Source organism: Miniopterus natalensis, chromosome 20 (assembly GCF_054644295.1).
Source record: "Miniopterus natalensis isolate mMinNat1 chromosome 20, mMinNat1.hap1, whole genome shotgun sequence".
In the NCBI taxonomy this organism is placed as follows: Eukaryota; Metazoa; Chordata; class Mammalia; order Chiroptera; family Miniopteridae; genus Miniopterus; species Miniopterus natalensis.
Genome location: NC_142100.1, coordinates 1,066,584 through 1,354,941, shown reverse-complemented (window position 1 = coordinate 1,354,941; position 288,358 = coordinate 1,066,584). Strand labels below are relative to the sequence as shown.

Genomic DNA, 288,358 nt, shown 5'->3' with positions numbered 1-288,358 from the left:
CACATAAATTTAATTGATATTTTCAGAGCATTTCACCACAAAGCAGCAGAATATAATTTGTTTCAAGTCCACATGAAACATTTTTTAGGATACAAAACAAGTCTCAATAAACTTAGCAAGATTGAAATCATATCAAGCATCTTCTCTGACCACAATGATATGAAACTAGAAATCAATTACAAGAAAAAAACTGAAAAACACACAAACACATGGAAGCTAAATAGTATGCTACTAAACAATGAATGGGTTAACAATGAGATCAAGGGAGAAATTAAGAGATACCTTGAGAAAAATGAAAATAAAAACACAACAAAACAAAAACAGTTTTAAGAGAGAAATTCATAGCATTACAGGACTAGCTAAAACAAGCAACAAACCAACCAAGAAAAATCTCGAATAAACAGTCTAACCTTACACCTAAAGGAACTAGAAAAAGAACAACAAACACAGCCCATAGTGAGTGAAAAGAAGAAAATAATAAAGATGAGAGTGGAAATAAAAGAGTTTAAATAAATACAAATGATCAATGAAACCAAGAGCTGCTTCTTTGAGAAATAAAAAAGATTGATAAAACTTTACCCAGACTCATCTACAAAAAGAGAAGACTCCCAAAAATAAAATCAGAAATAAAAGAGAAGTAACAATGGACACCACAGAAATACAAAGGATTATAGAAAAATTCTACAAATAATTACATGCCAACAAATTAGATAATCAAGAAGAAATAGATGAATTCCTGAAAACATATAATTTTCCAAAAGTCAAGAAACAGAAAATCTGAACAGACTGATTCTCTTAATGAGCCTCATGCTGTTTACACTACAGAAAGGCATAAACTCCACAGGTGGGACCAGAGGTTTTCCAATGGGTGGGGCACTTTCTCTCCCCCCCCCCCCCCCCAGGCAAAAGCTGCCTGGATGGCAAATATCTGCCTGAGAAAGATGTCCTCTGCACTATAGGGCAATAATTTAGCACAGGAATTCAGATGGCTGCCCTCTGAGCTCTATTTCCAGAGTCCACAACTCTGGATTCTCCCCACACCAATGGAGTAAAGACAGTCTCTTCAATAAATGGGGTTGAGAAAATTGGACAGGTACTTGCAAAAAAATGAAACTAGATCACCAACTTACACCATACACAAAAATAAACTAAAAATGGGTAAAAGACTTAAAGGTAAGTCATGAAACCATAAAAATCCTAGAAAAAAAACATAGGCATAAAATCTCAGGCATCTCTTGTAGCAATATGTTTGCCGATACATCTCCTAAGGTAAGAGAAATAAATAAGCAAATGGGACTGCATCAAATCAAAAGCTTCTGCACAGCAAAAGAAACCATCAACAAAACAAAAAGGAAACCCATTGTATGGGAGACCATATTCACCAATGATACATCTGATAAGGGGTTAATCTCCAAAATATAGAAGGAACTCATACAACTTAACAAAAGGAAGACAATCCAATTTTTAAAACTGGGCAAAGGACCTAAATAGACATTTCTCTAAAGGGGACATACAGATGGCCAAGAGACATGTGAAAAAACGCTCAAAGTCACTAATCATCAGAGAGATGCCAATTAAAATGACAATGAGATGTCACCTCACACCTGTCAGAATGGCTATCATCAACAAATCAACAAATTGACTTGTGCTGGGGAGGATGTGGAGAAAGGGGAACCCTGGTGCATGCTGGTGGGAATGCAGACTGGCGCAGCCACTATGAAATCTCAAAAGATTAAAAATTGACCTGCCTTTTGACCCAGTGATCCCACTTCTAGGAATATATCCTAAGAAACCCAAAACACCAATAAGAAAGAATATATGCACCCTTATGTTCATAGCAGCGCAATTTACAATAGCTAAGATCTGGAAACAGCCCAAGTGCCCACCAGTAGATGAGTGGATGAAAAAGCTGTGGGACATTTACACCATGGAATACTATGCAGCTGTAAAGAAGAAGGATCTCTTACCCTTTGGGACAGCATGTATGGACCTGGCTTATTCTAAGCGAAATTAGCCAGAGAAAGACTAGTACCCCATGATCTCATTCATATGTGAAATATAATGAACAAAATAAACTGATGAATAAAATAGATTGAAAGACATAGAAGCAGGAAACAGACAGAGGAATCACAGAGGGAAGGCAGGGGTGGGGGAGCGGTGGGGAGAGATTAACCAAAGAACTTATATGCATAAATGCATAATCCAGGCACACAGACAAAGGTGTGGGGAAGGCCTGGGGGTGGGGCAGATGCCAGGTGGAAGGGATCAATGGGGGATAAAGAGGACATCTGTAATACTTTCAACAATAAAGATAAATTTTTTAAAAAATAAATGAAGATACAAATAAATGAAACCATATACCATGCTCATGAATAGAAAGAATTAACATCTTTAAAATGTTCATAGTACCCAAAGCAATCTATAGTTTTAATGCAATTCAGGTCAAAATACCAATGGTTTATTTCAGAGAACTAGAGCAAATAATCCAAAAATTTATGTGGAACCACAAATGACTCTGAATAGCCACAGCAATCTTAAAAAAGAAGAACAAAGTTGGAGGTATCACTCTACCTAATATCAAACTGTATTACAAGTCTACAGTAATCATAACAGCATTGTACTGGCATAAAAACAGACACAGAGATCAATGAAACAGAATAGGGAGCCCAGAAATAAACCTACAACTTTGTGGTCAATTAATACATGACAAAGGAGGCAAGAGCATACAATGGAATAAAAATAGTCTATTCAGCAAATGATGCTGGGAAAATTGGACATATATATGAGAAAATGAAACTAAACCACCTTCTATACTCAAAATGGGTTAAAGATTTAAATGTAAGAATAAAACCATAAAAATTCTTAAAAAAAAAACATAGGCAGTGAAATCTCTTACATTTCTCTTAGCAATATTTTGTCTGACATCCCTTCAGGTAAAGGAAACAAAAGAAAACATAATCAAATGGGGCTACATCAAACTAAAGAGTTTTTGCACTGCAAAGAAAGCCATCAACAGAGCAAAAAGACAACCTACTGGATGGGAGAAGATATTTGCCTATGCCACATCTGATATGAGGTTAATATTCAAAATTTATAAAGAATTCAGACAACTGAAGACCAAAAAATATCTAATCAAAAACTAGGCTGAATAAACAGTTCTCCAAAGATGACATACAGATATGGGCAATGGACATATAAAAAGATGCTCAGCATCAATAATCATCAGAAATATGCAAATTAAACTGCAATGAGATATCACCTCACACCTGTTAGAATGGCTATCATCAATAAATCAACAAACAATGTGTTGGCGAGGATGTAAAGAAAAGGGAACCCTCTTGCACTGATGGTGGGAATGCAGATTGGTGCAGCCACTGTGGAAAACAGTATGGAGGATACTCAAAAAATTAAAAATGGTCCAGCAATTCTACTTCTGTGTATATCTTCGAAGAAACCCAAAACACTAATTAAAAAGAATACAAGCAGTGTTATTTACAATAGCTAAGATATGGAAACAATCCAAGTGCCTATCAATAGACAAGTGAATAAAAAAAGTGGTGGTACACATATACAATGGAATATAACTCAGCCATAAAAAAGAACAAAATCTTACCATTTGTGACAGCATGAATGGACCTAGAGAGTGTTATGCTAAGTGAATAAGTCAGAGAAAGACTAATATCATGTGATTTCACTTATATTTGGAATCCAAAGAACAAAATAAATGAACAACAAAAAATAGAAACAGACTAATAGATACAGAAAACAGACTGATGGTGAAAGTACAAATTGGTAGTCACAAAAGAGTCATGGGGATGTAAAGCAATGAAACTATCATTTTTCAGATATTATAAAACAGGCAGTGCTTGATTACAACCCAGAGACAAGAGATGCAAACTAGGTAAGTTCTATGATAGGCTAGGCATTCTGTCCAAAAGCACTTCTAAGGCCACAGGACAGGGAGAAGCAGCCCAAGCAGAGCAGAGCAGTCTTGCTGAATTTAAAAGAAAGAAATCAGAGTTTGAGTAGGCTGAGACAGCTGCAATTTGTGGAATAGAATAGCATAGAGAAAAAAATCTACACAGGAAAAAAAAAGATCCAGAAATTTGCATAACAATCCCCTTGAGTCTTTTATTAAATACTAAACTTCACATGCTCAGGAAGAAATTCTGTGATCTCAGGCAAAGAAGAAATACTGAGGAGCTATAAACTAAGTATTTTCTAGAGTTCACATAAAGTTGGGAGATAATCAAGCTCTAACTAGCCAGCATGAAAAGAGTTTGTTGAATTTTGCGACATTAAGTCAAGACCCCAGAATGGCCACGCCTTAGAAATGTGGTAAAAACTACCCCAAGTGTAAAGGCTATTCAAGACTTACCTTTTAAAATTATTTAAACAAGTCTCAAAAAGATCAGGCTGATCGACAAGTAACTTAATGGCCTGCCAAAACAATATTCCCCATACTTCAAAAAAAGACAACAAAATCTAAACACTGAACAATGTTATAATCACAATCTCTGATTCAATACCCAACACCAAAAATGTTTAGATATAAAACCCATAGCCAGTATTTTTTAAAATCAGGCAATAAAAACAATGACAAAAAATATAGAAGCAATGGAGGTAGCAAAGACTTTACAATGGCTAATATACATGTTTGAGGATTTAAAGGAAAACATAACAGTAATGAGGTAAATTATAGATACTGAAAAGAAGCAAAATAAAACTTCTAGGGATGGAAAAAATTATATCTGAAATAAAAAATTCACTAAATGGACTTACATAGCAGCAGAGTAAACACTGCACAAAAAAGACCAGTGAACTTTTATACAAGAGATGGAAATTATCCAAACTGAAACAAAGAAAGAAAAAAATTGAAACAATATGCATGTTACATCAGTAACTTTCAAGGCAATATAAGGCAGCCTAACATATGTGTAATTTGGAGTCCCAGAAAGAGAAGCAAAAATAAATATTTAAATAAATAAATAAAAAAATTTGATGAAAACTGTAAACCCACAGATCCAAGACACTCAACAAAAAGCAAGTAGAAAGGAAAAACATTGACACATCATGGTTAAACTTCTTTAAATCAAAAGTAAAAATAAAATTGTAAAAGCATCCAGAGGAAAAAAGATATTTACAAAGAAGTAAAATAATGACTGCAGACGTCCCTCAGTAATAATGCAAGACAGAAGGCAATTGAATGGTACCTTTAAAGTGTTGAAAGAAAAGTAGTCAATCAGAATTCTATATTCATTGAGCATACCCCTCAAAAATAGAGGTAAAATTAAAATGTTAAAAATAAACAAAAGCTGCCTGGCCAGCATAGCTCAGCAGTTCAGCATTGACCTACGATCCAGGAGATTGAGGTTCGATTCCCAGTCATAGCACATGCCTGGGTTTTGGGCTCGATCCCCATTGGGGGGCTTGCAGGAGGCAACCGATCAATGACTCTCATCATTGATGAATCTATCTCTCTCCTCTCCCTTCCTCTCTTTGAAATCAATAAAGACATATTTTAAAAATAATAAAATAAAATAAACAAAAGATGAAAGAATCTGTCACCAGCAGATATGTGCTACAAAGAAAATGTTAATTAAGCTTAGGCTGAAGGAGATTGACAGCAGATGGAAACTCAGATATACTTTATAAAGAAATAAAGAGCATGGAAATAATAAATGTATAACTAAATATAAAATATATTTAAATATATTGAATTAGTAAATTAAAACATTCCCCTAAACTCTGATCTCAGATGGTTTCCTGGTGAATTCTATCAATTCTATAAAGTAAAAATAATATCTATCTCACAAAACTTTTTCACAAAACATAAAAACAGGAAACATTTACCAGCTCATTTTACAGGACAGCAAATACTATGATACAAAAACCAAATAATGAAATTTCAAGAAAAAATTTCAAACTAATAGCCTTCATAAATATGGACACAAAAATCTTTAAAAGTATTAGCAAATTAAATTCAGCAATGTATAACAATGATAATGCATCATCACCAAATGTGGTTTATACCAAGAATGCGAATGTTGTTTTAACATTTGAAATTCAACCACTGAAATTCACCATAAGAAAATAAAGGAGAAAAATTACATAATCATCTTCATGTCCTATAGAATTCGACAAGTTGAGTCTAAAATTTATATGGAAATGCAAAGGATCTATTATATATATATATATATATATATATATATATATATATATATATATATATATATATATAGTTTTAGACAAATAACAAAGTTGGAGAATTTATACTATCTGATTTCAGAATAAAAGACAGCAATTTTTTAACCTTTTTCATCTCATGGAACACAATAACTAATTACTAAAATTCTGCAACACACCAAAAAATGTATTTTTGCCTGAGAAAGAAAATAGGTATAATTTTGAACCATTCACACTGATAACTATTGTTGTGTTGGCTGTTGTCATTTTTTTATTTAACAATTGAAGGAAAAAGAGGTCAGTGGCCCTGACTAAATAGTCGGGTATTGCATGTTTTAAAAATTCTTGTGGCTCACCAGTTGAAAATCACTGCTAAAAAAGCTAAACAACACTTAACAACAAAGTGTAGTATTGGTGTGAGGACAGAAATGGAAGTCAGAGTGGAACGTATAGGAAGCCCAGAAATAGATCTACACATTACTTGGTCAGCTGACTTTTCAACATTTTGGTCAATTAATTCAAACAGTTGACCTATAAAGGTAATTCAATGGGGGAAAATAGTTTCTCGAAAAATGGTTAGAATAACTGGCACTTGTGTGGAAAACCATAAATCCTGACTTTTACTTCACATTACACACAAAAAGTAATTAAAAATGGATCAGCAGCCCTGGCCAATGTGGCTCAGGGAATGGAGTGTCAGTCCAAGGACTGTAGGGCCCCGGGTTTGATTCCAGTCAAGGGCATGTACCTGGGTTGCAGGCTCAATCCCCAGCCCTGGTTGGGGTGTTTGCGGGGGGCAACCAATTGGTGTGTCTCTCACATCGATGTTTCTCTCTCTCTCCCCCTTCCACTCTCTCTGAAAAGCAGTGGAAAAAATATCCTCAGGTGAGGATTAAAAAACAAGGATCATCAAACTAAATGTAAAATTCACATAGACAAAAACTTCTAAAAGAAAACATAGGAGAAAATTTTATCAGTCTTAGAGTAGCAATGATTTAATATTTTACAACTTGATAATAAAAAGATGAATATAAACACCTAACTTAAAAATGGACACAGGAGAGGGGAAGCTGGCGGCCCTGTGAGAAGCAGCAGAGCCCCTGCTCCCAGCCTCAGACTCGATTTACTCCTAAAATCCTATGTAGCCAGCTTGGGAAACCAGAGAAACACACCTGAGTGGACAGAGTGCGTGGGGAGCACTGAAGAAACATCGTGGAGTCTGGTAAGAGACGGGGCGTAGGAAGGGGGGTCCCCCTGAAGCCTGTGCTGGGCTCTGAGCCCGGAGGCCTGGAGGCTGCAAAGCTCCCTCCCCTCAGGAGTGCGGACGGCATCCAAAAGCGGGGATCCCACACCCGGAGCACAGGAGAGGGGAGCAGAGGACCCCACACAGAGGGCAGAGGGACCCAGGGGAGTGGTGAGTCCGCTAGGAGGGGACCGGCCTTCCTAGGAAACAGGGCTTCTAATGGCGGCCGGCGCCTTCCTAGCAAAGCAAAGCTTCTAGTGGCAGACGCGACCAGTGTCTAATGCTCAGGGTGCTGACCATAGGGAAGCCTGTCCCAAAGCTTGTGGCACCCGAGTGGTAAGGGACCAGAGGACTGCGCTGAGCAGCCGCACATGGGGACCCTCTGTCTCCCTGTGGGGCACTGTGTTGAGCCCCAAAAAGCACTGAATCTGTGTGGTGCGGGGGAGGGGAGGAGACCTCCCACCCTGAGCTCCAGGTGCTGAAAGGCTGGGAGATGTGACCAGCCCTGAGGGGTACCTTGGTGGCACTTGGAGCCACCCCAGCTTTGCTGAGATCAGCAACTTTGCCTTGGCACGCGGGCGGCGGGACCCTGCAGGGCGGACTCTCTGCCTGTGTGTTCCTTTGTGCATTTGTGGGTCTGATTTCGGAACTGGCCCCCACCTTCCCGGCGTGCACTGCAGACAGACCAGCGGGGGCTGGGAGTGGGGTCTGCACAGTGGACGGTCTGAGGGGCGGGCCTGGTGCGACCAGCCAACCAGAGCTGGGCAGGGAGGGGCGGAGCCCGCCGGCCTCACCCACAGCCAGGAGCACCGCCCCAACAGGAAAGGGGCGGGTCCCGCTCACTGAGGCCCCAGACACCCCGAAGGGCACAGTCCTGAGGGGAAGGGAGAGCAGCTCACAGGGGACATCACAAGAATAAGACTCTCGGGGACTGTTGTTTGGGAACTGGAGGAAACGCTGAAACCCTGCTGGGGGCTGGGCAGGCCAAGAGCTCACTGGAATGTTCTTAATCAAACCCACTGAGCCCAGGCTGCCGAAACGGCCCATACAGAAGAGGCAACAGGCTGAAATCAAACTGAAGCTGCAGCAGGCCAGAGCCTGGGGAGCTAGAATCAGGGGACAGGGGAGGGACTGAGGAGCTGGCAGTGGAGCAGAGACTAACTCCCGCAGAGTGAGCGCCTGACAGCGACACCTCTAAAGGGAGTGACACCCTGGGCTGCACTAGCCACCCTGCACCCTAAAGACTCTACAGAAGACTCTGGAGCAAGACCAGGCAACTACAAGGTTGCAAAATAGCTGACAAGAGGAGGTGGCCCACGGAGAGCCTCAGATCAGCCGTCTACCTAAGGACACCAGAGCCAAACCTGGACGCTCCTCACATTGGGTGATACACAAGCACCTCCCAGGAGAACAGAAATCAGCCCACAAAACAGGGAGGGGCAGATGACATAGGTTGCCCAGAAGAGGCTCACCTGATTGACTGTCTTTTTTTCTTATTTGGTTTTGGCTTTGGTTTTGTTTCTTTTTTTGTTTGTTTGTGTTTGTTTGCTTTTTCTTTTTCCCTTAGGAAGAAGAGAAAGGGGAGGAAATTTTATATGTTTTTTTCTTTTTGAAATTTTATAATTTTTTTAAATTTTTTTTAAAAAAATTTTTAACTAAATTTTTTTTATAAAAGAATTTTGTCTTCCTTAGCTTGTTTTTAGTTTTGTTTCTCTGTTTTGTTTTGTTTATTTGCTTTGTTTTCTTTTATCCTTGCTTCTACTATCAAGACTGTCTTGATATCTCTGCTTAACGACTGGGACTTTATCATTATAACCAAGTTTACTGCTTTTCCCTATAGTTTCCCTCAGATCTCTTACTGGACTCCATCCCTGCACAGGCTTTATCTCTCTCTTTCCTCTCGATCCATTGGCAGGACTTTTTTTTCCCTTCTTTTTCCTTTTCCTTCTTTTCTTTCATTCTTTTGTTATACTCCATTCTGTTTTCCTGTCTTTTTGTTCAATTGTTAGTTTCTCTTATTCTCTTTATTGTATTTTTATTTTCTCATTTTCAACTATTATCCTGTTCCTATTCTCTCCCTTAATTTTTTGCTGGCCCTTCTTTCAAAATCTTTTCTCTGCCTCAGCTATCTCCCAGTAGCTTCTCTATTTTTTACATTTTAGTTTATTATTATTTTCTCAATTTTCATTACTATTAACAACAATCTCTCTCTCTCTCAGCATTACTTTTCTTTCTCTCTTTCTTTAAGTTTTGTGTGTGTGTGTGTGTTCTCCCTTCACTCTCCCAGTTCTATTTTCACTTGGGTTGTTTTCACTGTGACTGTCAAGATATTTTGTAAGATACTCCTTGTTTCCTGGAAGTTTAGTTGTGTATTGTCCTGCCTTGCCAGCACCTGTACAACAGTTTACACGACGAGGTTGGAGCTGACATACAGTTAGCCAACCTGAGAGGAGAGTCCTCCCAAAGACTGGTCAACAACAATCTAGACCCAACCATAACAGGAAACCATAAAGAAACCACAAAAGGGACACCCACAAAAGGGACACACTTAGAGTGAAGAGCTCAGAATTATAAGAAAAACACACCTCTGGGTTCCGCTGGACCCACAAGACAATCCCACCCCACAAGACTGGGAGATGGCAAATGTATCTAATATGTAGACACAAACACTAAGACCTACCAAAATGAGGAGACAAAGAAACAAGCCCCAAATTAAAGAAAAGGAAACATCACCGGGCGTCGCTCAGCGGTTGAACATCAACCTAGGATCCAGGTGATCAGGGTTTGATTCCAGGTCAGGGCACATCCCCTGGTTGTGGGCTCAATCCTCAGTCAGGGGCATGCAGGGGGCAGCTGATCAATGACTCTCTCATCATTGATGTTTCTATCTCTCTCTCTCTTTCTCCTTTCCTCTCTCTGAAATCAATAAAGATATATTTAAAAAAAAAAAAAAAAAGGAAACATTGACAGAAAAAAATTTTTCATGAGATGGACTTAAGCAAGCTATCAGAAACAGAGTTCAGAGTATTGATGATGAAGATGTTCAAGGAACTTAAAGGGAAAAACAAGGCAATAGAGGATCAGATCGAGGGAAAACATAAAAAAAGAAATACATAACATAAACAAAAATCAGACAGAAATAAAGAATGCTGTATCTGATAGCAAGAATACACTGGAAGGAATTAAAAGCAGGATCAAAGAGGCAGAGGACAGAATAAGTGACTTAGAAGACAAGGTAGAAAAAATCACTCAATCAGAGCAGCAAAAAGAAAAAACACTTAAAAGGCATGAGGAGAGCCTAAGGGAGCTTTGGGACAACATAAAGAGACACAACATTCACTTTATAGGAGTGCCAGAGGGGGAGGAAACTTGGGATAGAGAACTTGGTGGAGGAAATAATGACAGAAAACTTCCCTATGCTGGGAAGGGAGAAAGCCACACAAGTTCAAGAAGCACAGAGGGTTCCAAACAAGAGGGACCCAAAGAGACCCACTCCAAGACACATCATAATTAAAATGGCAAATGTCAAGGACAAAGAGAAAATATAAAGGGCTGCAAGAGAGAGACAAGCAGTGACTTACAAGGGAACCCCCATAAGGCTAACAGCTGATTTCTCAACAGAAACTCTTCAGGCCAAAAGAAGTTCTCCAAGTAATGAAAACAAGAACTGGCAACCAAGATCGCTTTATCCATCAAGGCTATCATTTAAAATTGAAGGTGAAACAAAGAGCTTCCCAGACAAAAAAAGGCTAAAAGAGTTCAGTACCACCAAACCAGCATTGCAAGAAATGCTAAAAGGACTGCTCTAAGAAAAAGAAAGAATAGTGAGAGAAAGGTACATCAGCATGAAGAGGAAAAATGGCATTAAGTAAGTTTATATCAATAGTAACCTTAAATGTAAACAGAATAAATGGTCTAATCAAAAGACATACATTAGCTGAATGGATAACAAAACAGGACCCGAATATATGCTGTCTACAAGAGACCCACGTGAGAGCAAAAGACTCACACAGGCTAAAAGTGAAGGGATGGGGTAAAATATTCCATGCAAATGGAAAGGAAAAGAAAGCTGGAGTAGCAATTCTTATTTCTGACAAAACAGACTTCAAAATAAAGACCATCACAAGAGACAAAGATGGTCACTACATAGTACTAAAAGGATCAATCCAACAGGAGGAAATAACCATTATAAATATTTAAGCACCCAATATAGGAGCACCTAAATATATAAAAAATTTCTTAAGGGACTTTAAGGGGGAGATTGACAGCAACACAATCATAGTTGGGGACTTTAACACCTGACGGTCAGCATTGGACAGATCACCAAGATAAAAAATCAACAGAGAAACACAGACCTTAAATGATGCACTAGACCTAATGGATTTAATTGACATTTATAGAACATTTCATCCCAAAGCAGCAGAATACACATTCTTCTCAAGTGTACATGGAAAATTCTCAAAAATAGACCACATGTTAGGGCACAGGGCAAGTCTCTACAAATACAAGAAGACTGAAATCATATCAAGCATCTTATCAGATCACAATGCCATGAAAGCAGAAATCAACCACTATAAAGTCAAAAATATTCAAACACATGGAGGCTAAATAGCATGTTATTAAACAATGAATGGGTTACCAATGAGATCAAGGAAGAAATCAAACACTTCATGGAAAGTAACAAAAATGAACAGACAACAACCCAAAATCTATGGGATGTGGCAAAAGCAGTCCTGAGAGGAAAATTCATAGCATTACAGGCCTATCTCAAGAAACAAGAAAAAGATCTAATGAACCATCTAACACAACAACTAAAAGAACTAGAACGAGAACAGCAAGAAAAGCCCGGAGGAAGTAGAAGGAAGGAAATAATAAGGATCAGAGCAGAGATTAATGACATAGAGACTAAAAAAAAATACAAAAAATCAATGAAACCAAGAGCTGGTTCTTTGAAAAGATAAATAAGATTGATGCACCTTTAGCCAAACTCACTAAGAAACAAAGAGAGAGGACCCAAATAAATAAAATCAGAAATGAAAGAGGTAATATAACAATTGACCCAACAGAAATACAAAGGATTGTAAGAAAATACTATGAGCAACCATATGCCAACAAATTGGACAACATGGGGGAAATGGACAAATTCCTAGAAGCATACAAGCTTCCAAAGTTGAATCAAGAAGAGGCAGAAAACCTGAATAGGCCAAAAACAACTAACGAAATTGAAGCAGTAATTTAAAAACTCCCAGCAAACAAAAGTCCTGGACCAGATGGATTTACAGGAGAGTTTTACCAAACATTCAAAAAAGAAGTAACCCCTATTCTATTCAAACTATTCCAGAAAATTCAAAAGGGAGGAAAACTGCCAAACTCTTTTTATGAGGCCAGCATCATCTTAATCCCCAAACCAGATAATGACACTACAAAGAAAGAAAATTACAGGCCAATATCCCTGATGAACATAGATGCTAAAATCCTCACTAAAATGCTAGCAAACTGGATCCAGCAATACATTAAAAAGATCATACACCATGACCAAGTGGGATTTATTCTGGGGATGCAAGGCTGGTATAACATCCACAAATCAATAAATGTGATACATCACATAAACAAAATGAAGGACAAAAATCACATGATCATATCAATAGATGCAGAAAAAGCATTCAACCAAATCCAGCACCCATTTCTGATAAAAACTCTCAGCAAAGTGGGAATAGAGGGATCATACCTCAACATAATAAAGGCCATATACAACAGACCTACAGCCAACATCATACTCAATGGTCAAGAACTAAAACCATTTCCATTAAAAACCGGAATAAGACAGGGATGTCCACTTTCACCCCTCTTATTCAACATAGTACTGGAAGTCCTCGCCATAGCCATCAGACAGGAGGAAAACATCAAAGGTATCCAAATTGGAAAGGAGGAAGTAAAACTGTCATTATTTGCAGATGACATGATATTGTACACAGAAAACCCTAAAGGCTCCATCAAAGTACTACTAGATTTGATAAATGAATTTGGCAAGGTAGCTGGATACAAAATCAACATCTGGAAATCAATGGTGTTCTTATACACCAACAATGAACTCTCAGAGAAAGAAACAAACAAACAAAAAATACCATTTACCACTGCAACTAAAAATATAAGATACCTAGGATGTAAAAGACCTGTACTTGGAAAACTATGGGACACTAAAAAAAGAAATAGAGGAAGATATAAACAAGCGGAAGAATATACCATGCTCATGGATTGGAAGAATTAATATCATTAAAATGTCATACCACCCAAAGCAATTTATAAATTCCATGCAATTCCTGTTAAAATACCAACAGCATATTTCGCAGACCTAGCGCAAACATTTCAAAAATTTATGTGGAACCACAAAAGACCCCGAATAGCTGCAGCCATCTTGAGAAAAAAGAACAGAGTGGGAGGGATCATATTACCGAATTTCAAACTGTATCACAAAGGCCTGGTATTGGTACAACAATAGGCATATAGATCAATGGAACAGAACAGAGACCCCAGAAATAGACATAAGCCATTATGGTCAGTTAATATTTGACAAAGGAGGCAAGAGTATCCAATGGAGTAAAGACAGTCTCTTCAATAAGTGGTGCTGGGAAAATTGGACAGGTACATGCAAAAAAATGAAACTAGACCACCAACTTTCACCATACACAAAAATAAACTCAAAATGGATCAAAGACTTAAATGTAAGTCACAAAACCATAAAAATCCTGGAAGAAAACATAGGCAGTAAAGTCACAGACATCCCATGTAGTGGAATTTTCACTGATCCATCTCCTAGGGCAAGAGAAACAAAAGAAAATATATGGGACTACATCAAACTATAAAGCTTCTGCACAGCAAAAGAAAACAGCCTCAAAATACAAAGGAATCCCGTGGTCTGGGAAAACATATTTGCCAAGGATGTATCTGATAAGGGGCTAATTTCCAAAGTGTACAAAGAACTCATACTATTCAGCAAGAGAAAGACAAACAACCCAATTAAGAAATGGGCAAAGGACCTGAATAGACACTTCTCCAAAGAGGACCTACAGATGGCCAAGAGACACATGAGAAAATGCTCAAAGTCGCTAATCATCAGAGATGCAAATTAAAACCACAATGAAGTATCACTTCACACCTGTCAGAATGGCTCCATCAACAAATCAACAAATGACAGGTGCTGGTGAGGGTGTGGGGAAAGGGAAGCCCTAGTGCACTGCTGGTGGGAATGCAGACTGGTGCAGCCACTGTGGAAAATAGTATGGAGGTTCCTCAAAAAATTAAAATTGGATCTGCCTTTTGACCCAGTGATCCCACTTCTAGGAACATATCCTAAGAATCCTGAAACACTAATCAAAAAGAATATATGCACCCCTATGTTCATAGCAGGGCAATTTACAATAGCTAAGATCTGGAAACAGCCCAAGTGCCTATCAGTAGATGAATGGATAAAAAATCTGTGGGATATATACACAATGGAATACTACATAGCTATAAAGAAGAAGGATCTTAAACACTTTGGGACAGTATGGATGGGCCTGGAGAATATTATGCTAAGTGAAATAAGCCAGGCAGAGAAAGACAAACATCACATGATCTCTCTTATATGTAGAACCCAAAGAACTTAATAATCTGATGAACAGAATAGATTCAATGACATGGAAGCATAAATCAGACTGACAAATGTCAGAGGCATGGAGGAGGGTGGAAGGGTGGAGGGGGAGAGAGTAACCAAAGAATTTATATGCATATATGCACAACTGAAGGACATGGACAATGGTGGGAAGAGGGATTGGGGAGGGGAAGGGGACGGGGTGGAATGGATCATTGGGGAGAAAAAGGAACGTCTGTAATATTTTAAACAAATAATAAAATAATAAAATAAAATAAAATAAAATAAAATAAAATAAAATAAAATAAAATAAAATAAAATAAAATAAAAAATAAAATAAAATAAAAAAATAAAATAAAATAAAATAAAATAAAATAAAATAAAATAAAATAAAATAAAATAAAATAAAATAAAATAAAATAAAGAAGAAGAGCCATCAGATACTAACCACTTTGAGTCAAAATCATCAATGCATGGGATGCATCTGAATGGGTCATTTAGTTTTCTGTGAAGTCTAGTCAGCTGAGTTGCCTCACAGGAAATGTTACATTTAAGTTCTCTCCTGTTTTGTAAAGTTCTTGATTGAAACAGCTAAATTAGAACTGAAATGTTTAAACTGACAGATCTAAAAAGGATTTTCCATTTTCCTTTTTCCCTGCAATTCAAATACCAATGTCATTGAGACCTTTATTTATCATTCATATATTTTAATTTTCTTGTAAGCATTTTTTTCTGTGATTACTATCCCTTCCTAAATAAAGATGCTATTTTATTTGAAAATAAAAAATAAAAAGGCATCCAAATTGGAAAGGAGAAAGAGAAATTGTCATTATTTGCAGATGACATGATACTGTACATAGAAAACCCTAAAGACTCCACCAAAGTACTACTATATTTCATAAATGAATTTGGTAAGATAGCAGGATACAAAATGAACACCCAGAAATTGATGGCATTTTATCCACCAATAATAAACTCTCAAAAAGGAAAACTAAAAAAAAAAAAATCCTATTTAAAATTGTAACCAAAAAATTTAAGAATAAAATTAACCAAGGAGGTAAAAGACTTGTACTTGGAAAACTACAAGGCGATGAAAAAGAGACCGAAAAAGATATAAAAAAGTGGAGGAATATACCATGTTCATAGATTGGTAGAATTAACATCATTAAAACATCCATACTACGCAAAGTAATCTATAGATTCAATGCAATCCCTATTAAAATACCAATGGCATATTTCACAGATCTAGAATAAATACTTCAAAAACTTTTATGGGGCCAAAAAAGATCCCAAATAGCTGCAGCCATCTTGAGAAAGAAGAAAAGAGTTGGAGGGATCACAATACCAGATATCAAGTTATAGTACAAGGCTATTGTAATCAAAACAGCCTGGTATTGGCACAAGAACAGGCATATAGATCCATGGAACAGAACAGAGACCCCAGAAATCTACCCAAACCATTATGCTCAATTAGTATTTGACACTGGAGGCAAAAGCATACAATGGAGTAAGGACAGTCTCTTCAATAAATGGTCGTGGGAAAATTGGACAGATACATGCAAAAAAATGAAACTAGACCACCAACTTTCACTATACACAAAAATAAACTCAAAATGGATAAAAGACTTAAATGTAAGTCACAAAACCATAAAAATCCTAGAAGAAAATATAGGCAACAAAATCACCTAGGGCAAGAGAACAAAGGAAAAAATCAACAAATGGGACTACATCAAATTCAAATGCTTCTGCACAGCAAAGGAAACCAGCATCAAAATGAAGATCCCACTGTATGGGAGAACATATTTGTCAATGACACATCTGATAAGGGGTTAATTTTCAAAATATATAAAGCAGTCATACAACTCAACAAAAGGAAGACAAACAATCCACTTAAAAAATCAGCCAAACCTGGCCAGGCGTGCCTCAGCGGTTGAGCATCTACCTAGGATCCAGGAGATCGTGGTTCGATTCCTGGTCAGGTCACATGCCCAGGTTGCAGGCTCCATCCCCAATCAGGGCGTGCAGGAGGCAACTGATCGATGACGGCTCTCTCATCATTGATGTTTCTATCTCTCTCTCTCTCCCTTTCCCTTCCTCTCTCTGAAATCAATAAAGATATATTAAAAAAAAAAAAAAATCAGCCAAAAACCTGAGCAGACACTTCTCCAAAGAGGACTTACAAATGGCTAAGAGATAGATGAAAAAATGCCCAAGGCCACTAATCATCAGAGAGATACAAATTAAATCCACAATAAGGTATCTATCCCCTCACCCATCAGAATGGCTCTATCAACAAATCAACAAACAAGTGCTGGCGAGGGTGTGGAGAAAGTGGAACCCTAGTGCACTGCTGGTGGGAATGCAGACTGGTGCAGCCACTATGCAAAACAGTGTGGAGTTCCCTCAAAAAATTAAAAATGGAACTGCCATTTTACCCAGTGATCCTACTTCTAGGTATATAGCCTAAGAAGCCAGAAACACCAATCAGAAAGAATATATGCACCCCTATGTCCATAGCAGCATTACTTACAATAGCTAAGATCTGGAAACAGCTCAAGTGCCCATCAGTAGATGAGTGGATAAAAGAGCTGTGGGACATTTACACCATGGAATACTATGCAGCTGTAAAAAAGAAGGATCTCTTACCCTTTGAGACAGCGTGGAGGTACATGGAGACTATTATGCTAAGTGAAATTAGCCAGTCAGAGAAAGCCAAGTATCACATGATAGCACTTATATGTGGAATCTAATGAACAAAATAAACTGAGGAACAAAATAGTCCCAGAGACACTAAATCATGGAACAGACTAATGCATCTCAGAGGGAAGGGGAGCGGGGGGAGAGATTTACCAAAGAAGTTATATGTATAACCCATGGACACAGACAATAATGTGGTGAAAGCCTAGGGAGGGGGTGGGAGCTGGGCAGAGGGTGTCAATGGGGAAAAAAGGGGGACATCTGTAATACTTACAACAATATACACTTTTTAAATTAAAAAACCAACTTTGCTGAGTAACAATAGTTAGATACAAATAATATATACTCCATAATTCCTTTATATAAAATTATAGAACAGGCAATACTGTGTAACCAGTAGTGACAGAAAAATACATTTATGGTTGCCTGGGTCCAAGCAGAGTTGATGAGGCCTATAAGGAGGGATGATAGGTGATAGAATGTTCTATGCCTCAGTAGTGGTGGTGTTCACACTGGTGCGTACATTTGTCAAAACTTATCAAAGTGTATACTTAAAATGGGTTCATTTTAATGTATGTAATTTATATGTAAATTATACATCAATAATGTTGATTTTAAATAATCAAAAAAGATAATACAAATGGAATTGAAATACAGGGATTTGTTCTCAACTTCAACATTCTTATATAGCATGAAATTATGTTTATCAAGTTTATTGCTGGCACATAATTGAAAGAGTTTCTTTTATTTATTTATCTAATAAATATTCTTTAAGCAACCACTATATGCTAGACACTTAAGGCTATAATGGTGAAGAAAAAATGAAGTGTCTATTCTCCATTGCATTACAGTCTTATGGGTGAGGCAGACATTAACCAAATAAATGGAATGTACAGTTTTAAGCTGAAAGAAGCTGAGCAGCTCTATGAGAATATATGAAAAGGCTCCCTGAGGCGCCCATTCTTAAGTTGGGAACTTCAGGGACAAGTGGGTAAGACTTACGTAATTTATGGATGCATTTTGCATTACCAAGTCCCTGTGTGGAAGAGAGAAGCAATTTTGAAGGAACTAGAGGAAGATCTGTAGGAGCCCGAAGAACAAGGGAGAGAATGAAATGACACGGAGGATGAAAGGCTGGGAACCATGTCAAAGCCATGTCCTGAGAGCACCGAGGCCAGGGAGCCGTCCTGAGCAGGAGTGGCAAGGTCAGACTGCGGAGGTGGAGGCCAGCGCCGGTGCAGCAGTCCAGGTGAGAGACTGGCTACTTCTGGTGAGGAAGTGGGGAGGGAGGGGTGTGGATAGAAGATAAATCTGACAGTTCTTGATGAAAGATTGCACAGGGGGATGAGAGAGGAGGAGTCCAGGGTGACACCCAGGGCTCTGTCTTGAACAGCAGAATGGGTGGGAGCATTCTTTACTAAGCTAGCTCTACGAAGGTAAAGAAGCGAATTTAGGGCTGGGAGGATAAGGTGAGAGAAATACCAAGTGGAAAGGACCTAGAAGACACTGATATGTAAAAGTCCAGATTCCTGGCACAGCTCTTGAAGTTTGGGAGATGCGGGCTGCAGCCGTAGCCATCGGGATGGAAGGCACCATCAACAGCTTTGCGAGGCTGAGCTCACATAAGCAGAGGTGTTTGGGGCGATGAGTAAGACCCAGGACAGTCCAAAGAGAACCGACAGAGGAAGCAGGTTCCACAATTTTACTGTGAACCTAAAACTGCTCTAAAAAGTAAAGTCTGTTTTTAAAAAAGAGCAGTGAGGAGTGTCCAAGAGGTGGAAAGCAAAAAAGAAATACGTTATCCCACAGTCTAAGGAGGGGAAGAGCGCAGGTCGAGGAGGACCAGTTCCGACGGCATCCCTTCAGACTAAGGCCCCGCCCGGCCTGGGGCGGTGGGAGGGCAGCGGCAGGGCCGCCTAACGGGACGGGCACTCGCTGCTCTGAGCACTCTAGCAGGGAGTCCTCACGGCCGGTCCCTGCCACAGCAGCCGGCCGGAGAGGGAGTCTCGCTGCCCAGCCGCCCCCCTGACCCGCAGGCCCGTGCGCCCTCCCCCGCCTCTCCCCTGGCCGAGCCGGCCTGGCCGTCTGTCCCCACAGTGCCCCTCGGGCGAGGGGACCCAGCCTCTCCCACGGAGTGCGGGACACAGCGAGGTTCGCGAGGCGGGACGTGTGGGGCCCCTCGGCCCACCCTGAAGCCACAGGCTCGGCGGGCGGGGGAAGCGCCCGCTCCCGCAGGTGCCCGCGGAGCCCCTGCCAGCGCCCCCCGCGCCCTCCCTCGGCGGCGTCGCCCGGCTCCCCCAGGGACGCCGGGGCCGTGCGGCTCGGCGGTGCCAGCGCCTCTACCCTCCGTGCCAGGCGACGGCCAGGCGGGCGCAGGCTCCGCGTCTAATGCAGACGCGAAAACACCTATTTTCTGCTGGAGCAGGGCCCCCGAGCAGGCCCGCGGCACCGGGCGCCCTCCCACTCCCGCCGCGGGGCTCCGCCAGGCCTCCCGGGCGCGTGGCCTCGGGGCGGGGGGCCGGGGGCGGGGGTGAGGGCCGGGGGCGGGGAACGGGGGCGGGGCCTGGGCGGGGCCGGGGCCGGACTGCGGCGCGGCGGGTGCGAGCGCCAGGTGCCCGCAGCCCCGCCCGCGCGCCGGCTCTTTGTGTCTGGCCCCGCGCGCGCCTGCCGCAGACTGCCGGGGGGGGCCGGGGGCCGGGGGCGCGGGGGGCGGAAGCGGCGAATCAGCATCTGGGGCTGGAAACGTGCCTGGGAGGGTCGGCATTTTCATTAGCAACTCGGGCACTTTCGGAGCGAGCGGGTGGGCCCGAGGCAGCGGCCCCCTCCCGGCCCCCGCGGCCCCCGCGCCGCGCCGCGCCCCTCCCCCCGCGGCCCTCGCCCGCAGCCCAGCCCCTCGCCGTCCTCCGTGGGGTCCCGGGCCCGCGGCGGGAGGGACCCTCCCCCGAGGCAGCCGCGGCCGGGGCGTCCCCACGGGGCAGGGCGGTGCCCCGAGCGCCGGGCGCGCAGCCTCCGCGGTTTGGGGTATTTCAGGTATTTCCCGGGGAGCACCCTGCAGGAACTGCCTCTCCTCTCTGAGGGCCCCCTGAAAGAAGACTTAATCGCTCGAGGGAGCACAGTTAAGGAAGTGTTCTCCCTCATCCCACCCAAAGGCCACTCCGCCAACTCAGTTGCTGCTCCTTTTATGTTTCACATGTGCTGAAAAACGTAGGCAAAGATCCAGGGCGTTGTCGCTTTAAGAATCTAGACCAAAGACCTCAAATGAACCCTGCAGCAGACAGATGGGAAAAATAAAAATGAAAAGGCCCTTCTCCGGCCCTCGCTGCTTGCCATTACCCGTGACGTCATTTTTCAGGTGTTGGTTTGGCCGAGAAGACGGGAAGGGGCTTGTTGCTAGGCGGTGAACGGGGGAGAGGAGCCCCATTGGCTCTCTGGGGCTTCCGAGGAGCCAATGGGAGCGGCGGGGCGAGGGGCCCACCCCCGCCCGGAGCCGCTGCCGCGCGGCGGGGTTGCGGCGTCCCAGGGTACTGTGGTTTACGGGGCTAGCCTGCCTCTTAGGGTGCGCTGGGCAGTGCTGTCCGGGGGCTGGTGCTGAAAGTGCGCAGTTCGGGGGCAGCTTTGTCGCCTGTCCCGGCTGCGCTGGGGCGGCTGTCGCAGCGGCGCGGAGCGGTGCGCAGGTGCGGCCGCGCGGGGAGGGGCTCGACGCTTTCTCTAGTGTTGATCAGAGGAGGTGAACCCCCAACAACCCTCCGCAATGTGAGCCCGCCAGCCGGGCTCAGCCTGTCCCCTGCCGGGGCCTCGGCGCCGCCGCCCAGCGCGCTGCCCGGGCATCTCCGCGGGGCACGGTGAGGTCGCACCCCGCGAACCCCAGTTCCGAAAACAGCCGCACGTGCGCGCAGAGCAGCAGAAACGGCCGGGGGTCCCAGACCCGAGTACAAGCGCTCCCCGCGGAAGCCGTCCAGCCGCGGGCTCCCAGCCGCGGGCTCCCAGCCGCGCCAGCCGGCGGCGCGCCCGCCGCGCTCAGCTTTGCATTCGCGGCGGCTTCCTCCAGACCCGCGCCGCTCCCCGCAGGGCCCCTTTCCCGCCGCTGACTGTATGGACTTGACAACCACCCCTCCCTTGCCATATCCCATTGTCTGGGCTTCGGCTGTAACCCACGCATTTTCTTTAACAAATGTGCACGGTTTGGGTGGGTGACTTGAAATGCACTTGCAATAAATTGACTTCTTATTGCGCTATAGACCTGGCCAGTTTATTTACACCCTGGAGGGGACACAAGCCCTGCCAGATCCCGCTCCTGGGATTCTGTGGCAGGAATCCAGCAACATAAAAGGATTTCTCCTTGTAATCAGAGCACTTCCGAAGACCACAGGCAGTTTGAACCAATTAACATCTCTGATTGCAATTGATTTTAGGAGACTCAGAAGCACCAGGAAGGTTTTCAACCACAAGCCTTTATTGAATCCATGGCATGAATGGATCTGATTATTCATTTTTTTTCTTGCAGATTTCTGTGACTTTCGAGGTTGTTGAAGATTTGGGGTAATGAAGAAGGGTGGAGCATTTGCAGAAAATGGGAGGAGATTTAAAAAAAGGGAGACTTTTAAATAGGCCTTTCTCTTTCTTTCAGACAAATCCCAGGCTCTGCTCACATCCGCTGCTCAGCGCTGACAGAAAACACAGCTCCGAGTGCAGACCCTAACTGCACCCTTCAGGTGGCAGGTAGCTGTGTGCTTCAGTTCGCAGCCAGGTCCAGGATGAGGAGAGCCGATTTCAGACGGCATTTCAAAATAAAAGCGTTCTTCCGCGAGCCCAAAGGGAAGCCGCCTTGCTTGCAGCCTTTTACCAGAAATCCTGCGAGAAGCACTTCAGTTAAGGTCTCCACTCAGACCTCACTGTGTTCTCAGCATTCGTAAAACCTCAGACGGCTTACAGAGCTGCACTGCCTGAACTAGTGGGGGCTCCAGAGGCCATCCTGGGAGCGTCAAGTGCATGGGAATGCGGGTGCACCGGCCAGCCCACACTGGGGAGTGGGGGGCTGAGCAGCTGCCAAGGGGAGCAAATGGGTCCCAGAAAGGAAGGAATGTAAACATGCTGCCTTCTCTCTCTATATATCAATGCATTAATCAGTGAAGGGCCCTTTTACATTTACTGGAGAAATGGGTATAAATCGTAAGATCTGATCTCTCCCTTTCATGAGAAGAAAGAAGCAAGAGAAATATGTGGCCAGATTAACAATCAATATTAGAGATCTTTCATTAAGCAATCAGATTGTATTCAAGGCCAGGCTCCACCTTCAAGCCTCTGAATATCCAACTTACGAATTAGTAACTGTATAAAAGCACCGTCATTTCTTGTTGCAAAGAACTAGCAAAGGCCCTGAAAGTTAAGAGGTCAGCTTAGTGACACCCAGTCAGCCTGGGTCAGGAGCCAGGAGGGAACACTCCCCACTCTGATCAAGAAAGGACCCTCCACCCACAAACTTCAGAAATGAGCACATTTTCCTTGGCACTGGTGAACTCTAAGCTAATTATGTTTTCCTTCGAGGGAAGCAAATTATATCTATTGTACAATAAAAGCTATTGTCATTCCCAGTATATTCATCATGACTCAGAAAGATGCAAAAATATTGACTTGCTCTAAATAGCATTTTACTTTTGTCTCCAGACATCAATTTTTAAGAATGACTGGAGATGGTTTTGTTAACCAGTCACAGGGAGGAAATGTGAAGGAGTCATGGTGTAACCTAACCCACCATATGTAGCCTTTTCCTTAGAGAACTATCTAGACCTCATGAAAGAGTTAACCTGGATTATTATATATATATATTTTTAATTCCTTAAAACTCCTGACAGTACCTACAGAAACAAGAGAATAATGAAGCCCACTGACATCTCTGAAAAGATGGTGATTAATTAAAATAATTAGGCTGAATTATTAAAATATGAAGTCTTCTGTAGGGATTACCAAAAAGCGAGCACATTTTTGCAGCTCAGAAATTAAAACCACATTCTGGTTCATTAGCTGAGAGAAGAGCTGACACATTGTAGCCCACAATCCTACTCACAGACACAGATGTGTCTAATATCTCACACCTTCTAATAGGTCTTGTAAAAATAAAAAAGAAAGAAAAAGCAACAGCCTGACTTCAACTATTTTATTGCTTGTAGGACAGAGGAAATCTTTAAAAGAATGACAATGAGCCTTTCGGCTTTACTTTGAAAATGCCCCCAGGCTTTAAAATACCAGGTGTGTTGGGGCCTGTGACTAGTCAGACTAGGGACAGTGAAGGGCAGGGAGGCACCTCTTAACATATTTTAGGCCATGTCTTCAAAGCAGTTGATGTCTCTTTCCTTTTACTAAATCAAATCAAACTCGTTGGCCTGACTCTAAATCCCCTCATCAGGATGCCCTTCCCCGCCTGTCCCCACGCTATGAAACCTCCAAGTCAGTCAAGCAAATCCCAATATCTTGTTCCAAAGCATATTCATTCCCACTTCTACATCCCCTGTCAGTTGTCACCTGCCTGGCATGTCCTTTTTTTCTCTCTGACCTCCGTCTCCCTGTCTCGTAGAACCAGCTCTGGGTCCCCTTCTCCACAAAGCCTTCTGCTCTCCTCCCAGAGTCACGCTCAGAACCTGGATGTTTATGATTAAATTGCAAATTTGATCATGTCACTCCCCTGCCATAAGTAAAACCTTCCGTCACACCCTCTGCCTTCAGAATAAATGTTCAGATGCATTAGCCTGCTGTTCATCCTCTGGAATCTGACCCTGGCCTTTTTCTCCGGCCAGGGGTCAACAGTACCCACCCAGAGCCAAGCAGACTGATGAGAACCAGCTCTGCCACACACCGGTGCGGCTTTCGGCAAGTGCTTCACTTTGCTGCACCTCAATTTCAACAAAGGATTATTAAGAGGATTAAATGAGCTGATATATGTGAAGCACTTAGAACTGAGCCTAGCACATACTTGGTGCTTGGTAAGTGTTTCTTATTACCAATGCCATTAATACAATTTTTCTCATCACAAATCCTGCCCTCCAGCAAACGACTCTTCTACTTTGGCTTTCCACCCACATCTGTTGTTCATAAGGTCTATCAAACCTACTAGTCCCTAGGCCCCATTCTAATACCACATTCTCCAAAATACTGTCCTGGATGCAGCCCTGTGAATCTCACCAGTCCCTAAGTGTTCTCTCTAATAATGCATAACACCATCTGTTTTGTGTCATAGTTTTGCTCAGTAATTAAGAGTAGAGGCTATGTCTATCTTGTAGCAGAAACTTTAGTGCTCATCAGCTATTTAATGTGTTCTGTATTTTCCAACCTCCCTTGAATGACCTTGGGGTCATATGACTAGTTTAGGTTCACAAACTATAAGCAGAACTGGCAGATGTCACTTCTGGGCTAAGGGTTGAAAGCCAGTGTGCCTCATCCATCCTTCTCACCCTGCCTTGGGGAGCTCAGAGGTGGCATGCCCCCAGAAAATGCAGCTCCAAGAGGCCCTCCTCCATCAGACAGGCCCAATCAGACAGTTCCTGGCAACCCTTGTTGGATGTGTGAGCAAGAAGTCAATGTGGTATTAAAGCTCTGGCATTGGGGGACTGCTGTTACTTCAGCAGAGCCTAGCTTACCCTGACTATTATCCCATCTCATCTTTTCAACACTGGACATAGGAGACAGCACATAGGAGGTATTTAATATTCAAATATTGAATGAATAATACTGAACGAACAAAATTATTCTTTTTCACAAGCAAGTTTAATAGTTCAGTGTTGCTCAATCCAACTTCAAACATTTTATTTTGACTCTTATTTAGAATGCACACCCTTTATGGGTTTTCTCATTGACCAGAAGACCTGGCACAGCCCTGGGCCTGGTGTCGAGTGCAGGGTCAACCTTTGCTCACTAGTTCCCCAAAATCCAGTCCATCTGAGACCACAGCTTGGTAGTAAGAGCTCCAACAATGGCTGATTGTTCCAGAGCCGCTCCCGACCTGCCCGTCAGGCACAGTGGGGTGATGCTGAGCTGTGCAGTGGCTGTCCCAGCTCCGAGAGCAGAGCTTGTCAGTTGAGACAGAGGACAAAAGATATAAAACTATTTGTCAACATTTTTTTTTAACTCACACCTCATTAGTCAAGATTTTGTTAGGGCTTTTGTTAAGTGATTTATAAACACTCATTTTCTAAACATGACAGTAAAATGAATGTATTTCTGAAAAGTACTACTTTTTCCCCCTTTAGAATTCTCAGAATTCTAAAGATTCCAATATACACCAGATGGGTAGAAATCTAGCTGAGCCCCTGTGACAGAGCAGTTCTCTGCCTGCTTCATCCCAGAAGCACCAACCAGGAATCACATGTGGTTCTCCCAGCCCTCAAAGAACCTCTGCCTGCAGTGGGAACCCGAGGAGCCAGGTTCAAGTTCCAAATTCACCGGGTGGGTAGCTAACGCATCCTGCTGTGTCTCAGGACCATTTGTTAAATTGGAGGAAGAGAGATTCCTATCTCCTTTCTTTCCCCTTAGATAATAAGGGACATGATTGGAAAATGCATTTACCTCCTGGCTGCTTAATAGAAGTCCATATTACCTGGAACATTCATGTAAGTCTACTGGACAAATCTACGTTTCAGGGCTCTCAGATCCATTTGCCATCCATGTTCTAGCTCCCAGATGAGAACACGACACTCAGAAACCGAGGCATCACACTCCTTTTCATGTAAGGGTCATGCAAAGTTTCCCCACACAGGGAAAAACTAAAATACCTCTAAAAGACAAGCAGCTCAGTTTAGAAAAGGATAACTTTGGGTTCTCCACTGAATGGAGTTTAAGAAAAGCATTAGTTAAGAGGAGCAAATCCGGTCAACTCGGCTGGAGAGAGCTCTCCACCCTGGGGTCATGCCATAGAACAAAGACGCACAAACCCGGAGATGCTCCTTCCACCTGACAAAAGAAGCTGAACTTCCTTAAGGGGGGGAAAGTTCAAGAAGGGGCATCATCTGGGGTGAGAGGAACTGACGAGTGGGCTCCTTTCCAGGATGTCAGGCTGTTGTACAGAGCACCCAGGATTCAGCACTCCCACCATCCTGACCTGAGAAGTCCACAATGGCATCTCTCAACTGCCCTCTTAATTTGCTCTATCCCATGCCAGCTACTTTCAGAGCCTCTAAATGCTGGTTAATCCCAGGGAGGCATTGCCCCTTCATGGATAGCACCAGCTCAGAGCTGCCAGAGCCACCAGGACAGCAGGCTGCTCTGAACCCTTACATGGGCAAGTTTGGGACATCTCAGAGGAGAAAAGCTGGCTGAAGGCGACCAAAAGAATTCTCAGTCGGGAGAAATGGTCTCACTGGGTCACTGCTTAAAATGCAACAGGAAAGCAAAGCTGGTCCCTTGAGCCAGGTGGGAGCCATGTAATTAAGAGGTAAGTGACACGGGAGCCAATGGGCTGGGAATTAGCTGAGCAGATGGTGAAGGTGGAGGCGCAGTTGCTCCCAGCCAAGCGACCTTGTGCACAAGTGACATTGTTGGTTAAGTCTCCCACCAAGCTCCAGCTCTGAGAGAGTAATGCAAGTGCCCTGCCTCCTGCTGCATGGAGACAGGTCACCCGCCCCTACACCTCCCCAGAGCATGTTAGAGGTAGTAAAATCTCAGCCACAGAGGCCTCTGCTTTGGTGGCATTTTATTCTCCTGCTCCGCCTTCGAGATTTTCCCCCCATTCATTGGGCAGTAAGCAAATACTGATCATGTGCCCAGCTTTGTGCTATCCACTGGTGATTCTAAAATAAAAGAGATATGATTTCCGCACTCAAGAAGTTCAGTCTAGTCGGAGAGCCAGACAGGTAAATAAGTACAATTAAGGTGATCAATTTCCCGGAGAGAAACTTCACGTGGCTGCCTATTTTCTCTGAACACCGTCTTCTCCAGGCTTCATGATTCCACACTCACCTGTTCTCCTCCTCAATCAGTGGCTTTTCCATCTCAGTCTCTTTTGCTGGATCCTCACCCGCCATTTATCCACATTTCAGAAAGTCCAGGGCTCCTTCCCTAGACTTCTCTTCCCCTGGGTGATATTTAACCCAGTGGTTTCAGTACCATTTACACACTGATGATTCCCAAATTTATATTTCTAGCCTCAGTTTCTCCCCCGAGCTCTTTCATATACACAGCTGCTCCCTGGTATCGTGTGGATGCCCGGCAGACATCTCCAGCTTACTCACTATTTACCTGTTGCTGTTCCCTCTTCCCTAAGTCTCCCACCTCCACCACGAAGTCACCACTCTCGCAGTACACAGGGGGCAAATCTGGTCAACTCGGCTGGAGAGAGCTCTCCACCCTGGGGTCATGCCATAGACCAAAGATGCCATAAACCCAGGGATGCTCCTTCCACCTGAAAAAAGAAGCTGAACTTCCTTAAGGGGGGATAGTTCAAGAAGGGACATCATCTGGGGTGAGAGGAACTGACGAGTGGGCTCCTTTCCAGGATGTCAGGCTGTTGTACAGAGCCTCCAGGATGAGCAACTGGGCAGGACGTCCACCCAACTGCTCAACTAGAAAACCCAAGAGTTACCTTTGCTTCTGCCCCTCCTCTCATGTTCCTAATCCAGTCTACCAATAAATCCAGAATAAATCCAGGATCTTTTGTTTCTCACCGCCTCTTCTGCTCTCATTCTCATAGTGGTTGTGGACCCTATTACCAGAATATGCACATATATGACATTTCCATATAATTCAGAGGTTTAATAGAGGGAGAGGTTATCAATAGATTCCAGGGTAAGAACCCAGGTCACTGGCTGCTGTAAATGAGTGTTTAGATCTGTTTAAGTTTTAGATGTTAAACCACTAAGGGACAGGAGTCCTTCATGTAATTACCTCAGGGCACCTGGCACAGTGCCTCATACAGCTAATCTTTTAATTAAGTTTTTTTAAATATAATATGAAGAAAAAAATAACCATTTATCCAATATATATTTATTTAACACGTCACATGTGCAGCCTTTATACTGGTTGTCACGGAGAAAGCAAAGATTTAGACAAAACATACAGAGAAAGTGACTCAGCACCACAGTAAATGGCATGGACAGGGAGGCGGCGGCTCTGGCTTAAGGCCCAGCGTCAGCAAGCTGTAGAGGAGGGACAGGACAAGGCAGGCTTGCTGCAAGGTAAGGCACCCCAGCCTGGCTGAAACAGACGCCGCCGCTCAGGGGCTCAGTGCAGCCAAGGTTTGGAGGTGAAGAGCAGGGGAAACAACATGCAAGTGATACCTTTGTGCGGCTGAGTTGGCAAGAAGGATAGTTTGGCACTGTTCAAAAACCATTACCTCATTGAAAGATGCCTGGAAGCATCCTTTCTGGCCCCACTTTCATGTTGGAAGAAGGAATATGGGTTAGGTCAAACCACTTAGAGGGCACTGCAGCACTGGGGTGCTGACCCTGGACATTAGGGTGCTTATCGAGGGCCTAGGGGCACTTACAGGGGGCACCGGGATGCTGGTGTCCTGACAGAGAGCCCGGTGCTGAGGTTCTTAGCCGGGTGTATGTCGCAGCCTTCTAGCTTTACTGTAAGCTCTCTGAGGGTGGCTACAGTAATCCTGGCTGTCATCATTGCAGTGGCTAAGAGCTTACAAAACACTTCAACATGTGTTGTCTTACTTAATTCTTAAAACTTTCCAGTGAGAGCTGTTATTCTATCTATATTTTGCAATGTGGAAATTCAGGTTTAAACTAAGGAAGAGAGAGGGAACTCAGGTTATTGAGTATTTACCAAGTGTCAGAGCTTGTCAGACTTACTTCTTTTATTTTATTTATTCATTTTTAATCTTCACTCGAGGATATTCTCTCCATTGCTTTTCAGAGACACTGGAAGCCCTGGAGAGAGAGAGAGAGACATTGATGTGAGAGAGACACATCGACTGGTTGCCTCCTGCACGCGCCCCGACGGGGGCCAGGGATCAGGCCTGCAGCCGGGGTGTGTGCCCTTGGCCTGAATAGAACCCAAGACCCTTCAGTCCACAGGCCGACGCTCTAACCACTGAGCCAAACCGGCCAGGGCTATTTCATTTCTTTTTTGCTGAAATGCCACAAAGTAATATGAACATTCCTGATTTACAGGTACAGAGACTGAGGGTCAAAAGAGTTAAATAACTTGCTGCCATCAGTAATCAGTGATACAGTCAGTCTTTGAAGATGGGCGGCCCCTCACCACCAGCCCTGAATGCAGTGCGAGCCATAGAGCAGGTGGTTAGTGAATATAACCCGAATCGGTGGATTAATGGGTGGCAAGGGGGATAATGGAAAGATGTGGCTGTGAGGTGCCCCTTCATTGAAACACAGAACCTTCTAGAGTCACAGTAACTTAGGAAAGGCCCTTGCAGGAAGGAACTCTGGGAAATCTGAGCAAAATTACTTTCAAACTTATCACTCCCTTTTATCCAGGGGTGCCTGAGCTCCCATGGATAAAGCTTACATTTTCTTTTTTTTTTTAATAGATTATAGAGCAAGAGGAAGGGAGAGGGAGAGAGAGGTAGAAACATCAATGATGAGAGAATCATTGATCAGCTGCCTTCTGCATGCCCCCTACTGGAGATCGAGCCCACAACCCAGGTACATGCCCTGACCGGGAATCAAACTGGTGACCTCTTGGTTCACGGGTCGATGCTCAACCACTGAGCCACACCGACTGGGCCTTATAGCCACTTTCTAAATCCTGCTTGTCAGCCTCTCTTTTAATAAATCTTCACCCAGTGCCCACAGTTCCAACTCTCTGTTCTGAAGTCTGTGAACTCTTGGCACCGAAGTCAAGGAAAGAGAAATGTTCCCAATAATGAAAAGGAAATTGAATTTACAACTAGACTCTTTTTGCATAGCAACTTTTATTTAAGACACTCAACTGAATATAATCTCTTTCACTTCATCCATGCCTCTATTTGCTGGGATATCCCTGCGCTACACCAATTTATCTCATAGAATCTGAGGATGAAATTGGTTCTGTGTTCCTACAAAAAGTTGGGGAGAAATGGAATATAGAGCTAGAGAGACTTGAGGAGCAGAATCAATGTCTAATATATAATATGCCCCCAAAGCACCTGGTGCATGTCTTATTCATGAGAGTTGCTCAATAAATAATCACTGAATTTCATTAGGTGAAGAGGTGGGATTAAGAGGTGAGAAGCCTTCTCTATCACAGGTCCAGTCCCTAAGCTAACCCCGGCCTCCAGGTGCCCATCCTTGGTCAGCAGAGTCAGTCACTGAAGCCACTTCAAGTTATACTAATGGGGTTTATATTGCCATTCCATCCAGCATGAAGCTTTTATTTTCTGCAAGAATCCCACAAACATGGTCAGCTTGGTCCTAAATTATGAAAGCAACTGGAGACTCATTTCCTATCCTTCATAGGAAGGGGGTGGGGGAGAACACTGCCAGTTCAGAACACAAGCCAACACAATTACCCACCATCTGTTGTATGGACTAAGGACGGTTATTTAGTGATCAGAACAGACCCCATGGTTCCTGGCTTGGGATCTTCATGGAAACTGAGTGTTCTGACATTGGGTCCTGTGCCTCTTCATACAACTTACTGGTATATGAAATGGAGATGAAATGGCCATGCAGACTGGACAGGAATACAACTCTAGCAATGTCTTGATTTAGTGTTTGCTGCGTATTTGGGGATCTGCTAGTGAGAAAGGCCAAATGTAGGACCAAAGTTTGATTAATAAGGTTTATGAGTCAACTCTTTTCCCAAGCTCTATGTTGCTACATCTTGAAATCCCACTGTGATTTCAAAGGCAGAATTGATTTTACATGCATAAAGAAAAGCTTCCCAAAGGATCATCACTAGAGACTCTCACTGTTTTAGGGAGTGCTTAAAACTCACACTAATACCAATAAACACAGAGGTGGAGCTTCCATAGGTAGACTCTCTATGACAGTTATGGCTTTTTGTTTCCACACCAATAGTCAGTTCTCAATTATGCACTCAAGTAAGGGACTAATGAGGCAGAACTCCAAATGGATGCCAATGAAAAGACACTCCTCTTCCTGTCTATTTATCCACTCATTCTTTCAATAAGCATTTATTGAGCAGTTACTAAGTACCAGGCAGTGTGCTAAGTCCTGGAGATTCAAAGCTGACTAAGGCATAGTACTTGCGCTTTAGGAACTCAAGGTCGAGTAGGGAACCGGACAAAGAAAATAGCCACAGTGCAATATAAGTACTGTATAAAATAAAGGTACAGATGTGGCCTAGAACATGGAGGGAAAATGCTTCTAACTTCTGCACTTGGCAAGCCCCACTGACACCACCCCAAGCTGAGCAGGTTGCTGGCATAAGCTGGCCACAGCCAGGCCGCTCTCCTGCAGCCCCGATACATGCAGCTAACAAGAGGAAACCAAAGAGCCCTGACAGCATTAGTCGGTTACCTTAAAAAGCAGATCCTGAGGCAAGTATGAAAGCTGTGTGTGGAGCCAAAGAAAATCCAAAAAGGATACATATAAGGAGCGGGTGGTGATTCTAGAGACAGGAGTCAGAACCAGCTGCTGCAAGGCTTGCCCTCAAGCTCCCTCCCCAAAGCAGGGCTGATGAATGTGTTTCCGTAACCGGAACAGAAAAGGCCAAAGTGAATAATTCTGTTTGCAGAGGTTGGGGAAAACTTTAGAGAGGAGTCACACATGCTGGTTTTGAAGAATCAGTAGGAGTTTGCTATGGGAGATTTATTAATTAGACAGCCGAGTGTTGGTAGTTATACAGAAAAAATGTGAGTACAGAATGAAGTACACGTTTTGTTTTTCTCCTCTTGAGAAGATAAGAGTTTGAATTTTTTTATTTATTGATTTGAGATAAAGAGGAACATTGATTTGTTGCCCTACTTATTTATGGATTCATTGGTTGCTTATAGTATGTGCCCTGACCCAGGATGGAGCCTGCAACCTTGGTGTACTGGGATGACACTCTAACCAACTGAGCTACCCAGCCAGGGCTAGAATTTATTTAAACCAGCAAAACTGAGAACTCCTTAGTTTGAGAACCTCAGTCATCACTGGGAAGCCAGAGGTTTTATACTTGAACTTGTGTGACCTTGGCTGAACCCCTTAACACTTAGGAACCTCATCTGTAACACAGGGAAGTTGGAAGAATCCCAGTGACTTCTATCCCTGTAAGTGTTCATTGCAATCATTTGATGGGGATGGGGGGCAGTGGTTTAAAGCTATGGTGCCAGCCCATCACTCCACTTCCATTCTGATTTCCATAGCTCTGGGGTGGGGTCCCCTTCTGGACTATCAGATCTCCAAGTGCTGGCTCTCTGAAGGGAAGAAAGTCAGTGTGGCCGAGGAGGGAACACTGGGATTCTTATTACAGAGACCATGCTAGTATTGTGCTCACCTGTCTGCCTGACCCGATTGTTTCCCCACACTGAGCACCCCTAGATCAAGGTGTGGCTCCTACCACTGACAGTCAGCATTGCCCCAGCATCCTGTGGGGACATGTATATTCTTCAAACTGAAAGGAAAACGGCAGGAAGCTTGGATCCTTAAACATTCTGGAGGTGTTTGGCCAGCTGTGTGGAGGTCCCATCACCTTTCCTATGTCTAATCCAGGTGACCAATGGAGCCGGCAGGAGGGGAGAAGGGCTTGGCCACCTCTAAGGAGATGGTCAGTCTGTCTGCCTGCCTGCCTGACACCAGCGCCAGCCACTGGCTCCGACACACAGGGCCTGAAGCATCTGCCAGGTGGCACCGGCTTTGATGAGGACCATGTCAGGCCAGAGACCTGCAGGCTCACTCTAGTTGGCTAGCAAGGATCTTCCTACAGCCTTGAGAAAGGTACTTGAGGAATCTGAGCAGAGATTTAGAAGTGGGGTGCAGGTGGGGTGCAGGGGACTGCAGGACAGAAGCTTCTCCTGATGCCAGGCTCTTCCACCTCAGCTAAGGGAAGCAGACACCCTTTCTTGTCTGGTGCCTTGCACGCCTTGCTCCTCAGGCCCAGGGCTCAGCAGGTCCTTAGGCTCGGCTGACACAGCTGGAGAAACACGAGACCACCAGGCAGTCCCGAGCTCTCCCAGGGTCCAGCACCAGGGTGTGGCGGTGACTGGCTGCAGCAGGGCTCTTTAAAAGACACAGGACTCCAGCAGGCCCACCAGCCAGGCTCTGGGCGGCCTCCACCTTCTGGATGGCCTCCCCTGAGTTTCCCCTGTTGGCTCCCTCCCCAGCACCCCAGCCCCATACTGGCTCACCCTTCTTTCATTTTGGGGAACAAATCACCCTCCCTTTGGGTCTCCTGGGGCCTTGAGGTGGTGTCCTTAGGGAACCCAGTCTGCATCCTGAGCATGGAAACTTGGGGTGCCCCTAAAAGCTGTGTGTTAAAATAGTGTGGCCTCTCCTCCCCAGCCCCCTTCCTGAGTAGCCAGGCCAAGGGCAAACAGAGGCCCAGCCACAGAGAGAGAGCTGTGTTTTATGTCTGACAATAGCAGCTACGTGACTTGAAGGGCTCTCCTCTTAGAAAACCAAATGCCCACCAGCTTTGCTTATTTGCTCTAACCTTCAAAGAGCGCAGAAGTCCCTTCCTAGTTCAACAAATAAATCCAGTTTCACTCTTAGCAGGTCTCAACCCACGAAGCTCTGTTGTTAGGGCCTCCCCTGAGTTTCCCCTGTTGGCTCCCTCCCCAGCACCCCAGCCCCATACTGGCTCACCCTTCTTTCATTTTGGGGAACAAATCACCCTCCCCTTTAAAAAATTCTTTCTAGAGTAAAGAATGTTGACACCCTGAAACGAGCCTCTGATGACGGTGAGCCTTCAGACGGCTGTATTTGAACAGGTGCTGACGCAATCGGGCAGACTGGGTTAAACCAAATGTTACAGTTGCAAGAATTCATCTGGAACTAATAACTCCGAGGCCACGGAAGGCAGAAGGCCCCGCCTGGGGGCTGGCCAGAGGCGGAGGCCCTCCGGCCGATGCTGCCACCTGCCGCGGCTGCAGGGCACGGCGCCGGCTCGCGCCCGCACTGAGGCCGCCCTGGGCCGCGGGCGCCTCTCCCCGCCGGTCAGACCGCGGCTAGGTTAGAAAGCTAGCACCTCTCCCTGGCGCTCGGCTGCCCTGGCTTTTCTTAAAAAATAAAAATAAAAGGACGACTCCAACTCCAGAGGCAGGGCTGCTGCAGAGGCAGCTGCGGTTGGGGCCCGTCACACTGTCCTTTGAATTAAACAGATCATGAGTCGGTGACTCACTTAGGAGGGAGGCTCTTTTAGCAAGAATTTGCATTTTGCAGAGGAAAAGGAAATGCAGAGCTCTGGGTTATGTCTGCGCACTGCTGAACTGCAAGTCACATGCCGGGTCCAGAAATGATGAAAACATCTGTTTTCGCTTTAGACCAGCGAGGCCCTGGCGCGCGGGCCGGGCGGGGGAGGGGACTGGCTTTGCTCACCGGCGCCACCTGCTGGGCCTGCTGCGGAAGCGCCCGCGGCCCAAGCGCAGGGCAGGTTGCCGCTTACCCAGCGAAGGGGCGATCCACAGGTGGGGGGGGTCCCCCACAGGTGGTCACTCTCCTGTGAAATTCTGTACCGTCTTGGAGCGTGCGGAGCACGTGCTTTTCCCTGGGGACTGCTCGGGGCAAAGGAGGAGAGAGACGCCGCCAGTGGACTGCCAGGCTGGGAAGGGAGACGCGGAGGGGGAGCTGCTGCTGGTCTTGTGCAGACGGAGAACCCGCCGTTCCTCCGGCCGAGACCCAGCAGAACAAAGGAGCGCGCCGCCCCGCAGGAAACCGGCCGGCTGCCCCGCCCGCGGCGGCCGCGCGTGTCCGAGCCCCCGGCCAGCCGGCCTCCCGCCCTCCGCCCGCCTCCCGCCCTCCGCCCGCCTCCCGCCCTCCGCCCGCCTCCCGCCCTCCGCCCGCCTCCCGCCCTCCGCCCGCCCCCCGCCCTCCGCGGGGCTCCCGCCCGCCGGCCTCGCGCCGCATTCCCCGAGCACAGGGCTGCCTGCTGGGCGCCCGCACTCACTCAGCGCGGCCATTTGTTAAAAACAATCCACAAATGTCGGAGGAAAATGTATGTTTAATGTCAAGCGAGTGCTCAAAACAATGGCAGCTGTGAGTCCAGAGGCGGAGGCCCGCCCAGGCCCGGTTCCACGTTTTGTCAGCGTGGGGGCGACGCCGAGGGGCCGGTGCCCCAGCTCCCCCCAGCTCCCCCCGCTGTCCCCAGCTGCCCCCCCCGCTCCCCCCAGCTCCCCCCGCTGTCCCCAGCTGCCCCCCCCCGCTGCCCCCAGCTCTCCCCAGCTGCCCCCGCTCCCCCCAGACCCCCCGCTCCCTCCCGCTCCCCCCCCCCCGCTCCCCCCAGCTGCCCCCAGCTGCCCCCCGCTGCCCCCAGCTCCCCCCAGCTGCCCCCAGCTCCCCCTGCTCCCCCCAGCTGCCCCCCGCTCCCCCCAGCTCCCCCCGCTCCCCGTGGAGCCGGCTCCCCCCAGCTCCCCCCCAGCTGCCCCCAGCTGCCCCCAGCTCCCCCCCAGCTGCCCCCAGCTCCCCCCCAGCTGCCCCCAGCTCCCCCCCAGCTGCCCCCAGCTCCCCCCGCTGCCCCCAGCTCCCCCCCAGCTCCCCGTGGAGCCGGCTCCCCCCAGCTCCCCCCCAGCTGCCCCCAGCAGCCCCCAGCTCCCCCCCAGCTGCCCCCAGCTCCCCCCCAGCTGCCCCCAGCTCGCCCCCAGCTGCCCCCAGCTCCCCCCGCTGCCCCCAGCTCCCCCAGCTCCCCCCAGCTCCCCCCAGCTCCCCGTGGAGCCGGCTCCCCCCTGCTTTGCGCTGGCCGCGCAGCCCCGCCCCCCATCCCCCAGCCTGGCCCAGGCCTGCCCCACAGCCGCGGGGACTCGGTGCCCGGTGCCACTGCTGGGCCACCCACTGCACCCCCTCAGGCAGAGCTGGGGGCGCAGGCGTCCCTCCGGGCAGGTCCCGGGTCAGGAGCACAGCTCCGAGCTACAGCCTCATGAGCAGCGCTTCCCAACAAGCCGCCGACGCGCAGGCCCGCAGGGCGGTCGGAAGGAGGACCGACTTGGGTCAAATGAAGAGGTCGCGCCCTCAGCTCTCTTTTGAGGTTTCCAGGAGGGAAAAGTGCTAATAGGGCCTCAAGTCACCTGCTTGCTCACTTTACTCCCAAGTTCAAAGGGAAACTGAGGTTCTCTATTGGGGCCCAATCCATCGCATTTTCCCATTTCACCCGCAAATAAATATAGAAAGAGCTGGCCTGTGCATGGGTCAGGAGCTTACATGCTGGGTCAGAAAATGATTTATTCCCATTTTACAGCTGGACAAATAATGAAGGAACCAACTGAATCCTCACTGATCTTGCTATACACTAGCTGTAGCCCCAGCGGCCACATGTGTTCTTAGGAGCAAGATCTTACATTGTTAGAGCCCAAACTACCGCTCAAAGCTGCTGCACATGAGTTCGTCCCTGCAGCCGCCCTGCTCTGGGGCTGGAAAATTACTAGTTCAGGGGAACCATGTAAATCAATACAATCAACTTCAGTTTCTGTTTCAGGCCTTAGAAGATTAGAACCGGAGGCTTTACTTTAGTCTGGTTTGATACTGATATCCGTGGAGAATTTTGATGAATTTTCTTTGTTTTACAAACTAAAGAAACCTGGTCGCTGACCCATATTTATTTTTTGGACTCCTTCCTTGAGACTATGTCTCATTTTTATCTGGTTTTGCAACAGGTTTGTATTTTGATCCATTAGGGACTCGATATGAAAATTTTCATGCTGCACTGATATCTTCGAGCTCAGAATTTAAGGGGTTTTTCAACATTCAGCAAAATAAAATCTCCGAACCAAGCTCAAACAATAGGGTAGAAAAACTCCAGGAGAAAAAAAGTGTCATGAAAATAAACAATAGTGATTCCGTGTTTTACTAGGTGTAAGATGCCAACCTCCTAAGCTATTTTTCCAGCCGTACCTAAACCTCTTTTCCTCATCATAAAAATGAATTCTTTTGCCCCACTTCTCCCCATGCACCTTGGAGTGTTTCTACTCACAGAGCAATAACCTTTGTTGAAAGCTCCGCTTTTCTAAGCTGTGGTGAATTCTGCAAGATCACTCTCCACATACAAGATTAGCACCTCCTTTCCAGCTTCAAATAGACTATAATCCAAAAGCTGCTCTTTTAAATGGAGGTTTCTTTTATGCTTAAATTCCTAAATAAAAGAAACATCAATGCTACTGCTACCCTCCTCAGTTAAATCCGATTTGCAAGAAATGCTGCATGCTCAAAATCAGGGTGTGAGCTGATGTCTGGGCTCCAGAATGTATTTGGGAATTCTTTAGTCTTTCTCTAGCTGGAGGGCCCTCTACTGGCCAAAATAATACCTGATATAAACAAAGACGACCAGAGCAAGTGGTTACAACAAAGGCAGGGGGAGGCGCCTGCTGGAGACGCTGCTCCTAGCCCCAGGTTTGCCCACAGAGGTGTGTCTTGTTCGAGGAAAGCCGAGGCCGAATCCTGCCCTGGGAAGGACAATGTTATTTCCATTACAAAAGGACCCTTCACTTGATAAAAAGGCAGGTTTGAATGCCATCAAATGGCAAATACTTCTAATTTCTTTAAGATTCTATTGAATTTGAAAAAAACAGATTTACAAATTTACAGAATACTTCTGTGGCGTAAAATACTGTATACCTGGACTTGACTTGCTCTGCACCATCTGACCCACCCCACCCACATTTCTGTCCCCGTAAATCTCAGAAGCACTGTGACCATGTGACACAGAAAGTGGAGGTTAGAGTTCGGGGGGGGGGGGGGGATCTAAAGGCTTAGAGAAGTCAGAGGCTCCGGGAGCCTGAACTGCCGCCTGGAGCTCTGGGAGATAACAGGGCTGCTCCAGATGTTTCCCTCTAGCCTTGGAGGACAGTGCTGGTGTTCTAGAAGATTTCACAGGTTTTCCAGAAGCTCTGCCACATAGCCACATGCCAGGTCTCGCAGGTATGTCTGTTTCTCCTGCTGTAAAATGAAGGGGTGATTACACCAACCAGATATAAAGTCCTAGGACCTCGAGTTCCCATCACTGTAATGATCTTTGTTCCCTAGAAGCCTCAGGGAGGGAGGGGAAGGGAGAGGGAAGGGAGACTCTCCCACAGAGTCCCTTCAGTCCTGTGACCCTCACCAGGCACCCCCACCCCAGCATGGGCATGACCTGTGGCAGTCACAGCAAACTTACACACCTGCCCTCACGCGTGCTCTGCTTAGCAAACTCCTGCTTGTCCTGCGCGGCCCAGGTCAGTGACAACACCCTGAGGCCTCACCTTACTGTCCCCAACACAAGGCTGTCTCTTCCCCTTTAGGCTCCATGGCACCGGGCACCGGCCTCCGTGGCAGCGCTGCTGATGCCGGTGCCCCTAGTAGGCAGGCTGCAGGCGGCCGGGTGCTTCCTTTCTCGTGTGTCCTCAGTGCTCGGCGTGAGGACTGTGGAGTGGATGTGGAATGAGGAGGGGCTGAGAACAGAGCCCCTTTCCTTCCATTCCCTTCGAAAGAGAGGCAGTGGTGGGGGCCAGCAGTCCTGGCCTTAGGCCTGCCCTGACCCAAGGCCACAGCATGCCACGGCTGATGCCGGGAGCAGCAGAATGGGTCCCCCTGCCAGCACAGTGTTCTCCCTCCCAACCAGGCACCCACCATGACCCAGATCCTCCTTTGGGTCCCAGTGACCTGGGTTCTCTCTGTGCACTTGCGGTAGCAGCAGCAACATGATGGAGCAGCAAGGATCTGTCTGGATGCTGCACTAGGCTGGGCCCAGTTCCATCTAGTCCTCTCTCAAACGCGTGGAAAAGCCTCTCCTCCCCTCCCTGCTCATTCTGTGCTAATCCGGGGTCCACCCAGTGTGTCCAGAAAGCCCTCTTGTTGATACCAGGGCCTGCCCCACAGGGCTGCAGGAAGGATGGAAGGGGACACTCGCCCCGGCGATATTTATAGTCATGGCATTTGAGATGCATTATCTAATGTATTTAATTATCTAATTTAATCCTAAGCAACCCTGTGAAGTAGGTGCTAAAGGATCCTTATTTACAAGCAAGGAAGCTGAAGTGCAAAAATGGTTAAGACACAGAGTCACCAGCTTCCAGCCAGGATTTGAAGCCAGGCTATGATCCCAGAGCCCAGACCCCAGACCCTTGACTACATATGATTCTGCAAGAAGAACACACTGAAATTCTGCATAAAAGTCTGCCTGGCACAGAGGAAGTCCCTCCTCATCGATAGGACTGAATACTCCCTCCTGATATCTGCTCCTTGGCACCTGAGTACTCCAGGTCTCCAGCTGCCCTCTGGCCTGTCCCAGGCTCCTTGACTTCAGAAGATTCCTGAAATACTCATGTTACTTTGAGATCTCTTCTCATTCCTGATCTCTCTCCAGGCTTTTATTGCCACCCATCTCTAACGACCATCATTCTGGATATAAATCTCAAGCCCATCTCTGTCTCTCTCTGAGCTCCAGAAACTGTCTCCCACATGCCCATGCTCCTTTCCAAGCTTTACTTTTTCCCTGTAGTGCTTTTCACCTTCAAACACACCATGTCATTCTCTCGCTCTCATTGCCAAGGAGGGTATCAGAAAGTCAAATTAGTTTTCTGGACTCACTCTTCCATCATGTTTGCTGTGAGGTGATACCTCACTGCGGTTTCAATTTGCATTTCTCTGATGATTGGTGATGTTGAGAAACTTGTCCTGTATCTATTGGCTTCTGTGGGTCCTTTTTGGAGAAGTGTGTATTCAAGTCCTCTGCCCACTTTTTAATTGTGTTTTTTGTTTCTTCTGGTGTTGTCTGAGTTCTTTATAAGTTTTGGACATTAACCCCTTATCCAAGGTACCGTTAATGAATACCTTTCCCATTCAGTAGGTTATCTTTTTATTTTGTTGACGGTTTCTCTTATTGTGCAAAACCTTTTTAGTTTGATAAAGTCCCATTTGGTTATTTTTTCTTTTATTTGCCATGCCTGAGGAGATAGTTAAGAAAAAAATATTGCTAAGGGGAATGTCCGAGATGTTACTGCCTATGTTTTCTTCTGGGAGTTTTATGGTTTCAGTTCTTACATTTAAGTCTTTTATCCATTTTGAGTTTATTCTTGTATTTGGTGTAAGAAGGTGGTCTAGTTTAACTTTTTCCCCACACATCTGTCCAATTTCCCCAACACCATTTATTGAAAGACCATCTTTAGCCATTATAGGTTCTTGCCTCTTTTGTCAAATATTAATCGATCATTTGTGGGTTTATTTCTGGGCGCTCTGTTCTGTTCCACTGATCTCCATGTCTGTTCTTGTGCCAGTATCAGGCTGTTTTGATTACAATGGCCTTGGGTATACAGTTTAATATCAACTATCATGATACCTCCAACTTTGTTCTTCTAAGGCTGTTGCCTCTGTTCATGGTCTTTTGTGGTTTGATATAAATTTTTGGATTATTTGTTCCAATTCTCTAAAAAAACACCACCAGTATAGTGATAAGAATTGCACTGAATTTATAGGTGGCTTTGTGTAGTATGGACATTTTAATGATGTTAATTCTTCCAGTCCATGAGCATGGTATGTTCTTTCATTTATTAGTATCTCCTTTGATTTTGTTCATCAGTATCTCAGATTTTATGAGTACAGGTCTTTTACCTTCTTGGTTAAATTTATTCCTACGTATTTTATTTATTTGGATGCAATCATAAAGGGGATTGTTTTCTTAGTTCATTAGTTCATTATTGGGTATAAAAATACAACTGATTTCTGGATATTTATTTTGCATCCTGCTACTTTATTGAATTCATTTACCAGTTCTAGTGGTTTTTTGGTGGAATCTTTAGGGGTTTCTACATACAGTATCATGTCATCTGCAAATAAGGACAGTTTTACTTCCTTCTGTTCTATGTGGATGCCTTTCATTTCTTCCTCCTGTGTGACGGCTGTTCCTAGGACTTCCAGTTCAATGCTGAATTAGAGGGTGAAAGCAGACAGCCCTGTCTTGTTCCTGGTCTTAAGGGAAACGCTTTTAGCTTTTCCCACTGAGCTTGACGCTGGCTGTGAACTTGTCATATATGGATTTTATCATGCTGATATATGATCCCTCTGTTCCCACTCTGCTGAGAGTTTTTATCAGAAATGGGTGTTGTGAAATGCTTCTCTGCATCTAACAGGTCACGTGCCTTTGTCCTTCATTCTGTTGTGCTGCCTCACGCTGACTGACTGGTGGTGGCTGAGCCAGCCTTGCACCCCAGGAGTAAATCCTACTCACGCATGGTGTGTAATCTTTTTAATGTATTGCTAAATTTGGTATATGTATACTAATATTTTGTTGAGGATGTTTGCATATATGTTCATCAAGGATACTGGCCTACAATTTTTCTTTCTTTGTAGTATCTTCATCTGGTTTTGGAATTAAGATAATCCTGGCCTCATAAAATGAGCTTGGAAGTCTTCCCTCCTCTGGAATTTCTTAGAATAGTTTGAGAAAGATGGGTGTTAGTATCTGCTTGAATATTTGGTAAAATTCACCTGTAAAGCCATCCAGTCTAGGTTTTTTGTCTGTGGGGAGGTATTTTTATTACTGCTTCAATTTTTTAATTTTTTTTGGTTTAAATATTACAGATGTCCTTTTTCTCCCCAATGACCAGTTCCACCCCATCCTGCCTCCCTCCCAGTCCCTCTCCCGATCATTGTCTGTGTCCTTGGGTTGTGCATATATGCATATAAATTCTTTGGTTACTCTCTCCCCTTATACCCACCCACCCTCCTCCATCCCTCTGACATTCATCAGTCTAATCCATGTTATTGAATCTATTCTGTTCATCAATTTATTAAAGTTCTTTAGATGCCACATATAAGTGAGATCATGTGATATTTGTCTTCCTCCGCCTGGCTTATTTCACTTAGGGTAATATTCTCCAGGTCCATCCATACTGTCCCAAAGGGTACAAGATCCTTCTTCTTTACAGCTGCGTAGTATTCCATGGTGTGAATGTCCCACAGCTTTTCTATCCACTCACCTACTGATGGGCACTTGGGCTGTTCTCAGATCTGAGCTATTGTAAACTCTGCTGCTATGAACATAGGGGCACATATATTCTTTCTGATGAATGTTTCAGGATTCTTAGGATACATTCCTAGGAGTGGGATCACTGGGTCAAAAGGCAGCTCCATTTTTAATTTTTTGAGGAACCTCCATACTGTTTCCCACAGTGGCTGCACCAGTCTGCATTCCCACCAGTGCACTAGGGCTCCCCTTTCCCCACACCCTCGCCAGCAGGAGTCGTTTGTTGATTTCTTGATGGAGCCATTCTGACAGGTGTGAAGTGATACCTCATTGTGGTTTTAATTTGCATCTCTGATGATTAGCCATGTTGAGCATTTTCTCATGTGTCTCTTGGCCATCTGTAGGTCCTCTTTGGAGAAGTGTCTATTCAGGTCCTTTGCCCATTTCTTAATTGGGCTGTTTGTCTTCCTCATACTGAGTAGTATGGGTTCTTTGTACACTTTGGAAATTAGCCCCTTATCAGATGCATCCTTGGCAAATGTTTTCCCAGACCGTGGGGTTCCTTTGTATTTTGAGGCTGTTTTCTTTTGCTGTGCAGAAGCTTTTTAGTTTGATGTAGTCCCATATGTTTATTTTTTCTTTTGTTTCTCTTGCCTTAGGAGATGGATCAGTGAAAATTCCACTACGTGGGGTGTCTGTGACTTTACTGCCTATGTTTTCTTCCTGGATTTTTATGGTTTTGTGACTTACATTTAAGTCTTTGATCCATTTTGAGTTTATTTTTGTGAATGGTGAAAGTTGGTGGTCTAGTTTCATTTTTTTTGCATGTATCTGTCCAATTTTCCCAGCACCACTTATTGAAGAGACTGTCTTTACTCCATTGGGTACTCTTTCCTCCTTTGTCAAATATTAACTGACCATAATGGCGTGGGTCTATTTCTGGGGTCTCTGTTCTGTTTCATTCATCTCTATGCCTGTTGTTGTACCATACTGCTTCAGTTTCATTGGCTGTAATTAGTGTGGTCAGATTTTCTGATTCCTCTTAATTTAGTCTCAGAAGTGTGTATGTTTCTGGGAATTTATCCATTTCTTCCAGATTGTCCAATTTGCTGGCATAGAATTGTTTGTAGTATTTCTGTGGTGTCCATTTTTACTTTTCTTCTTTCATTTTTTATTTGGGTCTTTTCTTTATCTGGATGAGTCTGGTTAAAGGTTTATCAATCTTGTTTTCTTTTCAAAGACCCAGCTCTTGGTTTCATTGATCTTTTGTATGTTTTAGACTCTATTTTGTTTTCCCCCACTATATTATCTCCTTCCTTGTACTCACTTTGGGCTTTGTTTGCTGTTCTTTTTCTAGTTCTTTTAGACAAAACCTTAGATTGTTAATTTAAGATTTTTCGTTTCTTGAGGTAAGCCTGTGTTGCTATGAATTTCCCTGTTAGAACTCCTTTTGCTGTGTCCCATACATTTTGGTTCTTATTTTCATTTGTCTCAAAATATCTTTTTATTTCTTTCTTGATCACATTGTTAACCTATTCATTGTTTAGTGACATGTACTTTAGCATTCACCTGTTTGTGTGTTTCTGGGTGGTGTCCCCCCCCCCCATAATTGATTTCTAGTTTTATACCATTTTGGTCAGAGAAAATGCTTAATATGATTTCAATCTTCTTAAATTTACTGAGGTTTGTTTTATGACCTAACATGTGGCCTATCCTGGAAAATGTTCTACTTGAAAAAAAAAAAAAAAGGCATATCCTGAAGTTTTAGGCTATAATGCTCTGAAAATATCAATTAAATCCATCTGGTCTAATGTGTCATTTAAGGTCACTGTTTCCTTGTTGATTTTTTTGGTCTGGAAGATCTAGTCACTGATGTCAATGGGGTGTTAAATCCCCTACTATGTCTGTATTGCTGTCAATCTCTCCTTTATGTCCATAAAGATTTGCTTTACATATTTAGGTGCTCCTGTGTTAAGTGCATAAATGTTTATAAGGGTTATTTCCTCTTGTACTGATCCCTTTATCATTCTGTAATGTCCTCCCTTTGTCTCGTTATAGCCTTTGTTTTGAAGTCGATTTTGTCTGGTACAGTATTGCAACCCTAGGATTTGTTGTTTGTTTCCATTTGCATGAACTTTCTTTTCCATCTCTTTACTCCCGTGCTGTGTGTGACTTGTTCTGATGTGGGCCTCTATAGACAGCATATATATGGGTCTTGTTTTCTTACCTACTCAGCTACTCTATGTCTTGTGATTGGAGCACTTAAGCCATTCACATTTTAAGTGATTATTGATAGGCATGTACTTATTGCCCTTTTATTCTTTTTTAATTATTTTATTGTTGAGAGTACTACAGATGTCCCCCATTCTTCTCCCTTTTCCTCCCTCCACCTGGCTCCGACCCCAGGCCTTCACCTGTCTATTGTCTGCGTCCATGGGCTATGCATATATGCATACAAGTTCTTAGGTTAATCTCTTCCCACTCTTCCCGCCACCTTTACTCTGAGATGTCAGTCTGTTCCACGCTTCCATGTCTATGGTCCTATTTTGTTCATCAGTTTATTTTGTTCACTAGATTCCACATATAAGTGAGACCATGTGATATTTGCCTTTCTCTGACTGTCTTACTTTGCTTAGCATAATAATGTCCAGGTCCATCCATGCTGTCTCAAAGAGTAAGAGATCCTTCTTTTAACATTTGCTGGTGATGAACTAACTCCTTTAGTTTTTTTCTTACTGGGAAGCTTATTTCTCCTTCAATTTTAAAGGACAGCCTTGCTGGGTAGAGTGATCTTGGTTGCTGGTCCTTGTTTTTCAACATTTTGAATAGTTCATGCCAGTTTCTTCTGGCCTGAAATGTTTCTGTTGAGAAATCAGCTGACAGTCTTATGGGATCTACCTTGTAGGTAACTGTCTTTCTCTTGCTACTTTTAAGATTCTCTATTTGTCTTTAATCTTTGCCATTTTAATTATTATGTGTCTTGGTGTGGGCCTCATTGGGTTCATTTTTTTTCCCCTCACCCAAGGATATGTTGATATGTTTATTGATATGAGAGAGAGAGAGAGAAAGAGAGAGAGAGAGGCATTGATGAGAGAGAGAAACATCAATTGGTTATCTCCCACATGTACTCTGACTGGGGATCAAACTGCAACCTTTGGTATATGGGATGAAGCTCCAACCAAGTGAGCTATCTGGCCAGGGGCCACATTGGGTTCATCTGGTTTGAGACTCTGTGCTTCCTGGAGTTGTGTCTTTTTCCTTCACCACGTCAGCAATGTTTTCAGTCATTATTTCTTCAAATAGGTTCTTGATTCCTTGCTCTTTCTCTCTTCCCTCTGGTACCCCTATGATGTGGATGTTGTTACACTTGATGTTGTCCCAGAGGTTCCTTAGATTTTCCTCATTTTTTAAAATTCATTTTTCTTTTTGCTGCTTTGTTTTCTGCTATCTTGTCCTCCAAACTGCTGTTTCAATTCTCTGTTTCCTCAAACATGCTGTTTCTTTCTAGTGTATTCTTTCAGATATTGTGTTCTTTATTCCTGCTTTTTTAAATGGTTTCAGTGTCCTTTTCATGCTTACTGTTTCTTTAACTTCTGAGTTCATCTGTGTTTCTCCTAAGTTCCTTGAGTATCTGTATAACCATTGTTGTTGTTTTTTAATCCTCACCTAAGGATTTTTTTCCATTGCTTTTCAGAGACAGTGGGAGGGAGAGAGAGAAACATTGACGTAAGAGAGACACATTGACTGGTTGCCTCCCACACATGCCCCCAGTCGGGGATCAAGCCTGCAACCAAGGTTTGTGCCCTTGGACAGAATCAATCCTGGGACCCTTCCGTCCGAGGGCCAACACTCTAGCCATGGAGCCAGACTGGCTAGGGCTGGGGCTATAACCATTGTTTTGAACTCTGTCTCTTATAGCTTGCTTGCTTCCATTTCATTTTTTGTTTGTTTGTTTGTTTTCCTGGAGATTTCTCCTGTTCTTTTACTGGGGCATATTTTTTTGTCTTCCTCTCTGTACTTGTTTCTGTGTATTAGGTAGATTTACTATGTCTCCCAATCTTGGTATGGTAGCCTTATGTAGTAGATGTATTGTGGGGCTCAGTGTCACAATCTCATTGGTCACTTCAGCTAGGTGCCCCAGGAATGTTCCTTGTGGGGTTATGTGAGCCCTCCTGTTATTATGTCTTGATTTCTGTGCACTGGCCCTTCAAGAGAGCCATCCCCCTTCACACCAGGGCAGATGGAATCCCTGCTGATTTTCACAGCCAGATATTGTTTGGGCTCCTCTTCCCAGCTCTAGTGCTCTGGGTGAGAGAGCTCAGTTTGCAGCTGAGGCCCCTTGCTACTCCAGGAGTAGGGGAAGATACATGCTAAGCCGACATATCCACTGCATGTGGGTATGGGGCCAGCCCTTTTCATATCTCTGACCTTCCTACCAGTTTTGATGCAGGTTCCTCTGTAAATCCTTAGGTATAAGACTTCTGTTCTGCTAATCTTCAAATGGTTCTTCAGGTTGATTGTTCTGTACTTTAGCCACTACTCTGATATGGTCTTGGGAGGAGGCAAGTGTAACTTCTACCTATTCTACTAACATCTTGAATTCTATGCACTGACACACTCTTCTTTCTACCAGAAGTAGGATTTCTCTTCAATGTTGAACTGGACCTCTGACTTAGGCTCAAAATCCAGTTGGAGCCCCTACCTCTCCCCAGTGTAATAATGGGGTCCATTAGCATCAGCTTGACTTCAGGCTTTTAGAGTTAACACTGATTAGTTCACTGAATGGATAAGCTCTTTGGCAAGTCACTTAACATCCTAAGCCTCAGTTTCTTCTTTTATAAAATCATTTATAACATCTAAATGAGCCTCAGAATCCTAAGGTTTTATTCTAAAGAGGCCAAGAATCATATTTGTCTTATACTACCTTAGTCTTCCAAAGGCTAATACAGGGCCTAGCAGAAAGGAAGTGCTAATAAGAACTTCTTGAGTGAATGTTGCTCTGGGATCCATGAATCAGGTGCTTTACTGAACAAGGAGTTTTGAATCTTGCCAGCCTAAGCCTTGAGACTTGACATTAATCTTTAATTTCTTCAGGCACTGCCCCAAATCTTAGCATTCTCTCTTCTCCCTACTTGATACCTCTTTAGCCTAGAGACTGCAGACATATATACGAGATTCCAATTGGGAGCTCAGCAGCTATTCACATAATCCACATTTTCTTTCCTCTAGCTGTGGCATACTTAAGTGATGCAATTTAAAACTTAAGAATACTGTTTTTACATTTACCATGTTCCCTGCCCAGCTGAAATGGAAAAAGTGTTCATTACCCAACACTAAATACCAGTTCAGCACCTAATCTATGGCTTGAGGAGTCCCTGGATAAGTAATAGGTTCTGCCTCTGTTATAGAGAGATTAAAAAATAAATTTGTGAAGGACTCACAAGACACAAAAACTTAGGCTTGGGTACTAATTAGTGAAGAAACTAAGCGCAGTGTGTTTACAGTTTTCTCGGCCCTGAATTCCCTATCTACGTCAATAGGGGTGTCTTTACCTCCTGGTATAGGGAAGGATGCATGCAAGATTTACTTCCTCCTTTCAGGGATTAGTTCACTGAGTGGATGGTCAAAATGTCCAAAAGAGGGTCAGAATGTCCTTCTTGCACTAGCTGTTTAAGTAACTTAAAAATAATATACCAAAGAGGGGTATTTTGAGGTGCCAATTTATTCCCCTATACCAAGAGTGGGGAACGTCTGGCCTGGAGGCCATATACAGCATGTGAAATCATTTATTCTGGCCCTGCCAAGGCAACTGCAGGCAGGATTCAAAATTCTATAAATCCAGGGGCTTTATTCATAGCTTATTTTTAAGTTGATAATTTTGTATGGCCCTCGAATGATGTTATAAATACCCAAATGGTCCTTGGCAAAAAAAAAAAGGTGCCTCACACCAACAGACTTTTACTAAGCATCAAGGATTATTCAAGAACCTGTGGAAATAAAACAATTCCTTATTTAAAAGATTCTGGGTGATGAATGGCAGAGTTTTATTTCTTGGTGAGATCAATATCTTCACTTTGTGCTCTCCCCTCCAGGTGTAGTCTCCATGGAGAGGGCTGGCTTATGCCCTTGAAATGGAGAGCTTACATTTTGTGCACTCTCTCCCACTCTGGGACTATCAGAACCACTTCTGGTCCATATGTCTTTGTGTGAAGAAAACACTCACTTGAACTTGGAATGCATTTTAAGAATAGTGAGTCCCCAAAGGACTAACTCAGTTGGGCCCCTATTCAGAAAGTTTGCTACATTTCAGAAACATGTCCTTCACCCTAATCTGTTCAATGTAGCATCAAATTTTGTAGCAGTAGGAATAGTAAAAGTCATACAGTAATACATAGTCATTCTAAATACCTCTGAAGCTCCTTCCAACTCCTTCATTTCTTTCCACCCCATCACAGACACATACAAACTGATCCCCTCATCTCACCCTTAGCAGCCCTTAGAAACCACACCCCTGCCCCGCATCCATTCCTTAGAGTTCAGACACATCCCTCTTGGCTAGTCAGGTTACTATTACGCCAAACATGCTTAATATGACAACCATATTTGCAACCCATCTTCTGCTTATGCATCTGTCTTATATTTTCTTAGATCCACTTATGCTCTTTTTTCGTGGGATGCATTGATAGCTGTTCCTCTCACATGTCAAGCAGCAACACACTCAATAGGGAAACCTAAGAGAGCCAGAGATGACAAATAAATCCTACTATACACTTCATTAGTGTGGAAGATGATTCCAAAAACGTGACTGTGATGGCGCCGCTGGTGGCATGGTGACAATTCTCTGGTTCTACTGGTATTTAGAGGAAGTTTATATCAAAGCTGCTTGCAGGGACAAAGGGAAGAGAATATCATTCTGCTTCTGAGATCTGAATTCAGATTTGTCTTTGGAATTAGGACCTAACAGAAGTAGCAGAGGTTTGGTAAACTCCCCACATGAGCTTGGGTATATTTATGACCACAGAACTGTAACCAGATGCAATTGCTCATACAGAATAAAATAATAAGAGGGCACACACCAAATAGTAACAGTGGTTATCTCTGGGATTACTGGAAAAATTCATTTTCTTGTTGGTGCTTTTGTTTTCCCAAAATTTCTATAGTGAACCCAAATTGTTTTTATAATAAAAAGAAATGTTCTGTAAAAAGGTAAATTAAATCCAAATGCACACACTCATATATGACTATCAAAAGGGTCACCCAGCCCAGCCGGGCATGGCTCAGGGGTCGAGGGTCGACCTAGGATCCAGGTGATCGGGGTTCGATTCCTGGTCAGGACACATGCCCAGGTTGCAGGCTTGATCAATGACTCTCTCATCATTGATGTTTCTATCTCTCTCTCTCCCTCTCCTTTCCTCTCTTTGAAATCAATAAAGATATTTTTAAAAAAAAAAAAAGGTCACCTGGAGTAATTTGTGAAATAGTTCAAATCCCAGGATACAGTGCCAGGATACTTGGATTCAAACCTCAGTACTGCCTCTTACTAGCTGTTGTGATTTCTTGACCTTCTTGTGCGTTAGTTTCCTTATCTATAACATAAGAATAATAATATCCTCCGTAAAGAATCGTTGTGAGGATTAAATGAGCTAATATACAGGAAACCCTCAGGACAATGCCTGGCAGGTGGTAATTACATTTGCTATTATCACTTATTGCCACCTACAACCATTGCTCAAAACGTTTTGAACCACCGTTTGGAAGCATTGTATTCAGGGTCTTAAACACCTCAATGTGGACAAAATTTCCCCCTTTGAAGATGTTTGGGGTTTGAAATAAGGTACACTTATGAAGTCAAGAGCTTGATGTTCTTGGGTTGTTCATCTACTTCCTATGAAGAATTCCATAAAACACATGTGCACACACACAGACAGTTCAGCACCACGTAGGGCTGGCGGAGTCCCTGGGTAACTAATAGGTTCTGCCTCTGCTACAGAGAGATTAAACAACAAGTTTTAATTATGAGACCTATTCATTCAATAGGTTTTCAAGGCTTTGCAGGCTAGTGTAGAGCCAAAGGGCATATTTCATAAAAGGCTGATTTACATTTAAATTCAAGCCTTTTTTTCTTCCTCAAAGTTTACTGATGCTGAGTTTTAAGTATGAAATAGCATTGTTTTCATACAAGTACTCCCAAACATCACCAGTTGTCATTTTGGTATAAAAAGGGTTGTGACATTACAATGATAACATTAGCATTTTAGCATCATTGTTCTGAAAACTGTTGCAGGCTCAAATTACCCTACACATAATCTTAAAAAAATTAATGGGGCCCTGGCACCAAAGCCAGTTAGGATGAAGAGAGCGGCAGATGCCTCCTTTCGCTGGGACGCTGTGGTCCCCTGCTACCCAACCTATGGCCGCGAGAACTCGCTGCAGGGGTGCCCCTCGGTGTAACAAGCCAAGGTGAGTGCAATGTGTGCCGAACATTCTTTTCCCCAGGTGCACAGGATTCTGATAAACTAACTGGGTTGTCACAAAGCAAAAGAAGCTGTTTCTAATTACTTGTTTACAAAACATTTTCCAATTTTTTAAAAAAGGTTTCACTAACAAAATAAGCAAACACAATGGAAACAGACTCTCAAACACAGGGAGTGGACTGGTGGTTGCCAGGCGGGAGGGTTGGGGGACTGGGTGAAAAGATGAAGTACAAATTGGCAGTTACAAAAAAATCACGGACATGCCGAGTACAGCGTAGGGAATACAGTCGATAATATTGCAGTAAGAATGGATGGTGCCAGGTGGGTACTGGAAATATCTGGAGAACACTCTGTAAAGTATATGCTGCACACCTACCTGAAGCCAATATGGAATAATATGGAAGTAAACTTCAATTGAAAAAATGAATAAGTAATGACAAGAGGGGAAGAAGCTTCACTGACCTAGGGTCGGTGTGAAGGCTGTGTTTCACATAAATGACTTGCAAAGGAAGTTAAGTATGATCTTTATGTCTCCAAATGTCAATTTTAATCTTTCTCTCGGAAATCCTTTAAGAGATGCAAATCAAAACCGCAATGGGATATAACCTCACACCAGTCAGAATGGCTATTATCAGAAAGTCAACAAACATCATGTGCTGGGAGTATGTGCAGGAAAGAGAACACTGTGCACTGCTGGTTGGACTGCAAATTGGCGGAGCCATTAGGGAAAAAGTATGGAGATTCCTCAAAAACCGAAAAATAGTCTACCATAAGACTCAGCAATTCCACTTCTGGGTATTTATCTGAAGAAAACAAGAACATTAATTCGCAAAGATATATGCACCCCTAGGCTCACTGCAATGTTATCTACAGCAGCCAAGACATGGAAGCAACCTAGGTGTCCACTGACAGATGAGTGGATAAAGACATGATACACACACACACAATGGACTATGACTCATCCATGAAAAGAATGAATTCTTGCCCTGTGGAACACATGGATGGACCCTAAGGGTACTATGCTGAGTAAAATAAGTCAGACAGAGACAAATACCTAGTTTCACTTATATGTGGAATCCAGAAAAACAAAACAAACAGAATAAAACCAGGCTCATAGAAACGGATGGCTGCCAGGAGGAGGGAGGTGGGGTGGTTGGAAAGCTCAGGGGAAGAGTCAATGGTATTGTGATCAGTTTGCACTTTGACAGACGGTCACCAGACTTAGTGTGGTGGCCGCATTGTAAGGGACATAAATGTGGAATCACTATATTGCACACCTGAAACTATTATTTTATACCAACTACACGTAAATAAAAACTATTAAAAAATGTTTTGCCTGTGTCTGTGAATTCCCCAGTGTTCCTGTTGTGGAATTCTAACACTGTACCACACGACAGAGGATGGTGGGTAAGAGCACACTTGAGAATGACATCAATCTAGGGCCAAGTTTTGACTCTTCCACTTACGACATGTGCAGTCTTGCAGAGCTCACTCACCCTCTCTTAAGATTAATTTTCCTCATCTTTTAAAAGAAAAGTTAATATCTAAGTCACAAGATCACTTTTAGAACTAAAAAAGGTTTAGGAAGAGTTTATCACAGTGACTGGCAAATAGAGGCTCCACAGAAACGTTATTCTAATTGAGTGGGCTACTGAAGGGCTAGGACTCTGCCCTTAGTGGGCCTACAGGGCCTATGCTACATGGCCCCAACCAGCTGTTTACTGAGGTCCCTTATCTCTAATAAAGGCTTTCTGATGGTTTAACTTTAAGGCTCTTTTATTACCAGGGTGTCTGCCTTTAGTGGTCTCTATTTTTAATTTGCTGTGGGCTGGGGAACTAGATACTCATAGCTGACAGATATAGTCAAAATTTGGGGCCAAGTCAGAGAAAGACAATTATCACATGATCTCACTCACATGTGGAATCTAAGGAACAAAATAAACAGATGAACAAAACAGAACCAGAGACATGGAAGCATGGAACAGACTGAGAAATCTCAGAGGGAAGGCAGGGTGGGTGGGAGGAGATTAACCAAAGAACTTATATGCATAGATGCTTAACCCATGGACACAGACAGTAGTGTGGTGAGGGGGGGGGGGCACATCTATAATACTTTTAACAATAAAGATACTTTTTTTAAAAATTGTGGACTACATTGAGGTGTCCTGCAGGATTCAAAAACTGTCCTCCAAGAGTTAAAACTTGAAAATCACCATAGTAGAAAGAGTAATCTTGCAGACGCAATGGCTCCCAAGCCAGGAAGATCTTATTGTAACCCAGTCCAAAAGCATGAACATTAGCTCTAGAACGCTGCAGTGAGGGCTGGGTGTGCTCAACCACAAAGTACGGAAAAAGAAGAGCCAGAGGGTGGCAGGTGTGGGCGGTGCCCAAGCCCCATCCGGGGGAACTTTTCATGGAGAGACTTTAAGGATTAAAATCCCATTACCAAGGCTTCTTAAATAAAAATGGAGACAGGGAGTTGTAACCTGAAGGTTTCCAACACTAAGTTCATATGGAGTAAACCGTTCCTGCAGTGGAGTGTCACTCACTCACTTGTTCGTGCAGTACTCACCGGGCAGTGTTCTCCCCGGGCCCCTCCCGCTTCCTTTGTTCTGTGTCCGTGCTCACCAAGCTACCTTCTAGTGGTGACGGGCTTCCTGGGTCGACGTCCCGACGGGGCCGAGTGCACTGGCCATGCTACCATGCTCAGTGTGAGTTCATCAACCGGCATCGCTATTTTGCTGCGTATCAGTCACAAAAGCTTGGTTAAGGTGCACTTACCCATGAGAGGTGAATTCACTATCATGTGCTGACCGAAGTTCCCTAAGCCTAAAAATCTACAGGCTAGGCTATGACCAGGTAAATCCACCGGGTGGTGGTATCCCCCTGGATTTCTGTGTGCGAGGTGCTGGGTTGAGCGTTTCTGACACTGAGGGTAGCGGGGCATGGCACAGGGAGAAAGGGCAGGGTCTAGGTCAGAAGCCACTAGCACCGAGGGCAGGCTTTGCTATTTACTCTCCGATTTCCCTTTAGTTCACTCTTTTCCCTCATCTATGAAACAGGTTAACGACACTTCAGCTTCATCGGGCTCAATATTTAAACAGGAGCAGTGCACTGGGAGGTGTTCAATCAGAAGCACCTGCCCCTCCGCCCAGGTCCAGGCTTCCAGTCCTGACTCACAGGTTCACTGCCCCCCCACCCCCAGCCCCGTTGTCAGAGGAAAGCGCAGCCTTCTCCTCGAGACCTGGCTGCCGGAGGGAACTCCTGAAGGTGCTCTTTCACACACAGCTTATCACTGTTTTCCTTTCTTCTCTTACATTGAAAACGGCCTTCTTAGCACCTGTCTCCTGGTAAAGTAATCACAGCGCCGAGGGACCCATCTCAGCCACGGCCCTTGCCCAATAATCCTATTTACTCAAACAGCCTCCACAGCATCTCCCCATTCCTCCGCCGACGGGGACACTGGGCTCTTCACGGAGCCGCCACCTGGGAGCCACTTGTCAGTCACAGTTATTCCAGGCCTTCGTGTCCCTCATCTATGAAATAAACACCCTTCTAAAGCAGACAGATCGGATGGCGTTCAGAGGCGGCGCTGACTATCTTTGGTGCGCTCAAAGGAACTACTCAAGACACGCACAGGTTTTCAAGTAGCTGTTTTCTTGACCCAGTTAAATTTTTATTCATTGAAAAAAGTTGACATTGAGACAAAAATTATCTTAAAATTGTGCAACAATATAGTAAAATCTTCAGCATAAATCAGTGATCTGGAAACTTATCAAGGCAATTGAAATCATAAATGCCTACTTTCACTTTGGAGAGAAATAAGTGTACAGCATTTCAGTTTAAATAAGAGCAGAGTAGGCCTTTATTTTGCTGCAAATACTGTTGATTTTGCCTAAAGTTTCTAATTCAAACAAGTCTTTAAATGAAAGTGACAAGGAATATCTGAGAATATTGTCCCACCTCAGCACTCGTACTTATTCCATTTGGGTTATTACACATGAAAGTAACACCATTCTTAGGCTATTTGGCTGAGATGATTTAACTCATGATATGGCTGCTCAGAATTAGTGGGCAGGAGCTCATTGCAACCTATCCTCCCTCATCCAAGTTCAGTGGTCATGCCCCTTCTGAAACATGCTTCCTGTCTTCATACCCAACAGTACATATTTCTCGCTATCTACTCCATATCTGTCTTGCATAGAAAATATTCTATATAAACTAAATGCACTGGCTTTTAATACACAAAAATTGTACCTGAAAGGCAGCACACACTCCCAACACAAGTGCAGATTCTGTCTAGTTCAGTCAAGTCCTAAACCAGTGTGGAGGTGGTACTCAGTTTGCATAAGGACCCTGGATCTGTTCTCTAGAGGACCTCCCAATTCCCTGCGAAGAAAAACCCTTTTCAGGGACTCGCCATGACCAGCTCAGTGGGGAAGTGATCAGCCAAACCTGGAGGGATGGGGCTCCTGCCCTGAGGCAACGCTGGGCAGAGTGACTGCTGGGTGAGTATCTGAGGAAGGACTCTCCAAGTAGAAGGGGTGGGTATCTATCTATAAGGGCCTCACAAAACCACCCTTCTCCCTAGTTCCTCCCAATATTAAGTACACCCATGACGGGCAGGAGAGAACATGCGCCTGCATGTCCCACATCTGTCCCTCGTAACATCACCACAGAGGGAGCCCCAGGAACCCTTCTCCCCAAGGTCAGGCACTTCCACCCAGCATCATAAATATCTCCTCAGCTTCAAGGGCAGCCAGTAGTTCCTGGTGCTTCTCACACATCTGCATAGATAAGGAATCCTCCGTCATTTTACCTGCATGAACCCACATCTCATACGGCTCAAGGGCATTCAGTACATAAAGGGGCAAAATCAGCTTCCAGAGGGAATATGTACACAGTCCCCTGCCTACCAAATTTTAGTGCACTTCTGATGTGCATTCTCACAGGCCCTGGGGGTCAGCCTTTTCCTTGGACAGTGCGAACTTTCGAGGTGGCAGCTCCAAAAAGGTTACAAAACCCCTTCTTCACAAACAGCCAGGGGCTCCAGTTGGTCACACTGAAGACAACTCTCGGGTCCCTGTCAAAGGGTGCACATAGTTCCTGTTTTCATTTCCTATTGTCAACCCAACCTCTTGACTTTTGCAGACAGCATATACACATCAAAACCCCAGAAAGTTATGCAGAGGGAAACAGGAGTGTGTGCTTCATAAGTTCATAAAAATATACAATTTACACATAGCTGCATCTATCTAGCTTAGCTTCAGGAACTTAGCTCTTCGGTTAATATAAAATATTCTAGCCTGAAAAGGCTGCTTTCCTTTCAAACTGCACAGAGGCCTTCTCCGAGGAGGGGGTGGCAGTCTGCACAGTGCTGGGTACTAACATGGGAAGCACTGGTACTCAGAGCTGGAGACTCAGAGGTATCGCAAGGTGCCGCCTGGAGACAGGGTAAAAACGCTTGCCTATGGAATAACTGAAAAGAGCGTTCGAGCCTTTTATATCAGCTTTTACCAAAGTCACCAAAAAGCTGGCAGAGAAAGAGACTATACTTCCTAGTGGCTCAATTAAATGGCGTGTGTCCCACCCAACTGTTAACCTTCACCTACTTAAACAGCTTATTAAAAGGGGGCGGGGGATAGGGCTCGGAGTTTTGAACAAACTCCAAGGTAAGATAAGACAAAGACAAAGAAACTCCAGTCTTTAAAAAAATAACAAAGGAGAAAGAAGAGACAATATGCTGGAAGGAGGCTCATCATTCCACCACTTGTTAAGCAACATGAGCCTAACGACGACATGATGCTGACTGTCTACAACCTGAAATACTCATCCAAAATATACACCGGGTGGGGCAAGGGCAGACTCACAGCTGGGAATATGCAAACCAGATTTTACTCTTGTATTAGTATTTATTAATTACCGTATTGTTTTCCATTTGAACAACTGTAAACCTACTTTTGCCCCACCTTGTATATTTTTAAACTAAAATTTAATTGGCTCTTTGTTTTCCAAACAATTCCTAGGTAGAAGGAATCTATATTATAACCCAAGAATGACTGTTTTGGTTAAAAGCAAGCAAACACTTCTGAGAAAGCGGTGTGCTGCATCTAAGAGCAGGTGGTATTCACAGAAAGCTGGGCTATCAGGGACGCATGAAAAGCATGGCTCCCCTGCTCCTTGAGGGGGGTTCCGTGAGGCCCCCGCAGCAGGAGTCAGCCAGGCTCGGCACTGCGCCCACAGCATTAGGGCTGAAGGGTGGGCATCAGTCCACAGTGGGTTCTGCACACCTGCCAAGTAGCCATGATCTGAACACAGGGGTGGCATTTAAAGGAACAAGGAAAACAGTCCCAGCTTATTCTACAGAGTAGTGTTGCTGCTACTGTGAACTGGACTGAGTGGCCTCAGATTCACAGACCTCTTGAATCTCCGTAAGAGTGAAGAGACTTTCTCCAGCAATTGGGCAGAGGTGTGGGAAAGGCAGGTGGAAGAAGAGAAAAAAGAGAAAGCACTGGCCCAGTGCAAAATGACTGCGTGTGTCGGCATGAATTCTCGACACAGGTACAAAGCTTTACGTTTGAGATTCTTCAGTGATAGGTAAAAATAAAACCTGAAAATTTAGGTACCAAATTTGCCCACGTGTCTGTTGGGGCGCAGATCTACGGCTCTTGCCCACGCAGAGCAGTGCTCTCAGTGACGACACCAGGGTGTGGTAAAGCAGGGATATCCCTGTGCAGCTCTGAAAGCCACGTCCCGCAGAGGCAGACACAGCTGATTCACCAGTTAATACGAGGGGAAGCTGATGCTTGCAGGGCCTCCAAGGCTGCAGTCTGCCTGGACTGCAGCAACGCCGCAGTGCACTCTCCTGCCGAATACCGTGTGTGACAGACACGCGCAGTCAATGAAAATGGACTGTTTCCAGATGGCAACTAACTGCTCTGTTCCCCACCCCTCAACACCAGGGGCTCACAACGAGTGTGGTGGCAGGTGACCACCAAGCCTTGCCTTATACAAAGTCTCAATAAATTAACATAATAACATAACAGAACCTCCCCACCAAACACTTTCATATAAACTAAACCCAGACAACATTTAAAATGTGAAGCATACTTTCCAGGAGGAGGGATTCCACCCACCACACTCTCTTGACGTTTTTATTAAATACATTTCTTTCTTAGAAAAATAAAAAGAATGGCCAATTTATTGAACCAAAATTATCTCACAGACTTAAAAGCATGGCCAGCAAGCACAGCCCTGTAAGACGACATTAGCATCAAATCAGAGCAATTTGGTCACTAAAGTCAACCTGGTTTGAAGTTCACAGTTGATTACTACAAAGTTTATTCATTCATTCCTTTCTTTCTTTTTTTTTTTTGTTTTGTTTTTGGCCCATATAAAAATAACATATTGCAACTCAAAGTGCATCTTTTAAAATAAACCATCCACTATCTTTATCAAATAAAATATTTACACCATTTGGTTTCTCGAGTGGAAAGACACTCTTTCAGGCTATCACCATGGGGACATCGTCTGAAAATCCAGTTATCATTGGAGTGTCTTCATCATCTTCTCCTAAGGGAAGAACAGTCAGGTGGTGAGTCCCAGTGCACCTGCATCCTGACCCATCTCCCGCCTCTAGGCCCCTCCATCCCCACCCACCGCAAGCCCCGCCTCAGGCACAGTCACTTGCTGAAACAGCCACCTGTTAGAGTCCCCTTCTTTCCGCAACAGGGATCAAGCTCATTTTAATCATAGTTTGAATTTAACCAAATAAGTCAAGTTGGTCTTCTAGGAAGGAGAATCTTACTACTTACTTAAAAGGCCCTAGGTGTTTTACTCTCCCCAGTTGGAGTTATCCACACCCTACGTTAGCACAGCAAACTTAATTGTCTGTTTTCCCCTTTGAACACACAGGGCTCTAAGGAAAAGGGTCTCAGAGGGATTTGAGTGTTTTGAGGACAGCTTCCCAGCCTAGCAGCTGTCCCCACGTGGCCCTGGGTACCACCCTGTGCCAAGAGGCACTCCCTGGTCACTGCATGAGTGCCACCATGATGGCATGGCTCCTTTTGCCCCAATAACAGAAACAAAGAGCCCCCTCCATTCATGCAAAGGAGTCCAAGAACTTCTAATAAAGCCAAAAAAGACCTGAGAAGCAGCAGACAGAACTAATATCAAATGATTAGTGAATGGGAATACATAAAGGTCTTTACAAACAAACAAATCAGAATTAGTATACAGGAAAAAATGACCACGTAAACTCACCTGCGGCAACCTGAGTCTGGAGAAGCCTAAGTTTGAGGAAGGTCCCCAAACACACCCACTTCATTATGTTAAGCGGCCTACTAGCGGCCTACTAGCTCGATTAGTGTTTGGTAAAGTGAGCACGCAGACATTTATAAAAGGGGTATTTCCTTCTTTTTCCCATGCTACGTTATCGACACATAACAGAGGAATGGCCTGCGAGGCTGCACTAGCCATCAGAAAAGCAAAGAGGAAGATGGAAAGGAGGCCTCTGGACAGATGCTGAGTGGGAAGCATGGCTTTTTGTCTTCACTGAGATGTGTGGAGATCTCAGACCTCCAGGTCTCTGAAGGATGAGAAGAGCTGGAAACTCTTGAGAACCAGCCAATACTCTTTGGGAAGCACCCAAAGCCCAGGGCAAATCTATCCCCCTGTACAAGGCGAGCTCCCAGCAGAGGCCAGACCAAGCTACTGAAAAGAATACTGGTACCTTTACTCAGGAGCAAATTCAAAGCAACGGGCTCTAACTGGTTTAACCCAAAGCAACGGGATTGTTGGTTAACGCATAACAGCTCTAGAGTCCAAAGACGGGCTTACAGTAGGTACTTCCTAATCAAGTCACTGGCTCTGTGGGGTATGCCCTGGGAGGAGGCACCACGTACCCAAGTCATCGCCGGAGGAGAAGATGGCCGAGCCCAGCCGGGAGCTGTAGTGGCTGTTGGCGAAGGCAGAGAAGCTGCTCTGCAGCCTACGGTGCTTTGTGTACAGGACGGCAAACCCAACCCCCAGGCTCAGCAGTATCAGGAACAAGACGGGCACCACCACAGCGGCCACGTCAGTGGATCTGGTAGCGTGAAGGGCTGACGCATCCCCACCTGCCAAGGTAAGATGCCAGCCATAAGGCTCCTGGGTAAGGGCAGGGAAAGGACCAGGCAGCTCCTCAGCAACCCACCACCCAAACACCTGGGGGTCTGCAACACCTAACCAAATGCCTACCTGCTGCGACACGTTCCGGTACGTGACACCTACACATTGCCCGATCCCTGCCCATGAGCTAATGGGCTTCAGGCTTGTGCATGCAACCACAGTAATTATATTAAACTCCTAATCACTGCCTTGTTGGTATTTAGGTAATCTCCTGGAAGGGAGACCTTTGTTGGGGTATCAACACTGGTTTCATTAGCATGATTACTTCAGACCACTTGCTTGCTTTCCATAAGAGGATAGGAAATCAGACCACTAATTAATGAGATTGCAATTATTTCCCCTACTTAGCACCAAAGTCCTCTGAATTGCAATTATCTGAAGCTCCATGAAGTGACACAATGAGACTCCCTTACTGCAACTGACTCACCAGCTCATGGAGTTTATTAGGCTTTTACTTAAATAAAAGAGAGCAAGATAACCTTCCCATATACATTAAACATTTTTAAAAAGCCCTTTTCAAAGCCATTTAAGTGTCTGTAGCTAATCATGGTGCCCTTTCCCATTGCCTTAAACAAATACTAGCTTTATGGTGATATATCAACAGTGCTCTAGGGTGGTAATTTTCAACCCATGTGCCACAATGTTTACAACATGCAGTACCTGACTATTTATTCAGGGGCACTGACTGCTTTTCCCTTAGATTCAAATAAAAAAATGACAATAGCCAACACAACAACAGCTGTCCTGTGTGAATGAATCAAAATTATACCTATTGCCCGGCCAGCATAGCTCAGCGGTTGAGCATCAACCTAGAATCCAGGAGATCGAGGTTCAATTCCCAGTCAGGGCACATGCCCAGGTTTCCGGCCCCATCCTCGGGGGGGGGGGGGTGCAGGAGGCAGCCAATCGACTCTCATCATTGATATCTCTCTCTCCCTCTCCCTTCCTCTATCTGAAATCAATAAAAATATATCTTATTTAAAAAAAATTATACCTATTTTCTTTTGTCAGATTGGCAAAAAATACACTTTTTGGTATGTTAGAGAATTTTAGTAATTAGTTTATGTGCCATGAGATGACAAAGGTTGTAAAGTGCTTCTCGTGGGCAAAGCAAACAACCTGCTGGGTCAGAATGAGTCTTCCTGAAAGGGTTAGACTCTTTATCTGAGAAATCCTGGGTAAAGTCTGAGCCTCAGACGGGACAGTGGGAGTCAGTGTTAGCTAAGGAAGCAAGTGGACTTTCTATGACCCCATAAGGAGCCCTGCTTGGCTTGAGGCTTGTCCCTGGAGTAGGGTGAGATGGCCTTGGCCCGGCCTCTGCCTCATGCAGAAATCCAGCAGCACCCAGGGATTCTTTCCAACAGGGTCTCTTAGAGGCCAAGGAGCCATCTCCTGCCAGCCTAATCTAACAAGTCAATACTTGAGTCTTTAATTCCTTTCATTATTGATTTACAAAAAAAAAAAAAAAAATTCAGTATCCCAACCTAACCCCAACTGTGAAGTGGTAAATTAGGGTATGCCCTTGTCTGGGGCAGACAGGAGTAGGCCAGCAGGTGGAGGTCGCAGGAATGAGGGAGCTTGGGCCCTCCACCCCACTGCCAAGGGGACAAGGAGTGAGGCTCAGGCTGAGAGGTCTAACCAGAAACATTCTGTTGGACCAGCTGGGTTTCACATGGGCAGCTGGGGGTGTCCTCACAACAGTTTTTCCCGAAGTCTGTTTAATAGTTGCTGACTGGATTTCCTCAAAAGAGAGGCTCTATTTAGGAAACAACGGATTCAAAAGATGACTAACTTGGAAATCATAGGGGATGTAAGCATAACTGGAGGTTCTTGGGTTTTGGTAGAACCTTCTCAGAACCTCTAATATGCAGTGATCTCCAAAGAGAAGTGAGATGCAAGGGTTCCCTCACGTAGGTGGTGCCAAGGGTGGGTACTCCAGCAGAATACACCATGGGATACAGGGCAAGAGAGAACACAGAACAACTCTAAGACAAGATTTTGGCTTGAGCATCGGTTAGTTCTTGGCTGGGAGGAAATGACACTAAAAGGGCCAGTGCCAAACTGCTGAATTCCTGGAGAAGCTACTACAGAAGATGCACCATTGCTGTAAATGGAAGGGCCCGGTCCTCTGCCCTTAGCCTGACCCCAGCGACATCTGTGACTGTTCCTAAGACAGGTCCTGGCCACATGCAGGGTCTGAGCTTGGCTGCCAGCTAAAATGAAGGGACAGCTAGGAAATCAGTTACTCCATGACGAGGAGATTATTTACTAACTTGGAAATCATAGGAGATATAAGCATAATTGGAGGCTCTGAGAAGTCCTAAAACAACAAAACAACTCTTATTAACTCATTGTTTCTCAAACAGAACCTCCTCTTTAAGCAAAACCTCTTAGCCTCCCCTTTCTTGGGCTTTACATTCACAATGTGGTCACCTGGTACCTTCAGCTCTCCCAGCACGCCTGGCTCAGGAAGTATTTACAAATAAATCAGGGCCTGATTAAATTGATACATATATGATTTTCTTTTGAACTGAACTATTTTTAATGCATTTTAGAAAAACACATTTCTAGCAAGCCATGCTACATGTTTGATGCATTTCCCAGAAACGAAGACAGGCACTGGCAGCAGCAGCCACTTACCGGGCCCCAAGGCATCATAACGCAGGGCAGCAGGCTCCCCACAGATCTGGCTGCCAACAAGGCAGCTTGCCTGGACAGTGAACGTGTAGTTATGACCCAACTTCAGGTTGGAAACCTTAAAGAAATTGTCGGTAGTATTCCCGAGGTAAGCTGTGATATTCATGGCATTATCAAACATGTGTATCTCGTAGCCCTGGAAACAGACAGACAGATGTCAGGAAGCTGCGGACAGAGCCTGAGCTCCGTGACTGCCGCCAGCTGTGTGCGCTCCTCACTGCAAGCCTCTGCAGATGTTAAAGCACTCTGGGTTCTTACTAGATCTTTTTCATTACCACTGAGATACTGGATTCAGAATAAGGGCACTTTCCCATCCCAAGTGTCTAAATAACTGCACAGCTCTCCTGAGCTGCACAGAGGAAGGGAAACCTGAATCCCCAACAAAAGCCATTTAAACAACTGTTTTAGTACACATTCAGAGCTCTGGTCAGCAGTCCACTTGTCTCAGGCAGCATTAAATGCCACAGAGAATCTGGACAATTCAGTAATAGCTGGCTGTAATGGGATTTGCTGATAATAAGCCAGGCTGCACTGGGCTCCAGGAATGGGGTGAAAAAAAGGAACTTGCATCAGAAAAGACAGGACATTTCTCCCTAGGACAGTGCACGGGAACTTCCTCATCAGCTCACAGCTCCTTGCTCCCAGCCCTCCCAAACCCATGGTGGCCCGGCTCAGCCCGGCCCTGAAATAAAAGGTGCTCCAGCAGGCTCTCGAGGAGCTGATGAGATAAACAATCTTGCGATTTACACTGGCGCAGGCAGTCGGGGAAACCTGTGCTGGAAACGGCACTCCTAGGGCAGTCCTGGCCAACATGCTGGTGGGATCAGTATGGCCGTCTGGACTTCCCGATGCTCTTCACATAGTCTAGTGTCAAACCCCGCGCACACCTCCCCACCGCCACCCAAAAAAGACCCAGATATTGGGCCCCACGGCATACTCATAGTCTCTTGGTCCCATTCCACTGACCTGTCTATTCTCGGAACTCTAAGGGGAGGAAGGAGGACATGCCGTGTTCATGCCAGAACCCCACTGGCAATGGGTGGCTGAGCTGCATCCCCAACCTAACAGCTGGGCACTGCCACCAAAAAGGACTCCGCTATCAGCCGTTGCCAAACCAAGTCTCCCAATATCTCCACAGTCTTTGTTATATACTAGCATTCATCATTTCCTATCTAACACGGATTTGGTGTACAACATTTGCAAAATGCATAAAGGTATAAAGGAAAGAATTTAAATGACACAAACATCAACTACCCATAACTTGTCTAAGAGTCCTCTTCTGTGGGCATTCAGGTGGTCTCCTCTTTCTTGCTATCATAAATAAAACTGCCCTCAACGGCCTAGGATCTGAATTCTTCACACACACTGTTTCCTTAGAGCAAAGGAAAGAATCGCTGGGTCCGAGGGTGTGCACACTGTAAGGTTTTTGATGCCTATTTCCACAGCGCCTCACAGGAGGTCAAACGGATTCACGTTCCCAGGGCACTGGCCTCCCCACTACTACTCAGAGCGCAACACTCTTCCCGCAGAACTCTGCCAGCTTCACGTGAACGGGCCACCCCTCTGCTGCCGGCACCACTAGTGAAGTGGACCTTTTTTCTTTTGCTTACTGCTGCTGGAATATTTTACTTCATTACCTGTACCTGTTTCAAAATTAGTTTAGAATTGCTTTGAAAACTTTCTTTATATTAAGGTATTTTAACCATTTATATCATACTTGTGAAAGCTGCGAGAACATTCGAATTCTAATTTAGCTTTGCTTCTGACATGATGCTGTGACTATTTAGAAGCCGAGGACTCTGCTAACACTACACCTCCAGGTAGCCACAGGGGAGTTTTCCTGTTTATTTAGCTCATGCTTTGCTGACAACCGTCTGTCTACCCTTGGGTGGCAAATCTATTCAGGTGTTGCTCCCCTCCTATCACATGTTGTAAATAATTGGTCTGCCAATAACAAAACAATTGTTTTTCATATGTTGACAGACTACCTTCAAGTGCTGCCTGCTCCCTTGAACTTCACTGGAAAGAAACATGAGACAGACGCCAGGCGCAGAGTGCAGCTCATGACTCAGTGCCGAAGCCACAGCCCCACCTACAGAAGGTTTGGGAAGATGGGGCCCCAGGCCAGCTCAGGGAGCACGGCAAGGGCGGGAGGACTGAAAAGCACTTAGTGCCAAGATTCTCACCTTCAGTGGGCAGTATCAACATTTCACTAATTAGCAATCACACAGAAAATGGTCCTTCGGCTCCCAGGCCCACTCCTTTGCCTTGTCCTTTCTTTAGGCTAGCATGCTGTGAATGAGCTCACCTCTAAAACACTGTCCAATCTGATTCTCAAAGTTATTGAGAAGGAGGGGAACTCACCCTGTTTTCCTGAAAATACTGTTCCTTCAAAGCTAGACTTTTCCAAAACAGAAGAACATGGTCATTTTCTGTTATGATTTTTAAGGCATCAGGTGCTGACAATGACACTGAAAATTAAAGATGAAACAGGATGCAGTTAGTGGCCATACACTTGAATTGCCGTTTCCTTATCTGTCAAAGGGAGATTAAAGAATGTTAACCGTGAAGGGTTAGATTAATTTAAGGAAGAAATAAAACACATGTATTGCTTAGTACAGAGCCTAGCACATGGCAGACACTCTAACTGGCATCTCTTTTGTTGTTATAACTTTAGCCAAGAAATTTGGACAGTATCTAATTTAGTAGCCCTTATACCCAAAGGTAGCCAAAAACAAACAGGGTGCAGCTGGAAAGGGAGGAATGGACTGGATCGGACCTGGACTTTGGCTCCCAGCCTGCCTTCCTGCTCTCAAGGCCTGAGCCTGAGCCAGAGCCAGAACCAAAGAGGCCTCAGAGCCCAGTGAGGGACTGGAGAGCTCCACCTCAAGATCGCAGAGCATGACCCAGGCCCCCTGCTCGCACCGACAGCCTCCATCACTGACATGGCCGCTGTCTGAGTAACCAAGCTTCTGCCCTGCTTTCTGAATTTGAGCCTCCCAGGGCTAGCAGAAAGTCCCCCTTTAATCTACTGCCCAGTCCCTGGCCTCCCTCCATGTCTACATGTCATATTGCCACCAGGAACCACTGTGACTTTAGTCCAGGTCTCCAGGTGTGATGCTTGGCTTTAGTGGCAAATGCTCGGTTTTATTTCCTAACTGTCTTGGGCACTTCCCCTCTTCCCGAGAAGCGGCAAAGCACAGAGGAGACTAAGAGAGTACGAAAAAGGACAGCCACTCCCCTCACAGTGCCCTGGCCACCACCCTGCAGCCAGGTGGGGGATTCCCACGCTGCTCTGCCCCAAGACGGACCCTGGAGGGCAGGGTCTGTACTTCCTGTGTGATCTCTGATAGAATTCCCTGTCCAGAGGCGCCTGGTGGCACAGCGAGCACCCGCCATACACGCAGGCCTCTGCTCCCTCCTGCTTACCTGTGGTAATTTTTATACTGGAATCTTTGCTCATGTTCCCCAGCTGGACGATGACGTGGTATTTCCCTCCAGGCTCCAACTTGTTAAGGGTGTATTCCACAGTACTGTTCCTGGATTTTACTTTGTAGCTCCTATCGCTCTTTCTTATTAGATCTTTGACCGCAACTGCATACAGCTGAGACAAGAAATGGGCAAGCGGGAATGTGGCCCTTTCCCCTGTAGGTCAGGTGGGTGGCATGCCGCACCCATGGCTGTGACCCTCAGCGACACTGTGAGCCCCATAGTCTAACTCTGCTCTTGGGGAAGCTGTTGGTGGCTAGATCCAATCTCACAACAAGTACCCACTCCCAGAACTGGGCACAGATCAATTCACTCCAAAAAGCAATTCTAGGGAAAGCCATAATTATTGTAGCATCAGCAGGTAGAAAGGAACAGGCAAGAAAAACCCAAATTCAGTGTTCAACTCCTGAATCCCACCACTGCAACGGTTTCAGGGCGTGGTCACAGAAGGATATGAGCTTTACTTCCTCCCGCCCAGGCTGCTCTCACACGGGGCAGAGGCAGCAAGAGAGGGACATGCAGCACGTGCAGGAAGGAGCGAGGGACAAGCAGAGTCTTAGCAGCCAAGCTAAGTGGGGTGGCTGGGCAGAGGGCATGGCGGGGCAGGGGTGGGGCAGAGGGCATGGCTGGGCGGGCGCGGGGCAGAGGGCATGGCTGGGCGGGGCAGAGGGCATGGCTGGGCGGGGCAGAGGGCATGGCTGGGCGGGGCAGAGGGCATGGCTGGGCGGGGGCGGGGCAGAGGGCATGGCTGGGCGGGCGCGGGGCAGAGGGCATGGCTGGGCGGGGGCGGGGCAGAGGGCATGGCTGGGCGGGGGTGGGGCAGAGGGCATGGCTGGGCGGGGCAGAGGGCATGGCTAGGCGGGCGCGGGGCAGAGGGCATGGCTGGGCGGGGGCGGGGCAGAGGGCATGGCTGGGCGGGGCAGAGGGCATGGCGGGGCGGGGGCGGGGCAGAGGGCATGGCTGGGCGGGGCAGAGGGCATGGTGGGGCGGGGGCGGGGCAGAGGGCATGGCGGGGCGGGGGCGGGGCAGAGGGCATGGCTGGGCGGGGCAGAGGGCATGGCTGGGCGGGGCAGAGGGCATGGCTGGGCGGGGCAGAGGGCATGGCTGGGCGGGGCAGAGGGCATGGCTGGGCGGGGCAGAGGGCATGGCGGGGCGGGGCAGAGGGCATGGCTGGGCGGGGGTGGGGCAGAGGGCATGGCGGGGCGGGGGCGGGGCAGAGGGCATGGCTGTGCGGGGCAGAGGGCATGGCTGTGCGGGGGCGGGGCAGAGGGCATGGCTGGGCGGGCGCGGGGCAGAGGGCATGGCGGGGCGGGGGCGGGGCAGAGGGCATGGCTGGGCGGGGCAGAGGGCATGGCTGGGCGGGCACGGGGCAGAGGGCATGGCTGGGCGGGCGCGGGGCAGAGGGCATGGCGGGGCGGGGGCGGGGCAGAGGGCATGGCGGGGCGGGGGCGGGGCAGAGGGCATGGCTGGGCGGGCACGGGGCAGAGGGCATGGCTGGGCGGGCGCGGGGCAGAGGGCATGGAGGTGAAGGCAGCCGGGGCGAGAGGAGACGGGAGTCTTTTCTTGATTCAATGCGTCTTTTAGGTCGGGGCCAGCAAACTTTTATGGAAGGTCCAGGTAGTTAGTATTTCAGGCTTGGAAGGCTGGGTGGTCCTGACCACAGTGACTCAGCTCTGCCACCTGCAGCGCCACAGATAACAGGCGAGCAGTGGGTATACCTTGGTTGCAGTGACACTACGTTCAAAACCAGGGACAGCCTGGTCTTGGCCTGCAGGCCTGTTTGCCAACCCATTTTGGAAGACAAAGAAGGGAATGTGAGGAGGCAGAGAGGAGGGATAAAACAGCATCACAGCCGGGAACAACGGGGTGTGACACCAAGAGGAGGCACCCATAACAACACCCCCTTCTTGGGCAAGACAGAAAGGGGCCTCATGCTGAGCTCCAATCGCCAGGCCTATGGTTCCTGCCCCAGTGCAGGGTCCTCTCCCCTCAGCCCTGCCTGCAAACCACACTAAGAATGAGCGGGGGCTGCAGGCAACGGGCCACTCACCAGGTCCTGGTCTGGAGAGTCGTAGGGGGATTCCCACTTAATCGCAGCAGATGTCTTGCCTATGCGCACTGCATGCAGGTGACGGGGTGGGAGCCTGCTGTCCGGGATCATCTTCACCACCACGTAGTCCGAGGACGGCCCTTGGTAAGGCACCACCACGCGAACCTGAAACAAGTCTTCACTAAACCACTTTCCCAACAAAACAGTGACACACGTACACAATAAAAATACAATCGATACAAAAAGATATATAATGTAAAATAATTCCCCACTTACCCTGGATGTCTAATTTATTTTCCCAGAGGTACCACTGGTAACAGTTTTTTGTATTTCCTTCTAGAAATGTCTTGTGTGTATACATACACAGATATATATATTTACATATAAATACAGATATTTATATGTGTGCATAGATATACACTTATATGCATGTGTGTACATGTAGCCTATTTTTCCTAAAAATTTTTTTACACAAATGAAAACATTGTTACACATCTTATGTTCTTAACTTCTTTCACTTAATAATACTGCTTAGAAATGTTTCCATTATGAGCACATTTACAGCTGTTATCTTTCTCTGGGATGGTTGTCCTGTATCCACTGTGAGGATAAGCTATACGACTTTTAATCCGCCTTCCCTTGATACACATTTGTTTCCAATCTTTTGCTATCACAAGCAATAGTATATCAAACATCTCCTATATCTTGGCACACATGTAACAGTATGTAGGCTAAACTCCTAGAAGTAGAACTTGACAAAAGCTTCTATCTGTTCCTGTGGCCCGTCTGCCAAGTGCTCAGTCCTCCAGTGGAGCCGCGCTGGTGTGGGTCTTCCATGAGCTTCACCAAGAGCTTGACGCCTGCGCCCGATGCAGGAGAGCAGTCCTCCTGCCGCACCGGAGCCTGGACCCACACCTCCCTGCCCCAGCTCCTGGGTCTGAGCTGGGAGCCCAGGAAGTAAAACACCCCTTCAAGAGAAACTCCTCTAGACCTTCTGGTAACGGACGCTTACCAGAAACAAATACTGCTCGTCCCTACTGACAATGACTGTTTTGTTGTGGAGTGACGTCGTCAAGCTCTTCGGGTTTTGATAGAGGTCCAGGAAGGACGTGGCATAGAAGATACCATAAACCTGGTGAAAGAACAGAAAGGCACATCCGCTCAGTGGCCAGGACCTGCCATTCTCTTGAAATCCCTAATTTAAGACCCTGGGGCCACGTCAAAAAAGCTCAGAGAGAAGCTTCATGTAATATTTATTCCGGCATTTATGGAGAAGGCACACGGGGCCAGGCACTGCATTCGCCCCTAGAGGTAAGTGCAGCATGGTTTCTGTGCTCAAAGAGATCTTTGTTTTTCATTCGTTCGTTTGTTTTTGAGCAGAGCGGCAGAGGAGGAAAACAGAAAACAGTTACAATTCTAAGTAACAAGTTGCCAACACAGAATCCTTGGATGCTACACTAAAAGACTACACAATGAGCCAGGGTAAGGAGGGGGACCCCCAAAGCAGGTAGCACCCTGCCAGCGGGAAGCAGGGACGTGGGAGCTGAGCGGTGTGCCAGGGGAGGTAGCAAGCTGTGCACACTTGTGGAGGGAGGCAGGAGGGCAAACACTGGCAGCTGCCCAGAGGACACCATCCTCCTTCCCTCCTTAGTAGAGTCCTGGTTCTTAGCGAGAATTGCTCCCTGAAAAGAAGTCTACATCTCCCACCTCCCTCAAAGCTAGGAGGCCATGTGGCACAGTTCCAGTCAAGGAGATGTTAGCAGAGGTGCCCCGCAGGCCTGAGGGGAGCCCTTCTTCCCCCTCCTGCTGCCCAGAATACAGAGCCGGGTGTGGCTCCAGAGGTGGCCGTGCAGACAGACACTGCAGGTGGAGGTGCCTAGCCTGGGTCCACGGTCAAGCTGCGCAGGAGCCGGGACCCTGCCCTTTAATTAGGACGGAACTTGGCCATTTAAAGCCACTGTGAAAGTTTCTGTCATATGCAGCCACAACCCTCATCGACACCCGTGGGGAACTGGGAGAGTTTAAAGCAGGGAAGTGGGAATTTGATAGTGGTGGGGGTCAGGGAGCTGAGGGAGTTTATAATGAGAGGATTAAGTGTGAGTAAGCTTTCTTTGTAAGGTAAAACCAGAGCATTTTCTCCAAGACTGTCAGCAGGTAAGAGAGGAGACTTGAAGAAAACGAGGTGAGTCTGGAGAAGCCAAGGGAGAGGAGGGATGTGACCAGGACATGCCAAGGGATTTCCCATCCCAGCCAACTCTGTCTTGTTCTCTAGTGCTGCTCAGCAGCCAGGACTGGAGAGGGGACAGCATGGACGGGCCAAGGGGAAGGGAAGCCTGGAAGACGGTGACAAATTGGGAGGAGATGAGGAAAGAAAGAATTAGGGGCCTCGAAGGGGTTGGAAATCAAGAATGAATGAGCAGGAGCAGGGAAGTGGGGGGTGATGGGATGAGGCCAGACGCAGCCGAAGCTCAGGGAGGACAAGCCTGTGGCCACCATAGGCTGGGGAGTCTGGCCAGGGGCCAGAAAAGGGTCCAAGAGCCAAGGGCCCGGGGTGTAAAAAGGGCCCACACAAGGACAGTGACGACGAAAGTCATGTCACGGTGGAGGACACAATGAGTGAGACGCCGGGTCCTCCGGGAACAGCGAGGGAGGCGAGAGCACTGGACCCCACCCTCTGAAAGCTGCAAGGAGTATAACCTGTTTATCAGCAAGATGAGGCAGAGAGCACTAGAGAGCCTAGAATCAGGCCCTGTTCCAATGTCCGATGCGTTAGCCCTACGCTGTGAAGACAGCTGGAAGTGACAGGTGGTGAGTCATCCCTGGGCCGGGTGTGTAAATGGAAAGGAAGGCCCTCTTGTGAGCAGAGTCTACTTCAAGGTAAAGGGAGTCCTGGGGACAGCTCTGGGCATTCTCACCTCTGTCCCTGCCTAAGAACTGGGTTCTAGGCACAAAAGAGCAGAGGCTATGGAGCTAGCGAACTGTCTGCTGCTGCCCGGAGCTTCAGCTCTGGCCAGCTACTTCACCTGAGCCTGTTTCTTCACTGGTAAAGTAGGAACCTTTTCCCCTTTGAGCCGATGGCAGGATCAAGGGGTTCCAGGTGTGCCTGGCACACAGTGGGGATTCAGAGAACCCTGCATCTCCTTCCTTCTTCATGGCCAATCTTGCAGTTACTTGCAAACTTTGGTTCATTCCCCACTCATCAGTCCTGCAGCAAATACACACTGGAGCTGCCCTCGGAAGACAAGCCGCGCCAGTCCCCCATCAGCCGCTGAGGGCTCACTAACCCCCTTGGCCGATTTAGCCCCCCGCCCTTTTGCATTCAGGACCCGGGAACACAGCTTCCATCAGGGGGCTCACAGATCAGTCACGGAGACAGGGAACAGGCAGGAGCATCAATCAGGACAAGCAGCAGCTAACGAAACATCACTCTATATGGCACCAACTGTCAGTATTTTAGGAGTTCCTAAGGGAAAGAGATCCAGTAGGAGAGAGCAAGATTTGATTTTACAGCCGGAGGAGGGAAGGACTCCAGGGACGAGGCACACAAGCCAAGGTACAGAGAGAACCTTGGGAAGACCCACCTAAAAATAAAGGAAGGCGCACACTGGAGGGAGGTGGGGAATAGAACCAGATTTTTAAAAAACACAAGCCGTCCGGCCAATGTGGCTAAATGGTTGAGCGTCGACCTAGGATCCAGGAGATCGAGGTTCGATTCCCAGTCAGGGCACATGCCTGGGCTTCCGGCTCGACCCCCAGTCGGGAGTGTGCAGGAGGCAGCCGATCAGTGACTCTCATCACTGATGTTTCTATCTCTCTCTCTCTCCCCCTTCCTCTCTCTGAAATCAATAAAAAATATATATATATTTTTAAAAAGCAGCACAAACTTAATCGTAGTGAATCAAAATACATATATAAAAACAAAACAAGAAGGAAGCCAGCACAAAGTGCAGCGGGACACCGGAATGAGTGGGGGTGGGGCACAGTTAGGACTGGCCAGAGAAGGCACCTGTGGGTGGACGGTCACCCGTGGTGGGAGGCTGGCGTACCTTGTTACTGCTGCTGACTTGTCACCATGCCTACGACCTGCCAAGGGGCACTTTCTCGCAGGTGTGGGCCAGAGTGAGAAAAGGGATGCTGGGGAAGGGATGTCAGATGCCTCTCCAGGTAATCCAGAACTGAGCAGGAGGGCAGCTGTGCTTGGGTGAGAATGGATGAAACAGCAACAGAGGAGAAAGCTCTCAGGCTGCCCATGAGCTAGAATCAGGGGGGAGTCCGTGCTCGCTGGGCAGAGGTCATCCTGGCTGACTTACCACATTCCGGGGGCCAGTCCAGGTGCACTCCACTGCAGTCTGGTTAATGGCCTTGGCTTTGAGGCCAGGCGCAGGTGGGCGGACTCCTTTGGTCACGACATGCTCGAATGCCAGAGGACTATCCCCTGACTCAGTCTTGGCCCAGGCGGAAATCTCATATGATGTTTGAGCTGTCAGATTGCCAACTGTGAAAACAGGAGCAAGGAGATGCCAGGAGGAAGCTGGAGGTGAGCCAAGAATCTGTGTCCTGATAGGCACATCCTTTTTAAAACGTAATCTCTCAACTTAACCGAGTCCCACATGTAGTAGGATTTTCATGATTTCACAAAATCATTCAGAGTTATTTATTAATAACTACAAGTAACATGACCTTCAATCCAGTTATCTCATGAAATCAGAGAGGGTCCCAAAATTGATGCAACCAAGACGTCAGTCACAGCGCTTACTGCAGGAGAAAACCCTGTACGTATCTGGCTCCCGGTGACAGGCAACAGTGAAAGAACATGCATTCCACGAGCTTCATGTATGTTCCATGAACCATTCCTGACAGCTGTTTCCAAGAATGTTTAGGGAGACTGAAAACGTCTTTACAATTTTATGTTAAGTGAAAAAGGCAGGATATAAAACGATATATAGTATTACTTCAATTTTATATCTCCTATTAATTTAGGAGATATATGATATTTAAAAGTGGTTTTCCTGGGAAGTAAAATTATAGGAAATTTTAAATTTTCATTATGCTTTGTTTTCTAAATGTTCTGTAATAAACATGTGTCCCCTTTCTCTTTCAGTGGAAATGTTATTAGGAAGCAAAGAGAAGTGAACCAAGGATATGTAAGAGGACAGCCTTTGGAGCCAGGAAGCTTGGGTTCACGGCCTGGCGACACTCTGTAGCTGTATTACCTGGATTAAAGTATTCAAACTCTCTAAGTCCTTCTTTTTGTAAGGTAAATATAACAGCACTTTTTGCAGATGGCTATTGAGGGAATTAAAAAGAAAATGCTGCCCTAGCAGGTTTGGCTCAGTCGTTAAGAGTGTCAGCCCGCAGACTGAAGGGACCCGGGTTTGGTTCCAGTCAAGGGCACGTGCCTCGGTTGCAGGCTCGATCCCTGGCCCAGGTCAGGGCGCATGCGGGAGGCAACCAATCAATGTGTCTCTCTCACATCGAGGTTTCTCTCTCTCTCTGTCTCCCTTCTACTCTCTCCTCTCTCTGAAAAGCAATGAAAAAAATATCCTCCAGTGAGAATCAAAAAAACCCTGTACAGGGCTTGGCACGATGCCCAGCACAGAGCGGGCCCTTTGCGTATCCAGGCACCAGCTAAGCCTTCCGTTCCCGACCCTGCCAACTCCCCCTGGTGCAACACTGGGGCAATGAGGTCACAGGCTCTGGAATTAGAAAGATGTGGGTTCAAATCCTGGCTCTCCCACCCTCTGAGGGAATTACTGAATCTCCAAGCCTTGTTTTCTCATCAGTAAAGTGAGCATGTCCCACAGACTGATTCTTGGGGTCATGTAAAACAAACACTGTGTGCCGAGGCAAATGCCTGCACGCAGTAAGTGCTTACTGTTATTTTTACTCTACTGCAACCTCCTGGGCAACTTTCATCATCCACACACAGACACACACACACATCTATACACAAACACAGACACATGCACACAGACACAAAGACAGACAAACACTACATACACAGACACACACACACAGACACACACACACACACACACACACACACACACACAGCTCTAGATCACCTGTGAGGAGTAAAACATGGTCAACTAATCTGCAAACAAGCTGAAAGGGAAGGGAGATGCTCCCACACCACACTCACAGGCAGCCTTTGCCAGTGAAGGTTTTACCTGGAATAACTGAAATCCTTCCTTGAGCCATATGAGCATTTTACCTGAGACTCAATATTCACACAGGTGTAAGAGGAATGAGATAACTTCCTTCCTGCCTTCGCCCAGTTTTTCTCTCTATTCATTCAACAAATGTTACTGAACTCTGGTTATGCACCAGGCCCTTTGCTACCTCGTATTAGTAGAGGTGGAGCAAACAAAACCAGAACAGAGAGACAGGTAACTAAATCTAGGAACTCCTTTCCAATTTAAAAATCACCTGTATAGGGTTAATCTGCCTTCATCCAGTTTTTTCCTTTTAAGTCTCCAACTTCTACTAAGAGCCATCAGTTAGAGGGGCTTGAGGAACCACCCAGTGGACCCCTTACCTGGAGTCAGGAGTCATTCCCAGTTTCCTCACTCTGCCCACCCGAATGGCAGCCACAGGAGACCTCCCTACACACTCGCTTCTCCTAGGCACCCCCACATGGGCTCCACTGCCAGGAAAGCTCTGCTACCTTTGTGTGACAAAATGCTCCCTCGGAAGTTCAAAGTTCTCTTCTCTTGTCTGTGGGTGTCAAATGCCCAAAAGAGGTTCACCACGTAGCCATTCACCTGCCAAGGACCAAGAAGTAAGTCACCACCAGTCCAGCCATAGAGAACCCACAGAGGAAGGCTCCCCTTTCCCACGGGTTCCCTAGCTGTCTCCTTTCTCACAACAGGCAGGTTGCTTCTTTTGACCTTTAAACTAGTTCCATTGGTGCTACCGGTGAATATTTATACTCCACCTACTTCTAAACACAAATGTGAGACCATTTATTATATAAAATAGACATTCAGTAAAACAAAAATTAACACAGAATAAAAGGACAAGAACCAATTAATAAAGACAGAAAGAGGAAAATTGGAAAAGTCACTAGGTTATGGTAATTAAGGGTAATCGGTGCTCGGGTGGTCCTTGCTGTCAAGACCCAGAGGTCAGTACAAAGGGGTTTGGTTCAAGCTCCTGACAGGAGCGCATACACCCCCACACAGAGAAGGCTACCTTTTCCACATCCTGAGCTCATAGAAAATTTGGATCTAAAGATCACTAAACATGGGACAACAAATAAAATGATTTCAAGACCAAAGACTAGATAGACATGCTCCACAGGGCCACTTCTTGCATCCATTATCTCTGAAGCCAAAGGCATGACACTAAATTGTAGTCAGTGAATGGCACAAGGACTCTGACGGCTGCTTGTCCCACTGAAACTTCACAAGCAGGAATGATGTGAGGCGAGACAGACAGGAACACTGTGGAAGGTAGATGCCAACTTGAGAAACCATGGGACACAGGTAACTATGGTGAAGCTGGCTATGCACGTGGGCTGAGCCTGGAGGACTGTAATGATGGAGGGGGAGATACTGGAGGGATGTGAGTGGATGTTTCCAAGTATCTGACTCTCATGAGATTCATCCACCACGGGAGCCTGTGCATTAGTCCTCAGCACCAGGAAATCCAATAAAGCTGAAAATTAAAGGGCACACATATTCTGTTAACACCAACCCTTATTTGTACTGTAGCTGTGAACCACTTAATTATATGGTTAAAAAAAAGTGCACCAGACTGAGGCAGAATAATTACGTGTGTGTGAAACTCATTTGCTCTTCGTGGGGAAAGAAACCAGCCCAGCTGTGGTTGTTTGCCCCACTGGGTCAAGTCATTTGTTTTTCTTACTTGCACTGGACTCTGCTCCTGTACAAAGCAAAACCCCACCTAACTGCCAGCCTGAAGTTTCGACAGTACCTTGACGTCAGTCTCCATGGTCAGGGTGAAGCTCAGAGAGTTTTCGCTGTAGTCGTCGATGTGGATGTCTGGTGGAGGGATCACTGCAAAGGGGTCAACAGGAGAAGCCACGTCATGACAGGTGAGGAAGGCAAGGCGGCAGTTTTTCAAGTCAAGAGACAAAGCAATCCTTCCAGGGGGAAGGATCTCTGGCGGCTTTTAATTTGTCTCTCTCTTTTACCACTGTTTTCCTGAAGCTGAGGTTGGGTCCACAGCCACCTGGTGGATACACGGCTGTCTGGGCTTACTTAGCTACCCTGGCAATTAAGTCAAGCAGTAAAGTTTCACTACGCAGATGCCCCAAACAACCCGGTGCCTGCCGGGGCGGAGGTCACAGTGCTGTCTTCACTGGCAAAAAGAATACCCAGGGGCCTCAGTCCCTTTCAAAGGACGCCAGCAGGATAAACAGTGAGTCATACACTGAAGAGGACCCTGTGGCAGATGGAAAGAACCTAGTTGCCAGAGTCTGGCAAACCTACACTCATACTCCTGTTCAGACATTAACAACTGAGCAGCTTCGGGCGAGTCACTCATCCTGCAGAGCCTGAGACGTGTCAGTACTCAGCCAAGACAATTCACCAGTGATGTGTGTCAGGGCCTTGCTCTCCATTAATGCTCCTTCTCTCCTGTTCCAGTGACCAGCCATGAGAGGCACTGCATTCTGCAGAGACTAGCGCTCAGGGGAGAGCCAAGGGAGGAGCGCAGCAGCGAGAGAAGCCTGCTCTCGCGAGTGCAAGGAGCGCCCTGCCGTCGTCTGAAGGTCTGCTACAGGACAGCGGACAGTGCTCCACTATAGCAAATCCAAAGGGCCCGATGGCGTGTTATCAGGATATAGTGTTTAAGTGGAAACCTGTATGTAGAATCTCAGCACACACGGCTCTTGTACAGGCAAAGGGAGAGATTCATAGGAGTGGGTAAGGTTTGCTGGCAGAGATATGTCAAAACCTGGAGTTTCTCCAGATAAACACCCATGTAATGAAACCGGGCTGGAGGAAAATGCAGTAACTACAAGGAGACAATATGAGGAGTTTCAGCACCTCATTCTGAGCAAAACAGTGTGGGTGCTGCTAGGATGCCACCTGAATGACAACCACATAACAGTCACGTGCTGGGATGGGCACTGCCCTCTCCGAACACATTTCCTCAGCTACAGAAGGAGCATAAAAATATTTGTGGGACAGACAAGAATGAAAAGAGATAGATTTCTGTAAAACCACAAATGTGGTGCTTAGGCCACAAAAAGTGCTGGCTGACGGGTGGCTCCTCTCTGTTATCAACCCACTACCTTCACTAATTAAGTCGGTGCTTCTGCTTGATGCCACTGCTATGTTCTCCTTTGTCCTCTTAACACTATGATATTTCACAACAAATACTTATACTCAGCACACAGCTGCCTCCTGCACGTGCCCAAACCAGAGCCCAGGCCAGGAGCCAAGATTCATCAAAACTGTGTAAAAGAATTTTAAGAGAAGCAGCCACCCACCGAGATTTTCAAAGGCAGGTGTGACTGTGGGTAGGGAGTTCAAGGTGCATGATTTTTGTTGACCTTCCAAAGGGCCTTGTTTTCAGTACACAGTAACATTTTGACCCTGCTTTTGTACATGGAAATGATACCACAATAAAACCCGAGGGTAGTGTGAATTCAGCACCCTTTCTGATCACGAGCACCCTGCTCCAAAATCTGGCAGCTTCACCAGATTTGGCTGCCTCCTGCCCTGACCTCAGCCCACACATTTTAAAGGCAACTAGACAGTAACTCTTCACAGCCGGGGGCGTCTCTCACAGGTTCATGCTAATGTAAAATATTCAAGCACGTTCCATGCAATACTTCTAACATTAACACCCACAAAACCATAAACAAAAGCCCCAGGCACCAAGGCTACGATCAAGAAACTACTCAGGCAGGTGAGCAGCAGTCTGTCTCCCCACGTGTGTCAGAGCCTTCACATAACTGCTTCCATTCACTCACTCATCAACTGGCTCAGGGGCTCCTACTCGGGCCAGTAACAGAACAGAGGACAGCAGGCCAGGCCTCTGCCCCGTGAGGCAAGCATGCCAGATGCCGAGCCAGCCACCTAGCAAGCTGGCATGCAGTGGTCAAGGCACACATCTCAGCCAGTAGCAGGGTTCACAGCGGTTCAGGGCACAGGCATGGGGGGCAGGGGCCCAGGCTCCTATCTGCTGTTACCGACTATGTGATGAGTGACAAGACCTCTGCAGTTCCTTATCTGTTCTGACAGTTGTTCTGAGGGTTCAGTTAGATGAGCTGAGGCGTGCCCAGCCCTCACTAATACCAGCTCCGGTGTAGAAACCACCTGCACATCGAGTGCTGGGGCCACTGGGAGACGTGCCGAGCACCCACACAGACAGGCACAAAACCATCTTCATCTTCAGTGGAGAGGGTGCCTTCTATTTGGGACACTGTGGGCTAACACACTCTAGGGCCAGGCCTGGCAGCTCTGAAAATCACTTTGTGTGTTGCACTGTAGGAAATGCTCAGTTCTAGGAGCAGACATGCATTCAGCAGTCACCCAAAGGGGCGCCTCGAGCGTGGGAAGGCACCTAGAAAAGCCACATGTTGGGGGAGAGGCTGTGAGAAGTTTTCTAATCTCTGCTTCTCCATTTTCCAGTCATACTGAAAGCTACTTCTACAGGCTGCTCTCTTCTCTAGATCTGCCAGTGCTGGATCACTTACCTTTCCCTTTTACGGTGGTAATGGACTTAGAATCACTCCAGTTTCCTACTCCACGACTAGTCACTGCAGCCACCTGTTCAAATCAGAGTGTGACTTAGTAGAAAATAAAGGCAACATACCATACAGCAAGAATTCCAGGGAGCTAAAGCAGTCAGATTTTGACAGTGAGGTGTAAAAAATATATACTGAGGGGTCCAGGATATTCAGAGGCCCCAGCAACAGAAATAACAGCGGAAAGAGGCAAGGGAACAGGATGAGCAATGAGGTTATGAGAGGTCTACTGACTGGCGGATGCCAAGGTTTTTCTAAAGAGCAGGGGTGTGTGTGTGTCCACATATGCACACATACGTGTACACACATACATGTAAGAGAGTCGATGTATGCACTTGAAGGTCTCAAACATGTTTTGCACAAAATCTATCTCCTCAGTTTATAAATGCATCACCCTGCAGCTACGAGAAGGAGAAAAGAGGTCCCTGCAAACATATAGGAGCTGGAAAGTTAGCAGAATATCTGGGCAAAAGGCAGGCAAACCAGCGTTACCAAAAATTCTTGGTTATCCGAGGGAAGTTTGATTGCAAGTTCTCTGTGACACTGGCTTAAGATATGGAGAGTAATAATGACCCCCTCCAGGGCCAGGGGTTGGGTACTGAGCATACTGCTAATAAGCATCTCAGAAGGTAAGCAGGGCGTTCTCAGGAAACAGCACCCATCTCCCCATGTTCCAAGATCAAGCCAATGGCTGGAATGGGTGCTAAGACTCACTCTGACGGTATACTGAGCTCCGACCAGCAAGTTCTTAATTTCTGTAAAGTTACCAGCAGCCCTCTGGGAGGCCCACACCCTGGAGCCACTCCTGCTGTATTCCACCTAAAGTGAGAAGAAAAAAATGGAGTAAGAGGAAATCAAATGTCTGGGGTTTCCCAACACTTTACATGGAGACCAGAGGAGAGAGCGGAAGGAGGAATGAAAAATGCTCTAAGAGATGGGTCATTTACAAGGTCACATCAAATCTAATCCTAGTCACACAGAGCAGAAATGTGCTCCGCACCCCAACCACCTGCCCACCCCTGAAGACACTCACAATGTACTCTCGAATGAGGCCTTGGGTGTGGACGGGAGGAGTCCAGTGGCCTACGATCACTCCCTCCTCTTCCCTGTGCAGTGAGAGCTGGAGATTCTGGGGGGCGTCTGGCACTAGGAAAGAGTCAGCTGGGGTTAAAACTCTTCGGTCACTAGAGTCATGTCCCGAGCTTCACACGAGGAGGAGAAAGGCTCTGGAGTGAGCACTGTGACCCCTCCTCAGAGTGCAAGGCATGCGTCAGGCCTCGGTTCAGGGGAGCTCATAGAGGTCTGCGGCCCACGAAGACTGCAGGAAGGAATGACTTGAGTGTGTCGAGTCCCCACCAGCCCTGGGCCTGCATCAGCCATGTGACATACTCTCCCCTGCCTCCCAGGGCCTCCCCATTACCAACCCCTCAGGGTGATTATCAACCCCACCAATAAAACTTCCAAACCCCTCTTTTTGGTTTGGATTGAACCAGTCCAGCCTTAGCCTGGGAACCTCAACACACTCCACCCAAGAACCCTAATAAAGGCCCTGCCACTCTGCCTGCACCCTGCCTTGACCTCCCCAAGTGACCCCCCGAGGCAGGCATGTGCCTCTTCTAGGATCTGAGAGTAAAACACCCTCCATTTCAACTTCCCCTGTAGATTTCTGTAAGCTATTCAGTGCTCCAGAGCCCTACTTAACAAATGTTAACTTAATGAAGTCCCAACACATAGGTTCTCATAGCAGTTGCAAGTGTAGAGCTCACAAAACTGTGGGAACAGGGACTCTCTTAGACACATGAGTTTTGGTAAATAACTTAAAACCTAGCCAAAATATTTCTGACATGCCTCATATTTTAATGATGATGAGCTCTTAAGTACCAAGTACTGGAAATACCTAGAGACAACAGTGGGCAGAATCTGAAATTACCTTCTTAAGCAACAACTTAGGCAGGATCATAAAACTGAGGACAATACTTCTGCACATCTGAGGCACACGGGATCATGCACCCACACTCCTGAGCATCCTCGGGAAACTCTGAGGACCCCGCTTGAGGTCTCATCTGTGCCACAGAAGTAAACTACAACACTTACATCCCTCTGGGGTCCTCAGGGTCACGAAGTCATTGGTATTGTGCACCTTGCTCAGACACTGGACCTGGACTTTCACCTGATATGTGGTATCTGGCTTCAGGACCTTTAGTATCATGTTTGTTTTATTGCTGTGGGTCTCCAGAGTCTTCCATATGCTTTCTCCAGCAACCCTGGCCAACAGAATAAAAGTATGGTGGTCACATGAGAGCATGGGTGAGGTGTAGGACTCCGCTCGCACAGAGCCACTCCCAGCGGCACAGCATTTATGGAGAAACCCAGTGCACCCGGTGGCGCTGAGGAAACCGTTTTCTCCCACAGCAAGTGGGCACCCACCTGTAGTAGATGTTGTACACACAGGAAGCAGAGGGCATTTTCTTGGGCCGCAGCCAGGTCAAAGTTACGTCCCCAGAGAAGTCAGCTGTCCACTGCAGGTTCTGCACTTTGTATACAGTTAATTCATCTAGAGAGACCAAGGGAAACAGGGAAGAGCTACTGCACAGGTTCTTGGACTTCAGAGTCAGGAGGCTCCTTGATGTTTGTAGACCTCCATGATCCAGACAGCCAGGCCACATCATCATTTTAAAAGACACCCAAGAAAATAGAGTGGAAACCTTCCTATAGAGCCTTTCCCAGGGTCTCCTAAATGTTCAGTAATATTTTCCTTGCATTTCACCTCCTTGTCTATACTCATTTAAAGCTGCTTCTCAACAGAGGATGCTGTGAGTACAAGGCCAATGTCACAGCAGGATCTGCCGCTGCTACAGACTAAATGTTTGTATCCCTCAGATTCATATGCTGCAGCTTACCCCCCCGCCCAACGTGGTGGTGTCAGGGGTGTGTCCTGTGGGAGGTGATCTGGTCATGAAGCTGGAGCCTCATGAATGAGTATCTTCATGAGAAATCCTAGACAGCTCCGTTGTCACGTCCACCTTGAGGACCTGGTGAGAACCAGGAGACAAGCCCTCACCAGACAGTGAATCACCTGGTGACCTGACCTGGATTTCTAGCCTCCAGAACTGTGAGAAATAGATTTCTGTTGTTTATAAGCCTGTCTGTGACGCTCTGCTGCAGCACCCCGAAAGGACGACAGCAACTACTAAATTCATTCCAGACAGGACTGTGTTCATCCATCACAAAGCCTGGGGCTCTGTGGAAGCAACAGTGCACCCCTACAAGGTGGAAGTCACGGAGCACAGACCTCAGACCAGCCTTTTCCTAACGGGGATGGGACGAGCTGGAAGCCGCGCAGAGGCAGATGAGCTGCACCTCACTGGTTCTCCAAAATGGGGCAGCAGTCTATTTCATTTTCAGACCGAGGGAAAGCTCATGGGGCTCCCTCCAGCGGTCCCCACAGGAGCGGGGCCATGCTCACCGCTGCAGGCCCTCTCGTCACTCTCGTCAGAGCAGTCCAGGAAGCCGTCGCAGCGCTCCTCGAGCAGCACGCAGGCCTCGCCGTCCTCACACTGGAACTCCCCGCTTGTGCAGGCCAAGGTGCTGTGTGTGGCTGAAACACAGGGGAGGGGTCATGCTGCACTAAATGTTTATCATGTTTAGAAACAGTAGTTTGCACTCTGAACAAATCAGCTTCTGCTTCAAAACATGCCTCTTGAGGATGAGAGGCCACTCTATGCGGGCACGTGATGTCTCCTTATCTGACACGAACAGCCAGCTTCTGCCTTCATGACACATGAGCTCTGGAGTCCGACTGGGGTTTAAATCCTGGCTCTGCCTGAGTTGGAGCAAACTGCTTAACAGCAGCCAAGTTCAGTTCCCGTTTATAAAATTGGGTGACAATTCCATCACTATTGTGTCTACAAGGATCCAGTGGATCAAGCACCTGGAATAGCACCTGGCTGGCAGCAGGCATCAACACGTTGGAGCTAAGACTACCCTGCTACTAGTCAGTATTTCTGTATCAGTTTCCAGTACAGAATGACACTCTGATTTCTGGTTTGAGTAATACTAATAATAACAAGATGAACCACAATATTGAGAGGTATGCCCACATTATCTAGTATTTTAATTGTATAGGTTTCAAAGTAATTTACCAGAAAATGAAATAACGCAAATAAAGAGCCATTGGTCAATTAAGAGTTACGCAACTTCAGGACTATAAACCCTAATTAGATGTTTTCTCCAGTTCTAAAAGTAGAGTTAAACTGCATAAAGCTCTAAAACTCAAGCAATGACCATATAATTGCAGATGACTGTTAAAAACAGGAAACAAGAGGAAGGCTATAGAAAAGGTGTAAGTCTATTGCCCAGGTGAGTCTGGACCAGACCCAGGTGCAGGTATTCAGACCTTCATTATACAGACTCACACAGGCCGGCCCAGCTCTGGACAAAACCGGCCACATCAGAACCAACCCACCAGGGCGGAGGGTCTAAAATTACTCGTGCTCCTCCAAGTCAAAGATGTCCAAGTTCTAATCTGTGAAACATGTTCAAGGTCACCTCACTCAGCAGCTGTGATTAAGTTAAGGACCCTGACATAGGAAGCTGAACCTGGATTATCCAGGTGGGCTCATGGAACCCCTCGGGACCTTCGAGACCCGTCTGGACTGCGTCAGAGAGGAAGGTGAGAAGTCAGAAGCAGCACCAGAGGGACGGACTTGCTGGCTTGGAAAGTGGAGGAAGGTGCCTCCGGCAGCTGGAATGAATGAACAACCCAGGAATATTTTCCTAGAGATGAAAAGATACAGCAGTGGGGGGTGAAGATGAAATGCTACAGCAATTGCCCTCAACTGGTGAGTTTTCATGTGAAAGAAGAATTAAGACTTCTTTGCATGTCTCTAGAATAGAGGTATAGATTCAGTTAAATATATTTTAAAAGAGCTCTCTAATACATTAATTCTCAGTGAGAGAAGGAAACCATCAAAACCATTAGTGAGGCTTTTCACAAACTAATCCCCCATCTCCTGGAAAATTACTGTATTATATGGGTGTTATATGCTGAGATGAAATTGGTTTTCCTTGGGGAGGTGGGGCGGTTACAGATAAAACTGCATTAGAGTATTTAGAAAAGGTCTGAGAACCAGTAGTATAACAGCCTCAGAAGCCCACGATGGAATTTATCCACCCTTCTATCCATCCCTCTACCAGCCATCCACCCACCCACTTACCCAGCTACCCATCCATCCATCTAGCCACCCATCACACATCCATCCCTCCATCCGTATACCACTTACCCATCCAGTCACCCAGACATTTACCCATCTACCCATCCATCCATCCATCCAATGAACATTCATGGAGGTCTCCCCATGAATCAGGTACTTGTTTAAGATGCTAAGAAAATGGTGATGTGTAAAACAGACAAAGGACCTACCCTCAAAAAACTTCTACTGAGAGAGATAGCAAACAGGTAAACAAATATGTTATTCTGGATAGTAATAAGAACAACAAAGGAACATAAAGAGAGTAACAGTAAGAGCATGGTGGGGGGAGTGTCACTTTTACAGGATAGTCAGGGAACAACTCTCTGCTCAGAAGGGGATTATTTTGGAAAAGTCCAAGATCTCCATCACAGAATTACTCCATATGGTAAGAATGTCAAAATATAACCAAACAGCTTAGCAGTGAAGCTGAAAGATTTCTGAGGTTCGTGAAACAGGCTTCAATATTTTAAGAGCGGGAAAACATAGGTTTGAGAAATTGGAAATAAGGTTGTCACTAATCTCTGAAAGTTCTTAAACTGATTATTAGACACATAATTAATGGGCACTTAGAAGATAAAGTCGTGGTTTTCTGGGACCAGCTTCCCTAAGAAGAATCTTGCCACACTAATCTCAAGTCCTTTTGACAGGTTATCAGATTAATGAATTAAAGACACCTGAACACATCTTGATTTCAAGACCCTTAACTAAGCAACATCCTTAAGATTAAGGCAGATTTAAAACAGGCTAAAGAGACTTACTCAAAGAACACCAATCAATGACTTCCACTCACCCGGGGGGAGGGCCCACAGCCGTTCCTCTGGCTGTGCGATTATTACTCCCTCACGCAGCTGGTCCTGTTTATGTGGTAAGCGCGGGGTGAACCTGACCTGTCATCCCAATGTCCCAACAGTACGCCGTGTTCATTCGTAAAGGAAATGTAAAATTTTACACTAACTCTCACTTAATTTCTCTGTGACTCTGGAGTATTCACCCTATGAGACCCTCCAACACGGCATGATAAAATGATGGCTTGTAAACGAAATAAATACCCCTGTCCGTTATTGATGGTGTGATCCTCTCTGAAGCTTAATTTTCCTATTCCTAAAATCCAGATAATAACAAACTTACAAGGCTATTAAGACAAACGCAGCACAAGTTTTCCTGGGGAGTGAGTTCCCCTCTGACTACTCACGACAGTGGGCCTCATCCCGCCCATCCTGGCAGTCCCGATGGCCATCACAGCGCTTCCAGTTGGGGATACACTTCTTCGGCTGGTGGCACTCGAACTCAAATCGGTCACATTGTCCAAGCTGGGTGGCAGGGGAGGCACTAGTAACATTTGCTAGAAAAAAGAGATTTTTTTAAAATTCACTTTTTAGTACTGAGGGGGCTGGCCAGCACAATAACCAACTCAATGTATTCGGAGATCACAGCATTTCAGGAATTACCACGAGGACCTGAGACAAATGTGAGCTCTGGATAAAGACAATGACTAGACACAGGCAGCTAATTTTGCTCGCTCATAGGACCCTAAAAAAGAGCAACACAGTATTGGAAGCTGGAAAATAGACGGACAGTGGTGGGTGACTAGAGACCACAGAAGGCTGTAACCTCTCCTAAGCTGTCAGGGGAGAACGCTAACAACCAGCAAGATCAGCATCACAGAATCTGCAAAAAGCTTGAAAATGGCATCTCAACTGGGGAGAAGAGGGACAAAGTTAAGATGCATAAAAAGCAGCCGGACCCCCTGCATTCCCTCCCCACTCGCCCTATAACAGGCTAGAGGATGGTTACTGGGACAGCGTAAGAACAGGATTGTTCAGACGGAGATAACTAAAGCAACCATGTGCGGGACACCCTACGCCTTCTGCTCAAGAACCTGCAGTGAGACCTCAGTCTCCAGGCAGGAGACTAAAGCATCTTCTCTAGAAAGCTGGCCCGTCTCAGAGCAAGCCCTGAGGTAACCCAGAACAGGCGCTCCTCACACAGCCCAACCGTGGCACTCGAGGCTGACAGGCCTCCCTGTGTGCAGAATCCCTCAGCAGCGCTTCAGTCCCCGTGTTAAATACAAGCAAACAACCGAGGGTTCCCTGGGGAGAACCTGGCGTGAAGAACAGAAACCCACATAGACAGCCTCCACCCAAAAAAGGGAAATTTGAAGGAAATAGAAATTTTGCAAGAAGAAACTTCAAAAAAAATCCTTAATATTCTCAGAAAGAAAGTATATTTATCTATGAAAAAAGGAAAAGATGGGAGTCAACAAGATGGCAGTGTAGGTAACGGCGTATCCGCCGCCTCCCGCAACCACATCAAAATTACCAATAAAACACAGAACCCCATTGCTAAGAACCTCCTGAAATCTGGCTGAACAGAAGCCACACAACAAGGAAACTAAAGAAGCACCGAGACCGGGAGGAGGGGGGAGACGCGGGTGGATGGGGCTGGATCCCAGAGACGCGGCCGCGGGTCCACCCCCAGTACCCCCGGTTAACCCAGGAGGGAATCTCGGCGGTGGGGGTTTCCCGGAGGAGCGAGGGGTCCCAGCCCCACACAGGCCCCCAGCCCAGGGCTCCAGGCCGGGAAGAGACGTCCCCACAACTCCGGGCTGTGAACCCAGCAGGGACTGTCCCTGAGGGTCGCGGAGGCTGCGGGAGCCCCAGCAGCTCCTCTAAAGGGCCCGGCACGGACTCACTCGGACGCTCCCTCTGAGCCCAGTGCCAGGCAGCAGCCGGAAAGGACCTGGGACACTCGGGGAGGAACTAACCTGCCTGAAGTCCGGGCGAGAGCTGGAGGGGCGGCTTCCTCCCGGGCAGAAGGGCTGGCGGAGGCCATGGCTCCTTTGGCGAGTCCTCCCCACACACAGCCAGCGGGCAGGCACCATGTTTGAGTCGCCAGCACCTGACTCGCACCGTTGGCCCCGCCCCCTGATTCCCGGAGGCCCCGCCCCCCCCACCTGCAGCTCATCCAGGCCGTTTCCAGGGGCTTTTCTGTGCAAGTGGCCTTTCGGGCCTCATGCTTAGGACTTTCCTAAAATGTCTCAAAAGAGCAGCAGTGGGCCCCATACAGCTTGATAAGTGGCCCAGGCCTGGCACTAGCGGCAGCTGCATTGGCTCATAGCTTGGCCTCTCCTGGGCACCTCCAAGCCCAGCACAAGTAGCAGCCAACTACGGTTTGCTGTGTAGCTCATGCTGGGTGGCCCTGGGCAAGACACTGGCAGAGGCTGACTTTGCACCTCCCTGGAGGCCTCAGGGACAGTGCACCTGGTGGTCAGACTCAACCAGGCTGGATTACAACCCTACCACATCCACAAGTGACACACTCAAGGGGCGCACTTGGTGAACACCAAAGCTCCACTGAAGTAAATCCTGCTCCATAGGGGTGTCTCCAGCACAGCAGCTCTTTGGCTGTAGCTGCAGCTGGTCCTCACAGCTGATTGGCCTGGGGGTCAGCTCCTCCCAGGGACGCCAACAGCAACCAAAGCTCAACTACAACAAGACAGTGCACACAGCCCACACAGGGGAGCACCTAGAAGGCCCAGCTCAGGTGACTGGGGAGGCTGAGCCTCTGGACCCTACAGGACACCTACTACACAAAGCCACTCTACCAATTCCAGGAGACACAGCAGCTCTACCTAATACATAGAAACAAACACCAGGAAGCAGCCAAAATGTGGAGGCAAAGAAACATGTCACAAAGGAAAAAATAGAAGAAATCTCTAGAAGAGGAACTAAATGAAATAGATCCAAGCAAGCTAACAGATAGAGAGTTCAGAATTTTGTTTATAAGGATGCGCAAGGATATTAGTAAAAGTATGACAAAAATAACTGAGAAAATCAATGACATAATAAAGTACCAATCTGAAATGAAGGCTACACGAACTGAAATGAAGAATAATTTACAGGGAATCAACAGCAGAGTAGAGGACGCTGAGAATCAAATTAGCAATTTGGAACATGAGGAAACAAAAAACACCCAACCAGAAGAGCAAAAAGAAAAAGAACCCACAAATACAAAGATAGTATAAGGAGCCTCTGGGACAACTTCAAGAGGCCCAACATTCATATTATTGGGGTGCCAGAAGGGGAAGAAAGGGGGAAATAAATTAAAAACCTATTTGAAAAAACTATGACAGAAAATTTCCCCAACCTGGGGAAAGAAATGGACTTACAAGTCCAGGAAGGACAGAGGGTCCCAAACAAGAGGAACCCAAAGAGGCCCACAGCAACACACATCATAATTAAAATGCCAAAGGTTAAAGACAAAGACAGAATCTTAAAAGCAGCAAGAGAAAAGCAGTTAGTTACCTACAAGGGAGCACCCATACGACTGTCAGCTGATTTCTCAACAGAAACCTTGCAGGCCAGAGGGAGTGGCAAGAAATATTCAAAGTGATGAAAAACATGGAACTACAACCAAGATTGCTCGACCCAGCAAAGCTATTGTTTAGAATTGAAGGTCAGATAAAGAGCTTCACAGATAAGAAAAAGCTAAAAGAGTTCATCACCCCCAGACCAGCACTACAGGAAAAGTTGAAGGGTCTTCTTTAAGAAGAAGCTAACGAACAAAAGAATCTGATGAACTAAATAGATCCAGAGACATTGACACATGCAACAGATGATCATATTTCAGAGGAAAGAGGAAAGGGGGGTGGAGGGTAGGAAGAGATTAATCAAAGAAGTTATATGCATATATGCATAACCCATGGACACAGACAATAACGGGGTGAAGGCCTGGGGAGGGAGGGGGAGGGGGTCAACTGGAGGGGAAAAATGGGACACCTGTAATATTTTAACAATAAAGATAAATTAAAATTAATTAAATTTTTTTAGAAAAGGAGAGTGAGTGGAGCAATGCCTTCAAAATTCTGAAGGAAAATTATTAACGACCTAGGAGTCCAAACCCAGCCCAACTGTCAATCAGGACTGAAAACAGGAGAAAAGCAATTGCAGACGAGCAAGGCATCAAATACACCTTCCACATACCCTTTCTCAGGAACTTTCTGGAAAATATTCTCTATTAAAACACGAGATTAAAAAAGAGAAAAATCTGAAATATAGAATAATGGAACTCCAACACAAAAGAGGTAAAATGAGTCCTTAGGATGATGAATTACAGCAGAGACCCCTGTGCTCAGGCATAGAGGGAACCAGGATGGATAACAGCAGCAGAACTCAACAAACGTACTGAAGGCTTTTACCACTGTGTCCTTGGTCACGGTATCATCACATTCACCTGACAAAGTTACTAGAGGGTGTGCTCCACCAAAACAAGGGAGCAAACTGAGAAAAAGACACAAGATTCAGGAAACAGGGAATCTAAATCAGAAAAAGGCGGAGCATTCCGGGGAGGGCAGTGAAGGGCCAGGGCCAGGGCCATGCTGCTGAGAGGAGAGGCCTATCTGGAGGGAGGGAGGGTGCCAAGGACAGCGCTAGAGCAGAGGGACCATCTGATACGGGGACTTTGTGGAAAACTATTCTCAGAGACTACTGACAGGTGGAAAGCATTAGCAAATGGTACAAAATAACCTGAGCTAACAAACAAGTAACAAAGCAATTAAATTTTTAGATAGTATGCCTTTGACAGTTTTAACTGAATTTTCAAAGGAGCCTCTCCAACCCCCAGAACTCTGCTAAAACAGGTACATGGAGAAGAGTGGTAAAAAATGAGGCTAAAAAGCTAAGTCAAGGTAAGTCATGGCACTACTCATGCTTGGGCAACAAGGGAGCCTTTAGAAGGTTCTTGCTGGGGAGAATACAGTCTCGCATCAATGTGTGGCTTCCTGGAAGATAAAGTGACAAGGGAAACCAGGTAGGACTTTCCCACCAAAGAAGTAACATCCGACAGCTAGAGACACTACCAATCTGAATTTGCACCAACAATGTACGTTAAAAAAAAGAAGTCTCTACAAAGGCTGAATGGAATATCTAAACAGAAGTCTGCTCATTCACTGGATTGGTCACAATTTGAGAGAGTCTGTTAATGCCCTGATCAGAGTTTCAACAACCAAAAACAATTCTAAGCGAAGGACAACCAAGTTACTAAACAGAGACGTGGGCCTTGGGGGGAAAAAGCAGAGACAAAAGCGTTTTATTTTGTTTGTTTGTTTTTACCATCAGTTTTAATTTGAGAAGCATTTATGGGATACCCAACTATTTGCCTATTTTGTGGTAGGCACAGTGGTAGATTCAAAGCAGTATGTAGCATGATCCAAAAACACAAGGTATACACATCACCTGGAAAGGAGACTTACAGACATGAAGTGATCAGGAAGCAGTACACAGCAGATCACAGTTAAGAATCAAAAGGTACGTTCCACGAGGCTGGGAAGGGGTGAGCATCATCTGAAGTACTGAATGATAGCTTGTGGAGGAGGGGCTTGCGAGGCGGAATAATTCCTGACTTGCTGGAAGCAGGATCTCAAACTTCAATAAGCCTATGAATCACAGGGGAAGCTCCCGGCTCCATCTGGAAACTGTGAGTCTTGCTTTTATAAACACCTCACAGATTCCGTTACAGATCTGGGCCATGCTCTGGGAAGTACTGATGACATATCTAGGTCTCGATCAGCTATAAAATCCATGCTCTTTCTGCTGTGTTGGATGGTGGGCTTCACCAGAGGGAAGTGTTGGGAGCCGGTGACCTGCCTGGACATGGTCCACGTCGCCTGAGGGCCTGGAGCCAAGGACTCAACCCTCCCCACAAGTTCCCGTTAGGAGCCGAGATAAAGATAATACCAAGGTCTGGACTCATGCAGGAGGAGTGTTTACTCTGAAAGAGCGTTCCTGCAGCCTCGAAGGAACTACTCTGTATCACCCCCACCCCATTACTAACTGTTTGTTACTCACTCTATAATAAAGGGTTGAGGCCATTTGGGGTGCACCTCATCGGAGGGCAGCCCTCCCGATCCCGTAACTGTGTTTCTTTCTCATTCCCACCCCTGGAACTCAGGTTTGCTCGTCTTTCAGGCTGGTTCCTGACAGGGAAGCAGGGGGACAAGGTCAAAAAGGACAGAGGACTCTGAAGAAACAAACCCTGCTGAGGGCGTGCAGGCAGGGGAGCAGCAGGCCTGTCCAGAGCAGCCGGGGCCCAGCTGGGTGGAGGTAAGAGCTAATGGCGGCGAGGGTCAGCTGCTACAGGACTCGGGCCAGGACCTAGCTCCACAGAGAGGACAAAAGGAAACCACTGAGGACTTCCAACAGGGTGGCGGCAGCAGGGAAATAACCTGAAGGAGGAGATCGGACGGCTGACCTGGACGTTTCTAACAAAAGCATGGCAACCAATTCTCTTAATATAACAAAGTCTGAAACAGAATCCTGTTCAGGGGAGGACTCGGCATCCTCACCTCGGGATTCAGCTAAGGGCATGCACCAGATGGGGTCTCAAGGCTCACCCCGGCCTCGGCGACACGGTGACTGCGGACACATTCAGCTGCCTCTCTGTGTTCCGGCCCCTAGATGGCAGTGCCGGCCAGTCTTTCAGTAGGAGGGCCGGCGAAAAGCCCGCAGGAAAACTGGGCTCTGGCCCCCGAGAGCTTAACAGACATGCCAACGCTGCCCCGCACTTCCCACGGTAAGTTCCGGGGAGAAGCAGCAGTGGGAAGCAGGGTGGCTGCCCTCTTCCTGCAGGTAGGTCGGGGGCATTTACAGAAGATGAGACACCCCAGCTGAGTTCCCACGAGTCTCCCTGCTCTGGAGGTTAGGAAGCAGCCTGGCCTCCAAGCTCTCAGCCCCAGAAAGCAGGCACCAGCCGGACATGCTGTGCCAGGGTGGACCCTAGAAGGTCCTCTCCACAAAGCAGGCGCTGGGAAGAGGGCTGGCCGCACTCACCGGGCGAGGGGCAGGCTTCCTCGTCCGAGCCATCTGCACAGTCTCGGTACCCGTCACACACCCAGACGTCCATCACACAGGCCCCGCCACTGCAGCGGTAGTAATTAGGTGGACACGTCGAGGGCCCAGGAGCAGGGGAGGGGAGAATACGTGAATCTGATGAAAACACCCAGCAACAAAGCCCAGAGTTACAAGATGCTCGACCTCAGACCAAACAGGTACCAAAACTAGTGTGGATGTCCCAGCTTTGGCAAAGTTCTGAAGCACAGCTCATCTAAAGATCATTTATCCTGATGTCAGCAAAGACCGTACCTTTTTTCTTTTTGGAGCACAGTCACCTTAATTATTATATTTTATTTGAGCTAATAATATTCCGATGAGTTTGCTTTGAAAAGGAAGGTGACTCAGAATGCACAAGTTAGGGGCAGGGTGGAAATTCCTTCTGAGGCTAAACACTGTTCTGGTTAATTCAACCAACCACAGCCACCCCGAGGCCTGGTTCAGAGGTGAGAAAACCAGAAACGAAAGGGACAGCATGCCTTCCACATTAGTGCCTCTCAACTGTACTGTGGCACCATGGCACCATGGCACTGTGGCTCCTACAGAGCCTGTTAAAATGCAGGCCCTGACTGGGAGGGAGGCGTGGGGCAAGGTCACGGCCTCTGCATTTTTGACAAGTCCAGGAAAGGCCGGTGCTGCCGGCCTGCAGACCACCTGGAGCAACCAGGCTCCGGGGTCCTTACTGCGCCTGTAAAATATAGAACGTGTAACTCCATAAACAGAAGAAGCCAACCACACTAGTTTTCCAAATAAGAGGGGGACAGAACTCAGAAAGCTACCCCCCAACGTCCTTAAGTGAGCCAGGCACTGAAGAGGCCTGGCTGTGGGACAGGGCCCAGGACTCCTACCTCCACAGTCCTTCTCATCAGACCAGTCCCCACAGTCATTCTCTCGGTCACACTTCCACCTGCTGGGGATGCAATGGCCATTCTCGCACTGGAACTGGAAGTAGCGGGAGCAATCTGGGGCCTCTGTGGGGTTTTCTGGAGAGATCAAGCACACCTTCAGTCATTTGCCTCACACCAGTATGAACATGAAGCTGCAACATACACAGACTCCTCAACACCCAAGTCCCAGGGTGGCTGCAGTCCCCACCAGAGATGGACAAGGTAGCCTCTTGGACCCAGTGGGTGACCAAAGATATATCCACATGCTCAACAAAAGCCCACCCGGACCAGGCTTATGTTTCTCTGATCTGCACTTTATGTATCTTGCGAATAACACCTGAATTTTTAATTTTGACATTTTACCAAAGGAATGGCCTAACTACTGATGACGATACAGTGGTAACTACGATGCTATTGCACAGTGGTATCTATAACTTTTTTTTGGGGGGGGGAGCACACTATAAGTTTTTACCATCAATTCCTTACCTACCACATTCCTTATACAGAATGTGCACTTCCTGAACAAGGAAAGAAAATGAAATGGAAGAAGCCCCCTAACACCTACTAGGGGTCAGGCTGCCAGTTCAAACCTCAGTTTCATATACGGAGATTCAAGAATGGGCAGGAAATACTGCTGAGGGATGAGCAGGCAAAGGCGGTGGAAGTGTGCTAGTGAGTGTCCCTCAACCACAGGGCACTGTACCCAAGAGTGGGGATGAGAGGGTGCAGATCTAAGACCTCCTTACCGCAGCTGGCTTCATCAGAGTAGTCGCCGCAGTCATCCATCCCATCGCACTTCCAAATCAAACTGACACACACGCCGTTCTGACACTGGAAACTGAACTCGTCACACACCTTGTGAAACTCGGGGTCTCGGGCTAGACAGGAAATAAGCGTCTGTGAGGCCCAGGCTACTCCACAAGAGAGTCCCAAGTGGTGGTTCTGCTTGGACACAGGAGAGAGAAAAGTCCCTCACCAGAGACTGTCTCCAGGGAGACATTAAAGAGGAAAAGCCCCCCACCACAGACTGTCTCCCTGGAGAATTCCTTGAAAGCAAAAGTCAATGGATTGAAGGCCTCACCCCTAATATCTCAGATCACTTCTCGGCCTTTTGGCTAAGATCAAGTTAGTATCAGAATTTGACTCCATTTGGAGATAAGGTCTTTAAAAGGGTTATTAAGGTAAAATGAGGTCATTAGGGTGAAACGCTAACCCAATGTGACTAATGTCCTCATAAGAGGGTATCGGGACACAGACAGGACCAGGGAAGACCCTGTAAAGACACAGAGAAAGGAGGGTCGCCTACAAGCTAAGGAGCCAGGCCTCGGAAGAGAGCAAACTTGCCAACACTTTGAGCCTGGATTCCAGCCTCCCAAGGCGAGAGACCCCGTTTCTGAGTTTACGCCATCCAGCCTGTGGTTCTATGTGCCTGGGCACCCAAGCAGACTAATACCAGCAGGTACTCACACAGGGCAGTCCTAGGAACGGGGCCACAGCAGTGAACTGACACAGGCCCAGCTCCCATAGTGCACGCCATCCAGGGGAGACTGGCAGGAAAACTAACACAGCGTGCAAAGTGGGGACAAGTGCCAGGAAGACTGTGGGGCAGGCAGGGGGCTCACAGAGTCTGTCACAGAAGGTGACCTGTGAGCCAAGGTCTTGGTCACCTGTCTCCCTTTCACATAGAACAGCAACTAACAAGCATTACTTCCAAAGCAGAAATGTAAGTCTTCCTCGGAAAATGCAAGACTGGACACTCAACAAGACCTGCCAACTAGAGGATGCCTCCCCAGGGGCCCCTCGCGGTTTCATCAGTGGCTGCATCTCACCCCGCCGCCCACTCACAGCATCCTGCGAACGCCGCGTCCTCATCGGAGCCGTCACGGCACTGGATGGTCCCGTCACACACCATGGACTGGAACAAGCACTGCTGGCGGTTCTTGCACACAAAGTCCATGAAGCGAGTGCAGAGGGGCTCTGAAAGGGTCGGGAGGAGAAAGGCCCTGAGCACCCTGGGCTAGTGCTCCCCCGGGAAGCAGCAGTGAAAGCACCATTACCAACCACCTCTGCACCAAGCCCTGACCTAAACACCTGGAATGAAAGTACATCATTAAACTCTCAAGACAGTGCTGTGAGAGATTTTATTGTCTGTTTTCAAAATGGGAAGAGGGGATGGACACAGTAAATGTTCTGCCAGAGCACACAGCTGACAAGGGTGAGGAAACGTGAACTCCAAAGCTGCGTGACACCGAAGCCCAGGGTCTTAATCATTACTGAGACAATACAGGGGCTGGCACCCTGCTACAAAGGCCCAGGGTATGGACTGAACTCCCCACCAATTCATATGTTGAAGCCCCAGCTCCCAATGTGAGTGTATTTCAAAATAGGGCCTTTAAAGAGGCAAGAAAGGTTAAATGAAATAAATACAGCCAAAAGGCAGATTAATGTTACATGGGCCAGGGCAGAGCTTGAATCCAAAAATACCACTGTTCTTATAAGAAGAGACACCAGAGACGCAAGCACAGAGCAGGGCTGTGTGAGGACACAGTCATCGGCTTCAACGCCTGCAGTGTCAGCTTGCCTGGGTGCCGGCCTGCCACCCGCCTGCAGCCTTCATAACCACAGGAGACAATTCATTAAAATAAATGCACATCCTGTTGGCTCTGTTTCTATGCAGACTGTTTCTCTCAGAGGCAGGGTCAACTCTGTTAAAAGCTAATTACAAGCAGATCCAAAGGAAATGGAAGGCTTCAGTCCAATGTCTACTCTCTCCACACACAACGGCCGCACACTCCCTGGGCCAGAGCGGACTCACCACACCGCTGCTCATCGGAGCCGTCGGAGCAATCCTGCAGACCGTCACAGTGCTTGCTGGATGGGATGCAGGTGCCATTCGGGCAGCGGAACCCATTGCACTTCTTGTCTGGAATGTAATTCAGTGACAGAGAAGAACGGCCAGGAGGAAACAAGCAGGCACCTACCTACGTTGTTGGGAGGCACGGATCTGTACTGTCCCTATGGGGGCAATTTGTCAGGAGCTATCAGTTACAAGTGTATATATGCTGTGACCTCGCAGAGCCACTGGGAGAAATGTAACCTGGCCGAGCAAGTGAGAAAGAATGTAAACACAAGGCCAATTGCAGGACACTGGGCGGGAGTGACACCTCCCGGGCCATCACTCGGGCTGCATGTGAGTCACTGCCCTGGAGCACTGACTGCGGAGCACCGACTGTCAGAGCGAATAAAGGAACGCTGTAAAAACATGTCCTAGATACAGTTATGTGAAAAACAAGGTGCAGAACAGCAGGCGTCAGCCCCACGTGTAGAAAGTCACGCAAGAGTACACTGTAGACCTGAAATTGCCCACATGCTGAAAATACTGTGAAAGGACATATAGTCGCGGTTTCCTACGCAGACAGGGTGGACATGGGCAGATGGGCACGAAAATGTTCACTGTGTAACTTTTAATGTTTTTCCCATTCTGAACCATGTGAATGTGTTACCCGCTCAAAAATTCAAGTTCGGTGTTTTTTTCAAGTAAAAGCAAAGCTTCAGTGAATGGGGAAAAAGCATAAATCCTTTTTATAAACTGGTTTTAAAAGCTCCCTGAAAGTCACCCTCTTAATTCTTTACGAATTCCAAGCAAAGCCCTTTTGGAGAAAGTTTGTCCCAGAAATGTTAAGAAATAGGTTCCCCATGAGCACAGAAATTTAGCACAGGCCACCCATCTTCCTGGACAGAGCCCGCACCAAACCGCAGGCCGGTGCACTGGCTCCAGAGGCCCGGGTATGAGGCAAAAGAACGCCAAGTCCTGTAAAAAGTCATCACTCCTAAGAAGTTATTTGAAAGACATCAAACAGAAGCAGTAAATGAGCACCACAGTTGGAGAGATATGTCACTAAATATAAAGTTTTTTTTAAAATATAAAATTAAAATTATATGAGGCCACTGTCACTCATTAAGCTTGTGAAAGCAATTCAAGAGATGAAAGGTAAGACCAGGGAGACTTGCGGAAGCATGGAGCATGTCACCGACAGAGAGGCTGTTCAGTATAATCACTTGGAAATAAAATCCAGAAACACAAAAACCACTGAACTCCATCAGGACCTCAACCCTGAAATTCCTATGAGAACATGCCCCAGGGAGGAGTCGGCCCTCATGTCTGGGGTCCACAGCTGCAGACTCTACCCACCTGGGGAGAAAACCCCGGGGGACCGAACCAAGGACGCAGAGCCCATAGGAATGAGGGCACCCACGGCACTGGGGCACCTGCGGATGTGGCACCTGCTGGGTTTCCTGGGACCAACCCTGCAACACCAAGGACGACTGTATCTCAAAGGAAAATAAGCCCTGGTTTCCAAGGACATAAGCAGTTTTCCTACGCCTGACAGTGTGAAACTGGAAACTCTGGAGCGTCTGCCACAAAAGGGCTGCAGAGACGCAGAAAGAAGGAGCCTTTAGCACTGCGGCAGGAGAGGAGGAAGATGCAGCCACGCCCAGGCGACAGCCGCAGCTCCTCGGAAACGGGCCGTGCGGCATAAATGGTGAAAACCCAGTGTGCTGCTCTCTGCCTCTGGTTACTGGCGCAGAGCTACTAAAACCCCGTATTTTCCTGGGTGGAGGGGAGAGTCTGGTTCTAAGGAGATGACACCTGGCAGGCTCCTGACAACTTCAGGAAGGGCTGGTCACCAGGAAAACCAGGCTGTGATGGAGCTGTCCACCCCACCCTCCTGGACGGAGGGAAGGACGCCATGCCCACGTGGTGCAGACTCCACAAAACCCCAGAAGTACAGGGTCCAGAGACCTTCCAAGCTGCTGAGCACGTGGAGGTGCTGGGAGGGTGGTGCCTGGCGAGGGGACCCACACGCCTTCCCCACACCTTGCCCCAAGCATCTCTCCATCCAGTGTTCACCTCCATCCTTCATCATAGCCTTTCATAATAAACCGGAAGACTAAGTGTTTCTCTGAGTTCTGGGAGCCATTGTAGCCAATTATCAAACCCAGGGCGGGAGCTGTGGGAACCCAGGTTCAGAGCTTCAGTCAGGAGTACAGGTGAAGTTGGGGCTTGGGATTGGCACCCAAAGTGAGGCAGGAGACTCTTGCAGGACTGAGCCCTTAACCTGCGATGCTCTCTCGAGGTAACAGGATCATAGCTAGATGAGGGGACCCCAGCTGGTGCTGGAGAATTGCTCAGTGTGGAAAACGCACATTGGTGCCCCTAAGTCCCAGAAGCCAGGACTCTACGAGCACAAAGCAGGGAAGACACACAGCAGTGTTTTCTAGAGACAGAGCAAAAGCGTAAGACAGGGAACCTTAAAAATATTTGGTGTAAAAAATCATTTTATATATTGTGTTTTTGTGGCAGCTATTTTGTGGTAATTTCTACACTAAAGGTAATTGGCTATCTCAGACTTATTTTTTAAATTAATTATACTAGAAAAGTTCTACTCTCGGCTGGTAAGCCATTTTCCCTAAGGACCATAACAGAGATTCCTTATCACAAAGTACACATTTACTCAGGGCTGCCGGCTAATTTCTGAGAGAACACTGGTTATATGACTACATTTAGTGCTCTGGGTGGAAAAGGTGGTTTTCATTTATTTTCTCTTTTTTTTAAAATATATCTTTATTGATTTCAGAGAGAGGAAGGAAGAGGGAGAGCGAGAGAAACATCACTGATGAGAGAGTCATTGATCGGCTGCAGCCCGCAATCCCGGCATGTGCCCTGACCAGGAATCGAACCCCGATCTCTTGGATCCTAGGTCGATGCTCAACCACTGAGTCACACCCGGCTGGGCTCATTTATTTTCTTGAAAGCTGTTATGGAAAAACAGTGAGGCAAACTGCTTGCCTGAGAAATAAGACTCATAACACACCCCTAGGTGCCCTGTGGCAATGCCACATAGGGCTGGCGGGTGCAGCAGGAGAGGATCCACTCCCTGGCTTCTTCCTGAACAGCAAGCAGTCAAGAAGCTATAGTGAGGCCCAAGCATCCTACTTACCGCAGCTGACCGGGTCCTCGTCAGAGCCATCCTGGCAATCCATGTCACCATCACAGGCCCACCGCTGGGGGATGCAGTGCCCATTGCGACACTGGAAGTTGGAAGCCTCGCAGGTGTGATAGACGGCTGCCAGCAAAAGAGAGGAAAGAAATGGTCAATGTCCCCTCATCTCTGCTCCCCGTCAACCATCAAGGAGCTGCCTAAAGGGAAGGACTGTGCTCAGTCACAAGTCAGAAGGAAGCATCTGCGACCTTCCTTGGCCAGAACGTGGGCACCTGGAGGGCTCTTATGGTGGAGGGCAGCCTCCTGACTGGGCAGGGACTTGAGTTGGTGGGTTCATAACTGTTACACAAGCAAAGGTGTACATGTTAAAAAGCTATTCACATCCCACAACAAAGGTAAGAATTGTTCCCCTTTTGCAGCTGAAAAACAGGCACAGAGAGATTAAGAAACTTGCCCACATTCACAAAGATGAGTATGTAATGGCACCAGGGCTGCCAAGTCCAAAGCCTGTGCCTCCACTCTTCCTGCTACTCTGTCTTCTCATATAAGTCCCCTCACTCCTCTTGGTTCAGATAGGAGACACGGCACATGCGCAGGAGACCGGGCTCTGGACCCGGTCCAACTATCGCTGGGGGGCCTCAGTTTCATCAACTATATTGATTGATATTTAAGGACCCTTGTAAGCTCTGAAAGGCCATGATTTTATAATTCTAAATAAACCACCCAATTTCAAATGTGGAAATCTCAGGTCCCAAGAGCATAAAAGATTTTCCAAAATCATAAAGAAAGCAAGCCCCAGAACCTGGACTTGTCTAACTTCCTGGACCATGAAAAGCAACATCGACCAAGCAACCACAATGCCTGGCATCCACTACAATCATTAAAAGAAACAAGAGGCAACTGAAACAGAAGGAAGGCACCTTGTAAAAGGACAGTCTCATTGCATACATGGGCTGAGGCCACCTGGGAATCATTTAGAAACATCTGTAAGCCTTGGTCAAAGACTAGGTCAGATGCACACTATCTGCCTCAAACCCGCTGGCACTCGTGACTGCCTTGCCCCATCCATCAGGCTCCCTTTCTTCCTCGGAAATAAAAGCTGTTTCTATTTGTTACAGAGTGGAAGCCAGGACTGCCTTGTCTAACCTGGTCGATGGGCTTGCCATCAGTTTAACTATGCGGATAGGACATCTTCACAAGAGGAGGCAAAAAAAACCAAGCAGTGGAGCACAAACTGTAGTTATTTATTCAGTCAAGATGGTTTGCAATAAGCTACTCAAGGGTTGGCAAAACTGGCGTCCAATGGCTTCTAGAATCTCTCCTGAATTTGAGGCTATTTTTTGCAATAGTCTGAAACCCAAAGAACCTGGTTTTTCAAGCCCCTATAAGACAAGTGGTGGTCTATTATCTGTGGACTTAAATCGGCTCTGTCTGATAGTGTCCACACCAGCTTACATAAGTCGCCATATTTTACAACCTGGGGGACTCAGAATCCACTGAAGGCCTTTTAAAAATACACTTACCTGTGATAAGAGGAGTAAGTGCATCATGCATGTGACATGAGCTTTTGCCCCAGTAACAGCCATGGCCTGAAAACATTTTGATTTCTTGGCTTTACAAGTCTGACGGCCCTTTAGCAAGTTCTGCACCAAAGCCTTGCCCCTTCTCATAAAAGATACTGTTGCTGAAACTCATTTCTATTTGTTATTATTCAGCCTACTCATTTCACTTCTAATTGAAAACTATTTCAGAGGGCTCATGGAGTTTCCAAGTAATAGCTCTGAGAGGCAAGTCTGCGATCTCCAGACTCTGCAGAAGCTGGGCTCAGAAGACTGACCAGTCTGCGCAGTTTCCCTGGCGCGCCCGGGCGTGGCCACAGTGCCTCTCACCACCCTCCTTTCTCATTTCCTGTCTCCTGAGTAACTGACTAGCTCTCTCAGACTGAGTATAGGGTAAATAGTATGTGCTCAGTTAATAATTTCTTTAATTGTAAGGATGAAAAAAATTGACTTTAATACAGACTAAAGAATTTGGGGAAGATAAAGAACAATCCTTTGCATGGCAAGGTTCACTGTGACTGTGCGAATGGAACAGCTAAAGGAATTAAGAGTATCAGGGTTTCTCAGAGAGGACCTTGTCCTACAGCCCACTCTCAGTGTGGACATACCCTTTGACTCAGCAAGGCCCTAACACTTGATCAAAAGATTAGCCACGTAACAAGCAGGCCGGACAGAAAGATGGGTTAGTCACTGTGGACTGAGAAGCACAGCATCGTTTCCACAGGGCCCTGCCCTGCCAGGAAGTGAGCGAGGGGAAATGCTAATATCAGCACACGTGGATGATTAATGGCATAAAAAGTAACAATGTATTAAGGGCACTTAATTTAAAAGAAATTCTAGATATGAAAAACATAGTCATTGAAGTAAAAATAGCTCAGGTGATGTGTGAAAAAGCAGATTAAATTTAACCGAAAAGAGAACTGTTGAACTGGAAGAGAAATTTGAGGAAGTAACTAAAATTCTAGCCCAGAGTCCTAAAGAGACAGCAAACATAGTAACAGGAGGCAAGAAAACAGGAAAAGATAGTCCAAGTGGCTGCTGGTAAGAGCTGGAGACAAGACCAGAAGAAAAGCAGCTGAAAGACAGTGGCTGTGATTTCCCAAGACTGATGAAAACTACAAATCCTCAGATTTTAGAAAGAAAACAAACAATAAAAATAATTCCACACCCAGGTAGGTGAAAGTGCATAACAGCAGCCCACCTCCATCACACACAAATAAAACACTAAAGACAACTAGAGAGAATGTCTGATTGCTGTTCAACGATAATCTGACGAGAGAATCCAAATCAACCAAAACGAGGCCAGAAGAGAATAGAAGTATTCCATAAAAATAGTTATGAAAAATTACTACAAACCTAGAAATCCAGATATATCTGTATTTGGGATCAAAAGTAAAATAAAGGCCTATTTACATAAAGCAACCTTGGAACAGTTCACCGCTGCAGAAGCACTGAAGGGTGTCCATGGGGAGGAAGCACAAGATACAGAAGCAAAGGTCACTGGAGAGTAGGAAGGTGCCTGTAAATAAGTTGTTACTAAAAAATAATAACAATGATTAATTTTAGGACTTTTAAATTGTAAAACTAAAACACTAAGTAAAACACTTAGTGTTTAAAACACTTAGTATTTAAAACACTTAGTGTTTTTAAATACTGAGTGTTTACTGAGTATGTCAGTGCTAGAGGTGTGCGAAGTCAGAACCAAAGCATCTCAAACCCTCGCAGGCCCAGGACAGAGGAAAAATACTAAGAACACACATAAGATGTCTAAGACTGACAGCTAAAGGCACAGAAATCAAATGTTTAAGCTCTAAACCAATGCAGAGGGGGTGGGAAAAGGGAATAAAAAGCCTCAATTCCATGGAAAGCAAAAAGGGAGGAGAGGAAGAGCAAAGAATGCACAGCACAGGCCACATGAGCCTGCCGAGGTCAGCAGGAGGTCGCTGGCCCCGACTTATCTTCTTTGGCTTTGCACATGACTTAATGTTTTGGGCCAGGAAATGAAGTGACAGGCCACACATCATAATGAGCTCACATCTGACCCCTGACTATGCTGAGATGGCGAAGGAGAATCGCCACTGAAGTGTGGAAGCACAGCTCCTGGAACAAGACTGCAGCAAGGTGCAAGCAGGCTCCCCTTCCCCAGGGTACCAGCCGCCCACAGAAGTGAGGTTCTGATTCATTCCGAGAGACCGGCATCTGCTGCTGAAACACGAGCTTGGCTCACGTGGTTGTGCTACCAAGAGGCTAATACCCAAGTGCACCTGTCTCACTTATTTACCAGCTATCCACCCAAGCCCAGAGCCTCCAGGCAGCATTCATATGCCCCCTGGGATGACAGAGGTCCTTCGCGAGCCCGGCTCCTCCTCCTCTTCAGGCCTGGGAAAGGATATGGGAACATCTCCAAGGGAAGGGAATCTGGTGCACCACACGTCATCCTTTGTGGAGTATGTGGCACTGGAGGTAATCTACTGTCTCTTCAAGGCCGACAAGGCTGTGTCTAAACTAAAGGGAGTGGAGTCAACCGGGTGCTGGACCCTGGAGAACACAAACAAGGAGAAGACAGGTGCTGGTAAAAACTGGCCTTAGTGTGTAGCTTAACCACTCCCACGCATGCCCAGGCCAGGCAGAGGATGCCACAAACTGTGGATTGCTCTGTAGCTCTAAACGGGTAGCCAGGGTCAGTCACAGGCAGCACCTGACATTGACCTGCACTGAAGTCCCACCCAAGTAGCCCCAGAATCAAAACACCCACTGGCGGGATTCAGACCACATCAGAGCACGACCCAATTAGCTCCACAAGTGGCATACTCAAAGGGAGACCTCTGAAGGCACCAGAACCTGCTGGGGCAAATTCCATTTCATGGGGTAAGCCCCTGCACATCAGCTAGTACACTGTGGTTAAGGTTGATCCTCACAGCCAGCCAGAGGGTTAACACCACCCAAAGACAAGCCAAGAGCAATCAAGACTCAACTACAGCAGGAGGGCTCACATAACCCACACAAGGCACATTCCTGGAGCATGTAGCTCATGTGATCAGCAAGACTATACCACTGAGCCCCACAGGACACTTACTACTAAGACTGGAAGACAGCAGATCTACCTCATACACAGAAACACACACAGAGAGGAAGCCAAAATGAAGAGACAAGGAAATATGACCCAAGTGAAAGCACACAAGAATAAACTCAAAGTGGATTAAAGATTTAAATGTAAGACTAGTAATCATAAAACTCCTAGAAGAAAACCTAGGCAGTAAAATCTCAGACATTTCTCTGAGCAAAATTTTTTTCTGATATATATTGTCTTGGGAAAGGGAACTGAAAAAAGAAAAAAGAGTAAGAAACGGGACTACATCAAACTAAAATGTTTTTGCACAGCAAAGAAAACCATCAACAAAATGGAAAGACAACCTAGTGAATGGGGCACAATATTTACAAATCATACATCTGATAAGGGCTTAGTATCTCAAGTTTATAAAGAACTCATACAACTCAACACCAAAAAACAAACTATCCAATTAAAAAATGGGCAGAGGGCCTGAACAGACACTTCTCCAAAGAGGACATACAGGTGGATAATAGACATATAAAAGATATTCAATGTCATTAATTGTCAGAGAAATTCAAATTAAAACCGCAATGGGATATCACCTCACACCTGTCAGAATGGCTATTATAAAAAAATCCACAAACAAGTGCTGGTGAGGGCGTGGAGGAAAAGGAACCTGGTGCACTGCTGGTGGGAATGCAGACTGGTGCAGCCACTATGGAAAACAGTATGAGGTTACCTCAAAAATTAAAAATGGAACTGCCTTATAACCCAGCAAATCCACTTCCAGGTATATATCCGAAGAAACCCAAAACTCTAATTGGAAAGAATGTATGCACCGGTATGTTCACTGAAGCATTATTTACAATAACCAAGATATGGAAGCAGCCCAGTGCCCATCAACAGACAAGTGTATTAAAAAACCATGATACATATATAAAATATTACTCAGTCATAAAAATAAAAAACACTGAAATATTTCCATATGCAACGGCATGGATGGACCTAGAGGGTATTATGCTGTGAAATAAGCCAGTCAGAGAAAGACAAATATCACATGATCTCAGTAATATGTGGAAGTTAAAAAACAAAATACAAGAATAAAAAAATTAAAGGACTCATGGAACTAGAGACGAGACTGATGGGTGCCAGAGGGGACTGGGTGAAAGAGGTGAAAAGATTAAGTAGTACAAACTGGTGGTTACAAAATAGTCCCAGAGATGTAAAGTACAGGCAGGGAGTATAGTCAGCAACATACAGTGCCCGGTGGGTACCGGGGATATTGGGGGGAGCACTTCGTACAGTATATGACTGTCTGACCACTCTGCTGAACATCTGAAACCAATACAAAATAATACTGTAGATAAACTGTAACTGAAAATAAACAAATAAATTTATATTCCTAGTAACAAAAACATACTTTATAACTAAAAGAACAGTGAACTGTAAAACAAAGCCTGAATTACGATGGTGTTAAAGCTGCTCTGCCCTCGCCATGAAGTGGTTAAACACACCTTTATCTCCAACCCTGGAGGGAGGTAAGGCAGACCTGGATGACAACTTCTAGAGCTATTTGCAGAGAAAATCTGCACGAGGGAATGAAATTTCTCTTACTCCTCCACAACTCCCCCACGTCCTTGCTCTCCCCACTCCACTCACTAGGTCTGCGGTGGTCAGCCATCCATGCAGTCAGTCAGAAACTACTGTGTGACAAACATGAGGAGCCTATCAGCCAGCAGAAGAATCAGAACATGACCTCGACGCTACACGACCGACCTTCCTCTGATATTCTCGTGCTATTTCCAAGTTTATTTTTAATGAGATCTTATCCCAAAGAGACGCAAGCACAGTGTAAGTTTCCAGTGTTTGGGGAACCCCTGATGCTCCATTCAGAAAATGAGGTCGTTCAGTGCCCCGGGCACATGGTCCACAGACAAGGGGCCGTCTGTAAACTGTTTATTATTGGTCCTGAAGAAATAAGAAGCTTGAGCCAGAACATAAATCAACTCTGTATCACTCAGGACACTGTTTAGTTCACTGAACATTTTTTCATAGCAAGACTTTCTCAATGAAGGAAGCAGGATGTTGCCTGCATTTCGCCCCAAGCTGATCCCAGACCTTAGGGCCAGGAGAGGAAACGGACCAGTCCCCCTCCCAGTCAGTAGAAAGGTGTCTGCCTGGCCAGCAGCCACGAGGAGCAGAGCGGCACAGCCCACGTGTTCCCCTCGTCCTGGCCAGGCTCTGTCCTTGGCCTGCAGGCAGCCTCCCCCAGCACGGCCCCCTCCCTCTCCCCTCGGCTAGATAATCTCGCTTGACCCTGGCCTAGCACAGAAGCTTACCCCCTGCGTCTTTCCCCTCTGGTTCCCCAAGCGGTGCTTTTGGACTAGCAAAGGCCCGTGCCGCACACAGACCACCCCGGGGAGCGCCGAGCGCTGGTGCCCAAGCCCCGTCTCTGAGCCCAGGCTCTGTGGTCAGGTGGGTGGCCGCGCTCGGCAGCCAGGGCCGACGCGCCCGGGACACTGACCGGTGCAGTTGGCTTCGTCCGACCAGTCCCTGCAGTCGTTGTCGCCGTCGCACACCCAGGAGGAGCGGATGCACACGCCGGAGCTGCAGCTGTACTCATCGCTCCGGCACCGGTGCGTGTCTGCGGGGAGACCAGAGGCGTGAGGACACGGCCGCGCGGACCCCGCCTCTGCTGTCAGGGTTCCTCAGGGCAGCAGGGGCGCCGTTACCCCCGTGAGCACGATCGTCCCGAGCCTGGGGAGGGCGCCGAGGGTGGCCAACTACATGCAGCTGTGCTGAGGGCACCCGCCCAGGCTGGCTGCTGCCTCCCTCCGGGAAGAGACGCCTGTCTGCGGGTCTCCGTGCACTTTACAAATTTATCGTTTCTATGCTTGTGATGGGAAGAAGGTTGGGTAGCAACCTCTAGTTGTCGAGAAGGTGGAATTTTCAGGAAACAGAAGACTTCTAGAGACAGAGCTTGTGGTCTCAGAAAAGGAGGCATGAGAAATCTCGAGTGTGCTGGTCACTATAAGATGCTCAGCTCAGGGAAAGTGGGATCAGAGGACACACGGCCGGGGACTTTCTGTGAGCGGAGCTGCAGCTGTGGCTGCGGGGCTGTCTCTGGAAGGGGGGGCCGCACAGGTGACCGGGACCTGAAAGGAGGCTACGCTGGAGCCCTGTGTCGTCCCTGAGGACGGCATCAAAGCAGAATTCAAGTGGAATTTTAAAGAGTCTACAAAAACAGTAGTAGGCAAGTTTTGGGCCCAGGGTGGCTGCCTCACTCAAGAGACAGGTAGATGGTGAAGTTGGTGATTCGGCTGCTTATGAGAAAAGCCTGGAGACTCACAAAGAGGCCCCAGCTCTGATGAGGGACTATGGAGACCTGGGGGGATTCAGGACACACCAGCGCGAAGGGACCACAAGTTGAGAATCTGAAGGACCCATGACTGTCCACTGGTCAAGCATGTGCCCAGAGAGCAATGCCACCAGAAACATGTGACCACGGGGTTTCCTCCCTATAGAGCAAAACTGCCTGCCCACTTTAACCTCTATGCATCCCGAGGAGGAAAGGGTAGGGGTAAAGGGAAAACTGTTGTTAATCCCAAAGACTATCTTCTGGAACTTCATATTTCTACAAAGATGAAAAAATTATGTAATTTGCCCCGCCCAAATGCTCTGAGAACCGGCCGTCCTGTGTATCCAAAAAGGCATGGGGACCACGGTCCCAGTGCCCCATTCTGACACCAACTAACCGTGGTACTTTGAAGAAATCCCTGGCCTTTATGGACCTCCATCACTTAATCTGGAAATTAAAATGACTAAACTAGAGAATTCCTATCACTCCAACACACTGTTTTTCTAAATATAAAAATTTCCATTCAGAAAACAGATGCTCAAACAATGTTTATACTATCTACTGACTTAAAACAGAGTATTCTAAATAATATTCGTTAAGAAAAACAACACAGTTCACAAAAGTATAGCTATGTGTCCTCAGGTGGCTCGCAGCCACCCAGAAGTGTGGGCTAAGTCTGTATGGCTCCTCACAGCCCTTCCTGCCTGCCTGCCGACCGCATTCACGCTGTACCATCCCTGCAAGGTGAAGAGGGTCTGCTGCCCTAGGAGCCAGTCAGCCCCAGCCCGTGGATAGAGATGGCCAGGCAGCTGGGTATCTTAATTCCTGGGCTTTCAGAAATCCTGGTACAGCCCAGTAAGCAAGGACACTGCCTCCTCGGAACAGGCTCCTGGGCCTCATGTCCCCTTACCACAGTGACTTTCATCGCTGTTGTCGCCACAGTCATCTTCCAGGTCACATTTGTAAGACAATGGGATACAGGTCCCAGAATCCTGGCAACGGAACTGAGTATCCAGATCACAAATGGTAGTAGCTAAGATGGGAAAGAGAGATGACATATGCATTAGGTAAATTAATTCCCCCAAATACAAACATCCCACTGGAAAACCAACTTATGAAAAGAAGGAGGCAGATTTTAATTGTAGCAATAGAAACAAAACCTAGACTTAGGGAAAAAAATAAACTGCGTTGAGAGCCTGATGTTTACAACCACAGCTTCTGCATCAGAACAGGCTAAGACAAGTGGAAAAAGCATCTGGCTGGGACAGAAAGAGATGGGCTGAATTACCTCCTGAGACCCCCTGAGATGGTAGGTGTCCCCCTAGATAAGTGGCAGGAATTCCTTTACCTAGAAAACCACCATTAGAAACCCAGTTTCACACATGAGGCTGGCCCTTGTTGTGTGGGTAACAGAGGTCGTGCAGAGGAGGATCTGCAGCAGGAACACAGGCTCTGCAGTCGGTCAAGTCCGGGTTTCAGATCCTGGCTCTGCCTCCTCCTCAAGCACTTTAACCTCCTGGAGCCTCAGTTTGCTCCACAGTAAAAGGAGGAAAGGTAATGTGGTCAAGTGCCAGTGACAACTGCCAGAAAGGCTAGATGTAAATCTTAATTCTGCCACCTACACTGACCTAACAGCTCAGCACCTCCCTTCCCTCTCCTGTTACATCTGCTGACCAGTCACAAGACAACTCGCATCTGCACTTACATTCATTTAAGTAATTTTAAGGTCTGAAGCAACGTAGAGTTTTAAAAGAGCGCTCTAGACTTTTCTTGGTTATCTTTGTTTAAGTTCATATTATAAGAGGTGTGCGATCATGTTTTACAAAAAATAGTAACCAGTGGTGTAAAACCCCACTCGGGCATGTAAAGTATACTTTTCTAAGGAAAGCATAGGGAAACACGGTATGTTTGTAAAACTTGTTTAGTACTATTGCGTGTAGATACATGTTATACAATATATCACACTAAAAAAATTTTTTAAAATAAAATGTTAAAAAATGATCAGTTTAAAATATTAAAATATATGCAATATGTTTAATTTCAATGTACAGTAATATAAATATAAGATATGACAAAATAAAGTACACTTAAGTTTATTCAGATGCTTCCAATTAATATTCAAGTGCCGAAAAGTAGCCGGCTGCCCAGGTGAGTTCTGGCTTGAAACAGCCAGCCGGTCAGCAAGGTGTTAAATGAAGACAATACCTACCTCATGGCATTATCATGATAACAAATAAGGAAACAAGTTTGGGACCAGAGCCCACTAAATAGGGTGTAAATATAATGATTCCAAGACCTCGGTCACTGCTCTCCCTCATCGGCCCTCACGCTTTCTGTATCAGAAGGAGTGCAGGATTAGATTTTCCCCCTCGTCCACAGAGAAACTGTCTGGGCTTAAGCACAGTCCCCAGAAGCCAGCCCGGGAGCCTGTAGGACAGGTTCTGGGAAGGAAGGCCCTCTCAGGAGCAGCAGAAGGACCGGTGTGAGGGACAGGAGCCTGGGGCACGTGGGGGTTGCCATGGCATGAAAAGCCTGTAGCGACCCTGCAGTCAGACATCCTTGGCAGCTCTTATTTAAGGCTCTATTTCTTCTCTGTAATTGAGCTCATGGTGGGAGACAGAGGGGAAAATGCAAAAATGATAAGACCGTAGGGAATGCACATCAAAACCCCAAGCTCCTGACAGCTACCCAACACAGGAGTCTGTCTAAGAGGGAAGGAGATGTGCTGACAACAATCCTCCACGTCTCCTTCTGTCACTCCTCTTGTGTCCCCGGCAGCTGACAGGATGCCTCGCTTAACCTCCCAGACAGCAGTGTCCTGTCACACCCGATGCTCCCTGCAGCCCTGCCATCCTAAGCACTGCTCACCTCCTCTAGTCAGGGAAACACAGAAAAGGCACAAATAAGCACCACTCCTTGATTCCCAGGCTCCACATTTTAACCCCCGCATCCCTCATCTTCTCACTCTGCCACATCTGTGGAACCTGAGCTAAGTGGAACTGCAAGAAAGCAACTCTCCGGGTCTCGGAAAGGTCAACCAGGTGATATTCACACCAAGCCAGGAGGTCAGAGCCACCTGCACGTGTCACCCAGAGGAGGCACTCCGAGGGTGTGGAGACTGTGAGGCCAGCAGCAGAGTCCAGGGCTGGGAGGGGGGGAGCACCCCTGAAGATGCAAGGAGGTCCTTCTGTCAAAATACTGAACCAATGAGATCCACCATGTCTATCTAGCAGGAACCAAAGCTCAGAGACCCAAGGAGGAATCCCTAGCTATTGGATATCAGGTCATCAAATTCATCTCTCTCTGCTTCCACTGTGCCTAATCATTCTGGGCAGTTTTCTTGAAATGTGCAAATTCTAAGAAGCATGTCCCCTCCCACCCTGCTATGTAATAAACTCCTTTCCAGAATCTGCTCCAATGCTGTTAACATTTATTACTGTTTTTAGGGGCTTTGGCTACTCCCCCACAAATACCACACCTTCCTGAGACTCTCATAGGTAGAGGGGGTGTTATTAGTGTCATTTTGCAGGAAAAACACCTCGGAGGCTAGTGCTCTCCCAGGTCTGCCATTCGGGAAGCTCTTCTCTCTCAGGGTGCAAGATGTCCACTGAAGCCAAGGGAAATTCTTAAGGAACAGTTTGGTATATATGTTCCAATAAGACAGAAAAGGTAGTACAAAGAATTGCAGGGCCCAGATGAGGGTGATGAGCTGACTACTTCTCCAGTTGCTTCCTGACGGAGTGGCACGGGAAACTGGCAGAGGGGCACGGTGGCTGGCTAAACACGCCTGCCTGCCAAGGACAGGAATACACAGAGCCGGAGCCGCCATTCATCTGTTCTCGGTACACAAAGTGAAAAATGAGCTGCCAGATTTCCAAAGGTGAAATATTTGAGAGAGAAGCCTTTGACAGGTTTCTGGCTTCCCAGCTCTGGTCTTTCTTCCATACAATTCATTCTGCCTACAGCTCATCTTTCCAAAGGGAATATTTTATCATGTCACTTCAATGGTTCCCAACTGCTCTTCTGTTAAAGTCCAAAGGCCCTTGCTGCTCTAGGCCCCATGCACTGACCCAGCTTCCTCTGGCTGCAATGTCCCCACCCAAGTTCTCAATGACCCACCTCAGTTTCCTGACCAGGCCACATGCACTCTGACCTCTGGCTTTCATACATGGGTGCTCCCCTGACCTATGCTCAGTTCACCTCTGCTCACCCTTAGGCTCTTCATGAGGACCTACCTAAGTTTGATCTGGGAGCCCCAGTGCTTCAGGTCACAGCACTCATCACTCCAATGCAACTGGCTGTTTGCTTTTATGATTCCCCCTTCAGACTTTAAGCTGTGTCCATCCTGCTCACCAGTATATCCCAGGCCCAGTACAGAGCCTGGAACAAAGGGCCTTCCATAAATACTTGTTGAGTAAATATGACTGACAGAGGGCAAAGCTATTAACAATTGACTATAGAGAGCTAAATTTGTCATTACACCCTGCTAAACAGAATCAGATACTTTAGTAGATAGACCTTACAAATCATTGTCCAAAGGTGACATTTATATGCCTACATACCGATGTCCCCACATTCCAGACCAAACTAGGATGACCAATGGAGAGGCACAGTCTCCCTGGAGCCTGGCAGGCAGCCAACATCAACCGACTGCAGTGGCACAAGGTCAAACCTGTTCCTATCTCTGAAAGGCTGATCACTGAACTTTCAGATCAAGACTGTCACCTGCACACTGCCCCAGGTCACAGCTTGATTACTGTGGTAGGGCCACAGGAGAGCCCAGCTTGCCAGACTCCAGTTTCAGCCATGTGATGCTTACCTATAAACCTGTTACAAGTATGTAGTTAACCCATATATGCAGGTCTGTTTTTAAATAATACTACATATCTAGCTGGGTATGGAAATGTGTTTTCTCTGTTCTCCAAACAACCCCATCAGCTTACGTGGGCACCGTGAGGGGCCAGTCAGCACCCTGGACCAGTGATTTTTCAACTACTGTGCAGCAAGAAATTTTAAAACATGCAATACCCCACTATTTAGTTAGGGGCACAGACTCTTTTTCCTTAGATTGTCAAATAAAAAAATGGCAACAGCCCACACAACAGCCGTCCAGTGTGAATGAATCAAAATTATACCTATTTTTTGTCAAATCAGCAAAATATATATATTTTTGGTGTGCTACAGAATTTTAGCAATTAGTTTATGAGTGCCCTGAGATGAAAAGGTTGAAAATTGCTGCCCTAGACTGTCCATCCCACCCAGGAGCTGACCAGCCTTCTGAGTAAAAGTAACTGCTGAACATCTCAGACCCTCGGCCGCAGGGACTCACGGCAGTTCCTCTCATCGCTCATGTCTCCACAGTCGTTGTCAAAGTCACACCACCAAATGCTGTTGACACAGTTCCCGTTGCTGCAGCGATACTGGCTGCGGAGACAGGTGTTCTCTAGCGGTCGGGGGTAGGCAGGGGAGAAAACAAAACCAACGTTATTCTTACTGACTGAACACAGGACTTTCTCTTTTGAGTTCCCATTTCTCTTCCTCAAATAACACACCTTGAATGATAAAGAGGAAGAGGGATGCCAAGTCCACAGGCCTGTGGGGGCAGAAGCCTCCCACAGGGGCCTCATTCTTTCCTCGTCTAATTAAAATTAAGGGAGAGGAGGCAAGCTAGAGAGGTGTTCCCAGTGTCACAAGGATGGACAAGCAGAGTGATGAGGCCAGCTGGGTCCAGCGGGTCGAGATACCACATACCAGTGTCACAGAACAGTCGTTACACAAGGAGCTCCTCAGGCACTGCACCTCCGCAGCATTCAAACATGTACGCTCAAGGCACCTACAGCTATGTATGTGTAGTGACACATATTCATATAACTCAGATTTTAACCAAGTGTGCTATGAAGACTTTCTTTACAAACTCTGAGGGTTTTCTTTAAAGCAGGCAGTTACAATTTCTCACAGAAAATACACGTTGTTTAGCAAAGAGCGAGAGCTGGTGATGACGGCCTCTCGTCCGGGTAGCAGGGGCGTTCTGACGGGGAGATAGGAAAGCCCTCTCCCCCTTCTCCTGGAATTGGGTGATAACCCAGTTTCTTTCCAAATAACTTTAAAAGGCCTTCCAGAGCCTGCGAGCTCCTGTGTCTAAAGTGAAGGCTCCTCTTCCTCCCATGCGTGTTTCCGAGAGACCACAGGGGGCACTGCTGCCCTGATACGGCTGCTGGAGGGGGGCCACCATGGCCCAGCAGGCACAGCCCTAAGAACAAGCGGGAGGGAAGCTCCCTGGGCCGTGAAGTGGGTACTTCGGGGCAAGGCCTGTTTCCAGGGGTTCACCTCAGTGACAGAAACACGAGGCAGAGGACTGCGGAAGTGGTAAGGGTAAAAATTCGACAGGAAAAAAAGATTAAACAGCTTTTCAGAGGAAAAGTTCAGAATCCATGTATTCGAATTCAAAGGAAGAGTGGGACGAGGCTGCCGCGGCCACAGCGGGAAATAGGGACTCAAGGCCCTTGGTAACATCGGCCTGAAAGTTCAGGACATTTCAGGCTGCGGTGGGCGAGGGGGGCTAACTGCCAGGTGGGATGGGTGCACTGTCAAGGAGTCTCGCCAGTTCTGTCTCCAAGTCGAGCTGGTCCAACTTACAGGAAGCTGGGGAGCTTGGGAGGGGGGCGGGCAAGGAGGAAACGAAGGCAGCCTCCAAGGAAAGCCTGTGCCCCCGACGTTAAGGCTCAGGGCTGTGCTGAATGAGGACCGAAACGCCACAGGTGTAGAGCCTGAGCCACGGGAGTGCAAGGACCTAGTGATTTTACTTTCACCTTGGGCATTTTCAGTAACTCGGAGACATCAGGGAACAGAGAGCACTGGGAAGAAGAAAAACAGGAAAAGGAACCCACCTTCTTTGACACAGGTGTTGTTCCTCAGCTGATAGCCCTGAGGGCACTCGCACCTCAGGTCCCCGGACTGGAGGACAGTGCTGGACACACCCTCTGGACACGTGCAGCTCCTACTGCTGTTGGCCCTGGGCAGGCACAGCAGGCTGCACGGCTGAGGCACACAGGCATTGCTTCCTGGGGAGAAACCCAACCACAGCATCTGCATTAACACTGGGAGGCACCAGCACTGGGACCCAAAGCAGCTCCTCATTTTACAGAGAGCACAGTGTGAAGCTCAGAAAGAGAGGTGAACTGGCAAGTGCTGGGGCACCTACTGTGCGGACAGCCTCTGCTCAGAGCCCTCAGGGGAGTCCTGACTCACATGACGCCCTGGCTAGATCAGAATCCCCAGAACCACGCGAGAGCCAGCTGTTCTCCAGGGGTTTGAAACTGGGATGCGGAAAGACACCAAGATAATCGGGGCGCTGAGGGGGAAAGAAGTCCTGTCATGTGGGTGTCAAAGGTGGTGCAGGGCAAGCCCAAAGCTGTGCAAGGCAAAGCTGTGCAGAAACAAACTCCGAGTGTGCAGAGAAGAAGAAGAATCTAAAGCAGACTTTCCAAAAAAAGGACCCTACCAGGACCTGGGTGGAGAAGGAGAGGGAGAGAGGAAGAGAGGATGGCTTTGCCATTCCCAGCTCCAGTCCCCGGGAGGCTCACGTATGTTTCTGTCTTCGGGTTCCTCGCCGTCTCCCTTTATCCCTTCAGTAGTATTCTTTACTTGAGTCAGCTTGCGTGGGTTTCCGTTCCTTAGGACCCAGAAGTCCTTATATAGAACATGCACCAGAGTAACAAACGGGCCCAGACAACAACCCAGGTCTCCCTTTCTCCACTCCTTTGTGCCAGAGCGCAGCTGCTGAGCTAAGTGAGGAGCCTGCTGAGCCTGCTGCCCTTCGCATCAGGCACTGTCTGCCATGCAACACATCCACATACAGACTAGTTAATGTGGATCTCTCCCACTGTTTCCAAGCTTTTCCCTGTTTGGCTTTCTAAAGAGAATACCAGACAGAGTCCACAAAACCCTTCCCTGTACTCTTGAGAGAAACTTGTGTGGATGAACAATTATAGAAAAGGTGTTTTCCCACCTCCAACATCTTTCTGGGGAGGAGGCGAGAGGATGCATAAACCATTTTGTAACAACTGAAAACATCCCATCAAGCAACACAGAAGCCACCTAGATTATGAGATGTGTATTTTTCCTTTTCTGTGTGGCTCTTCATCATCAAAATGGGAAAAATAAACATAAACCTTTGATAAAACTTAGCTGACGATGACCCTTTAGCTGACCCAGCTCACAGACAGAGAAGCCTGCCAGCATCACACCTAGTGATCTGTGATTTTGGCTGTGCTGCCCACCCTGGCCTGCAGCTGAAAGGCAGAGTTCCTTCATGACCATCAGTACTGATGCGGGTGATTGCCCACTTAGGACCCTCGGGTGCGGGCCCCTTATCAGTGTTAACTGGCATAACACATAAAAATAAAAAAATCACATAGCAACATGTTTTGAAGGTAAGGACAATAGAATACAAGACATTACTAAATATAAAACATACACACCCACTGAGGGAAATCCATATGATGAACATTCAAAAGGGTTTTCCAAATAACTTGATAAAGCAATCAGTTGAGCCTGCTCTGTTCCACAGGCAGACACTGTTTCTCTATCTCAGGGACACAGGCCAGAGGCTACAGCAGGGAACGCAGAGCTGCCACTAAGGGAAAACAACTCCACTAGCATCTGGGACACATTCTTTGTATTCAACGTGACACTATTGTAATTAACTAGCTATTAATAATAGGAAAGGAGCAAAGAGAAGGCCAGACATTATAGGCATGATCATTTGGGCAGCTTCACCAGGAAGCTGCAACTTTGCACTCCCCAGGGAACCACATAGGAAAGATAGATGCATGCCCAGGAAAGTTAGGGTGACATAGGGAAGGTACATGCCTGTCAATCTTACCTGGGGACAGAGATGGTTGGCCAGAATGGGTGTGGCCACTGCAAGCCCAAAACATTTGGGAATACATAAACCCCTAAACAAAGGACTTTGCTCTCTTGGGACTCTTGGGCTCTTGTTGTGCTTGGCCCTTGGCTTGTGGGGCTCTCGTTTTGCTCCTGCCTGTGTTTCTTCCATAGCCACGTGGCCCTGTGGACCCCACATGCAATGGGGATGGACTGCGGTGGGAAACACAAGCTAAGCTAGGCTGATGCTGGACTGGATTTGGCTCCAACAAGGAAAGGAAACTCTGGACACAGACTCTGAGTATAGCTCTACTGAAGCCCCAGCAACACTTCTATGACTAGACTAAGGGAAATGGGATTTTGGAAACAGGGGTGTGATTTCATGTCAATAAAGCTTTCTACTATATCTACTATATCGCATCCTCCCATGGGAGTCTCTAGAAATTCTTATTCCAGTGATATCCCAATAATCCCACTTCCTCAAGCAAATGGGGAGACAAGCCTCTCTCCTATCCTGTAACAAATGGACAACATATCATTCAATATTCCAAGAAATTGAACAATATTCGCATACTTGGAAAATATTTAATTACAGGATATTTTCACATGGATTGTGTCTATAAAATAATGTGTGACTAACATTTTCACATGCAGAGGAAAGGCTCCTTACACAAAGAAGCAAGAGCCAAAAGCACAGAACCCAATGAATACAATATTCAGGAGACTGGTCTAAACAGAGGTGCATAAAACTACAGCCTTAGGGGCAAACCCCAAACCACGCTGACCAAGTTGTTGACGCCAAGACGTAGGCAGGCAGGAGTGTGCAGGCTGGTACAAAACCAAAGTGAAGAAAACAGGAGCACTGCATCCAAGAGAGCCTGGGAGGGCAGGGATAGAGAATTCAACAAAGCACCCCCAGAGCATGACCCTCACACAGGACACCACAGTCTTGTGTGGGCAAAGTGGGCAACAGGAAGGGCATCATCCCAATGTGAAGAGCGTCCCCTTTGAAGACCAAACACAGCCCTGTGAAGTCTTGTCATAGTCAAACATTTTCCAATATCGTCTTTGGAAAAGTCTCCCTGAATATAACAGAGTGAAATGCTTCCACTCTCAGATGGTCTGCAGGCTAACACTCCTGCTACAGACATACTGATTAACTAGAGGAATTCTGCTAGAGGCTCAGCACAGAGGTGAGGCACAAAGTAATGACAGTTTTCAAAGAATCCCACAAGTCTCCACAACTGGACTAGGATCAGCAGGAGTCAGTGGACCACCCAGGAACAAAGGGTCTGAGAAACACCACTCTTCTCAGATCCCTCTGGAAGCCAGCACCCCTTGCCTCGCTCCTCCTCCTTTCCTTTCACAATATAAGATGCTGGACTCCAGTGTATCTTAAGATGGGTTTGAAAATTAAGTCTCCCACCTCCTCGATCAATAAACCTTTGCTTGCTCCAAACTCTGACCTACTGAATATTGGCCTTTCTTTTGAGGCATCAAGAACACAAACCTTGGGCCTGTAATAGAACCAGTTTAGGAGCCAAAAATACTATTATCTTATTTAGTTATCTAACACTTGACAATTATTGAAATCAAATCCACTCCATAATACATATCTGCCTTCATTACAGATATTTAAAAACATGTGCTTCCTGCAGGCTCTGAAGAATTCCAAGAGTCCAAAATACTTTAGCTCATTGCAGCATCAATTAAATGTATCAACAGCCTTGCAAAGTAAGCTATTTAAAGAAAGGACACTCTATGAAAAATAACTTCCAGTAATACTACACACAAATCAGCCAGGTACAAAAACGAAAAATCCATCTGTTTAAAAGCAAACAGCTCAAATTGACAAATGCTCCAAATGAACAAAGTGTTACCATAGACAAGAACCAATCGAACTCTACGAATTCTTAGTCACTGCCGTGTAGCAGGGCTCTGCTGTTTCAACAGAGGACAGAGGTAGCAGAGCAGATGGCTTTACTGCAGTCAAGCTTTGAAGTCAACTAGGCCATGGTTCAGATTCTTACCACTAAGTGTGAGATGTAGGAAAGATACTAAACCCAACTTTCATGTTCTCATCTCTAAAATGGAAATATTAATAGACACGTGGATTTAGGAAAGATGAACTGAGGTCACACAGCCCGTAAAGTATATTAGTGTAGTGCTTATGACACTGCAGCCCCTTAATAAGTGGAATTAATTATCATCATGCTATTTTATACTAACAGAAAGTTCTACATGTGTTAGGAGCAGACCACAAAAATAATAAAGACTGACTGGCACCAAGGATTGCCAATAAGAAATATGACTGCAATATTCTCTCTGTGTCCAAAAAAGCAGGCAGGCTAGAACAAGCAAGCTCAAGACCAAGAGACAGCCACTGCATACAAGTGGTGCAGAGGCCAGATGCCACTGCAAAACTTTGATTTAACCCGAACAGGCCTGCCTGAGAGGCTACAAACTCATTTCTCCAGCCCTATGTCTGTGGCAGGAAGGGTCCTGGAAGCAGGAGATGGCCCATGATTTCCCCTTCATGCCTCAGTCACCTTCATTTTAAGCAGCTGGAGTACCTCCAGACAACAGTGTGACTGTCCGTCGGCTGGGATGAAGCAACCAGCCAGTACTGGGGAGTGAGGAGCCGAATTGCTGGTTCATCTGAACACATGTCTCTGGGACTACCTGTGCTCACACGCATGCTCACAGGACTTGTCAAAACGAAGACCTGCTCTTCTGGGAGGGGTAGGAGCTTAGAGAAATGGTGGTGACTCAGCAGCTTGCTAGCAAGGAGGTCAGCAGGGTAGGTGTCCCACATCAGAGGCCCTGAGACTTCAGGCCTGGAGCTGAGGAACATGGTTCCTTGACCGCTCCCCACTTTAGAACAGGCTCCTCCTCTGAGAGTGTGACTTCTCCACTGAGTGGCAGAGCTGGAAATAACCCAGCTCCTACAGGAGTAAGGGGCCTTTGGGAAAACTAATTCGTATCTGAGATTTCATTCCCTAATCTGTACACCAAAGATCCTAACTCCAGCCCTGCCCACCTCGCAGGTCAGTCCTGAAGACATACGATAACATTGACTTGCGGTTCGAGACCAGTTTTCTAAGGGTGTTCTCATGCTACCCACCTGATCCCAGAAGGATAACAATGATATCTGCAGCCGTATTATTTCCCTTTGTCAATTTTCTCTTAGTGCAGGGCCAGCCAAAACCCAGGGAACTATGTCAACATTCTAATTCAAAACAGAATCCCAGTAGCTTGTCAGCAAAGGACCCAGCAGACCCAGGGTGCCCTTCAATCCTGCCGAGATGAAGAGAGTGCTTCTTAAAAGGACTATTTTTCTGGGCGTACCCTGACCTCTTTCCTGTGGGGTCAATAGTATGCTGAGGAAACAAACCAAGGGAAAGGGAATCAAGTAAAAGTAAAGAAAAAGGCTTTACCCTGAACAGTTTCAGACTCAGGACCAGGAGGTCAGAGCCCCCTGGCAGTTCCAGAAGCCTCAGTCAACAATCTAAGAAAGCTGCTGCCTGCAGCCTCCCTTTCATCCTGTCTTCTTTCGATACATATGAATTGGGCACCTACTAAGTGCTAGGCACTAGGGAAATTATTGAGCAAAAAACAAACAAACAAACAAAAAACCAATCTTCTTCTTCATGGCGTTTGGAGTTTCATGGTGGGGACAAATTAATTAAGTCATCATCTAACACCACCTCGCATTGCAAGGGAGGCGCATCTGAGCAACCGGGATCCGGAAGGGACCCTGCCAGGAAGCAGCCACCGCCTGCACGCCCGGCACAGCGCACTCCTAGGGTGGGTGTGGAACGGGCACGAAGCACTCACTGCGCCTGTCCAGCAGCAACTGAGGCCACACCACCGGTAATTGGGCACAGGCAGGGGAGGAGGTAATTGCCTACCAATCACCAGCACTCCAGGCAGGCAGAAACATGCCGGCTTCTAGCGATGTGTATCATTAGAAAAGAAATTACAATGTCATTAGGAAGAAATTGAATAATGTGTGTGTTGCTGGGACAGGCTGCAGGCAGCCGGAGCTGCTCAAGGGGAGGCCGCCTGTACCCAGCCCCTTCCAGATCTCCACCCGAGAGAGAAGAAGGAGGCTCCACTTACCAGCTGTCTTCCCCTTGTAGAAAATCTTCATGTCCATCAGCCCCGTGAGCTGGCTGGACAGCAGTGCCACCTGTGACCCACTGTGCTTGGAAGCTCGAAATATGCTGAGCTGTGACCAGTCATCCCAGTAGATTTCATTCTAAAAAGAAAACCTTTGCTCTTTAGTCTGGCTCTAGTGTTTCCTCTGGACCTCAGTGAGAATTACAGCTCAGTTGTGCCAGGGACACCCGAGGGCACTGGCCGAGCTGTCGGCCCAGCAAGACCCCACATCCATGTGAGAGTCGGGCATTTCATCCAAACCTCTCCCAACGCCCACGTGAAGCAGCTGCCTGAAAGAAACTACTTGATCAGCATTCGAGTCTGACTACAAGCCCAGCCCTTCTGTTTGAAAGCTGCTTCTCAGTGTTGGGAAGAAACCTTTGTTCTCTCAAGTCCAAGTGGAAGTGCCGGCAACACGGGTCCAGGGCTCATCTGAGGCGACCAGAGAAGGAAGTGAGGAAACCTTCCCAGAGATGCAGACACAGCCAAACAAGGCCACCAACATTCAAGGGCAAACCAGGAATTTCATGTGAAATAACCTCACCCTTCACCCTTTGAAATGTGAGGAGCGAGTACCCTGGACCCCTGGCACCTCCATATGGCATCCCTCCATATGGGCTAAAGAAAACTGCCTCAAATTCAGAAGTGAGCTATTTTCTAGAAGTTAGACAAGCCTCTCTGCAAAAACCCAGAGAGCATGTTCTTCACCACAGAGTGCACTCCACCCATCCACACACACCCCATGCTGGGAACAATCCCTACCTTGAAGACCGCAATGGCATAGGGGTGTGGGAGGTTGTCCAGGAGGACCGAGCGCTGCTGGCCACTGAAAGAGATCCGCTCAATGCAGCCCAGGTAGGCGTCCGTCCAGTAGACCCACTGGTCATCCACAGAGATGCCGTTGGGCCACTTCACGTCCTCTGACACCAAACAGTGAACAGCAGAGCCATCCATGTTGCTCCGGTAAATGCCCGGCTTCAGGTCTCCCCAGTCGGTCCAGAGCATCACCCTGTCCAAACCAGAGAGAGCACACATCACACCAGACCCAGGGAAACAGGAGCTCAGAAACTGCCCCATGGAGGTGAGAAGCCCTCCAGAATACCAGCTGGTTATGCCAGCATTATTATCACACTATGTAATCAGAATACTTAAAACCATTTCATTCCTTGACCCCACAATTCCTTTACTGGAATTTATCTAAGGATATAATCAAGTTATGCCAAAGATAACCTACACAGATGGTCATCACAGCAAAGACTGTTTATACTAGAAAAAATATATTTTTGAATAAAACATATATGTATATTTGTGTGTATGTACATATATGTTAATCTGTAGGAGAAGTAATATGTTATGGTAAATACAAAGGAAACTATGAAGCCTAAAATCTGCAGGTGCTCATAAGAAACTATTTTCAAAACATATTAGAATTTTAATATGTGCAGAATAGTATATATCCTATTACTCTATTTGGCAAATACCTGCATGTGTCTGAGTATTTTATAGATATACACCTGTACGTGGGTTAAAAAAATCCTGAATGAGACAAAACTAACTACTCACCCCTAGAAATGTGAGGTGAATAGTTAATAATGAGAAAGGGGAAAACAAATATTGTTCATTTCATAAACTTCAGAATTCTCTTTTAAAAAACTGATCTAGCCCTGACCAGGTAGCTCAGTTGGTTAGACCATTGTCCCGATATGCCAAGGTTGTGAGTTCAATCCCCATCAGGGCAAATACAAGACGAATGAATGCATACATAAGCAGAACAAAAAAATCAGTATTTCTCTCTCTCTCTCTCTCTCCCCTCCCTCTCTCTCTCTCAAATCAATAAAAAATAAAACAAATAAAAATAGATCTAATCCTCAATTATAAATGCTACAAGAAAGGGCTGAAAGGCTACTTCAGAACTTCCCTTTTAGTTCTGTTTCCTTAAGTTAATAAAGTAATGAAAAGCATTTCTGAACCCCCAAGAGCATACAAATTGCCAGTAAGGACACACTGGAGGGCATGAAAAAAAAAGGAATGACTTAAGTGTTTGTACCAAGCAAGAAATGCATAGCCCATAGACACAGACAGTAGTGTGGGGAAGGCCTGGGGTGGGGTGAGAGCCTGGTGGAAGGGGGGCAATGAGGAGGAAATGGGGGTGGAGGCAACTATACTACTCTCAACAATAAAGATAAATTTAAAAATAAAACAAATGCTACAATAAATGTGTTTGGTATTTAAAAAAAAAAAGAGTGCTCACCACTATCCAATCAGGCCTTACTATGTCTACAGAGAAACCTTAATATCACCTTTTGTTGGAGAAATACCCCACAGACTAAGACGTCTGGATGCCTAGAGAGGTTCGGATGCTTGCTAATGAAAAGTCACATAACAAAGACTGGTTTCAAACTCACTGAACAGATTATTACAACCACAATCCTAAGCAGCTTTTGCGCAGCAATTGTCATGTCCATGAGGCTCTGTCTGCTGCAGCCCTGTCACTCAGACTTGAGTGACACACTTACCCCTCCTGGGGCACGAGGACCAGAGCCCTGGGCCGATCAAGCACAGAGGAATTGACGACCGTGAGTCGAAAGTCTCCATCTGGATGAGCTACCTGACCAAAAAAAAAGGAAGGGAGAAAGGCCACGATGGATCTGAGCTCCTTCCAAGTCCCCTATCAGCTCCTGCCCACAGACATGCCCCCTAGGGCCCCCCGACTCCTCCACAGGCTGATCTGGAAAATCTGCCCCTTTTCCTAGTCAGAATGACTTGCTCTCTCCTCTGGCTCCCATGGCCATTCTCACATGGTCCAACAGAGGTGCCAGCACCCCCTGGCCCCCAGGTCCTGGGCGCAATGAGCGGCACAAAGTGCTCAATATGTTTACCCATTTAACCGCCTGTCACCCCAGCTCCCGCCACCGCACTGTCTGCGGTGCAAATTCTCAACGTCACAGCCTTGCCATGAAGTTTCCACAGACGGGTCCCACATTCTCTCTCTTCTATTTCAGTTCCTATGACTTCAGCAAGACTTGTCTTCTCGCAGTTCTCTAACCTGTCTACTCTTGCCATATCCCCTCCTCAGCCTGTCGTTTGCTCTCTAATCAAATCCTATCTTTCCTTCAAAACTCACCTCCAGGCCTTACGCCTCTGCCAACTCTCCTGCCTACCGTGACCAATGAGCACTTTAGTTTTACACTAGTCTGCACAAGCAGTATTTGATCTGTGCACTGGTCTCCAAGCAGACCTGTGCGAGCGTGCGCCCCAGCTCTGCCTGCACCCTTCTAGCACCCAGCAGAACACAGGCCACACACAATTAAAGACGAGATGCCAGCAAGACCAACAGCAGCACTCAGCATATGCCAGGCACCATGCACCTTCATTTTCTTCTCTGAGCTGCCCTGAGGCTAATGCTGGAGTGATCCTCCCGTCAGGGCTCAGCTCAGGTGTGCATCCTCCGTGCATCCTCTGCCCTTCTGCCCTGGCACAGGACCGCCCTGCCTGCCTGATGCTCTCTGTAGCATTCACTACCAACAAAACTGACTGGCTGATTTCTTCATTATTTTGCTTCTCCACTGAAGTCAATTTTCTGTCGAAGTCTGCGAGCCTTGCCTCCCGCTGCATCATCACAAAATGCAGCTGCACCTGGCACACACCATGCACTCAGAAAGTGCTTGTTAAATGGCTGAGGGGATGAATGAATCCTCACCTTACAGTCACTCAGCCACTGGAATAAAGAGGGAACCCAGGCCTCTCTCAAGTCTGTGGCTTTTGTGTCGCAGCTTCTCGTGGCTCTCTGTGCCCACCTGCGGCTCCTGTGCTTTCCACTGAGCCCACGTGCCACCACTCCGAGAACCACTGGAAGAGTTCTGAGGCAGTGGCCCCGGGCCTCAGCACCACTTGCAGGAGCTGACTGTACCTGTTCCTAAAGACTGATTTTGGTGGCTTAGAGACCATTTCTTACCTTCGCGTTGCCTTGGGCAGCTAAGCTACAGGGAGATGGTGAGGATAACAGGAAGAGCTATCTGACTGGGTAAATAATTCCTGCCCAGCGGTTCCAGCAGGGCCTGGCACACATAAGTACTCATCACCATCAGCAACGAGAGTGACGATACTGTCGCTATTACTCTGACAGACTACAATAAAGTAAGAGAACTATGTCACAGCGTCATAATAATGCTGTGGCATTATCATCATCATTGTTACTACTCTGTCTCTTCTGGACAAAATATAAACTCTCAAGTACCTTCATGCAATCTGTCTGGCAGGTTCCCACATTCTGTTCTTATGCAGGACCCTCATGGCACAGGGCAATGACTCTGAAATGACCCCTTTCTTCATTCTCCAGAGGCTCAGGCAACCCACCCTCTGAAGGCTCTGAGAATTAGAGTGATACGACACACCAGCGTCTATCTCGGTGTCCAATCTGGCACAGAGCCCAGGGGTTCCCCTACTCGCTGGATTAAGGACAGGGGAATACACGTACCTCAATCTTCTTCAAGCCGGCATCCACCCAGTAAAGTAACTGGCTGAGGGGGTCAAAGGCCAAGGCCTCTACTGTCTGCAAGCCAGAACTGATGATCACCTCTTGCCCTGCACTCCCATTCAGACACAGGCGCTGCAGAGGAAAAGAAGGAGCTCTGTGAAAGACTCAATGACCTCCTGCCCAGTCAGTCCCATGCATGGTAACCCTTTACTCGACTGGCCTGACCGGCAAGAGATGGACAGAAGGTTCTACATCAGTAAGCCTTCCTGGTGAATAAAGCTGGGTTTAATCAACACATTTCTGAGATGTGCACAGCTTCCTGCCTGAGGCAGAGAACTGAACAGAGCTCAGTCACCTGCACGACCTGGCACTATCCCAACAGGACCACGGAGTGGCGCCGTGTCACAGAACAGTGGAGGAACAAAGAGGCATGATAAACAAAGCCAGGTTGGCTTTACTTTCAAGCCCTCTGTCTGCTTTTTATAGTCTTTCTCCCTGGAGAGACTCTAGCCATCAGGTGCTACTGTTGGGACAGACACACTCGGCAGCACCCCACCCCTGTGCCCACCCCTCAAACAAGAGCACCATAGTCTCTGTTGGGTTAGAAGTCCAGATAAAGCTTGTTGAAATTGCTTTTCTAAAAGGACTGAAGCCCAGCAGCCCTGCTTTGAAATGTGTGGGTTCAGGGCACAGCTCCCTAGGAGGCCTGCGCAGGGACCTGCACAGCTCACATCCTGGTCCGGCTGTGCTCGGAAGAGCTAAGTGGATAATTACGTGAGCTGTGGAGAGTCAAGGGTGACTGAACCATGGCTTCAGAAGAAGGTCACTAGGGGCAAGTGATATGACAGGAAGTGACTAAATACTCTACATTCATAACCTAAAGGCTTCTCAGCAGGAAAAGTAAGACCTTGCTTACAAGCAAGACTGCAGATTTGAGGCTCCTTTGTCAACACTTCATCAGTCGGCCCTGAGATGAGTTACGACTTAAAATTTCTAATACCCACTTCCTTGGGCCATTCTGGGAGAAGTTTATCTAGAGTAGGCAGTTCCAAGGCATAGCCCCCAGGACCAGACCAAAGTCTGACTCACCTGGATGATATCCAAAGCCAGGTCGGACCAATACAAGCAGTTGTGCTCATAGTCAAAGTCCAGGGCCACTGCCGTCCGCAGCCCCGTGAGAGGCAGCTGCTCGGTGGCTCCCGAGGCTAAGTCGTAGCGGTGGATGGATTTCCGAGTGGCGTACAGGATGAACTCGTTCCCCTCTGCACAGACCCACAGAACAACAGGAGGGGTGAACCTGGGATGCCAGAGGGCTCAGCACATCTGCCCTATGTTTCTTCTCACCACACCTTACAGCCACTGGCACATGGGGTGTATCAATTGAAAGGGCACAGATCCAGGCTCAGATGGTGAGTAACAACCACATTTCTTGCTCGGGCAAGTTACTTAAACTCCTGTGAACCTTAAACAAATTTTCTCATCTGCAAAGTGCATTACTTGTTACTTTTCTTTTTTTAAACCTAGATTCCCCGGTAGACATGCTCCAACATCCAAACTTCTGACAAAGTAAGGACACCAGTCAGCGTGCTGTCCTTGTCATAAGACTGTCCATGTTACCATAACCTTGTGGATCAGAGACCACTAGTCACTGAAGACTTGTAGCTACGTTTTCTAATCAGTTTGCTCACCTGTTAAATATTATTCACAATGGCACAGGCAATTATATCAACCTATTATATTTTTAAAACAATAATACATTTGTTTTTGACTGCTGACAAAATGTTTTACGACATAATTACCACAAAGACTATTTCTACTTAACAGATAGTTATACACAATCTACATACTATGTACTAAGCATCATTTAATCCACTTAACAGCTATATAATGAAAGAACTATTAACACAACCTTACAAATAAGAAAACTGAGAGCAGAGAGATTAAGTGACTCAATCCAGGCCACAGAACTAGGAAGTGGCAGATCCAAGACTTAAACCCAGGCAGTCGGATCCATAGTCTACGTTTTCACCACTGCCTCTTATGATGCAGATACTAACGTTGCCATTTTTAAGCTATAGAAATAGAGGTTCACAATTCCTAAAGAAATGTACTTAATGTCAGATAAGTAACCAAAAGAGCTAGTGCTCTCCCACAGGGGAACAGCCTGGCAAACATCAGATTCCTCCCAGGACGGAGACAGGTGGGCAGCACACTCGCGTCCATGCCGCAGACGGGACCGGATGCAGATCCGGCTCCCTTTGCTGAGCGTCTGCATAGTTACGGTGCCACCCCCATTCCATTTGCTCAGTGAGTTAACATGGACTGGCCACTGGCTCCACAAAGGTTTTATTACAGATAACGCACCAAAAAGTAAATCTACCTCCCACTTTAATAAAGGTGAACTTGCCTTCTTTTCCTCTGGTCTCACTTCACTTCAAAAGTATCTAAGCTGCCACCACATGATAACTAACTTCTTTTGGTTTTCAAGAAACCTTCCCGCTATGATTCCCAGGGAAGGGCAGTCGGGGTGATGACTGCTGAGCTCCTAATCGACATCAAAGTCAAGGAGTCCCCAGAGCTGCGCAGCCATGGAGAATATATTCACGGCAGTGAGCCTCCAAACCTCACTCCCTAAATCGACAAACCTCACACAGTTGCCTTGGTTTTCTTCTTCTAACCCTTGCCAGGGGAGCCTGAGCGCAGGAATGCCTTAGGATCAAGCACAGAGGAACACACAGCGTCCATGCACTTAACTTAGAAGAGGAACAGAATTCTTGGCCAACCCCAGCCATACATGAGTGCAACACAGAAATGTGTGTTATTACAGTAATCACAAAGAAAAAAAATCTACTTCATTTTGGAAGTCCTTTCAGATGCCCAGATTACCTCATCTTTGGAAAGATGTGGTTTCCATCAGTCCTATGATCTTTTCCTTTCTGGGTACAGCCCTGCCTTCAGTTCCACACTTGTAAAAAAAGGAAACATTTAGGAGGTGATCTACACTACAAATAAGATTTCCCACTTCATTCCCTGTTCTATCCTCTCCTCTATCAGAAGAGAAAATAGCTTTCCTATCAGTTTAAACATCTTTAAACAAACTGTTTTGGCCCCTGCTGAATTATCTGCAGAAATATTTATTACAAAAGTAAGAGCTCCAGCTCAAGAGCAATCCCTCGAACCCTACTGAGCCAAGCCCACATCAGCACCAGCTCCTGGGAAACGTCTGAGCGTCACCGGGCCATGAGAACCTGCTGCAGTGAGTTCCTTTCATGTTCCCACAGTGAGGCATGCTAATTACTCCGGTAATGACAGAAGGCTAAATTAAGGGACTAATGAGCTAAGCATGAAAAACACAGAGCAAGCTGGCAAGGGGCAAGCAAGTGAGAGAGCCATTCTGCCTGGCCAGCAGCAGATGGCACGTTTCTCTCGTGGTTTGTTGGACACTTATGGCCGCTCAGTTAGACAACACGACCAAGAATGGAGGTCAACAGCCATTATCACCTTCACCCAGGTCTGAGCAAGAGGGAGGGCTCAGAGTAAATAAGGAAGCTCTACATGAATAAGAACCAGAAACAGGCTGGAGAAAGAAAAGGGATCGTAATTTCATGTAAATGTTACAAATACCCCAATATGTGCCATCGCCACCAAATCAACTTAAAACATGTTTTAGAACACACCTACAGCATGTGCATACTCCAAAGCAGTTTTTCTTAATTAGCATGCATAATGATCACCTGAGCTAATGGGAATAGCACTTATTTGTCACTTAGGTAATGTCGGGTAAGAGCATGGGCCTAGAGTGTGAATTGTAGCTTTGTCACTTACCAGATGTGTGACCTTAAAAAAGTCATTAATCCTCTCCTCTGAACATGCTTCCTCATATTTAAAAAAATGTAGCTAATATCTGTTTCAGGAATTAAAATGACAACACATGGAAAAGTACATTGAAATGTGTAAAATTTCATTAAAATATTATTTATAATTATTATAATAAAAATTAAGATAGACCACTTAGCTACTTCCCAAAAAGCCACAAGTGTCTTTACAGTCAACCCTGACAAATGGATCAAGGAACAGGCAAAAGGCCCATGGGCACTGCCCATCCCGCCACTCCTAGAATACAACAGGTGCTCAATAAACGTTTTTCGATGAACAAAGGGATTTACTTCAAATAGTATTTTTCATTCTTGTAAAGTCATAAGTTTACAAATAAGCTTAGTCTGGATCCCAAGTTTAGGGAGCTCTGAGGGGCTAGTAACTCCCCATCTTTTTCTCCACTAAGTCAGAGAACCACAAGGCTGGACCTGGGTGAGGTTATAATCACGTTTCAATGATGGCTCAAGAAGTCAAGGGGAAGAAACCTCCTCTTACCTGCCAAGGGACACGGGACCAGCTCACCCTCCAGTCGTGCTTCGATGTCGCCGCCGCTGCAAGTGTCCCCAGAAATCTTCCGATAGCTGTCAACCCCACCCCAAGAGCAAAAAGAAACATCGAAGAACAGTCATAAAGGCTTTGTAAATGGGAACTCAGTTCCTACCCATGGACAGCAGAGTTCATCCACCCGTTTCCCTAGAGAACAGGAAGGAGCCTTTTAATCACAGTCAGGTCTGCTTGTGATTAGGTTGCGCAGCTCAGACAAGCTGGAGTGCTGTCCTGGGTGAGAGCTCCTCTGCAGATGTGCCCTCCTGAAATTTATGACTTAAGACACATGCAGAGTCGTAGAGAAATTTACAGACTTGCATGTTTTTCTAACTGAGGGTGAGGGAGTTTGCAAACATACTAACTTTAAATACTGCCCGAGCTACTTGAAACCTGCACACCGAGAAGTCCAGCATTCAGTATGAAAGGCGGGGTGGGCCTCTGGGCCCTCGCACCCCGTGGGGCCCCACATCCCCAGCCCACAGCCTTGGCAGACGTACCCTCTTGTTTTCCTGTACGCTGAACCCACAGGACAAGGCACAGGAGGAGAATATGACTTCCCAGAAAACTCAGGGTCAGGAACACAAACCTCTAAGGACAGGTCCTCACTCATCTTGAAGCCGAAGTCACTGAAAGGCAATGAGGGTCTGTCACAGCCACGGTTAGGACCTCAGTGCCCACCCTGTGACTTCAACACGCTGCCTACTGCCTGTAGCACAAGTTCTTACAAGTTCCTTTGCAGACTACTCACATTTTTACACTAATACATTTCCCAAAGACACTTCACATCAGAACCATACTCTTAAAACCACTATCATATGCCATAAATGAACAAAAACAATACAAATCATAGGCTAAAGACAAAACAATATTAAATTTTTTAGCTAGATCCAATTTCCCACCCCAGACCCTGGGCCTGCCCTCTCCTTGTTAAAAAGGATCAGCAAATGTAAAAGAATCATAAGCCCTAGTGAGGCTTTCTTTTTTATATGACTGAAGACCTAAATGAGAAATTAAAAAAATTAATCACTTTTTTTTTAACCAAGGATTTTTTTTTACCAATGTTTCTTAAGGTCATGTCCACATACTACCTAAAAAATCTTCGCATGCCTCATCCTGCCCTTCAGGACACAGTGCTCTGGTCCTCAAGATCTTCTGCAATTTGGGGCCACATCTCCTCCAAACTACCCAGATCAAGGAGCAGAGTGGGAAGCAGAGGTCCTTGGTCTCATCTTGGCTCTGCCCTTAAGTAAGTGACTTCTCTCAGCTGCCTTGAATAACTCTAAGACAAGGCAGCTTCCCTACAGACTTACCAAGGCCCTGCCCAAACCACAAATTCATAATTAAAGGAATTTTCCAGTTGACGTGCTCTCCCTGAAAGGCTTCATTTACTGTTTGGTTCAACAAATATTTATTAAACACCTACTATGTGAAAAATATTTAACAGGTACAGGGCAAAGTGGCTTGTTTATACTATGCCATAATCCGCATTTAGCACTTTGTACAGAATTGTTCAGAAAGAAGCGTTGTGCCCTGGCCGGTGTTGCTCAGTGGTCAGAGCGTTGGCCTGCAGACTGAGGGGTCTCGGGTTCGATTCCAGTCAAGGGCATGTACCTCAGTTGCAGGGTTGATCCTCAGCCCTGGTCAGGATGAGTAAGGGAGGCAATCGACCAATGTGTGTGTCTCTCTCTCCCTTCCTCTCTCTCTGAAAAGCAATGGGGAAAAAATCCTCAGTGGGGATTAAAAAAAAAGGAGAGTTTTATTACTGTGTCAAACAGGTCTTATTAAATCAGATAATTTTTACTGAACGGCTGCTTTAAATCTTTTGGGGGACTATGTGGAGCACTAGCTAATTACGGTTTTGCCTCCAACGGCTGAGCCCCCTTTTCAGGCACGTTTCATCACACTGTGACCTAGCAGGCAGTGAAAGTGCCCTGGGGGTTCAGAACAGCTTCCCCCTCTAACTCCCCTAAAAAACAGAAGACTGCAAAATGCATCCCACTTAACAGTAAATGTTATCCCACAAAACTTCTGTTTTAATCACACATGTGCATGTATCTACATATAAAGAAGAGTGCAGGTACAGGGTCAGACTAGAAGATGCACTGTGTGCCCCAGTAGTTGCAGCCAAGGGTTTGAAAGTCACACTTCCTGACTATGTGGAAAGAGTCGATTAGCCTTTGATTAAAAAAAAAAATTTACATTTTAAAAAAAGATGTAAAAGAACCTACCCCTGAACCAGGGAACCTGTGGGCCAATGGCTGGGCCTCCCAGTGAGGTCTGAGGGACTGTCAGAGTAACCTCACTTTCAAATACAGTTGTCCCTCAGGAGCTGAACTAATGGGCAGATCCTACAAATTCACTCATTTTCATTTCCTCTGCTGTTATCCATCTTGAGACCATTTCACTTATCACTACCACAGTCCGATACCAAACAGCTCCAGGATCCACACACTCAGGCAGGGGGGGCTCCTTTCTAACAGCTATAGCAAACAGACGAACAATAAGAGGATAGCCTGAAATCCATACACCCTTTATCACAGCCATGGCCCATCACCCTCACGGTCTTATTCGGCCCGAAGCCCAACTCCGGGGAAGGCGGTTTTTCTGGTCTATAATAAAGGCTCAGCACCCGGGGTTTCTACAAGTCAGGGGGTGAGCGTGTGGATCAGGGAGAGCCAGGCCAGGTCATTGGGATGGCCCACTGGCCCCCAGGCCTTGGTTTCAGTTGTTGCTGCTGGGAGGCGAGAAAAGGCATAATAGTGGTCATCAAGGAAAAAAATCAAAGATTTGTTACACTATCTTGCGTGTTTTTTATTTTGTTTTATTTTTAAGTACTTAATGGGGATAAAAGAGGGAAGAGAGCAGGCACCATATCTTTTCCATGACTAGGCCTCTTTGGTCAGGGGACTGCCTCAGGCCAGCAATAGCTCTCAGATTAGAGTTACAAGTTCGAGGACCTAACAGAGGGCAGAGGGCACTGAGCTGGCCCACTGGGAGCATCCGTCCCACAGCTCTGCAGCTGCACAGAAACAGCTATGCTAGTATCTCAGGTCCACACAGCTTTCAATGGGAATGTGTGTCTTGTTTAGTCCAAAGCCCCTGCTCAAAGGGTGGGTGTGCAGATAAATCATCCAAAGTCTGCAGAACTGCAGGTTCCCAGAACCACGGAGTCAGAACTTGCAATTTAAGAAGATCCCGGGTGACTCATGCACATTTGGTCTAGGACGGGAGCTGCCCAGATGGGGTTAGCTGTTTCAGTAAATAAAACTTACTGGGATCAAACCATGCTGATTCCTCCACAGCTGTCCGTGCTATGCAGGCACAGCTGAGCAGTTGCAAAGACCATGAAGCCTGCAAAGCCTAAAACATTCACTAGATGGCCCTGTCCCAACCTCTGGACCACAACACCTCCGAGGTTCCTGGCTTTAGTCTATATGAGTGCTTCCCAAAGCAAACTGTAGATTCTCTGTGCCCCAGCAACTGCTGAAAAATGAGCTATGCATTTATGTTCCGTACCTATGCTCGGCTCACAGTCCTGCCAAATCTGGACAGGTCCTGTGCTGGGTAACAGAACTGGGAGCCAGCCTCGGGCTCTGATACCATGAGCTCTACTGCTAGTCATCTCCCTGAAGCTAAGCTCTGCTCTGATCCTCACCTCTCCTCAAAGGCCTTCAAAGACACCCTCCTGGCTTACAGAATAAGGTCTCTCTTTTCAGCCTCATCTCCACTCACTGGCCCCACCACATACACCCACGGCATCCAAACAAGAGCAGCAACTACTTCCCTGCCTCACACGGTGCTCCCTCTTCTCAGAGTTCCTGTCCCCACACCTGGATCTTCCTTAAGGCTCATCAGACACGGTGCTTCCTCCAGAAATTCCTCAGTTCCCAACAGCCAACCATCTTCTCCTTCCTGTCGGTATTCATAATAAAGTGTGTCCTCCAAGGCACTGCAGCTTTCCGTCCGTTACCTTATCTGTGCGAACGTCATCTCTTCTGCTTTTACATGCTTAGCAGCACCTCGCATATTCTGCTCAAGGACTAATGAATGTGTGTGTGTGCGCGCATGCACACACACACTGATATTCCCTTGCTTCAGATAAGGAAATAAACTCCCTCTAGAACAGGGCTCTTAAGAAAAAGGAGTTACCTACAATGGAACCTTCGGTGTGTTCTTGCTGGGGTTGCCCTCATAGAAATAAACCCCAGAGCAATCTATTCCTGAATAAATTACTTCAGCTCCCCTGGGTTGTAACACCTCTCTCACATCATGCGGCCTCTGACTCTGAATGGAATAACCTGTATAAAAAGTGCCCAGCACATAAAAGGTGCTTAATAAGTATTTGTTTCCTAGGGTTTCCTTCCTTTACTCAGGGAAAGGAACACGCCCCAGCCTGTTCCCCACACTGCTCAGAACAGAACACAGCTCCAACCCAGGCGTCGATGGAGAACCCACCATTCGTAGTCCTCTCGGGTGCAGGAGCAGTTGGACACAACCACCGGCCTGTCAAAGTCTTCTCCGTTAAAGCACGTGGCATGGGGGGTCCTCCGCTTGAAAACAGTCTTGTGCCCCAGCAAGCACTCATTGCCCCTCTCATCAGACGGTGACCACAGCTTGTAGTCATTCTCTGTGCAGGGGACCCCTGAGGAAGGAGATGCAGCATTAGATGTGGCCCTTGAGGGGTTTCCTGCCCCACCACCTGTCAGCCCCGTCGCCGACTCACTACCATCCTGGTGCCGTCCCAGACTCTGCTCAGCTTGCTTTCAGGCTGGTGACACCACACAAATGAAGATGGTACCCCCTGAAACACATGTTCATCTGAAAAGCTGGGAAGCAGCAAACCACCTTTGGCACCATCTATTTCTGACTGGCTCCTTTCTGTGGTCTCTGTGTCCCCTTCTGTGCTTACTGTCTCTCTAAGTGCTTCCCGAGGCCCTGAGCATCCCTGTGGCCGTGCTCTGAATGGTGCCCGGCTGGGTGCTTGCCTCCATCTCATTTCGTAGTTCTCCTGGAGTTCCTGCTGCTCCTACATTTGGGCCTGTTTCTTTGTCTCTCCACTTTGGCTGCCTGTTTGTTTGTGTATTGGGTAGAGCTGCTATGACTCTGAGTCTTGGTAGGGGCCTTACACAGCAGGTGTCCTGTTGGCTCAGGGGAACAGTCTGCCAATCACCCGAGCTGGGTGCTCCAGGAGAGCTCCTTGTGTGGGCTATGTGGGCCCTTCTGGTAGAGCTGAGTCCTGACTGCTGTTGGCCGGGGACACAAGCTGCATGAGGCAGGTTCTCAGTGAGTCACCAGGTAGGGGTGAGTGCTGTTCACCAGGTTTATAGAGATTCAAACTCAGCACCAGGGCTGGGTTTGAGGCCACTCAACAGAAGTCTCAGGGTTCACCAAGGCCAGCCGCCAGGCGCTGGGGGTCTGAGGAACTTGGCGGTCACAGGGAGTCCTCAGGGTTAGGCCAGCAGAGTTACAACAGATTAAGATTTGGCCATGTGGAGGGAGGGCTCTGCATAGGAACAGAGACACTGGTCAGGACATACAGAAAAAATGGCTTCGGTGGAAAGCCACACAATTGTCTCTCCGAGTATCTCTGACACTGCTGGAGTCTGCCCATACTTCTCAAGAGTCCAAGAAAGACTGCAACACCACCAGGCTGGCTCCAGCCACACGCTCCTCTGCAGGGTACGAGCTCCATAGTACAAGGCCAGGGAGTCAGGGGTTGAGGCCAGTGCTGTGCTCCACCCAGGAAAGCAGGTGTCTGGGGGTTGTGTGGGAGAGAGACTCAGCACAAGGACATCGGCAGCTGCTCTCCAGCCCTCTCCCCCAGGCCTCACCACCCAGCCTCTCCCTGTATGACTCCAGTCTGCTCTGAGCTGCTCTCCCTCTGCTGAAGCAAGGGTGAGTGCCCGTGAATGAGATTTTGTGTGCTGGTCTTCTTAGAGAACACCTGGGTTTCTAGCAGACTCCCATCTCACTTAGGCAGATGATATTCCCGCTGATTTTCATAGCCCAATGTTATATGGGATTCCCTTCCGGGCACTAGTGCTCCAGACAGGGGCACCTAGCATGGGGTTGAGACCCCACGCTCCTCAGGGCAGACCTTTTCAGTGAGAGCCCTCTGTATTCTCAGTTGCTGTACGTTTCCACCAGTCTTGCTGTGGCTTCTCTGTAAACCTTAGGTTATGAGACTTCTGTTCAGCTGGTCTTCAGATGGTTATTCATGTTCATTGCTCTATAATTTAGTTGTAATGCCAGTTTGGTTCAAGGAAGAGATGAGCGTAGCTTCCACCTACTCTGCTGCCACCCTGGATCCCTGGGTACTGTCTAAACTCCTGGTGTATTTTAGCACATTCTACAATTCCTTTAGAAACAGGTACCCTGAGGGGTGTATCTCCTAGGCAGTGAGGGAAAGGCTCATCCTGGACAGAAGGCATCTTTCAGGAGAACAGGCCCTGCCTGCTTTCTGGGGTGGTATGGGCACATCTGGTAGCAGGCTGAAAGCAATCCAGAACTTCCTGTGACTGCTTGGAAGGACAGGGTCTTCATGGAAGGAGGCTGAGAAAGATAAGACAACCTGGATGGTCATTTAATCTACTGCACTCCCTCAGAATTTAAACAGGGTGGGTTCTATAGGAATCCCAGAGCCAACGTATGTCAATATTGGTACTTCATGTCTTTTTAGATATGTGTGTCTTCAGTCAGATTCAATGCTGCCTGAAAATGATGAAGAACTGTCCACTCAGTGCCATTCGAATCAGCAAGTACATGTTAAACCCTTCCTGCCTAGAAGGCTATCAGGCTGTGCAGTTTATGAAAAATAAATATGCAGAGGACAGGCTTTTATTTCTAAGGACCTTATAATCTAGTTGATGGGAAACTACACAAGAGGACAGATACAAATTTATAATTCAAGACAAGTATGCTAACACTAGACACAGAGAAGAGAGGAGAAGGTTTCTGGTTGGAATATTAACAGCCAAGCCCATTGGATCCTAAAACATAAAAGGATTTCAACCTGTGGAAACTGAATGGGAGGCATGGGGGGACCCCATGTAGCTGGGTCAGTGTTAGCCAAAGCAGGGGAGAGGAAATGGACGGGTCAGGGAAGGAATGAATCTTGCTTCTCTTTGCTTACTTGCATGTCCTGTGCCTAGATGCACAGATCACGATGAGATCCTATTGACCTTCACGTAGCAGTTACTGAGTAAGTTTTTCAAACTGAAACTGCTCATTTCAAAGAATGTTTTTCATTCATTCATTCATCCATTCATCCATTCATTCTTTCTTTCACTCCCATATTCAATACACATATACCTAAAGCTACCATGTGGCACTGACCACAATGAAATGAGGAAACACAAAAATAGCACATGGTGTAAGAACTGCCCAAGCAACAGCCCACATATTTCTCACTCACACTGTATGTGCCCATCTCACTCAATGGCCACAAAATCTCCTGAGTATAGAGCACCTAAGCTGGTGCTTTGGCCAATCAACACTTCCAGGACAAGGGCTGAGGGTAGCAGCTCACCCAGGGCCTCGGTGGCATTGACCTGGAGGATCAGCCAGCTGTGGACATTCTCTTTGTCGGAGCCAAAAATGGTGAAGACAGTGCTCTTCTCGCCAGGTTCTGTGAGGAGCCCATACACGAACACAGGCTTCCTGGAGAAGACGGATGTTTTCCAGGTCTCCCCTTCATTGGTACTGTATCTGCCCAAATGCAAGTAAGAGGGTCCTTGCAGTTAGCGTCTCCAGGGCAAGGGCTTGGCTTCCAGGTAATACTCACCAGTGACAGGACCCAGGGCTCCCTGGAGAAATGGCTGATCCTGGGCTAGAGCACAGAAAGTTTAAAGCTAGGCCAGAAAGCAAGGAAGTGCTCAGCAACTAATGCCGGTAACACAAAGGACTCAGGAGCTAGCTTGACATGGCTCCAGCTGGCTGAATTTAGGAAAATTCGAACATAAAGAAAAATGATAACAGGTAATGTACTGACTGAAAACAGAGCACAGGTCCCTGAGCGACATGAACACCGAGAAAGGGAAGAGAAAATGTGTTTCTTACATTCAACGCTACCTAATAAATGTTGAAAACTCATAGAATGAGAAAACGGACCATTCTATAGCCCACACTGTAGTGACTGACTGAGACAAACCATCATCAGATGCTCAAATCACTTGGTGAAGAGAGCTGGGGCCCAGAATGTGCACATGGCATAAAGACACCAACCCACAGACGAATCATTCATTACAAACAGTGAAATGTAATTCTGATACTGTTGTGGTTAGCTAGGTATTAATAACAGGAAAGGAGCCAAGGGGGAGGCCAGACACTATCTGCATGTCATCTGGGCAGCTTCACCAGGAAGCTGCAGGTTCACACTCCCCAGGGAACCACCGGTCCATTCCCTGCAGGTCACTGGAGGAAGGGGTCCAACAAAGGGGAGGTACACGCACGCACAGTAAAGTCAGGGTGACATAGGGAAGGTGCCTGTCAGTCAAACCTGGGAACAGAAATCACTGGCTATGTGAGGCAAGGCCCATGCAAGCCTGTGAAGATTTAGGAATACATAATCACCTAGAAAAAGGAGTTTGCTCTCTTGGCTTTCTTGGTGCTCTTGGTTCTGGGCTCATGTGGCTCTCTTGCATTCACCCGTGTTACCTCCTTAGCAACATGGCCCTGCAGGCCCCACATGCAATGGACTGATGGACTGCAGAGGGGAACACAAGCTCAGCTAGCCTGATGCTAGATTAGACTGTGCAGACATGGAATGGAAACTCTGGGCAACGCCTTTAATCCTGGCTCTGCTGAAGCCACAGCTCCGCTTCTTCTATGGAGGGGTGAAGGGAAATGGGACCTTGGAAACTCAGGGATTTAACTCCACGCAAATAAATGCCATTCATTCTTCCATGCCAGTCTCAGAAAATTCCTTTTCTCAGGACATCGTAAGAAGCCCACTCTCACCAACAACCAGTGGGGACAAGGAGAGCTCCCAACTGATAACAATTTTACAGTGGACCTTGTAAGAATCACAACCTTCACCAATCTTGGCATCACTAATAGTGGCACAAACTGACACTATGTGCTTCCAATAAAGCACTGAGGACACCAAGTCATCTATGTGCTATTCTATACAATTGGGCAAATCTAGAATGTCAGACATTCTACATGACAACTTGTATGGATTCTTTAAAAAAAAGTCAAGGCCATGAAAAACAAAAAAGGGAGAAGGCTTGCTATTAGTTCAGAGACTAAAGAGGTATAACAACCAAATGCAATGAGTAACCCTTGACTGAGACCTGGGCTGGAAAAAGAAAGTAGCTATAATAATATGGAACTAAGGAAAAATAAACATAGTCTATAAGTAATACTGAGTTCATGTAAATTTTCTTAGATGTGATAATGGCTTTCTGATTGTATAGAAAAATACCCTTATGTATTGGAGAAATATGGATGGGTGGATAGGCAGACAGACAGAAAGGACAGATAAATAGAGGGGTGATAGAAGTTGAGAAAACTGGCAAAATGTTAACAACTGGTGATTCTAGGTGAAGGTTACATGAGTGTTCTTTATGCAATTCTTCCAACTTTTCCTCAGGTCTTAAAAAATTAAAAACTTGGAGGAAAAGTATACGCTAAGAAAAGTCTCCAAGGCCGACTGCATCAGAATGAAAAAGCAGGCCCTGGAGAAACTGAGCAGCACCCAAGTAACTGTAATGATTTTAAAGGATCACTCGTACTGAAGAGGGGAGAAGGGTGATGTTTGCTGCATCACCCAGGGAGCTAGTGACACGCTCAACACAAGAAACCTCTCAGTCGGAGCTCCCATTAGGATCACAGAGTTACTAGGCTCTCTGGGATCCCACATATATAAAACTTTTACTTTTCCCACGTTGTTGAGATTTTAGTTTCACTCACTCAGGATCTTAATCCCTGAAATAAATCTGTTCGTGGCATCACTGGATGCAAACACTTCCTCTCACACTGCGGTTACCAGAACTGATACTTCTGCAAGAAGGTGGAGCGCTAGGCCAAGTGCTAGTTTGCGAGGCAACATAAAGAATGTCACCAGGGACTCAGTGATCTCCTCTCTGCAGATCTTCTAAGAGAGAAATTCTCATCTGGCTGATATGCTTTTGGTTTAGGATAATTTTGAAGCAGATATGGGAATATGGTAACTCATTCAATCTGCTTCTTATACTAGCGTGATGAGCTCGAGTCTTAGTACCACTTTTAACACATTTTAAAAATGGATTTTAGAGACAGAAGGGGAGGGAGGGGGGAGAGAGGGAGAGAAACAGAGAGAGAGAGAGGGAGAGGAATACTGATCAGTTGCCTCTAGTCAGCTGCCTCCCGCACATGCCCCAACCAGGGATTGAACCTGAAACCTGGGTATGTGCCCTGACTGAGAATTGAACCTGCCACCTTTTGGTGTACAGGACAATGCTCCCCCAACTGAGCCACACCAGCCAGAGCTGTACCACTTTTAAAGCAGGGTAATGGTATAGGACAGTCTTTTTTTCAGAAGAATCTTTGTGGCCCACACAGTTAAATAAATTCACTGCCAGTGAAATAAACAAATCCCAAGTGTACTGATAAATGGTTTGATCTCAACCCAAAATAAGACATCTAGTTCTCACAGAGGTGCACGCATTTGTCTGTGACCTGCATAATCACAAAAAGGAAGGGTAAATCTATCAAATCTGCAAAGGGAACAAGGCTAATTGTACAGATAATACAATAAATGCCAAAAACAGTTAAGAGGAGGTAAGAACACCTGCTCCTCTCTAACTCCTGGGCAGAAGAAGCCACTGGGGGTTAGAATGAAGTGGGTCGGGCAGCTCTCTCCGCAGCCCTCCCAGGAAGTGAAACCAGTCAGTGGTTAGCGGCAGCCTCCCACCCCCGGAACTGTGGCTACTTCCAGAACTCAGGTCCAGAAAAGACAGCTGCCGCTGGTGTGGTCTTCCCAGAGGGACGCCTTTTCAGATGGGAAATCTGCTAGGAAAGGTGCTGTTGTGCAAGTGCCAAGCAGTATTAGGCATGGGAAGTCCCCCAGCCTGCAACACCAGCATCACACACGAGGAACACTGCAGAGGAACCGGAGGTGGGTCTCATCCTCCACGAGAAGTGGCCAGCTGCAGAGACATAGCAGCCCTTCCGTGAAGAGCGCCGTGAGCCAGGAAGCCTGCACTGAGCCGGCCATGGTGGCAGGGCCGCCCGCATGAGTGAGTGAGTCCCGGAACAGGCTCCACCTCACTACTTCAGACAGGCGGATACAGGAGCAAAAGAGAGTGTTCCACTTCCCTCAGTTTCAGTTACCATTCTCAAAGGCAACAGCCTCGGGGGGAATCGCGGTAGAAGCTGAAACTTACGACCAGCACTCCTAGTTATCTGACCTAACCAGGAAAAGGAAGACATGAGTAACTTAAAAGTCCACCTCTGTCCCCACTAAACCTCCTATGGAGTGACTGACCTTAACCTGCTTCCTCCCTGAGGCTGGGTCAGTTTTGGGTCAGAAGCTCCCTTCAAAACTTGCCCTTCCTCCAGCCTCTCTCTCCAGCTCACTCAAAACATGACAGAGTCACAGTGGGCACGGGAAGATCCCAAACCTGCCTCACTCCCCTCTGTATCCTTGGTACCTAGAACATCTGGTTCCTTATGGATGCTCAGCCAATGGTAGTGTAACTGACCTGAAAGTGTGACTACTGGAACTGGAAATGAGCCCAGTTCCAGCCAGGCCGTAAGTACTGCACTCAGTGCTTCCTCAGGTGAGGACCAAGGAAGGTGGGACCACGTCCCTTCCAGGTTCATAAATTAGTAAAATAAAAAAAGCAATAAAAAATATTTGAACAATCAAATATTTACTAAGTACCTGCTGGCCTGTATAGAACAGAAACACTTGTGTCCAAAGACCTTGCTAACGAACAGAGGAACTCAGGCATGCAATGAAGAGAAGCGGACAAGGGTGTCAGCTGGTGATCAGAGCCCAGGTAATGAGACAGCCCACACACACTGCGAGACTCTGGGGGAGAGTGACCACAGTAGAGGGGAGGCCAGACCCGAGGCCTGACGCAGGGCCATGGAAGCCCAAGCAGGCCGAAGCCGCCTCCACGCGTGCATGCGTATCGCCATGGTGGTTTGAGAACAGGAACTAATGACAGTATTAGTTTTAAGCTGCTCTTCTGACAATGTGGACAACATTCGGTACTAGGTCAAAAGCAGAGCGGTACACACACAAAAAAATTAAAAAAAAAAAAAAAAGCAGAGCGGAAGCAGAAGCAAGACACTGTGAGCAACAGACTGAGTAAATGCCAGGTGGCTACACAGACTGAGGCAAAGCTCAGACTGATGTTTGGGACATATGCACCCATCAGTAGGAGGCCTGTAGGTTATTTTTTTTAACCCTCACCCAAGGATATTTTTTTTCCATTGCTTTTCAGTGACAGCGGAAGGGAGAGAGAGAGGAAAAGAGACACATCGATCAGTGGCCTCCTACACACACCCCGACCAAGGCCAGGGCTTGAGCCTGCAACCGAGGTATGTGCCCTTGGCCTGAATTGAACCTGGACCCTTCAATCTGCGGGCTGATGCTCCAACCATTAAGCCACACCGGCTTGGACACCTGTATGTATTTTCATATTTGCACATATTTAAACCATACACACAGACACCTCCAAATGACCTATACAAACAGAATAATGCTATAGTGTCCATTGTCCCCACAGTCTACAAGCCAGGTCATTTCTGAGTGTCTGGGAGGGCAGTGTGGTGGTCTGGTGCAGATTTGTTTCCCTGATCACGGTTTGCTCCAGCTGGTGCAGCAATGACCCTGTTTCCTGAGCACATATGCACTGGCAGAGGGGCGAGAGGACAGGAATCGAGTAACCACTTCAGAGAAGCAAGCTTGAAATGCAAAGGAAATCTGTGGAAAGTTAAACACAGAAAACCAGGAACTGACTCTAAGGTCCGATGGCCATGTGAAGAATAAAATGTGTTCCTAGGAAGCCAAACCATGTCCCTACTGTACTTCTCAGTCATGTGCCCAGCATCACATGGCCTTTTTTGTATCTTACCGCTAGAGTGCAGACTCCTTCAGAGAGGGGGAAACATCCTATTTGTCACTGCACACAGTACCTTGCAGAATCAGTGCTTGCTAATGTGAGATGGGAATTAACAAACTAATGGGTAAGTAAAGGGTGGCTAACTGTGGAAAGAAGTGTGCTTTGTGACTATCCTCATCTGAGCAAATGCCACTCCAAACGCAGACACCGAGTGTTGCTCACAAACAGCCTCTTCTGACTCGTGGCTCTAAAAACAGCAGCTGACCAGTGCCACACAGACCAGAAAACGACCAGGAGGAATGCCAAACGCCAGGACTTTGCTCCTCTCTGCTGTGAGGCCGGGCTGCTCAGGAAATGTCAAATTAACCACAAGGGAACCATCTGCTAAGAGCTCTTTTTTCAAACCACCCACCTCTCTCTTGATGCTGGCACTGTTTCTTTCTTTCTTTTTTTTTTTTAAATATATCTTTTTTTAAAATATATCTTCATTGATTTCAGAGAGAGGAAAGGAGAGGGAGAGAGAGAGATAGAAACATCAATGATGAGAGGGTCACTGATCAAGCCAGCAACCCGGGCATGTGCCCTGACCAGGAATCAAACCCTGATCGCCTGGATCCTAGGTCGATGCTCAACCGCTGAGCCACGCCCGGGCAGGCTGGCACTGTTTCTAAAAGCCTTTCATGTACCCTAAAATTCTTCCTGGCACTAAACATGATCATTACAGATGCTCTCCCGCTCTTTCGGTAATTCATCTCGTAGGCTCACCTCAAAACAAGGAGAAGTGAGGGATAGCTTTCTCTGACCTAATGTTAACTGGTTTTGATAAAATCAGACTTCAGGGGGCAGAAGTTACAAACTCCTGACATTTTTGCTCTTCAGAACAATATACTGCAAAGTGTACAGAATATAATTTAAAGACCTGACTGCTAGTCTTCCCTGTCACTAATAAGTGAAGAGGCTTTGGGCAAGTTACCTAACGTTGCTGAACCTCAGTTTTCTCATCTGTAAAATGATGCGGTTAATTCCAAATGTCCCCTCTAAAACCAAATGTATGACAGCAAAAGTCAATTGTCTATCAATTTACATGTACCCTAAAATTATTACTCACGTATCATTATTTATTGCTACTGATTGTATAAGTAAATGTCTGTATGTGTGTAACATACAAAGCAATGAAAAACAATTTGAAGAGTCTGTCATTAATTTTTAAATCATGATTAATTTATATTTAAATAGAATTGTACATTTTCAAATCAATAAAATTATTTTGTTTATTCCTCAGGGAACCCTGGAGGAACCCCAGGAAGGGCAGATCACCATTCCTTCTATATAGAAAGCAAAGTTGAAGTGGTTTCCTGACTTCACAGCCTGTGCTGTCAACACCCAGTTCTGTAAAGGCATAATCCAGTTATCACCAGACTTAGACTTTCTGGGAGAACAGCATGGCGGTTAAAGAAAAAGCTTAATCAAAGACACTTACTTCAGCTCATTGGTTTCCACGCCCTGGGCAATAGCCACGATGATGCCGCCATGATCTCCCCAGGTGTAGAAGTGAGGTCCAGGCAGTGCCTAAAGGAGAAGCCAGTGTTGATGCCACTGCTGGGAGGTGAAGGGGCAGAAACCGTGCAGACCACACCACACAGCACTCATACGCACATGCATGCACATGCACACACGTGCACACAGGCACGCGCACACACACAGCAGCAATGCCAACCACTTGAACACTACTTTCCAGTTTCTAGAGCACATTCACATGCACGATCTCCTCTGCTCCACACATCCCTGAGGATGGGCAGATGAAGACGCCAAAGTTGCAAAGTGGCAGACTGCACAGGTAGGAGAGAACCTAATGCTGCAGAGGTAGAACCCAAATCTCCGGCTCTCTCCAGTAGGTGATTAAAAATTAACCAGCTGGAAGTCCAGTTCTGCTATGACAGTCTGAGCCCATCCTGCCTGCTGATTACAACTATAAACTTTGGATGGAATACAAAAGACAGTTACCTGAGGATGTGGAAATGTAAATGAAATCAGGCGGCCTGTGGATGGATTTAAAACCTAGAGAAGCTACCTACAGAGCTGGGGTTTCTAGGTAGGCTCTGCCCCAAGGGAAAGCCAGGCAGAGAATATCTCAGTCCCAGGCAGACAGAGTACACTCCAACACAAACTGTTCCTGCCTAAGGAACCAAGAACAGAAGCCCCTCCAGGTAGGCAGAGGAGAATGTGGGTGCAATCCTGGAGGACAGTGTCAAAGAAGCAAATCTTCCAGTGCCCTGTATGGCACACGTGGGTCAGCCTGACCCCTAAACCGGACATGTCTGCAAGACCCAAACCAGCACAGCAAAGGCTTAGTAAACCAAACTGAGTTTCAACTACCACCCACAGAATTCAAGGGAGAACGTATGGCCCAAGTCTAAACAGGTTCATTATATGCTACAACAAAAATATTCACATTCTCCCAGGGATTACATCTCATGCATTTTACTCACTCCAAGATATACAAACATCAGTAAAATGTGTCTGATTGTCAAGGGAAAAGACAATCAACAGGTGCCAATCCCAAGATGATTCAAATGTTGGAATTGACAAAAGACTTTAAAATAGTTATCATAACTGTGTTCCATGAGGCAAAAGAAAATACATTTAAAATAAACAGAAGACAGGCATTCTCCCCAGAGAAGTGGAAACTATTTTATAAAGAAACCAAAACAAAAGAATTTTAAACAGAAAAACATAATATCTGAAATAAGAAATTCACTACAGGGCTCAACAACAAAACAGAAATGACAGAGGAATTCATGAGCTTGAAGATAATCATAGAACAGCAGAAAATATCCTTCAAAGGAAGATAAAGGAGAAAAGTTTTTAAAAAAGAGCACCAAGTACCTGTGGGACAGTAACAAAAGGTCTGACATGTACGTGGAGTCCAAACTGAGTAAGAGAAAGGGGATGTACCAGAAAAAGTATTTGAAGAAATAATGGCTGACAATTTCCCAAATTAGGTTTTTGAAAAACATAAATTTATAGATTCAAGACCAGAGACCAGTGTCCCCAAAAAGGATAAACACAAAGAAAACTACACTTACAGACATCATAACAAAATTGCCAAAAACCAAAGATAAGGGGGAAAAATCTTGAAGCATCTAGAGAAAACTAGCACATTAAATAAAGGGAAGTGGTAAGTGAAATGACTACATATTTCTTATGGAAAACCAAGAAAGCAAGAAGATAGCAGGACTTCTTTAAAGTATTGAAAGAAAATTACTATCAGCCCAGAATTCTATATCCAACAAACATATCCTCCAGGAAGATGAAACAAAGAGATTCTCAAGCGAAGGAAAGCCAAGAGAATGCACAGCCGTCAATCTGCTCTATACAACATGCTAAAGGAATTTCTTCAAGCTGCAGGGAAACTTACCAGGGGAAACAGGGATCTTCAAGAATAAAAGAAGAGCAAGAGAAATGGTAAATACCTGGCTAAACATAAAATATTGCTTTTTTCCTCTTAAGTAGTTTAAAATTGATATCATGATTTAAAGCTAAAACAAAAAACCTAGTTTTGTGGGTTGTCATTGTATGCTGATGTGGCACATAGAACAACAATAACAAAAAGGTCAGGGAAGAAAAAAGGGACCTAATTTGTTGCTGGATTTCAAAGCTTTATGTTAAGTGTAATACTATGTTAAATGCAATATTAATTAAATAATGAACGGCTAAGTATGTATAAACAAACAAATAAAATATTAGACCTAAATCCAACCATAACAATAATTATATTAAATGTTAATGGTTTAAGTGTTTCTTAAAAAGTAGATCTTGGCAGAATGAATAAAAAAGCAAGACCCTACAATATGCTGGCTGCAAAAAACATTTCAAATATAAAGACATAGACTGGTACAAAGTAAATGAATTGGTAAAAGACATACTATTCAAACAGGAAACATAAAAAACACTAGAGTGACTGTTTCAAAATGAGATTAAATAGACCTCAAGAAAAAGGGTGTTACCACAGATAAGGAGGAATAGTTCATAACGATAAAAAGGGCAATTAATCAGAAAAGACAGTAACTGTAAATATGTATGTATTTAGTAACAGAGCCTCAAAATACATAAAGTAAAAACTGACAGGATATGGCACCTAGATCTTGGACTCCCAGCCTCCAGAACTGTGAGAAATAAATGTTTTGTTGTTTAGTCAAAAAAAAAGAAAATTGACAGAATTTAAAGAAAAAATAGACAATTCTATAGTTATAACAATTCACAGAAATAGCCAAAAAAATAGACAATAAGAACATACATAATGTGAGCAACAAGGTATAAACCAACTTCATATAAATAACACCTATGGAATGTTACATCCAAAAACTGCAGAATACACATTCCTTTCTAATGCATATTACATATTCACCAAAACAGACCACATATTAGATCACAAAGCAAATCCCAATAAATTTAAAGGGACTGAGATCATATAAAGTATATTCTTTGACTAAAAGGAAATTAAATTAGACATCAATAAGACACCTATAAAGTTTTAAGTTCCTGAAAACTAAACAATCCTTTTCTAAATAACTTATCAGTCAAAGACAAAAAGCAAAGGGGGCACTATGAAGTAATAAAAATATTCTGGAATTAGTGTTACGGTTGCAAATCCCACCACTTTCAAATGGTGAGTTTTAGTATGTGAATTACATCCCAATTTTAAAAGAGGGTATTAAAATATATTCTGAACCAAATAACAGCAATATTAACATACTTAAATTTGTGGCACACAGCTAAAGCAGTATTTAGAGGAAAACTTAAAACTTTAAATGTTCGTATTAAAAAATATTGAAAATCAATGACCTAAAGTTAATCTATAAGAAGCCACAAAAAGCAAAGTAAAGTAAATCCAAAGTAAATAGGGAAACAATAACACTAAAGAGCAGAAATCAACAAAATAGAAGAGGCGATAGAGAAAATTAAAGTCAAGCGCACATTCTTTGATTGATAATATGAATAAACCACTAACAAATCAAGAAAAATAACAGAAAAAACACAAATCACCAACAGCAAGAATAAAAAGAGGTTATCACCTATTAAAATAATCTTGAATTACAGAGACATAATAAAGGATTTTAACACCTCATTAACATCAATTTCTAGAACATCCAGACAGAAAAGCAACAAGGAAAGAGCAGCCTTAAATAATACATGAGACAAGATGGATTTAATTGATATTCTCAGAACATTTTACCCCAAAGCAGCAGAATATACATTATTTTCAAGTTCACATGGAACGTTTTATAGGATAGACCACATGTTGGGACACAAAGCAAGTCTCGATAAATTCTAAAAAACTGAAATTGTATCAAGGATCTTCTCTGATGATAATATATAAAACTAGAAATCACAAGAAAAAAACTAAAAAACATACCAAGACATGGAGGCTAAGTAACATGTTACTAAACAATGAATGAACTAACAATGAGATCAAGGAAGAGATCAAAAGACACCTTGAAACAAATGAAAATGAGAACACAACCACCTAAAACCTATAGGACAGAGCAAAAGCAGTACTAAGAGGGAAATTCATAGCATTACAGGCCTACCTCAAGAGACAAGAAAAATCTCAAATAAATAATCTAGCTTTACAGTTAAAGAAACTAGAAAAAGAAAAACAGACAAAGCCAAAAGTGAGTAGAAAAAAAAGAAATAATAGAGGTCAGAGCAGAAATAAACAAAATATAGTCTAAAAAAACAAAAGATCAATGAAACCAAGAGGTGGTTCTTTGAAAAAATAAACAAGGTTGACAAATCTTTAACCAGGCTCATCAAGAATAAAGAGAGAGAGGACCCAAATGAATAAATTCAGAAATGAAAGACAAGAAACAACTGACACCACAGAAATACAAAGGATTATGACAACGTATTAAGAACAACTATATGCCAACAATAGAAAACCTGGATGAATTGGATAAATTCCTAGAAACATACAATCTTCCAACACTGAATGAGGAAGAATCAGAAAATCTGAACAGAAAGATTACAACTAACGAAACTGAAGAAGTGATCAAGAAGCAAAAGTCCTGGACTGGGTGGCTTCACAGATAGATTTTACCAGTCACAGAAAAACTAACAGCTATCCTTCTCAAACTATTTCAAAAAATCCAAAAGGAAGGAAGACTTCCAAGCTCATTTTATGAGACCAGCATTATCTTAATTCCAAAACCATATAAAGACACTACAAAAAAATTATAGGCCAATATCCCTGATGAACATAGATGCTAAAATTCTCAGCAAAATATCAGCAAATCAGACCCAGCTATATATTAAAAAGATCATACACCAAGACCAAGTGGGATTTATTCTGGAGGATGCAAGGTTAGTACAATATCTGCAAATCAAATAAACAAGATACACCACATAAAGAAAATGAAGAATAAAAATCACATGATCATATCAATAGATGCAGAAGCAGCATTTGACAAAACCCAGCACACATTTATGATAAAAACTCTCAGCAAAGAGGGAATAGAGAAAATATACCTCAACATAATAAAACCCATATATGACAAACCCACAGCCAGCATCACAATGAACAGGCAAAAAATAAAAGTGTTTCCTTCAAGATCAGGAACAAGACAGGGATGCCTGCTTTCACCACTCTTACTCAACATAGTACAGGAAGGCCTGCGCACAGCCATCAGACAGGAAGAAGAATAAAAGGCACCCAAATTGGAAAGGAGGAAGTAACACTGTTACTATTTGCAGATGACACAATATTGTACATAGAGAACCCTAAAGATTCCACCAAAAACTGCTAGAACTGATAAATGAATTCAGTAAAGTACCAGAATACAAAATAAATGTCCAGAGATTGGTTGTATTTTCAAACACCAATAATGAACTCTCAGAAAGGGAAACTAAGAAAACCCATTCACAATTACTTCAAAAAGAATAAAATACCTAGGAATAAAGTTAACCAAGGATGTAAAAGACCTGTACTTAGAAAATTATAAGACACTGAAGAAAGAAATTAAAGAAGATACAAATAAGTGGACACACATGCCATGTTCATGGATAAGAATTAACATCATTAAAATGTCCATATTACCCAAAGCAATCTACAGATTCAACAAAATTCCTATCAAGATGCCACTGGCGTATTTCACAGAGCTAGAACAAATATTCCAAACATTTGTGTGGAACCCCAAAAGTCCCCGAATACCCACAGCCATCTTGAGAAAGAAGAACGAAGTTGGGGGGATCACAGTACCTGATATCAGACTATACAAGGCCATAGTAACCAAACAGCACTATGGCACTGGCATAAAAACACACACAGATCAGTGGAACAGAACAGGGAGCCACCACCTTTATGGCCAATTAATACTTCACAAAGGAGGCAAGAACATTCAATGGTGTCAAGATAGTCTATTCTACAAATGGTGCTCGGAAAATTGGACAGATTTCTGCAAAAAAATGAAACTGGACCACCTTCTTACACTACACACAAGAATAAACTCAAAATGGATTAGAGACTTAAATGTTAGACTCAAAACTATAAAAATCCTAGAAGAAAATACAGGCAGTAAAATCTTGGACATTTCTCATAGCTATTTTTTCTGATATATCACCTTGGCCAAGGGAAAAATAAGAAAAAATAAACGAACAGACCTATATCAAGCTAAAGTGTGTTTGCACAGCAAAGGAAACCATCAACAAAATGAAAAGACAACCCACTGAATGGGGAACATATTCACCAATGATGGACCTGATAAGGGGTTAATATCCAAAATTTATGAAGAACTTACATAACTCAACACCAAAAAACCACCAACGATTCAATTTAAAAATCAGCAAAGGATCTGAATAGAAGACATTTCTCCAAAGAGGACATACAGATGGCCAACAGATATATGAAAAAATGCTCATTGTCACTAATCATCAGAAAGATGCAAATTAAGACCACAATCAGATGTCCCCTCACACCTGTCAGAATGACTGTCATCAATAAATCAACAAGTGCTGGCGAGGGTGTGGAGAAAAGGGGAATCCTTATGCAGTGCTGGTGGGAATGCAAACTGGTACAGGCACTGTGGAAAACAGTATGGAGGTTCCTCAAAAAATTAAAAATGGAGCTTACCTACAACCCAGCAATTACACTTCTGTGAATATATCTGAAGAAACCTAAAATACTAATTTGAAAGAATATATGCACCCCTATGCTCATTGCAGCATTATTTACAATAGCTAAGATTTGGAAACAGCCCAAGTGTCCATCAGTAGATGAGTGGATAAAAAAGCAGTGGTACATTTACACCACGGAACACTACTTGGCTGTAAAAAAATCCTACGTTTTAGGACAGCATGGATGGACCTGGAGTGTATTATGCTAAGTGAACTAAGCCAGTCAGAGAAAGACAAATACTATATGATCTCATTCATATGTGGAATCTAATGAACAAAATAAACTAACAAACAAAATACAAACAGACTGACAGAGAACAGACTGACAGCTGTCAGAAGGGAGGGGGGTTGCCGGGCTGACAGAAAAAAGTGAAGAGATTAAGCAAAGAAAACAACTCATAGACCAGACGTCAGGAATGTGATTCCATAGAGGAGGGGGGAGGTTCCAGAGGGTAAAGGGGGATAAATGGTGACGGGAGGAGACTGGACTTGGGGTGGTGAACACACAATACAGATGGTGTAAACAGAATAGTACACCTGATACTTATATAATTTTATTAACCCATGTCACCCCAATAAATTCATTTTTTTTAAAAAGACTGTATGAGTCCCTTTATATAGAATTCTAGAAAATGCTAATAATCTGGCAAAGATGAAGGTAACAGAAGGATGACTTATTAAGGGGCATAAAGATCCATGGGGGTGACAGAAACATCTGTTCTCTTAATTGTGGTATCAGTGATGGTGTTAGTGATGGTGATCAACTCTGACCAAACTTTACACTTCGAACATGTGATTTCCTGTAATCCCATATGCCTCCATAAAGCTGTTGAAGAAAAAAGCATGCAAAGGGAACTCCGAGGATCAAAGAATTTGCACAATTAGTAGCAGAAAGGGAACCAGAATTAGTTTTCTGGGCGGCATTGTGCCCACTGCATCCTATTTCCTCTTCCCTGCCACCACCTATTCCCCTCACATCCCAAACTGTCCTTCTAAAGTGAAGGCTGCCACAGACATAGACACAGCCTTTCATCCCTGGTTAGTTCTATGCTATTTCCACACTCAGGCCCCTGACGCGATGACAGCTTCTTGGCAAACGTTAAGTATCCTGGCAGGAGGTGCTGACAGCTGCCCCGCCTCCGCCGACGATGCCACTTCACTGGAGGGGAACAAAACCTTGCTTTCTACCCAGAAGAAAATCATTTGCAGGTGTTCAAATTCCCAATCACACCAACATCAGAAGGTGCAAACCTGTGCACAGAGGAAAGAACACCCAATTTCAAAGGGACATCTGGCTTCAAGAAGGAGGAAAGCAGCTGCTTAATCTTTCCCATGGGCACAGGCCAAGGATGCCCCGAAAATTCCAAACTGTTCACACTTTTGGACTACTCTGGCCTTAACAACCTCCTTCACCTGAGTAAGTACTTACATTCTCTACCTGTTGAGTAGCCCTTACTTTACACACACACGGAGGCACACAAGCACACGCACACATGCCGCAGCGTCCCAGTCTCGGATCTCTCAGCTAGAGGAAAAGTATGTGGCAGGTCTCTGTAACTGAAAAGTCAAGCAAATGCGGGCTTTACTATTACTTTATGTATTCCACATTTAAATATGAAAGTACACATACTGCGTTCCCAACGAGAAGCACCATGAGGATGGGAACTATCTATTAGCTCTTCTGAGAACTCAACATCCCTCCTGACATCACGCTTGGCCCGCAAGAGGGGTTTCCTCGAGGCTTTTCCTGAGTTCTGGGGCTCCTGCTCATGCAGCAAGCACTTCCGAAAGCAGCCCCATAGAACAAGACCAGATGCACTCCTTGGCCTGAGTCATGGGAAGCTGGTGAAGAACTATTTTTTTTTACAAGTTTGGAAATTCCCTAATGTCCAAGGACTACAGAACTAGCTGTACCTTCAGAATTGGTATAATCAGTGCCTAAGGATACATATTAATTATACATAAGGCAAAAACGTCTTCTTTCACGGCACAGAATGAAATGACGGTACCTACATATCACAGCTTTAGTGAGGAGAGGCTTGATTTCAACTTCAATAATATATAAAAATAACAAATAACCAGGCTCGGCCTGACACCACTACAGCTACATCGTCATTTACTAGTGGATTCAGCAAGTGTCTGCTGAGCACCCACACATGCCAGGCACTACTGGATCCCACGGGTAAGGAAGTGAGCAAAACAGACATTGCCTGTACTCATAGGATTTAAATCTTGGAACATTTAGTCAAATAATTTTTAAGTCTGTTTTTGATTCAAAGTAGCAGTTTTGGCAAAATCACAAGCCCACACTACAAGGTGTGAATACAGGTTGGTACAGCTGGCCCTCATGTGTGGTTCCTCTCTCTGTTTTACAGTTACAGCTGGAACTGGTGACCTCCACCACAGGCCATATGCATCCCTGAAAATGTCTGGGCTCAGGCCACATTCTCACACAGACAAGAACCAAGGTGGGGCCTGACCTCACGCCACCGGGCTCCGGCACTGCTGGAGATATACACGTTCATCTTGCTTGCTAAGTTCTTTCCCACTGAACCTGAAATGCAAAAGGAATAATGATTTTTGATTTTAAGAATATGTCAGATAATCACTTTGTCCAACTAGAAATTCTAAGTAGGATCTAACAATTGAGAATGTCTTAAAGCCACAAAACAGCAGTTACTGCAGTAGAAGTCGGTGGTCACCATGTATTTAGCTGCACATAAGCAAACATCTCAACCAGTAAGTAAGAACAGGCAAAACAAACTTACCGGTGGCAATTATGAGACCGGGAGCTGACTCCTTGGATAGGATGGGCATCCTCCGGAGCTGGACGTTGAGCAGCTGGCTGAGCCTCTGGGCCAGGTGCAAGGAACAGCCCTGGGAAAGCTACAAAACACAAGTTCCAGGCACTGTCAACAAGTGATACAATGCCTACATCTCTGTCCAAACACTGAGGCCTGTGTGTGGACATTGCAGCCTGATGCAAAGGAAGGAGGCCTGGCCCAAAGCAAACAAGAGTCACAGCCTGGCTGTCCCCACACTTCATCAGATGGACATGATCAGATGAACCACTTAAATGCCTCTCACTGAAGAAAAGAGAAAAGTTCTAACAAAAAATTCCTTCTGGGTCTCTCAGAGAAATAGCAACCGGAAATCAGCATCAACTCAAGTAGAAAGGAAAGCTATCAATCTCTCCAAATTACCTAGAGATTCTCCCATGTCACTCCCAGATACACAACATGAGATATAAACACCAAGTATCCACACTAAATTTTTTTAAGAATACCACATCTGCACAGAGTCTACAGATGTTCCCTGTAAGACTTCAAGTTGTTCAAACTGACCTCTATCACTTACGCTGCAGATATCAGTTCTTCAAACACGGTCTTTTGCTATGGGGTCATGTCTGATTCTCTTGGCCAGAAAAGGATTCTCAAGTGGGTTCTGGACACAATCACTCTGTGTATGCTATGGTACAGGTAAAAACTGTGACATGGTTTGCTAGATATACTTCTTTTTTATAATAAAAGGATCTGTAACAAATATTGATCTTGCTAGCATCACAGTTTGGCAAGTGAAAACTAGAGCAAATTGAGTTGGGTCTCAAAGAAATATCTGCCAACCTTTTCAATCTTTCTCCTTTTTTCACCACCTAAAATCAAAGTAGAAACTAAAAACTGAGTAACTGTTGTACAGTTCATAAACTGATCGGTCGGTGACATAGGAAGCTGAATTTTAATAATACCATTAATTTTACTTAACCAAGGCTTAGACCCCCACGGCATGCTGAAAAATACCCATCCCATCCACACCAGACTCATGCAGAGTTCGGAGATCTAGAAGACACTACTGAGTGCATGGGAAGCACCTAGGTCTTGGTCCACATGTACTTACATCCTGCCTCTCTGCAAAGTTCGATTCAATGTCATTAGTCAAGAGCTGGTACCAAATCAGAAGATAAATCAGAAGTACATTCTAGAGCAAAATGTCCAAAAAAGTTTTCCAAAGAGCCACAGATACAGCATATATTTCACCACAGACAAACAAAATTCAATAGTCCAAAAGACCAGGTAATCGTCTCACTAAAATGTTACAGTTTCTCCAAAAATCAGTGCTACTGGTTTTTATCTGAGTTCCTTCTGTCCATCTACTTTACACACCCTAGATCCCTTGCGTGAAATGAAAACAGGGATGTGGTATCTCACATAAAGTTAGGGACCACAACTGTTCTGGAGGGAAAAGAAAGGAGTTGCTTAGTATATGGGACTACTTAATAAGACCAAATAACTCATTTCAGTATCCTTAGCTTTTCAGATGAAGCCACAGATAGGGAAAATTATAGAATCCTAAATTATATTCAGAGAGGAATTTTAAAAGATTCTATAGAAATAACTTATGGGAGAGGTTTCAAATGCTCTTGGTTCAAAGCACAGCTGGTGTCTCAGTAATGTTTTTACAGCACTTTTAAGCCAGAAAAAATACCAATAAGTATATACATCCTAAGAACTTAGTGGCAGTGTGAAATAATATTGCTATATGTAATTATTAAAAGCAAAAGTAAAAGTTTTATTTCATTCTTAAATATCTACAGTTACTTAGTAATGGGATGTGTGACCCTACTGGGCACCTCAGAACATCTCAAACTGTGGAGTCATATGAGGCACCACCACTACCTTCCTGCTCCACCTCATTTCCTCACTTGCCTTCCACCACGTCAACTGCTGAAGATTCAGCTTCACAAAGATAGGATGTCATCAAAAGAAGCACAGCATGAGCTACTGTTGAAACTGTACACTAACTCAAGAAAGTAATGCACATGGTGCCAACAGGTGTCCAATATCACAGTGCTTCCACAGAAGTTTGAGCTGTCCACGGTGCCCCGCAACGTGCCTAGGTACAGAGTTTGGGAACTGTATGTGTAGAACTACAGATAAAACTTTTTTCAAAAACCCAACAAGATGAAAGCATCTATACCTCACAGCTGATTTTTTCTCCATATCCTGTGAAGGCTGGAGCCTGAAGAAATTCCCAGGTTCCCCCTTTGTCAAAGGTGATGACTGATCTCATGTTCTCCTCACTCACGGAGCCATTGATCAGAGTGGCAATGTAGACGCCTTGTAGCCCTTCCACACGGTGGAAGTCAGCAAATGGTTCATTTGCAAAGTACCTACAATAAGAGAAAATAAACAGCTATGAAACTGAATTGGTATTTTTTGGTATGTTTTTGTTATAAATAACATAAAACTTAACCACTTTAAATTACACAATGCAGTCCCATTAGTACATTCACAGTGCTGTGCGGCCACCATCGCTATCCAGTCCAGAACATTTTCACCGCCCAGAAGGACGCCTGTACCCAGGGCAGTCATTCCCAATTGCCCCTCCCATCCAGGGCCCCGGCAACCACTAGTAACTGTCTGTCTCCATACACCTGTCTATTCTGGATACAGCATAGAAAGGATCATACAGTATGTGGCCTTTTTAATAGTTATTTTTACTTAGCATAATGTTTTCGAAGTTCATCCTATTGTAGCACGCATCGGTACTTCATTCCATTTTATAACTGCTCTTTAAAAAAACACACAGTGATTGTTTTTTAACTCTGAGGGTCAAGTTGTTTATCTGATCAATAATTCCTCACAGGGGTCCAGAATGATGACTACAACACACAAAAGTTGAGGTTAGGGTCACCTCTATTTGTTCAAAATGGAGCCCAAATCCTCCAGTGAGGCATGACAAACAGTAAACCATAAGCCAGGCTCGCCAGACGCTGATCACAGTGCCCGCCTCACCACCTCACCCACTGTGGGAATGCGGCTAGGGGTGCAGCAGGCTGTCCGGGGCGCACACCAGGTGTCTGACAGGGGCCCTCCCCGGGGAGCAGCACTGAGCTGAGGTTGCACCTGCTGCCAGTGAGGCCGAGAAGGCACGATGAAGCCGCTGCGCTAGGAGGACGCTGCAGCGGCCCCGCAGGAAAGCAGCTCTGCAAACAGTGCACGCTGCAGGCCGCGGAGCTCCCAGGAACCGTGAGTACAGGCCACGTGTGGCTTCGAAAAACTGCAGTGCACCCTCTATGGAGAGGGTTCTGAGCACCTGTGCTTTGCAACAAATGAGCCCAGAACTGCGCTTCTCCATTATCTGCCACTCAAACCTTAAGCCGGATGGCTGCTCTCACATCAAACGCGGACGCAGCCCCGGCGCCTGGAAGGGAAGAGGAGCCGTGCTCGCTCGTGGGGGCTCAAAAGCCACTGCAGACGGAGCAAGCAAAGCCCTGACAAAGCCCTGGAGCTGAGACCCAACGTTCCGACACGTGGTTTCCTCAGGCCTCTTTTAGTTAGTTTCCAGTCACTTCCTTAGTAGTCAGCCCAAGGTCTAGTATCCACCTGCTCTGTTTCCTCAGCTCCACGCTCTTCATTCCATCACTATGACATCTGTCACCCTCAGATTTATTGGCTCTGTCAGATATCTGGGAGGTCTGAGTTTCTCTCATTTTGGAGAGCTCTGCTTCTTTCCCTGGTCATTCTCCTAAAGTTTTATCTTTTAGTTCCAAGCAGGAGCCTGTGCTCTCTCTGTCTCCACTCCCCGACTTCAGTTCCCAACCCACCTGTCATCTCCCCCTCTGACTGGCCCTAGGACAACTCACCTTGCTCTAAGCACTCCTCCCGACAGCCTGCTGTCCTCCTCTCTCTCACTGGCCCTCACTGCAGCTCTCTCTCATGCTTCCCAGCATGCCTGGGTCGAGCCGTACCTGCAGCAGCAGCCCCGGCCACCCTCAGTGCAGAGTCAAACCCTCCCAGACATTCCTGGCCAGTCAAGCGGGTCCTCCTCAGGATGCCCAGTGGGCCTCACAACTCTCCCATCACCATATTTGTTCCTCCATCTAGACAATGCTTTCCGAGATTTCTACTTGGCACGTCCCACCAATGCCAGGGCAACCCCTATTAGGAATTCCTTCTCAGTTCTCTAAGTAAAGTAGAACCAGTTCCTGGGTCACACTTTCCTCCTGAGTTTAGGGAATAGCTCATTTCAAATACCACAAAGTTTTTGTGTTTTTGTAAACTAGCCTGCCCATGTAATCTGCTAGCCCGCCCTTACCCCATTTCATCTTGCTGAGATGGAGATGCAGGTGCCAAGGCCACTCCAACGAGCACATCTGAGCATCTCCAGTCCTGGGACAAAATCTAAGTCAGAAGGCTCAGCAGGATGCTGGTGTCTGAATCTTGACCAAAATCTATTTTCATTTTATTAAGTGGGCTGCATGCTAAAGCAGGGGAGGGGCCTTCCTCATGGCAGAAAGGAACATCTGTCCGTGTGAGCGGCCACATGACAGAATCCCTAGGCTCCTGCTCTCCCCTGTCCTGAGCTATTCGTCCTAAATACCTGACAACTGTGGAAGGTGAAGAAACCGTTGGCAAGCTGTGACATATCCATCCCACAGCCAGGCACTCTTGCTCTCAAACAGTCAGTGAGAGGCCCGAGCAATAATGAATGTTACTGATTTTAATTATAAAAATGTAAGGAGACTGTCACTCATCCATAAAAAGAAATGAAGTGCTGCCACATACCACGTGCCACATGCCACACGTGCATAATCCTTGAAAATGCTGTACCGAGTGGAAGAAGCCAAACACATAGGACAGATATTTGGATACGATTCCACTTGTGTGAAATACCCAGAAAAGGCAAATCCAGACAGTAAGTACACTGGTGGCTGCTAGGGCTTCAGGGGAGGATGGTGGAGAGATACTGCCTAATGGACAAGAGGTTTTCTTTAGGGGAAATAAAAATGTTTTGGAACTTGATAAAGCTGTTAGTTATACAACATTGCAAATGTACTAAATGACACTAAGTTGTTTACTTTAAAATGGTTAAATTGAGCCCTACCTGGTTTGGCTCAGGGATTAGAGAGTCAGCCCTCAGAATGAAGGGTCCCACATTCAATTCTAGCCAAGGGCCAGTTCCTGGGTTGCAGGCTCAATCCCTGGCCCTGGTCAGGGCCCATGTGGGAGGCAACCAATTGATGTGTCTCTGTCACATGGATGTTCCTCTCTCCCTTCCACTCTCTCTGAGGAGCAATGGAAAAAATATCCGCAGGTGAGGAATAAAAAAAATAAAATAAAATAAGTAAAGAAATAAAATGGTTAAATTGGAGTTATACAAATTTCACCTCAATAAATAATCTTTTTAAAAGTCACAGGAACTAGCCCAAAGGGGTTGCCACTGACCAGACCAGCCCAAGACGGAGTCCTGGTGGGAGCAGTTTATAACACATTACGGGATAATTAATGTGTTATAAACATTAACACACGGGATAATTAATAACCTGTCACCTACGCTGGGGAAAGTAAGGAGTGAGAGGTGCACCTCCAGTCAGGACAGCACAGTATGTAAACGTGCTCGCCTCCTCCTATGGCCACATCAAAATTACAGCCAAATTACAGAGCAGCCAACACTGAGAACCACCTGAAGACTAGCTGAACAGAGCTATCTAACTAAGGATATAGAGAAGAAACCACACCATGACTGGTAGGAGGGGCAGAGACTTAGAAAAGGCTGGTCCCACACCCACATGTCGTGGTTAAGAACTGGGAGAGATATCTTGGCTGCAGAGGTCCCCATTGAGGAGTGAGGGGGTCCCAGCCCCAACCAACTGCACTAATGCCAAGAAGAGGAGTCTCCACAAAATCTGGCTGAAAATGAGCGGGGACTCCATCCAGGCAAGACACAGGGCACGTGGAGAACCAGACGTCCTCTTAAAGGGTCCAAGCAAAGACTCACTCACTCAAAAACACTGTCCATAAGCTCCAACGAAGGGACAGCAGCTTTAAAAGCACCAGAAGCATGTGGGGAGGAACTGAATTCCCTGGCTTCAGAAAAAGGTCTGGAGGGGTAGCACTCTCCAGCACAAAAGAGCTGGCAGACACCACTGTTCCTTTGCTGAGCTTCCCCACCCCCCCGCCCCCAACAGCCTGCAAGAGCCGGTGGGGCCGAACCTGACTCTCCATCAATCTGGCTACCCTGATCGTGCAACCCCAACCTTGGGAATTCCCTGAAACTCCATCCCGCCCAAGTCACACACCTGCCCAGACCCCTGTAAGGATACTCTTTAAGTAGCTGAACTTCACAAGCAGCTGGTCTTTCCTAAAATCTCTCAAAAATCCACAAAACCCAACCAAATAAGCAATTGCTCAAAGCTGGGCACTAGTGGCGGGCAGCCTTGGTTTGCAGCATTACATCTCGCAGGCACCTCAAAGGCCATCACAAGCAGCTACTAACAGCGGATCATTTGGTAGCTACTATCATGGGGCCCCAGGCTGAGCGCAGACAATGCTGACCTGGGCATGCACCAGAGACCCTCACAGAGGCCTCAGAAACAACACACCTGGCTGCAGCATGAGACCACACCACAGCACCACACAAACAGCACACCCAAAGGGTGGACTCAAAAGGCACCAGAGCACTACTAAAGCAAATTCCACTCTGTGGGGTCAGCCCCCAACAGCAGCTCCTTTGCTATAGTCAAAGCCAGTCCTCACAGCCAGTCAGCCTGAGGATCAATCCCAACCACTGGCATGCCAACAGCAATCAAGGCTCAACTACAGCAGGAGAGCACACTCAACCCACATGATTGACACCCCTAGAGCACCTGGCTCAGGTGACTAGGAAGACTGCATCACTGTGCCCCGGAGGACACCTACTACATAAGGCAACCCTGAAAAGACTCAGAGATGTAGCAGCTCTACTTAATACATACAAACACAGGGAGGCAGCCAAAATGAGGAGACACAGAAACATGTCCCAAATGAAAAAACGGAACAGAACTAAAATAAATAAATAAATAAAACTAAACAAAATGGAAGCAAGCAATCAACCAGATACAGATTTCAAAACACTGTATATAAAGATACTCAATTCATTTAGGAGAAGAATAGATGAATTCAGTGATAACGTATACAAAGAGATAAAAAGACATTAAAAAACAGTCAAAAACATGGAATATGATAACTGAAATGAAGAGTACAGTAGATGGAATCAACAGCAGGCTAGATGAAGCAAAGAAACTGAATCAGTGATTCGGAAGACAATGTAGCAGAAAATATCCAATCAGAACATCAGAAACAAAAAAAGAATTTTTAAAAAATGAGGAGAGTTTAAGGAAATTCTGGGACATCAAGTGTAACAACATCAACATCATAGGGGTACCAGAAGAAGAAGAAAGAAAGTGCGAGATTGAAAACCTATTGGAAGACATAATGAAAGGAAACTTTCCTAACCTGGTGAAAAAAATAAACATACAATTCCAGGGACACAGAGAGCCCCAAACAAGATGAACCTAAAGAGGTCCACACAGAGACACATCAAAATTAAAATGGCAAAGGTAAAGACAAAGAGAAAAATCTTAAAAGCAGCTAAAGAAAAGCAATTAGTTACCTACAAGGGAGCTCCCATAAGACTGTCAGCTGATTTCTCAACAGAAACTTTGCAGGCCAGAAAGTATTAGGTAGAATATTCAAAGTGATGTAAAGCAAGGACCAACAGCCAAGATTACTCTTTCCAACAAAGCTATCATTTAGAATTGAGGGCCAGATAAAGAGCTTCTCAAAAAAGAAAAAGGTAAAGAAGTTCATTACCACCAAATCAGAAGCAGGAGGAGGAGGCTGAGAAGAAAAAGAAATTAAAAATATGAATAATATAGCAAGAACTACAATTGATCAATAATTAAATATTAATGGATTAAAAATCCAATAAAAAACCATAGGGAGGCTGGACAGGTAAGAAAACAAGACCAACATATGCTGACTAGAAAACATCCACTTCAAAGACACACACAGAGTGAAAGTAAATGAACGGAAAAACATACTTCATACGAATGGAAACAAAGAACAAAAGCTGGGGTCACAATCCTTATATCAGACAAAATAGGCTTTAAAACAAAAACTGTAATAGGAGACAAGCAGGACATTTCTTAATGATAAATAAATCAAACAAAAAGATATAACTCTTGTAGACATTTATGCATGCAACATAGGAACACCTAAATATAGGGGGTCCCAAAAAATATATACACACTTTAACAGCTGATACCTCAATTTCTGAAAATGAAATGTATTTTAATAAACACTGCCTTTATAATTATTCAAAGTGTGTATATATATTTTTGGGGACACCCTGTGTATAGACCAAATAGGGAGTGACAGTAATACAGACACAGCAGAGAACTTTAAAACCTTACTGACATCATTGGATAGATCATCCAGACAGAAAATCAACAAGGAAACAGTAGCCTTAAATGACACAATAGACCATATGAATTTAATTGATATTTTTAAAACATTTCACCCCCAAAGCAGCAGAATATACATTTTTTTTCAGGTGCACATAGAATATTTTGAAGAACAGACCACATGTGAGGCAACAAAACAAGTCTCAATAAATTTAAGAAGACTAAAATCATAACAAGCATAAGACCACAATGGTATAAAACTAGACATCAATTACAGGAAGAAAACTGAAAAACACACAAATGGAGGCTAAGTACCATGTCACTAAACAATGAATGAGTTAAAGAGATTAAGAAAAACAGAAAATATAGCCCTGGCCAGTTTTGCTCAGTGGTTAGAGCATCGGCCCATGGACTGAAGAGTTGCAGGTTCAATTCCTGGTCAAGGGCATGTAACTTGGTTGCAGGTTCAATCCTTGGCCCTGGTTGGGGCTCATGCAGGATGTTTCTCTATCTCCCTCCCTTCCACTCTCTAAAGATCAATGGAAAAAATATCCTTGGGTGAGGATTAAAAAAAAAAGAAAAACCTTAAAGTATAAACTAAAAGAAATGAAAATTAAAACACAACCACCCAAATCTGTGGTATACAGCCGAACTAGTCATAACAGGGAAATTCATAGCAATACAGGCCTACCTTAAGAAACAAGAAAAATGTCAACTAAATAATCTAAAGTTAAACCTAAAGGAACTATAAAATAACAAGAAACAAAACCCAAAGACAGAATAAAAGAAATAATAAATATAACAGGGAAATAAACTAAAGAGAGACTAAAAATAATACAAACAATCACTGAAACCAAGACCTGGTTTCTTAAAATGATAAAACAAACTTATTACCCTTTAACCAGACTCATCAAGATAAAAAGAGGGAGGACCCAAATAAATAAAATCAGAAATAAAAGAGAAGTCACAACTGACATCACAGAAATACAAAGAAAATACTACAAATAATTACATGACAACAAACTGGTCAGTTGAAAGAAATGGAAAAATTCCTAGAAACATTCAATCTTCCAAGACTGAATCAAGAAACAGAAAATCTGAACAGACCAATAACTATTAATGTAATCAAATCAGTAATCAAAAACTCCCAACAAACAAAAGTCCTGGATTAGATGGCTTCACAGGTTAAGTTTTACCAAACATTCAAAGAAATAACACCTATCCTTCACAAACTATTTCAAAAAATTAAACAGAAGGGAAGTCTCCCAAAATCTTTTTATGAAGTCAGCATTACCCTGATACCAACACCAAACAAAGACATTACACAAAAAGCAAATTATAGGCATATACCCCTGATAATCATGGATGCAAAAATCCTAAACAAAATATTAGCAAACAGAATTCAGCAACAGATTAAAAAGATCATACATCATGATCAAGTGGGATTTATTCCTGGGAAGCAAGGTTGGTTCAATATCTGCAAATCAATTAATATGATAAACCACATAAACAAAATGAAAGATAAAAATCATAAGATTGTATCAATAGATGAAGAAAAAGCCTTTGAACAAAACCCAGCATCAATTTATGATTAAAACTCTCAGCAAAGTGGGAACAGAAGAAATATACCTCAACATAACAAAGGCCATATATGACAAACACATAGCTAATATCAGACTAAGTGAGGAAAAGTTAAAAACATTTTCAAAATCAGAAACAAGACAGGACTGTCTACTTTCACCATTTTTATTAGACATAGTACTGGAAGTCCTAGCCATAGCCATCACACAAGAAAAAGAAATAAAAGGCATCCATCCAGATTGGAAAGAAAAAAGTAAAACTTTCACTATTTGCAGATGACATTATCATTCTTTATATCTAAAGAACCAAAAGAGTCTATCAAAAAACTATTAGAATTGATAAATGAATTCAGTAATGTAGCAGGATACAAAATTAATATTCAGAAATGGGTTGCATTTTTATACAACTATAAGAGAAATTAAGAAAACAATCCCATTTACAACTACAACGAAAAATATAAAATACCTAGAAATAAGCTGAAGCAAGGAGATAAAAGACATGTACTTGGAAAATTAAGACACTGAAGAAAGAAACTGAAAAAGACATAAATAAATGGAAGCATATAATATGCTCACGAGTAAAAAGAATTAGCACTGTTAAAAATGTCCATGCCTCCCAAAGCAATATAGATTCAATGCAATCCCTACACCAAAATACCAATGGCATTTTGCACAGAACTAATGCAAATAATAGTAAAATTTATACGAACCATAATAAGGCCCTGAATAACCAAAGCGATCTTGAGAGAGAAGAAACAGTGGGGGACTCACGCTACCTGATACCAAATGTTTTACAAGGCTGTAGTACTCAAAACAGCTTGGTACTGGCATACAAGCAGGCACACAGATCAATGGGACAGAAGAGAGTCCAGGGAGAAAATGTCTACATGGTCAATTACTCTATGACAAAGAAGACAAGAACACACAATGGGATAAAGATGGTCTTGGATAAATGGTCTTGGAAAAACTAGACAGACACGTGAGAAAAAAATGAAACTAGATCACCTTCTTACATCATATCCATGAATAAAGTCAAAATGGATTAATGACTTAAATGTAAGACCTGGAATCATAAAATTCGTAGAAGAAAACATAAGCAGGAAAGTCTTTGACATTGCTCTTGGTAATATATTTTTGAATAAATAAATGAGACTACATCAAATTAAAAAATTTTTGCACAACAAATGAAACAATATAACTAAAGACAATTTACTCAGTAGAGGAAGATATTTGCCAATGATACATCCAATAAGGGTTTTATATCCAAAATATATAAAGAACTCACAAAAGTTAAAATCAAAAATACAAACAATCCTATTAAAAAACGGGTAGAGGACCTGAATAGACCCTTCTCCAAAGAGGACATACGGATGGCCAATAGACATATGAAAAGATGCTGAAAGTTACTAATCATTATAGAGATGCAAATAAAAACCACAATGAGATACCATCCCCCACCTGTCAGATGGCTACCATCAATAAATCAACAAACAAATGTTAACGCAGATGTGGGAACCTTGCGCATTGTTGATGGGATTGCAAATTGGTGCAGCCACTGTGGAAAACAGTGTGGAGGTTTCTCAAAAAATTGAAAATAGCCTTGGCCAGGCAGCTCAGATGGTTAGAGAGTCATCGTGATACGCCAAGGTTGCGGGTTCGATCGCTGGCCAGGCCACATATAAGAATCGACCAATGAATGCATAAATAGATGGAACATCAAGTTGATGTTTCTCTCCCTCTCTCTCTCCCCCCCCTTCCTTTCTCTCACTAAAATCAATATTTTTATATAAAGAAGGGTATTACACTAAGTCAGACAGAGAAATAAGTCAGACAGAGAAAGACAAATACCATATAATTTGACTTGTATTTGGACTCTAAAGAACAAAATAAACAAACAAACAAAACAGAAACTAACTCATAGCTACAGGGAACAGTGATGGTTGTCAGATTGAAGTGGGTTGGGGGGAGGGTAAAAAAGATGAAAGGCATTAGGAAATTCAAATTGGCGGTTACAAAGTAGTAACAGCAATGTAAAGTATAGCATAGGGAATATAGTTAATATATTGTAATAACTATGTATGTTGTGAGATGGGTACTAGAGTTATCAGGGGAATCACATCACATCGTAGGTTATATCAACGTCTACATGCTATGCTGTATACCTGAAACTAATATAATATTGAATGTTAACTGTAATTGAAAAATTTTTATTTTTTAAAAAGATAGCACATGTGATGGAAAATAAATAGGAAGTGGAAAAGCACTATTAGAGACCATGTGAAAAGTTCTCCACTTGGATATCTAATAGGCATCTCCAACCTAGTAAGTCCAAACCCAAATTCTTGATCTTCCCCCCACCACACACCTATACCTGTAGCAGCCCTCCTGGCTCAGTATGTAGCTATTATTCTACCAGCTGCTTGGGCCAAGCAGTGGTGGTCTCTTGACTCTTCCTTGTTGCGTCTAATCTGCCAGCAAATCTATTAGCAAATGGTCAGAATCTCCACTGCCACTAGCCTGGGTCCAGCCAACATCCATCTCCACTGGCCTGGATTTCTGCAACATTTGTACAGCTATTTTTCTGGCCTGCACTCTTATCCCTTCCAGGAGTTTGAATCCCAAAAAGCAATGAGGATGGCTTTTCTAAAAGCTAGGTCACGTGCTGACTTCAGCAGCAGATATACTAAAATTGGGATGACAGAGAGGTTAGTGCGGGCCCCGTGCAAGGATGACACGCAAATTCATGAAGTGTTCCATATTCTTCTGTCATTTAAAAACTTCTAAAATAAATTTTTAATTAAAAATAAAATATAAGTCACATGGGGAGGTCAATTAAAATTATTTACAATACTGTCCATTTTGTTGAATGCACTTTTCTTTATATAATGCAATTCACAATTTTTTAAATGGTAAAACAAAATGTAATAGGTTAAATCAAATAATGTCCATCTTCTGGTCAAAACCCTCCAGTCCACAAAAAAGGAAAAAAATTAAGTTTCCTCCATGTCCTTTCAGGCCTACACAATCTGAGTCCTGCTGTCTTTGGTCCTGTCTTTAGGATTCTCTCTCCCCTCCTTCACTTTGAGCCACCCTGGCCTCCTCACTATTTCTAAAATAAACCAACTTTACGAAGTCAGGTGTTAGAGTCACCGTGCCTGCCATTCCCTGTGCCTGCGGCGCTCCTCCCCGGTGTCGGCCTGGCTCCTGCCCTCCTGCAATTCAGCACCTCTTAAAAGGTAACCCTCTTCCATGACGGCCAGTATAAAATGACACCCGCGTCAACCTCTGTCCTCTTGTGTTCACCAGCACTCACCATAACCAGGCAGATTACAAATTTGTTTATATTCTGTCTTCTCCTAAGTAGGACAAAAGTTCTGTGGAACAGGGACCTTATCCCTGCTGTACCTAAAGCAAGGTCTGGCCCAGAGCAGCAGCGTACTTGCTGAATGAACTGGTGACTGAATGAGCTGCCAGCCCAAGAGGGTGGACAGCAGGGATGGGCCCTGTGACCCAGCAGCCACGGCTCTACAGCCAGACCTCCCCGCAGACAAGTCAGTCATTTTCACCAGATGACCCTTTCGTCAAGCAGAGAGTGATCCTAATCACAACCGGGCATCTCCCAAGTCTGGTTTATCATAGAACAAAGGAGACTAAGTGAACTGGTAGCACTCAGGAATCAGTGCCACCCACGACACCATGGCATCGATCCCTCCCAAACACCATGAACCTTCCCAAGCCCAGGGAGTGCCCATTACTGCAGAACAGTGAGCTCACCCTGTGAGTTACTGATAAAAGATCAATGACGTGGTGTCTTTCCACAGACACAGAACAGCACCTTTCACAAGAACTAGGTAAGTGAATGAAGGAACCCATGTCGAGAGGCTGCAGTGTCTCAGAGGCTAGCCCCGCCTACAGCAGCGGTGCTCAGCCTTGCGTCAAATAAAAATCACTAAGGAGCTGTTTAAAACCCTCACACCCCAGCCACACCCCAAACCAGTTACACTGTCATCTCTGGGACGGTGAGCCAGGGATAGGGTTTTTGAAAACATCCCCAACTGGGTGCAAACACTCAGCTATTGTTGAAAACCAACAACTAGAGGCCTGGGTCCTGCTGATGGAAGAAAGCAGGAGGGACTCCTGAGCTCCTTACCTCACCAGGGTGTCACTGCCGGCCCCAGCTGGGCTGTAATAGAGCACATTCTCCAAAGACAGGGAAAACTTCAGCCCCTCTGCCTCTGAGATGTATAAGTTGGTGCGGTTGTTACTATGACTGACACATACAAACACCTGGTCCTCGGAGGCATCTGCGATATAATATTCCTTGGGAATAGAAAATACAAAATACATAAGCCAAAAAACGCACATCCTGTGGGCTTTCTCTATATACACTAGAGCAACGACTTCCAACATCCCAGCGAGGAGGGTGGGCCTAAAGCCCACGGAAAGTGGAAGCCCCCCAATCTTGGCAAAGAAGCCTGCGGGCTCTCCTCCGGGAACCAGCCGGAGGCTGCTCTGCAGCTGGGACAGAGCTCTTATTGGAAAAGGGGCCACTGAACTCCATACACGACCTAAAAACCTCCTTTTAGTTAATAACGTCTCCCTCTTTTTCCCAAAAGACCTACCACTAGTACAAAAGACAATACAGACTAACATGAATTTCCCTTCCTTTTTTCTACAAGGTGACTAAAGGAAGGGGAGCCCACAGAAAGCAAAGAGCTGGCAGGAGTGTTTTCTGTCACACCCTCTTCTAGGCTACCAACCTCCCACCAGGCCAACTGCTAGTGCCAAGGCAGCTCCTCCCTGTGGCCACTGCTCTGACGCCCCCGCCCACACTGATCCTCCCTGTAGGTCCCCGTGCGTCGGACTGCATGCGCTTTCCTCCCCTGCATGGCTCTCAGTCTCTGGGGCTGGTCTGTACCTGAAAGGCAGGACCAAATCTCACACCTTTTTGAGCCTAGACTTGTGAGTAGCACAACAGGTACTCGAGTAAGTGCTGCTGTCCTTCAGTGCTGGCCCACTGGGCCCGCTGGCTCTGCCTCCAAACCTGTCATCCTTTCCCATGTAAAGCAAATTAGGCTCCTGTTCAGCTCCACTTCGAACATGAAGACGGAAAAACCAGACCAGCAGGCCCAAAGCATAACGGCTCTCTCTAGAGGCCTTTCTGGAAAGTGACTTCAGGGAGCCTGGTCAAATATCCACCCTGGCAGGACATGCCACGAACACCCTTTCCCTGGCCCTTGCGTGGGAATGACCCTTCCTCCCACCCCCTAAAGAACCCCACTTACATTAATAGGATGTCTTGTGACAAATTGGGCTGCTCGCATGGGCTTCCGGCCAAAGGAGACCCAAAGCTGCACAGAAGGTGGCTGCTGGCTGCCCCAGGGATGCTGCCAAGGAAGAGGAGGAAACAATCAATTGTGCTACATTGTAACCACTCAGAATAAGCGCAAAAGGAAACAGAAAAGTCAGAACCCTCTGACTCCACCTGAAACACAAGACAGGGACTGCAGCTGCAAATAGCCGGACAGCCCGGGCCGTGCGCCTCCCCCTCGCCCAGGCCTGTCGCTGACTCTGGACGCTCCCTGGATGTGTCAGGCGAGGCGGACCACACGGCGCCACGAGAGCTGGGGCTTGGGGAGGGTACGGAGGCTGCCGAAGCTTCAGCAGAGCCGGAAGAGAAAAGGAGAGGGCACTGCGATGGGGCTGCAGAGGCAGGCGGGCAGGGCCCGGAGCCCGAGGCCAGCACAGGGCGAGGCCAGCCCACCACGCACGCAGAGCACACGCTTTTCCCCACCCTGTTCCTACTTCCGGATTAAAGGACACTTGAGTCACAAGGCTTTAATTTGTACCAAGAATTGAGGGAATTTTCATTGATTCAATTTTTCAGTCTTTTAATACTTCTCATTAAGGTATTTTGCTAGAGTCTGTTTTCTTTGGGGTAGAGGGCTCCACATGACAGTGGCCCCATCACATTGCATTTTACAGGCAGTAAACCATGGCTGGAATCTGGAAACGTGTAAAATGCTTCATCAAGAGGAAATCACTACATCTCTCTAGCTCTCAGTTTATCTGCAAAATGAGACGCTGATTTAGATTACGGCTTCTCTCTGGATGGGCTGAAATGGCCCAGGAACCCTGTAAACATATACACAAACTTTTTGTGCAGATGCACTCATTCATTTTGCTAAGGGGGATCATTAGTTAAGTGTTCGTAATGACTACCGCTGGGAGGCCTGAGAATTGAGAATGTATACCAAGGCCAGTCTTACCCCACAAACACAACTCAGAATATAAAGGTCAGAAGAACCTAAAACAAATCTATCCCACTCTCTTCAAGGAGAGTTTTCAGATTCACTCATGATGTATTCTCAAAGAGTTATTTTACTGCCACTAAAAGAAATATTAACAACTATGGCACACTACTGATTGTAAGATGTATTATAAGGGCCTGACACTTCTCCTTAATGAGCCATGGGTTTTTGTTGTTGTTGAGTTCTTTATAACTCATGGACAGCATTCAACAGGACAGGCAGGTATAAGTGTACTCAGAAGTTCTGCTCCCTGCTCTCCACGCTAAAAGACTGGGGTTCTCCAGCTGATGGCTGCTGGGGCGCAGGGTGTAAAAGACTGGGTGAAATGGTGAAGGGGTTAAGATGTGCAGACTAGTAGTTACCAAACAGTCACAGGGATGTAAAGTACAGCAGAGGGAAGATCGTCAACAATACTGAAATAACTGTGGGGGCCAGGCAGGCACTGGAAATACCAGGGGGTCACTCTGTGAATCAAACCATCATCGAACCACTATGCTGTACACCTGACACCTGAAACTCATATAAAATAATACAAAATGTTGCCCTGGCCAGTGTGGCCCAGGGGTGAGGGCACTGGCCCGCACACTGAAGGGTCTAGGATCCGATTCTTGGTCAAGGACACATACCTGGGTCGCAGGTTCACTCCCTGCCCCTGGTGGGACGTACGTGTGGACAACCAGTCGCTGTCTCTCACATCAATGTCTCTCCCTCTCCCTCCCCCTCCCTCCCTTCTACTCTCTCTGAAAAGCAATGGAGAAAATATCCTCTAAGAGGATTAACGAAAAATAATAATAATAAAAATAATAATATTGAATGTCAACTGTAATAGAAAAATACAACTAAAAAAAAGACTAGGATTCTCTTCCTTTTGTGCAACTACACGCGGTCATATGACTAAGTGCTAATTAACGGGAGTGGTGTGCGTTCGTTTCTCAGAAGGCTGCTGGAAGGGACTGAATCAGAAGGAAATGGTCCTGTTTTGGCCCTTCTGACTTTATTTCCCAAACTCCAATAAAGATTCGAAGGTTAGGACAGATGCCTTGGACCACTAGGGAACCTTGAGAATGGAAATCATTAGTTAGGATGGCAGAACACAAAGACAGAGGCACAGGTCCCCAATAACACCAAGACAGCACAGCCCCAGATGGCCTACACCTGGGCAGCCCTGATTAGTTAAGCCACTTTTATTTCTAGTCTGTTACCTGTGGCCTAACACAATGTCAAACTGATACAAGCAATTTTATTTTTCACATATAAACGAAATCATGATAGAAATATTGCTGTGCAACTCAACTTTTTTCATTAACAGACTATCTAACTGTCCTATAATTTAACTTTTTTCATTAACAGTGCATCTAAGACATTTTCATTTAACAGCTACTGATGGGTATTTGAGTTATTTCCAGACGCACTCTTCAATGAACATACTTGTATACACTACCTCTTTCAGAACTCAAGGATATTTGCAGTTTTCAAGATAGTTTAAATGACCTTCCTGAAAGGCACACCAATTAATACCAGCACACATACCTTCACCCACAGTTAGGAATCACTAAAACATTTTAATTTACAAGCCAATAGTATAGGGTCTAGAATTTCTGACAGTTTTTTTTCCATTTGGTATCTTCATTTCTGATGAATAAAAATAAATTAAGTACCTGAATAATCTGAATTTCAGAAACTGCATTTACACTTCTGTTTGACATTATGTCAATAGCAAAAAGAAATGAGAGATCAAGGAGAAAAAAGCAGAAAGAAACCAAATAAATGACACATACTGTCAAGCAAAGACCAAAGGCTGTCTCAGTGAGCTAATGAACTGAAAGTTTCTCAGAGAAGTCTGCTGGGAGAAAGGATCCAAGGCATGCAGTCGACAGACACAGGAGGGCAGAACCACTGGGCTGGGGCCTCCACTACCACCTTCTCCTTTGAAGCAGTAACAAAGTTTCAGCAAAACATCATCATTCACATTAATGTTGCTTGTATTTAAGTATGTATAGACATAATACTATATCTGGAATTTGCATAAAATATTCCAGGAAAAAGTAATAGTGGGTAGACAGCTGGAAAAAGATTAGCAAATGTAGATGATATTGAGGCTGAATGAGGGCACATGGGGGGCCACATCACTACAAACTGTTCTTTAAAGTAGATTTTAAAATGCCCATAATAAAAATTTACAAAGTTATTATTAATTGGAAGCACATCCAGAATGGCAGAGCAAGGAGCTCTGAAAATTCACTCATCTGTAACAGCAACAAGAACATTTGACAAAAATCCTCAAACTCAACACTTTCATAGTTTTGAATATTAAACAAAGGCTTGCAAAACCCACAGAGCACTATGCGAGAACAAAGACTGAAGTGAGCAAGCACAGCCAACTTTGGATGTTTTCACTGGCCCTAGTCCCATCCCCTCCTCTCTAGCTCTCAAGCCCTGGAACCCACAGCTTGACAGCCACAATAGGGTGAAGAGTAGCAGCCTTGCAGCCACCAGCACAGCAGGTTTGGAGCACGCAAAATGCCCCACAGCCAGAGGGCTGTCACAGCTCGATCTCCGTGGTGGCGAACTTGAAGGCTGCCTTCTCAGCTTTATGTAACCTGACTTAGCTCACTGTACAAATACATCTACCGCTGGGGCATTTGTGGAAAACAGCGACAACTAACAAATGTCTCACATTCCAACTGCTGGAGCAGCATGACCATGTTGGAGCTAATAAGAGGCTAACTCAAAAGCATAAAAGGAGAAACTGGGGAAGAGATATCCATGAGAGGCTTCAATAAGCTCTGAAATATTCCAGGAAATCTACCTTTGGTTCTAGGTGACACACAGAGCTATGAGTATGCTCAGGAAAGAACCACAAGGGGCCTAATTTCTCCTCTCTGGCTAATGACTTTGAGGCTCCCCACAAGCAGGAAGCAAAGGCCAAAGCAGAGCTGTGGACACACTGAAGGCATTGCATCCTCAGAGGCCCTTAGCGAAGGCGCCAGACTTACTGTCTCAAAGCATTTGAGGAAATCTCTGTTCAATCATTACTCAAATGCTAAGTTTAATTATCAAATACTTCAGTAGCCATACACAATGAAGAATACAAACTTTACAAAATTAGTGCAGAAAACTCACAAGACAAAACAAACAAAGGCAACCACAATAACAATAACAAAAAGCAACAACAAAATTCTCTGGAAGAGGTATCTTGATATGAGAAGCTGCTATTATTTAAAATGTCTGGTTTAAACAATGAAAACATGACAAGAGAAGCAAACAGCGCACACACACACACACACACACACAATCAAAATAAACTATTCATGACAAAGGCCAAATACTGGACTTAAAAAATTTAAAATCCCCTATGACAAATATGTTGAAAAAACTAAGGAAACCATGACTCAAGAATTAAAGGGGAGAAACAAGACGGCGACACAGGTACAGCTGCACCCACCGCCTCCCACAACCACATCAAAATTACAACGAAAACACAGAACCACCATCATCAGAACCTCCTGAAATCTGGCTGAACAGAAGCCCTAGAACCAAGGAGCTGAAGAAGCACTGAGAGCTGTAGGAGGGGCGGAGACGTGGGTGGATCAGGGCTGAATCAGGGCTGAATCGCAGAGACTCGGCCGCGGGCCCACACCCAGTGCCACGCGGTAAACCCAGAAGGGAATCTCGGCGGTGGGAGTTTCCCGGAGGAGTGAGGGGTCCCAGTCCCACAGCAGGCCTCCAGCCCAGGGCTCCAGGCCGGGAAGAGACATCCCCACAACTTCGGGCAGTGAAACCAGCGGGGACTGTGGCTGAGGGTCCCGGAGGCTGCGGGAGCCCCAGTAGCTCCTCTCAAAGGGCTCGCGCACGGACTCACTTGGACGCTCCCTCTGAGCCCAGCGCGGGCAGCAGCCTGAAAGGACCTGGGACACTCGGGGAGGAACTAACCTGCCTGAAATCCGGGTGAGAGGTGGAGGGGCAGCTTCCTCCCAAGCAGAAGGGCTGGCAGAGGCCGTGGCTCCTGTGGTGAGTCCTCCCCGCACAGCCGGCAGGCAGGCGCCATATTTGAATCACCAGCACCTGACTCACACCTTTGGCCCCGCCCCGTGATTCCCGGAGGCCCCGCCCCCCCACCTGCAGCTCATCCAGGCCATTTCCAGGGGCTTTTTAATGCAAGTGGCCTCTTGAGCCTCATGCTTAGGACTTTCCTAAAATCTCTCAAGCAAGCAGCAGTGGGCCCCATACAGCTTGATAAGTGGCCCCAGGCCTGGCACTAGCGGCAGCTGCATTGGTTCATAGCTTGGCCTCTCCTGGGCACCTCCAAGCCCAGCACAAGTAGCAGCCAACTACAGTTTGCTGTGTAGCTCATGCTGGGTGGCCCTGGGCAAGACACTGGCAGAGGCTGACTTTGCACCTCCAGGGAGGCCCCAGAGACAGTGCACCTGGTGCTCAGACTCGACCACGCTGGATTACAACCCTACCACATCCACAAGTGACACACTCAAGGGGCACACTTGGTAAACACCAAAGCTCCACTGAAGTAAATCCTGATCCATAAGGGTGTCTCCAGCACAGCAGCTCTTTGGCTGTAGTTGCAGCTGGTCCTCACAGCCAATTGGCAGGGGGGTCAATTCTTCCCAGTGATGCCAACAGCAACCAAGGCTCAACTACAACAGGACAGTGCACACAGCCCACACAGGGGAGTACCCAGAAGGCCCAGCTCAGGTGACTGGGGAGGCTGAGCCACTGGACCCTACAAGACACCTACCACACAAAGGCACTCTACAAATTCCAGGAGACAGAGCAGCTCTACCTAATACACAGAAACAAACACCTGGAAGCAGCCAAAATGTGGAGGCAAAGAAACATGCCACAAAGGAAAGAACAGAAGAAATCTCTAGAAGAGGAACCAAATGAAATAGATCCAAGCAAGCTAACAGATAGAGAGTTCAGAATAATGGTTGTAAGGGTGTTTAAGCAGACTGTTAAGGAAATAACTGAGAAAACTGATAACATAATAAAGTACCAATTGAAATGAAGGCTACATGAACTGAAATGAATAATAATTTACATGAAATCAACAGTAGAGTAGAGGACACTGAGAATCAAATCAGCAATTTGGAACATGAGGAAACAAAAAACACCCATCCAGAAGAGCAAAAAGAAAAAGGAATCCAGAAATATGAAAATAGTATAAGGAGCCTCTGGGACAACTTCAAGAGGCCCAACATTCATATTATTGGGGTGCCAGAAGGGGAAGAAAGAGAGCAAGGAATTGAAAACCTATTTGAAAAAATAATTACAGAAAACTTTCCCTACCTGGGGAAAGAAATAGACTTACAAGTCCAGGAAGCAAAGAGGGTCCCAAACAAGAGGAACCCAAAGAGCCCCGCAGCAAGACACATCATAATTAAAATGCCAAAGGTTAAAGACAAAGAGAGAATCTTAAAAGCAGCAAGAGAAGAGCAGTTAGTTACCTACAAGGGAGCATCCATACGACTGTCAGCTGATTTCTCAACAGAAACTTTGCAGGCCAGAAGGGAGTGGCAAGAAATATTCAAAGTGATGAAAAACATGGAACTACAACCAAGATTGCTCTATCCAGCAAAGCTATCATTTAAAATTGAAGGTCAGATAAAGAGCTTCTCAGACAAGGAAAAGCTAAAGGAGTTCATCACCACCAGACCAGCACTACAGGAAAAGTTGAAGGATCTTCTTTAAGAAGAAGCTAATGAACAAAAGAATCTGATGAACTAAATAGATCCAGAGACATTGACGCATGCAACAGACGATCATATTTCAGAGGAAAGAGGGAAAGGGGGTGGAGGGTGGGAAGAGATTAACCAAAGAAGTTATATGCATAACCCATGGACACAGTCAATAATGGGGTGAAGGCCTGGGAAGGGGGTGGGAGGGAAGTGGAGGGGATCAATTGGGGGGGAAAATGGGATACCTTTAATACTCTCAACGATAAAGATAAATTTAAAAAGTAAAAAAAAAAAAAAGAATTAAAGGAAAACATGAGAACACTGTGTCACCAGATAGAGAAAATCAATAAAAAAATACACTATTTTTTAAAAAAACTAGAAATTCTTGAATTGAAAAGTATAACTCAAAAGAAAAATTCACTGAAGGGGCTCAACAAGATCTCTGAACTAGCAGAAAAAAGAAGCAATTTTATGAACACATTAATTCTGCCCCAGCTGGCACTCCTCAGTGGTCGGAGCATCGTCCTGTGCCCTGGAGGTGGAGGGCTCGATCCCAGTCAAGGGCACATACCGGGTTGCAGGTTCCATCCCCAACCCCCCGGCCGGGACATGTATGGGAGGCAACCCACCGATGTCTCTCTCTCACATCAATGTTTCTCTCTCTCTCCCCCTCCTCCCTCCCTTCCACTCTCCCTAAAAATCAATGGAAAAAATACCCTCAGGGGAGGAGTAAACACACAGACAGAAACACATTAACTCTGAAGGTCCAGCTACAGCACAGGTGAACCTTGAAAACATTACGCTTCCACAGAAAGCAGTCACAAAAAGTCACATAGCACACGATTCTCTAAATGTCTTGAATAGGCAAATCCACCAGGCAGACACGAGAGCTGAGGCTGACAGGGTCTGGGGAGAGCGGAGAATGAGTAGCACGCTAACGGATGTGGAGTCTGTCTTGCTGGTGATGAAAATGTTCTGGAATTAGGGTGTGATGAGCAACACACAACCCTGTGAATATACTACAAAGCAGTAAACTGCACACTTTAAAAGGGTGAATTTTATGGTACATAAGTTATATCTCAATACAATTATTATAAAAATTAATTTTAAATTTATTGGTTTTATAGTTTTATTTTTAATCTTTAAATATGTTTGGGTTTTATAATTGTAGAGTTATAAGTGGTATCTAGCTTTATGTTCACATATATTTAAGTAATATCATAAATAAAACAGCTTGTCAAGCCTGGCCCCGTGGCTGAGTTGGTTGGAGCATCATCCCATGCACCAAAAGGTTGTGGGTTTGATTCCCCGTTAGGGCACATACCTAGGCTGTGGGTGTGATCCCCAGTCAGGGTGTGCATAGGAGACAACTGATCAATGTTGCTCTCTCACACTGATGCTTCTTTCTCTCTCTCTCTCTCTCTCTCCCCTCCTCCCTCTCTAAAGTCAGTGGAAGCGTGTCCTTAGGTGAGGATTTTAAAATATAAAATAGTCAACAGTTGGTTCTGGTCAGTTATCCTAAAATTTACAACTCAATTGTGGTTAGCTAGCTTCTCAGGTAGAAGCCTACAATACTGAGGGAATTACTAAGTTTTTCTGTTCCTCTATCAACATGAAACTTGAAGAGGCAAGATGGCTGGAGTCTAGGGAAGTTCCCTCCGCTTGCTCCCACCACCAGATCAGACTTGCGGCTAAACCGCAAAACATCCAACTTGAAAAACCAGCTGCAAAATAGCTGATCTGAAATACTGTGAGCAGGAAGTGTGGAGAGGAGACAGGAGAAGACTCGGAGTGGGTGAGCCACATCCACAGCTGCACAGCACAGCTGGGAAGGTGCAGCAGCACAGCCCCTGCCCTTGCGAGCCCGGGGTCTCAGCCCCATGCAGGGATCCCAAAATCAGAGCAAGAGAAGGGTAGGGGAGCCCACGGAGCATCAGGCAGGAGGACTCACTGGTGATCTGGCCCACCTGGGGGAATCAGACTGCACTATCCCAGGCAAAAAGCGAGTGCTGGGCTACACCTCCAGCCTGGAAGCTCGCCCAAGGGGGTCTGTGAGAGGGACCACATGGCAGAAATCCAGACTGGCCGAAGGGTCTGAGCAGTCACTCAGCTGTGCATCTGAGGGGACGCTTATTCTCCAAAAGCAGTTTGGGCAGAAAGCAGGACGCGGGCCAATAAGACTGCCCTGGGAGAGAGACACTACACCCCCACCTCAAGTAAAGAGGCGGCGCCCCTCACCCACCTGCGGCCCAGCTCTGGGATGGAAATCTGCACCCGTGCACCTTGGCCTGGTGGGGTCCTGGGCACAAGCCCCAGGAGTAGAGAAGCCCTGGGAGTAGAGAGTAGAGCGCGAAGCAGGGCTGGGGGTTGTTTCTGGGTTTCCTTTTTCATCCCCTCCTCCTTGGGGTGGTGACAAGGGTTGGACAGTGACCCAGGCAGAGCTGAGACATTGGACAGATAGGACTTGCCACCCCTCCCACAAGATACAGGCACCGCCCTCAATGCGAGCCAGGTGGAGCCATCCTGCCAGGGAGCAGACAGCACTCAGGGCCCAGCTTCGTGGGGAGGGAGCGCAGCTGACTGAGGTGCAGGCGGGAGGCCAGGCAGCCCAGCCTCCGGGCTAAGGAGGCCTGGCCATCTCCCCGGGGCTCTGCCCGCAGGGCTTCATCGGGCTGCCCAGGGCCAGGCAGGGCAGCGACTCTCAGGGGCCTGCACCAGAGAGCTGTGGGATCCGGCATCAACATCTGGCAAAACCCGACAAGCCCCACAAACAGCAGGTCCAAAGGGTGTTGTTTTCTTTTGTTTGATTTGATTTTTTTTTTCTTCTTTTTTCATATTCTCTCATTGTTCTCTTGCATTTTAGTCTCTGTTCCCTCATTCTTTACTTTTTAAATATTTATTTTTAATTCAATATTTTTCTTTTATTTATTTTCCCATTTTCCTTTTCCAGTCTATATTTTATCTTAATACTATTAACTTCTACAGTTACTGTTATTTCCCTCATTCTCTCTCTCCCATTTTTCATACGTACCCTGTTCTGACATCTTCCTTCTTTTCATAGTCTCCTTTCCGTCTGTCTGTTCCTTCCTTCTTTTTCTCTAATTCTTTTGGTTTCGTGTCTTCTACTATTCTCTCTGTGTGTTAGGTTTGTTTGTTTTTTAGTCCTTCTGTTGTGGTGATTGTTTTATTACTGTTGTTGTTTTCATGTTGTTTTCAGTTTGGCCTGCTTTTGTCTTGCTTTGTTCTGTCAGCACCTGTATGACAGCTGGCACCACCTGGTCTGGGTTGAGACTCACAGTCAACAAGCCTGAGGGCTGAGCCCACCCACGAACAGGACAACAGCAATCAAAACCCAAATTCAACAGGAGAGCCCACATAACCCACACAAGGGTCATTCCTAGAGCACCCAGCTCAGGAGATCAAGGAGACTACACCACTGGGTCCCACAAGAAACCCACCCACCAAGACTGGGAGGCACAGCAGTCTTCTCTGCCACATAGAAACAAAGAAACAGGAAAAATGGAGAAACAAAGAAACAGACCAAAATGAAAGAACAGAAGGAATCTCCAGAAAAAGAGCTAAATAAAATGGAGGCAAGCAATTTATCAGATACAGAGTTCAAAGTAATGGTTATAAGGATGCTCAAGTAACTTAGTGAGAACCACAAGCATCTTAATGTGAACTACAAGAACCATAGTGGGAACTACATCAGCATGAAAAAAGATATAGAAACCATGAATAAGAACCGATCAGAAATGAAGAATGACATAGGTGAAGTAAAGAATACCCTGGGAGGAATCAACAGGAGATTAGAAGAAGCTGAGGACTGAATCAGCAAATTAGAAGACAAGATAGAAAAAAATCACTCAAAGCAGCAAAAAGAAAAAATACTTAAAAAGCATTAGGGCACCTAAGGGGACTGTGGGACACCATGAAACGGAGCAACATCCACATCAAAAGGATTCAAGAGGGAGAAGAAAGCGAGCAAAGGATAGAGAACCTGGTTGAAGAAATAGCGACAGAAAACTTCCCTGACCTGGTGAAGGGAAAAGTCACACAAGTTCAGGAAACACAGAGTCCCAAAGTGAACCCAAAGAGAACCACAGCAAGACACATCATAATTAAAATGACAAAGGTTAAAGACAAAGAAAGAATTTTAGGGGCAGCAAGACAGAGACATTCAGTTACCTACAAGGGAGCTCCCATAAGGCTGTCAGCTGATTTTCAACGAAACTACTATAGGTATCACCTCACACCTGCAAGAATGGCTACCATCAATAAATCAACAAACAGTAAGTGCTGGAGAGGATGTGGAGAAATTAGTGGTTGGTCAAAATAGTGAAAGCACAAATGAGTTCTCTAGGGAGATCGGTAGCACACAAGGTATCTGAATTGGCCATAATATCCTAAAGGTATGCCCTGGCATAAACAGAACATAACAATTTAGGGACATCTGTAACCTCAACTATCAAGGATAACGCCTAAGACATGTCAAGCTCTTGCACTAGAGGATTCAGGTTGCCTGATGCAACTGAAAGGGTAACAGAATCCTGCCTCTAAAAGGGTTGGCAAACTTTTTTCTGTAAAGGTCCACATAGAAATATTTCAAACGTTCTGGGCCATCCTGCCTTTAAGCAACTATTCACTTCTGCCACTATAACATGAAAGCAGTAATAATGCATAACCAAATGTGCACAGCTGTTTCAATGAATACTGACAAAAACAAGTGTAGACCATAGTTGGCCAATCCCTCCTCTAGGACACCGTGTCTGCATCATGCATTGTGTGGCTGCACCATCTGTAAGAACAGGGAGGAAACTCCACAGAAACCCACACGCTGGGTACTTGCTTAGCGATAAACATCTGTGCAAGAATTGTCTAGGTCTGGCTTTCATGACAGGTAGGCAGTAAAGCTGTTGAGAAGCGGCTCAACTTCACCTCCCTCTAGCTTTCTAGCAACGATTCTTATGCACCAGGAGGAACCTCACAGCTGCATATCAAGTTAAACTGATGCCAGTTTGCAGAGATGCTTCACTGCTGTTTTAATGGCCCTATCACTATGATGTGGATTATTAAGACAAGTGAGCTTTATGTCAAAAAAAAAAAAGGAATAAAAATTAGGTTAAAATAAGTCAAAGGGCACCAGAAAGCTTTGAGGACTGGGATACATGCTGCAGCCCAGAACCCAGATGGCTGTTCCCTCATGTCCTAAAAACTAACTTGCAAAGAATTGTAATCATGGGTTATGCATAAGTTCTTTGATTAATCTCTCTCCACCCACACCCCCACCCCCACCCCCACACCCCCTCTGAGATTCCTCAGTCTGTTCCGTGCTTCTGTTTCTGCACCTATTTTGTTCATCAGTTTATTTTATTCATTATATTCCACATGTAAGTGAGATCATGTGATGCTTGTCTTTCGCTGACAATGGTATGGGGAAGACGGCAGGGGGGTGGCTGGTGCAGGGTGGAACAGATCAATGGGGGGGGAAAGGGACTATCTGTAATACTTTCAACTTTACTTTCAATAAAGATAAATAAAACAAACAAACAAAAGGAATCGTTTTGCTTGCTTTTAGAAGAAAGCAAAAGAGATAATGGCCCAACACCAATTTTCTGTGGTTTTGAAATTAGGTCCTTGACTTTCCTAATTTGATTTGAATCCATTTAACATTAAAGTCATTTGGATTTCTCTAAACCCAGGCAGCTTGCGTGCTAGGCATACCTCAGGTAAGGACTTGCACTTGCAGGCCTTAACGCTCCCACTACTGGGTTATCCATCCAAGACCAATACTGTTTATCTTTGTGATGTGCAGTCTAACTTGTAACGAAAAGGAGGAAAACACCCACTTTATCCACTGCCAGTTGTGTTTCTTCTCACCTACCCATTGAGAAATGTTCCTTTGATAATATAATTGACTATTAGACGCTTCTACATATAGGAAACCTCATGTAAGAGTTTCTCAAATTTTGAAGATTCTTAGGCAACCTGGAGATGCTCAGGGAAAAAATTCATCTGGGCCCTGCAACCTGCCTGTGTAACAAAGTGCCTGCACGACGCCGCCACAGGTGTTCCTAAGACCACAGTCTGAGAAACACTTCCAGGTGCTGGCCAGCTCATCGTAGGGTCTGGTGGCCCGTCTATGTGAAGGAAGAAGCCAACACATAACTACAATTCTACCACCAATACCATATAAAGTAAACCACTCAGAGAGTTGAGAGTTGACTGTAGAAATAGCAATAATTTAATAAGCTCCCAACCTCCCCGAAATCTACTAGCCTATCCTTTCTAAATCAGGTGGGCAAACATGGCATTCCTTTAACTCTCCTGTACATCTGCTGTGTGTTAAGCATGTGCGAGATACTGGGTACTGTATTGGTGATGCTCAAAGCAGACACAGCCCCTGATCTAACCGCCGACCAGGGATGATGAGAACTCACCACCGGCACTCTACATATAGAGCAGACATGCTTGTTAGATCAAAATGGAGGGCACAGAACACTCCAGCTGGGATTTAACTTAGACTCTGGGGTGTGAGATCTAGAAATAATGGAGCCCGGCCGGGCGTGGCTCGGCGGCTGAGCGTAGACCTAGGATCCAGGCGATCGGGGTTCGATTCCCAGTCAGGGCACATGCCCAGGTTGTGGGCTCGATCAATGACTCTCTCATCATTGATGTCTCTATCTCTCTCTCCCCCTCTCCCTTCCTCTCTATGAAATCAATAAAGATATATTTTAAAAAAAAAAAGAAAGAAATAATGGAGTTAACAGTAATGTACAACAGCTGTCCACATCAGCCAGGACAGGACAAATCTGGGAATCAACCACTGTGCCTTAAAATTAAGAAATTAAAATCGAGCCAACTGGCTGGGTAGCATACAACCATGGCACATACAATGAATGCATAAATAAGGGGAACAACAAATTGCTCGCTCTCTCTCTCTCTCTCTCTTTCCCCCTCCCTCCCCTTCTCTCTCTCACTTAAAAAAATAAATTAAAATCATACCAAAAATTTAGACCCAAGAAACTAAAACAGAAAAGACCTATGAACACTGAAGGACTGGAGGAAGCACTGAAACTCAAGGCTGCCCAACTGGATGTCATAAGGTACTAGTCCTCAGGGCTGATTTCTCACCTCTGAGTTCCCACCACACCCTGCCCCAGGAAGCTCAAGGATGCTGTGTTCTTAGGCTGCCACGGGGCGTGTGTGTGAGTGTGAGTGTGAAAGAAAAAAAGGCTGACAGGCAAGGCAGGAAGGGAATGATCCAGAGGGTGACTCAAGGCAAACAGACTGAGAAAAGAAAACCTGTCAGAGTTTAGTGGTTTAAAAAAACCAAAACAGCCCGGACGGCATGGCTGCCATGTCCGACGCCACTGAGCTGATGACCTAGGACCTAGGACCGAGGACCCAGGAGATCATGGTTCAGTTCCTGGTCGGGGCACATGCTGGGTTGCAGGCTAGATCCCCAGTCAGGGGCGTGCAGGAGGCAGCCGATCAATGACTCTCATCATTGATGTTTCAACTCTCTCTCTCCCTCTCCCTTCCTCTCTCTGAAATCAATAAGATATATTTTTAAAAAAACATTTCCCAAGATATGTAGTGGGAGCCCCTCTTGCCTTTAGCCACCCACATCTTCTCTCCTCATTCCAACCTTACTCCCTGATTTCCCTGCTGGGTGTCTTCTCTATACCCAGAATCCCAAGGGGATTGACCTGCTTCTGTATGGCCAGCTGCCAATCCTATAAATGAGAACCTGGAGGAAAATACTGCATCTCATGTTGTCCCTGAGGTCAACAGTGATAGAAAGCAGAGCAACCTCCCAGTTTCCAGAGGCCTTCAGCACAGCCTGGGGCCACGGAGCCAACGGCTATCATTAAGAAAGTGAGCCTATTGCCCCCCCAGGATAGCAGTCCAGTCTGCTCTTGGCTGGGCCTGTTTTCTCCTTTACACAGTGCAGTTTAGTTGCAACTTACAACTTGATACAGTTGCAAGGCAAGTCCTATTAAATAATCAAGCTCTGTTAGAGGAGCAGGCTCTCCATTTCAGCATCTGGCTCCAACCCATCAAATCAAGAGGAAAATTTTCCCAAAGGCTGTGAGTTAAGCTACTTACTGACAGCTGGAAGCTTAATTACTGCTTTTCTTAGAGCACTAACTCTCACTAGCCACTGACTACACATTCTATTAGCCATGTAAATTACATGGGTCGGAAATTCCCAAAGAAATTAGCCTAAATTGAAAGGAAATCAGGCAGTGGAATTAAAGAAAAATGCCACTGAGCTCTACCCCTCCCTTCTGAGTTCTTTTCATTGGGATTTCAAAGAAATATGTGTTTGTCAAGGATGCATGGAAAACAACCAAATCCCTAGAGCTTCTCCACTCCTCCACCTCCCAGACCCTTCCAAGCCCTCTGGGATGTTCATCTGCCCAGCACCGTGCAGTCAAGCTCCCCAGACAACGCAATCCGGGCCCTGCTGTGCGAACTCATCTGTGTGATCACAGAAGCCAAACCTCAGAAAAGAAATGCCAAATTAGTTTACTCCTGAGCACCATCAACTTACCACCACCTTTGTAGCAAACATGTACTTGTCCCGCAGCTGAAAGTCCCTCACTTCCTCAAGGACCACTTCCTGCTTCTCCCAGGACTGGAAGAAGTCAGTACTTCGGAAAACTGTGGAGTAACCAGAGGGTTCGTGCCGTTCAATGTAGATGGTGTTTGGCTTGTCATAAGGATCAATTCCCCTGAAAGAAAAAAATAGTTGTCATCATCATTTCCAAGTTTAATCATGGAGGCGTGGAAGCTCTGCCATGCAGACAGGCATCTAGGCCGAGGGCCACCAGACTGGAAAGGCTAGGTGCTGTAAACGTCTCGCTTTGGTTGCTCCTCAGCTCAGTGCATCCTGGGTTTCCACTCGAAGCAAGCTCTGACCATGCTTGAGCAGAGTGGAAAGAAACAGTGAAAGTTGGAGAATTTTAGAATCCGTAAGTCCAGCTTGACACTGTCAGCACGTTTCTGGCCCCGAGTTGCGGACCTTGGAAGAATGAAGGAGAGTTTCCCAGGACGCTGTGTTCTTAGGACAGCTCAAGAGGAAACCACACGAGGAACCAGTGAGACTTACCTTTGTAATGGACCCTTTCCTCCTCCTGTCTGCTCTGGGCTGTTGATACCAGCAATCTGTGCAACCAGAATGCACCCAGAGCAAATGCATGTCCAGCGATCTCCCTCACAAACTCCTGGGCACACTCATGCCCTTCAGGAGGCTCATTTCTCCCGCCATGCCCCCGCCGCTCTGCAGCCTCCGCAGGCGTGCCCTGGCCACACTCTCTGGTGCGCACTTCTAAATCTTACCTTCTGGGGCAAGTTCAAGCCCCCCTCTTCCAGGAAGCCTTCCCCTAATGCTCTCTTCCCTCTCTCGACACTGGCAACATACCTCCATAGCACTCAATCTCAAGCCTTTTTAATGACTTTTATATGAGTTTCAAACAAAGGTAGGAAACTGCTTTGGTAGGATGGAGTCTGAATCAGTCTCCTTTACACAGAAATGCTTCTTATTCTACACTGAAAACACTGTTACAATGTATTACGTTGCTCATCACACTGCGTCTGCCTGAGCTTCCCAGAGAGCACAGACGCCTTTAAATTCCATGTCTTAGGTTTATTTTTACCCTATAGGGTTCCTTCCTGAATTCATCCTTCCTGCACTGGATCTATGAACCATAATTACAGAGATTATTCCAAACTGGGAACAGTAGAGGGATGAGATCAAACTACCTTGGAGAAGAATCTCTGAACTGTTGTCCCCCAAATACAGCCCAAACAGCAGCCAAGGGGAAAACTAATCTGCCCCAGGCTCCTACGGCTCACAAGAGCACCAAGGCAGACCTTCAGCAAGCAGGAAAAATAACTGGAAAAACCAAGAAGAGGGTGAGGAAAGGCCGAAGGGCTCACTTACACAACTGTCTTTGTAGAGTTCCATCACCCCCACATCAGCTCTAGGGATAATGAAGGTTATGACATAAAATTCCTTCCAGATCACTGTCAAGAGCATATTCTAAGGAAAAAAGAATGAAAGAAAAAGAAGACAGAGAGGACAGAGGAGAGAGGGGAGGGGAGGGGAGAGGGGAGAGGGGGAAGAGGGGAGGGTAGAGGGGGAGAAGGGAGGGGAGGGGAGGGGAGGGGAGAGGGGACAGGAGAGGGGACAGGAGGGGGGAGAGGAGACAGGAGGGGGGAGGGGGGAGAGGGGAGGGGGGAGGGGAGGGGACAGGAGAGGGGACGGGAGGGGGGAGAGGGGAGGGGAGAAGGGGGAGGGGAGGAGAGGGAGGAGGGGGAGGGGGAAGGAGGAAAGAGGGGGGAGGGGGAGAGGGGACAGGAGAGGGGTCAGGAGGGGGAGAGGAGACAGGAGGGGGGAGAGGGGAGAGGGGAGGGGAGAAGGGGGAGGAGAGGGGAGGAGAGGGAGGAGGGGGAGAGGGAAGGAGGAAAGAGGGGGGAGGGGGAGAGGGGACAGGAGAGGGGTTAGGAGGGGGAGAGGAGACAGGAGGGGGGAGAGGGGAGAGGGGAGGGGAGAAGGAGGAGGAGAGAGGGGAGGAGAGGGAGGAGGGGGAGGGGGAAGGGGGAAAGAGGAGGGAGGGGGAGAGGGGAGAGGGGAGAAGGGGGAGGAGAGAGGGGAGGGGAGGGGAAGAGGGGGGAGGGGAGGGGAGAGGAGAGAAGACAGAGGGGTGGGGGGAGGGGAAGGGAGGGGGGAGAGGAGCTAGGAAGGGGGAGGGGAAAGGAGGAGGGAGCAGGAGAAATGAAGGTTGGAATAGAAGAATTAAAGAGCCTCTTTTCAGTGGGGGAGACAACTCTGGCCTTATAACCTAGAGAGCTAATAAGGCACTGGAGCAGCCAGCAGCCTTGGTCCTAATGTGGGAGACAACTCTTGTCATCAAATGCTCTGCGTGCAGGTGGGGGGAGGTGGCAGGTTCTCATCTCCTCCACAATTAGAAGTACTGATAAAGTGCTTCCCGTACTCTAGACGATACGCAAATTAACATGAAGCTGCTGGATATTTTTAAAAGGCAGAGGGGAAGGGACCTTTATTAAGGTATTTTGAGAACAAGCTCACCTCTGCTATTTCTTCCTGGCCAAAAGCAGCATCAAGACCTAGAGACAGAGCTGTGGCTTTCACCCCCATTCAGTTCTGTCATCCATACTTGGACCTCCCATTTCTAAGAGCGACTCCGCCACAAGTTCTTGTGCTTGCAGTCCTAGCCTCCCACTTCTAACATTCACTCACACCTATTTCCTTTTCTGTTTGCCCTCATTTGGAAATCCCAAGGCTTACTCTACCTCCAAGCACAATCATCAGTCCTCACCTGGCCTTCCCTGCTCTCACAACCCTTCAGCGATGCTCCACAGGGCAAGCTGGAGCCCCTCCCCCATAGCTTCTCCACTGTCCTGTCCTGCAGGTCTCCAGCTCTGGATAACATAAAGCACTGGCTTCCCGCCCTCCTGCTGCTCCAAGGCTACCAAGCACTGTTGAACAAAAGAATGCCATTGCTCTCTGAGGAGTTAGATCATACTCACTTATTGTGGGGAATCCTAGGGGAAAATCCCCCAAGTAGCCTGAAAGGCCCTGACACCATTCATGCAATTATCTAAAACAAGATAAGCCAGTCCTTTCCCCTAAAATATCTGCATGTCTGCACAGAGGCAGAAGGCACAACACACTAATTCCCAAACATGAAGTCCCTTTCTTTAGTAATCCAGCTGGTTTGCCCTCTTGCTATATAGTTCCCTAAACAAGTAAAAGAGCAACTTGTCCATTTAAAATTCAAATAAAGCACAAGAAAGTTCTGATGCTATTCCTTGGGTAGAGGGTGCACTTGGATGACATTATGCTTATAATTTCACTAAAACTCTACAACCTCTGCCCAAGGAAAATAACCACCGGCTGCCCTCTCTGCAGAGGACGCCCACTAGAACCTGAATATACTCAGCTGTGAGGCTCCACTCTCAGCTGCCCCGTCTGCACCGGCACCATTACCAAGGAAGCAACACAACTCAGACATTCCTCTTCAAACTGGGCTATAGCAGCGCAGATGGTACCTACCCTCTTGCTGGGCCACTGCATTTAATAAAGACTAAAACTAAAAGTGAAAAGACGAATAACAAACTGGAAAATATAAATAAACACACAATCTATCTCATATCATAAAGGACTGATCTCAAATATATAAAGAGCTCCTGGAAACCAATAATAAAACTACGAATCTAATAGAGAAAGGGCAAATGGCATGAATAGACATGTCACAAAAAAGATATTAAAATGAACCTAAAGCAGGTTAAATTGATGTTCAAAATCATTCATAATAAGAAAAGTGCAAATTAAAACTACACTGAGATATTATTTCTTTCCTAACACATGGCTTGGAGAGAGGCACAATTCCATGCTGTTGAAATGAGTGCAAACTCTAAGACTTACTATAGAAAATTTGGCAATCTCCACTAAAGTTATAATTTCAAAGCTTCATTCACTGGGTATACACCAGTGCAGAAAAGTGGCAAAAGCCCCTGGCCATTACGTAGCTTTTATTCTATCAAAAAGAGAAAGACTAATAAGCAAAATAATAGCATATTAGAATGTAGTAAGTCCTGTGCAGAAAAAGACTAGATCAGGGTACAGCAGATTGGGAATGACAGGAGAGTCATTGCAATTTTAATAGGATCCCTAGGACAGACCTCAGGGAGGAGGTGTTCCTTGAGCAGCCTTGAATGAGGTCAAGGAGTAAGCAGTAAACATAGCTTTAGTCAAAGCATTTGAGGCAGAGAAAAATAACAAGTGCAGTGCTTGTAGCAGGAATGTCCCCTGGCACTTAATCTGAGAGAAATGGTGACGCTTATTAAAAGGTTTGAAGCAGAAGACAACATGACCTTACCCGTTTTCAATAGGATCTGCCTGGCTCTGTGCAGAGAATTAGCTGTAGAAGGGCCAGAGTGGATGCAGACAGGCCAGTTGGAGGACATGTGAGCAGCAACAGTGGTTTGGAGTGAGGCAATAGCTGGATATATAATGAAGGTAGAGCCAACAGGATTTCCCGACAGGCAGAATGTGAAGTAGGAAACAAACGTGGAATCCGAGTGTTTGGACAGAGCCACTAAAAACTGAAATGGGGAAGATCATAGCTGGATCTGGTTTGGGGACGCGAAGATCAAGAGTCAGTCTGGGAGATATCACGTTTGCTGCGTGGAATAGGTCAGGTGACCCACTGATCCAGCAAGTCTGCGCCTGGGAATCTGTTCTACACATTCGCCTGCTGTGTACAAACTCTATTCGAGGTTATACACTATGTCCCCATAACAGTAAAAGATCAGAAGCAACTAGGACTAGAAACAACTGTACTTTTAAAAGCCCTGTTGGTTTCACTTTCCTTTTCAAAAACCTACAAAGGCTTCCCAACACTTTCAGAATTCAGTCCAAATTCCTTTATCAAGCACTACAGATTCTGATACAAACACACCTCTCCCAGCTTTACCCAACACACTGCCCCAAAATAAGACTCAGTGTTTTGCACCCAGCACAGTGTCTCATCTCTGCTTTAGCCACTCTGCGCCTGCACACTTCCACACAGCTGCACCCAGCCTGCTGTGCACGTCCCGGTGCTGTCAATGAGCTGCCCATCTGGAAAGAATATGTCCTTCTTCTGCCTTCTCATGCTATGCCCGTGACTTCTTAGCTTCCACAGTGTGTGTTAGGTGCAAAACACATCTTTCCACCCTGGTCAGGTAGTCCAGCTGGTTAGAGTGTCATCCCGATATACAAAGGTTGTGGGTTCGAGTCCATAATCAGGGCACATAAAAAACCAACCAATGAATGCATAAATAAGTGGGACAACAAATCGATGTTTCTATCAAATCAATAAATAAAAATTTTTTAAAGTTTTTTTTAAAAAATCTTTCCTTACCACCTAAACTGCAATCTCCTTAATAATTCTATCCATAAATTAGTCAACTTCACATACCCTAAAGCATATTTAGCATGTTTTATATTCAACAGACATTCAAAACACTACGTTATGAATGAACAAATGAATTGATTTTATATACAGAAAAATCCTCACTTCTGATGCAATGCTCTAAAAGTGAAAGTCTTCAGAAGCTCTTACACAGGAAGGAAGAGCTTTAAGATTCCCTGGGTTCCTTGGTGGAATGAAAACACAGAAGCTCTGAAGTCCTCACAGAGACCTTCCTCTCTCACCCCCTCCTGAGTCTGCTGCACTTGCAGTTCTAACTCCCAGGGCTAGAGAATGGAGCTCCCGGGACAAACCCTTTCACATTCCAGGTGAGGGCAGGTTGCCCTTGGTGAAGGAGCTAGAACTGAAAAGAAGAGATTATGTAACTCAAATTTCTTAGATGACATGACTTACCAAGAGAAGGACTTCACATGTTCCTGAATCATGATCCAGGTCCGGCCAAAATCATCTGACTTCCATAGCTGCAAAGACCAAAGCGACAAGAGTGGCTGTGATGTAAGACAGGCAGGATCTATCTGGCACTGCCCAACACCGGCCCCACTGAAACCGCATAGAAACAACCCACATCCGAACAGGCACCAGAAGCACCAGCCAGCTCCGCGGCTCCTAGTGCAACCTGGGCAGGCAGGGGGAGTAGGCCTTGTACCTTTGCCTTTCTCTCCATAGTTACTAAGATCTCAACAGAAACTGGAAGGAAAAATGATTGTAACTTGTCTGCCACTTACAGATTATCAGAAATTATATTTTACTCAAGACGAGCCCTTGGATAATAGTAAAAATAAAAGGATTATACTTGGTATTTCTCACCTGGGAAAGTGTCCTTAAAAACGCACAATGGCCTCAGTGTTTAAAGCTGAATGGAGAGGACAGTGGCAAAGTACAAAATCACAAAGGACCAAGGGGGACCAACTGAATACAGGGTATAGCTACAAGTAATTAACTTGCCAAAGCCCCTCAACTTCCACAGACACAGCCCGAGGGTCCCTCTGGCCCTGGAAGCCATGTATGAAGAAGTGGTAGCCCAAAAACAGCAATAATCCCCTACACTGGCAAACTGGTCCTGCCCATACCTAGGTTACTCCCTAAGGCGTGTGAGGTAAACAGATCATGTTTTAGCTAAACAACCTGCAAAGAAAAAGAAATGTTCCAAGGTTATTCTGAGCAGTCATTCAAAACTCATCACGAATCCAATCCTACAAGATCAGCAGGTTTCAGAGGACTATGCCAGACCAATCCCCTTGACTTGGCAAGTTTAACCTTGACATGTAATTGCTGCTCTGGCTCTCTCCCCACTGCTCGCCTCTTCTTCAAATTCGGATTAAGGGAGGAAAATACACACATTTATACTACGGTCATGTGCACACGTACACTAAGAAGCATACTGATGTCAATGGTAAATTCAAATAAACGGTAGACAACAGCAGTGTGCTTAAAGCAGAGGACAGAAAAGGTACAACAGAAATGTGTCAGGAGGTCCCAGCAGAGCTCAGACTCCAGACTTTTCTCTCCCCGGCTCTCTCTGAGACTTACAAAGGTTCACCTGCACCCAAAAGAGCATCATTAACCGATGGGGCTGCCAAGTACTACCTGTTGTTCTCTGGCTCGGATGCAGACTGACAGTGCTGGGGTATCTTTTTCCTTAGCCATGGAAAGTAAAACAGCCACAAAGGCTAAGCCTGGGAGCCAAGGAGGGAGGGGCCAGAGGGAGGTCACTCAAAGGACAAACAGAGCACACGGACCGAGGGAAGAATGGGAAACTGGAGGAGCCCCGCCTGACTGTGTTCTGGAAACTCTCTTACCTGCTTGTTGGGGTGAGACCTGTCAAAGCCCAGGAGAAGGTTGGAGGCCTTACTATGCAGGAGGAGATCAGCTGCCCGGAACGGGATGGAAAAGCCTTGGATGGTGTTGCAGAAGTCAAACGTGATCCAGAGGTACTGGGCATAGGCGTCTGCAAAGATGTACTGCAAGGGAAAGGAGATGAGCTCGGAGCAGAACCCGGCCAGAGCTGCCCAGCGCCCTCCAACAGTGTTTGAGGGCCTGTGGACGCAGGGCCGATCTGCCCAACGCAGGGCCACGCTTGCAGGCCTCCACGCAGCGTTTCACTGTCTCCCCACAATGAGGAGATGCTGGAGCACACCCAGCAAGGCTCAGCAAAGGAAGGGGTACGGAACGGGCTGGTGGGGCCCCAGACAGTGCTCTCGGCTAACCCGGTAACGAAGCTAGTCAAGCTCAGTTTTCTTTCAAATGGCTGAGCCATTCTCATTTCCTGGAGAATCATCAAAGGGTGACTACCGAAAGCTGGGACATGGAAGTCCTGCCCTTCAGACTGGCTGCACGCAGATGGGACTGCTGTCTGTCTCTGAAACACCCTTCCAGGAAAATTAGCTTCACCTCTCGCCCCTATGCCAGGTGACGGGGAAACTCTAACAACCCAGCTGCCACTAGGACTGAGAACTCACTGAGGCACAGCGGGAAGTGGCTCTGTCCAGCAGGCGCCCCACCTTACTTTGTTCCTGCACAGCTGAGTGAGGCCTTTGAACAAATTTGACCAGAGAATGACTGTGGCCCAAAGAGTCTCTGAGGGGAAAGGAATGAGGTGACTCAATTTAATAAATCATGGGCCAGACCCTGGGGTGCCACAGTGAAAACACAGAACCCTTCCTCTTCGGAAGCTTAGAATCCATGTGGGGGAAAGACGCGTCCACAGCTCACTATAACTCAGGGGAAACGAGATTAAATGAGAGGCTGCAGTGTGTCCTATAAGCAAAGACTACGGATTGGTGAGGTTTGCGAGACAAGAAATGGCTCCATCTAAGATTTGGGCCACAAAGGGCAGGCAAGACTTTCAGAGGGAAAGAATGTTCCAAGTCCAGGGCAGCTTGAATTTGGGAACAGAGGAGGGAAAAGTACACATGGGCCTGACGCCAGTCGAGGCCTGAGGGAAAGGCCGAGGTGGCAGCAGGCAGGGTGCACAGAGGTCTGATGGCAGCCCTGCTCCTGGAAGGACAGGGGGCTCAGTGGACGCTGTGAACCAGAAACCAGAGCAGGGGGACCCATCTGTCTGTGAAATTCTGGAAATCAACAACCCCAAGGAATCATGCTAACGCTCTCCTTCTGTGGCTCCCAGGCTGCAGAGCATGCCCAGCCTGGAGTCCTCACACTTGTCCCCATGCTGCTTTCATTTGTTCCTGCACCTTTCCCTTTGCCCTCTCTCCCCAAATCTGGACTGCAAACTTCCCAGGAAGATGTTTTATGGGTTTCTCTCCTTGTGTTTCCTCCACAGCATCTAAGATAAAACTCCAGTCTCTGTAGAAGCCTAATGAACTACCTCTAAAGGCAGTAAATGTTCTGAAAGTAAAAACTACTCTAAGCAAACATAATGTCATAAAAACAGTTATGACCCTATGAGTGCCATCATAACTTTTTGCATAAAAGTGTTCCCTAGAAATAACTTTGCCTGTCCTGCTCTGACACTGTTCTGGGTCCTCAGGTAAGGAGTGCTCTAAGTTTGAAAAGAAATCTATCCCGTGGCTTCTTGCAGTTTCATGTTTCACAATCTACAAATCGTGCATCCAGTCATAGAGCCAACATACTGCAAGAGCCGTGACTTTGTGCCAGGCACTGAGCTAGCAGTTTTGCATGCTTGTCTCATTTAGTGCATTACCTCTCACAGCAATCCAAGGCTTTAGATATTCTTACTACACCCTCTTTTACTAATGGGGTCCCTGGAGCTCAGAGAGGTTAACTGCCCAAGGTGACGCATGAGTGGGCAGCATTCATATCAACGTCTGGCTGGCTCAAAGCACGTCTCCTAACAGCTCATCAGCCCTTACCTCTTTTCTCCCATCCAAAAGGCAACACCTCCTGAATCTAATGCATATATCTTACATTGTACTGTTGGGCTCATTTATATGCCTTCTCTCTTAATTCACTCCTTTTACTGGAAACTCTCTTCTCTTACCTCCTGCAACAGTGTCCCATCTCAGCCATCTCTGTCCTTAACTCCTTTGCTGGCTCTTTTGCTTTGGTCCACTCCCTGTGCTCACGCTCACGCTCACGTAACCCCATCACACTTCCATCCCAGCTGATAACTCTGTTCACCCTTCTACACAGCTTCAACAAGCGCCTCCGAGAGCAAGCGTCCCTGGCTTCATTTGGCAGCCTGACCGGGCTTCCCAGGGTCCCTGGGTCGCGCCTCCTTTATCTTCTCAGCGTCTCCGTCTTCACCCTCGCGCCCCGACACCTCGCTGCGCCCAGATGCCTCACCATGCCGACACCTTCCTGCCACACCTAGTCCCCCCGCACCTCCTCCCAGCCCCGGTACTCACGACTAGAGCTGGGCTTTTACTCCGCTGCCTTCCCCTGGCCCCCACGTTCACCAGCAACCTACCCTCTCATGGTTGCCTTCAGAATCTTTTTCACAATCCGAGTCTTTAGTGCTACAGGATAGCCCAGAGCCCTACAGAAGGCAAAACCGGGACAAAGCCCTGGTTTGTTCGTCCTCATGTCTTCCAAGGCCTGGCAGGTGTGAAATGCTTAGGGTGGAACTAGGCTTGGCCGAGGAACTAGGGTACTTCTTGCCTGCATCGCCATAACGGTTCCCATTCTGACTCCACCCTAACCTTTCCGTTCCATGCATCCTCTATATTTCTAGGACGCGGGTTTCCCTAAGAGGCATTATTCATAGTAACTCCCCTACTCAAAGACTCCTCCGGTTCCCTACAGTCTTCAAAGCAAAAAGCAAACTCCTCCATCTTCAGACAGGAGCCTGATTAAGGTCATGTGGCACCCGGCGCACACCTCCACGCTGAGCAGCGATCTCTACGCGGCCTGCGCAGGAACCACACACTGGACCCGGAAGACTCTACCAGGCCTTCTCCTCCCCCAGGACACTCCCACCAACCCTGCTCCAGACCCTGCAGCCGCGCCCTGCTTGAAGCATCCATTCTACCCTAAACACCCGTAAGGCCTTTACTTCTCCGCTGTCCTCACCCCGCTCCCCAGCTCTAGCCTGCAGTTCCACTCATCACTCAGGGGGGTGCTTCAGCGCAGGATGTAGCCACGTCTCCCATACACACAGGACAAAGCCACAGCCTATCTGCTCGGCTTTAAGCTCCTGTACTTTCCCGGCTGTCAAGTCCACTCACACTGCCCACAGCTCTGGCAGCAGACCTCATCTACAAGGTGCTTTCTGAACGACACAGGTCCGGTGTCCTCACACCCATCTCTCCAGCCCCGGGTGCACACACAGGATTCCAGACGAGCTTCATCCATTAGCCTAAAGCTGTCTCCTCTGAATGTACAAATACCTCTGGACGGAGAGCAAAATAAGCAATGGAATTTATCTCCACGTTAGCATAAGGGGCTCTCTCCCGTCTGAGTGCAGAGAGCACAGTGCAGTGGAAGGAGGGTGGGCAGCAGTGGCAAAGGAGCACACCCCAAGGTGGCAGGAGCCCGGGGGGGGGTGCTGCCTGACCCTTTGCCTAGGGCAAGCTCTCCCACTGTGAGGCGCAATGCCCAACTTGCACATTCAGTAACCTTTTTAAAAGAGTAAATTTAGACACAGCCTGGCTGTGCTATGAGGCTGGTGGACCTGCCAGGTGGCCGGCACTGCACCTGGTTCCTGAGGCAGCACAGAGATGGAGGAGGAAGTGGGCATGCAGTCTAACGCAAAAACAGACCCACACACTCACAGGCCACACCACCCCTCCCTCAGCACAGAGCTGCTCCTAACCAGCACCGCCCTCCCCTCCACAGGCACCCCTCCCCCAACTTCCACATGGCCCGTTGGTGACAGTGGAACCTTTCAGAGCAGATGCCAACGGTCCTTTCAACCATTTCAAATCTTGCTCCGTGACTGCCCACCTCACGTCACACAGGTGAGCTGCTGACACACAGCACCAGCCTTGTGCGACTTTTCTCAGGAAGTGGTAGGTCTGGTGGAGCACACTGCCTTCCAAGGGACAGAAGCCACAGTAACAAAACTAATCAGCACAATAAGAGTCATCATTTCCTTCCTGAGAAGTCTGGGGAGGGGAACAGTCTCATCTGGGGAACTGGAAACTCCACAGACAAAGCTGCAGCCTGCACCAGGCCCATGTCCCATGTCACTAAGTTCTCCAGGAAGATAGCCCCCCGTCATGCTCCCCAGCAGCTCCCCAGCACGTCCAGCTCAACTGAGAGAAATGGAGCTGCGCCTCCGGCCTCTCAGTGCTGCCGGCTGCTCCCTCTCGCCTCGCAGCACCGCCGGTTTCTCCCTCACTCCAACATCATGGGCCCTGCCCTGCCCCTTCTCCAGACCTAATCCTTACCTAACCCCTGCACCAATTCCCCCCCCCCCAAAAAAAGCCCATAGCACCATCCTTCCTGACTTCTGACTACTTGGACATGCAGGCTCAGCAGCCTCACCACAGCTCACAACAAGGACAAAGATGAGCCCTGCTATGGACACCTGTGCCCCTGGTGGGAGTGCAGACGGGACAGGTGGAGGTGAAGGAGGATTCCACAGAAACAGCGAGGTGCAGTCAAGTCCACAGCCTAAGCAAGGGTTAGCTATGGGATGTGCAGCAGCCCTAGCCGGTGCGGCTCAGTGGACAGAGTGTTGGCCCGCAGACTGAAGGTCCCGGGTTCCACTCCAGCCAAAGGGACATACCTCAGTTGCAGGCTCCTGCCCCAGCCAGGGTGCATGCAGGAGGCAACCAATCTATGTGTCTCTCTTACATCGATGTTTCTCTGTCTCTCTGTCTCTGTCTCTCTCTCTCTCTCCCCTCCCCCCCCTCTCTTTCTGAAAAGCAATGGAAAAAATATCCTCGGTAAGGATCAAAAAAAAAAATAACAGCAGGCAGGTACCATCTGACAGACAAGTGATCCAAGTGCTATTCGATTCCTGGGAAGCAGGGGGCACACAGATCTATCCACGGGGAGATGTGGTGCAGCAAGCAGTGGGACCCTGGCAGGGCTCCTCACCTCACAAGAGGTACTGTGAGTCCCAAGTGCCAGGCCTGTCTGGCCACAGGGGGTGGGGAGCTGTACTGTCACCTTCAGTGAGGTGAGAGGACAGTGTGTTCCCAGTGGCGACTCCACTCTGAGATTAAGCAGGGCTGACGTTTAACCACAATGTACCAGCAATGACTGTTTCAGTTGTTAAAAAACCTGCTCTGTACCTACTTCCCTGAAACTTGTGTGGTGCTCCCAAAGCCCCAGTGGCCTGGCCTCCTCCCCAAGCCTCCCCCAAATCCAGCAACTGAAAGGTTAATGCCCACCCAGCAAGGTGGCCTTTAGGACCCAGCTCCCAAATCAGATGGGTCTGATTTATCAGTGCCAGTCCAGTAGCTAAATATTTTTAATATAACCTCTGCTAACAGACCACAGGCAACCAGAAGAGTCGACACTGGGGGATACCTGTGGATCTCCCTCTCTTGTCCCTTTCTGGGTGAGCAAAGAGAAGCAGGTTCCCTTCCCTCGGAAAGCTTTTCCTACTACGGAGTTTTCAGCATCCTTAGAAGCAGCCATCCTACCTTAGAAATGAGCTAGGGATCTTGAGAGTGGGGACGAAAGCAGCAAATACACCTCCCACTGGAGCCAATACTCCCACACAGGCAGGAGCACCCTGCAGAGGACTGCCTGCTGCACCTCTGCCCTCTTCCTGCCTCTCTCGGGGCCCAGGGTAACTTCCTCCCAGTCACCCTGGGAGTGGGGAGTGGGGGGTCTTCCTGCAGAAACAAGCCCCAGGCCAGCCAGCTGGCAGACACAGCAACATCTACCGCCTCGGTGTCCTCTGCACCAGCACAGGTTGGAGGGAGAAGGGTGCACACTCACTCACAGGCACGCGTACTCACACACTGGTGGTGCCAGGAGCACGAAGAACTCAGCAGCTCCTCTGGAAAACCTTGATTAGACTGCAAGAGAAGGCTGGGGACTGGGTAACACTTTTGCCACTTATAAGTCACCCAGTTTATTAGCTGGCAGATTTTCTGTGCTCTCACCTACCGTATTTTGTCTAGAAGTCCTGCCTGGCCCGCACTTGGCCTGCTTGGTTATGTATAGCTCTACCCTGTGCACTGTGCTCTGTCACAAACTTCCAGGTTAACAGAAAAAGCCACCAGTCATGATACAATGATGACAAAGTGGTCCATCGCCCAGGCCCCCTGAGCACAACCTTCTCCCAAAACACAACCCATGAAGTCCCCACAGGTGGGGCGCTGTCTCCTCACCCGCCTGTTGTCCACGGGACTGTGGTAGAACTGGGCAATCACTGCTACGCTGCCATTTCCCACACCGAAGTTGAACTTCTCTGAAATTTTCTGAAACGATTTTCCATAGTCGTAAGACACATACACCTGGAATACGGAAGAGGGGAGAATAAAAGAAAAGAGTTGGTGAGAAATGTGGCAGAAAGATCTATCCCCTTCAAACATCCTGCCTCAGTCCTGTCCTAGATCCTGAACATGGTCTCCCAATAGTCCCTGGATGTGACAAAATAACCCACAAAGGAGAAAAGGGCACCTCTGTCTGTCCTCAGCACATGGGGGCAGAAAGCATGGGAGCGGGGCAGCCACTGCCGCCAAGAAGACACAGGCCTCTTTTCGGAGGCAAAGAAAAGTCTCTGGAGAGGAAAACACACAAATGGAAACAACGTAACCTCCTGTCCAGGCTGAGTTAAGTGTTTAATAAATTGCATCCAGAGAAGGACAGAATGTGGTTGTCTGAGGGGAAAGAATTGAGAATTTGTTTTGCCATTTGTTGAAATGTCCCCAAAAGGTAATCTAATTTCTCACCCCTCTGCTGGGAAGTTCTGTTCTTACAGCACTCCAGAAGACAGAAAAAATCCTGTGGGCCTCCAGAGTAGCCCAAGAGGTAGAAAAGACAGAATGCTGAGACCAAACATGCCAGAGGTTAGCACGTAATGTGGGAACCAGAGCCTCACCCTGCACTCTTGCTCTGATCCTGTTCTCCCGGGGTCTGAGTGCAGAGCTGCAGCAGGACCTATGCTCATGCCAAATCTTACTTTGCTCTGCTTCCAGAGTCCCAGCTGTCCAGCAGCCACGTGATAAAACCTAAGGGCTGAGTGCTCAGTAGGCGCCGAACACTGTCCCCTATTTAAATAAATGAGCTCAGGTAGCTCACACCACAACCCTACGTGGGAAACGCTACTGTGAAAATCATCTTCAGAGAAGACCACAGGGGCTTACGAGATTAGTCACCTGACAAAGTACACAGGTGGTAAGTAGCGCTGTGGGGTTCCAGCCCTGGCTGCCTGCCTCCAAGACACCAATCTGAAAGCCATTACACCTCAGGCAACGGATGGCAGATGGACATTATTCGGTATTTTTTACACCTAGACCTTACTACCTGTGCAACATGAAATGTAATGAATGCAATCAATGCGTTAAACACAAGCCTGATAGATGAATATAATATTAATAATCACCTCGTTAGAATTGGGGTAGGTATTAAAGGAAAATGACAAGTGAATTCCAAGAAAAATAGACACCACTAGACTAATTCCAGAAACTATACTGCCTTCACCTCCAGAGGTTCGATAGCAAGCATGTCTTGTGGGTTTTACGTTAGCCAGGCACTGTGCCAGGGCCAGATATAAAAGGCACAGCCTTCAGACACAAAGTCAGCATGAAAGTGTTTATGCAGAACCCTGCAAACCATGAGCTACACAGGTGCACGCCAGGGGACTGTGAGCACACAAGTCATTAATACTTACTAGATGCCAAGGCCACAAGGGCACAAAGAGGGCCTCTGCCAATACCCGGTCACAGTGGAAGAAGCCCTATTACAAACACATGTGTAAACAGCATGTGTTCCTGACTCCCAAACACGCAGCAAGAAATTACCAGAAGAGCAGCTTCATAAATTCAGCAGGTTGCAAGTGCACAGATAATGTGAGTGGGAAAAGACAGAGTGGTGCTTTCTCCCTTCCATTCTCCTGGCCAAGAATGGATATTAGGGTCAGAAGTTACATGTAGCAAAGGCCTGGCTTCTCACAAAGGGGCCTCAGTCACTCCAGCCCCAGACCCCATAAACTGACAACCCACGAGGAAGTACCTCCTCACATTAGGGTAACATTTTTCAGTACACAATACTGTTTTGTTTACATTATATCTCTTCATCTCTAAAAACTCTGTGAGTTATTCACACCTTTGCCTCCTTCAGTGTACCTGGAACATAGCAGGTGCTCAGTAAGATTTCTGGAATGAATAAGTATCATTATAAACCACAGAGTGAGTAAATGAATGTGTTCCAAAAATGAATAAAAAAGTGAAATAAATGAACCAGTAGGGGACTGAGTGAATAATTTAAGCGATAACAAAAACTAAGACTCAAGAAGTTCATGACTAGCCCAAGGTCATACTGCTCGTAAGTGCTAAAACTACGACGGTCCCTCCAATTCCATGTCCAGTTGTCTTTCCACTCTCGCAAGCTGACCTTCTAGGAGAATGTACCAAATCTACAGGCCAGGCTGTGCAGGGCGTGCTGGACAGCAAGCAGGAAAGACCAACTTTAGCCCGGCAGGTGTGGCTCAGGGGCTGAGCATTGACCTAGGATCCAGGAGATTGTGGTTCGATCCCCAGTCAGGGCACACGCCCGGGTTGTGGGCTCCATCCCCAGCAGGGGGCGTGCAGCAGGCAGCCGATCAACGGCCCTCATCACTGATGGTTCTGTCTCTCCCTCTCTCACAAAGCACCGAGCCTTTCTGAGATTCTGGGCGACACTGCCGCCATTCCACCCTTGGAGTCCAACAATCCTCACTACCAAAGAGCTCCTCCTTAATTTTCACCTCTAAACAAAACACATCTCTTTGCATCTTTTACTGAATAAAAGAGCAAGTATGTGAGGGTCCACCCTGTGCCTAAAGACTCTCTCAAACTGCTCGTCAACTTTCCTTCTTTCTCTAGGTTAAAGAATTCCAACCCGGTATTTTTATCTTATCCTCATAATTCTGATTTCTATTTGATTAACTCAAGGGGAAGACCAAGCTCAGGGCTGTGCCAGCTGTCCACCTTCCTCCACAGTGAAGAGCCAGAAAAGGCCTCTGCCAGTGTTCAGACAATGCCATGGGATGGAGGGCCTCGGGGCTCCACTGCACCCCACTGACACTCTGTTCTGTCTTCTCCCTGTGGCAGCATGAGGCTGCTGACTCACGTGCTGCCCCAAGATCTGGCAGGCGGGTGTGGGAAGCACCCTGTGCTTGATGATCTTGGGCTTCTGTGGTCTGTTTTCCATCCAGACCCAGGATCCACACAAACCTGTCCTTTCTGACCTCCACATGACACTACTCCCCAAAGGGCAAAATGAAAAGGGGAGGCGGCACCAAACTGCCAAAAGCTGCCAGTTAGATCACTGTCTTACCTACAAAGGTAAGTCCTTCAAATAACAAGGAGGGGAGGAGGGGAAAGGGAGGAGGGGAGGAGGGAGAGGTGAGGGAAGAAAACAATTCTCATCTGGCACCATTCCAAGTACTTTTATACCTGAGCTTCTCAAACTGGGAACTGCCTGCAAATCACCCAGCAGGGCACATTAAAAATGCAGGTTCTGCTGCAGGAAGTCTGGGGTGAGATCTGAGAGGCAGCATGTCCAGCCAGCTCCAGAAAACACCTGTGGTTGCTGATCCAAAGTCTTTCACAGAATGGTCTCACTGACCAATGAGAAGACCAAGAGAGGGTTCATGATCTGGCCCAAAGTGAGACTGCCCATGAGTGGCAGAGCCAGGATTCAAACCCAGGCATCCTGATTTCAGCGGGACACCACATCCCAGGGGCTACCAAGTCTTCGCTTAGCAAGTATAGCAGGTCCTCGTAAGTGTCATTTCCTTCAACACTGTTTCATTATAGCCCCAGGAAATTAACTCTCCTTTATATCAATTAGCCTGTGGTAAAACTGGTTTCATTGTCCTTCACTTAAAGTTGGGGAATCTATCAACAACATTAAGTGAGGATCCACTGTACTGGGCCTGCATCCCAGCCAATCCTAAGGGGCACCAAGTCCTGCTGCTCCCACTGCCTCCCAGGTGGACCATGATCTTGTGGCAACACTATCTCTGGAGAGCTCCTTGGCCAATTACGTTGCATCTTGAGTACTTTGCAAAATAGGAGAGAGCAGAAACAAAGAGGTGGGCAGGGTCAAGATAAATTAATACCTGCCATTTCCGCTTATTTAGTAGACCTGTCACAGACAAAGAGGGGTCCTGCAGGAGCCATTCTCCATGCAAGCACATGGGCTAGGAGTTCATCAGGACATTCATTATTCATTCACTTTTTTTTCTGATTTAATAGCAAACCTTCCGGATTCCAGCTTCCAGGTCCATCCCTTTTTCTATTCTGAATATGCATAAGCTCACCATTCTCCAACACTCACAGTTCCTTATTTGTATAGGTCCTTTCCATTCTGACGGGGCCTTACAATCCAGTCTTCTTTAAAGAGAATTTGATTGTTACTACTCTGACACCAGCAACTCCTGCTTCTGAGTCATATTTTTGCATTAACTTTTCACATTAAAACATGTTTCATCTGCCAATTCTTTAATGTAGCTTGTATACATGGGGGAAATCTCTGCCATCATCATTTATTATCTCCAAGCATTAAATTTCCTTTCCATTTAATCTTATGTATACTTCATTCCAATACAGTGTATTACTTCAAATGTTCAGTGGGTTCCTCCTAAATACACCCAAATATTTGGACAGAGGAAGAATTGGGTTTGGGTAGACTGGCAATACCAAGGTGACCAACCATCCATCCCAGCTCATCCAGGACTGAGGGTGATCCCAGATGTGGGGCTTCCAGGGCTGAAACCCAAGCAAGACGGTCACCCTGGCAACACTGCATCCTCAAATGCCAAATATGTGATTCAGCCTTAATTCTCATTAGCCCCAACTCTCCCATAGACATCTGAAGTAACCTCATCTAAGTCACTTAATAATATCTCTAGTCTCCTGTTTATCCAGCAAAATAAAAAATCAACTGTTAAGGTCTCTACCTATCTCACAAAAAAATATTATCTGAGCAAATAATTTGCGAATGCATAAAAATTCTAAGGAAGCCCTGGCCAGTGTTGCTCAGTAGTTAGTGTCAGCCCATGCACAGAGGGGTCAGTTGTTCAATTCCCGGGCAGGGGCACGTACCTGGGTTTGCAGGCTCAATCCCTGGCCCTGGTTAGTGTGCAGGAGGCAACCCATCGATGTGTCTCTCTCACATCAATGTTTCTCTGTCTGTCTCTCTGTACCACCCCTTCCTCCCTTCCACTCTCTCTAAAAATCAATGGGAAAATATCCTCAGGACCCGGCCAGTGTGCTCAGTGGTTAGAGCACCGGCCTGCAGACTGAAGCTGTAGGTTCAATTCCCGGGCAAGGGCACCTACCTGGGCTGCGCGAGGGAGGCAACCCATCGATGTCTCTCTCTCTCCCTCCTACTTCCCTTCCACTCTCTCTAAAAACTCAATGGAAAAAATCCTCAGGTAAGGAGTAAAAAACAAAATTTTTTAAAAATATTCTTGGATGAAGATTAACAACAAAAACAGCTCTGAGGGGGTTTTCCCAGCACAGTGCGCATGGTGTCTCCTGTGCTCAAAGGCGAGGCCAGTGGGCAGCGGCTGTGCTGACACACACAGGTGCCACAGACTCTCCCAGGGAGCAGGCGTCCACACATGCGCTGACACACACAGGTGCCACAGACTCTCCCAGGGCCAGTGGGCACCCACACACTGCCATCTGTGCTTCAAACCCTGATCCCGTTTATAAACAGGTTAAAGCCATTGCCCCAAACAAGCCTAGCCCTGCTGCAGACCACCACGCCCAAAGTGGCTGTCAGGTCCCGTGGTTTCCCACTTACCACTGCTCAGCACCTGCCGTGGGCAAAGCTGGGCATCATTACCGCAGCCCCTTTTCTCCCTCCCTGTCTGCAGTTTCCCCGATTCAACTAGAAAACAGCTCCTGGGCTCCCTCCAGTCACCTACCCCAGAGCATATCCAACTCAGATAGTGGATGCAGAGAGGGACCTCACAGAATCAAATCCATACTCAAGAATGACAACTGTGTCCTTAGGCTGATGTGACAATGCTGGCAAGTTCACCAGGAGGCATTCTCTGGCCAGAGTGCAGACTAAGCAAAGCTCCACAGTGTTTTGCTGTCCACAGCTTCACCCTGTCCCCACATCAGACCCTGACTCAAGGGGGGGCTGCTCCTCCTCCTACCAGGGGAGATCTGGAGCAGAGGCCCAAGGGCCAGCTCTGACCCTCAAGTGTTTTACTTGGCTTATATGCTGCATGCAAAAATTACACATTGGCTGTCAACTTGTAAGAATCAGCAGTTTTCACATAAAAATCCAGATCTCTGAGCTTCTCTCCAAAAACCAGGAAGCAGGACACTGGGCCCTGAGTCCTGCTTCCTGCTCAGCATCCAGAGCAAGACCAGTGACAATGGCCCTCGCTCGGAAGCCTTCATTCTCCAGTTCTCCAGAATCCTTTCTACTTCAGAGTGTCTCTCAGACACTGAGACCAAGTACCAACACCATGTTCAAGTTAAGGTGAATTAAGGTGCAGGTGACTGTTTCCTGAACCTAGATCTCTTTAAAAGTGGCAAAATGACATTCTGCCACATAGTTCAAGAATAATGAAAGGGACCATTGTCCTTGCACAGGTAAAGAATGTCGTAAGCTTGGAGGAGGTTTCATTCCTGCCCATTACCCCTGGCCTCTCACGGGCCCTCACATATGTGACACTTGGTCTCATGTCTTCAAAGCACCTAACTGTTACATATTGTATGAGCCCACGGTGGACACTAAGGACATTAGCAAATATGTTTCAACAATTCACCCAATTGTGATGTGTTGGGAGAAATGAGCGCATGGAAGGACCATGAGACCGCATCAGGCGCAGCTCTGCCCAGGAAGGAGCTTCGGCATTTTTTTGAGCAGATACAACCATTCAGATCACACGCGATCACCTCACAAAAGTAATCACACATCACACAGATCTGTTTGCACTTGACTGCACAACCCTGGGGTCAACAAATAAGAGGCATTTATTATTTTCTAGAGTCTCTTCTCTGTATATAATTCATCCCATCCATTCTCCAATTACCAAGTATTTTTTCTGGAATGATAACCCTGTTGAATCACAAAAGGGCTTGTTGGCAGCACAGAGGAATGCTCAGGGAAACACCAATACTTACATCACTGCTCCTGGGCCTCGTCAACGCCAGGCTGTCTCGGGCTAAGGCCACAATCACCTTGCTCTTCTCTCCAGCCCAGTGCACCACCATCTGATTGTGCGAATCATTCAGACTAACCTAAAAGAGATAAAACCAGCACAGAAGTTAGGACCCACGACTCATGCATGATAGCCATAAAAACTCTGAAGCAAGGCTCTTGCTCCTCCAGTCTCACTCAGAAACGACTGCGCTCTTAAATTTGGAGCTCTGGGCCCAGTGGCCTGCTTTCCCCTACACAGATTCCACCAGACTCAGTTCCCCCAAAAAGGAACGCTAGTCCGCTGCCATTTAAAATATAACAGGATTGCAAAAAGCCTCAGGCTCTCGGTGGTTTGTGACATGCATCTCTGGTTACTCTCATCCTTCTACTCACATGGGACATGCACTCCAAACACGGAAGCACCCTCCTCACTCAACAAATGCACAAGCCAGAGACCGCACACCTTCAGACCTGGGCTCAGATGAGCGTCTCCCGGCCTCAGGTGACACTGCTCATCCTCAGCTCCCAGCAAGGAAGAGCAAGAGAAACCATCAGTTCAACAGCAGTTTTATTCAGGTAGTTCTGAAGTGTCCCAAATAAAGAAATATTTCCAGGACTCCAAAGAAATGACCTTTGGATTTTTGCTCGCAGTAGTTCCCATGCTTCTGAATTTTGTAAACCAGTCAAACGGAAATAAATTAGAAGGCCACAGAAGACTGACAGCCACTTCCTTCTTGCCAGGTGAAAACAGAGCAGCCACTGTATCGGAGCTGACTCATCTGCTCTCAGACTGTTTTCCTACTTCCTGAGGACACAGCCCACTCCTGCCCAGGCTGCCCTGCAGGGTATGAACCTGGGGCTGAGTTCCAGCGGTGATATGTGAGGGCAGGTGTCAGTGGTCCCAGCCCCCACACAGCCCTGGATTTTTTTCTATCCCAAAGCTGCTGGGACCCTGGCATCCCAGAGGGGGGCAGAGCCGAGAGAGCAAGGAGCCCATGTCCCTGAGGAGAGCACCTCAGCTAACCAGTGCCACTCACTTTCCAGTTCTCGTAGATGGGAGATGTCTTTACACCTGAACTCCTGGGACTCACCCGTTACGTCCCTAACCTCCCTGACCAATACAATCACTTCCACCACTATAACCACCGCCATTTTTAAAACAAAGGACATTTTAACACCAAAACCTGAGGAAACATACAATCTCAGAATAAAGAACAGTTCTTTTAGATAGTTTCTGCTTATGGAAAACTAACCACATGACTGTTGTTCTTCCTATTTCGCTGGTCACTGAACACCTGAGCCATACATTTCACCCCGTGTTTAGAACAGGGGTGAAATGACCACACTAACAGAACTTCTGAGAGCTGATGTTATTCAAAATCAGGACAAAGGCCCTGAAATCAGGAGCAGGGGCTCCCCCTCCTGCTGAGCAACGCCTGGGAGGAGCCTATTCTACTGGTCTCCTCGACCTCACTGTCTCAGGCTCCTGCAGAAGGAAACCCAGCCTCTGGGCTCTGAGCAATGCACCCTGCACCCCACCACCAGCACCACCACCACCTGCCCTAGGACTGATGCAAACTGCAGCCCCAGCAGACCTGCCTTCTGAGCTGTCTCCCATCAAAAGTCTGCAACAGAAAACCATCCCTCCCCCCCCAGGGCCTTCCTCCTCCTTGCCCTTCTCACCCCCCCCCCCATCTGACTTTCCCGCCCACTTCTTGAGAAGCTCTCAGATAGCTCAGGGGAGAAGAGAAAAGCACCTGGGCCACAGCCTTGGCTGACAGGGTGACGAGCTAATCCTTCACTACTCTGCTTTGGGTCTTACCCACATGCATCTAATTTGGTCCAGGAACCAAACTCTTGGAAAATATTTGAAATGAGACCTTTTTTATAAAAAGACCTGTAATATTTTTTAGGACAATATGTCAATTCCAAAATGTTCCTTCTCAGATAAGTCCAGGCAAGCATCAACAGAGAAATGTAAATAAAAAATAGAAATAAATAGCCTTATGACCCAGTGACTTCACTTCTGGGGATTTATCCCAATAAACCCGAAACACTGACTGGAAAGAATATATGCACTCTTATGTTCACTGCAGTGTTACTTATTTACAATAGTCAAGCTATGGAAGCAGTCCAAGTGCCCATCAGTAGACAAGTGAGTAAAAAAGCTGTGGCACATACATACTATGGAATATGACTTAGCCATAAAAAGAATGGCATCTTACCATTTGGACCTAGAGAGTATTATGCTAAGTGAAGTCAGTCAGTCAGAGAAAGACAAATACCATATGATCTCACGTATATGTGGAATCTAAAGAATAAATAAATGAACAAACAAAACTGAATCAGACTCATAGGTACAGGAGAGAACTGGTGGTTGCCAGAGGGGAGGGGACTGGATGAAACAGGTGAAGGGACTAGAAACACAAAGTGGCAGCTACAGAACAGTAACAGGGAATACAGTCAGCAATATTGTGACAGCCATAAATGGTGCCAGGTGGATACTGGAAATACCAAGAGGAACACCATGTAAAGTATATGACTGTCTAACCACTAAGCTGTACACTTAAAACCAATACATAATTTTAAAAAAAGAAATAAGTCAATTATTTAACCCAGAATGCCACAGGGAGAAGGTAGCCAAGGGAATCTCCACCATCCGCTAACACCTGACTCCGGCCTTCCCTCCCCTTTGCTCCTTCCAGCCCTCACCTCTGGGAATAATCTGGAAGCATCTATGAATCTACTCCCCTCCAAAAACATCCTCACCCTTAGAACCAGAGAGGAATAAACAGAGAAGTTATGCAAACATAAATACAATAAAGGACTTGGAATCTAGAGCAATTGCCCAAGTTCATCTGGGGTTTGGGATAAAAAAGTCCACCAATAGTCAACTTAGGACACCTCAAAACAGTCCCTCTGGCAGGTAACAACGAAATAACTCTCCGCCCAGTTACAAAGCCACCAGTGACCAGAGTGGGAAAGAGGTCTCAACAGAACTTACTGAAGTCTTTCTACTCAGAGGACATGAGATTCATGAGGCCCTTCAACTGATTCTAAAACAGGGGGAGGGGCGGAGGCAGGACAAAAACATCAGAACATCCAAGGGCATCCAAAGGCAAAGGAAACCTAGAAGGTGAGCTTGGTGAAATACCTTTTAAAAATTATTTTTTATTTTACTATATGACCCTTTTATTCCTAACGCAGACTGTAAGAGGGCAGCCCAGTGGAAAGAAAAAAAATCCCTGGCAAGAAACGGCTTGTCCGAGGGGCACCAGGCAACTCACACAAACAGCTGAGCTCTTCCACTTGGCAAGATGTCAGCATGTGCACATCCTGGTAGTGAGCAAGTCCCTGGTAAGCCACCTGCAGCCAGCTGCGTCACGGCTAGTCCTCAAGGTGGCCCAGGTGCCCATCTCCCCAGAGCACAAACCCAGACTCGGCCATAGGAATCCAAGCACCCTGAAGACACCAAGGACAGTAGAGCCGGCAGGCAGGCCAGCAAAGACGTGCATTCTGTTCTCTGGCCTACCTTCCTCCCCTCCTTCTCCCCTGCCTCCATCCCTGGCCCCCTACCAAGGGGAAAGAGCAAAAAGTGAAAGCTGACTCTCCATGAAAAGTGACCAGGAAACCAGAGGCCCGGGGCAGCCATGAAGACGACCTGTAGAACTTTGACAGATCCCTGCACCTTATGGGTGGTTTGGGGTTTGTCTGATTCCTTCTCCATCCCCAGGAACTTTGTCCTAACCGCTCCTCCTGCACCTTCCCCTCAGCAGCTGCAGACTTCAGATCCTTCTCATCAGCACTGCTCACTCAGGTCCCAGAAACAGATTGGGGGGGGGGGGGGGGTAGGAGGGTGGCTTTTCCAGGAACATAACCTCGATGCACAGTCAATTATAACCATAACCCCAAGGTAGGCACAACATTCCCTCTGCAATCTCCAGTCCCAGGGCATAGCTGGAGCTTGACAATGAGACACAATTCACTGGAGCTATAAAAGCAGCAGGGAGGGGCCAAGGCCTCCCCTCAGAAGGCAAACAGAGCAAAATCACACACTACAGAAAGTCTGTACACAGAAACCACACCACAAACAATCACCAGCATCTGGGAGGTGCTTCAGGCCTCTGCTAGACTCACAGGTGGGTGGTTGAGTCAAAATAAAGCCGCAGGGGTCACCTGGTCCATGACTGACAGAATCGCATCAGACCCACTAACTCAGAATCCCTCTGACTAGAGCCCAGGAATCAGTACTTTCCAAAGATACACCCCACGTGTCTAATGCAGTTTATTTGGGGAGCAATGAATCTAGTTCATTCCCCTTCTTACTAGCAAGACCTGGAACTTAAATGACAGTGGATAGACGACTTGTTGTGGGGAGCAATGGTCTTTGGGTATGCAGGGTAGTTGTTAAAACTCTATGATCTACTGATCTAAGCAGTCTGGGAAACCTAAACACATTATCCTACTGAAATAGTCAGACATATAATGTCTGTATTGCATGATGCCATTTATATGAAATATCCAGAACAGGTAACTCCACAGAGACAGAATGCATAGTGGTAGCTGCCAGGGGTGGGGGGGGTCAGAGTAACTTAGTGGGAAAGTAGTGATGAAATGGTTTAGAGCTAGACAGAGAAGGTGGTTGCCCAACATTGTGAATGTACTAAATGCTACTGAATTATGCACTTTAAAACGGCTATGTTATGTGAAACTCAACTCAGTTTTTTTTTAAAGGCTCTATTTATGACCTCTAAAGAACATTATACTTCTCAAGTGCTGATCCAATACACAGGAACTCCCACTTTTAAGATTTGCTTCTTTCATCTCCTGTGGATCCTTCAAACTACCAAAATACACAGCTAGAACAAGTCTCAGAGAAGGCAGGCTGAGGAGCGGGTCCTGGTCAAAGCCATCCTTCACCATGCTGTCAGCAGCTCCTGCAGAGCCCAGCATCCCAGGCCTCTCCCTGACCCCTGGTGGAGAGATGGCCTCAGGCTCGGAGACAGCACCAACCACCGCCTCACGGAAGTCACCACCCCACACTGACACACCTCCATCCCAGCTCACAACAGTCACCCCCATGCTGACACACCTCCATCCGGCTGTCTCTCGGCCCACCAGCATGCCCGGGCATTCCCAAGAGGTTAAATGGTCTGCTTCTTTTCAGGGTGAGGGGAAGAACCTGCTGCTGCCCCAGCCCCAAACTCAGGGTTGTTACAAATAAGAGGGAGGACAAGTGCTTGTGTGAGGCTTCTGGTTGCTCAGGCTCTCACTCACTGATCACACATGCAATGAGGCCTACAGGTGCCAGGCACCCACTGGGCCTCTTTAATCTTTTCCTACCTGTCACGAGTACACAGTCCTTCTGGGGAAAGCTAGTGTTGCAAATCTGACTGGTAATGAGAAATTTACAATAAAACCACAGTATTGCCATTGAGGCTTATTCAGGAGAATAAGCCTTAATGGAACGGGTCACATAGTGTCTCTACTCATTTCTTCTGCCATTACCTCTTTCAGATTGGTCAAACCCAAAGATGAGGATGTACTCGGCACCTCAGCCTACAGTCCTCACAGCTTCTTCCCAGAACACAGGACCAGGAGAATAAGGACGGCAGTCTGGCTCATTTCTCTGCCTCACTGTCAGTGAGATACAAAGAAGCACCTTTAAAATGCACTGCAGACAGTGAAGTACAAAACAAATATCCTGTCCTTCAGCCACGGGGACAGAGGCAGCTGCTAAACCCCTTGAACTACAAGACAGACCCGAGGAAACCAAAGACAGACTCCTGAGGTCCAAGAATAACAAGGTTTTCTCCAATCATCGTTTGCATGACCTAAATGCTAGGCATGTGAATCACCCCTCTGAGTCCCCTTTCAGATTGTGTTCTCACTATATTTAGTAAGCTCACCATCCTCCCTGGACTCTCCACTCAGAAGGAGGGCTGACATCTAGTTTGGGAGCTCGATGCACAGAGCCCTGGCTCACGAGATCTCCACTCACTCATTCGACTTTCACATTTGCTCAAGATGCTTCACCACAGAACTTAGTCACTACCTTACTGATAAATCTGGGCTGCCCATCTTACAGATGAGGGAGAGTGGCCTTAGGCTAAAAAACTTGGCATTTCACTACAATCTCCTTAACTAAAATCATGAGCTCTCTTTAGGGGAAAAAAAATACACACACACACGCACGCACGCACGCACGCACGCACGCGCCTTCTTTTTTTAGCCAAAGGTGATAATCCTGTTCTCAATGACTTACAATATTAGTGCAGAATTTATTCACCATGGACCTCTATGTACACCTCCTCCAGGTGAATCCCACTTTGTCATTTAGCAAACAGCACATTTTGCTGTTCCAGGACGGCTCCCTATTAAAAAGAACCTGTGAAAGGAATTTTGTCATGGAAATAACCACCCCTTCATTTACCAACTGGTAAGCAAGAAAAGCAGTAAATATCAGGGTCAGAGGAACATCAGGGAGCATCTAAACCATCCTCCCAGTCCTGCAGATGAAGTTAAGTCCCCAGGAAGAGTTAGAACTGGTGCTGCACACTACCTCAAGCCCAGGGCCCAGGCAGAGAGCATGGCAAGCCCCCGCCCCCACCCCCCAGTGTTAACTGGCTGCTGAGCACCTGAACCAGGACTAATGTTAAGTGAGGATTCACCTATGAACCCAATGCCATTTTTATGAGCTCTTTAGGATAGTTCTGGAACATCTACTTCCCCACTCTCCTCTTTGGCTCTGCAACATCACCACCTCCTTCACTCAATAAGTATTTATTGAGCACTTACTATATACCAGACTCCAAGCTAGGAACTAGGAAGACAGCAGACCTCGGGGGTGGAGAAGCATAGCTGTGCATGGGGCAGAGAGTGGCTGCACTGAGGACAAGACCACACCAAGGACAGAGCAAGGGCCAAGAACAAGGAGGGACTCAGGACTCATCACATTTGAAAGGTTAAAAGAAAGTTAGTGTAGCCAGGGACACCAAGAAGAGGGTGAAATTAAATGAGATCTCCAGGTTTTAAAAGGAGAAAAGAGAGTTCACAGTGAAAGGCTGCAGACCCCTGGTTGAAAGCAAAGCATGCACTGGAGTATTTACAAGGCAAACGTGCCACAGTAAAGCCAAGACTTGGCTTTGCATCTTGGTCTCTTTGATATACTAGCTGCATAACCTTGCCTACACCATTTCACCTTCCTGAGCCTCCAGATACTCATCTGTGAAATGAGAGTAATAGTAATTCTTACCTTCCCAATTGTATAGGACTATTATAAGAATCAATGTGATGTTATACATAAAAATATTTCATAAACCTCAAAATGCCAAAACACTATTTCTCCTTTTGTTACTGTTACATTCTTTACACCAAAAAAAGCCATTTTTCACAAAATGGCTCCATATAAAAAGTTAACCGAGCATCAGCAGGGTTGGACCTGAGGGCAATGACAGCGCGGGCAGATGAGATCCACACGCCCAAGCCAAACTCAGAGCTCACGGCCATGGGCCACCCTCAGGCCAACTTCCCTCGCTGCACAGCAGGGCTCACAACCTGGAGAAACCTGACCTCCAGTGCACAGGCTCCCATGCAGCGGTGACACTCATTTCCAGCATTTTCCTCGCCTCAAAGGTAAAGCATTACATCCCATCACTGAAGGCGTCCAGACCTGACCTTATCAGGGGCTTCTTTGCCGACTGTGAGAGAAGGCACATCAACCCTGAGCTTTGACTCCTAGTTTAACTCCCGCCACCCTGTGTCAATCCCTTTCACCTCCATCCAACTCTCCACATCCACCCGTTAAATTCTCCTCTAAAGATGCAAGGCCTCATTCCTGCAGCAACCCATCACCACCAGCACACCTTGCCAAATTCAGCAAACCACATGCCCAGTTAACGAGAGGTGCAGTGAGAGAACTTCAGCAAACTAAACATATACAGATGAGCTAAGTTACAGGTAGAGAGTCTCATGTTACCAATTAATTGAGCACAGGTTTAAAATATTTCAAGACTCTTCCAAACAGTCCCCATGTCACAGGCCACTCTCCCACCTCCACTCTGTCCCCACGCCCTGCCATCAGCAAGGTCCTCTTCCAAGATCCTTGGGCAGCCAGCACTCATTTTTCTTACAATGGGTCCCAAGGGCACGCCCATTGGAACTGTCTTACATGGATCCTCTGCACTAACAAAGAAAGAAGGTCCTTAACTATTTGGGCCCCTGCCTCATATATGGCTTATCTCATAGGCATCCATCTGAGTCTCCCCAGTGACAGTCCCTAAACTAGATTTTCTCCCAAGTTTGCTTTTAACCCCAGTCCTCCATGCTCAATGAGATCATCCCAGCTTTTCCCAATTTTTTTCTGGACACAGAGGTTTCCTAAGGGTTAAAATTTCCTCATGACACTATTCAGCTCCACAGCTCAGCAAGGTAGAATGGCTCCCACCTCAGTACCAACTAATATATGAAAATCCCAGTTTAGAACCCACTTATTGGCTCAAACCCACATTTATTTCACATAACAATCAGCCTAGCCATCTTCTCCTCTCTGATCCACAAGTTATTTGGGTAAGTGGGTTTCTATTCCAGAGGCTGGCCTCTTTTCTAAAAAGCAATGTTACTTTCTTCATTTAAAAAACAATGGAGAGGGATCATAAATAGCACACTGGCCCCTACACAGAAAAAACAGCATTTGATAAACACACATCTTTTTATTGCTCTTGTTTGCCACTCAGACATGGGATATAATCGCATCAGCCTGCCTTTCTGAGAATTCTTGGCTGTGTTTTTAATCTAATTCAAGGGACTGGAGATAAATCATCAGGAAGGGTCCCAATGTTCCCAGGAAGAGCCACAGCAGGGCATGCTAACTTACAGGGCAGGCAGGAGGGGTTACTGCAGTGACGAAGACCGCAGGCCAGTGCTGCCGTCTTCATGCCAGCCTCCAGCCTTCGGGCTGCAGAGACGAAAGACAGGCTTGGCCACAGGGAGGCAAGTCAACAAGAACACAGGAAGCACAGGGCAGAGGTGGGGAGATGGCCCCACTGTTAAAGTGTGGTTTACGTCTTTCACTGGGAAACAGACCTGTGGGTCTGCACAGCACCTCAGCAAAGACCTACAAGGGTACACTGGTGCAAGACCACATCAGAGGTCAGATTTCGCCCAAGTCACTGACGGAAGGAAGCAGCTGTGCAGTTACCCTTAAGACGGACACTGCACCCATGTGCCATCCACAGCCCCCTGATGCACTCCTACCTAGGAGAGAAAGGCCACTGGCTCCTGCCACTTAGCTTGGCAGTCAGAAGCCACCAAAATCTGGGGTTTAGACTACACCCCTCAACTCTTGTTTCCCTCCCATTTGTGGTGAAAACAAATGCAGGCCTTCCCTGTTACTACAGCTATTCTCTCCTTGGAGAAGTAGAGGTAGCCTACCACTGGGAAGGGGAGACCTTCCACAACCTATAAGAGCTACGCACTCTAGTACACTAGACAAGAGCTGCATGTGGCTATTCAAACTTAAATTTAAATTGATTAAAATTAAATGAAATAAAATAAATTCAATTTTCAGTCATACCAACCACATTTCAAGTGCTCAGCAGCCACATGTTGCTGGTGGACACACTGGACAGCCCAGATACAGAATATTCACCACAGAGAGATCTACCCAAAGAACCATATTGGGAGATCTGTCACGAGGCCAAGAAGGTGGGTCTTCCAGCTCTTGGCTAGTAGCAGTGATATGATCATGGATGTTACACTGTTATTAACAATTACCCACAGACAACAGATTATGTCATGCATTTTAACTCACTATTGCAGTTGTGATCACTATGAAGTCCTGTCCTCATAGAACTCCCCAAAATGCACAATGCATTCCTCAGGTTACAATAAAAAACCCGAGGGTTTCCCAATAACACAGAGTGAAACCCAAATCTTGACCTTATCAGCAGCCCATCCTATTTTCTCTGATTTATAGCATCATCGGCCACCTCAACGCTAGAAGGCTGCCCATGCCACTTCTTTGAAGGCACAAGGTTCACAGCTCGATAAACCAGTAAATTGGGTTAAAATTAACTGTGGCTCATTTTAAACTGAGGGAAATTTATTTTTGCATTTGCAAGGCTGGATGAATATGCCATGTGCCAATGGATATCATGGTTGGTGTACCTAGACAATGCATCAGGATGGTTCTGTGCTCACCAACAAAAAGAATGCCTTACCCCTGCAGCCCAGACCACTAGGAAAAATACTAATCCCAAAGAAACAAACCAAAAAGGAGTGCACTGTCCTTCAGTTTCTACAACTAAATCTTTAAAAAAATGGAAGGGCAATGTAATATCTCAGCTTTAATACATTTTTTGTAGTCAATTATCTGCATCTAAATTCTAAACTCCAAACTGGGTATTGTTAATCCAGCCATTTCATGTATCAGTTGCTCAAAAGTGCAAACTCATTTTAATATTTGCCTAAGCAAAATTTAATTAGGAAGTAAACTGATGTTTTTTAAAAAAGACTAAATGAATATATAGCAAAGGAAAGAGGTTACTTTTTGGACTACCAGCTCTTCATATCAGAATGTGCCTGTGTGCACAGTGCAAAGGTGGCTCCATCTATATCTGACCCTGGAATCAAGAAATGTCAGTACAAAGGTGGTTGTCATCTCTAAGGAGAAACAAACCAAAATATGACAATGACATGCTCCAACAACATCCATCATTTTTCTTCGGGATGTTAGCTGCTGTTGGGACCTGGACCCCAGGTATCAGAGCTCTTTATTAAGAATTCCATTAACTTCATTTCACATCCTATAAAGAAAACACCTCAAAAAGAACACAAATTAAAACCAATATCCATGATCTTGATATTCTGATGTTCTCCAAACCTGGGCTCTACATCTCTAGGGAACTGTTCTCCAGAATGGCTTTTTATTTTATCCCTTAATTCTCCATTCCCTCACTCTTATCCCTGTCCCCTTTCCTCCCATTCTTTCCACATCCCCCAAGACAAGACAAGCTATGAATGAACTAAACAGCAGCCAGAGACTGAGCTGCATGCAATAAGAGGTGCCAAATGGAACCAGGAAGTTTTCAAGGTCACATCCCTTATCGAGCCAACCCAACACGCCAAGCAACTCTTCACCCACTTAGAAGCCAACTTGAAACAGTAAATGCTTTGCCTTCTCATCTTTTGGAAGCATTCAGGTTAAACATCTTAATTTCAGAACCAACCAACCAATTCTTTCCCAGGCAAGTGTATCATGCAAGAATCTATTCCAAAGAGATCTAAAGCTAAACAGAATGCCACCCCCAAAGGAGGCTCTTTGTCCCAGGACCCTGTGCTGTAACAGACACTTGATTTTGAGTCTCAAATCAGGACACTAAATACTCCCTGACCTCTAAAAAGCAGGAATTATAAAGAGAGAAGGGAAGGGAAATAAACCTGTAAGTCCTGTTAGGCTTTGCACTTCATTCCAAAGGATTTTTTCGTAAAACAATACATTAACAATATCATGAGAGCCCTAAAAGAGGGGATACCATGCAGCAGAATCCCAGCTCATCATTCAAAGTAACCCCCAGGATAGCACAGGGAAAACGGGGCTCCTCTATCCACCACCCTCACCATCAAGTGAGCCAACTCACTTTCAGTCTCCACTTGGCCCTCCTTATAAACACCTGTTCTAGAACTTGGATGTGCTTCCCACCCTCCAGGCCTATCCTCTCCCATGTGAACAGTAGGTCCACAAATATTCCTGAAGGGATCCTAAGTGCCAGGACACAGAGAAGAGAAAAAGACTTGATCCATGCCCTTGAGGAGCAAATAAGGAGATGAGACAGTTAAACAAGTATAACACAAGGCAGATAATGCTGTGCCTGAGCTCAGAAGAGCTCTTCCCTCTAGAGCCTGGGAACCCTAGGAGGCAGTCCCTGAATAATGAAGAATGGAATAGGGCAAGACCATTTCAGGCAAAGGAGAAAGCAAGCATGGTGGCACAGAGACATGGAGCTGACAAAATCAGACAGAAACGCCGTGTGGCAAGAATTATGGAATCCCGTTTTGGACTTGGCCTTTGTAAGAAGGGGCTCAACTCCATAGGTTAGTGAAGCCAGAGAAAAAGAACTGGCTACAACACAGGGCTCTTTCTCAGATGCAGGATATCCCTGCAAAAGCCCTCCTTGCTCCTCTCTTGGAAGCTGGTGGCCAGGCAGCTTCTGCTTCTAGCCTTAGTCTGTGCTACCAGGCATCCTCAACCACACTCCATGGTCGTAGGTCAGAAGCTGCAGAGTATCGGAGGCCACTGACCCTTATCACTCCATCTCCCATGCCCTCCCATATCAAACAACCCACCAGCATCCCACTGTAGAGCTGTGACGGATTCACAGCACCCACGTTTACTTGTTCCTGTTTGGGAGAGTCACATGCCTTATTTGCACTGCTTTATCTCCTTCTCAAGTTGTAAGTTTTCTGAAAACAGGGATGAAATATTCCCTGCCCCCACCTGCAGCCCCATCTCTTTACAGAGCCACACTCAATTCAAGCAATACTATGTGAAATTCCATAAAAGTTAAAGGGAGGGAGTACAAAGTGGGACTTGGCTTAGGACTAGAAACAGGACGGCCATATAATCTATAGTCCACATCCTGACGCAAAAGTGAAGGCAGCACTTCTCATAACAAGCAGGGACAACGTATAAACCAGGTCTGTCTAAGGGAAACAGGCAAAAGGTCACTCTTGCTAAAAAGGTCATTCCAAATAGATGTGAATTTCTCCAGAACGCCAACAGAGGCAGGTCAAGTCCCTTCAGTCACTGATTCCTATGCTCAAAACCCGAAGGGTCTGCACCAGATAATCCTTATGGCAGAAAGCCCAGTACCAGGAAGTGCTTCCTTCTATCTAACTCAATCCTGAAAGATTCAAACAGCCGAGCCAGCATGGCTCAGGGGTTGAGCACCAACCTATGAACCAGGTGGTCAAAGTTCATCTCCCGGAAGTCAGGGCACATGCCCAGGTTTCGGGCTCGATCCCCAGTAGGGGCCATGCAGGAGGCAGCCAATCAATGACTCTCTCACTATTGATGTTTCTCTCTCTCTCTCCCTTTCCCTTCCTCTCTCTGAAATCAATAAAAAATCAAATTAATCCCATTTTTATTACCTCAGGGCTACAGAGAACAATGGCATAGGAAGGTAGCCTCAGAGGAAAAAAAATAACGCTCCCCTGTGTCCTCACTTTTGGTAGGAATTCCTCATTATTTACTGGACTGCTGGTTCTCCATCCTTCAACTGAACCAAACTCAATCCAGCTGGCTGAGGAATATAACAGCCGAGAGTTGAAGTCACTCCCAACGAGAACACAGCTCATCTTTAACTTGCCCCAAGGAGCTTTCACAAACCAAACCCAAGGAAGAAATGGCACCTGTGTGCCTATTTTTGAAACCAGGAAAACTCTTCCCTCAGCCAAAACTATAGCTGCAGAAGACCTGGGTTCTGGAAGGGACTGTCTCCCACCCCACCCAACTCCATGCCCCCAGAGAGCTGACTGAAGTTCACAGCAGAGCTGGGCCAACTGAGAAAACTCAGTGAACAAGGGAGCCTCCCTTCCTCCGCCCCATCAGGATGCTGGCATCTCTGTTGAGAGCGAGGGCCTTACTGACTTCAACAGCACACACACGGAAGTTTCATATGGGAATGGGGAGGGAAACAAGAACCTGAGGGGTCTGTACCAGGGAACAGAGGGGATGGAGCAGGCAGGACCAGCCGCTCATGCCCACCAGCAGTCACATGCCCACAGGCACACACGGTCCCCAGGTGCTGACAACAGATGCAAGTCAAATGCTCACACCCACTCACCACCATCCCTACCCTCTTTATAGCCAAATATATGTACGAGTTAAAGGAGGTACTTAAGAAGCGTTATATAAAGACAGGGCAATTGTATGGTCACCCAAAGGTCACTGAGACAATACAGACACAAAGTTAAAGAGCAGGCAGCCCTGCCCATGTGACCTTGGGCTAGTCATTTCACCGTCCGCAGCTTTGGTTTCTTCAACAAAATGACACCATAGGGTTAACCAATGTCACCACAATAAATTTAACTTAAAAATTTTCAATGACGCCATTGGGTAAGACCCTTTATAAGGTTCTTCCTGACTCCAAGGCCTGAACGTTTAACTCTATTTCCTGAAGAAATGGCTAAAGAAAAATCAGTGAAGAGAAGCAAAACTCATTTTTATTTTAAAAGGGAACGTTCTGACTGTAGAAATGGTGGAGTTGACCACCTCCACTGGTCCCACTTTTTTCTCCCCCACGGGCTAGTTTTGCTGATGTCCACCTTAATTAACCTCAGGCTTGGGAGCCTCATGAAACAATCACACGGACAAACTGACTTTGCCAATGCTAATACTAACACACAAACTCGGTGTGCAATTTCTAGCAGTAAGTCTGGCCATAAAAGTGAAATTCATGTTATTCATGACCTAATAAACCCATTTCCCGGATAGAAATATCTCACAGATCAATGCTCAGCAAATTCTACCAGTCTTTCAAATCCTGAGGGATATTCCCATCCGAAATGGAGTGAGTTATGCTGACGGGGCGGCGGCGTGGGTCGGACGCTGACACCGCCCAGACCCTCGCGGCTACACCTCGGTGCCAGCTTTCGGGTGTGCGCGGCGCCGGCGGTCAGGCGAACGCGCGGAACCCCGGCCTCGCTGTCCCGCAGCCGCGCGCCCGGCCCGCGCCCGCGCGCCCCGGCAGGCCCGTCCGCGCCCGCGGAAAATGGGGCTGCGCCCTGCGGCGCTCGCCCGAGACGTGCGCTGCGCCCGAGGGTCGCCTGGAACGCCTTTGCCAAAACCCACAGGCGGCGGGGGGCGCGCGCAGTTCTGCTGCCCCGGCTGGGGGGGGGGGGGGGGGATGCAAGGAAGCCTCCGGCGGCGCCTGCACCGCGGGGGCCCTGCAAAGGATGGATGCGGGGCGAGGAACTGCGGGCGGGGGCGGCTGGAAGGCGGGGTGCGAGCGCTCACCTGTCCGTACACCTCGATGGGCTCTGGCTGCAGCGCGGCGCTCCGTGGCCGCCGGCGCGGCTTCTCGCCCACCCCCTGGGGGTCCCCGCGCGCCCGCAGCGGCGCCTCGCGCGGGTCGCCCTGCACCACGAGGAAGCCGCGGTCCTGGGGCGAGGGCGCGCGGCCGCCCAGCCGCACCGGCGTCCAGCCCGCGCCGAGAGCCCCGGGCGGCAGCAGGGCGACCAGGGCGAGGAGGACGGGGAGTCGCGGCTCCCTCCTGCTGCTCCGCGTCGCCATGTTCGGCGAGCGCTTCAGCAGGTGGCGCCGCCGCCAGGAGAGAATGCGCAGCGCGAGGCGGACGGGCCCAGGCCGCCCGCGCCCCCGCCCCGCGCCCGCCGCGCCCGCCGCCTCCGTGCCCCGCGCGGCGCTCGGCGGCGCCGTCACGTGTGAGGCCGCAGCGCCCCCCGCGCACGGTGTCTGCCCGCGGCCGCGCGCGACGCCGCCCCTCCCCTGCGGCGGACGGGAAACCAAGGCACGCGCTCCCCCGCGGCCCGCGGCGGGTGCCTCTGCCGCCCGGGTCGCGCGGAGGCTGTCCCGGCGGTGACCGGCCTCCCTCCCGGGTGCACAGCCCGCCGCCGCCCCCCACAGCCCCCGGCCGCATCCCCACCACCAACGGACAGCTGTGGCCGGAGAAAACGAGCTCGGGGAACACGGAGGGCACACGGGAGTCCAGATGAAGCTGCCCCCGTCGTGAAACTCAGAGTGTCAACCACCCTGGGCCCCAAAATGTACTTGAAGTGGCCAGAGCCACACGCAGGGCCCCAGCACAGTGGCTTGCTTGGGATCCCCCCAGGGCGCACTAGCAGAGCCGCTGACCTGGGCGGCAAGTGGGCAGGTACAGCCTGCAGCCAGGAGCGCTGGAGGCCCGAGGGGCACACACCGGGGAGTGGGACGACACACTTTCAATTAACCCTAAATTCAGCTTGAAGATCCAGACCCTCTGAACCACCGGACACAAAACCTCTGCGGTTGGAGCTGCTGAGGCACAGCCAAGGTAAATAATTTTGGCGAGTTTGTGGGAGCAGCCAAGGCCTATCCACTGTGGTCTCCTCTATTTCATTTTGTGCTTCGCTGTGCTCTGGACTTGGATCGTGGGTCGTGATAAGACAGAAGGAGCAGGGCTGAAGGAGAGACGACTTCTATAGCAGCATACAAGCCCTTGGTTCAGACGAAGGAGGGCCTGGTCAGTTCAGTGCTCCCAAAATGCTGCGCATGCTCAATGAACCACAGTAGCTTGACTCCTAACCCTTCTCTCTCTAGCAGAGCCGCCTTCCCCTACCCAGCACCACCAGTGACAACCTCCAAAGGGGGGACAGCCTTTCCTCACCGCCCTAAATTCAGCTTTCTACCACTCCCCCAACCCCATGCCTAATATGCTGGGGACCTGGCCTAAGGTTCTGCAGTCCCCACCTCCTCCCACCCCAGCTTTTCTTCCCCAGTTTTTGTCTCCATCTCAGCATAATTTCAGAACCACCTAGTTCTCCCCTCCAAGCAGATGGCTTATCCCCTGGGAAAGCCACTGAAACACTGCCACCTCCTCCTTCCCATCTAGACCAGAGCTGTCTTGTCAGCGCCACCTTACCAAGAGTGGACCACCCTGTGGTCTCCCGAGACCAGTAGCAAAGACACCTGTACCCTCCATGTGACACCAAGGGAAAATGAGAGGAATGTGGCTAGAGCCAGAACACCTTAGAGGATTCAATTATTGTTATTTTTTTCAACATATATTTAATGAGAACCTTCTCTACAAAAGCAAGTGTCAGAGGCCCTGCAGAAAACACATGTCCCTGAAGTGTGGATTGGAAGATAGGGAGCTGCTTTTCCCACATAAACTGCTGACTTGAGGTTCAGATGGCAATTTTCAGGGAAGGATTAGTAGGGCAGGGCCAGCTACTTGCTGATTTTGATTTTGATTTGCAACTTAAATGCTGGAGAACTGGCAAGAATGCTCAAACATGGTTAATGGACCCCTGAAAGCCTTCCCCTTTAATTGTCTACACTCCATGCCACTCTCAGGTAGATAATCTGGGAACCCCAGACTATGTGTGCCTTACGTCCACATGGTCCGGTGGAAAGCACACTGACTCTTAGATCAGAAGGTCCCCTTTCTAACTTTGGGGACTTGGCCAAATAAGCTCTCTGAGTTTCAGTTTTTTCATCTGCAAAATAAGGATCTTAATCCCTACCTATCTCACAGAATTACTGAGAGTATCAAATGAGAAAATGCACATAAACTAAAATCACTGTGCAAATTGTGAAAGCCCCATTTAGTACTGTGTACAGCTGGCATCAGAGGCATGAATTCCAGTCCTGGCTTTGCAACCAAGTTACTGCGTGATTTTTGTCCTGGTTATCTCTGAGCATTGGTTTCTTCCTTTGTAAAATGAAGAGACCTTGTAACCCTGATCATTCCCCACCCCCATCAGGGCCCCCATCCTGGGCACGAGATGGGAGCAGCCACAAAAGAGGCCTCCCAGGGCAGAGGTCAGAGTTGAATTGTGCAACTGAACAGGGTGTTCCTCCTAGCTTCAAAACCAGATCACTGAGGTGTAAACAAACCTCCACTTCCTCCAAAATAACATTCAAGTTGGGGTGGGAATGAAGACAGAGAGAAGGCAAGGCAGTCTACCGTTCCCCTCTACCCCAACCTTCTTGGCTTTGCTCCTGATGCTGCCCAGCATCGTGAGGAAAATCAGCATGCATAGGAATGTAGTACTAGACTCACAGCTGTGTATAAAAAAGCCTTGAGCGTATTGTCGGACTTCAAACTGCCTTCTGACCTTCTGCTCATCCTAGGCCTTTCTGAGCTAGGGCTGGAGATGAGGCTAGGGAAAAAATCACCCAGGGGTCACAGTGTGCCACATTTTTATACAGATAGAGGCATGTTTAAAATAGCAACAAGACCAACCATGAAGAGAAGGGGAGAAAAATCTGAAAAGCCTAACTGGACTTTTTTCTGTTCTCACTCCTCTCATGGACTTCCCAAATGCTAGGACCTGTCTGCTCACTCTCCCCCAGTCCCTGGTCTGAATTCTATTCCTCCTGCAGGTTCCAAGCGGCCTCCTACTTCACCTGGCCTAGCTGACATCCGCTGCCTTTAAGGCTTTGAGTGCCCTGCCTTCTCTGATACCCTCTGGTCACATTACTTATTTAGCCTCATCTTCCTCTTAAACTACAGGCAGCAGGAGGGCAACACCAGGGTTGTACCCCAGGTCTATGGTCCCAGTGCCCAGCATAATCCTGGCATATGATGGGTGCTCAGTGATATTCATAGAATGTATGGACATGAATGATGGGGGCTGGGGTTACACCCCCAGTTGCCTTGTGATGTGGGTAGGGGAGTGGTTAAAGGGCCAATGAGTTGAATTTCAGAACTTTTCTTACCACATTGCCCTACACCACTCCTTTCAAAGCTGGACTCTGAGTCACAACCAGACCTCTGAGCCGTTGAAGCAGGAAAGGGACCTCCCAACAAGGATTGGTGAACTTGAGTTCCTCTTCTACATCACCTTAATCAAGTAACTCCCATCCATCTCACTAGCCAGGGTAAGAAAGAAATGTCCTCCTGCCCCAGAGAAATAGCTCTTCCTCCTGCTATTGCCAAAAATCCCTTTAGTTAAGGCAAAGTCCAGGATAATTTATGAGTTTTAAAATACGTATGCACCCAGAATTTAGAGTAAGCAATTTATAATCTCACTCTTGAATTTCAAAGAGGAGGTTCTAGAAATAGTACTTTTGCACATCAGTGATTTACATTTGCATAACATTGTAACTGCATTGTCTACCAGATTTCAGCTCACAGCAAGCCTCTGAAGTGGGCTAAAGCAAGCATTATTGACACCTCTATTTTAAAATTTTGAGAATTAAGGTTTAAAAAGGAAGATTGCATGACTTGCCCAAAGTCACGCAGTTTGGTGAGGATTAGAGTCAAACCAGGTTCCCTGACTTTTTCTACAACACCTGATACCTCTCTTAGGAAGAGAGGAGAGGAGCTGGTATTTCAGGTCCTGGGTGCGGTGGGGCAGTAAGAGCCAGGGCAGGAAGACAGGTTGCCCAAGTCCTCCCTTCTTTCAGAGTTTTGCCCTGCTTTAACCCTCCTAAACCAACACTGTCCCTGCCCCAGGTGCCTAGATGCTCAAGTGGAGAGTAATGTTGCAGAGCTCATGAGTCAAATCCTGTTTTCTATACTTTTCCAGAAGACAAATTTAATGAGGGATTTTGTTTCAAATTTTCAAATGAGGTTTTTTGGTGCCATAACTGTGAAGGATCACAGGCTGGTTCCACTGCTTAACCTGGGTGTCTTGCCTTAACTTCTCAGAACCCAACTTCTTGAACTTTTATAACAAAGTACAGTATTTAGGCCTTTGTGTATGAAGCAACAACCTGACCAGTTTGTTATTGTTATGTAGATACCAGGACAAAATGCCCTGAAGTCAGACAATGTTTTGCTAAAGGTCACTAGGAAGTTATCTCCTTCCCTATGAATATAGACTAGGATTCTTTGAAAGCCCCTGAAAAATTACATATCAAAGGCTTATGAATCCTCCCCTGTGAGCCTTTGCCAGATAGTAACTGGCAGAGCACATCTTTGGGCACTAGAGTGCCAAGAGGCACCCCCAGGCAGGTTGGACACGACTCAATTAGAGTGATGCTTTAGTTCAACAGGTGCTCCAAAGTGCTCTTGGGGATGTTAAAACTGGGAAAGTAGATGAGCAGGCTGGTTTTTGGCCCATCTCTGCAGTACATTCTCAAGGGACTTAGGATATTTTTTTTCTCCTTACATTTTTCTGCACTAGGAAAAACAGATTAAAAATGCTGCCCCCTCTGGCCGCCATTGTCTTGATTCTGCCCGGATTCCCTTCAACAATGCCACAGCCCCTGTAACCTTGATTTATGTCTGTCTTGATATGATCCTGTCCTGACTTCCATTAATAGCAAATATTTTGGTACCTACTTCCTTGTCTTTTTGTCTTTTTTTTTTTTTTAGTCTCTATGTCATTTATTTCTGCTCTGATCTTTATTTCTTTCCTTCTACTTACTCTGGGCTTTTCTTGTTCTCTAAGTTTTTAAGTTGTAGGGTTAGATATTCTATTAGAAGTTTTTCTTGTTTTTGAGGTAGGCTTGTAGTACTATAAACTTCCCTCTCAGGACTGCTTTCATTGTGTACCATAGATTTAGAGTTGTTTTGTGTTCATTTTCATTTGTTTCCAGGAAGTTTTTTATTTCTTTCTTAATCCCTTTGGTAACTCATTCATTGTTTAAATACATGTTTTTTAGCCTCCATGTGTTTGAATGTTTTTTAGCATTTTTATTGTAGTTGATTTCTAATTTCATGCCACTGTGGTCCAAGAAGATACTTGATATGATTTCAGTCTTCTTGAACTTGTAGAGACTTGTTTTGTATCCTAATGTGTGGTTTATCTTTGAGAATGTCCCATGTGCATTTGAGAAGAATGCATATTCTGAGCTTTGCGGTAGAATGTTCTGTAAATGTCAATTAAATCCATCTGATCTAGTGTGTCATTTAGGGTCACTGTTTCCTTGTTGATTTTTTGTCTGGAAGATCTATCCAGTAAAGTCAGTGGGGTGTTAAAGACCCCTAGTATGACTGTATTGCTGTCAATCTCTCCCTTAAAGTCCTCTAGAAGTTCTTTTTATAAATTTAGGTGCTCCTATATTGGGTGTATCTATGTTTATCAGGGCTATATCCTCTTGTTGGATTGGTCCCTTTAGTATTATGTAATGACCTTCCTTGTCTCTCATTATGGTCTTCATTTTGAAGTCTGTTTTGCCTGATGAGTATTGCTACCTCAGCTTTTTTTTTTTCATTTCCATTTGCATGGAAAATTTTTTTCCATCCCTTCACTCTCATCCTGTGTGAATCTTCTGTTCTGAGGTGGGTCTCGTGTAGACAGCATATATTTGGGTCATGTTTTCTTATCCATTCAGCCACCCTATATCTTTTTATTGGGGCATTTAATCCATTTACATTTAAGGTTATTCTTGAAAGATACTTATCTACTGCCATTTTGTTTCTTATGCCTATGTTTCTCACTCTCTTTATTTCTACTTCTAATTACAGCAGTCCCTTTAACATTTTGTAGTGATAAACTCCTTTAGCCTTTTTTCATCTGGGTAGCTCTTTATTTCACTATCTATCTTGATTGACAATCTTGCTGGATAGAGTAGTCTTGGTTTCAGATCCTTGTTTTGCATTACCTTGAATACTTCATGCCATTCCCTTCTGGCCTGTAGAGTTTCTGATGAGAAGTCAGCTGACAGCCTTATGGGGGCTCCTTTGTAGGTAACAGCTTGCTTTTCTCTTGCTGCCTTGAAGATTCTCTCTTTGTCTTGAATTTTTGGCATTTTAATTATGATGTGTCTAGGCATGGGCCTCTTTGGATTCTTCTTGCTTGGGACTCTCTGTGCCTCCTGCACTTGTGTGACATTTTCCCTTGACCAGGTTAGGGAACTTTTCTGCCATTATTTCATCAAACAGATTCTCTAACCCCTGTTTACTTTCAACCTCCTCTGGCACTCCTATAATACGAATATTGTTACGTTTCATACTGTCCCACAGCTCCCTTAGACTGTCCTGTTTTTTGGTTTTTGGTTTTGGGTCTCTGATTGAGTGATTTTTTTCTACCTTGTCTTCTAATTCACTGATCCGATCTTCAGCTTCCTCTAATCTGCTGTTTATTTCTTCCAGTGTATCCTTATTTCTGCTATGTCATTTTTCAATTCTGACTAGTCATTTTTCATAGTTTCCATATCACTTTTCATGCTGTTGAATATCCTTACAATCAGTATTCTGAACTCTATATCTGAGAGATTGCTTATCTCCATTTCATTTAGCTCTTTTTCTGGAGACTTCTCTTGTTCTTTTATTTGGCACTTGTTTTTTGGTCTCTCCATTTTGGCTACTTTTTTGGATTTGTTTCTAAGTATTAGATAGATCTGCTAGAACTCTGTCTTTTTGGAGGGTCTCTGGTACAGGCCAATGTCAGGCGCAGTTTTTGACTGGCCCTGAGTACCCTGTTTGGAACTCTCAGCAACCCTAGGCTTGAGGTCTCCTCTGCTGGGGCTGGGTGCATTTGGACAGGACCAAGATGCACATCAAAGTCTGCTTTTCTAAGGCCTGTTCGGAAGCTGATCAGGCAAAGACTCAAAGCACCCTCAGGCCTGCCTCTGCCTGCAGGCTGATTAATCTGATTCTCTTAATGAGCCTCAGGCTTTAGAAGCTCCACAGGGTGGGGCCAGATGGTTGTTAGCAGGCTCTTAACAAGCCTCAGGCTGTAGAAACTCCTCTGGGCAGGGCAAGAGGCTTTCCAGCAGGGTGGGGCAATTGCTTCTCCCCTCAGGCAAAAGCCGAAAATTGGCCACCCAAGAAAGATGTCCTCCACAGTCTAGGGGAATGGCTGTGCACAGGAATCGAGATGGCTGTCCCCTCATCTCATTCTCCAGAGCCCAGAACCCCAGACTCCCCCACACAGCTCCAGTCCACTCCCCCTCTGCTGGAGCCCAAGGTGAGTGGCTGCACAGGAAACTTCGTGCGTTGGCTCTTTAAGAGGGTGCCTGCATTTCCAGCCATCTCTCCCTGGCAGGCACAAACCCTGTTGCTTTTCACAGCCAGATGTTATGTGGACACCTTTCTCAGTTCTGGTGTTCTGGGCCAGGGAGCCCAGCCTGGGGTTTAGGCACCAAAGTCTTCAGTGGGAACCCCCACAGCTGAGATCTCCCTCCAGACCTTCAGCTGCTGCCTGTGGGAGCCCGGTCAGCCCTCTCATGTCCCCACTTCCTACCAGTCTCTGTGTGGTCTCCACTTTTCCTCCTTGGTTATGAGGGTGCTCTCCAGCTGGTCTTCAGTTGGTTTTCAAGATGGTTTTTCTGTGTTTTAGTTGTAAATCCAGATTAGTCTCAGGAGAGTGTCAGTGTAGCTTCCACTCAGTCCTCCACCATCTTCTCTACTTCCTTTTCTAATTTATAATTAGGTTTTTGGATCTATTTCCCTGTCTTGCGCTTAATAGATTATATCCTGTTGAATTGAAATAAACAGCTTGGGCAGGGGGGAGAATTACCCCCACCTCTGCTACTCACATCCATTGGCAGTTAGTTCTGTAAGGAAGAACACTTTTGAATTACTGCTCCTGGAAGACAACTTCCTATCCTAGTGTTTACTTCAAAGGATGCTAGGAGGACAGCTGAGGTCCTGTCAGCATCGCGTGAGTCAGCCTGGCCAAGAAGTGAGTCATTCTGAGGGTCTGTGGCAGCTGTAACCAATAAGGACAACAAGGACTATCGTGAACCAATCCCCAACAGATTTATGGCTTAGAACCTACTTGGTCCAACATGGCAACTAATTTCACCTTTTGGTAGCTCCTAGGTTCATTTTACACTCATTGTAATATATTAAAACAACATGCCCCACTCTCATAATCAGAAAGGGAGAGCATATATAAGGACTCAACGTGGCCTCCGGGCTCTTTCAAGAAGTCCACCCCTCCCTCCTGGAAAAGTCCTGAATATTCCTCCTGCTTATTGACTATCCTACCCCTTGATTAAATAAGCCTCAATAAAAGGAGTAAATTCCACTGGATGCGCTGTCTGTTGAGTAGCCACTCTGTCCCACTGCTTTACTAATAAACTCTTTCACTGTAAACTCTATGCTGACTCCCATCTGAACCCTTTTCTGTGTGAAACTAAGAACCCACAGTGGGTTGGGGATAAACAAAAATAGCAGGAATATGTGAATACAGTGTTAAATTAATTAAACAAGGAGGCCATTAGACTGAAGTGGCTCTAATGCATGGAGGCCTACCTGAACAAACCAAAACCTAAGCAAAACCAGTCACAAGCCAATGAAGCTTTAAGCTGTATCCGACCAGAGTTTTTCTTTGCTTTCACCTTTCTTTCTGTAGAAATATTTCCCCTCGCTCCTGTCTGGGGAGCATTTATAATATGCCCCAGGTTACCTTTTAACAGAAAGAGCTCTGTTATTTAAAAAAAAAAAAAAAAAGGATGCTCATGGGTTTAAGGAAGGTGAGACGGGGAGAACTTTGTGCAGAATGAGACCTTTGGAGCTGTGGTTTTCAGTGGGGGAGGGGGGCTATTCCATCAGCCACATTCTCCACATCGCTGCTTCATCTGCTCCCTGCTGCAGCACCTGACGGCATCTGTGGACTGTGCATGGGATCTTTCACAGGGCACAGCAAATCGTCTCTCTCACTGTCCGCCGTTTCCAAATCCATCACACAAAACTGTACATCATGTCATCAGCTGAATTAACACCTGTTCAAATGATCATCCCACCAGACTCACAACTGCAAGTGCTTTTAAAGAGGTCATGAATGAAGGAATACATTCTCTCAGAGCACTTAACAAATTATACTAAATCCTTCACACCAAATAAATTACTAAAACAGTGATTAGGGTTTGGATCATACCAACAGATCTACTCAGAGGCAAATACCTTCTCATCTGGGGTTTGAAACAATGCCAGAGCGAGACTTCCCAGCAACCTATACTGAGGGCCAGGTGGGAACCCTCTCCCTTTCAGTGGTTATTTAAATAAGAACTTAAATGCTAAATTGGCAGTGAATTTTGTGTTTAAATTTTCTTTGCATTCTAACATTATGTAAATGAACCCCCCCAAAAGAGCAAATTAAGACTATCCTTAATTCTAAAAGGCTTCTATTCTGAGCGAATGACGCCATGGAGTACTGCACAGTCCGCCGAGCATGGAATATGACTCCCACTCCCCCAATCTGCCTTATTCACCTCCCAGTAGGGGAGCACCCACTGTGTCCTTGTTTTTCCTGCCTACTAAAGTCAGATTCAAGCTTCCACCCCTCTTCTACTTCATGATTTAATCTTTCCGAGAACATTTATTCACATAAACGGAACCAGAGGTTGACTTGGGCTTACCATGCATCAGGGAGCATCATGGAGACTGGAGGCGTTAGTTTGGACACTCAGGAGCCCACTCACATAGGTTTATATCCCAGATGTGCCACTGACTAGCTCAGACACCTTCTCAGAGCATAATTTCCCTCATCTGTAAATGGATTGCCTACCTCTGCAGGCTTAAAGGACTACATGAGATTATGCACATCCAGGGTTTAGATCAAACCGTGGCACAGAAAACTTGTTCACTAAATGATACCTACTGTTATTGTGGAAAGTTCAGGTTAAAGATATTGTTGCTAAATCATCTTGACCAGCAACTGTCAGGTTTTTATTCAGGTTTGTATGTGTCCCTTTGACCTCACAACCAGGTGATATGTTGCTGTAAAACCTCAAATTTGGTTCTGTCCCACACACAAACATGTCTTAGTAAACAGGCAGGCCCTGCTCTCAGGCCTGTATCTCACCTCTAAACCCTGCAGAAAACAGGGGCCCCAGGAAGATGAAGCACTGTTCTGAAGCCAGGGACCCACCAAACTCCTGGTCAAGTCAGGCAACAGAGTCCACTCAGCACAGGGCGAAAGATCAGGTGAGGCTGCCCCAAGCACAGCCCTGGAGAAGTTAGCCTGCTCTTTACTGGATTCCTGTAGCTTGTCCATATAAGTCCATTCAGGCACCCTATTTCTTAAGCAGTATCAACATAAGAAATGCTCAAACCTGTAGAGAATTTTTTTATGAGTTTATTTGAGCTAAACTGATGACAATTGCCAGGAAGCAAAATCTCAACAGATTGAGAAAATGCTCCAGAGAATGGTAATTTTGCACCTTATATTAGACATCACAGTCAAAGGAGGAGGCAGAAAGGGTTCTATGGGTGACAGATCAGGGAGATGAGAGAAAGCAAAGTGGGAAACCTCTGGTGTTGGATAAAAAGTAAAATGAGTAGACACACTTCTTTTACATAGGTGGGCGCAGGATAGTTAATAGTTAACAATGAACTCAATAATAGTGATGAGGGCATTTGTGGTCTCTGCTCTGGTGTAGTACTTGTGCTTCGAGGGGACCAGAAAGAAGGAGATTATTTTGATATTCGAAAGGTATGTTATCAGGTATGTTATTGTAGATGCAAAAAAGGCAACAGACGGCTCAGTTAAGGTGAAGATTGATCTTTATTAGGGAAAAATACATGACCAGGACATGACTACCCGTCATAATCTGCTTTTAATTAGGAAGTGTTAATTTCAGACCATCCTATGTGGTTACTTTACGTCTCTGAGTTTGTAAGGCCTCCATGCTGGCCTCCCCTGAGCTGTCAGGTTAGTATGTGGCCCCTTTTCCTCCACAGCAGCATTGATTTCACCAATGAAAATTTATTTCTAGTATTTTTAATATCTCGTATGTTACTTCACACATCATCTGATTTAGATCTAGATAATGATGTTGCAAGTTCTTGGTGGAGCCAACCACCTGGGCAGCATGGATCCCTGACCAGGGTGCTTCAAATACTGGTCCCACTTAGAGCAGGAATCCTGCCACGGACCCTTCAGATGCTAACTGTATACTCCCACATTAATTAGAGTTACTTTATACACAAGTACCTGACATTGTTTATATTATAGTATTTAAAAGTAAACTACGGACAATATAGCAATTGTGAATAAGGAAAACCTTCCATCATCAATGGAACAGGAGAGCTATCTAAACTATTCTGATTTGTAATAAATGTACTGTATACTTGGTCTTCATCTCATTTCTGGCACAGAGCTCCTAAAACCCTTGGAATTTCCAAAGTGAAAAAAGCAATGAAGATGTCTTTTTTTATTCAAAATAAGCCCATTTCGACCTAAAAGGAATTTATGTTAATGAGGTGACTTTTGGAAAGCCCCTAGGTAACTTTAGGACAGAGCCTGGTTATCAGAAAAGCCAACCAAGATTAGGGGGTTGGAGTTTTCAGTCCCACTCCCCTCCCACTTTGCGGGAGGGGAGTGGGGCTGGAGGTTAAATTATTTGTCAATGGCCGACGATTTCATCAATCATACCTATGTAAGGAAGCCTCCATAAACTCCCCAAAAGGTGGGGTTCCAGCAGCTTCTAATTGGTGAACATGTAGGGATGTGGGTGCACCAGAGAGGGCTTTGAACCTCTGTGGCATTCTCCATACCTTGCCCTGTGCATTTCTTCCCCCTGGGCTGTTCCCAAGTCATATCTTCCCACCCCTTTTTTTAAAATTATTTTTAAAATTTTTCAATTACAGTTGACATACAATATTATATTAGTTTCAGGTGTGCATCCCAGTGATTAGACATTCTATAACTTACTGAGTGGTCATCCTGATAAATGTCATACACATCTGACACCACACACAGTTATTAGAATATCATTGACTATATTCTCTGTGCTGTACTTCACATCTCCATGACTATTCTGTAACTACCATTCTTCCAACACCCCTCCCATCTGGCAACCTTCAAGATGTTCTTTGTATCTATGAGTCAGTTTCTGTTCTGCTTGTTCATTTATTTTTATTTTTAGATTCAATTGTTGATAGACATTGACATTTTATTGTTCATATTTTTAATCTTTTTCTTTTCCTTCTTAAAAAAGACCGCTTAACATTTCATGTAATACTGGTTTGGTGGCAATGAACTTTCCCTTTTTTGGTCTTTGAAGCTCTTTATTTCTCCTTCAATTGTAAATGACAGCTTTGCTGGGTAGAATAATCTTGGTTGTAGGTCCTTGCTTTTCATCACTTTGATTATTTCTTGCCAATCCCTTTTGGCCTGCAAAGTTCCTGTTGAGAAATCAGCTGACAATCTTATGGGCGCTCCCTTGTAGGTAACTAACTGCCGGAAGCCGTTCCATCCTTGCTGCTTGACACAGTCCTTCAAGGAGGAGACATCTGCACAGCAAATGCTCCATGACACTTGGTGTGTGGCATATCCTTCTTTCTGTGCTTGTTCCCCTTCCTGATGCTCTGTGTCCTTACCTGAGTCACTTCACCAGAAAAGGGTTCTGCCCTAGCTGGAGACTTTTCCCTAGCAGGGGAGTTGGATAGAACTGGAAAAGATAATGATTCCGTAAAAGCCCCAAGTATTACAAAGATATCATGTGGCGCCTATAAGGTAATTAGACTCAGACTGTGAACAGAAGAGTTAGGACTTGTTAGGCCCACTACCCCGGGGACCTTCCCACCAGGGAAGAGGCCTGGGTTGGGGCCCCTGCTGACTCGGCAGCACAGGGCAATCCACAGGGAGTCCACCAGTAAGTTCCCACTAAGGAATGTTTTACTGGGGGATGTTTATATTAATGGAAAACTCTGGGAATCCCCACAAGGAAAGAGCAGTCTAGGAAAGAGATTATTTCAATCTACACCTGAGCCCTTATCATACACAGAATATTACAATGAGGATGGACTGCTGCGGGGAATGTAAATGGAGAGACTAAGGCTAGGTGCCAGACAGGCGGTCAATCACCATAGCTAAAAACAATCACACATTAGGACTTGCATAACCTTTACATAAGAAAAGCTGGCTTAGTTATTCTCCTTTTATCTATATGGTAGAGCAATAAAATAGTAACTTCAGAATATAAAAAACTAGAGATTAACCTGTAGAATAGCCTATAGAAATATAAACAACAGATAAGACTAAAATTAACATACCTAAACAGATGTAAATTCTTTAGCAAAGGTCAGATAAGAAGGTATAATCATTAACTGTGAAAGGCAAAAACAGAAATCGGAACAAAGCATGATGTCATGTTGTTTAACCAGCAATAAAATCAAATAGTATAAATACAGTTGTAACAAGGCAATAAAAAAGGAGAAGCTGATTGTCCTGATGCTCTGAACGCTGTCTCCGTGTCCTTCATTCTTCGCCGACTCTGTCCACACCTTTGGGGACCCCTGGACCGCTGGGGCTGGACTCCAGCAACTAACTGCTTTTCTCTTGCTGCTTTTAAGATTCTGTCTTTGTCTTTAACCTTTGGCATTTTAATTATGATGTGTCTTGCTGTGGGCCTCTGGGTTCATCTTGTTTGGGGCTCTCTGTGCTTCCTGGACTTGTATGTCTATTTCTTTCACCAGGTAAGGGAAGTTTTATGTCATTATTTTTTCAAATAGGTTTTTAATTTCTTGCTCTTCCTCTTCTCCTTCTGGTACCCCTATGATGCCAATGTTGGTACACTTGGAGTTGTCCCAGAGACTCCTTACACTATCTTCATATTTTTGGATTTTTTTTTCTTTTTACTGTTCTGATTGGGTGTTTTTTGCTTCCTTATCTTCCAAATTGCTGACTTGATTCTCAGCTTCATATACTCTACTGTTGATTCCCTGTAAATTATTCCTCTTTTCAGTTAGTGTAGGCTTCATTCTGACTGGTTCTTTTTTATGGTCTCTATGCCCTTTTTCATGCTGTTGAAATCCTCACTAAGATCCTTGAGCATCCTTATAACCATCGCTTTGAACTATGTATCTGATAGTTTGCTTGCCTCCATTTCATTTAGTTCTTTTTCTGGAGATTTCTTCTGTTTTTTCATTTGGATCCTGTTTCTTTCTCTCCTCATTTTGGCTGCTTTCCTGTGTTTGTTTCAATGTATTAGGTAGAGCTGCTACATCTCCCTGACTTCACAGAGTGACCTTGTGTAGTTAGTGTCCTGTAGGGCTCAGTGGTGCAGCCTCCACAGCCACCTGAGCTTGGTGCTCCAGGTGTGCCCCTGTGTGGGCTGTGTGCACTGACTATCCTGTTGTAGTTGAGCCTTGATTGCTGTTTGCATCACTGGGAGGGATTTGCCCCCAGGCCAATACGCTACAAGGACTAGATGTGACTACAGTGGAGGAGCTGCTGTGCAGGAGCTGGCCCTATGGAGCAGGACTTGCTTCAGTGGGGCTTCAGTGCTCACCGACCCTGCCCCTTAAGTGTGTCACTTGTGGAGGTGGTAGGGTTATAATCCAGTGTGGTCTAAAGCTGTTCACCAGGTGCACTGGCTCTGGGGCCTCCTGAGAGGTGCAAAGTCAGCCACCACCTGTGCCCTGCTAAGCGTCAACCAGCACAAACTACAGAGCAATCTGTAGATAGCTGATTGTGTTGGGCTTGGAGGTACCCTGGAGAGGCCAGGCTGTGAACCAAGTCAGGCTGCTGCTAATTATGGGCCAGGGGTCACTTAGCAAGATATAGGGAGTACACAGAGGCCAGCTGCTACTTGTTTTAGAGATTTAGGAAAGTCTGAAGCATGAGGCAAGAGAGGCCAATTGTATGGAAAAGCCACTGGAAATGGGCCTGCAACTTGGGTGGGGCAGGGTCTCAGAGAATCACCAGGATGGGGCAAACAATGTGAGTCAGGTTGGTGGAGACTCAGATATGGTGCCTGCCTGTTGGTTCTATGTGCGGAGGGCTCATTAAAGGAATAGTGGCCTCTGCCAGCATTTTTGCCTGGCAGAAAGCTGTCCCCTTCCCCACTCCTCCAGTTCTTGCCCTGGTGCCAGGCAATTCAGTTCCTCCCTTTATGTCTCTGGTTCCTTTCAAGCTGCTGCCCAGTGCTGGCACTTAGAGGGAGTGAGTCTGAGTAAGTCCTGTGGGCCCTTTAAGTAGAATGCCTGGGGCCCCAGGCATTCAACTGCGTGGATCAGCAGTTGAGCATCAACCTAGGATTGAGGTTCAATTCCTGGTCAGGGCACATGCCTGGGTTTTGGGCTCAGTCCCCAGCAGGGGTCATGCAGGAGGCAGCTGATCAATGATTCATCATTGATGTTTCTATCTCTCTTTCCCTCTCCCTTCCTCTCTTCCTCTCTCTGAAATCAATGTATATATATAAATATATATGAGAGGAATGCCTTGGACTTTAGCAGCCCTCTGTCTCCCTCAGCCTCAATTCCCACTGGTTTTTATAGCCAGAGTTATGGGGGCTTGTCTTCCTGGCACTGGAAGCCTGGGATGAGGGCCCTGGTGTGGGGCTGGGACCCTTCACTCCTCAGGGGGGGACCTCTGCAGCCAAAATATCCCTCTCGATTTTAAACTACCACACATGGGTTTGGGACCAGCCTGTTTTTCTTCTCCACTCCTCCTACTTGCCTCAATGTGGCTTCTTATTTAAATTTGTAGTTGTAGGACTTTCATTCAGCTGGATTTCAGGCAGTTCTGTAGTTTAGTTGTATTTTTGATGTGGTTGTTGCAGGATTTGAGTACCACTTTTACCTACTCTGCCCCCTGGACCAGAACTCCCCAAGTCATATCCTTTTGTAATAAACTGGTAAGTAAAATGTTTTCTTGAATTCTGTGACCCAATTAATTTTATTAATTTGAGTAGGAAATTAATAAAACCTCAGGAGGGGTCATGGGAACCTTCAATCTACTGGTGGTTGGTCAGAAGCACAGGTGACCAATTAGCATCTGACATGGAGGGGAGCAGTCTGAATGTTTAACCTGTGGGATCCCATGTGATCTCCAGGTAGACGTTAGTATTGAGATAAATTGTAAGGCACCTTCCTGGTGTCACAATATTGCTCATTGTGGAAAGCCCACAATTCTGGTGTCAGAAGTGAAGTTGTATTGTTGTGGAGTATGTGGTATAAAGTAACACACATGAGGGTTGTGCTTTTCTTTAGAACTGTGGATTCTCCTTCAGCGGGAATGTTCACACCTGCAGTTTATTTAAGGTACTTCAGTCTAGACATGGTATATCACTGGGTCAGTTTAGGCAAAGCCCCAGGACAGTCATTTGCCCCCATCAGGAATTTATTCGAATCAGAAAGTCCACCTCTAGAGGTAGCTAATACAGTGTTTGGGGTATTCTAACCTCAATCAATAGAAGTAATTTAACAAATATTCAAAATGGATTTTCATTAGTGGCTTGTTAATTAGCTTAATGAATATTAGAAATGAACTCTCATTAGTGAGTTTAGAAATATTCAAGATGTGGCATGTTAAAAATACTGTATAGACCCACCCATCCATTGCATGAACAGGTGTAGGAGTATAACAAGTCCTCTAGCCTCAGAGATGGCAACAGAATCTTGTTCTCTAACTAATCCTGTGCTTGGGTCCAAGGATTCTGGTTACCTGTTACCAACTTTAAGTGTGTTTGCATGTACTAAAGCACATTCAAGTAAGGTGTGAGGAGAACACCTAAGAGAGATGAGACTTACTATGCCTTGTTATTAATAAATGTTTAGTAATTGTCTGCATGTGTGGCAGAATCTGCCAAGAGAGTTGCTGCTGTTAAAATCTGGCTGTGAGGTTATGCACACTGGGCAGCTTAAACAACAGAAATTTATTTCCTCATAGTTCTGGAGACTGGAAATCCAAAACCAAGGTATCAGCAGGGTTGATTTCTTTTGAGGTCTCTGTCCTTGGCTTGCAGGTGACCTTCTCACTGTGTCCTCCTATGGTCATCCCCCTGGGTACACTCACCCCTGGTATCTGTGCCTATTCTTATAAGGACACCAATTACATTTGATTAGGGCTCAACCTAAAGGTCTTATTTTAACTTAATCACCTCTTTAAATACTTTATTTCCAAATGTAATTACATTTCATGGTACTAAGGGTTGGAACTTCAACACATAGTATAATAGCTAGCATTTTGAGTGCTCAACGTACTCATATTTTATGTACATTATCTCATTTAATGTTCACAACAACCATAAGAAGTTGGTACAATTATTATGACTATTTTAGGGTTGGAAAAAACAAGACCTAGAGAGGTTAAGTAACTTTCCAAAGACCACACAGCTAAGAGATGGTAGATTTTAATCTCTAACTTTACAGCCTGTGCTCTGAATTACTGTACTATCAGCTATTAATATTCAGTTACTCTTCTTATTTTCCTATTTTAATACAGTTTTAGTTTTATATTCTCACACAGTTGACTAAAAAAGCAAACATATATACACCTATACATATTTAATAATATTACCTTACACTACCATCCATCTGAAGGCAGCTTTTTTAAATTGGAGGCATAGTGCACAGGATAAAATTAAGAGTTTTGAAAGTTCTCTTTGAACATATTTTTATTTCAAGATAAAATTGTAGATGGAATATAAATTTGCTTTCAGTTTGACAGGTGTCGGTTGAATATCAATCTGGCTGACTGAATATCATAAGTGGTCTACAATGGCACATGTAGTAGGATATTTTAAGGAGAGTTTAATAAAGCTGCATTTACAAAGTGTGAAAAGTTTGCAAGAAATAGTGTGGTATTTGAGCCTAATGACTGGGGGGAATTCTTACCTCCCTTAGGCCTGAAGGGACACAGAGAAGAGGTTACTAGAAGCCAGAGAGGGGAGCTGTATGGAAGGCGGCTGCCCACAGGAGCTGGGGCCTTCGGCACAGGGACATGGTTACCCACAGCTTCCTGGAAGGTAGGAAATTGGGGAGATAGTCCCCCTGACTTCCTTTCTTTGCCACACTATGATCTCCTAGTGCCTCCAATGGGCCAAAGACAGCTGAAAGCCAGAGGGTCCAAGATTCTGTTGACGTGGTGCATACGGTCAGCCTCTGGGAGCACAGAGCAGGGTGAGAAGGGACGAGACTGTCTTAAAGGCAAATGGATGATAGCCAGGAAATTGATTAGGACCCAAATTAGGGCACGTGCTTTGTGATAAAACTGAGTTTCTGAGCCTTCCAAATTAAGAACCAGCTCCTAGATCTGGGGAATCCCCAAGTGCAGATCCCTGTAGTAGACTAAGTAGTTGGTCGGTCTGACTGCTATAATCCTCTCCATCTCTCTCCGGATCATTTAAATTCAAAAAGGCCTCTGACCCAAATTGAACCAGCCCACAGTGTTGGTCTCCTTCCATAACCAGCTGGCACACTGAGGTGCAAGTGCTGAAAGTCCCTCCCAGCTCAAATGCAGTCCCACCTGGCCCCACCTCTGGGTGGCCTGTTTGTTGTTGTAGCCAAAGGCTTCCTCAGGAAATTTCACAATCCCGTCTGCTCAACAGACATCTGCCCTGAGGTAAGCTTGGAAACGTTACAAACTTGAGCAACAGTCGGAAAACCTAGCTCCTGTTTCTGGGCTTGTGCAAAGCATATGTCGTATAGGCAAGGAGGCAAGACGCTGGAGCTGATGTGTTCATTTAAACTGGCAGTGAAAGTGTAAACATGTCAGTCTACTTCAGTTTCTGTTCTTTATCCTTACAAACCACCTGAGGCAGGTGTTACAAACAGTTGGCTCATTCTCTTTCCTTTTACTTGTATCTCACCTCACAGGGCTCACCTTGACCAGAATGTCTCACCATAATTCTTTGCTCAGCTTTGCCCCGGATAACACTCCATGCATTGTTTCTTTCTTTCTGTTCTGTTCTCTATAAACAATGTCCTTGTCTTGAGTCTCATTTCTCACATCTGATTGGAAAAAATGGAAAGAGAGTAAAAGAAAAACTCACCAACTAACTGTTGCTAAGTTATGGATGCAGTTCTCAATATATGCTCTGTCCCTTACCAGCTTTTGGATCATAGTTTTAAAACCTCCCATTCCCCAGCTCAGTGGCCTGAGTCACCTTGGGCTGCAACTCGGAGGATTGAGGTCAGGCTTTTGAGCAAGAGGGACCCATAATCTGGCCTCTCACAGCACTGTTTCTGAAAGCAAGGATTTCCCCATAACACAGCCACACGCACCAAAGAGAATAGGAGGGGATGGAGAAATGAGTTCCTACTGGGTACTGCATATGTTTGGCATGGTTTTGGTTTATTTAGACAAAGCGACGAAGGGGAGAAACTGTTGCAAAACTTCAGCATAACTTGCTATGGTTTCCTATCTAGTTTCTATGTCTGCTAGATTAGTCCCTTGTATTTTCTTTGGATCAACCATACCTTCATGTTACAACATACTCCATGGTCTACTCTGCTTACACCTTAGTGAGAATGAACCCATTTCCCACTCTCTTTAATGAACATTTGCTTCTTGACTCACCATGTCCCTTCCTCAGTATCCCTGTACATGGTTTTAGAGTACACTGTGATAGCAACCTGAGAAAACACACATAGCGGAAGAACCAGTATTTTAAAAATTCTCACAGAGCAGTTTCTGCATCCTTCTGCTTCCACTGAAAGTATTAGTATTAATGAGCCTTAAGCTCATCAACTAATGATAAAACAAGAGTAGAGAGGACTCAGGTTAAGTACGAAGAACATTATCCTGGCTGAAGACAGCAGAGACACTGAAACAGGTCACTGAAGAGTGCTGTAGGCTCCTCTTGTCAGATAACCTGAAAATAGTGGTCGGTTTGGTCAGTTGGTGAGCTTGGGAGCTTGGGCTGGTTGGAGTATCTGGAATCAAGAGAAAGGGCAAAATGATTTTGGCAATTTCTTTCTGGGACACAGTAGAGTGTAGTGATTAAGAGCATGGACTTTGGAGTCAAGCAGACCTGGAAATGAAGCCCTGTTTTATCACTCACTAGCTGTGAAGTCTTTTATCACTTACTAGCTGTGAAGTCATTTTCTTTCATTCAGTTCACTTCACACGGAACCTGATGAAAATGCTACTGCTGACAGCTTGACTGTTTCTCTTCATTTTTATAGTCTGGCATCACATGTTTAAAGAACTGGAATCTTTGAGGTGGAAGGAACCTTGGCATCATTTAGCCCAGGGTGAATGTTGTGCTGTAGATACCCCTTGGGTAGACACAGAGCTTACACTTCTGGGAGGATGCTTATAGGGAAGTCTCGCTGGTGCTGTGGACTCTGCAGACTCTTCAAGAGGGCAGAGTTGATGAGAAGCGGTGGTGGGAGGATGTTTAGCAAAGGAAATGTGCAAACAACCCACACTCTAAGATTCAGAAACAGAATGACTAAGGGCTGGGGTGTCAGAGGGGAAGTAGAGAGAAGGCTAGATAGGGAAAGAATTTCAGAAAAGAAAAATATAAACATTGTAAAATACTTCAAAGTGTTTGGTAGCATAAATTTCCTTATCTGTTTTCTCATCTAATTTCCTTATCTAGTTTCTAAGCAGATGTTTATATATTTTATTTATCCTTACCTTCTGAGATAGAAGATAAGGCAAGTTTTGCCTTTTCTGAAATGAATGCTTCGTTCAGGATCACATATGTCAGGGTCTTAGAATACAGTGTTTGACAATGACTCACACCGAACCGTCCACAGCGTCTCTGGCAAGCATGGAATCAAACTTGAATACTTCCAATGTGAAGGAGCATAACACTGGGAGAGGCAACCAATTGTATCCTTTTATTTATTTAACTTTATTTTAATTGGGGTATAGTTACATAAAGTAAGATGCACAGACCTTAAGTGTAGTTTGGTGAGTTGTGACCAATTATCTGTGTATCCAGTGGCTCCATCAAGTTGTAGAAATTGCCAGCACACTGAAAATTTCTCCACGCTCCTTTCTATTACCCACCCCTCCCTCCACAGGCAACCACAATTTTGATTTCTGTTCCCATAGATTAATTTTGCCTCTTTCTGGACTTCACATAAGTGAAATCATTCAGTGTATGTACTCTTTTGTGTCTGCTTTTTTCACCTATCAAGACTGATACTAACCTGCCTCCTTTCCAGGGGAAGCGGGCGAGCTCTGACTCCCGACTCTGCCCCGCTGCAGAGCAGCGGCGCTGAGAGTAGGCACGGCGCCACCTGCCCATGAAGACTGAGTGTGAAATTTACTCTGTACAAGAGCAAAGCTTACAGGGACTAAAATGTGACTACTTCTTCCGGGAAGTAGGTGGATTCCAGAAGAAAAGGGGGTTGGATAGGGAAGGAGAAGAAAGGGGTTAAGGGACAAGGCTAATAAAAATTAGAAGAGAGAGCAGTAGGGTGGAGGGAATGTCCATAAGTGCCACCCTCTTATATCTAAGAAATAAGGTCCAACTCGTGGTAGATGGTTGCAATAGATTGAGTGGTTGTGTGTCCCTCCCCTTTCCTTCCCCCTCAATTTATATGCTGAACTCTAATCCCCAATGTGCTGGCATTTGGAGGTGGGGCCTTTGGGAGGTCATTTTGTCATTAAAAGGGGCCCTTATAATGAGGTTAGTGTCTTTCCTGATAAAAAGAGGTCACAGAAAGTTCTCTTGGCCCTCTCCCATGTGAGGACACAGCAAGAAGTTGGCCATCTAGGAGCCTGGACCTAAGCCCTCACCGGACAATGAATCTGTTGGTGCCTTGATTTTGGAATGCCCAGTCTCCAGAAATGTGAGAAACGAGTGTTGTTTATAAGCCACCTAGTCTATGGCATTCTGTTATAGCAGCTCAACAGTACAGAGGGAATAAATTAAAATAGGCATAATGCTTGATCTCCCGCTGTCCCTCTCCTCTGGTATTAGTCAGGAGTCTTTTGAATGTAAGTCTAGAAACTAAAACTTAGGTTAAGTGTTAAGGGAATTTGTTGGCTTCTTTGTAAAGGAAAATCTGTTTTCCTCCTCTACTCACCACGACTACCACATTCCCGGTCCCCAAATGGAGGGGTTGAAGTACTTTTCCCACCACAAGTGATTCTGCGATACCGGCTGGGTGTTCGCAGTTCAGTTTAGCTCTGCCTCTTCAGATCCCATGGGTTAAAGGCTGTTTCCCAAGACTGCCTCCCTCCCCCCAGCCATTCAGATGATCGCAAGTCCAGGTTGTTAACGTGTGCTTTTGATCAACCGGCTATACATCAGAGGTTCCCATGACCATCTCGGGTTCACTGAATTTGCTATAGCATCTCACAGAATCAAAGAAAAACAACTTTACTTGCTAGATTACTGGTTTATTACAAAAGACATTAAAAGATATAAGTGAATAGCAGATGAAGAAATACAGAGGGTGAGGTCTGTAAGGGCCCTGAGCACAAGGGCTTCTGTCCCCATAAAGTCCGGGATGCACCATCCTCCTGCATATTCATAATTTCTGGTTCGCCAATCCAGAAGTTCTCCCAGCCCATCCTCCTGGGTTTTTATGGAGGCTTCATTACATAGGCGGTATTAATAAGATCACTAGTTATTGGTGATTAATTTAATCACCACGCTCTCTCTCCTCCTTGGAAGTCAGAGGGTTGGGGAGTTTCAGTCATCTGATCGCATGGTTGGTTCCCCTGGCAACTATAGGGGCTTTCCAAAGTCACCTGATTAATATAAACTTAAGTGTGGCTGAAAAGATCTTTTTTATTTTATTATTATTTTTTTAATCTATTGATTTCAGAGAGAGGAAAGGAGAGGGAGAGAGAGAGAGAGAAACATCAGTGATGAGAGAGTCATTGATCGGCTGCCTCCTGCACGCCCCCGACTGGGGATGGAGCCCACAACCCAGGCATGCGCCCTGACCAGGAATCGAACCCTGATCGCCTGGATTGTAGGTCGATGCTCAACTGCTGAGCCACGCCCGGCCGGGCAAAAAGATCTTGTTATAAATAACAAAATATAGCTTTATCTCTGTTATCATTTAAGAAATTCCAAGGATTTTAGAAACTCTGTGCCAAAAAATAGAGACAAAGACCAAATCAATACAGTCATGTGCCACCTAATGATGGGGATATGTTCTGAGAAATGCATCCTTAGGCAACCCTGTCGTTGTGTGAACAGTACAGAGTGCACTTGTGCAAACCTAGGTGGTATAGTCACTACACACCTATAGTTTATTGCTCCTACACTATAAGCCTTTATAGCATATTATTGTACAAAACAACACGAGATTAAATCAAGCACAAGAGAAAATGATGCCGTCAAGACATGTAGTAAGCACAGGATGTATGAAGCCGCCCTAGTCGTAACACAGCATGCTGTCTTACGGTTTTCTAAACATGTAGAAAGAGCACATTCTAAAATAATGATAAAAGTATAGCATAGTCAATACACAAACCAGTATCATAGTCACTTATTGTCATTATCAAGTATTAAATACTGTATGTTGTTGACTGAGCTAGACTTTTATCCTATTGGCAGTGTAGCAGGTTTGTTTACACAGCGTCATTACAAACCTGAGTAATGTGTTGTACTGACACTTTACCAGGGCTACGGCATCACCACTTGATGAAATTTTTCCATTTCATTATAAACTTATGGAACCATTATCATATGTGCAGTCTGTCATTGACTGAAATGTTGTTATGCAGTGCATGGTTATATCTTCTTATAAATCACAATATTACACTTCTATAATCAAGAAGTCAAAGAGGTGACCTGACTTCAGGCCCAGCTGGATTTAGGGTTCAAATTACAATATAAGGACTATGTTTTCACTGTCTCTTGCTTCTACAGGCACATTCTCTCCAGATGACAGTGAAGATGATCACCAGTTGGCCCTGGCTTGTATCATCCTGAAAGGTAAAGAGAGAAGAGAGAACCTCATCTTAGCATATCATTTAGTCTGCATAAGTTCCTGAAGAGGACCCCGTGAGGTCATATGCCAGTCTTGGTATATCCAATAGGATGGGGTATTCTGGTTAGCTGAAGACACATGCTCTCGATAACCACGTAGTGTGAGAAAAAGGCACTTCTCAGAAGGAAGGCTTGAGAACAACTACCCACTCTAGTCTCTAAGTCCACTTGGCTGAAGATTTTTCTAAATTTTCCCATCAAAAGTGGGTTTAACATTGGTGGAGTTCGATGTGTATTCAGTTTGGGAAAAGGAGCACTATGGGTTCGATAGCATTGAGGAGAGGCCAGAGGTCACTTTCTCTGCCTGGTTGCTCTCAGAACTCCTTGTACTTCAGGGTGGACCATTGATTGGGGGTGACAACCTACCTGGTGGTTACAGTCTAGATTTTAAAATTGAAAGGGGCAGTGCATTGAACCATCTCCCCAGCTTAACTTCCCGCTGCCCTAGATAGTACCTAGAGACACACCTGTGAGACAGAAAAAGAAAGTGTCTTGGCACAGACTGGTCATGAACAATTATTACTTTCGTATGTTTATTCTTGCATACTCTCAGTTCCTCAATCTGCCTTTATTTTCTGTTGGGCATAAAGCCAAAAAGCCAGAATGAAAAGAGGCCATCGCCATATTATTCATAATTCCTCTGCGATAATTCCATGCTGCCCCTTCTTCTTCAGTGAAGGGATTTTCTGAAAGCTGTCTTTCATAACACATCTACTAGATAGTTTCAATTTTTTTTTTTAATTCTTCACCCAAGGATATTTTTCCATTCCTTTTAGATAGAGTGGAAAGGAGGGATGGAGAAAGGGAGAGAGAGAGAGAGAGAGAGAGAGAGAGAGAGAGAGAAATATCGATGTGAGAGAAGCATCAGTTGGTTGCCTTCCACAGCTACCCTGACCAGGGCTGGAGAATGAACCCATAACCCTTTGGTGCAAGGGCCAACACTCTGACTACTGAGCAACACTGGCTAGGGCTAGATAGTTTCAATTTAATGATAAACTTTTAAAATTAATCTTTATTGTTGAAAGTATTACAGATGTCCCCCTTTCTCCCACGTTGCCCCTTCTACACCCCCCCTGCCCCAGGCCTTCACCACACTACTGTCTGTGTCCATGGATTATGCATATATGCATATAAGTTTTTTGGTTAATCCCTTATAATCCACCCACCCACCTCTGCCTTCCCTCTGAGATTTGTCAGTCTGTTCCATGCTTCTATGTCTCTGGATCTATTTTGTTTATCAGTTTATTTTGTTCTTTAGATTCCACATATGAGTAAGATTATGTGATACTTGTCTTTTTCAGGCTGGCTTATTTCACTTAGCATAATACTCTCCATGTCCCTCCACGCTGTCTCAAAGGGTAAGAGACCCTTCTTTTTTATAGCTGCATAGTATTCCATGGTGTGAATGTCCCACAGCTTTTTTTATCCACTCATCTACTGAAGGGCGCTTGGGCTGTTTCCAGATCTTAGCTATTGTAAATTGTGCTGTTATGAACATAGGGGTGCATATATTCTTTCTGATTGGTGTTTCGGGATTCTTAGGATATATTCCTAGAAATGGGATCACTGGGTCAAATGGTAGTGCCATTTTTAATTTTTTGAGGAAACTCCACACTGTTTTCCATAGTGGCTGCACCAGTCTGCATTCCCACCAGCAGTGCACCAGGGTTCCCTTTTCTCCACACCCTCCCCAGCACTTGTTTGTTGATGTATTGATGGCAGCCATTCTTACAGGTGTGAAGTGTTACCTCATTGTGTTTTTTTTTCTTTAAAATTTTATTTATCTATTTAATTTTTTTTTTAAGTTTTATTATTGTTTAAAATATTACAGATGTCCTTTTTTCTCCCCAATGACCCGTTCCACCCCATTCCTTCCCCCTCCCCAGTCCCTCTCCCCACCATTTTCCATGTCCCTGGGTTGTGCATATATGCATATAAATTCTTTGGTTACTCTCTCCCCCTCCATCCACCCGCCCTCCTCCATCCCTCTGACATTCGTCAGTCTCATCCATGCTTCCATGTCATTGAATCTATTCTGTTCATCAATTTATTAAGTTCTTTAGATTCCACGTATAAGCGAAATCATGTGATATTTGTCTTTCGCTGCCTGGCTTATTTCACTTAGCATAATATTCTCCAGGACCATCCATACCGTCCCAAAGGGTACGAGATTCTTCTTCTTTACAGCTGCGTAGTATTCCATGGTGTGAATGTCCCACAGCTTTTTTATCCACTCATCTACTGATGGGCACTTGGGCTGTTTCCAGATCTTAGCTATTGTAAACTGTGCTGCTATGAACATCGGGGTGCATATATCCTTTCTGATGAATGGTTCAGGATTCTTAGGATACATTCCTAGGAGTGGGATCACTGGGTCGAACGGCAGCTCCATTTTTAATTTTTTGAGGAACCTCCATACTGTTTTCCATAGTGGCTGCACCAGTCTGCATTCCCACCAGCAGTGTACTAGGGCTCCCCTTTCCCCACACCCTCGCCAGCACATGTTGTTTGTTGATTTGTTGATGGTAGACATTCTGACAGGTGTGAAGTGATACCTCATTGTGGTTTTGATTTGCATCTCTCTGATTAGCGACATTGAGCGTTTTTTCAAATGTCTCTTGGCCATCCGTATGCCCTCTGGAGAATTGTCTATTCAGGTCCTTTGCCCATTTTTTAATTGGATTGTTTGTCTTCCTCTTGTTCAGTTGCAATAGTTCTTTGCACACTTTGGAAATTAGCCCCTTTTCAGATGCATTGTTGGCCAATATGTTCTCCCATACAGTGGGTTTCCTTTGTATTTTGAGGCTGATTTCTTTTGCTGTGCAGAACCTTTTTAGTTTGATGTAATCCTACTTGTTTATTTTTTCTTTTGTTTCTCTTGCCTTAGGACATGTATCAGTGAAAATTCCACTATGTGAGATGTCTGTGACTTTACTCCCTATGTTTTCTTTTAAGATGTTTATGGTTTCGTGACTTATATTTAAGTCTTTTATCCATTTTGAATTTATTCTTGTGTATGGAGTAAGTTGGTGACCTAGTTTCATTTTTTTGCATGTTCCTGTCCAATTTTCCCAGCACCATTTATTGAAGAGACTGTATTTACTTCATTGGTATGCTCTTGCCTCCTTTGTAAAATATTAACTGACCATAACAGTGTGGATCTATTTTTGGGGTCTCTGTTCTGTTCCATTGATCTATATGTCTGTTGTACCAATACCAGGCTGTTTTGATTACAGTAGTTTTTTATACAGTTTGATATCTGGTAAAATGATCCCTCCAACTCTGTTCTTTCTCAAGATTTCTGTGGCTATTTGGGGTCTTTTTTGGTTCTGCATAAATTTTTAGAATATTTGTTCTAGCTCTGTGAAATAATGTGTTGGTATTTTAATAGGAATTGCATTGAATCTATAGATTGTTTTGGGTAGTGTGGACATTTTAATGATGTTCATTCTTCCAATCTATGAACATGGTATATTTTCCACTTGTTTATACCTTTCTCTATTTCTTTTTTCAGTGTCCTATAGTTTTCAGAGTACAGGTCTTCTACATCCTTGGTTAAGTTTGTTCCTAGGTATCTTGTTTTTCAGTTGCAATGGTAAATGCTATCTTTTTTTGTTTCTCTTTCTGAGAGATCATTGTTGGTGTATAAAAATGCTGTCTATTTTCAGATGTTAATTTTGTATCCAGCTACCTTACTGAATTCGTTTATCAAATCTAGTAGTACTTTGTAGAATTCTTTAGGGTTTTCTATGTACAATACCATATATCTGCAAATAATGACAGTTTTACTTCCTCCTTTCCAATTTGGATACCTTTTATGTTTTCTTCCTGTCTGATGGCTGTAGCAAGGACGTCCATTACTATGTTAAATAAGAGTGACAAACGCAGACAATGCTGTCTTGTTCCTATTTTTAAGGGAAATTGTTTTAGTTTTTGCCCATTGAGTATGATGTTGGCTGTAGGTCTGCCATATATGGCCTTTATTATGTTGAGGTATGATCCCTCTATTCCCACTTTGCTGAGAGTTTTTATCAGAAATGGGTGCTGGATTTTGTTGAATGCTTTTTCTGCATCTATTGATATGATCATATGATTTTTGTCCTTCATTTTGTGTATGTGATGTATCACACTTATTGATTTACGAATATTATACCAGCCTTGCATCCCCGGGATAAATCCCATTTGATCATGGTGTATGGTCTTTTTAATATATTGCTGGATCTGACTTGCAATATTTTGTTAAGGATTTTAGCATCTATATTCATCAGGGATATTTGCCTGTAGTTTTCTTTCTTTGTAGTCTCTTTATCTGGTTTGGGGATTAGCATGATGCTGGGCTCATAAAAAGAGCTTGGGTGTTTTTCCACATCTTGAATTTTCTGGAATAGTTTGAGGAGAATAGGTGTTAATTCTTCTTTGAATGTTGGTAAAACTCCCCTGTAAATACATCTTTTGTTTGCTGAGAGTTTTTTGATTACTACTTCAATTTCATTAGTTGTTATTGGCCTGTTCAAGTTTTCTGATTCTTCCTGATTCAGCTTTGGAAGATTGTATATTTCTAGGAATTGTGCATTTCACCCAGGTTGTCCCGTTTGTTGGCATATAGTTGCTCATAGTATTTTCTTACAATCCTTTGTATTTCTGTTGTGCCCGTTGTTATATCTCCTCTTTTGCTTGTTATTGTATTTATTTGGGTCCTCTCTTTTTGTTTCTTGGTGAGTCTGGCTAAAGGTTCATCAATCTTGTTTATCTTTACAAAGAACCAGTTCTTGGTTTTCTTGATCTTTTGTATTGTTTTTTTAGCCTTTATGTCATTAATTTCTGCTCTGATCTTTATTATTTCCTTCCTTCTACTTCCTCAGGGCTTTTCTTGTTGTTCTCTTTTTAATTCTTTTAGTTGTTGTGTTAGATGGTTCATTAGATCTTTTTCTTGTTTCTTGAGGTAGGCCTGTACTGCTATGAACTTTCCTCTCAGGACTGCTTTTGCTGTGTCCCATAGATTTTGGGTTGTTGTCTGTTCATTTTTGTTTTTTTCCAGGAAGTATTTGATTTCTTCCTTGATCTCATTGGTAACCCAGTTATTGTTTAATAACATGCTAATTAGCATCCATGTGTTTCAATATTTTTGAGTTTGTTTTTTTTTTAATATATCTTTATTGATTTCAGAGAGAAGAAAGGAGAGGGAGAGAGAGAGATAGAAACATCAATGATGAGAGAGTCATTGATCAGCTGCCTCCTGCACGCCCCCGACTGGGGATTGGGCCTGCAACCTGGGCGTCTGTCCTGATCGAGAATTGAACCCGGATCACCTGGATCCTAGGTTGACACTCAATCACTGAGCCACGCCCAGCCAGGCTGAGGGTTTTTTTTTAGTGATTGATTTCTAGCTTCGTGCCATTGTGATCCAAGAAGATGCTTGATATAATTTCAATCTTCTTGAATTTGTAGAGACTTGCCTTGTGCCCTAACATGTGGTCTATTTTTAATAAGGTTCTATGTGCATTTGAGAAGAATGTGTATTCTGCTGGTTTGGGATGAAATGTTCTGTAAATGTCAATTAAATCCATTAGATCTAGTGCATAATTTAAGGTCTGTGTTTCCCTGCTGATGTTTTGTCTTGATGGTCTGTCCAATGATGACACTGAGGTGTTAAAGTCCCCCACTATGACTCTGTTGCTGGTAATCTCCCCTTTAAAGTTCCCCAAGAATTTTTTTATAAATTTAGGGGCTCCTATATTGTGTGCATATATATTTATAAGGGTTATTTCCTCCTGTTGGATTGATCTCTTTAGTATTATGTAGTGACCTTTTTTGTCTTGTTATGGTCTTTATTTGGAAGTTTATTTTGTCAAATAAGTATTGCTCCTCCTGCTTTTTTTCCTTTCCATTTGCATGGAATATTTTTTTCCATTCCTTCACTCTCAGCCTGTGTCAATCTTTGCTCTCAGGTGGGTCTCTTGTAGACACCATATATATGGGTCCTGTTTTCTTATCCTTTCAGCTACCTTATGTCTTTTGATTGGAGCAATTATTCTGTTCACATTTAAGGTTACTATTGATATATACTTATTTAATGCCATTTTTCCCCTTTATGCTGATGTACCTTTCTCTCAATATTCTTCTTAAAGCAGTCCTTTTAGCATTTCTTGCAATGCTGGTTTGGTGGTACTGAACTCCTTTAGCCTTCTTTTGTCTGGGAAGCTTTTTATTTTACCTTTAACTTTAAATGATAGCCTTGTTGGATAAAGCAGTCTTGGTTGCAGGTTCTTGCTTTTCATTACTTGGAGAACTTCATGCCAATCCCTTCTGGCCTGAAGTGTTTCTGTGGAGAAATCTGCTGTTGGCCCAATGGGGTTTCCCTTGTAGGTCACTGCTTGTCTCTCTCTTGCAGCCCTTAATATTCTCTATTTGTCCTTAATATTTGCCATTTTAATTATGATGTGTCTTGGAGTGGGTCTCTTTGAAATTCCTCTTGTTTGGAACCCTCTTTACTTCATGAACTTTTGTGGCTTTCTCTGTCACCGGCCTAGGGAAGTCTTCTGTCAATATTTCTCCCAGCAGGTTCTCTATCCCTTGCTGACTTTCCTCCCCCTCTGTAACCCCTATGATGTGAATGTTGTTTTGCTGCTTGATGTTCCAAAGTTCCCTTAAAGTAGCCTCATGCTTTTTAAGCGTTTTTTCTTTTGGCTGCTCTGATTGAGTGTCCATTGAGCCTGCTTTTAATTCCTTCCAGTGTATTCTTGATATCAGACATAGTATTCTTCATTTCTGCTGGGTTCTTATTTATCATATCTAGCTCTTTTTTCATGTTTTCACTGAGTTCCTTGACCTTAGTGTCTTTGGTTCTCATTAATTTCATTGAGCATTTTTATAACCATTACCCTGAAGCCTATTTCTAATAACTTGCTTAACTCCATCTCACTACAATCTAATTTTAAAATATCTCCATCACTTGTTTCCACCCTTAGTTCTAGCAATGACTTTCTGTCTCTATAGACTTGCCTTTTCTGTATATTTCATATAAATAGAATCAAATAGTATGTAATTGTTTGAGACTGGCTTATTTCACTTAGCATAATGTTTTTTTAAATTGATTTGAGAGAGAAACATTGATGTACTGCTCCACCTACACATGCATTTATTGGTTGCCTCTTGTACCTGCCCCAACTGAATATCAAACATGTAACCCCTGAGCATCGGGTTGATGCTCCAACCAACTGAAGTTCCGACCCAAAGCAGCATAATGTTGTTAAGTTTCATCCGTGCTGTAGCTGCATTGGTATTTCCTTTCTCTTTATTGTTGAATAATATTCATTGTATGAATATACCACTTTTACCCATTCATCAGCTTATGGATTTGTGTTGTTTCCAGTTTTTGGCTGTTATGAATAAAGCTTCCCTGAACTTTATTTCTTTTTTCATCAAAAAACAATCTTCTCAATTTTATCTTACCTCTATTCCTAGCAGCTTTGCAACACTGAAAATACTGTACTAAAAAAAAAAAAAAAAAAAAATGTACTATAGGCTCTGGTGGTGATGCCCAAAAGAAAGATTTTTGAAAATTCTCTCTATACAGATAACACCATTGGACTAAGAAGTAATTGTTCTGAAGAAGACAATGTGTATTTGATATATAAACTTAGGTACATTGCTTATGAAATAGTTAATCTCATGCTGTGTACAGCTTAATTATACCACTGCTGTGAATCTACAACAGGTTAGCACAGTACTTTGCAGGTGGTAACTGCTTGATAAATATTTGCTGATTGATTTAAAAAGACCTACAGCACTTCCCCTTAGAAAGTCAATATCATAAGTTTCAATGCTCGCCTGGCTGGCGTGGCTCAGTGGTTGTGCATCAACCTATGATCTAGGAGATCGCAGTTCGATTCCTGGTCAGAGCATATGCCCAGGTTGTGGGTTTAACCCCCAGTAGGAAATGTGCAGGAGGCAGCCAATTAATGACTCCCTCATCATTGATGTTTCTATCTCTTTCTCTCCCCCTCTCACTTCCTCTGTCTGAAGTCAATAAAGACATGTATTTTTTTAAAAGTTTCAATGCTTAACAGCATTTTTCTATTTTGTGTAAACAACTAAAGTCCTTTGAGAAAATGTAACAAGTTATCCAAAGAGCCCCAGTTATCTATGGGGCGGCCACATTGATCTTCCTTTAGCTCAAGGAACCCCAGTGACAGCAACTGCTTTCTAGGCTTGAAGAAGCAGGAGACATTGCTGTTGGGCCAGTGGGAGCATGCAGTCAGCCAATGCATTATGTCTTCATGAGAAGGCAGGCGTTCTCTTGGCAAGGGTCTCCCCTGCCCCTTGCTGGCACAGTTTCTTAGAAAGCTGACTGGCCCGGATCCGACACTGGCTGACTTCTTCTCATGCGCTGCCTTGGACACTGTTCAGGTGTGTGTGGTCAGATTCGGGCTGTTACCAGGCTTCAACCACACAGAGACTAGAGCCACTTTGCGGCACTGCTTGCTGACATTTCAGCACCTTATTGGCTGTGAGAAGCGACTAATGTGTATATGCCTGTGGTCTGTGGGCTCTGGAACAGCACTCAGTGAAAGCCCACCTTTAATTGGACAAATGAACCATCTTCCTCTGGGTTTTCCTGTGCTTGAGAAAACAGTGCATTAGAAATGCAGCCTGAGTGTCACCCACCAATATGACCTGTGTGCCTCCTCCCCAGGAGCACTGCCAAGGGCAGGAGAGCGAACGGGCCCTTCAGAACCGTCCCACCCCGTCAGCAGTCAGCTCTGTTCTACCTTAGTGTGGTCAGAAATTGTTTCTATTTTAATTTTCAAAGTACCTTCATACATCCATTAACTCATGTCATAAGCACACATATTTAAACTTAACATAAAATGTATTTAAACAATTCTTGTCTACCACAAAATATTACATTTTATTTAGTAGATATCAATTAAAGATTCAATACACTCAACATCTTATTGTTTCCTTATTATTTGCTTATCTCCCTTAAAAAAATAAAAAACCATATGTACTGATTAGTTAATGAAAAGGGTTTTCAGTGTTGGTGCTGTCTTATCAACACTACTCTTTTTGTTTTGTTTTTACCCTCACTCAAGGGTATTTTCCCAGTGCTTTTTCAGGGAGTGGAAGGGGGGGAGAGACATCGATTGGTTGCCTCCTGCATGCACCCCGACCGGGACCGGGGTCAAGCCTGCAACCGAGGTGTGTGCCCTTGGCCAGAATTGAACCTTGGACCCTTCAGCCCACAGGCCGACGCTCTAACCACAGAGCCAGACCAGCCAGGGACAACTTTATTCTTATAATATTATAATGGTCTCTACTTTTGGCTCACCCACTGTAGGACACATTTACGTTGTTTTCCCAGCACCCTTTCCTTCTGGAAGGAGTGCTCGCCTCTACTCTGGTCATGCTGTGCCCTCCTTCAGCCACCTGATCCAAGCAGAGCTGACCTCCCTTTACCAACTCTGACTCTCTGATGCAGGGACGGACAATCCTCACTGGAACTTTCCTGACTGGAACAAAATGGAAAGAAGGCTCTTTGCTCTCCGATGAGATATTCTCTTTTTGCTTAAGCAAGTCCCAGATGGGATCTTCACTTGCAACAAAAAGCCTTGACTTATATACCTACTTTTTTACTATAACCTTGGCCGCAGTCTTTCTGGTCCTATAACTTTATTACTGGCCTTTAAATTAGCAAATTAAAACAAACGTATGCCATGATACCTTTGTTTTCCTTTCCATTGCCTAAGGATATTTTAATGACTCTGAGGGTCATAAGACAAAAGAGTTGAAGGTAGGGGCCATCCGCATCACTAGGAAACACAGATGACTAGGGAAAACTCAGACAACATCTGGGGAAGGAGTGGGGGAACTAAAACTGTTAGGAATTATTTGAAAAGCTGTTGTATGGAGGAAGAAACAGAGTTGTTGCTTGTCATTTAGTAGTTGTTGCTTGTCATCTAATTCCCATGGTTAAAATTAGTAGAGAATCTGATTGCTGTTCTTTATAAAGAGAAAATACTTTCCAATAATGAAAGCGCACCAAAGGGATTGGGGAAGACAAGCAGATGCACCATCTCTAGAACCAGAAATATTCTCTCACAGATTTCATATATATATGTTGTTTAAACATCTCCATATCCCTAGTGTAAGAAGAAAAAGAATTTAACTGCTTTTTCCCAAGAACAACAAAAAAGAGGTAAAGACCAATCTATAAAGTACTGAGACTTCCCTGGGCAGAGACTGGACAGCTTCCCCCCTGTGTCTTTGTCAATGTTCTCTGTGCAGGAGATGCGTTTTTGTGCAGAGAACATACATTTTCTGTAACCTTTAGAAATCTAGTTCCTAATAAGCACTACTGTAATTTAGCACAGTTTTACTCCACCCTCACTTAAACTTCTTGAGTCCATCCACCTGGGCAGAGCCGCTTTGAGGAACTCACAGAGGGCAGGGAGCAGACTCCCCGCCCCCGGGCCCAGGCCAGGTGTGCTACACCCACAGTCCCCACAATGGGACCCCCCACCCCAACAATGATTTTCCAAAAATGAGAGTTCTGTATGTTTAGTCACTGAGATCTGGGGAGCCAGTGTCTCGATAGTCCTGATCATGACCACAACTGCTTCCCTTAGAGAAAGTCGGTCTTTTTTTTCTGGCCTGGCTGATGGTGAGAGGAGAAAGGGCTTGTTTGTGGGTCCCCTGCCCATGGGGGTGGGTCCCCTTAGGCTTGGGCCCCCTTGCCCATGTCCAACTTCCTGCTGATGAACATGCAGTTTGTATTGTTTTAGGAAACCAGGCTGTTTTGTGAATAAAATGAATGCATGTGTGTGTCATGAAAAAAAAAAAAAGAGAAAGAAGGAACACCACTCTGAACAGGCCTGCATGTAAAAGTAAGATTCCTGGAGGCTTGTGGTGCTGTTGAAGAACCCTTGGGTGAAGGGTGATACCTCAAAGACTCTTTCGATTCTTCAGAGTGTATGGTGTTGGAGTGGAGGTGGCGACAGGAAGGTTGCTGGTGAGAGAGGCTGGGCACCGCAGCCTCTAGGCTGGCTGAGATAAGAACCGGGCTCTGTTTCATATGCTACCCTGTTGAAGTGACTGGTCATTAACTTCCCTGACTTCATTCATTTAAATTATTAAGTACCAAGCCCAGATATGCTTACTGAAGAATTCCACAAAATATTTAAAGATAAATTAATATCAACCCTTCACAAACTCTTCCCAAAATATAAGAGGAGGGAGCACTCTCCAACTCATCTGTGTGGCTGGTTTTACTCTGACACAGTCCAAAGGCATCACAAGAAAACAAAACTACAAAACCACACCCGTTATGAATATAGATGCGAAAATCCTCTGTAAAGTACTAGCGAACCAAAGCCACTGTTATATAAATGGATTATACACCAGAACCAAGCGAGATTTATCACAGGACTGCAAGATTGTTTTAACAAATGAAAATCATGAATGTAATATGCCACATAATAGAATAAAGGACCAAAACCCCATGAAAATCTCAATTTGATACCAAAACAAAACAAAACAAAACAAAACAAAAAACACTGAAAAATCCCAATACACTTACATGATAAAAACAATTACACTAAGAATAAAAGGGTACTTTCTCAACCTGGTAAGTATATAAAAATCCCAAGCTAACATCAAGTTTAATGATGAAAGACTGAAAGCTTTCCCCTGAGATTAGGGATCAGCAATGATGTCTGCTCCTGTCACATCTTTTCAACATTGTGTTGGAGATTCTAGTCAGGGCAATTAAGCAAAACATTTAAAATAAAAAGACATCCAGATTGGAGAAAAAGAAGTAAAACTATTCTATCAGCAGATAACACAAATCGTGTATCCGAAAAAGGACTTGTATGCAGTATATATTTTTATGTAGAATATATTTTTTAAAACTTTTACATCTCAATAATAAAAAGACAGCACAATTTTAAAAAGGGCGGAGAATATGAATAGAAATTTCTTCAAAAGAGAGACAAATGTCCAATAAGCTCAACATCTTTACCCATCAGAAAATTGTGAAACAAAACCACAATTAGATGCCATTTTACACCCACAAAGATGACTATAATAAAAACACAGGTAATAGCAGGTGCTGGTAAGTGTGAGGGAAAATGGGAATCCTCATACATTGTAAGTGGGAATGTTAAATAATGCGGCCACTTTGGAAAACAGTCTGGAAGTTCCACGAGAGAGTAAACCTAGACTTAACCTATGACCCAGCAATCACACTCCCAGGTGTGTACCCAAGAGAAACGAAAACATACTCACACAAAAATGTATACATGAATGCTCATGGCAGCATTATTTATAATAGCCAAAAATGTACATCAATTGATGAGCATATTTAAAAATGCAAAAGAAGCCAGTCCCAAAAGACCATAGATTATGTAGTTACATTTATATAAAATGTCCAGAATAGGTAAATCTATAGACAAAGAAAAAAAAAAAAAGACTGGTTGCCTAGGGCTAGAGGCTTGGGAGGGAATGAAAAGTGACTGACAACAGGCCCACAGCTTTTTTTTTTTTAATTTTTTTTTTCCAATGACAGTTGACATACAATATTATATTAGTTTCAGGTGTATACCACAGGGATTTGACATTATAAAACTTAGTAATTGATCACCTGAAAAAAATCTCATACCCATCTGACACCTTACATAGTTATTAGATTATTGACTGTGTTCTCTAAATTCTGTCACCTTTTTCTCCCAACCCTCTAACCCCCCTCCCATCTGGCAACCATCAAAATGTTCTCTGTATCTATGAGACTGTTTCTGTTCTTCTTATTTGTTTATTTTGATTTTTAGATTCATTGTTGATAGATGTGTATTTATTGCCTTTTTATTGTTCATATTTTTTAATCTTTTTTTTCTTCTTCTTAAAGAAGACCCTTCAACATTTCATGTGATACTGGTTTGGTGGTGATGAACTCCTTTAGCTCTTTATTGTCTGAGAAACTTTGTTTATGTCCTTTGATTCTATACGATAGCTTTGGTGGGTAGAGTAATCTTGGTTGTAGGTCCTTGCTTTTCATCACTTTGAATATTTCTTGCCACTTCCTTCTGGCCTGCAAAGTTTCTGTTGAGAAGTCAGCTAACAATTTTATGGGTACTCCCTTATAAGTAACTAACTGCTTTTCTCTTGCTGCTTTTAAGATTCTCTCTTTGCTATTAACCTTTTGTATTCTAATTATGATGTGCCTTGGTGTGGGCCTCTTTGGGTTCCTCTTGTTTGGTACCTACTGCTATTCCTGGACCTGTAAGTCTATTTCTTCCACCAGCTAGGGAAAATTTTCTGTCACCATTTTTTTCAAATAAGTTTTCAATTTCTTGCTCCCTCTCTTCTCCTTCCATCATCCCCATGATGCAAATGTTGGTAAACTTGAAGTTGTCCCAGAGGCTCCTTCTACATTATCTTCATATTTTTGGAGTCTTTTTTCTATTTGCTGTTCCAAGTGGGTGGTTTTTGTTTCCTCATGTTCCAAATTGCTGATTTGAGTCTTGGCATCCTCTACTCTACTGTTGATTCCTTGCTGATTATTCCTCATTTCAGTTCGTGTAGCCTTCCTTTCTGACTGGCCCTTTTTTATGTTGTTGTTCTCCCTAAGTTTCTTGAGTATCCTTATAACCACTGTTTTGAATGCTGTATATGGTAGTTTGCTTGCTTACTTTTCATTTAATTCTTTTTCTGGAAATTTCTTCTGTTCTTTCATATGCAAAGTTTTTTTTGTTTGTTTGTTTGTTTGTTTTGTCTCTGCATTTTGGCTGCTTCCCTGTGTTTGTTTCTATGTATTAGGTAGATGTGCTATGTCTCTCAGACTTGGTAGTGTGGCCTTATGTAGTAGGTATCCTGCACGTCCCAGTGGCTTAGCCACCCCAGTCCCCTGATCTGGGCATTCCAGGTGCATCCCTGTGTGGGCTGTGTGCACTGTTCTGTTGTAGTTGAGCCTTGATTGCAGTTGGTGTCACTGGGAGGAATTGACATCCAGGCCAATTGGTTGTGAGGACCAGCCATGACTACAGCAGAAGACCTGCTGTTCAGGAGCTGACCCTATGGAGCAGGACTTGCTTCAGTGGGGCTTTGGTGCTCACCAAGCCCACCCCTTTAGTCTGTAACTTGTGGATGTGGTAGGGTTATAATCTGTTGTGGTCTGAAGCTGACCACCATGTGCACTGGCTCTGGGGCCTTCCGGGAGGAGCAAAGTCAGCCACTACCTGTTCCCTGCCTGGGACCATTGGCACTAACTACAGAGTGATCTGCAGATGGCTGCTACTTGTTTTGGGCTTGGAGGTGCCCAGGAGAGGCCAAGCCATGAACCAAGGCAGGCTGCTACTAGTGCTGGACCTGGGGCCACTTAGTGATAGGTATAGAGCACACTGAGGCCAGATGCTGCTTGTTTTAGAGATTTTAGGAAAGTCTGAAGCATGAGCCAAGACAGGCCATTCATATGGAAAAGTCACTGGAAACAGATCAGGTGGGGCAAGGTTTCAAGTAATCAACAGGATGGGGCAAACTCTGTAAGCCAGGTGGATGGAGATTCAGATATGGTCCATCCTGTCAGCTCTGTGGCATGGAAGGCTCAGCAAAGGAACAGTGACCTCTGCCAGCACTTCTGTCTGGGAAAAGCTGGCCCCCACCAGATCTTGCCCTGATGCCAGACAATTTAGCTCCTCCCCATATGTCCCAGGTTCCTTTCAAGCTGCTGCCCAACACTGGAGCTCAGAGGGAGTAAATCCAAGTAATTCCATGCATGGGCCTTTTAAGAGGAATCCCTGAGACTCCATATCCCTCCATCTCACTCAGCCACAATCCCACTGGTTTTTACAGCCCAAAATTGAGGGAACTTCTCTCCCTAGCACTGGAACCCTGGGCTGAGGGGTCTGGGGTGAGGCTGAGACTCCTTGTTTCTCAGGGTTTGGGGGAGTGTGGGAGGACTTCCACAGCTCAGATATCCCTCCTGATTAAAGTCTACCACATGTGGGTGTCTGACCAGCCTGTTTTGCACCTCTGCCCCTCCTACCAGTCTTGATGTGGCTTCTTTAATTTTGTAGTTGTAGGACTTCCATTCAGCTAGATTTCAGGTGGTTCTGAATGATGGTTGTTTTGTAGTTTCGTTGTAATTTCAATGTGGTGGTGAGACGGGGCGGGCACTGTGTTTACCAGGCCACCATCCTCTGCCCAGAGCTTCTTTATGGGATTATGAAAATGATCTAGAGTTTTTATAGTGCTGATTACAAACTGTGATTATACTAAAAACCATTGAATTTTGTAGTCTAAATGGGTGAGTTATAGGATATGTAATTATATCTCAGTAAAACTAATAGATATATAATAAAGCTGATTATATATATAAAAGAGACTTAGTAGATGCACACAAAGTTCTGCAAGGAAAAGGATTGGTAATGCATTTCAAAGGTCAGAGAGGACTCTCAACAAAACAATTCAGGAATATAGTAAACTAAGTGTTAGGATGTGATGTGTACAAGTGCCAGGGCAGTCTGCCCATAGGAAGGGCACCAAACCCAGTCCTTGTGATCAGTGAAGTTTCCCCAAATGAATTTATATCAAAGGTCAGACTTAAAAAGTAGTAAGACAAAAGAAAGGAGGTGAGGATGCAAGGAAGACCAGGTAATGAAAGCCATCTTTGTTGGGTTCTTACCTCTAAAAGTAACAAATTACCACAAATTTAGTACCTTAAAATAACACAATTTATTATCTTAAAGTTCTGAAAGAATAAAGTCTGAAAAGAGACTTGTAAGGCTAAAATGAAGGCATTGACAAAGGTCCTATCTTTTCCAGCCGAGGGGCTGTCTGCCCTCTTTGATTGTGGCACTCTCCATATTCAAAGCACACCACCCAACCTTCGCTCCTGCCTCCTTTTCCAGTTCTCTCCTCCTGCCTCCTACTTATCAGGGTCCTGTGATTACATTTAGGACCCACCGGGAAAATCCGGGACAATTTTTCCATCTCAAGATCCTTAATTTAGTCAACATTTGCAAGGCACCTTTTGCTATGTCAGATAACATATGCGCAGGTTCCGGAGAGTAGGATATAGACATCTTGGAGGCAGGGGGAGGGAGCCTTATTTTGTCTAATCCTGCATCTTAAGAATTGACTCTTTTTTTTTTTTAAATCATTTTATTTTTTAAAAAAATATATATCTTTATTGATTTCAGAGAGAGGAATGGAGGGGGGGGAGAGAGATAGAAACATCAATGATGAGAGAGTCCTTGGTCGGCTGCCTCCTGCACGCCCCCGACTGGGGATGGAGCCCACAACCCAGGCATGTGCCCTGACCGGGAATCAAACCTCGGTCCCCTGGATCCTAGGTCGATGCTCAACTGCCGAGCCACGCCCGGCCAGGCAAGAATTGACTCTTACCTTAAATATAATGGGAAGCGATGGAAAGATTTTTAGGACGAGTAGGCACAGGCTATGACTTGGGTTTATAAGCTATTATTTTAGATGTGGTAGACGAGGTACACAGGCTGTGTGGCACAGGGATGGAGGTAGAGGCACTAGTTCAGAAGCTTCTCCAGCAACTGAGGCAAGAAAGGACGGCAGCCTGAGCTACGTGGCAGTCGGGCAAAGGTAAGTGACTAGATCACAGAGACAGTAAGACAGCAATTGATCGAAAATGAGCATGATGTTGAAGTTTATAAGAAATATATATATTTGGTCTTCCTTCTTGTTCCTGGCACATAGCTCCCCAGACCCTTGGATTTTCTTAAGCAACGGGAGTAATGGTAGCATTTTTTGGTCATAGTATTTGGTCTTTTGTCCTTGGTTCCTGAAATAGTTCCAGAACCATAAAGGTGACAGTGTCTTGTTATTCATAATAAGCCCCTTTCAGCCGTGCCTGCGCTTATGAGTTCAATCTCCAAGGGCCAGTGACTTAATCAGTCATGCCTGTGTAATGAAGTCCATAAAAGCCCTTAACCTGTGGGAGCTGATGCTATCTCCAGATGGGCAGTGTAAGAACTGAGTTAATTGCTTGTTGGTGTTGGAGAAAACACAGTGGAATAAGGAAAAGGGAGGACTCAGGATGACCTCCTGAAGACCACTACTTGAAAGGTATCTCTATTTCTTTTTTTAAATCCTCACCTGAGGATATTTTTTTCCCATTGCTTTTCAGAGAGAGTGGAAGGGAGAAAAGAGAGAGAGAGTGAGAAACATCAGTGTGAGAGGCACACATCGATCGGTTGCCTCCCGCACACGGATTGAGCCTGCAACCAAGGTACGTGCCCTTGGCAGGAATTGAACCTGGGACCAGTCTGCGGGCTGACGCTCTAGCCACTGAGCGAAACTGGCCAGGGCTCTATTTCTTAATATATAGGTTACAACTAATGTAACAAAGGTCCAAATATGTGACTTAATCATGTAGAAATTTTAACCAGGTGGGAAGTTCTCTCTCAGTTAACAGTTCAAGCAATCCAAGGCTGAGAAAATGGTGTTCTGTATCGGTACTGGGAACTCAATCTCCTTTCATTGTGTTGCTCTGTAAATTCTAGATTTGTCCACATATGAAAGAAGATTCATTGTGCGACATTCCAGACTATAGGGAGGGAGAGGGAAGAGACAGGGCACATTCTTTTCCTTCTAAGGCCACTAGCTAGCTTCAGTTCATGTCATTTCTGTTTATATCTCACTGAAACTAGCTCCACGGTCATACTGAGAAAGCAGAAAATGTAACCTTCAGCTGGACAGTCAGAGGCCTAGCTTAAAATGCTATTATCAAACAAACACAGAAACAAAAACAACAAACAAACAAAGAAACAAAAGCAAACCACAAGAGTAGATGCTGGAGAGACAATCGTTAGTGGATCCAGTTGTTAGAAAGTCCTGTGATCACTGACCGTCTCCTTCCCTGACTCTCACACGTGGGTCCCGTCACTACTTCTGGAGTAAAGTGGCATAAATCCATCTCACTTTCCACATGACAGCTCTGCAAATATTTGAAGATAACTGTATCTTCCCTCTAAGACATTTTTAAACTAAACATCTCAATTTTTTTCAACTATTTCTTTTATGACATGTTTTTCAAGTTCTCATTACCTTGGCCAATACATTTTCTATACTCTTTTGTGTGTTTTGCTGTTTTTAAAATGTGAAACCACAATGGATACACCACGAATAAACTAAGACTATTGTCTTTCCTGTTCTAGAGCATATATTTCAATTAATGTAGTCTAAGTTTTAACAATGGAATTACACTATTGACACATGTGGAGTTTGGGACCAGTGAAAGAACACACTCTCAAACTTAGGTCAAGTTTGTTCTCCAGCTTATATTCACGCAATTGATTTTCTGAACTTAGTATAATAAATATACTACATGTATATTTATTCCTATTACTTTTCACCTTATTACTTTTAGCCTGAGGTTCTAGGATGTCAATAGAATTTCATCACCTAATCTATTTTTCCTATAACTTTCAGCATAGATTAAAAAATTAAGCAAATAAAAAAGCAATATAATTATTAATTCTAGGGATAACAGAAAGTTGTACAACAAAGCAAACAATAATCGTACACTACTCTTAATTCCTAGTAGTAATTATTATTCCTATAATAATAATGAATAGTAACAGACATAATTTATATAGCTATAAAAATGTAAGTGTTGTATACAGATTTAACAAAAACTGAAGTTAACAATAATGAAAGAGATGAAAAGAAAGGCGTATAAAGCATAACATCCTCATCTTCTAAAACAGAAAAATGAGTAGATGTTACCTAAAACTGGCAAGCTGAGATAGAAGAGTATACACAAATTACAAGTATAGAAATAAATACAGAGGAAACGTCTCAAAATTGGAAAACAAGTAGGCATATGAGGCGGGGGGCTGTGGGAGAGCATTTCTTTTGTCCATTCAGCGTCACTGGCTCTTTCTTTTTACAGTGTGCATTTATTACTTTTAAAAGTAAACATTAATTTAAAAAGAAATGCAGCTTAATTTGAGCTGTCCAGTAAGCCCCAGTTTAGGCATCTATTACTTACTTTTTATATGTCATTACAAACATTTTAGAACTAGAAGGGGAAGACACCTCCTTGCCGGTGTGGCTCAGGTCGTTGGGCATCATCCGTGAACTGAACGGTGCTGGTTCAGTTCCTGGACAGGGCACGTGCCCGGGTTGTGGGCTCAATCCCTGGTAGGGGCGTGCTGGGGCAACCGATCCATGTTTTGCTCTCACACTGATGTTTCTCCCTCTCTCCCTCTCCCTTACTCTCTCAAAAAATAGAAGGAAGGAAGAAAGGGGGGGGGAGGGGAGGAGAGGGGGGGAGGGGAGGGGAGGGGGGGAGGGGGGGAAGGAAGGAGATAGCATGTTTTGCACACTATGACACTGCATTTGTTATGGAGTTAATTGTGTCAGGGAGATAAATTTAATCACCTCTTTGGTGTCCTGTTGTTATTAAGTAACAAAGATAATGCTATTTATTCAGTACTTTTGCTCCATTATTAATGTGCCTCTCAGAATATGGCTCTAATTTTGTGAAATGACTTAATTTTTGTTCTAGGTTTTAAAAACCATCATTTCTGCCAGTTTGCTTAAAAAAAATTAGAAATTTGAATGAGAAGCAGTTTAGATCTAATTCCCTAAATTGCTTTAGCTCAGGGGGAAAAAACTCATTTTCTTGGTCAGAAATTTATTGTATTTTGTTTCCTCTAAAAATACATGTTACATTATAAGACCCAACTTATAGAGATCTTAGTGACCACCCAATCAAGACTCTTCATCTTGCAGATAAGTAAACTGAGGCAGGGAGGAAGGTCAGAATGATATCAGAATGGTAACACTGCTAAAGTAACCATGCATTTCAATTATCTAATTTTCTAACTACTCCTAATTTTCTAACTAGGTGCTTTGGATTTGGGCTCACATCATAAGAGAGTCTGGATCCTGTCATTTGGTTTGCTCCACATGCTGTGGGTGCCTAATTAGTATTCATTGTTTAGTAAATACTTACTTGGCTTCTCTAGTGTGTGCAAGACACTGGATTGAGGAGTGTACGAATTCTCCCTTTCGAGAAAGAGAACACAGGAGTTAACATAAGACTCGGGTCTGTTCAATTCTTTGCTGCCCTTTGCAGGGTGTGCCAATACTTCACGGGCCCTGGCAGAGATGGAGGTATTCATAGCAATCTCTACCTGCTCTCCACCCCCAGGGAGGAGGGTAGCAATTCCTCCCCTGTCTTTCAGAAGAACAATGGACAATTGTCCCCTATATGAACTGTTCAAAGCAGGTTTGCTGCAGGTTGTGTGGGAGGGGTGGGTTTTGCACCAAGTACCAGTCACATGACGGTAACGTATGCTCTTGGATTTCTGTAGCTGTGTGTGTTTGCACGCAGGTGGGCCAAGGCCAACTGGCTGATCCGAAACCTCTCCCAGTTATCACAGCACCAAGTGGCACCGGGGGTGATAAGGACAATGACGCGCTGGGCAACGTGAAAAATTCAAGTGCACTCCTACTCAGACAGCTTCTTCTTTGCTGTTAGTACTGCATGACCAGTGGAAAGAGCACATGCTATGGAATCAGACAAACCTGGGCTCAAATCCCACTTCACGCCTCAGCCCAGTGACACTGCACAGACCACTGAAGGGCCCTCAGCGGCAGTTTCCCCAGTGGTGAGACGTGTGGTGTGGACAGATCCTGAAACACAGCAAGCATCCAGCTAATGGGAGCTGGTGGCGCTGTGTTTGTGGAACTTAGCAGGATTCAGTATAAAACCTGAATGCTGGGAAATGTTATCAAGATCACTTGAAATTTTTTTCTGAGGAAATGATAATTTTTCTAATTCTGTTGGTGAGCTCTCGCTCCTGAGCAACTTGCAGAGTCAGCCCAGATTTCTGGCAGTGACCTCTGAGTAGTCATTGGCAATAGAGGTCGTGTCCCATTTTACCACCCATCCCGAGAGTTCTATGAGCTAGACAATGGACACCTCCATGAGCTGGGGACCAAGGGGAGGTCAGTACTCTTCTGCCTGAGAAGTACTTTTTGATGGTCTCTAGTTGGTCTCTGTCCTCAGCCAAGTTGGTGCACAGCGCTGCGCACACATCTTTCACAAGGCTTCGACTTACCCCCACTGCAGGAGGGTGGGACCCGGGAGGTAGAAAGAAGGCTGAGGGCTCCGGGGGGGGGGGGGGGGGAATGTAGGCTTGTTCCAAGGTCAGGAAAGGGTACAGAAGGACTAGAGGACAGAAGTTGCTGTTCATGGGTAAAATTGAAACTGTTCTAAACTCTCCTAAGATTTGGACATAGAAAGAAAGAAATCAGACATTTCTCCAGAGCCTGTCCGTAAAGGGAAACTTGAATGATATTTCAGTTTATCTAGGTTGTGGCTATCTTTCAGGGATGGTGAAATGGCACTGCTCCCGGGAACCCACATGATTCCTATGCTATAATTACTTGTGCAACAGGATACTCACTGCTTGCACTCCCAGATCAGAGGGCAATAATGTGCCCTAGGTCAGCACCAAGAACAATTATGGTTTCCTTCTGGTGTTCATCAGGGACTCGGGGAATTGTGGCAAAGGGCTTGTGGGTGAGTGCTGGAAGCGCAGACAGGGCCAGCGTCCCACTCATGGCCTGATTAAGGGCTGAGAGGTTGAGGTCCTGAGGTTCGTAGCTCCAAGACATGCACAGGACACTCATGAGTCTTACTTCTCACCACGCCTCTTGGGGTCCACTGCCCCTGGGACTCTGGGTCATGGTCCAACTGGTCTGACTCTCAGGGATAGACATCCCAAGTTCAGGACCACCTTTTCCTATCTCCTCTTCAGTTTCCTACCCGTTCCCTTTTTTGGCTTCACTCTCAAAAGCCCTTATTCTTCTCATTCAGTTTTTTTTTAAACCGTAAATGGACCTAATAGGCCCCCTAAAGAGCTTTATGGTTGATGGTAACTGGAACGTTCGGGACCAATTCCTAGAAACACAGCCGATTTCTTGCCAGAGTAAGACATGTTTCCAGCACTTTCTGATGAGTCGTCAGCTACCAGGGATGGATAAAAGGACTTTTTGCTAGAGCAACAAAACATAAAGTAGAAAGAAACTAAAGAACCCCCATAAAATAGGTTCTTATTGAGCCACCTCGCAAGGAAAGTCTTTGGTGGGTAACCTTGTATACATTTACATAAATGTCTTTCATCCTCTATGAGAAGAAACAACTACATGTGTCCTTTTCATCTTTCCTACCCCACATCACTTAGCATTGTGTCTTATACCTAATAAATAATCAATAAATATCTGAAGGCCTCTCTCATATCTTTATTGCTGTTTTTCCATTGCTCCTTATATGATGTGGCTTTAAGTCCCTTCACCATCTGTTGCCATTCCTGACATATTCTCCTGCACCTACAGTCTGTACAAGTGAGGCCCTTGGAAGAAGATTAAACATTTAGACTGTGTTAAACATCTGACCTATCTGGAGCATGTAACAGGCCATAACATTAAAACTTCTCTGTAGAGATTAATATTAACCCATTAATCTGTACTTTTGTGGTCACTCAATTATAAACCTACCTATTGGCTTTAATTCATATTTTTCTATCTTGAGCACATGAAAATCATAGGAGATTTTGATAAATGCTGCTGAAGTCCCAAACTACTCTGCCAGTTATAGCTCCCTGTTCTACTAGAATAATGTACCAAGTAAGGCGTAACTCTGTCTGCCTCACTTAAACAAGACAGAAGGTTATTTTCCTCTCATGGAACAGGCTAAGCTGGTATGTGGGCTTTGCTCCCAGAGATTATCCGAGACGTAGGCTCTTGCTGCTGAACCACACCCACACACTGCCCTCACCGGCATGGTCCAAAAGGACTCGCTCCTTCACATTTTAGCAAATAACGCATCCTCATTTTAGGGCATGGCTCAGGGTATACGTCCCTTTTGCTCATATCCATTGCCAGAGCTCATTCACATGGCCTAAACCTAGATGCACGAGAGGCTGGGAAATTTAGTTTTTATTTTTGGTAGCTCAGGTAGGCTGAATAAATGATTCCCCCTCCCTCCCTTGCAGGAAAGCCACGTCCTAATCCCCAGAACCTGTGAGAGTTACCTTAGGTAGCAAAAGGACTTTTCAGATGGGATTAAGACTCTCGCGTGAGATTATCCTTGTGATGTAGGGGAGTCCTGTGTAATCACAGAGGCCCTTTGAAGATGCAGGAACGGGCCACAAGCCCGAGAATGGAGGCAGCCTCTATAGGCACCAGAAAGGGCATGGAAGCAGGCCCTTCTCTTAGAGCCTCCAGAGAAACACAGCCCTGCGGGTATCAGACTTCTGGCCTCCAGAACTATAAAATAAATCTGTGGTGATTTAGGCTACTAAATTTGTGGCGATTTTTTAGTCACAATAGGAAACTAATATAGTATCTATCAGCTTTGCTAAAGTTTCTGTTACTACAGAAAAGAGGAAAGAAGAGATTTTGGAGGGCAGTTAACAGTTTCTACCATGGCTTTTTTTTGTAGTGATCTTAGTTAGGCCTGTTTCTAAAGATCACCTTTTCCCCTTCGCATTGCCTGCAAACATTTTTTAAAAATCTCTTTGTTTATATTGCTTGGGCTCATTGTCAAACTGATAGGCCTGTAGTTCTAAGAATATTTTCTATTTATGAAAACAATTCAGTTTTCCAATCCTTCTCTTATTGTCCCTGATGCATCAACCACCTAGAGCTCAGCTGAGTTAGTGGTTCTCTTGGAAGATGCAGGGACTCAACATTTGAAGTCGGTTAAAGCATTGGGGTGTTCCCACAAGTCCTTCATGCATCTTGGAGCATCTGTCCCACCTGTGAGCGGTCTTTCATCCTTTCAGTAGGGAGATCAGTCTCCCCGAGTCAGAATTCATAAACATAAATGCTGAGGTCTGCTTTCTTTATGTCATCCATTAGGGGTATGTCATTCACATTCAACAACAGACTCTGAAGTTCTGGCTTAAATTACCTTCGATGATACTAGATCACCTTCATCGGGTTTATGGAGGCCCCAGCTATTGCTGTTCTCTCTTGCCCACTCAGAAAAATGTAAAGATTCCGATCCCTCCATTGGCCTTTTAGCAATCGCTTGATTGCTGCCCAAGAGAGATCAAATGCCCACACTCCTGGGCCTCCACTCCCCTTTAGGGAAGGGCTCCCTGTACCTGCAGTAGGGCCAGGTGGCTAACCCTGATGCGTGGGGTTGCATCACTGCTCACCCGAGATTCACGTCTCCTCCTAAGAGCCATTTGCTCTCAGAGACGCAGACTACAGAATGACAGCCAAATAATGGGGAAATCAAATAATTCGAAGGCTTAAAGTTTCCAAGAGATGAGAGCATCTCTCTATTTTGGTCTCCTCACCTGCTCTGTGTTCTCTCTGCCAACACTCCCTTTGCCCCAGATTCATCAGCAGTCAAGGCAGGAGCCAGCTGCCTGCTGAGGAGTCCTCATTAAAATACACTGCTCTTGCTAATTAGAAGCCAAGGTTCTCCCCCGGGGGGCTTGGCCTGGGCACTGCCATTATCTTCATAAATAGACTCTTGACTTTGCCAATGGTGGTGTCACAGCCAGGCGCTCCCAGCGTGGCGAGTGCTCTGCGCATTCTTAACTGGCGGAGGGCGTGTGTCAGCGTGAGGAGACACCGGCATTCGTGCGGAAGCGGGGGCTCTGTCCTGACTTCACCCCACTGTGTCTGGGCAGCAGGCAGCTAACAGGCGGCTGAATCCGCTGGCACAACTACAGTGTGAAGTAACCATATGGCCCAGGTTTTCTGGGAGATTTATTTCCCATAATTTTAATCTCTGCAGTAAAGGAAACTTGTTAAATGCTTAAAATGCATACATACTTCTTTAAAAAGTGATCTAGTTGTTTAACCTTTTACAAGATTATCTCTATCAATAAATTTATAAATCAGAAAGAGAAAATCAGATGAGCTCTTGGTCTCCCAAATATGCCTATACAATCTCCTCTTGGAGACTGTGCTCACTTATTTAATTTCTTTTACCTACAAAACTCTCTCTCTACTATTTCTGCCTGCCTAAATGCTTACCTGCCATTTCTAGTACTAGCTCCTTTGCAAGGCCTGTTCTGATTCCCTCAATTAACTGTAACCTCTCCCTTTTCTGCAATGTTAGCATATCTGTTTCTCTCTATTTCATGTGACCTATGTGTAGAACACAGACTCTGTGCCAGGTCCTGGGCTGAGCATTGTGTACACATCCTCACAGTGAACTTGCAACTGTGGTATTATCCCTATTTTATAGATGAGAAAACCGAGAGGCTCAGTGATATCAAGAAACTTGCCCAGGGACACCCCTTGGCAAGGAGCAGAGCAAGACTTGAGGCTCCAAGTTGCAGTTCATCGGGAACGTTATCTTCAGGGAACTGGACTGCATGCTCCTCGGGAGGAGATTCTGCTTCTCTCATCTCTGCATCTCCTTTCTGCTCAAGGAAGACCTTGATTACAATCTAATTAGGGAGATAACACACGACAAGAAAAATAGCTACATTGGAAGGAAGCCTGAAAGTGCAGTTGGTGCAAGCAATAGAGCTGATGCTGCTGGACTTACATTCTGCACAACTTACGGCTGGTTAAGCTATAGGGCCAGCTGTCAGCCCTTCCCCTAATGCTAGTGTTGTAAGGAAGCACTTCGCAAACTTTGATGTAATGAGCCGTCACGAGATTCTGTTAAAATGAAGATTCTTCTGCATGTCTGGAGTGGGGCTGACAAATCTACATTTCTAACAGGCTCCCAGATGATGTTACAGCTGCTGGTCTGTGGGCCACATTTTGAGTAGCGAGGCTCTAAGAGACTGTACTATAAACTATAATTGGGGGGACCTGGGAGGAAAAAGAGCACGGGGGAGGTGCGTGGAGAGCAGATGCAGAAGGGAATCATTTCCAAGTGGGAGAGAAGTGTAGGGAACGTGTTACTGCTTGTTGGTATTGCACGCGCAGGCCCGTGCCCTTCCCTACGTTGCACCCTTTGTCTTGCATGTTCTCTCACCAGCAACTTCGATTCATCCTTTAAGACAGTTCAGGGGTCATTGCCAGTAAATTTTGCTGAACCTCTGGACCGGGCTAGTGCTCCTCTCCTATACATTTATGCTGCTCGTGCATACTTGAGTCCTATGGGCTCTCCCACCTAACCATTCATTTCTTGAGGTAAGGGACTGTGCAGTACAGATCTGACACATGATGAAGACTGAAGGGTGGGTGTCAGAAGGCAACCGTAGAGTACTGGGGAAGGGAAGGACCAAAGCCAGGAGCGCAGAGGAGTTCTGTATCAGCCATTTGTTGCTGCAATAAGGCTATATAAGAAACCACCACGAAACTCAGTGGCTTAAACAATAAGCATTTATTTAAGTGATCAGTGTACGGGTCAGCCAAACAGTTCTGATCCTAAGTAGACTCTTTCCTGTGCCTGCACTCAGTTGGCTGGTAGACTTTGCTGATCTTGGCTGGGCTGTCTCATTTCTGAAACCTCAGCCAGGGTGCATGTAGGGTCTCTCATCTTAGCAGCTAGCCCAGGTTTGGGCTCCCATCCGAGGCAGGGTTCCAGAAGAGGGAATGAAGAGGGCAAGACCTGTTAATTAACGCCAGGCTTCGATGTAGACACGGTTACGTTAGCTTCATTTTATTAGCCAGAGTGAGTCAAGAGGCCAGTCCACAGTTAACAAATAGGAAATAGAGCCTATTACTTAATAAGAAGAGCTACAAGTAAGGGTGTGGCTACACAGAGAGGAAGACTTGGGGCCGTTTTCTGCAATCAACTGCCATAACTTCAGATTGACTCAGACTTTTTGACTGCTGGTAAGAGTATGCAAACTCCAGGGCACACTAACAGCAGGTCTTGGCTTTAATGCTGTCACCTTCAGGGACAACTGGGCTGCAGATCATAAGCACTCTTCATTATTTGCACATTGGTCACCCAAAGCAAATGTTTTCCTGTGACTCACTTCTTAGCTGCTTCCTTCTACTGACTGGTGTGTGTTCATATAACTCAGGTTTACTCTGAAATAAGGGCAAGCAAAACATAATTAGAGAGGTGGATCTGTTGAAAAAAAGAAGTAAAACCAGACTAAAGCTAAATATAAATACTTTTACATTTAGCTCCATTCAATTACCCGTGTTCCCACAATGATACTTAAGAGCTGTTGGTGTACATCTATTTTTAATTTAATGTTTTGAATAGGCAATACATTAACCAAAATATAAAAGAGCACATGAGGATCCTCTTTCACACACTCTCCCCCCCACATACCACCACTTAGTTCTCCTCAAAGGCAAACAACACTATTTAAAAAAATATATCCTTCCAGAAATGCACATATAATCAGATATAAACAAACACATATATATGCCAGCTTCTTGACTCTGCATTTTGCTATTATTTTTCAATTAACATTATATCTATAAAGATTTTTGCAAATCAGGGCATAAAATCTTTCTTATTCTTTGTTAGGGCTGTATAATTTTCCATCGTGTGGATGTGTCATCGCTTATTTTATCAGCCTCCTGTTGAGGGCTATTTAATTTGTTTCCATTCTTTTGCTCTTGTATAACTGTAGCTTGAAAGTATTTGTGGTAGCACAGTGATGAATTCCAAAATTTGGCCTTATGAATGGATCAGTGACAATGATGGCTTTGTTATCTCCTTATTGAAGTTTTTATTTTAGCTTATAACCTTGCAATATTAAAAGCAAATAGAAAACTCCGTGAAGATGCTGGTTTGGGCATGTGCCCAGCATTTTTGGAACTTTGTGTTTTCAGTGACTGCTAAGAGGAAGGCATACGAGATAGCGGGGAGATAGAGAGCGAGCTGAATGATCGAATTAAAAATACAGTTGGCTCTTGAGACTCATTTGGAGGAAGTGCCAGTTTGTTCAAATGCCTCTTCATGCTTCCGAGCTTTTTCACATTAGCTGGCTCTGCTTTGCTCCTGTCAGGGCTTCTGCTCTGGAGGGTGACTTGAGGTGAGTAGAATAGGTGTTCTGAAAAACCCTGTGATATGCCCATTATAACTGGACTCTTAGGGGTCCCAGAACAACTCAGAGTAGTCTAAATGCCAAAATCACCATCTAAGATTTGGGAACGCCAAGCCAGCCTCATCTCTTAATTTATTCAGAGCTCTGATGTACACCAATTGTTTCCAAATGCCAGCTCGTGCACTTGCCGCCTCAGAATCACCCCAGGTATGTTGTTAAAAATTAGCTCCCTGGTTCCCAGCCCATCAGACCCAAGGAAGCAGCCTCTTTGGAATCTGTAACAAGCTCTCTCCGTAGCTTCGAAGCGTTGTCAGCACAGGGAGTCTACCAAGGTAAGCGTGCAGGTGAACGTCGCTGCAGTTAGAAATCAGGAAGCTTAGGCGTACAGACGCAATGTGGGGTCCAGGACATGTTCTGCACTCCACCAGCCTCATGCTCAGTCGTGGAAAGGACTTAACATTCTCTTTGCCTTCACAGGGTTCAAGTATGAAGCTCTGCCTGCTCCTGGCTCCTCACCAGTCGGATCTCTGACAGGGACCCTGATTCACGAAGAAACATGTGGTAGGGTGATGCCAACCCGAAGACCGGTCCAACTCTCCCCCTTCTGCCTTGTATTAACAGCCATGAGCCTCTCAGAGTGAGCAGTGACTCCCTTGGTGGGAGGCGGCGGGTCAGGTTAGGCTCTGGGCCTGCTGGGGCTAGCAAGGAAGCCGGTCTGAAGAGGGAGACTAGGTACAGGGCTAGGCCACAGTGCCCAGGCAGGCAGGGGTTGCTGCCATGAGGTAGCCTTGCCCACAGAAGAGCAGCTGCTTTCTCAGGGAAGATGTATAGACTCAGTGCATTGGGGTGTGGTGGGGAAGGGGAGGGAGGGAGACTCAGGTGTCCCCTATTCCAGGGAGAATGGTCTGGTCTTAAAGTCCAGAGTTTGTTTTAGGAGCTCCACTTTCTCTAGGGAAAACGAGGCCTCCTCAGCCATATATGTGACCATGTTAGGGAGCTCAGATGGGGCCTGTGTCCTGATGAGGAAGGGAGCTGCTGACTCTGTAGGTACAGTCAGGGGTGGCCTCTCTCTCCTAGACCTAACTTGTCCCTTTACGAAAGGGAGACATATTTTCTACTTCTTTGTAAACACACCAGGGATTATTTCCAAGCTCCAACCAGAATGCTAAAGAGGCAGGCTTTGCTATTTCAAGAGGTCGCTGTGCAAATAAACCCTCTTTTAAAAGTCAGAAGCAGTTTCTCAGAGACTTAAGCATGCTTAGCACATTGTTGGTTCTCAGTGAGTATGTGGCAAATTAATGACAACAAATCAACTATCACCCTGAAAGAAAGTGGTATCTAGGTATAAAAAGGTGCCCTCCTTGACAAGAGGGCATGGTAACGGGTGTGCATTTCCAGTGTCTTAAATCTGCACTGCAACATGTCCGCAGACCTGCGGCGACACCCTGTGCTGCGGGGGAATAAATGGATAGAGGACTCACGTGCAAGCTAAACGGCTCACACAGGACAGAGAACGCTGGTCTACACCCTCTTTCAGTATCGATCCACGGTTAACCCAAGGCTACTGGAAGCACCTTTACTCTGAAGCTCCTTATAGCTTCTACTTTGGACTTGCTAAAGGGGGGCGGAGAGGCCTGAGTCACAACTGCTGGGAAAGATTTTAGCCAACATTAAGTTTTTATATTACTGAGTTAAGTAGGAAGGAGATTTTGAAATGAAAAAGGGGTAAGGGAGGGAAAAGATAAAGGCAACCCCGAGGGAAGAGACCCTGCAATGGGGAGAGAGAGGGCAAGAGGAATGAATGACTGCCATAGAGAACGGGGCATTGAACGGGGGAGAGATAAAGGTGGACATAGATATCAGTTAATTGATCTTTTCAAAGAACCAGCTTTTGGTTTTCTCTATTGATTTTCTGTTTTCAATTTAATTAATTTCTACTCTTAACTTTATGATTTCCTCTCCTGTCTTTCTCTAGCTGCTCCCAGGGTTTTTTTCTTTAGTTTTTAACAATTTGATTACAGTGTATCTGGTATAAATACCTTTGGGTTTGTGCTTTTTGGGATTTGCTGAACTGTTTCAATCTATACATTAATATTTCCCACAAAATTAAGACGTTTTGGCCATTTACTCTAATAATTTTTCTGTACTTCAGTTTTTCTGTTCTCTTTCTAGGATGCCAGTGACATAAATGTTAGAACTTTGGTAATATCCCATATGTCTCTGAGGCTCTGATCAATTTTTCCTCAATCTTTTTTTTCCCTGTCATTTAGATTGGATACTTTTTTTATTTTTATTTTTTATTTCAGAGAGAGGAAGGGAGAGGGAGAGAGAGATAGAAGCATGAATGATGAGAGTCATTGATCAGTTGCCTCCTACACGCCGCCGACTGAGGATCGAGCCCAAAGCCCAGGCCTGTGCCCTGACCAGGCATCCAGCCCCGATCTCCTGGATCCGAGGCCGATGCTTGACCGCTGAGCCCCGCCGGCAGGGCCGGGTTGGATGCTTTTGATCTAGTTTCCAGCCCACTGATTCCCTTCTCTGGCCTCTCAGTTCTGCTGTTGATGCCATCCAGCGCATTTTAAAAAATGCAGTTATAATATTATCTAATTCTAAACTTTCCATTTGGTTCCTTTTGAAAAAAAAAAAGTATTGATTTTTAGAGAGAGGGGAAGAGAGAGAGAGAGAAACATCGATTGGTGGCCGGGACGGCGGCCTGGGTCAGCTGCCTCCCCTGTGCACCCTGCCTGGGGATCCGGCCAGGAACGTGCCCGACCAGGAGCTGGACCAACAGCCACTGGTGGAGGGACGGCGCTCCGGTCTCCTGAAGCCCCAGTCAGGCCTGGCTCCTTATTGCGCCTCCTGTTTCTTAACCGAGACGTTGTATCTTTCTGTTTGGTTCAAGAATATTCAGCCTTACTTCTGGGCAGTTTTTATGATAGCTGCTTTAAAGTCTTTACCTGGTAATTCCAACATCTGTATTCTGTCGCTGATAATTCTTCATTATCTTTTCTTGTGAAAATTGAGATTTTCCTGGCTCACTGTATGCCAAGTAACTTCAGATTACATTCTGGACGTTTTCGATATCATGTTATGGGTCTTCCTTCAACCCTCCGGGGAGTGCTGATGTTTCTGTTTTAGTCGGCAATCAGCCTGGTTGGGTTCAGACATATGTTCTGACAGTACTTCTGTGTGTGTGGTTCCAATGTCCGTTCCGTTTTCAAAGCCTTTATAAGGCGACTCAGATCTGCCCCTCCATGTGCATGATTCAGTGGCCACTCTGTGATGGGGACAGTGATCTCTCCCATAGTTTAGTTCTCAACGTCTGTGGTGTGTTGTTTAGGGTCAGATCCACGCATGTGAATCTTGTGGGTAAGCTCAGGATTCATAAACAAGGTCCCAATTCCTTCTTCTCCACATTTCCAGTACTTTCTGGCTCCCTAGGGCTCCAAGTTTTATCCTTTTAATCACAAAACTGGAGCTTTAGTCCCATTGCTCTGCTGCGTGCTTCCACGAGTGTACCTACACCCGGGCCCACGAGGCAGAAGGACAGCAAGACAGAAATGCAGCAGGTGGCACATGCCCACCTGAGACCACAGCTCGTCCAGTCAGAGCGGGAGGCTGCCCTTCCTTAGAGCGTCAGGGGCGGCTGGGCCTCCCTGCTGCCTTGTCGCCGCCCCGCAGGATTGTGCCGGGAGTGGAGCACAATAGAACAGAGAAAAAGAAAAACCAGACGATTTCTCCGCTCCTCCTCAGCATCAGGAGCCTCCTTTCTGCTTGCCGAGTCAGAAGGAGATGGCTGCTTCGAGAACTCTCTCTACCCGTGTCTGGACCTCACTTCCAGTTTTCAAGCTGCCTTGAGTACAGGTCGGGGAACACCAAGGGAAAAAAGCAGGGAACAGGGGACTGATTGCTGATTCTGTGGCACTTCAAATTCTGGTCTTCTTTCCCAGTCCACCTGCTATCATTTATTTTCCAGAGTCTTTTTTTTCTTTTTTAATACATCTTTATTGATTTCAGAGAAAAGAAAGGAGAGGGAGAGAGAGAGATAGAAACATCAATGACGAGAGAGTCATGGATCAGCTGCCTCCTGCACGCCCCCGACGGGGATCGAGCCCGCCGCTCGGGCCTGTGCCCTGACCGGGAATCGAACCCCGATCGCCTGGATCCTAGGTTGACGCTCAACTGCTGAGCCACGCCCGGCCGGGCTTCCAGAGTCTTTAGATAGCTGTTCCGCTCATTCTTTGCAGTCTTTATAGCTGCCTTCAGTAGAAGAGACTGGTAGAGTATGCTCTGTATGTATGTCTTCTGTTTTGCTTTGCAAGGATTCCACCCAACTGCTTAACAGACTATAAGCTGATGGACTAGGTTTGTTAAACTTTCCGTCTATTTCATTCTGAGACAACTGCACACAAGCTAAAGCTACTAAGGGAGAAGCTTATTAAGGAGAGTCACGTACATTGATTTCTTAGCTTTTTAGAGAACTTTGCTTCCTCTTGAAGATCACGGCAAGACAGATCAAAGACAGAGCCTGGTTGCTATGTACTATACACACCCCTGAGAAAAATGTCTGTGACGCCTTAAGTTGCTTAGAACACAAAGTATGCAGGAGACCTTAATCTTAGAGTTCAGGTTAGGAAAAGAGGTGGATGTCCACACAGTAAGGTCTTTCCTAGTTGCCTCATAATTTAACCACAATTCAAAGAAAAACTTTAACAATCTTGCTTTCTCAAAGCTATTGAAAATGTGCAGTAACTTGCCAAGACCAGGATGTTCTTTATCAAGGACTTCTGAGGGGATAAAATTTAATTTGCTCTTCTGTTGGCCTGTTGGGGCAGGTAAATTCCAGGGAGTGATGTATATTTTACATAAACTCACCGAGCTATTGTTGAATAGAATTTTGCAAATATTGTCAGAGGAAACATAGTTTGGGTCAATCAATCATAAATTCTATTTTGGTAATTTGCTGGAGAACATTGAGAACATAGCTATCCCTATGGGGGAAAGCTGGAAAGAGACACTCAAAACTAAAGAGCATGGCTGTAGAGCAGGGGGGTGGGGGGAGGAGACATCCCGCCCAACAGACTGCAGACTTCTCTTCAACCAATTAGTCACCAAGGAGGTGAGGCTTCTCCCCTCCCAGTGCTGGGAAGCAGTGAGCACAGACTCACAGCCGCACACGAACAGGAAGTGTCATCACTTGAAGTGAGTCCCATGTGATGCTCAGATGACTGTGCCCCATCTGTCAACCCGTACACTCGTCCATTGGAACGAAGCCTCAGGCGTTAAATGCAGCAGCCTCATGAGCCTCTGGTCATCTTCGTTTCTGTAGGTGCAGAAAACAGCCAGTTCATGCATTGGCTTTATCATTCCTTCCTTTTGCTTCACAAAATTCAGGGGCAGCTACTGATGGTGGAAGTGGAGTGCGGAAAGGAGCACTGGAAATAAACGCAAATAAAGATGATTTGTTCATTAGATGTGGCCTTTCCTCAACACAATTTTATATGCTTTATGAGTGAAGACATGGGACCAACAATAACAAAGAACCCAATTCACCATTTTCATTCCAAGAATGAAATCTAGGGCCCTCAACTCAAATGCCCTCGTTTAGCTCACCAGGGTCCTGGAGGAGGAGAATTTTACCTGCAGGTTTACACAAAACCAAGGTCAGACAGTTCTGTGTTCACCCTCTCCTCTCAGCCTCTCCCCCAGTCCTCAAGAGCTTTGCACAATCGAGAACAGCTTGTCCTTTGTTTTAGACAAGGACACACAAGAAAAGTATAGTTTAATTGCAGTAGGAGGGAGTTAGACTAGATGTGAGAAATAACTGCTGGACTCCAAGACTTGTGAGACCAAGGAATGAGTTACAGGGGAGGGGGGCAGGATCTTCTTTCTGAAGATTTTAGAGACAGCTTGCTTTCTGGGGTGGTCAAAGACAGTCCTTCTAGGAGACCAGTTACCAAAGTCCAGTACATGGACTCTACCAGTTTTATGCTCATTCTCTGGCTCATAAAGGGGTTCTGGTTCCCGCCTTTGAGGCAGGTCTGCCGTGACTGGAGGGATTCTGCTGTCATGAGACCTGAGTCCAAAAGGATCCTCTGTTTCACATGGGCAAGGAAAAGAGAAATGATAGTTCTTCAAATTGAGCAATTGCTTCCCTTTCATTGGGGAAAAACTACTTAAGTTTCTCAAGGGGGACAGAGGGCCACCTTGCAAAGTTTAAAAGACGTTCTTAGTACCAGACCAGCAGCAATGTCCAAAAGCTGGAGTTCTCAAACTTGTTGCCCATTAGAATCCCTGGGGACTTCGGGCCCCATCCCACCTAATTAAATCAGAAAGTTGGGTAGCAGGGCCCAGACACTGGTATTTTTTTAAGTTTTTAAGTTTTTGGAACGTGCATCCAGGGCAGAGAAGCACCATGAGAGGAAGCAGTGCCGGGACAGGTTAAACGTGCAAGGATGCTGTGAAGGGCGTGCCGGTGTGAGAGGAACTAGAGAGGGAGCCAGGCAGGGCTGAGAGCCAGCAGATCCCAATGCAGGTCTGAGCAGCGTAGGACCTTTGAGCGACCAACCTAGATGTCCATGCAGTTGAAGGAAGATTTGCAAGGCTGTCAGCAGCCCTCGAGTCAACATTGGCCAGGCTGTCAGTGTCTCTCAGAAAGGTCAGCCCTTCATCGCCACACTGCTCCATCATTAGCTGGGAGCAGCCCCTGGGAAGGCATGTCCTCGTTGTTCCACTGGATTTCAGGATGCAACCGCTGGGGCCCTGGTGGGTTATGCCCAATGTCCCTCCTGAGTGAGGAGGTAACAGAAGGAAAAAGAATGTATTTCTTTCATTTTTCAGGGCAAAGTATTATTCCACTATTTTTCTAGCAGCAGGGAACTTTCTTTAAAAAAAGATTGTTGATTATTTGGTTTTATCTTTGAGCAGTCCCATAGTTAACAATATAATACCTTATATTCATAGTCTCAGAGAATTCTAGCATCTCAGAGCTGGCATCAGACATTAGAATTGTCCCTGCGATGTCTTGTGAAAGGAAGTCAATAGTAAGTGCCAAGAGTCAGATGCGTAGTTTCACTTTTTAAAAAAATATGTCTTTATTGATTTCAGAGAGAGGAAGGGAGAGAGAGAGAGAGATAGAAACATTGATGATGAGAAAGTCATTGATCAGCTGCCTCCTGCACGCCCCCTACTGGGAACCAAGTCTACAACCCTGAGCATGTGCCCTGACCAGGAATTGAACAGCAATCTCCTGGATCATAGGGTGATGCTCAACCACTGAGCAACACTGGCCAGGCTAGCTTCGCTCTTTATGAGGATGAAGAGATGGAGTCACGGAAGCCTTTGCCTGTAGGCCTCTGCTTCCTTCTTGGTCATGTACTGTCTGCATCATTATCTACCAGCATATTCCAACCTAGTGTGCATTAGAATTACCCAAGGGGCTTTTTAATAATACACACCCACAGGCCTATCTAATCAACATCTCTGGGAGGCAGACACCAAAATCTGCATTTCCAAAATGGTCTCCAGGTGATTCTGATGATCAGCTAGGTATGGAGACCGGATAAGGTCCACAAAAACCTCTTCTAAGGGAAACTGCGGCTGGAAGAAAGGAATTTTCCAGCTACAGTTGGGTTTCAAACCCTATTTTGTTCCCTGCTTGGGAACTGCCCAGTATCTTAGCAGCCACCTACCTTATGCCCTACCATGTGTCTTTCAGGGCTCAGTTTCCTTTGTGTGTGCCACTGTCAGACACACAGTGACAGAGCTGGAGAGCTCTCTGCACAGAGCTGGCTTTGGCACCCTCAGAGGAAGGCAGTCTAGATGGCTTTCTCACCTTTTCAGAGGAAGTTTCAGTAAAGATCTGTGTGTTCAGAAAGCTTGTTAGCCTCTCTTAATAGAGGAGAACTATGCTGGCCGTGATGCCAATAGAATGTAAGACCCAAACAGACAGTCAGTAGAATCTGACACAAAAATGGATATTGAAGATGCACAATCAGCTCTTCTTCCAGCATGTGCTCCTACAGTTGTGCTTCTGTGTTACTTGTGCACTGCCAAATTGAGCTCAGCTCCCTGAGAGCTTGTAAGTTACTACTAATCATACAGAGCTGTTTCCTGGACCAGAAGCCTAACCACACCCACTGCGGGGGATTCCCACTGGAAGGTGTGACAGGGTGTGACACAGTGTCCTGTCTCTATGGTCAGGTTCCTGGCAATAGTGCCTGGAAGGTGCCCAAAAGTTCTATTGAACAAAGAATAGTTATTCCTTGTGTTTGGCTATAGCCTTGGCTAATGTATTGAGCCTGCTAAGTAAGTGCCAATACCAACTTGGTATTGCAAATAAAAAAATAGTAATATTGAAAATTTTCCTATTTGCCAGGCATGGTGGTCAGATTTTTCCATGAATCATCTCAGTTAATCCCTCCAAGTGACTTTATGAGGAAGGCACTATTGCCATTTTATCGATAAGGAAGTCCAAGTTTAGAGAGGTAATGAATGGACTTTATGTGAAAATGAATGAGTGAAAGAGACCACATTCAGCCATCAACGTCAGGGAGCTGCAGACTTTTCCTTATCTCTCGCCCTCCTTATAGAAGGCTACTTTAATCTGGATAGCCTCACTCACTGTGAGTTTCTCCAGGGCTCTCTTTTGGGAGCCCTAATTTCCCAAGCCCCTTCAAACTCCTTGTAGGTCTGGCTTGGCATGACGTCCCTTGGACTCAGCCCTGTGCCCCTGTCACCCTGCCTTTCTCTCCCTTCTAGTGCCTCTCCTTCTCAGGTCCCCTGGTGGTCTTTTTTTCTGCAGGATATTTTTTCTGTTGCTTTTCAGAGAGAGACAAAGGGACAGACATCAGACAGACATTAATGTGAGAGAGACACATCAATTGGTTACCTCCTGCATGCGCCAGGATTGAGCGTAAACTGAGGTACGTGCCCTTGGCCAGAATCAAATCTGAAACCCTTTAGTCCATAGGCTCTAATCACTGAGCTAGAGTGGTCCCCTGGTGGCCTTGGCAAGATGTTATTAGAGCCAGTTTGGTGGTAACTGAGGCATGACCCAGGTCCTTCTTTATTCCTTTCCTGCACTCCTGGGCCTCCTTTCTCTCCCATGACACAAGCACCATCAGTTGGTGACAGAGAAAAGAGCCATGTTCTCATGCTGTTTAATATTTTTAAATTTATTTTATTAATCATCAGTTTAGCGACCTTTTAAATTTAGTTTGTTGTAATGCCTCCTTGTCCCAGGAATTGTATTTACTTGCTTTTGCTGTAATATAAAACGCTTTCTTGCCCTTCCCACCTCCCCCAACTTAGCACAGGTTTCCCCAGGATCTTCAGGATCAGTGAATAGCATGAGAGCATGTAAATCTATTGTTCAGAAGTTCCAGTCTCCCCGGGCCTGGCTGGAGGGCCTGACGGCCAGCCTCTGGGGCTCCCCTATCAGCGTGAGTGCCCTTTGTCTGCCGGGGCACAGACCCTGCCCGTCCTTCTTGAGAGAGGGTCAGCCTGGCCTGCGCACCCGCTGCCTCCCTGGATCAGTCTGCATGGTCCCAGGCCTGGCCCTCCGGTCGTGACGGGGCTGACAGGCTAACGCCAGGGGCTGAGGCTCGGTTCCAGCCGTGCTTGAGAAGCGGCAACTTGACGAGAGGAGTCAGGACTTGTCACAAGCCTTAGAAAACGGAGCCGCGTGTCTGACCGGGGGAAGCTGAGCTGTTGAGAGCAGCCAAGCTGCTGACCTTCAGTTACTGCTCCGTCTTTGCCATGTGATCTGTCGGTGGTTTAGTCAGGGAGTAAGTACCTAGCAGGTGTCCCTTCTTAGCTCCTAGGCCGCCGCCGTGAAGGAGACGGACAGGGCCAGGGCCTCACAGAGCCCCGCGTCAGAGGACACCGTCCCTGTGCACTCTGCCTGCTGAGAATGAGGAAAAGCTAAATAAGGGGCTTTCTCTCAAATGTTTTGAGCCCCTGGGAGATAAACTCTGATTCTGCTTCACCACTTCTCCTCTCTAATGCCCTCCAGTTTGGGGCAGCACAATGACAGGATGGAAATGGAGATGGCGAGGGAGCTGCGGAGTTAAGTAACAGGCCTGGCGTCTCTCAGATGTGTTTGGCTGTGACTGTCCCATAACCTCCCTCAGCCGTGCCATCCTCAGGGTGCACTCATTTGCTCAACCATCTATCAGACATTTAAGGATACCTACCGTATACAGGCACAAAGGTAAACACTGGAAGTGCGAAGTCAAATCAGATATAAGCTTTGACCCTGATGACCTTTAGTCCAGCAATTGAGCTTGTTGTGTTCAATCAGCACTTGCATGTACAGAGGGACACGTGATAAAGGTGTGAACAGGACTGAGTAGGGCACAAAGGAGAGATTGGCCGGTTCTACCTGAAGAAGTCAGAGTGTCCTGAGCTGAGGCTTGAAGGATGGATATGACATCACCAGGCAGCCGAAAAGCAATGACGGGAAAAACATGTGCAGACAACAGGCATGGTAAAGAAATGACAAGTATGTTTGCCAAACAAGTGTAGAGAGTGAAGTGATGACAGTGTTTAGGGGCATAAAAAGGTAAGAGAGTTAATGCTTAGAAGTGAGAAGGGAGAAAAAGTCAATAATCAGACCATAGGAGACTAGCATAAGAAGTTTGGAATTAATCCTACATGTCATGCTGAGGCCCTGATATTTCTTAGATAAGGAAATGATGTAATTATATTTTTATTTTATAGATCATAATATATTTTTTATAAAGTTCACTTTGGCAGTGTCAAGAAGAACAGATTGAAGAAAGCGGGGGATGAGACTAGAAGCAGGGACACCATCTAGAGATGTATCTGTCAGTTCTCCAGTTAAAATTCACAAAGCCCAATTCAAACTACCTTAAACTTTTTATACACTTACTTATATACATTTAGGGTGCAAAGGCTTGAGGCACAGCTGGACCCAGGAGGGCAAACAAGGTTGTCAGATCTCTATCCATTGCTCCATTTTTCTCGGTCTTGTCTCTTTCTTTATGTGTTGTATTTTCTCATATTACAGATAAATTATGTTCACATGGCAAGAATGATGATTGCTGGATACCTCAAGACTATATCCTTACAGCTTTTTAATCAGAAATGAAAGAGACCCTCTTCCTCCCAGAATCCCTCTGTCAGATTTCATGAAAGCACGCTGACTGGCTCTTCCTGTGGGCAGGGCTGTGCACTGTGATCGCCCAGACCACAGTGACCTGCCCACCCTTGTGCACTGGATGGAGGGCACCTCTTTTAAAGATAAGCTGGTGCAGTTATTGAAAGAAAAAGGAACAGAGAGTGGATAGGGCAGATAAAAATGCATCTGTTACAACCAACTTAATTTAGGTAAAAACTAAGAAAGAACTGACCTTGAAGAGGAAGGGATAGACTCAATAACTTTTATTTATTTTTTATTTTTTAAATATATCTTTATTGATTTCAGAGAGAGGAAAGGAGAGGCAGAGAGAGAGAAACATCAATGATGAGAGAGTCATTGATCGGCCGCCTCCTGCAGGCCCCCGATTGGGGGTCGAGCCCGCAACCCGGGCATGTGCCCTGACCGGGAATCGAACCCGATCGCCTGGATCCTAAGTCGACGCTCAACCGCTGAGCCACGCCCGGCTGGGTGATAGACTCAATAACTTTTAAAAACAACTTCTAAAGAGTTAGAATGGAGAGGACTTGGTGACAGATGAGAAATGGGAGAGAGGAGGGAAAAGGAAGGCTTTGCAGAGCCCCGGTGCTCTCAGTTGGACGGGCTCAGGTGATGTGTTCAGCTGGACTAGAGAGAGCTCAACAAGGAAGAGGGGGTCTTAGCGGGGGCAGGGCGGAGGGGGCAAGTTCAGTTTTGCGGTGCTTCAGGGCTGCCTAATGGGAGTGCGCAGTAAGAGAACGTAATTTGCACTGAGGTCGGTCAGGGGCTGGGTGAGAGGGTCAGGAAGAGGGAGACAGTGGCCAAATGAGAGTGGAGCTTGGAGAGAAATTGGCTAAGCGCCCCTTCCTCAGGAGTGACAGCTGTCCCAGTCACCACCTCAGTGGCAAGCTAAATGGAATGGGCTTTGTTCATACCAAGGCTGGGGCATAAAAAGGGAATTCTGGCCACAGCTCTTGAGTTAAGGGGGGGGGGTTAGAGTCTATGCATGGAATTCCATAGTCAGGGTAGCTGATGGGAAGCTGTGAAGGGATCAGGGTGAGAGTCACTCCGGTTGGTATTCGATGATATGGAGTAGAACTAGGCCAAGGGCTCACGTAGGAAGCCTGTAGAAGTTTGGCCACACACTCCGAAGAGTGACTAAGGAGTCTTCATACATAGGTCGATCCCAAAGGCTAAGTTCAACATAGTCGTAAAGACTTTCCAACTCCTCAAGTGAGTAGGGAATAAAGCTTGTAATGAGCTTCTAGGGGGGCCAGGCTTCTACTCGCTCAAGGCAGCAGTCGTGCTATATGGTGGGGAAGAAGGTGTGAAGAGTGGCTGAGTCAGCTTAACCCTGGTTAGAGACCCTGGTTACAACTGCCCTACTGACCCGCTTCGGCAGATGTGGTGTGGTGTCCTGGGCTTTGCTCCTTCCCCTGGGGGCAGGCCCAGAAATCCTAAACAGTAGGTCATCAGGAAACGCTTGATGGGTGAATAAACGCATGGAAGAGTCAGTTCCCTCATGTTGGTAGTGCATGCTGTATGTGAAGCAGTCAGTGCGCTGTGTGGGGCTCACATGCATTACGGTTTCTATGCAGAGGCTAGCTAAAGCTTGAGGGGCTTGCTGGGTGGACTAAGGACTGCGAGGGCTCCTTGCAGTTCAGGCTGTCTGTCAGGTGAGGAGTTGTCTTAAAGTAGGTTGTTCTGAGATACTGGTTTCTGGAGCACACCTTCCTTGCAAGGTTTATTGGCAGAGAATGTGAAGATGGTGGCTTGGGCTTGGAAAAAGGTCTGTTGGCAGACTACAGGAGGTTCCCAGATGCTAAAACTCTCTTAACTGGCTTCGTGGACTGAGAGAGAGAGAGAGGTAGTGGGGGCTGCCAAGGACATGACATTTCTCATGCTAATTGGGAAGGGAGGCAGCAGCCATTGCTCCACTGATTTATGTTTTTGTGTTAAACATCAGGTCCTATCTAAGGACAGGAGAGAGCAAGGACCTCTGCTTTGGAATTGCTCCCCTGGTTGATGATCTCAGCCTGTTTTCATGGGGTCACCAGCCTCCTCTTTCTAGCCCATCCTTATATGTAGAATGGACCAAAGCTGAGAATGGGAGCACCCATGGGAGCTGGGGTGGGGGGTGGGAATCCTCCTCCTGCTCTTATTAGTTAGGTAAAATGATCTCTGACACTGAACTTCTTGAAATCTGTGGGTGTCTTTGGGGAGGAAGCCCCTGTTTGGAAGCAATCCCAATGCTGTGTGTGTGCACATAGAGAAGAAAAAGGTTTCGATGGCCGTGGAAATATGTCCACAATGCCCAGATGCCCACAGTGCTAAAAGAAAAAAAGTTTCAAAACAGTGAAAATAGTATAAACCTGGTATCATAAAATATAGCTATTATGAACGCATACACGTGTGTGTAGTTACAGGCAGAGGAAGTCTGGAAGCATGTAGGCTAGAATGTGTTCTCTGTGTCATAAGGTGCAACTGGTTGGTGTATGTGTGTGTTTTGAATTTTGGCTTCTTTCATTTATTCTTATTTTAAACTTTTCTTTAATGAATACGTATCACTTATATAATAATAACTACTACTGCTATTAACAAACATAAGGCACCAGAGACTTAAATGACCTACTAGCCTGATACCTTTTTCAGCACAAGGCCTGAAAAACAGACGGAATGACTACAATCACGTCTGCTGCAATGGCCTCAGTGTTTATGTTCTGTCAAAATAAATGTGAAGTGAAATTCTGAACCCAGTGTGTTGGTGTTAGGAGGATGACCTGTGATCAGAACATGGGGGGCGGCCATGGACAGGCTTAATGCCTATGAAAGAACCCCCAGAGAGCTCCCTTGCCCCTCGTGTCACATGAGGACACAGAGAGATGGCTGTGTATGGACCAGGAGTGGGTGCTCACCGGACCCTGAATCTTTCTTGCTCTCGGACCTCCAGCCTCCAGATCTGTGAGAAATAAATGTCTGTTGTCTATAAGGCACCGGGTATGTGATACTTCGTTACAGTAACCCAAACAGCCTGAGACAACTTGGAATCTGGGAGGGTTCAGAGGACTCTGCTCTCAGTCCTGCTTGGGCTCTGTGTGCATCTGTGTCCAACGTGCAAGGGATTCCACGTGTGTTGACCTACCTCACAGACTGGGGCTCCCCAAGCCCATCCCTGCTGGGGGCAAGAGAGATGAGGGTGGCGAAGCCGATGCAGGATCTGAGATGCGGAAGGCAGTGTGGGGAGGTAAATGCAATTATGAAGACAACTTTTACTAACTGTGCTAACGGAAGGTTTTGCTGTGGAATTACCAGTGCATGAAATTCCTATGACTAGGCTCCAGGGAAGCAAGTGGAGCTCATTCCTCTGATACATTCATTTTTTAATTTAGAAAAAAACACTTCTTATATTACCCACCCACCACCCAAACTCCTATTCTAGGATCATAAGCCCCACAGCAAATCTTGCGTCACTGAATGTTTTTGAGTCTGACACACTTGGAAGTGTGAAATGAAGCCATCTGGCAGGCAGGAAAGCAAGTGGCTTTGAAATATTTATTTCCATGAAGCACTAGCTATTATTTTTAACCATGCACTGGACATTCTAAGCAAAAACAAAGCTTGAGGCTCCAGTCAACCAGCCAGGAACTCTTGGCTGAGCTATTTTCCCCCTAAGAGAAAGCAGGTAACAGACCTAAAGGAAAAAATTAATGCCTCCCCCTCTGCTTTAAGGCCTTTGTGTATTTTTGGTCAGAGTCTTAGTTGAGAGGAGAGTGTTCTCATGCTGAGATTAATAACCCAGGATACTCTCAGAAGCCCCATGAGCTTTGAAAACGGTTTACAAAGCTGGGTGATTAAGAGGAGGAAGAAAAGCCCATCTTAACCAGTAGTGTGAGTTTAAATTTTGAGCTCCCTGGTAAAGTATCTGCAAGGGCCATTACCTTCCATCCATTACATAATAAACAACTCTACAGCGAACAGGGGCCGTTGGCTACGGGAGGCAGGAGAGGGAAGGAGTGCAGGTGCCCTTGGGTGAAAGTCACATCCTGGACCCAGGGAGACAAGTCCTTCCTTCTACACCAGTTTGCAAGGAGGCTCAGTTCTGAGTGGACCAGCCCTTTTTCCAGGGTGGGAGATGGGTCCACCTCTCCATATTTGGTGTAATAATTATGTGCTGCTTTTCCCTGTCTACTGTTGCCAGAAAAAATTGCAAATAAGAGTAGCAAGAACTAAAGGAACAAAGGTATGTGTGTGTGTGTGCATGTGTGAGTGTGTGTGCGTGCGTGTGTGCGTATGTGCTTACATTTCCAACCGAAGCAGTGACTATTGGATCACTCGCATGGGAGAAGTTCTTGGGACTTTTCCAGATTATTTTAAGAAGGCTGGCACTTTCTGAAAATGAGCATTCTACTTTTAGGTTCATTTTTGAAACTCATCTGTGATTGATTTACTAGAGCACTAATAATATTTGCTTTCCTCTTTTTTCTCTCCAAAGCATCTATACCCAACGCAGCTGAAGAAAGGCTAAAGTCACAGACTATAGGGCTCCATAGTATTTACAGTGTTATGGGAAGGCTAACTTGTGGGCTGTTGGTTGGGCGGGGGAAATCTGTTTAAAACAGAACCACGCCTGAGATCTGAGGATGTGTTAGGGGTGTCTTCTCTAAAACAGAAAAGAAAGTCATAGAAGAAAAAGTGCTTGGCTAAGGCTGCAGGGAAGCCAGTAAGAAGTGCTATCTCAAATACTGCTATAAAATCAGTAGCTGCAAATGAGTATTGAGTCAGACATGTGATAAGCACTTGTCGTGGATGATCTCATTGAATCCTTAACAGTTCTGTGAGGAAGGCACTATTATGTCACAGATGGTTTAGAAAGGTTAAGTAAGTTTCCTAAATCTTTTTTATTTTACTTTTTAAAACTGAGGTATGCATGACAAATAAAATTGTACATATTTAAGGTGTACAACATGATGATTTGATATACATATATATTGTAAAATGCTTATTTCAATCAAGTTAATTGACAAATCTATCATCTCATATAGGTTGGTGTTGAGAATGCTTAGGATATACCCGCTTAACAAATTTCAATTATAAAATACAGTCTTATTAATTATAGTTATCATTCTGTATATTAAATCCTCAGAACTTATTCATCTTAGAACTGAAAGTTTGTACCCTTTGACCCAAATTCTCCCATTTCTTCATATCCCAGCCCCTGGCAACTACCATTCTACTCTCTGATTCCATGAGTTCTATTTTTTAAAGACTCCACATATGAGTGATACCATATAGTATTTGTCTTTCTCTGCCTTTGCCCAAGTCGTAATGGTAATGTGGGAACAAGATTTGAACCCAGAACACTCTTTATAATAACTTGTGTTCCCATATTCAGCACTGTATTCTCTAGAAGGAAGTAAGGAATAGGCATTCGGCAATTGACCCATCCTCTTAAGAAATTACCCCCTGAGC

General features: G+C 45.7%; 1 protein-coding gene, 1 long non-coding RNA gene and 1 other non-coding gene across 3 annotated transcripts; 2 read left to right on the top strand and 1 right to left on the bottom strand.

Annotated features, from left to right (window-relative positions):
• Nucleotides 1-54,836: 54,836 nt before the first annotated feature.
• SORL1 (sortilin related receptor 1) lies at nt 54,837-219,805 on the bottom strand. The gene is made up of 48 exons (XM_087828527.1): nt 219,530-219,805; nt 204,495-204,611; nt 197,526-197,651; nt 191,112-191,273; nt 189,706-189,773; nt 183,864-184,044; nt 168,585-168,686; nt 167,450-167,619; nt 155,470-155,662; nt 153,264-153,381; nt 152,976-153,049; nt 143,804-143,892; nt 136,797-136,975; nt 133,724-133,910; nt 129,766-129,894; nt 129,218-129,303; nt 125,936-126,108; nt 124,847-124,978; nt 122,886-122,977; nt 121,132-121,378; nt 120,331-120,469; nt 114,210-114,383; nt 112,652-112,765; nt 108,233-108,355; nt 106,489-106,608; nt 99,351-99,476; nt 96,164-96,271; nt 95,194-95,325; nt 94,095-94,226; nt 93,310-93,444; nt 92,402-92,557; nt 85,768-85,917; nt 82,790-82,921; nt 81,751-81,877; nt 81,418-81,587; nt 80,357-80,469; nt 80,038-80,142; nt 79,273-79,345; nt 76,539-76,621; nt 75,268-75,364; nt 72,911-73,095; nt 69,613-69,732; nt 68,601-68,765; nt 66,491-66,665; nt 65,426-65,532; nt 63,005-63,197; nt 60,100-60,312; nt 54,837-58,768 (listed from the first exon to the last, which is right to left on the bottom strand). The coding sequence occupies exons 1-48, from the start codon at nt 219,803-219,805 to the stop codon at nt 58,701-58,703; spliced, it is 6,636 nt and encodes a 2,211-aa protein (XP_087684653.1). The 3' UTR covers nt 54,837-58,700.
• LOC148090768 (U6 spliceosomal RNA) lies at nt 165,959-166,062 on the top strand. The gene has a single exon (XR_015716257.1). It is a non-coding gene; the product is annotated as a U6 spliceosomal RNA (small nuclear RNA).
• Nucleotides 219,806-243,696: 23,891 nt separating the features above from the next.
• Nucleotides 243,697-260,275, top strand: LOC148090767 (uncharacterized). The gene is made up of 3 exons (XR_015716208.1): nt 243,697-243,718; nt 245,074-245,130; nt 260,255-260,275. It is a non-coding gene; the product is annotated as an uncharacterized LOC148090767 (long non-coding RNA).
• The last annotated feature ends 28,083 nt before the right edge of the window (nt 260,276-288,358 follow it).

Bases quoted from the DNA above. Each gene is read 5' to 3' on its own strand.
- SORL1 (XM_087828527.1), bottom strand. From the start codon at position 219,805: ATGGCGACGCGGAGCAGCAGGAGGGAGCCGCGACTCCCCGTCCTCCTC. The intron at 143,893-152,975 runs GTCAGGCCCCAC...CTTCTCCTTTAG, and splicing joins CCGGAGCCCGGTGGCGTGAG to GCACTGCCTGGACCTCACTT. The intron at 82,922-85,767 runs GTGAGTAGTCAG...CCTGTGTTTCAG, and splicing joins GCGGGATGAGGCCCACTGTC to CCACACACAGCACCTTGGCC.